Source organism: Haliotis asinina, unplaced genomic scaffold (genome assembly GCF_037392515.1).
Source record: "Haliotis asinina isolate JCU_RB_2024 unplaced genomic scaffold, JCU_Hal_asi_v2 scaffold_26, whole genome shotgun sequence".
Taxonomy (NCBI): Eukaryota; Metazoa; Mollusca; class Gastropoda; order Lepetellida; family Haliotidae; genus Haliotis; species Haliotis asinina.
In genome coordinates, this window is record NW_027133898.1 from 135,974 (window position 1) to 424,331 (window position 288,358).

At 41.5% G+C, this 288,358-nt stretch overlaps 6 protein-coding genes across 7 annotated transcripts; 1 reads left to right on the forward strand and 5 right to left on the reverse strand.

Annotated features, from left to right (window-relative positions):
- Positions 1-32,018: 32,018 nt before the first annotated feature.
- On the reverse strand, positions 32,019-80,262 carry LOC137270006 (lachesin-like). The gene is made up of 5 exons (XM_067803820.1): positions 80,199-80,262; positions 79,204-79,527; positions 37,399-37,674; positions 36,369-36,650; positions 32,019-32,311 (listed from the first exon to the last, which is right to left on the reverse strand). The coding sequence occupies exons 1-5, from the start codon at positions 80,260-80,262 to the stop codon at positions 32,019-32,021; spliced, it is 1,239 nt and encodes a 412-aa protein (XP_067659921.1).
- Positions 80,263-80,290: 28 nt separating this feature from the next.
- Positions 80,291-160,307, reverse strand: LOC137270007 (B-cell receptor CD22-like). The gene is made up of 9 exons (XM_067803821.1): positions 160,157-160,307; positions 159,162-159,485; positions 117,215-117,490; positions 116,177-116,458; positions 111,840-112,115; positions 90,678-90,755; positions 83,836-83,947; positions 83,218-83,456; positions 80,291-80,349 (listed from the first exon to the last, which is right to left on the reverse strand). The coding sequence occupies exons 1-9, from the start codon at positions 160,218-160,220 to the stop codon at positions 80,291-80,293; spliced, it is 1,710 nt and encodes a 569-aa protein (XP_067659922.1). The 5' UTR covers positions 160,221-160,307.
- A 9,305-nt stretch (positions 160,308-169,612) lies between these two features.
- On the reverse strand, positions 169,613-171,743 carry LOC137270013 (uncharacterized). Its single transcript, XM_067803827.1, has 4 exons — positions 171,635-171,743; positions 171,296-171,364; positions 170,768-170,845; positions 169,613-169,813 (listed from the first exon to the last, which is right to left on the reverse strand). Exons 1-4 carry the CDS (start codon positions 171,738-171,740, stop codon positions 169,749-169,751), a joined length of 318 nt encoding a protein of 105 aa, XP_067659928.1. The 5' UTR covers positions 171,741-171,743; the 3' UTR covers positions 169,613-169,748.
- A 2,334-nt stretch (positions 171,744-174,077) lies between these two features.
- On the reverse strand, positions 174,078-194,599 carry LOC137270009 (neural cell adhesion molecule 1-like). Its single transcript, XM_067803822.1, has 10 exons — positions 194,478-194,599; positions 186,767-187,090; positions 180,209-180,475; positions 178,423-178,704; positions 177,709-177,981; positions 176,836-177,126; positions 175,420-175,710; positions 174,903-175,013; positions 174,505-174,523; positions 174,078-174,111 (listed from the first exon to the last, which is right to left on the reverse strand). The coding sequence occupies exons 1-10, from the start codon at positions 194,539-194,541 to the stop codon at positions 174,078-174,080; spliced, it is 1,956 nt and encodes a 651-aa protein (XP_067659923.1). The 5' UTR covers positions 194,542-194,599.
- Positions 194,600-195,342: 743 nt separating this feature from the next.
- Positions 195,343-204,290, reverse strand: LOC137270011 (uncharacterized). The gene is made up of 7 exons (XM_067803825.1): positions 204,200-204,290; positions 201,278-201,619; positions 199,991-200,059; positions 199,271-199,324; positions 198,847-198,942; positions 198,236-198,316; positions 195,343-197,739 (listed from the first exon to the last, which is right to left on the reverse strand). The coding sequence occupies exons 1-7, from the start codon at positions 204,270-204,272 to the stop codon at positions 197,570-197,572; spliced, it is 885 nt and encodes a 294-aa protein (XP_067659926.1). The 5' UTR covers positions 204,273-204,290; the 3' UTR covers positions 195,343-197,569.
- A 24,164-nt stretch (positions 204,291-228,454) lies between these two features.
- Positions 228,455-239,664, forward strand: LOC137270010 (protein C-ets-2-like). 2 transcript variants are annotated; one of them, XM_067803824.1, is made up of 5 exons: positions 228,455-228,534; positions 235,643-236,313; positions 236,548-236,679; positions 236,910-236,981; positions 237,353-239,664. In XM_067803824.1, exons 2-5 carry the CDS (start codon positions 235,668-235,670, stop codon positions 238,030-238,032), a joined length of 1,530 nt encoding a protein of 509 aa, XP_067659925.1. In that variant the 5' UTR covers positions 228,455-228,534; positions 235,643-235,667; the 3' UTR covers positions 238,033-239,664. The 2 variants fall into 2 exon arrangements, with proteins under 2 accessions (XP_067659925.1, XP_067659924.1); XM_067803823.1 differs by lacking the exon at positions 228,455-228,534 and adding an exon at positions 233,778-233,851.
- The last annotated feature ends 48,694 nt before the right edge of the window (positions 239,665-288,358 follow it).

Here is a 288,358-nt window from a genome sequence, read left to right on the forward strand (position 1 = left end):
CTGTATGTCAAGTGTTATTTGTTTGGTAGCTGTTAGCCTCGAAGTTTCAGTTATCTGTTTCAGGCAAGCCGTAAGGTACAATAACTCGTTTATTGCCTCAGATGGAAGCTGAAGTAGGTGAATATGCGATCAATATATAAACAATAGGCCAAAATATCGCCGAATATGAGTGACATTGGGTCTTTAACACCACGCGCAACAGTATTACAGTTACATGGCAGTAACGTGTAGGTAATCGTGTCGAGGAAGTGATCAGTAGCATGAGCTACACAAATGGGACGAGTCAACTGAGTGAGCGAGGGTCAATTTTCTCACTTCATTACTTTAATGTAAGATGACTGTAAGGTGAAGTCTTGATCTGTTGGTGCATTTACCTTTCTTCCCAGTCACAAGAACGTTCAGATTCCTCTTTTCCTTCGTCTGGGGTTTGGCGTACAGGTCATCTGCAGTATCTGTTTGCGGTATCGGTAGTTTGAAAAGAGAAAGAATGTTTACAGAATGTCATTATCACAAGCTATACATGAACTGAAAGATAAAAACTCAGCTAGAATCACCATCATAACACCCTCTATGTCTTAAAGCATGCAGATAAAACCGTTAGAATCACCATCATAACACCCTCTGTGTCTTAAAGGATGCAGATATAACCGTTAGAATCACCATCATAACACCCTCTGTGTCTTAAAGCATCCAGATATAACCGTTACAATCACCATCATAACACCCTCTGTGTCTTAAAGCATGCAGATATAACCGTTAGAATCACCACCATAACACCCTCTGTGTCTTAAAGCATGCAGATACAACCGTTAGAATCACCATCATAACACCCTCTGTGTCTTAAAGCATGCAGATATAACCGTTAGAATCACCATCATAACACCCTCTATGTCTTAAAGCATGCAGATACAACCGTTAGAATCACCACCATAACACCCTCTGTGTCTTAATTCATGCAGATATAACCGTTAGAATCACCATCATAACACCCTCTGTGTCTAAAAGCATGCAGATATAACCGTTAGAATCACCATCATAACACCCTCTATGTCTTAAAGCATGCAGATACAACCGTTAGAATCACCACCATAACATCCTCTGTGTCTTAAAGCATGCAGATATAACCGTTAGAATCACCATCATAACACCCTCTATGTCTTAAAGCATGCAGATACAACCGTTAGAATCACCACCATAACACCCTCTGTGTCTTAATTCATGCAGATATAACCGTTAGAATCACCATCATAACACCCTCTAAGTCTAAAAGGATGCAGATATAACCGTTAGAATCACCATCATAACACCCTCTATGTCTTAATTCATGCAGACATAACCGTTAGAATCACCATCATAACACCCTCTATGTCTTAAAGCATCCAGATATAACCTTTAGAATCACCATCATAACACCCTCTGTGTCTTAATTCATGCAGATATAACCGTTAGAATCACCATCATAACACCCTCTGTGTCTAAAAGCATGCAGATATAACCGTTAGAATCACCATCATAACACCATCTATGTCTTAAAGCATGCAGATATAACCGTTAGAATCACCACCACAACACCCTCTGTGTCTTAAAGCATGCAGATATAACCTTTAGAATCACCATCATAACACCATCTGTGTCTTAAAGCATGCAGATATAACCGTTAGAATCACCATCATAACACCCTCTATGTCTAAAAGCATGCAGATATAACCGTTAGAATCACCACCATAACACCCTCTATGTCTTAAAGCATGCAGATATAACCTTTAGAATCACCATCATAACACCCTCTATGTCTTAAAGCATGCAGATATAACCGTTAGAATCACCACCATAACACCCTCTATGTCTAAAAGCATGCAGATATAACCTTTAGAATCACCATCATAACACCCTCTGTGTCTTAAAGCATCCAGATATAACCGTTACAATCACCATCATAACACCCTCTGTGTCTTAAAGCATGCAGATATAACCGTTAGAATCACCACCATAACACCCTCTGTGTCTTAAAGCATGCAGATATAACCGTTAGAATCACCACCATAACACCCTCTATGTCTAAAAGCATGCAGATATAACCTTTAGAATCACCATCATAACACCCTCTGTGTCTTAAAGCATCCAGATATAACCGTTACAATCACCATCATAACACCCTCTGTGTCTTAAAGCATGCAGATATAACCGTTAGAATCACCACCATAACACCCTCTGTGTCTTAAAGCATGCAGATACAACCGTTAGAATCACCATCATAACACCCTCTGTGTCTTAAAGCATGCAGATATAACCGTTAGAATCACCATCATAACACCCTCTATGTCTTAAAGCATGCAGATACAACCGTTAGAATCACCACCATAACACCCTCTGTGTCTTAATTCATGCAGATATAACCGTTAGAATCACCATCATAACACCCTCTGTGTCTAAAAGCATGCAGATATAACCGTTAGAATCACCATCATAACACCCTCTATGTCTTAAAGCATGCAGATACAACCGGTAGAATCACCACCATAACACCCTCTGTGTCTTAAAGCATGCAGATATAACCGTTAGAATCACCATCATAACACCCTCTATGTCTTAAAGCATGCAGATACAACCGTTAGAATCACCATCATAACACCCTCTGTGTCTTAAAGGATGCAGATATAACCGTTAGAATCACCATCATAACACCCTCTGTGTCTTAAAGCATCCAGATATAACCGTTACAATCACCATCATAACACCCTCTGTGTCTTAAAGCATGCAGATATAACCGTTAGAATCACCACCATGACACCCTCTGTGTCTTAAAGCATGCAGATACAACCGTTAGAATCACCATCATAACACCCTCTGTGTCTTAAAGCATGCAGATATAACCGTTAGAATCACCATCATAACACCCTCTATGTCTTAAAGCATGCAGATACAACCGTTAGAATCACCACCATAACACCCTCTGTGTCTTAATTCATGCAGATATAACCGTTAGAATCACCATCATAACACCCTCTGTGTCTAAAAGCATGCAGATATAACCGTTAGAATCACCATCATAACACCCTCTATGTCTTAAAGCATGCAGATACAACCGTTAGAATCACCACCATAACACCCTCTGTGTCTTAAAGCATGCAGACATAACCGTTAGAATCACCATCATAACACCCTCTATGTCTTAAAGCATGCAGATACAACCGTTAGAATCACCACCATAACACCCTCTGTGTCTTAATTCATGCAGATATAACCGTTAGAATCACAATCATAACACCCTCTATGTCTAAAAGCATGCAGGTATAACCGTTAGAATCACCATCATAACACCCTCTATGTCTTAATTCATGCAGATATAACCGTTAGAATCACCATCATAACACCCTCTATGTCTTAAAGCATCCAGATATAACCTTTAGAATCACCATCATAACACCCTCTGTGTCTTAATTCATGCAGATATAACCGTTAGAATCACCATCATAACACCCTCTGTGTCTAAAAGCATGCAGATATAACCGTTAGAATCACCATCATAACACCATCTATGTCTTAAAGCATGCAGATATAACCGTTAGAATCACCACCATAACACCCTCTGTGTCTTAAAGCATGCAGATATAACCTTTAGAATCACCATCATAACACCATCTGTGTCTTAAAGCATGCAGATATAACCGTTAGAATCACCATCATAACACCCTCTATGTCTAAAAGCATGCAGATACAACCGTTAGAATCATCACCATAACACCCTCTGTGTCTTAAAGCATGCAGATATAACCTTTAGAATCACCATCATAACACCATCTGTGTCTTAAAGCATGCAGATACAACCTTTAGAATCACCATCATAACACCCTCTATGTCTAAAAGCATGCAGATATAACCGTTAGAATCACCATCATAACACCCTCTGTGTCTTAAAGCATGCAGATATAACCGTTAGAATCACCATCATAACACCCTCTGTGTCTTAAAGCATGCAGATATAACCGTTACAATCACCATCATAACACCCTCTGTGTCTTAAAGCATGCAGATACAACCGTTAGAATCACCATCATAACACCCTCTGTGTCTTAAAGCATGCAGATATAACCGTTAGAATCACCATCATAACACCCTCTATGTCTTAAAGCATGCAGATATAACCGTTAGAATCACCATCATAACACCCACTGTGTCTTAAAGCATCCAGATATAACCTTTAGAATCACCATCATAACACCCTCTGTGTCTTAATTCATGCAGATATAACCGTTAGAATCACCATCATAACACCCTCTGTGTCTAAAAGCATGCAGATATAACCGTTAGAATCACCATCATAACACCATCTATGTCTTAAAGCATGCAGATATAACCGTTAGAATCACCACCATAACACCCTCTATGTCTTAAAGCATGCAGATACAACCGTTAGAATCACCACCATAACATCCTCTGTGTCTTAAAGCATGCAGATATAACCGTTAGAATCACCATCATAACACCCTCTATGTCTTAAAGCATGCAGATACAACCGTTAGAATCACCACCATAACACCCTCTGTGTCTTAATTCATGCAGATATAACCGTTAGAATCACCATCATAACACCCTCTAAGTCTAAAAGGATGCAGATATAACCGTTAGAATCACCATCATAACACCCTCTATGTCTTAATTCATGCAGACATAACCGTTAGAATCACCATCATAACACCCTCTATGTCTTAAAGCATCCAGATATAACCTTTAGAATCACCATCATAACACCCTCTGTGTCTTAATTCATGCAGATATAACCGTTAGAATCACCATCATAACACCCTCTGTGTCTAAAAGCATGCAGATATAACCGTTAGAATCACCATCATAACACCATCTATGTCTTAAAGCATGCAGATATAACCGTTAGAATCACCACCACAACACCCTCTGTGTCTTAAAGCATGCAGATATAACCTTTAGAATCACCATCATAACACCCTCTGTGTCTTAAAGCATGCAGATATAACCGTTAGAATCACCATCATAACACCCTCTATGTCTAAAAGCATGCAGATATAACCGTTAGAATCACCACCATAACACCCTCTATGTCTTAAAGCATGCAGATATAACCTTTAGAATCACCATCATAACACCCTCTATGTCTTAAAGCATGCAGATATAACCGTTAGAATCACCACCATAACACCCTCTATGTCTAAAAGCATGCAGATATAACCTTTAGAATCACCATCATAACACCCTCTGTGTCTTAAAGCATCCAGATATAACCGTTACAATCACCATCATAACACCCTCTGTGTCTTAAAGCATGCAGATATAACCGTTAGAATCACCACCATAACACCCTCTGTGTCTTAAAGCATGCAGATATAACCGTTAGAATCACCACCATAACACCCTCTATGTCTAAAAGCATGCAGATATAACCTTTAGAATCACCATCATAACACCCTCTGTGTCTTAAAGCATCCAGATATAACCGTTACAATCACCATCATAACACCCTCTGTGTCTTAAAGCATGCAGATATAACCGTTAGAATCACCACCATAACACCCTCTGTGTCTTAAAGCATGCAGATACAACCGTTAGAATCACCATCATAACACCCTCTGTGTCTTAAAGCATGCAGATATAACCGTTAGAATCACCATCATAACACCCTCTATGTCTTAAAGCATGCAGATACAACCGTTAGAATCACCACCATAACACCCTCTGTGTCTTAATTCATGCAGATATAACCGTTAGAATCACCATCATAACACCCTCTGTGTCTAAAAGCATGCAGATATAACCGTTAGAATCACCATCATAACACCCTCTATGTCTTAAAGCATGCAGATACAACCGGTAGAATCACCACCATAACACCCTCTGTGTCTTAAAGCATGCAGATATAACCGTTAGAATCACCATCATAACACCCTCTATGTCTTAAAGCATGCAGATACAACCGTTAGAATCACCATCATAACACCCTCTGTGTCTTAAAGGATGCAGATATAACCGTTAGAATCACCATCATAACACCCTCTGTGTCTTAAAGCATCCAGATATAACCGTTACAATCACCATCATAACACCCTCTGTGTCTTAAAGCATGCAGATATAACCGTTAGAATCACCACCATAACACCCTCTGTGTCTTAAAGCATGCAGATACAACCGTTAGAATCACCATCATAACACCCTCTGTGTCTTAAAGCATGCAGATATAACCGTTAGAATCACCATCATAACACCCTCTATGTCTTAAAGCATGCAGATACAACCGTTAGAATCACCACCATAACACCCTCTGTGTCTTAATTCATGCAGATATAACCGTTAGAATCACCATCATAACACCCTCTGTGTCTAAAAGCATGCAGATATAACCGTTAGAATCACCATCATAACACCCTCTATGTCTTAAAGCATGCAGATACAACCGTTAGAATCACCACCATAACACCCTCTGTGTCTTAAAGCATGCAGATATAACCGTTAGAATCACCATCATAACACCCTCTATGTCTTAAAGCATGCAGATACAACCGTTAGAATCACCACCATAACACCCTCTGTGTCTTAATTCATGCAGATATAACCGTTAGAATCACAATCATAACACCCTCTATGTCTAAAAGCATGCAGGTATAACCGTTAGAATCACCATCATAACACCCTCTATGTCTTAATTCATGCAGATATAACCGTTAGAATCACCATCATAACACCCTCTATGTCTTAAAGCATCCAGATATAACCTTTAGAATCACCATCATAACACCCTCTGTGTCTTAATTCATGCAGATATAACCGTTAGAATCACCACCACAACACCCTCTGTGTCTTAAAGCATGCAGATATAACCTTTAGAATCACCATCATAACACCATCTGTGTCTTAAAGCATGCAGATATAACCGTTAGAATCACCATCATAACACCCTCTATGTCTAAAAGCATGCAGATATAACCGTTAGAATCACCACCATAACACCCTCTATGTCTTAAAGCATGCAGATATAACCTTTAGAATCACCATCATAACACCCTCTATGTCTTAAAGCATGCAGATATAACCGTTAGAATCACCACCATAACACCCTCTATGTCTAAAAGCATGCAGATATAACCTTTAGAATCACCATCATAACACCCTCTGTGTCTTAAAGCATCCAGATATAACCGTTACAATCACCATCATAACACCCTCTGTGTCTTAAAGCATGCAGATATAACCGTTAGAATCACCACCATAACACCCTCTGTGTCTTAAAGCATGCAGATATAACCGTTAGAATCACCACCATAACACCCTCTATGTCTAAAAGCATGCAGATATAACCTTTAGAATCACCATCATAACACCCTCTGTGTCTTAAAGCATCCAGATATAACCGTTACAATCACCATCATAACACCCTCTGTGTCTTAAAGCATGCAGATATAACCGTTAGAATCACCACCATAACACCCTCTGTGTCTTAAAGCATGCAGATACAACCGTTAGAATCACCATCATAACACCCTCTGTGTCTTAAAGCATGCAGATATAACCGTTAGAATCACCATCATAACACCCTCTATGTCTTAAAGCATGCAGATACAACCGTTAGAATCACCACCATAACACCCTCTGTGTCTTAATTCATGCAGATATAACCGTTAGAATCACCATCATAACACCCTCTGTGTCTAAAAGCATGCAGATATAACCGTTAGAATCACCATCATAACACCCTCTATGTCTTAAAGCATGCAGATACAACCGGTAGAATCACCACCATAACACCCTCTGTGTCTTAAAGCATGCAGATATAACCGTTAGAATCACCATCATAACACCCTCTATGTCTTAAAGCATGCAGATACAACCGTTAGAATCACCATCATAACACCCTCTGTGTCTTAAAGGATGCAGATATAACCGTTAGAATCACCATCATAACACCCTCTGTGTCTTAAAGCATCCAGATATAACCGTTACAATCACCATCATAACACCCTCTGTGTCTTAAAGCATGCAGATATAACCGTTAGAATCACCACCATAACACCCTCTGTGTCTTAAAGCATGCAGATACAACCGTTAGAATCACCATCATAACACCCTCTGTGTCTTAAAGCATGCAGATATAACCGTTAGAATCACCATCATAACACCCTCTATGTCTTAAAGCATGCAGATACAACCGTTAGAATCACCACCATAACACCCTCTGTGTCTTAATTCATGCAGATATAACCGTTAGAATCACCATCATAACACCCTCTGTGTCTAAAAGCATGCAGATATAACCGTTAGAATCACCATCATAACACCCTCTATGTCTTAAAGCATGCAGATACAACCGTTAGAATCACCACCATAACACCCTCTGTGTCTTAAAGCATGCAGATATAACCGTTAGAATCACCATCATAACACCCTCTATGTCTTAAAGCATGCAGATACAACCGTTAGAATCACCACCATAACACCCTCTGTGTCTTAATTCATGCAGATATAACCGTTAGAATCACAATCATAACACCCTCTATGTCTAAAAGCATGCAGGTATAACCGTTAGAATCACCATCATAACACCCTCTATGTCTTAATTCATGCAGATATAACCGTTAGAATCACCATCATAACACCCTCTATGTCTTAAAGCATCCAGATATAACCTTTAGAATCACCATCATAACACCCTCTGTGTCTTAATTCATGCAGATATAACCGTTAGAATCACCATCATAACACCCTCTGTGTCTAAAAGCATGCAGATATAACCGTTAGAATCACCATCATAACACCATCTATGTCTTAAAGCATGCAGATATAACCGTTAGAATCACCACCATAACACCCTCTGTGTCTTAAAGCATGCAGATATAACCTTTAGAATCACCATCATAACACCATCTGTGTCTTAAAGCATGCAGATATAACCGTTAGAATCACCATCATAACACCCTCTATGTCTAAAAGCATGCAGATACAACCGTTAGAATCATCACCATAACACCCTCTGTGTCTTAAAGCATGCAGATATAACCTTTAGAATCACCATCATAACACCATCTGTGTCTTAAAGCATGCAGATACAACCTTTAGAATCACCATCATAACACCCTCTATGTCTAAAAGCATGCAGATATAACCGTTAGAATCACCATCATAACACCCTCTGTGTCTTAAAGCATGCAGATATAACCGTTAGAATCACCATCATAACACCCTCTGTGTCTTAAAGCATGCAGATATAACCGTTACAATCACCATCATAACACCCTCTGTGTCTTAAAGCATGCAGATACAACCGTTAGAATCACCATCATAACACCCTCTGTGTCTTAAAGCATGCAGATATAACCGTTAGAATCACCATCATAACACCCTCTATGTCTTAAAGCATGCAGATATAACCGTTAGAATCACCATCATAACACCCACTGTGTCTTAAAGCATCCAGATATAACCTTTAGAATCACCATCATAACACCCTCTGTGTCTTAATTCATGCAGATATAACCGTTAGAATCACCATCATAACACCCTCTGTGTCTAAAAGCATGCAGATATAACCGTTAGAATCACCATCATAACACCATCTATGTCTTAAAGCATGCAGATATAACCGTTAGAATCACCACCATAACACCCTCTGTGTCTTAAAGCATGCAGATATAACCTTTAGAATCACCATCATAACACCATCTGTGTCTTAAAGCATGCAGATATAACCGTTAGAATCACCATCATAACACCCTCTATGTCTAAAAGCATGCAGATATAACCGTTAGAATCACCATCATAACACCCTTTGTGTCTTAAAGCATCCAGATATAACCTTTAGAATCACCATCATAAAACCCTCTGTGTCTTAATTCATGCAGATATAACCGTTAGAATCACCATCATAACACCCTCTGTGTCTAAAAGCATGCAGATATAACCGTTAGAATCACCATCATAACACCATCTATGTCTTAAAGCACGCAGATATAACCGTTAGAATCACCACCATAACACCCTCTGTGTCTTAAAGCATGCAGATATAACCTTTAGAATCACCATCATAACACCATCTGTGTCTTAAAGCATGCAGATATAACCGTTAGAATCACCATCATAACACCCTCTATGTCTAAAAGCATGCAGATATAACCGTTAGAATCACCACCATAACACCCTCTGTGTCTTAAAGCATGCAGATATAACCTTTAGAATCACCATCATAACACCATCTGTGTCTTAAAGCATGCAGATATAACCTTTAGAATCACCATCATAACACCCTCTGTGTCTTAATTCATGCAGATATAACCGTTAGAATCACCATCATAACACCCTCTGTGTCTAAAAGCATGCAGATATAACCGTTAGAATCACCATCATAACACCATCTATGTCTTAAAGCATGCAGATATAACCGTTAGAATCACCACCACAACACCCTCTGTGTCTTAAAGCATGCAGATATAACCTTTAGAATCACCATCATAACACCATCTGTGTCTTAAAGCATGCAGATATAACCGTTAGAATCACCATCATAACACCCTCTGTGTCTTAAAGCATGCAGATACAACCGTTAGAATCACCATCATAACACCCTCTGTGTCTTAAAGCATGCAGATATAACCGTTAGAATCACCATCATAACACCCTCTATGTCTTAAAGCATGCAGATACAACCGTTAGAATCACCACCATAACACCCTCTGTGTCTTAATTCATGCAGATATAACCGTTAGAATCACCATCATAACACCCTCTGTGTCTAAAAGCATGCAGATATAACCGTTAGAATCACCATCATAACACCCTCTATGTCTTAAAGCATGCAGATACAACCGTTAGAATCACCACCATAACACCCTCTGTGTCTTAAAGCATGCAGATAAAACCGTTAGAATCACCATCATAACACCCTCTATGTCTTAAAGCATGCAGATACAACCGTTAGAATCACCATCATAACACCCTCTGTGTCTTAAAGGATGCAGATATAACCGTTAGAATCACCATCATAACACCCTCTGTGTCTTAAAGCATCCAGATATAACCGTTACAATCACCATCATAACACCCTCTGTGTCTTAAAGCATGCAGATATAACCGTTAGAATCACCACCATAACACCCTCTGTGTCTTAAAGCATGCAGATACAACCGTTAGAATCACCATCATAACACCCTCTGTGTCTTAAAGCATGCAGATATAACCGTTAGAATCACCATCATAACACCCTCTATGTCTTAAAGCATGCAGATACAACCGTTAGAATCACCACCATAACACCCTCTGTGTCTTAATTCATGCAGAAATAACCGCTAGAATCACCATCATAACACCCTCTGTGTCTAAAAGCATGCAGATATAACCGTTAGAATCACCATCATAACACCCTCTATGTCTTAAAGCATGCAGATACAACCGTTAGAATCACCACCATAACACCCTCTGTGTCTTAAAGCATGCAGATATAACCGTTAGAATCACCATCATAACACCCTCTATGTCTTAAAGCATGCAGATACAACCGTTAGAATCACCACCATAACACCCTCTGTGTCTTAATTCATGCAGATATAACCGTTAGAATCACCATCATAACACCCTCTATGTCTAAAAGCATGCAGATATAACCGTTAGAATCACCATCATAACACCCTCTATGTCTTAATTCATGCAGATATAACCGTTAGAATCACCATCATAACACCCTCTATGTCTTAAAGCATCCAGATATAACCTTTAGAATCACCATCATAACACCCTCTGTGTCTTAATTCATGCAGATATAACCGTTAGAATCACCATCATAACACCCTCTGTGTCTAAAAGCATGCAGATATAACCGTTAGAATCACCATCATAACACCATCTATGTCTTAAAGCATGCAGATATAACCGTTAGAATCACCACCATAACACCCTCTGTGTCTTAAAGCATGCAGATATAACCTTTAGAATCACCATCATAACACCATCTGTGTCTTAAAGCATGCAGATATAACCGTTAGAATCACCATCATAACACCATCTATGTCTTAAAGCACGCAGATATAACCGTTAGAATCACCACCATAACACCCTCTGTGTCTTAAAGCATGCAGATATAACCTTTAGAATCACCATCATAACACCATCTGTGTCTTAAAGCATGCAGATATAACCGTTAGAATCACCATCATAACACCCTCTATGTCTAAAAGCATGCAGATATAACCGTTAGAATCACCACCATAACACCCTCTGTGTCTTAAAGCATGCAGATACAACCGTTAGAATCACCATCATAACACCCTCTGTGTCTTAAAGCATGCAGTTATAACCGTTAGAATCACCATCATAACACCCTCTATGTCTTAAAGCATGCAGATATAACCGTTAGAATCACCATCATAACACCCTCTGTGTCTTAAAGCATGCAGATATAACCGTTAGAATCACCATCATAACACCCTCTGTGTCTTAAAGCATGCAGATATAACCGTTACAATCACCATCATAACACCCTCTGTGTCTTAAAGCATGCAGATACAACCGTTAGAATCACCACCATAACACCCTCTGTGTCTTAAAGCATGCAGATACAACCGTTAGAATCACCATCATAACACCCTCTGTGTCTTAAAGCATGCAGATATAACCGTTAGAATCACCATCATAACACCCTCTATGTCTTAAAGCATGCAGATACAACCGTTAGAATCACCACCATAACACCCTCTGTGTCTTAATTCATGCAGAAATAACCGCTAGAATCACCATCATAACACCCTCTGTGTCTAAAAGCATGCAGATATAACCGTTAGAATCACCATCATAACACCCTCTATGTCTTAAAGCATGCAGATACAACCGTTAGAATCACCACCATAACACCCTCTGTGTCTTAAAGCATGCAGATATAACCGTTAGAATCACCATCATAACACCCTCTATGTCTTAAAGCATGCAGATACAACCGTTAGAATCACCACCATAACACCCTCTGTGTCTTAATTCATGCAGATATAACCGTTAGAATCACCATCATAACACCCTCTATGTCTAAAAGCATGCAGATATAACCGTTAGAATCACCATCATAACACCCTCTATGTCTTAATTCATGCAGATATAACCGTTAGAATCACCATCATAACACCCTCTATGTCTTAAAGCATCCAGATATAACCTTTAGAATCACCATCATAACACCCTCTGTGTCTTAATTCATGCAGATATAACCGTTAGAATCACCATCATAACACCCTCTGTGTCTAAAAGCATGCAGATATAACCGTTAGAATCACCATCATAACACCATCTATGTCTTAAAGCATGCAGATATAACCGTTAGAATCACCACCATAACACCCTCTGTGTCTTAAAGCATGCAGATATAACCTTTAGAATCACCATCATAACACCATCTGTGTCTTAAAGCATGCAGATATAACCGTTAGAATCACCATCATAACACCATCTATGTCTTAAAGCACGCAGATATAACCGTTAGAATCACCACCATAACACCCTCTGTGTCTTAAAGCATGCAGATATAACCTTTAGAATCACCATCATAACACCATCTGTGTCTTAAAGCATGCAGATATAACCGTTAGAATCACCATCATAACACCCTCTATGTCTAAAAGCATGCAGATATAACCGTTAGAATCACCACCATAACACCCTCTGTGTCTTAAAGCATGCAGATATAACCTTTAGAATCACCATCATAACACCCACTGTGTCTTAAAGCATGCAGATATAACCGTTAGAATCACCATCATAACACCCTCTATGTCTAAAAGCATGCAGATATAACCGTTAGAATCACCATCATAACACCCTCTGTGTCTTAAAGCATGCAGATATAACCGTTAGAATCACCATCATAACACCCTCTGTGTCTTAAAGCATGCAGATATAACCGTTACAATCACCATCATAACACCCTCTGTGTCTTAAAGCATGCAGATACAACCGTTAGAATCACCATCATAACACCCTCTGTGTCTTAAAGCATGCAGATATAACCGTTAGAATCACCATCATAACACCCTCTATGTCTTAAAGCATGCAGATATAACCGTTAGAATCACCATCATAACACCCTCTGTGTCTAAAAGCATGCAGATACAACCGTTAGAATCACCATCATAACACCCTCTGTGTCTTAAAGCATGCAGATATAACCGTTAGAATCACCATCATAACACCCTCTATGTCTTAAAGCATGCAGATACAACCGTTAGAATCACCATCATAACACCCTCTGTGTCTTAAAGCATGCAGATATAACCGTTAGAATCACCATCATAACACCCTCTATGTCTTAAAGCATCCAGATATAACCGGTAGAATCACCATCATAACACCCTCTGTGTCTTAAAGCATGCAAATATAACCGTTAGAATCACCATCATAACACCCTCTATGTCTAAAAGCATGCAGATACAACCGTTAGAATCACCATCATAACACCCTCTATGTCTTAAAGCATGCAGATATAACCGTTAGAATCACGACCATAACACCCTCTGTGTCTTAAAGCATGCAGATATAACCGTTACAATCACCATCATAACACCCTCTATGTCTTAAAGCTTGCTAGATATAACCGTTACAACCACCACCATAACACCCTCTGTGTCTTAATTCATGCAGATATAACCGTTAGAATCACCATCATAACACCCTCTGTGTCTTAAAGCATGCAGATACAACCGTTAGAATCACCATCATAACACCCTCTGTGTCTTAAAGCATGCAGATATAACCGTTAGAATCACCATCATAACACCCTCTATGTCTTAAAGCATGCAGATACAACCGTTACAATCACCATCATAACACCCTCTGTGTCTTAAAGCATGCAGATATAACCGTTAGAATCACCATCATAACACCCTCTGTGTCTAAAAGCATGCAGATATAACCGCTAGAATCACCATCATAACACCCTCTATGTCTAAAAGCATGCAGATATAACCGTTAGAATCACCATCATAACACCCTCTGTGTCTTAAAGCATGCAGATACAACCGTTAGAATCACCATCATAACACCCTCTGTGTCTTAATTCATGCAGATATAACCGTTAGAATCACCATCATAACACCCTCTGTGTCTAAAAGCATGCAGATATAACCTTTAGAATCACCATCATAACACCCTCTATGTCTAAAAGCATGCAGATATAACCGTTAGAATCACCATCATAACACCCTCTATGTCTTAAAGCATGCAGATACAACCGTTAGAATCACCATCATAACACCCTCTGTGTCTTAAAGCATGCAAATATAACCGTTAGAATCACCATCATAACACCCTCTGTGTCTTAAAGCATGCAGATATAACCGTTACAATCACCATCATAACACCCTCTGTGTCTTAAAGCATGCAGACACAACCGTTAGAATCACCATCATAACACCCTCTGTGTCTTAAAGCATGCAGATATAACCGTTAGAATCACCATCATAACACCCTCCATGTCTTAAAGCATGCAGATACAACCGTTAGAATCACCACCATAACACCCTCTGTGTCTTAAAGCATGCAGATATAACCGTTAGAATCACCATCATAACACCCTCTGTGTCTTAAAGCATGCAGATATAACCGTTACAATCACCATCATAACACCCTCTGTGTCTTAAAGCATGCAGATACAACCGTTAGAATCACCATCATAACACCCTCTGTGTCTTAAAGCATGCAGATGTAACCGTTAGAATCACCATCATAACACCCTCTATGTCTTAAAGCATGCAGATACAACCGTTAGAATCACCACCATAACACCCTCTGTGTCTTAATTCATGCAGATATAACTGTTAGAATCACCATCATAACACCCTCTGTGTCTAAAAGCATGCAGATATAACCTTTAGAATCACCACCATAACACCCTCTGTGTCTTAAAGCATGCAGATATAACCGTTAGAATCACCATCATAACACCCTCTGTGTCTTAAAGCATGCAGATATAACCGTTAGAATCACCATCATAACACCCTCTATGTCTTAAAGCATGCAGATACAACCGTTGGAATCACCACCATAACACCCTCTGTGTCTTAATTCATGCAGATATAACCGTTAGAATCACCATCATAACACCCTCTGTGTCTAAAAGCATGCAGATATAACCGTTAGAATCACCATCATAACACCCTCTATGTCTAAAAGCATGCAGATATAACCGTTAGAATCACCATCATAACACCCTCTGTGTCTTAATTCATGCAGATATAACCGTTAGAATCACCATCATAACACCCTCTGTGTCTAAAAGCATGCAGATATAACCTATAGAATCACCACCATAACACCCTCTGTGTCTTAAAGCATGCAGATGTAACCGTTAGAATCACCATCATAACACCCTCTGTGTCTTAAAGCATGCAGATATAAAAGTTAGAATCACCATCATAACACCCTCTGTGTCTTAAAGCATGCAGATATAACCGTTAGAATCACCATCATAACACCCTCTGTGTCTAAAAGCATGCAGATATAACCGTTAGAATCACCATCATAACACCCTCTATGTCTAAAAGCATCCAGATATAAATGTTAGAATCACCATCATAACAAACTCTGTGTCTTAAAGCATGCAGATATAACCGTTAGAATCACCATCATAACACCCTCTGTGTCTTAAAGCATGCAGATATAACCGTTACAACCACCACCAAAACACCCTCTGTGTCTTAAAGCATCCAGATATAACCGTTAGAATCACCATCATAACACCCTCTGTGTCTTAAAGCATGCAGATATAACCGTTAGAATCACGATCATAACACCCTCTGTGTTTTAAAGCATCCAGATATAACCGTTAGAATCACCATCATAACACCCTCTGTGTTTTAAAGCATGCAGATATAACCGCTAGAATCACCATCATAACACCCTCTGTGTCTTAAAGCATGCAGATATAACCGTTAGAATCACGATCATAACACCCTCTGTGTCTTAAAGCATCCAGATATAACCGTTAGAATCACCATCATAACACCCTCTGTGTTTCAAAGCATGCAGATATAACCGTTAGAATCACCATCATAACACCCTCTATGTCTAAAAGCATGCAGATATAACCGTTAGAATCACCATCATAACACCCTCTGTGTCTAAAAGCATGCAGATATAACCGCTAGAATCACCATTATAACACCCTCTATGTCTAAAAGCATGCAGATATAACCGCTGGAATCACCACCACAACACCCTCTGTGTCTTAAAGCATGGAGATATAACCGATAGAATCACCATCATAACACCCTCTATCTCTTAAAGCATGCAGATATAACCGTTAGAATCACCATCATAGCACCATCTGTGTCTTAAAACATGCAGATATAACCGTTAGAATCACCATCATAACACCCTCTGTGTCTTAAAGCATGCAGATATAACCGTTACAATCACCATCATAACACCCTCTGTGTCTTAAAGCATGCAGATATAACCGTTTGAATCACCACCATAACACCCTCTGTGTCTTAAAGCATGCAGATATAACCGTTAGAATCACCATCATAACACCCTCTATGTCTTAAAGCATGGAGATATAACCGTTAGAATCACCATCATAACACCCTCTGTGTCTTAAAACATGCAGATATAACCGTTACAATCACCATCATAACACCCTCTGTGTCTTAAAGCATGCAGATATAACCGTTACAATCACCATTATAACACCCTCTGTGTCTTAAAGCATGCAGAATATTATAATGATATAACCGTTAGAATCACCACAATAACACCCTCTGTGTTTTAAAGCATGCAGATATAACCGTTAGAATCACCATCATAACACCCTCTATGTCTTAAAGCATGCAGATATAACCGTTAGAATCACCATCATAACACCCTCTGTGTCTTAAAGCATGCAGATATAACCGTTAGAATCACCACCATAACACCCTCTGTGTCTTAAAGAATGCAGATATAACCGTTTGAATCACCACCATAACACCCTCTGTGTCTTAAAGCATCCAGATATAACCGTTAGAATCACCATCATAACACCCTCTATGTCTTAAAGCATGGAGATATAACCGTTAGAATCACCATCATAACACCCTCTGTGTCTTAAAACATGCAGATATAACCGTTAGAATCACCATCATAACACCCTCTGTGTCTTAAAGCATGCAGATATAACCGCTACAATCACCATTATAACACCCTCTGTGTCTTAAAGCATGCAGAATATTATAATGATATAACCGTTAGAATCACCACAATAACACCCTCTGTGTTTTAAAGCATGCAGATATAACCGTTAGAATCACCATCATAACACCCTCTATGTCTTAAAGCATGCAGATATAACCGTTAGAATCACCATCATAACACCCTCTGTGTCTTAAAGCATGCAGATATAACCGTTAGAATCACCACCATAACACCCTCTGTGTCTTAAAGCATGCAGATATAACCGTTAGAATCACCACCATAACACCCTCTGTGTGTTAAAGCATGCAGATACAACCGTTAGAATCACCATCATAACACCCTCTATGTCTTAAATCATGCAGATATAAGCCTTAGAATCACCATCACAACACACTCTATGTCTTAAAGCATGCAGATAAAACCGTTAGAATCACCACGAAAACACCCTCTGTGTCTTAAAGCATGCAGATATAACCGTTAGAATCACCATCATAACACCCTCTATGTCTTAAATCATGCAGATATAACCGTTAGAATCACCATCACAACACACTCTATGTCTTAAAGCATGCAGATAAAACCGTTAGAATCACCACCAAAACACCCTCTGTGTCTTAAAGCATGCAGATATAACCGTTAGAATCACCATCATAACACCCTCTGTGTCTTAAAGCATGCAGATATAACCGTTAGAACTACCACCAAAACACCCTCTGTGTCTGAAAGCATGCAGATATAACCGTTAGAATCACCATCATAACACCCTCTATGTCTTAAAGCATGCAGATATAACCGTTAGAATCTCCACCATTACACCCTCTGTGTCTTAAAGCATGCAGATATAACCGTTAGAATCACCACCACAACACCCTCTGTGTCTTAAAGCATGCAGATATAACCGTTAGAATCACCATCATAACACCCTCTGTGTCTTAAAGCATCCAGATATAACCGTTAGAATCACCATCATAACACCCTCTATGTCTAAAAGCATGCAGATATAACCGTTAGAATCACCATCATAACACCCTCTGTGTCTTAAAGCATGCAGATATAACCGTTAGAATCACCATCATAACACCCTCTGTGTCTTAAAGCATGCAGATATAACCGTTAGAATCACCATCATAACACCCTCTGTGTCTTAAAGCATGCAGATATAACCGTTAGAATCACCACCATTACACCCTCTGTGTCTTAAAGCATGCAGATATAACCGTTAGAATCACCACCATAACACCCTCTGTGTCTTAAAGCATGCAGATATAACCGTTAGAATCACCACCATAACACCCTCTGTGTCTTAAAGCATGCAGATATAACCGTTAGAATCACCATCATAACACCCTCTGTGTCTTAAAGCATCCAGATTTAACCGTTAGAATCACCATCATAACACCCTCTGTGTCTTAAAGCATCCAGATATAACCGTTAGAATCACCATCATAACACCCTCTGTGTCTTAAAGCATCCAGATATAACCATTAGAATCACCACCATAACACCATCTGTGTCTTAAAGCATGCAGATACAACCGTTAGAATCACCACCATAACACCCTCTATGTCTAAAAGCATGCAGATATAACCGTTACAATCACCATCATAACACCCTCTGTGTCTTAAAACATGCAGATATAACCGTTACAATCACCATCATAACACCCTCCATGTCTTAAAGCTTGCTAGATATAACCGTCACAACCACCACCATAACACCCTCTGTGTCTTAAAGCATCCAGATATAACCGTTACAATCACCATCATAACACCCTCTATGTCTTAAAGCATGCAGATATAACCGTTAGAATCACCATCATAACACCCTCTGTGTCTTAAAGCATGCAGATATAACCGTTAGAATCACCACCATCACACCCTCTGTGTCTTAAAGCATGCAGATATAACCGTTGGAATCACCATCATAACACCCTCTGTGTCTTAAAGCATGCAGATATAACCGTTACAATCACCACCATAACACCCTCTGTGTCTTAAAGCATGCAGATATAACCGTTAGAATCACTATCATAACACCCTCTATGTCTTAAAGCATGCAGATATAACCGTTAGAATCACCATCATAACACCCTCTGTGTCTTAAAGTATGCAGATATAACCGTTAGAATCACCATCATAACACCCTCTATGTCTTAAAGCATGCAGATATAACCGTTAGAATCACCACCATAACACCCTCTGTGTCTAAAAGCATGCAGATACAACCGTTAGAATCACCACCATAACACCCTCTGTGTCTTAAAGTATGCAGATAGAACCGTTAGAATCACCATCATAACACCCTCTATGTCTTAAAGCTTGCTAGATATAACCGTTACAACCACCACCATAACACCCTCTGTGTCTTAAAGCATCCAGATACAACCGCTATAATCACCATCATAACACCCTCTATGTCTTAAAGCATGCAGATATAACCGTTACAATCACCACCATAACACCCTCTGTGTCTTTAATCATGCAGATATAACCGTTAGAATCACCATCATAACACCCTCTGTGTCTTAAAGCATCCAGATATAACCGTTACAATCACCATCATAACACCCTCTGTGTCTTAAAGCATGCAGATAAAACCGTTAGAATCACCACCATCACACCCTCTGTGTCTTAAAGCATGCAGATATAACCGTTAGAATCACCATCATAACACCCTCTGTGTCTTAAAGCATGCAGATATAACCGTTAGAATCACCACCATAACACCCTCTGTGTCTTAAAGCATGCAGATATAACCGTTAGAATCACCATCATAACACCCTCTATGTCTTAAAGTATGCAGATATAACCGTTAGAATCACCACCATAACACCCTCTGTGTCTTAAAGCATGCAGATACAACCGTTAGAATCACCACCATAACACCCTCTGTGTCTTAAAGTATGCAGATATAACCGTTAGAATCACCATCATAACACCCTCTATGTCTTAAAGCTTGCTAGATATAACCGTTACAACCACCATCATAACACCCTCTGTGTCTTAAAGTATGCAGATATAACCGTTAGAATCACCACCATAACACCCTCTATGTCTTAAAGCTTGCTAGATATAAGCGTTACAACCACCACCATAACACCCTCTGTGTCTTAAAGCATCCAGATACAACCGCTATAATCACCATCATAACACCCTCTATGTCTTAAAGCATGCAGATATAACCGTTACAATCACCACCATAACACCCTCTGTGTCTTAAAGCATGCAGATATAACCGTTAGAATCACCATCATAACACCCTCTGTGTCTTAAAGCATCCAGATATAACCGTTAGAATCACCATCATAACACCCTCTGTATCTTAAAGCATGCAGAAATAACCGTTAGAATCACTACCATAACAACCTCTGTGTCTTAAAGCATGCAGATATAACCGTTAGAATCACCATCATAACACCCTCTATGTCTTAAAGCATGCAGATATAACCGTTAGAATCACCACCATAACACCCTCTGTGTCTTAATTCATGCAGATATAACCGTTAGAATCACCATCATAACACCCTCTGTGTCTTTAATCATGCAGATATAACCGTTAGAATCACCATCATAACACCCTCTATGTCTAAAAGCATGCAGATATAACCGTTAGAATCACCATCACAACACTCTCTATGTCTTAAAGCATCCAGATATAACCGTTAGAATCACCATCATAACACCCTCTATGTCTTAAAGCATGCAGATATAACCGTTAGAATCACCATCATAACACCCTCTGTGTCTTAAAGCATGCAGATATAACCGTTAGAATCACCATCATAACACCATCTGTGTCTTAAAGCATCCAGATATAACCGTTAGAATCACCATCATAACACCCTCTATGTCTTAAAGCATGCAGATATAACCCTTAGAATCACCATCATAACACCCTCTGTGTCTTAAAGCATGCAGATATAACCGTTACAACAACCACCATAACACCCTCTGTGTCTTAAAGCATCCAGATACAACCGTTACAATCACCATCATAACACCCTCTATGTCTTAAAGCATGCAGATATAACCGTTAGAATCACCATCATAACACCCTCTGTGTCTTAAAGCATGCAGATATAACCGTTACAACCACCACCATAACACCCTCTGTGTCTTAAAGCATCCAGATACAACCGCTATAATCACCATCATAACACCCTCTATGTCTTAAAGCATGCAGATATAACCGTTACAATCACCACCATAACACCCTCTGTGTCTTAAAGCATGCAGATATAACCGTTACAATCACCATCATAACACCCTCTGTGTCTTAAAGCATCCAGATATAACCGTTACAATCACCATCATAACACCCTCTGTGTCTTAAAGCATGCAGAAATAACCGTTAGAATCACCACCATAACAACCTCTGTGTCTTAAAGCATGCAGATATAACCGTTAGAATCACCATCATAACACCCTCTATGTCTTAAAGTATGCAGATATAACCGTTAGAATCACCACCATAACACCCTCTGTGTCTTTAATCATGCAGATATAACCGTTAGAATCACCATCATAACACCCTCTGTGTCTTTAATCATGCAGATATAACCGTTAGAATCACCATCATAACACCCTCTATGTCTAAAAGCATGCAGATATAAATGTTAGAATCACCATCATAACAAACTCTGTGTCTTAAAGCATGCAGATATAACCGTTAGAATCACCATCACAACACCCTCTATGTCTTAAAGCATCCAGATATAACCGTTAGAATCACCACCATAACACCCTCTATGTCTTAAAGCATGCAGATATAACCGTTAGAATCACCATCATAACACCCTCTGTGTCTTAAAGCATGCAGATATAACCGTTAGAATCACCATCATAACACCATCTGTGTCTTAAAGCATCCAGATATAACCGTTAGAATCACCATCATAACACCCTCTATGTCTTAAAGCATGCAGATATAACCGTTAGAATCACCATCATAACACCCTCTGTGTCTTAAAGCATGCAGATATAACCGCTAGAATCACCATCATAACACCATCTGTGTCTTAAAGCATCCAGATATAACCGTTAGAATCACCATCATAACACCCTCTATGTCTTAAAGCATGCAGATATAACCGTTAGAATCACCATCATAACACCCTCTGTGTCTTAAAGCATGCAGATATAACCGTTACAACAACCACCATAACACCCTCTGTGTCTTAAAGCATCCAGATATAACCGTTACAATCACCATCATAACACCCTCTATGTCTTAAAGCATGCAGATATAACCGTTAGAATCACCATCATAACACCCTCTGTGTCTTAAAGCATGCAGATATAACCGTTAGAATCACCACCATAACACCCTCTGTGTCTTAAAGCATGCAGATATAACCGTTAGAATCACCATCATAACACCCTCTATGTCTTAAAGCATGCAGATATAACCGTTAGAATCACCATCATAACACCCTCTGTGTCTTAAAGTATGCAGATATAACCGTTAGAATCACCATCATAACACCCTTTATGTCTTAGAGCCTTCTAGATATAACCGTTACAACCACCACCATAACACCCTCTGTGTCTTAAAGCATGCAGATATAACCGTTAGAATCACCATCATAACACCCTCTGTGTCTTAAAGCATCCAGATATAACCGTTAGAATCACCATCATAACACCCTCTATGTCTTAAAGCATGCAGATATAACCTTTAGAATCACCATCATAACACCCTCTATGTCTTAAAGCATGCAGATATAACCGTTAGAATCACCATCATTACACCCTCTGTGTCCTAAAGCATGCAGATATAACCGTTAGAATCACCATCATAACACCCTCTGTGTCTTAAAGCATGCAGATACAACCGTTGGAATCACCACCATAACACCCTCTGTGTCTTAGTGCATGCAGATATAACCGTTAGAATCACCACCATAACACCCTCTGTGTCTTAAAGCATGCACATATAACCGTTAGAATCACCACCATAACACCCTCTGTGTTTAAGGATGCTAGATATAACCGTTAGAACCACCACCATAACACCCCCTATGCCTTAAAGCATGCAGATATATAAATTATTACCAATTAATTAAAAGGATTACAACGTACAATGAATTTTATGGACTTCACTAAAATATTTCATGTATAGTTTGTTACAGACGAATATTGAAAGGAGTTTATATCTAAGCTAACTTTTAGGAATGTATCAAACAAAAATGGCAGCTGACATACTTTGGACATTTTAGAAAGACGCGATTGGCGTCTTCCAGAAGAGCAACACAAGGGCAACCTTTACTTCCAAATACATTGACACCCAAAAGACCAGCATTTAGGGATCTACACGAATGTCTTAACTTAGTTTGTGAAATATTCATCTTCGTTTCACCAAACAGGAATTCTTTAGGAATTTCGTCATTTTAAAAGATGATTTCTATTTGAATAATGGAAATCAAATTGGTACATTGGTATTTTTTTGTGTGAATCACTATTCCATAAAATTCCCAATTATATGTAAAAGCAGGGCTGTGGGTCTTTGGAATAGCCAAATTAGACTTGTTGCGCAAATTGTATGGAGAAATGAGTCGATGGTGGAAATAAGTCCATAAGATAAAAAGAAGTTTGCATGTTAACAACTTTGTCAATTGTCAAATGTTAATAAAGGTTACCAATCAGTTTTATTGCACAAACTAGCTCTTGAAGCGAATATTTGCAGACCAGTTACAATGATTGCTGCTTTAAAACTGGGCAATTTACAGTTTATCACAAATATCTGCGGGACAATAATTTATTAACCCAGACCTCAGAAGTATATTCTGTGATAGGTCTAGCATTTCATGCATGCTTGACAGAATATTTCTGGGTAGGACGTTTTAATAATGTTCCATTAACAGACACATTGTCGTCTATCAGAGGCAGTTACTTCACTCACTGAGTGCGTTTCCACGAATTCCATAGTGTTCTAAATTGTGCAATAAACTGTTGTGTTAAGCCCTACAAAAAATATCACAAAATAACATACAGCACAGGTGGTGATTATCCAGGAACTGAGCATATATTGTGAAAGATTTCTTTCCTGAGATGTAGTAGAATGACTAGCAGTAAAACCCCACTGGAATATATCTAAAAGGTATGTTCATGGGAATGGTCGTGCGAATGCTTCACCGTTATTCTTTCAAGGATTTTCCCAAGGATGGATAATAAACTAACAGGTCTGTAACTAGCTGGAAGGAAATTAATTGTATCTCGTTCTTTCAAAATAGGAGTAACATTTACCCGCTTTCCATATTGTAGGAAATACAGCCACACAGTGATATATTATACAACAAACCACCCGTGAAGGTCCCGTGGTAGAATAGGCCTTCCGCAACCCATGCCTGCCATAAAAGGCGACTGAGATTGTCGTAAGAGGCGACTAACGGGATCGAGTGGTCAGGTTCTCTGACTTGGTTGACACATGTCATCGGTTCCCAATTGCGCAGATCGATGCTCATGCTGTTGATCACTGGCCTGTCTGGTCCAGACTCGATTATTTACAGACCGCCGCCATATAGCTGGAATATTGCTGAGCGCGGCATAAAACTAAACTCACTCACTCACTATACAACAAACCAGGAGGTTCAGCTATATACGTACAAAGTCGTTGTAACACGCTCATGTTGATACTATGAGGTCTACAAGATTTGTCTGCTGGTGGGGGGCTTAATCACATCAGATACTTCTTTTACGGTTAAAATAACATTTGGTTATCACAACATTTTCTGGCTAACAGATGGCAAAGACTTGCCATTATTAACATTTGAAGCAGATACAAAATATTCATTTAATGCGTGTGCTTTATCCAAACCTGTAACACTGAAGGCATCCCAGAATCATAAATGACAAGAAGGGGATGTGTCCTGATTAAATAGTAACCCACTGAATAGGCTCAGTTGATAAATAGTGATCACAATTAGATTAAGAGTTTTCCTTGGCTATTGTTTTCAGATTATTTACTTAGTCTATAGCTCTTTGCCTTTTGGGTTTAAGTAGCACAGAAGTATTCATAGATCGAAATGCATTTATACTTAGGCGTTCTCATGTCTTATAAATATGCTACAAGGGGTGTTGAAATAATAATAATAATAATTTTTAATGAGTTGCTGGTCGGCTCAACTTGAGATGTACTCGAAAGGGCAGGTGCAGACTTCGGAATTTATTCCAATCAGAAGGGGAATATTTCAGGGTAACTCCTTCAGTCCTTTGCTTTTTTGTCTGTCTCTAACCCTTTGAGTTTTCTGCTCTGTAGGGAGGAGGGTCACCAGCCCGGACCTCCTTAGCACAGATCCCCAACACCTCTTACTCATCTCCTCTACATGGATGACATCGAGCTCCTTGCCAAAGGGGATACCAATTTGAAAGAACAGGTTCTTTTCTAATGATATTGGAATGACAAATGTAATACTCTTCATTTGAAACGTGGCAAGGTTACTAATGATGGATCGGTCAAGTTACAAGGGGCAGGAATTATTGAGCATCTTGTGGAAAATCAGGCCTACACCCATCTTGGAATGCAAATTCGAGACAAGCTCCAGAATGCCCAGATTCAAGATAAACTTCCTTTATAAATCTCGTTTGAAGAAAATCTGGAGCTCCGAGCTAAGTGCTCGAAACAAGGTCAAAGCCACCAATACTTTTGCTGTGCCAGTCCTCTCCTATTCCTTTGGAGTAGCTGATTGGACGAAAGAAGACATACAGGGTCTTGACCGCCTGACCAGAAGGATCATGTCTGATAACAGAGCACATCACCCTCCTCCTCTTAATCGTTGATACATGCAAATCAATTCGGGAGGACGGGGTTTGATTAATGTGGAAGCTCTTCATGACAGAATTTTATTGTGTACTTTTGCACATATTTATTTATCGGATGATCCTCTGGTGATGCATGTCAAGACTCACGATGAAAGCAAGGGATTCCACAGCTATTTTAAGCGTGCCAAGGTTGTTGGACAAAGTCTGAAATCTGAAGTTGATTGTGTTAATGGTGATGTACTGCTGGACGGTACAGTGATGGGAGTAAACGAGGTGAAGTCCTTCACCAAGTCTGCCCAGAGTCAGTCCTTTGTGGAGAAGCTGCCTGAAAAGCCATGGAATCGTGTGTACATGCAGTGTGTGGAACAGAACAGCAATCAAACCGACTCCTTCGCCTGGATGAAGTCGGCTGGTCTCAGATGTGAAACTGAGGGCTTCCTTTTTGCTGCTCAGGACCAGTCACTTCCCACTCGCAGTCGCCAGAATGTTATTTTTAAAGAAAATATCAATATGAAATGTCGTCTTTGCAATCAATTTACAGAGACTATCCAACACCTTGTCAGTGGATGCCCTTCCTTGGCACAAACAGCATATCTTAAAAGACATGATGGTATTGCTCCCTGCTTTTACTATCGTCTCCGCCATGTCTGTGGCTTTGACCCCGAGGTCCATCCATGATACGACCCTGAACATGTCCAGGGCGTCCTAGAAAATGATGCTTTTAAGCTTCTCTGGAATAGGCCAATATACAGCCTGAGATGAATTCCAGCCAACAAACCTGATCTTGTTCTTTTTGATAAAACTAATGAAATTATTTATATCATAGAATTTTCTGTCCCTTTTGACAGCAATGTGATTGGCAAGATTCAGGAAAAGCATGATAAGTATGCGGACCTCGCCTTTGAAATGTCTCGCCTGTATCCCAAGGACACTGTCGTCTGGCTCCCCATTGTTTGGTACCTCGGTGCCCTTGGTTTGGTACCTTCTGATCTCTTGGCGCAGATGAGGAGAGTGCCCGGGTTCTCCAACGGGAGCACAGCCCTTCTGACAATTTGGATAATGCAGAAGGCTGCAGTGTTGGGGAGCCTCCATATTCTCCGGAAAGTTCTTGGTGGGTTCGACTAGGCAGTGTTTCCTGGGAGAAGTCCCATTTGCTGTCTGGGCTGCGTGTAGAGGAGGTGAGGGCACTGAGCTGATGATGAGCTTTATCAGCCTGACTGTGCCAGGATCACCCAAACCCTCTCTGGTGCATTTCAATTCTAATTTGTAAAACATAATAAATGCATATTTATAATGCGCCTGTTCCACACATTAAGGCATGCTCAAGGCGCTACAGAATATTTACAATGGAGTATTTTCAGCTGAAATATTTAGTAGTTTGTTGCGAAAAAGTGAGTTTTTAAGTCTGGACTCAAAAATGTCAATTGTGTTCGAGCTTTAAACGGCACAAGGGAGAGAGTTCCAAAGCACAGGTGCAGAGTACGAGAATGACCGGTAGCCGAAGGATTTCAGTTTTTAGGATGGGATGACCAGTAGATCTTGAGTGTTTGAGCGCAACGGATGTAGGGGTTTAGACAGGTAGGACGGAGTCAATCCATGGAGGCACTTGTATGTCAAACAGAGGATCTTGAAGTCAATTCTGGTCTTAACTGGTAGCCACTGCAAATCTTTCAACACAGGTGTTATACGGGAACATTTAGAAGTCTAGCAGTCAGACTTACTATACTCTCTATGTCCAATATTTGGACCAGCTTCCACTGTATTTTGACGGATTCATTAGCAAAGTGACATCCAAAATTTTCTGTGGGTAATGTGGTTAACGAGGTTTGTGGTCATCACAACATAAGGGTACAGCGTTTCTTGTAAATTTGCAGAAAATGGAAAACGATCTGCCATCTGGTACCTAAGTTATAATAATAGATTACGTATCTGGCGCCAATGTCCAGGTACATTGCCTGCTGACGGCGCTACGGACATTATTAATTCCGACCATAGGACACTATATATCGTACTTTCCGATAGTGTTTCAACTCCCTGGGGAACACACATTCATACTGCCTGTTGGGGGCAATGAACTAAACACTCACAATGCCAGCGTTTCCTCGCGGGTTTGATTTTACAGCTTGGTGAACTGACACAATGTCGATCTAAGTAGCTTGTCCAAGGATACTACTTAAATATGCCCATGTCGGGACTCGAACCTAGGTGCCTCCTCGGACCCAGGCCTCCATCGTGGTAGGCAGACTCATTACCGCTGCACTATATCGGTACCTCCTGGATAATGGTCCTCAGATAATACCATATAAAATATGTTCAACATAGTACAGGATGACTTCCAACATTCAAAGTTTCGATTAATTTTATATATATTTAAACGGGTCTCTTTTTAAGGACACTTTCATTCTAGTTTTTCCAAGAGATTGGGTTCAGATATACAATTTATTGACACGTGGGCTACCATTCAGGAATTAGGTTGAACCTTCTGAAAGGGGGTGGATACTGTCCCCAAAACAAGTTCTTTCAGCAAACATGAAGGGGGGTCACTTGAACAAGAATTAACTCTTGTAGTTTCAAATTGCTTTTTTGTGCAGTTTAATGTCTAAGTTTGATCCTAGGGGACTTCTATCGATCTCAAACATACAAACTGTTGCTTGCATTCTTTGTTTCCTGGCGTTTGTGATTGCAGAGACGCATTTTACTGCAGAGTTTACGTTTTGTGTGACTGACAAGCCAAGATACAAAACAGGGGTCGTGAAGCTGGAACATAGCAAAACCAATTTGACTGATGCTGACAGATAACATGTGGTAAAACAAAACATAAAAATCAGCTGCATGTTGAATGTTCCTCGTAGATATACTAGTACCTTTGAGAACACCCATCCAGCCCTCCGACTCCACATTAATGTGTGTTAACTATAACTAACAATCTCATCCCACCCCTACTTTATACATATGGATATGAAACCCTGAAAATATATTTGCGAAAAGACATGATAAACAGGATAGTTACAGATTTTATATCGATTATATATCAGGAGGAATATATGTAGGAGTATTTAAATTGTACATATTAGCCAGTATATTTTAACTTGTATTTTAATCATTAAGTCTAGCCCCAGTTTAACCACTCAATCTAACCTGCTTCACGTTCACAATAGCACAGTGAGCCCAGCGCTTACGTTGTCCATTTCACCTATTGTCTTGTCTCAGCCCCAGGCCCCATATATTCCCAAGCAGAGTGTTTATGGGTCAGATTGCATTTCCACTTCAGTCTCCCAGTCACTGGTGAGCACATACAGCTTTCTCACAGGTTAGCTTATATTTGCAAGGTGTATTTTATGTCTTCACATATCATGTTATGTGTGGTAAATATAACTTATATTAACAATCTGGTGTGTGCCACATAACTAGGTCCTAGCAATACTTTTTGGTATGTGAGTGTATTGCAGGTATTCTTAAAGAACATTTCCACGGAGATGTTATATAACTTATTGTGTAGGTAAATATAATGTGTACATACCTAGCTTTGTATGTCTGTCTGTCTGTCTGTCTGTCTGTCTGTCTGTCTGTCTGTAGAAGATGAGTCGTTCGAATGGATACTGTATGTACTGTAGTGTGATACAGGTGCAGAGCATTGATTTTGTATATATTTATGTTCAGGTGTGGCAAACATACTTGCTAACGTTTCTGACGTCGAAAGGGGTGCAGTGCCATACACTCAGTGAGGGTCATTCACATTTTATGGTATATAACTATGTAGTAAGCTTATTTGATGTTTAATGGTCATCTTGAATATATAATAAATATGGATATATATATATATATACACTCACCCTATGACCTGGCCAATCAATAATTATTGTATTGATTATATATGTTTGATAGTAGCATGTATGGCTTATTCTCATCTGTGTCGGCCCTTCTAGTACTGTTGTATATGTTTGCTACAGTGTGTTAATACAATGTATTTAATTTCACAGGGCCTTTCTGTTACGAGTTTGCCAATAAACCCTGACATCTACTGGAACCTATTTGCCTTTGTGGTATGTCCAAAACCACTCCGGTTACATATATATAATTTTCATTATTTAGCTGAGATTTGTCAAATCTTCCTTGGGTTATGGCGCCAACAATCTCTATATTGGCGAAACCCTCAGAGTTTTGCTGTGACCTTGCAAATTATCTCGAGGTCATTCAGTTTATCTAATGACGGTGAATCTTGCCAATATACGTTGGTACCACATTTGAACAAGATCCGCTATTTCTTTCTTGAGTAAGAGCCCTAACAAGGTTATTTGGTTATGATCTGCAAAGAAAATGTATTTACGAGTGGCTACAACTGTTATTACAATTTACGTCAATATTTGACTGCAACTAAAATTATTACATTTTCCATCAGTTTTTATTATAATTTACCTCACGTTTATTACAATATGCTGCAAGTATTTGCGTTTTTATTAAAGTTTACATCGTAACAGGCTCATTGAGCGTCCATGGTTTACACCAGGTTTGAATATCGTAACAAAGGTCTGGCCAATGTGATAGCAGAATACAGGAGGTTGATAAACCGTGACTGCACATGAGCACCGGCGGTGTTAGTCTTCAGTATTTAGGGTTTCTCAGAGAGCCTGTTTGACTGGATTTGCCCCTTCAGTCAAAATGACAACCTAGCAAGAAAGTTATCATGTTACACATATTTTCAAAGGGACAAAGGCGAAAACAAAGATTAGGTTAATTTAGTTCAGTTTCCAACATCATCACTAGATAAATGAACTTACATAACCCGCATTACAGCAGTCTCCGTCTTTGTTCAGCTGTGTCCAGTGAGTGAATGAGGCAGTCAGTCAGTAAATTTTTAACATCACATTGGCAATGCTACAGCTATGTCGTAACGAGAATAAGTTTAACGTTGCTAATTTAAGATAGCCAAGAAGAATCTTTTGAAGTCTGTTCAATTGTGAGTATGAAGTGGCCGAAGATGGAACCATTGATTCTGGCTCAAATCCGTGAAGGAAATGTTTATAACTAAGCACGTTTTCTCCTGTTAGTAGTATGTAACCCTGTTTGATTGGCACACAGTGCCAGCTGATGAATCTACACCCAGTACTTACAGTGGACGTCGACTTGTACGCCATGCTCTCCTGGTGGATGAATGCCATTATCTGCCGTACATCTGTACCAGCCCCCACTGGATCTAGTCACACGACTAATGGTGTAGATAGGACTGGGCCCGTCCTGCAGGCTGACATCTTTATGGTACCAAGAGAAGGAGGTTGGTGCAGGGTTAGCTCCCTTGACTGAACAGTTGAGAGCCACATTTGACTCGTTGATCCTGAACGTAAACCCGGAACATGGCGTCACGGCGTGTATTTCAACTGTAGGAGAATCTGCAATAACATTATACTTCTATATTAATGAGAAACAAATTGTCATATGCAAGTATGCGATTGCGCTGGGAAAGTACATCCAGGGCAAGGTGTGTATAGCATTTTAATGCAGTGTTACTAAGTAACAAATAGATGCACGTACGTTTATATGTACGTGAGGAAAGCAGGGAAGGATGTGAAGACGACAAACCAAGGGGAGACTATTCATATTCAAACAGAATACAAACGTGCAAAGCGCGATTTCCGTCGTTTACATCGACAGGCAAAGCGAAAACAACGAAAAGAACTATCTCGTGAACTCGAAATTACATCAGAAACTGAGATTAATACCTTCTTTAAATCTGTGCGTAAACATAGACGCCTGCGGTCAACGGTTGACCAATTAGTGTTTAACAATACCCAAGCGGACACACCAGAGGCCATTTGTAACCTGTGGGGTGCTTACTATGCTAACCTTGCCTTACCGCACCACGCCGAAATGTTTGAAGATGAAGTTAAAGCATCTGTTGATAAGAAACTAGCAGATATAATTTCACATGCTAATGATTCTAGTCATGCTGACGCTGTACTATATGCCGATATCCAGAGTTAAAACAACATCTGGTCAATCTAAATCGTAATAAATACCCCGGACCAGATCATGTAAACAATGAACACCTTATCTATGGAGGTGACGCGCTGGTCGAAAAGCTTTGCGTCTTATATAACGCAATTATGAAAGCTGTCTACTTTCCCAGTATCCTTAGATTGGGCATGATTGTTCCATTTACAAAGGAAAAGGTTCAAAATGCGACCCCAAAAACTACAGGGGTATCACCGGTACCTCCTGTATAGGAAAACTATTTGAAAAACTATTACTCTCACGTCTGCAATGTTATATAAGTCATATTAATCCTTATTTTCCAGACCCTCTCCAATTTGGATTTAGAAAAGAACATGGTGCCATTATGTTAACGTTCATGCTCAATGATTGCGTAACATATTATGTTGAGCGTGGCTCACAAGTCTTTTCAGCGTTTCTCGATAATGAGAAAACCTTTGATCGCGTTTGGCATAACGGTCTATTCCTAAAACTCTACAATTTGGGTATAACGGGAAGCATGTGGAATCTGCTATATCATAGCTACACCTGCAGCTCTTCTTTTGTAATGTACAACGGAAATAGCTCAGATACATTTGAAGTAAAACAAGGTGTAGGACAAGGTAGAGTCCTGTCTGCATGGTTCTTCCTTGTCTTTATTAATGATTTATTAACTGAACTAAGACGCAGTAACAATGGTATATGTGTATATGGTATAGACGTGCCATCAATCCTGTTAGCCGATGATACGACACTGTTACGCACCACCCCGTGTGGGCTGCAGAATTCACTTCACATTGTCTCGAATTATGCTTCCCGATGGCGCCTAACATACAATGCATCTAAAAGCACTGTTGTAGTTTTTCGGAAAGGAAAACAATCTTGTCCTGAGCTTTCATTCTCGTTTTGTGACGTCGCAATTAATACAAGTTCAGCAGTAGAATATGGTGGTGTTCTACTTTCATCAGATCTGTCTTGTAAAGACAGAGTTCTCGCTAACTGTCAAAAGGCCAGGCAAACTATATATTCCTTACGCTCACTGGGTCTTAACAACACTGATTTACATCCTGTTACATGTGTTAATATATGGAAAAGAATGATTTTACCTACAAGTTTCTATGGCTGTGAAACCATGCCTCCGCTATAAGGCAAAAACATTGATTTGCAGGAAAATACCCAACGATATTTTGCTAAATGTATTCAAGGGTTCAACAGACGTATGTCAACAGATTCTGTGTGTGCCAACCTATGTCTCTGGACAATGGTTGGGTACATTGATAAGTGTAGATTGCTATTTATAGGAAGATTATGTAACAACGCTTGTCATTCATCAACGAAAACGATGTTCTGTACATTCTTATCACTAACTGTTCACTTAGATATTAACTCACGCAGTATTTGCAAAACTTTGTTATGTACTGTACGGAAGTATAATCTATTGAAATATGTAGTAACTTTTGTCGAAACTGGTATTTTTCCGTCAAAGACAGCTTGGAGAAGAATAGTTGTAAGTTCTATCTTGTCTTATGAAGAAGCCCAATGGAAATTGAGACTCTCCATAAGAGAACATATGTCCAGATATGCTGTAATACACCAAACACTGAGTCTACATAGACTTTACACTCTAATGTATTTGTACCCAGACTATAATGCACGTATACAACTTACTGTACTAGTCGGCTCTAAAGCCAAATTCTCAAAGGAATGTACGCTTTGTAATAAGTACTGCCATGACCATGATGCCCACCGTATTTTACATTGTGAATCTGTAATGGGCCAACGAAATCATTTTTATATGACACTACTTGACATACTGGATATAGATATATATGTATTCATTGAAATACTGGATGATGAAGATGCCCTTGTACTCTTTTGTGGTGCCACACTTCAGATCCCTGATCTTGACGAAACAGCATGGCAAACCATCACATTACACTTTTCAAACTATATCTATGCCTTAAAAGACTCTTTGATGTATACTTTCTAAACTACCACTCATGAAAATATCCATCTTCTATAAATATGTGTGCTTTGCTAATATCATATGTATATGTGTAGTTGACTGATATCATAAATGCTTAATCTTCGAATGTATTTTGGAGGAAATAAAGACATTCATTCATTCATTCATTCATATAAAACATGATGAGATTACCAAGTAATGATTCGATTCCTTGTTTTTGCCTTTATGTATCTAAATGGTATTAATCATGCATACAATGCATGATGAACTTGTTTGTATCTAGCACATGGATATACCCTGGTTTCGTTCTGTTAGCAGGACTGATGAGAAGGAAGTACTAGTCAGGTTCTGTATCTTACACAAATTATGTGTTACAGATTATTTTAGAGGTGGTGGTATGTGGTCCTGTGTGACGATGAGAGCTCTTAGATGGGTGACAGTGTTTGGCGGACAGACTCCTGGGAGTTTCTAGGATTTCAACCCTGCCTCACGACGAAGCAAACGTGACACATGTGGTCTCACCTTAGGCACCATGTTCATCAACTGCCTTTATTCACCCATTTGTGAATGGGTACCCGGTGGATAAGTCACATGACTGTTAACCTTCCGGCGCCTCAAGGCGGTTTGGGCTATCCCAGGTAATAATGTTAATAATGCGCTTTGCGATTCAACCGGTGCTTTATAAATAGCCATTATTACATTACTATCATTAATTCTAAGATGCTTCGGTGAAAGATCAAAGGTGCCGACAATACTTTATCAGACGATAATGTCGCATCCCGTTTCTTGGTTTGCAGTTGCATTACACATCTAACATCACCGTGGAAACATTACGTTTATGTTTTCCGACGGATACAATGTCTCATAGTTCGACTCTTACAGAGACACGGTAATGTTGGCAATGTTTACATTCCCACAATGCAATCGTGGAATGTCGCTTGACTTGTCAGCTTCCTCTGAATGTACTGATCTAAACTTTCGTTGGTAGTAGAAATGAGGCAGTCATATTGCCTTGTATGGTTTAAGAGAATCACGAATGTAATTAAAATGATCTAGAGAAGATATTTAACCCGAACATAAACCATCACCAAACTCTTCATCATTTGTTTTTCTAGTAACCCTTGTCTTAACGTAGGGGGCTGACACGTCAAAAGAACAGCGCGTTAGTTAGCCCTGTGCGAGGATTCTTAATTTAGGTCACAGACGCCGCCGTCTGTATTCTGCCATAGATTAATCGAAATTAGGTTTAGAAATTATTGAATACAGCATCTTAGAAAAGAAATACATTTCGTTTTACCACCATGTATAGTGTAATAAAGCACACTTTCACCCTGAACTATTACAACGTTAAAGCACTCGGACGCTTGTGTCAGGGGGAAAGTTTACTTTATTACACTATACATGGTGGTAGAGCGAACTGTATTTCTTAAATATTGTCACTTAACATACCACCACCTTTAATTAAGTATAACATAACACGCACATAACTTCACAAACACATTTTTACTCACATTGCACCTCCAGGGTTACAGACGCATGTGAGTGTTTCGTCTGTGGTCCTTCCGAGCAGGATGTGACCTTGTTGGTGGCTTTACAGACATATATTCCAGCGTCATCCTTATGTATGTCTCTCAGACGAAGAGTCCCATTCTCAGAGATCCTTCGACCTACAACTTTCTTTGTCCAGACTACTGACGTCACTTCCGGTATTGCGTCTGCTGTACATTGGAGTGTCAAGTCTTCGGATTCAGTGACGACTCTCTTAGTATCGCCAACATGCACAGTTGGTGGATCTGAAAAATGGATATGATGTGCAGAATATTTGTCACATTGCTCGCATGTGTGCCATATGTGCTGTATGTGTTGGTGAGTCTGGCTTATGGCGGGAATTGTGTTCGTATTGCACACTGGACAGAACATGTCGTGAAAAGGAGTTAAAATCAGGAGCCAGTAGAACACCATTAAATACGAAAATGCTTCACGTTTCCATGTCATGATCTGGAAATCATGGAGATCTGGAGTTAAACATGTGTTTTACAACATGGATGTCCAGTGGAGTCATTTTGAATGATACTCACAGCAGCTGTGCGACTACTTTTATGTAACTACTACTACTTCCACTACTAACAAACTACTACATATTGTGTGTGTGTGTGTGTGTGGGGGGGGTGGGGGGGGGGGGGGGGGTGGGGGGGGGGGGGGGTGGGGGTTACTTGCTGTTGCTATATCTATATAACCACTGAAAACAATTTGTCAGATTAATTGTTGTATATGTCTGTATGCCTGTTTGTGTGTTTATCTGTCTGTACGCTTCTGTATGTCTGTTTATCGATGTGCCTGTGTGTTTGTTTGTGTGTATACCCGTGTGTGTGCTTGTCGGTATGCCCGTAAGTGTGTTTAACATGACAATGTTCGGGTAATAGTACAGACCCACTGACATGTCTTGCCTCAGTGGATACACATTTTGCAGTACATAGTGTGGAACAAGAGGGACACAGTTGTCTTGTTAAGTCAGTTACTGAATCTACACCCAGTACTTACAGTGGACGTAGACTGTCACATCATCCTCTCCTGGCGGAGATATGCCATTATCTGCCGTACATCTGTACTGACCCCCAGTGGATCTATTCACACTATTGATGGTGTAGATCGGACTGGGCCCGTTCTGAAGGGTGGCATCTTCATGGTACCAAGTGAAGGAGGCTGGTGCAGGGTTAGCTCCCTTGACTGAACAGTTGAGAGCCACATTGGACTCGCTGACCAGGAACGTAAACCCGGAACATGGCGTCACTGTGTGTATTTCAACTGTTGGGGGATCTGGAATAACATTTCAATCAATATGAATCAGAAAACAAAATGTGATATGTCTCAGCACACTTGGAAAGTAGTACAGGACCTGGGGTGTACAATAAACGTTGGAGGATCTGCACGTATGTGTCACATTAGATAAAATATTTATATATTCCTGTATGCTGTTTGAAAGTGTATTTTTATAAATGTATAGATAATTTCAAAATTTGCCCTTTTTACACCCTCCGTGCAAAGTCCTCGTTATGCCAGGACTCAGACATCGAAAGTATCGAGGAATTTGACTTCAAGTGGCAGTATCTTTTTCAGTCACACAGCTGTTCGATCAAGGGTGACAAAATATGTATGCCAGTAGCATATCTACATTTACCTGATAAATCTAAATCTAAACTATGAGGCATTGATGTAAATAGGTGTGGATTAGCTGTATTGGAAGCATGCATGTTGTGGGGACTACTCATTGTGAATGGTCGAGGAGGACATCACATGACACGCCTGGTTCAGTCACATGTCAGTCACGTGAATCATAAGCAATGAATCTGGTTTAGTTGACTATATACTAGTAACAGCTAATTGTTTGCATTCTATAATAGATATCTCTCACTCAAAACCTGACTCTGGTGATCTTCCAGTTTCCTTTCATTTTACATGTTAATTAAATATAGTAGTATATACAATGGGGGTTTTAAAACACTTTCAAGAAAAGTCTCTACAAAGCCTTATTTACTAAATAAGGCTTTGGTTGGGTCCTTAGCTCTTGCTACTATTACCCCTACTACTTAACGTGTGTTGGAGGTAACACTGTGCCGTACGGTACGATCAATAATTCTTCTCTTACAAACCCCCTACCCGGCCCATCCCTCAAGTAGTACAAGTTAGGTTCGTCGGCTTTTATATCCACTTTATCTATGTTGTAAGTTTTGACTGACCATATAGGATCGGTGGCCCGCTTACGGCTATCACCCTCGTGTTCCCCCGGCTGGTATAGATACCTCACTAGGGCCCTATCTGGTATCTGTTTCTCCTTCCCACGCAATGGAGCGGCCAACTCTGCAACTATTGATTTTAGTTTGATAGCGTCTGCCGGTTTCTTACCGGTGAGACGGGTGACTTCATGGTTGATTGCCGACACCACCTTGGGTAACCTCGTGACCCATTCAGTCGATCGTTTTCCAGGGGTGGCCATCTCCCTAGCATACTGATGGCCGAACAAGTGCTCAGCCAAAGTCCTATTAAATCTCTCAACTATGGCTTGGCTGCGATGGGCTCCGGCCGTGCCACGCCTGACCTTTGTATCGTGTTTGGCTAGCAGTTGTGACACGGCACCCATGAACTCCCGTCTGGGGTCAACTTGCAGCTCTGTTGGCCACGTCAGCGGGCTGCGTTTGTATATGCGTTCCAATCCTCTGGCTACCTGGGCCGAATCTTTCATGGTCAAGGGTTCGGCTTCCTTGTAATGACTGGCTACGTCCACTACGGTTAAGGCATACTTGTACCTCTTGTCGTGGGGTAGGAACAGTAGGCCTGCCTGGTGAACGCTATTAGGTATGTTAATACCGAACCTCCTTCTAGGCACGTAGCGTGGTGCCGGCAAATAGATCTGCCACAGGGCTTGTTTTTCAAGCCACGCTTTGGCTTCCTCCGGGGGTACTCGCGGTATTTTAGTTAGCTTATCTACTGCGCTAGCTCCTTTCCAGTACCCACGCGGGCTGTAGTAAATAGCCTCAAATTTTTTCATGTCCATACGCGTATGTGTTTATCCCATCAATAGCTATCCAACGTTTCATGTCCATAGGCGACAGGGACGTCTTGTTTATAGTCAGTCCGTATATCTTATGTCCATCACTTCTAAGTGTGTTCATTTTATGCCTAAAGGTACGGGTCTTGAACAGGGCTTCCTTGAATCTGGCGTGTTTGATGTGTTGTTTCACCACATACTTCTTAACCCCCTTAGCCTTCCGGATCTCACTATTGTCGGCTTTCAGTATGGAGTACATCTTAGGTCTCAAACCTATGTACTCGGCTATGGGCGTGCCAGCACACTCGTCCTTCATCTTACCTAGGACCTTTTTATTTACCGTACTGTGTATGGCATGGGTCTTAGGGTAGTCGCTGGTGTCGTATAAATCGAGGTGTTTTTTCATGTCCTCGTACACGTCCTCGGTTCGAATTTCTAACAGCAGGGAATCCGTGTCAGTGTACAGCACTTCACACCTGTCACCGTACTGTTTCTTGAGCTCGTTGTAGTAAAAGTCGTACATCAGGTGTTTGGATAAATCGAGGATGCTCATCCCCACGTAAACAGGCCGGTTGAATTTTATGTGGCTTTTCTTCATGTGTAGGGCAACCAGGTTGTCTGTGAATATCTTACTACGGTTGAATGCTGGACTGGCTATCAATCTCCTGAGCTTGTCTTCCTCACTCGACCGAACCAGCTTCACGGTCACGCGTTTCCTCAGGTTCTCCATAGTCTTACCAAACACCCAGTTGTTCATGAGCTTGTAGAGATTTTTCTCAAAATCACTGGTGGCTTTTTTTCGTAGGTCTGTGTTCATTCTGATGTAGGGCTCCATCCATGGGCTCTGGTCGAACATGAGCACCCTGTGTATTTTGGTCAGCCTCATACCCAACGATAGGTACAGCTGTAGGTTGCGATAGTGAACGATGTACTTGGTCTTATTCATTAAGTTAGGAACGAGTTTTTCAACGTCTGTCACACGCCCACCTAACAAGTTATGTTGGTACTCAGACATCCAGTCTGGGTTAACCCTCATACGTTCGGGGGCCAGGGGGTAGCTGTTGTGCGATGTGTGTAATTCCTTGGTATACTCTAAGTCAACCTCGAGGATATAACCTTTGTTCGAATCTGGTGCAACCCCCATAACATCAACGTGGGGTACCCATTCGAATCCCCCTGTAGGTAGATACTGGCTCATGGCCCAGCCGTACAGGTTGTTTGCGTCGAGGTAGAGAATGTGATTGGTTGGCTTGTTAGGATCGTAACCTTTCACGTATTGATTATTTGCTTTCGCGTATCGTTTGGATGCCATGGAAATCCCACCTCGCAAGCCTTTCTCAATGAATAGGTGCATGTCGTAATCTGTGAGCAATTCCAAATTAACTCCGGTCTTTTTAAGCAAGGCGTCCCACGACAGACCTGGGCTGGTGTAATACCATGCGAGGTCGAGTTTATACTGCTTGAAACACGTCCGCCTAAACGTCTCAAACACGTCGGCTAACAGCAGTACATCTGTCCTCAAGTACAGGTCGTGATAATCACCCAGGTTCTTACAACCCAGTTTATTCCATAGGTTAGTCGCGTGCGAGTAATCATCTCGTGAGACGGACGCCTCATTCAGCTTGCTATAAAAGCAGTCAATAGGGGGTAGTCTGGTCTCGGTGAACTTGACCCAACTATCCATGTACTCATAGGGGTACACACCCTTCCTCATAAGCAGGGGTCTAGTCTCGGCGTCTGTGTAAGTAGTATAGGGAATGGGGGTTTTAAAACACTTGCATTCATTACACACATTAACACTGAAATGTTCTGACTGAAGAAATTCATTCCGAATCGTACTGCATACTGACAGTTCAACTTCCTGATTTACATTGCGTCCCATTTGTAGTTCGACGCACCATCTAACGTCACACCGCTATCAATGCTTACAGCATTGGTCTTGATTATATTAGTAGTATAGGGAATGGGGGTTTTAAAACACTTTCAAGAAAAGTCTCTACAAAGCCTTATTTACTAAATAAGGCTTTGGTTGGGCCCTTAGCTCTTGCTACTATTACCCCTACTACTTAACGTGTGTTGGAGGTAACACTGTGCCTATGTCACGTTTATATCGATGAAACAGTTTAACGTGAACCGCCTACGATCACTTTGGTGTTCGTAATAAAGGCTTGCTGGGCTTTTTGTATCCCCTGTTCTATGTACTTTTTTTTCTCGTCCTCGCTGATAGCAGACTTACGAGACTTGGATCGAATATCTTGTTTCATTCCGTTATATTTTGTGAGTTCAGAGATGATTGAACGAAACTCCTCTTCTGAGATCTTACTGTCAGAGAGTGCCGTGGAAATACGCTCACTCACTGTGTTGAGCTTTGCTTCGGCCAGAACCCTGATCTCGTCGTGTTTCAATGCCTTACGATGCAGTCTGCGTGATACTAACTTAAGCGCCAACCCTGCCAACCCTGCCACCCCAGCTGTTATTTCAATACCTAGCACTATAGGTGCAGCCACGATGGTAGCTAACAACCCAACACCTGCCGCCCCTAGTCCCATGCTGGTTGCCATAAGGGTAGTGTCAGCCCCGTCCACGATATTGAAAGCTCTATGGTACTTTTTACATAGTGCTTTCCGCGTGTCACGGTCTTGTTCTAGTTGGCGTTTCACATCACATAACTGCCTCAAGCGGAACCCATCTACGGTTTCCAGCGTCTTTGCTACTTCCTCTACGACTGGGTACAGGCCCATCCTATAATATATATTTTGAAAGATATTAATTGGGTTTCAGTTAAAAGGCTATCAATGAATTTGAAGCCTACAAGGGATAGATCATTACCAATGATAATAGGTGAGAGGCTAATAGACTTTTCTGTTGTAATAAAAACCCCACTGAGGCTTATTAAACGTTTTATAGAACTCGTGGGGGTATTCCGTTGTATAACAATACGACAATATTGGTCTAAGTGTTCGGTATACCAGTGTATTACCAACCCGGGTAAAATTTGGCGTCCTTTCGAGGAGTTTACCTGGTCAAAATACGTAAAGACGACTTCTATGATGAGTGTGTAGGGGGAGGATATTCTATCAAGAGATCCCGGGATTAAATAATTACTGCTAAATGTTAATTTATTATCTAATCCAGAACTTAACCCATTTGTTTCGGTATACAAAAGTATCGGAGATCCTAAGTGATTCTCCGGAATGAAATCCCCGGGCCAGATACCGTTGTTCCTAATCTTAGAGATCTGCCACGTATCTGCGTCTATTGTGATATAAGGTGAGGTGAGTGTTAAGTTGATCAGCCATTTGGGCTCTTTTAAATCTGATAACGACACCCGTCTGTACACGTTGTCTTTGAAGTGCAGGATATATAAGGTGTCTTCCTCACCAGGCTGATCGAATCCCTCCGTATCTCCTAGGTCGTTAAGCGTAGTGTTGGGACGATGACTGGTCATTATTATACTATTACGATATAATTTCCAACTGGTTTTCTGATAATAATTCATGGGTGAACTTCATACCCATGAAGTGTATGTTGTCAGGCAGGAAGATCTTGGTTAGTGATATCTTGTTTTCCACGATCACGTTGACCCCCTGCAGACTGGTAAACGTTGCAAACTTGATACTGGTGTCGTTTCCCCCACCCGAGTTTGATCCCCTTCACGATCTCGACATCATTCCCCGATGGTTCCCCTAGGTAGACTTTGATGATCAGTGTTGAGTTTGCTGGTAGACTCTCTAGTATACTGACCACGCCTTCGAATTCAGACACCAACTGCAATGTCACGTTTTGTATGGCCGGTTTACTCGATAGTATGTGGGCTGCCATAGTTTCAAGTGGGCTGACGACTACGCTACGTCTCTGAGTTGGGACGTAAGCCACGAGCAGGGTTCCATTGTTCACGACTTTGTTTAGGTGGTTGTCTTTGTTATCCGTGAATACGTAGGGGGAGCCGAGCCTAATATTGAGAAACCAGTCGTTATCGGGTAACAACACCCACTTGTCATCTTCGGTGAAGACGAGCATATATGGCTTGTTTCGGGCGACGGTAGTGCTCTCAACATCGTCTAAGTCGAACAGTTTACCCCCGAACGATGGGTATATTATCCAGTTATTACCGGTGTTGACAAGGGCGTACTTAGTGTTGATTTTTGCTCTTGTGGTATCTACTATATCACTTAGGGTTCCACCGGAGGGGACTTCAACGCGTTTGTAAATGTTGTTTTTCAGTTGCAAGGCGTACGATTTACCATCTACTCCGGGAGCGTCGAAACCGCGCGTGTCTCCGAGGTCGGAGATCCCGATATTGACGCATTTTTTCACTCCGGGCCATTGTGCGCTGGTCATTTTACATGAAGCGTTAAGCTGAGGTATCCTATATTTACAGGATTATGATTCATATCTAACACCGATATTATCAGCTCAGGTATGTTGCCCTGGGTTAATCTCTTATACTGCCGTGGTGAAAACGACTCGGTTCTACCGTCGTTGTATTTCTCAGTTTTCACCGGCACTGCTCTCAGTGTAGTGGAAGGGTGACCTCCTTGAATGTTGTACGTTGTGCTCACCTGACCGAGATGAATGTACAGCTCTCGGTACGGTACTAGATCGGGTAACTTCATGCCTGTGACGGTTGTTGTTGGTTTTATCTCGTCAGGAGACATACCGAGTATCCTCGCTAATGGTCGGCCGAGCCTCAAGGAGGTTCTTCCGTTGTTGATTAACACCACTGTACCGTTTGAGTCGTTCATCTTGAGTTCGGCTCCCAGGGGTTTGAAGACCTCGTCGTTTAGAGAGCACACGCTGTAGTAGCCGTCAGTTATCTGGCTGCGAGTTCCACTGACGAACAGCTTATTGTTGCTGGCGTTGATGTTAGTCCATTGCGGTAGATAGGTGATATCGCAGAGTGCGACTTCGAGTTGGCCTGACGTGTTATCGATCGCGTGCGTCAGCTGAACGGCCTCACCGCTCGTTATTCCTGGAAGTGTTATGTACATATTATAATATATAAATTATATATTATAATATGGACTTAGCACACTTGAAAATCGTGGTGGTAGGTAGTATGGGGTTTAAAACAACCTTTATTAATATCTTTGAAAACTATATCGTGACCGTTAATAACGCGCAGGCGGTGGTAAACTGGAATCAAAACCCAATGCAGTTTTGGCAGAACCAACTCAACTTTGCTGTGAGGTGTGCGACGACAGGGTCGGGTGTGACACTAGACTACGGTATAGACGAACTGAGTAAGGCAGTCATTTTGTTTCATATTTATTATCAAACGAGACGAATATTGAAGGAAATAAGTGCTCCTCTTCCCCAAGATAAAGCGTGGAGTATGACGAATAACCCCTATGATAAACGCGCTTATGAACGTGTTTGTGGGGAGTTTGAGATTCCAACAAATAAAGACTTTCGCCTTCCTGGTGTGAACCATGGTCTCGGTATAGTTCTCGTGTACTTCTACAGGTCCGGAACATATATGGCCGGTTCTGCAGATGGTACATACAACCCAAACCGTCATACATTTACAGGCCCCACAACGAATGAAAAGATCCATGTCAGCTGTATAAAGCAAACCAATCCTGATGCAGCCACAGCCTGGACTAAAATGATCTCAAAAACATCGAAAGAATTCACTCGTGCTGGTACAATACGCTTGAACGACTCGATTCGAACGTACGTGTGGGCGCTGTTGGGTGCGCAGTCGATGACGCGTTCCAACATCCTCGGTAAGGGAACTGCTTACGACGCTCAGAAACAGTTCGTTGCCAACGTTGAGGATGCTATCAATTCTCCAGTTGATCTCCCCCGGGCCATCGACCGTTACGAAAACGTGTTAGAATACGCCAGATCGAAAGTCAACTATGTGTTCGGCGTGGGGCTGTACATGGCTCCGAGTGATATGCAACTGAGAGTAAAGTGGTGGGTTATAACAACAAAATAGTCATAGCCACGGCGGATCAAAAGTTGGGTATCAACCCCGATATTAACACCCCCTATATCCCACACATCCCACCACGTGAAACGGGTATAGTGGCGCCACCCCCGGAGTCTAAAGTTCATGTGGGGGTACCCCACACACACCCCCATATTCAGGCCACCAATCAGCAGCATATTGATAATAAAACGGCCCTGGTGGTTGGTGGGGTAGCTTTGGGGCTTATTTGGTTAAAAATTTCTTAGCCGCTACGTACACCAGACCCGCCACGGCGACAATGGCTGCCCACAGGTTTTGACTGAGCCACGTGGCAGTTTTAGCCAGAGCGCCCAACAACCACGAGACGATGCTACCCAGGATGCCTGGGAGGGCTTCGGCGGCTTTACCAGCCAGTTTAGCTAGGCCTTCCCCGAGTTTTTTTATCCAGTCTTTAACCCCACCGCCGCCGGCAGGTGTGGGGGGTGTGGGGGGAACTCCCACAGTACCCCCTGTCAGTGACACCACCAGGGTTGATATGATGAAACCCAATGCAGTCAGAATGCTGGCGATGGTGATCCCTTGCTCCCGGAACAATATCCGAATCCTGTCTGCTAACGTGGTGTCTCAGTGGAGGACTTGATTGATGGTTTCCCGCACACGGTTGGTCTGGGATCTAAGCTTTTCTTTGTAGCCGGAGTCTCCAACCAGGTCTGCCTTTCATCTTCCAAATTACGTATTCGTTCCTCGATGGTGGCTTTCATAGACTCGTCCTCAGTTTCACCGAGTTTTTCCTTTTCATAGGCGATGTGGTCGTCTATCTCACTCATTTTGGCCGTGCTTTTCCAGAGCTGACCACGAATGGTTTGCATCAACAGGTCCAACCCCTTCAGTTCCCGAAAGGTAATTTCGAGACCCGGGAAGGGCTTGTTCTTGTAGTCGGCCAACACCTTTTCAATATCATAAGTCATGTTTTGATCCGATGTGGCGCCCCTGATGCCTTCCAGACTTTGAACTAACTTCGGAGGATACTGCTTAGGTCGCGCGCCACCGTAATCTATGAAGCCTAGTTCATCGCGGACAAAGTTACTCCCATGTCGACTGCTCAGTGTTGATAAAGCAAGCGGTTCTCTCGTGCGTTTATGCACGAGATTGATCTCCGGGTGAGCCTTCAAACGCAGCGTGCCATTGCTATCGAGGGTAAACCTGGAATAGTTCCTTCCCAACGGCTTGAGTTTGGATTTATTTTCAACTGCGTTGTAATAATCGTCGACGGCGCCCTCCATGAGTGAGCCACCTTGCGAGAATGAGGTCTCCTGGTCATCATTGAATGCCTGGGCACTATCGTCCCACATATCATCCATAGGTATGTCTTCATCCATTATTTAGTATTAAAAATATATTTCATTTATATATAACAATGTACGGCAGAAAATTAGATCCTTTCAGAAGATTGAGAGAGCCATTAGGAGCCAGAGCCGTGCGCCAGTCGGTGACCATCACCAACAATCCCAGCAAGATAGACCAGAGTCAAACTCTGCTGGTTAGATTTCCAGACCTTGGTGAGAATGACCTCATTGTACCAGGCACTGTTCGACTGGCGTTCAATATCACGTTGACCTCCGACAACAACAAACGCGAGCTAGTGCGGAACGTGGGTCGAGCTATCATCAAGAAAACGACCGTCAAGATCAGCGGTAACGAGGTGCTGAGTATCGACGACAGCGACGTGTTTCACTGCTACGGGGATCTCTGGAAAAGCGAGGGAGAACGAGTCAATGATGTGTACCAGGGCATCAGCAAATCAACCCGGTCGCGCATAGGGTATGCCTTCACGCCAGACCAGCTAGACAAGCTATCGGACGGTGAAAAGGCCATCGCTCGAGCATACGGGAATCGATTCTGCGTGCCGCTCGACTTCGAGTTGCTCACGGGACACGCGCCGTTTTACCAGGCCGCGCTGGGTGATAGGCTCGAATACGAGCTCACGTTTAACGACTATAGCAAAGTAGTGCGTACGCCGAACGGTGATGAGGCCAGTTATGCCATAGACAACATCTCTCTGGAGTTCGACATGGTCACTAGCCCGGAGCTGGCCAGGCAGGTTCGAAGCCAGTACTCTGGGAAGATGGCTATCCTGTACGATCGCGTACTGAGGCATAGATCAGTCGTGCGAGATAAGAGCGACACTGTGTGGAATATCAACCTGAACGTGCCGGCGCGATCGATGAAAGGTATCCTGGTCGTCCCCGTGGAGGATTACGAGCCATTCCGGAGGGACAGCGAGAAGTTTTTCAACCCCGAGATTGAAAAGGTGGAAGTGACCATCGAGGGCGTGCCCAACCAGCTGTTCAGTCATGGTATGAGACCACACCAGCAGTGGGATGAGATAAAAAAGCTACCAATGGGGGATTACATAACAAAGGACCTGGACCTCGGCTCCGTGCAGATCGGTGAATACCTGACCACCAAGTACGCCCTATGGTTGGACATGCGATCCACGGATGATGATAAACTGCACGGTAGCGGGCGCCGTATAGATAACGGCAGCGAAGGGATAACCATCCAGATTACTAAGAAGGCTCAACCCGCTGGTAAGTTGAAATTATATCTGTACGTTATTATGGACGCGCAACTTAATATAGACAATGGGAGATTCGTGCAAGCCATCTATTGACCTCCCCACTGACCCACACTGCGCCATAGTGTGCGGGCAGACTGGTTGTGGGAAGACCGTTTTCGTGTTGGATATGTTGGAGGGTTACTACAAGGATGTGTTCGATAACATCGTTATCATGTGCCCTACTCTGAGCATGAATAAAACGTACGCGCAACCTTGGGTGATGACGGACCCCGACGTACACAAAATCGACCCTGGAACACGCCTGCAGGACTGGTTGAAAGCTCTTCACGAGAAATTTAAAGGGGAACCGACGCTGTTCATACTGGACGACTGCAGCGCTAATCGCGAGATAACAAAAAAGAGAGACATGCTATCGTACCTGGCCTTCTCCGGCCGGCATGCAAATCACAGCGTCTGGGTGCTAACGCAGAAGTTCAACTCGGTGTTGAAAGACCTCAGGGAGCAGACGTGATGGGTGGCCTTATTTCACTGCAAGGACAGGGATTCGTTCGAGGAGTGTTTGAGAGAGAACGATGTGATGAGCAAATTAGAATGTAAACGGGTGAAGAAACAGCTCGCTGAAACTAAACACACTAAGATCGTGCTCAAGACCGACCAACCAGTAGTATATAGGGTGTGCTAAAGCTAAGCAAAGCTAAGCAAAGCTAAGCTAAAGCTAAGATAAAGCTAAACTAAAGCTAAGCTAAAGCTAAGCAAAGCTAAGCTAAAGCTAAGCAAATGCTAAGTATAGCTATGATATTTGAAGTGTTTGTCGTGTGCAACTTAACCTTCATTTCTCTGTGTTTTGTCTGCATCGGGTATTATATAGTTAAAACTAAATCTTACTTGTTATATTATAAGATGGAGTGTGAGGAATTGCTCGAACAATTGTCTGGGGATGATGACAAGCGAGAGAAACTGGTGGCGTTGGCTGTTGGCGGCAAAGCCAAACATTACTTTGGAGACTACACTCCGGATAAAATTCACAAAATGTCAGCCGAAGAAATCGATAAGCTGTACGCTAGATACGAGTCCCGGCTCGGAGCAGAAATGACAAAGACAATAGGATCGGCTATGACTCAGATATACACCGGTATTGTGTCATACTTCCTTCCCATTCCACCAGAGCGCCGACTTTACCTGTGGGAAGACCTCGAGAAAGACCCTTTTATCGAACACGCCGTGAGCTCTATCAGCTGCGCGCTGTACCACAAATATGGCATGTTGTTGGCTCCAGTGACGGCGGCGATTATCACGGCAAAGCATTGTCAATTTGAGAGAAAAAATAATAATAATAGTATAGATGGATACTGCTCCCGAGGTGAGGGAAGTGACCAGGGAACCAGTGGGGGAAACCCCTCCCGAGGTGACGGTGGGGGAAGTGACACAGGAACCAATGAGGGAACCCCCAACAGTAACCAGGCAGAAGAATCCTAAGAGAGTAGCTGCCGGTAAAAAACGGTGGTGTAACCAACATAAAATTATCAACCCCCGACTGTTGTTGGCTGTAGGTGCTGCCGTGGTTATAACATGGTTATACGTGGGAGTACCCTCCCACAGTGAGGTGGTACCCCCCAACAGTGAGGTGGTATCCCCCACTGTCGACCCGCATATCATGTTATAATTTAAATGTTTTTATATATACATAATGTCTGAGGGGAAAACGTTCGTCAACGACGCATACCACGCCACAGTGGTCGCCAGTCTAGCCGTAGGGTACGCTCGGTTGACTAAAATGGTGCTTAAACAACCAACTATCAAGCTAGATTTCAACCTGCAGGATATGGGTATGCTCATAATGAACCTTGGTATGGCGATGGCCACAAAAGACATCCTAGTAAAACAAGGGATAATACCTGATAATATAATGAAATAAATATAGGATGGCCACGATAGCTATGATGGTCGGTGGGGCGTTAGTGAATGCCCTGGCATTTTCCGGGAGTAATTTCCTCTTCTCGAAACTACGAGATGACCACGCGGCTGAAATACAGGAAGAAAGGAAGCGGCACGATCTCGCTACTGAGAACTTAAAACAGGCACAGGCCGAGTACGCTAAAAAACGCCTCCAGAGGATCGATTTTATTAACGAACAACTCCAGCGTGAAAACCATGCCGTTCAAACATTCAACGATGTCGATGAAGCAATGAAAGAATACTACCTACTAACTGGTAAATGATTGGAACCGCTCAATAAACCCACACTCGCTCAGTACTACACACCATCCAAGGGACAAATGAATCGTGAACTGGGCTTCATAGTGTTGGGTATAGCAGCTACTGCCTTGGTTGCGAAGCAATTAAATTAAATACCTATATAAGTAAACATGAGACCAGCTCCATACCGATGCGAATACATACTTATGGGGAAGACCGAGGCCTGTGGTAGGAAATGCAGGAATCAGGGGTTCTGTTGTTTCCATATGGGAAGTCCTAACTACACGTGTTCTGTGTGTGGTATCGGGGTTAAAGGGCACTACTGTCTATGTAAAGCTCACGGAGCGAACGTAGTCAGACATCAACTCATCTACGAGAATAAAAAGGGCTACATAAAAGAACGTAGGCGACTGCTCAAGATAGACTCCAAACTCAATACCAAATAAATGTTTTACTCATATACAGGAATACATGCACAAGGAACACTATATCCAACAGTGCGTGAAACAGCCACATATTTTTTATCAAGGGTTACCTCCCTTTACTGTGAACCAATTAGACATTGGTTATGTTAGGTGTAAACACTATGACTACTGTACGCGAGCTTAAGCGGGTCGCAAAACAGAGAGGTGTGATCGGGTATTCTCGAATGCGGAAGTCATTGCTGAGATTACTAGGTTTAGAAGCCCCTACGGTAAAACAATTAAAAGCTCAAGCAAAACAGCTTGGATACACGGGTTATTCAAACCTGGGGAGAGCCGGGTTAACCGCATTGTTATCACATGCCCCCGTAGCAAAACCTCCCACTGTAAAACAACTGAAAGCCGAGGCACACGATTTGGGTTTAGGCGGGTATTCCCGTATGAGAAAACCACAGCTTGTAGAATTATTACGACAGAATAGAGCTATTGACCTACAGTTCGTGCGCACTGAGCGCGCTGTAGGCAACTATTTGAGAGGTTGGCGCATGCACGTTGATATTACAGATATCAAGCCTCTGATAGCTGATAAGGTCAACCAGGAACTAAATAACCTAGGAAGTATCAAGTTTCAGATCACAGTGAAAATGTCGCTCGATAAGCAGGATGAATATGTTCAGCCTTACTTCCGAGGTAAACAAGAGGTCGTCACACATACAGAGACCATTGACGCATCAATCGATACCAGTTTTCAGCAGATACGAGAATACCTAGAACGCTACACACACTTGGGCTCCGGGTGGGCTGTAGATAAAATCGATAATGTCTATCTAGACATAGCTAACTACGTGCCATTCAGAGGCGGGTCATACCTAGCCTTGCCCCCCTACTATAGGAACAAACATGCCATAGTAAACGTTAAGAATAGAGGAAACGATTGCCTGAGGTTAGCTATCAGGTCAGCCTTATTTCCAGCTGACACTAATCCGAACAGGTCTTCTAATTATCCTCAGGAAGATGGGCTCAACTGGGATGGTATAGATGAACCCACCCCCATATCCCAGATCACTAAAGTAGAAAAACAGAATAATCTGGCTATAAATGTCTTTGGGCACGAAGGTAACACAACAATAGTACACAGGGTCAGCGAAGTGAAGGATCGCCAAGTTATCAATATATTCATGATCCAGCGAGGTGACAAGTATCACTACACATGGATAAAACACTTTAGCAGGCTGTTGTATGACCAATCGGCACACAGAGAAAAGACCCACTTCTGTGAACGATGCCTACATGGCTTCACACGAGCTGATTTATTAGAATCCCACCGGGATGATTGTCAAGGTGTGGGGCAGACGGCCATACGAGTCGACATGCCTAAGGAAGGTGATAATATCCTAAAATTCAGTAACCACAAGAACCAAATGTCTGTGCCTTATATCATATACGCCGACTTCGAAGCCTTGGTCACCCACAAAACACAAGAGCATAAAGCCTGTGGGTTTGGATACATTGTCGTCCGTTGTGACGGGGAAACGAAAGCCCCGGTAGTGTATAGGGGCCCTGACGCGGCTGAAAGGTTTCTAAAGTGTTTGCAGGAGGAAGAAAAAATTATTAGGAATGCATTGTATAGAATCGCTCCCATGCGTATGACCCGAGTCGACAGGCTAGCTCACGCTAGTAGCACTAACTGTCACGTGTGTGACTCACCACTTAACGGTGATTCGGTGAGAGATCACTGCCACATAACTGGTAAGTATAGAGGCGCCGCTCACAGCGCGTGCAACCTCAAGCTTAAAATCAACCCTAAGACAATAAACATCTTTCACAACTTGATAGGGTACGACTCACACTTGATCATGCAGGCCATCGCGAAAATCGATGGTAATATAACGTGCATCCCCAACAACATGGAGAGATACATCTCCTTCAGCTTAAACGGACTTAGGTTCATTGACTCGTTTCAGTTCCTCCTGTCGTCACTCACAGTCTGGTCAAGGCCAACAATACCTTCCCTATCACCGATCGATACACAGTAGTATATACAATGGGGGTTTTAAAACACTTTCAAGAAAAGTCTCTACAAAGCCTTATTTACTAAATAAGGCTTTGGTTGGGTCCTTAGCTCTTGCTACTATTACCCCTACTACTTAACGTGTGTTGGAGGTAACACTGTGCCGTACGGTACGATCAATAATTCTTCTCTTACAAACCCCCTACCCGGCCCATCCCTCAAGTAGTACAAGTTAGGTTCGTCGGCTTTTATATCCACTTTATCTATGTTGTAAGTTTTGACTGACCATATAGGATCGGTGGCCCGCTTACGGCTATCACCCTCGTGTTCCCCCGGCTGGTATAGATACCTCACTAGGGCCCTATCTGGTATCTGTTTCTCCTTCCCACGCAATGGAGCGGCCGACGCTGCAACTATTGATTTTAGTTTGATAGCGTCTGCCGGTTTCTTACCGGTGAGACGGGTGACTTCATGGTTGATTGCCGACACCACCTTGGGTAACCTCGTGACCCATTCAGTCGATCGTTTTCCAGGGGTGACCATCTCCCTAGCATACTGATGGCCAAACAAGCGCTCAGCCAAAGTCCTATTAAATCTCTCAACTATGGCTTGGCTGCGATGGGCTCCGGCCGTGCCACGCCTGACCTTTGTATCGTGTTTGGCTAGCAGTTGTGACACGGCACCCATGAACTCCCGTCCGGGGTCAACTTGCAGCTCTGTTGGCCACGTCAGCGGACTGCGTTTGTATATGCGTTCCAATCCTCTGGCTACCTGGGCCGAATCTTTCGTGGTCAAGGGTTCGGCTTCCTTGTAACGACTGGCTACGTCCACTACGGTTAAGGCATACTTGTACCTCTTGTCGTGGGGTAGGAACAGTAGGTCTGCCTGGTGAACGCTATTAGGTATGTTAATACCGAACCTCCTTCTAGGCACGTAGCGTGGTGCCGGCAAATAGATCTGCCACAGGGCTTGTTTTTCAAGCCACGCTTTGGCTTCCTCCGGGGGTACTCGCGCTATTTTAGCTAGCTTATCTACTGCGCTAGCTCCTTTCCAGTACCCACGCGGGCTGTAGTAAATAGCCTCAAATTTTTTCATGTCCATACGCGTATGTGTTTATCCCATCAATAGCTATCCAACGTTTCGTGTCCATAGGCGACAGGGACGTCTTGTTTATAGTCAGTCCGTATATCTTATGTCCATCACTTCTAAGTGTGTTCATTTTATGCCTAAAGGTACGGGTCTTGAACAGGGCTTCCTTGAATCTGGCGTGTTTGATGTGTTGTTTCACCACATACTTCTTAACCCCCTTAGCCTTCCGGATCTCACTATTGTCGGCTTTCAGTATGGAGTACATCTTAGGTCTCAAACCTATGTACTCGGCTATGGGCGTGCCAGCACACTCGTCCTTCATCTTACCTAGGACCTTTTTATTTACCGTACTGTGTATGGCATGGGTCTTAGGGTAGTCGCTGGTGTCGTATAAATCGAGGTGTTTTTTCATGTCCTCGTACACGTCCTCGGTTCGAATCTCCATCAGCAGGGAATCCGTGTCAGTGTACAGCACTTCACACCTGTCACCGTACTGTTTCTTGAGCTCGTTGTAGTAAAAGTCGTACATCAGGTGTTTGGATAAATCGAGGATGCTCATCCCCACGTAAACAGGCCGGTTGAATTTTATGTGGCTTTTCTTCATGTGTAGGGCAACCAGGTTGTCTGTGAATATCTTACTACGGTTGAATGCCGGACTGGCTATCAATCTCCTGAGCTTGTCTTCCTCACTCGACCGAACCAGCTTCACGGTCACGCGTTTCCTCAGGTTCTCCATAGTCTTACCAAACACCCAGTTGTTCATGAGCTTGTAGAGATTTTTCTCAAAATCACTGGTGGCTTTTTTTCGTAGGTCTGTGTTCATTCTGATGTAGGGCTCCATCCATGGGCTCTGGTCGAACATGAGCACCCTGTGTATTTTGGTCAGCCTCATACCCAACGACAGGTACAGCTGTAGGTTGCGATAGTGAACGATGTACTTGGTCTTATTCATTAAGTTAGGCACGAGTTTTTCAACGTCTGTCACACGCCCACCTAACAAGTTATGTTGGTACTCAGACATCCAGTCTGGGTTAACCCTCATACGTTCGGGGGCCAGGGGGTAGCTGTTGTGCGATGTGTGTAATTCCTTGGTATACTCTAAGTCAACCTCGAGGATATAACCTTTGTTTGAATCTGGTGCAACCCCCATAACATCAACGTGGGGTACCCATTCGAATCCCCCTGTAGGTAGATACTGGCTCATGGCCCAGCCGTACAGGTTGTTTGCGTCGAGGTAGAGAATGTGATTGGTTGGCTTGTTAGGATCGTAACCTTTCACGTATTGATTATTTGCTTTCGCGTATCGTTTGGATGCCATGGAAATCCCACCTCGCAAGCCTTTCTCAATGAATAGGTGCATGTCGTAATCTGTGAGCAATTCCAAATTAACTCCGGTCTTTTTAAGCAAGGCGTCCCACGACAGACCTGGGCTGGTGTAATACCATGCGAGGTCGAGTTTATACTGCTTGAAACACGTCCGCCTAAACGTCTCAAACACGTCGGCTAACAGCAGTACATCTGTCCTCAAGTACAGGTCGTGATAATCACCCAGGTTCTTACAACCCAGTTTATTCCATACGTTAGTCGCGTGCGAGTAATCATCTCGTGAGACGGACGCCTCATTCAGCTTGCTATAAAAGCAGTCAATAGGGGGTAGTCTGGTCTCGGTGAACTTGACCCAACTATCCATGTACTCATAGGGGTACACACCCTTCCTCATAAGCAGGGGTCTAGTCTCGGCGTCTGTGTATCGATCGGTGATAGGGAAGGTATTGTTGGCCTTGACCAGACTGTCGAGTGACGACAGGAGGAACTGAAACGAGTCAATGAACCTAAGTCCGTTTAAGCTGAAGGAGATGTATCTCTCCATGTTGTTGGGGATGTTTATTGTCTTAGGGTTGATTTTAAGCTTGAGGTTGCACGCGCTGTGAGCGGCGCCTCTATACTTACCAGTTATGTGGCAGTGATCTCTCACCGAATCACCGTTAAGTGGTGAGTCACACACGTGACAGTTAGTGCTACTAGCGTGAGCTAGCCTGTCGACTTGGGTCATACGCATGGGAGCGATTCTATACAATGTATTCCTAATAATTTTTTCTTCCTCCTGCAAACACTTTAGAAACCTTTCAGCCGCGTCAGGGCCCCTATACACTACCGGAGCTTTCGTTTCCCCGTCACAACGGACGACAATGTATCCAAACCCACAGGCTTTATGCTCTTGTGTTTTGTGGGTAAAGCTACCACTGGGGGCCTCGCCGGCAACACAACTGGGGGAATCCCGCACAACTAAGGCTTCGAAATCCCGTATATGATATAAGGCACAGACATTTGGTTCTTGTGGTTACTGAATTTTAGGATATTATCACCTTCCTTAGGCATGTCGACTCGTATGGCCGTCTGCCCCACACCTTGACAATCATCCCGGTGGGATTCTAATAAATCAGCTCGTGTGAAGCCATGTAGGCATCGTTCACAGAAGTGGGTCTTTTCTCTGTGTGCCGATTGGTCATACAACAGCCTGCTAAAGTGTTTTATCCATGTGTAGTGATACTTGTCACCTCGCTGGATCATGAATATATTGATAACTTGGCGATCCTTCACCGGGCTGACCCTGTGTACTATTGTTGTGTTACCTTCGTGCCCAAAGACATTTATAGCCAGATTATTCTGTTTTTCTACTTTAGTGATCTGGGATATGGGGGTGGGTTCATCTATACCATCCCAGTTGAGCCCATCATCCTGAGGATAATTAGAAGACCTGTTCGGATTAGTGTCAGCTGGAAATAAGGCTGACCTGATAGCTAACCTCAGGCAATCGTTTCCTCTATTCTTAACGTTTACTATGGCATGTTTGTTCCTATAGTAGGGGGGCAAGGCTAGGTATGACCCGCCTCTGAATGGCACGTAGTTAGCTATGTCTAGATAGACATTATCGATTTTATCTACAGCCCACCCGGAGCCCAAGTGTGTGTAGCGTTCTAGGTATTCTCGTATCTGCTGAAAACTGGTATCGATTGATGCGTCAATGGTCTCTGTATGTGTGACGACCTCTTGTTTACCTCGGAAGTAAGGCTGAACATACTCAGTGGTCCCTGTGGGCCCCCAACCTGCTTATCGAGCGACATTTTCACTGTGATCTGAAACTTGATACTTCCTAGGTTATTTAGTTCCTGGTTGACCTTATCAGCTATCAGAGGCTTGATATCTGTAATGTCTATGTTTCTATCAACGTGCATGCGCCAACCTCTCAAATAGTTGCCTACAGCGCGCTCAGTGCGCACGAACTGTAGGTCAATAGCTCTATTCTGTCGTAATAATTCTACAAGTTGTGGTTTTCTCATACGGGAATACCCGCCTAAACCCAAATCATGTGCCTCGGCTTTCAGTTGTTTTACAGTGGGAGGTTTTGCTACGGGGGCATGTGATAACAATTCGACTAACCCGGCTCTCCCCAGGTTTGAATAACCCGTGTATCCAAGCTGTTTTGCTTGAGCTTTTAATTGTTTTACCGTAGGAGGGGCTTCTAAACCTAGTAATCTCAACAATGCTGACTTCCGCATTCAAGAATTCCCAATCACACCTCTCTGTTTTGCGACCCGCTTAAGCTCGCGTACAGTAGTCATAGTGTTTACACCTAACATAACCAATGTCTAATTGGTTCACAGTAAAGGGAGGTAACCCTTGATAAAAAATATGTGGCTGTTGGATATAGTGTTCCTTGTGTATGTATATGAGTAAACATTTATTTGGAGTCTATCTTGAGCAGTCGCCTACGTTCTTTTATGAAGTCCTTTTTATTCTCGTAGATGAGTTGATGTCTGACTACGTTCGCTCCGTGAGCTTTACATAGACAGTAGTGTCCTTTAACCCCGATACCACACACAGAACACGTGTAGTTAGGACTTCCCATATGGAAACAACAGAACCCCTGATTCCTGCATTTCCTACCACAGGCTTCGGTCTTCCCCATAAGTATGTATTCGCATCGGTATGGAGCTGGTCTCATGTTTACTTATATAGGTATTTAATTTAATTGCTTCGCAACCAAGGCAGTAGCTGCTATACCCAACACTATGAAGCCCAGTTCACGATTCATTTGTCCCTTGGATGGTGTGTAGTACTGAGCGAGTGTGGGTTTATTGAGCGGTTCCAATCGTTTACCAGTTAGTAGGTAGTATTCTTTCATTGCTTCATCGACATCGTTGAATGTTTGAACGGCATGGTTTTCACGCTGGAGTTGTTCGTTAATAAAATCGATCCTCTGGAGGCGTTTTTTAGCGTACTCGGCCTGTGCCTTTTGTAAGTTCTCAGTAGCGAGATCGTGCCGCTTCCTTTCTTCCTGTATTTCAGCCGCGTGGTCATCTCGTAGTTTCAAGAAGAGGAAATTACTCCCGGAAAATGCCAGGGCATTCACTAACGCCCCACCGACCATCATAGCTATCGTGGCCATCCTATATTTATTTCATTATATTATCAGGTATTATCCCTTGTTTTACTAGGATGTCTTTTGTGGCCATCGCCATACCAAGGTTCATTATGAGCATACCCATATCCTGCAGGTTGAAATCTAGCTTGATAGTTGGTTGTTTAAGCAACATTTTAGTCAACCGAGCGTACCCTACGGCTAGACTGGCGACCACTGTGGCGTGGTATGCGTCGTTGACGAACGTTTTCCCCTCAGACATTATGTATATATAAAAATATTTTAAATTATAACATGATATGCGGGTCGACAGTGGGGGTTACCTCACTGTTGGGGGGTACCACCTCACTGTGGGAGGGTACTCCCACGTATAACCATGTTATAACCACGGCAGCACCTACAGCCAACAACAGTCGGGGGTTGATAGTTTTATGTTGGTTACACCACCGTTTTTTACCGGCAGCTACTCTCTTAGGATTCTTCTGCCTGGTTACTGTTGGGGGTTCCTGTATCACCTCGGGAGGGGTTTCCCTCACCTCGGGAGGGGTTTCCCTCACTGTGGGGGGTATCACCTCGGGAGCAGCATCCATCTATACTATTATTATTATTTTTTCTCTCAAATTGACAATGCTTTGCCGTGATAATCGCCGCCGTCACTGGAGCCAACAACATACCATATTTGTGGTACAGCTCGCAGCTGATAGAGCTCACGGCGTGTTCGATAAAAGGGTCTTTCTCGAGGTCTTCCCACAGGTAAAGTCGGCGCTCTGGTGGAATGGGAAGGAAGTATGACACAATACCGGTGTATATCTGGGTCATAGCCGATCCTATTGTCTTTGTCATTTCTGCTCCGAGCCGGGACTCGTATCTAGCGTACAGCTTATCGATTTCTTCGGCTGACATTTTGTGAATTTTATCCGGAGTGTAGTCTCCAAAGTAATGTTTGGCTTTGCCGCCAACAGCCAACGCCACCAGTTTCTCTCGCTTGTCATCATCCACTACCCCAGGTACCAACAATTGTTCGAGCAATTCCTCACACTCCATCTTATAATATAACAAGTAAGATTTAGTTTTAACTATATAATACCCGATGCAGACAAAACACAGAGAAATGAAGGTTAAGTTGCACACGACAAACACTTCAAATATCATAGCTATACTTAGCATTTGCTTAGCTTTAGCTTAGCTTTGCTTAGATTTGCTTAGCTTTGCTTAGCTTTGCTTAGCTTTGCTTAGCTTTAGCACACTCTATATGCTACTGGTTGGTCGGTCTTGAGCACGAGCTTAGCGTGTTTAGTTTCAGCGAGCTGTTTCTTCACCCGTTCCCATTCTAATTTGCTCATCACATCGTTCTCTCTCAAACACTCCTCGAACGAATCCCTGTCCTTGCAGTGAAATAAGGCCACCCATCCCGTCTGCTCCCTGAGGTCTTTCAACACCGAGTTGAACTTCGGCGTTAGCACCCAGACGCTGTGATTTGCATGCCGGCCGGAGAAGGCCAGGTACGATAGCATGTCTCTCTTTTTTGTTATCTCGCGATTAGCGCTGCAGTCGTCCAGTATGAACAGCGTCGGTTCCCCTTTAAATTTCTCGTGAAGAGCTTTCAACCAGTCCTGCAGGCGTGTTCCAGGGTCGATTTTGTGTACGTCGGGGTCCGTCATCACCCAAGGTCGCTCGTACGTTTTATTCATGCTCAGAGTAGGGCACATGATAACGATGTTATCGAACACATCCTTGTAGTAACCCTCCAACATATCCAACACGAAAACTGTCTTCCCACAGCCAGTCTGCCCGCACACTATGGCGCAGTGTGGGTCAGTGGGTAGGTCAATAGATGGCTTGCACGAATCTCCCATTGTCTATATTAAGTTGCGCGTCCATAATAACGTACAGATATAATTTCAACTTACCAGCGGGTTGAGCCTTCTTAGTAATCTGGATGGTTATCCCTTCGCTGCCGTTATCTATACGGCGCCCGCTACCGTGCAGTTTATCATCATCCGTGGATCGCATGTCCAACCATAGGGCGTACTTGGTGGTCAGGTATTCACCGATCTGCACGGAGCCGAGGTCCAGGTCCTTTGTTATGTAATCCCCCACTGGTAGCTTTTTTATCTCATCCCACTGCTGGTGTGGTCTCATACCATGACTGAACAGCTGGTTGGGCACGCCCTCGATGGTCACTTCCACCTTTTCAATCTCGGGGTTGAAAAACTTCTCGCTGTCCCTCCGGAATGGCTCGTAATCCTCCACGGGGACGACCAGGATACCTTTCATCGATCGCGCCGGCACGTTCAGGTTGATATTCCACACAGTGTTGCTCTTATCTCGCACGACTGATCTATGCCTCAGTACGCGATCGTACAGGATAGCCATCTTCCCAGAGTACTGGCTTCGAACCTGCCTGGCCAGCTCCGGGCTAGTGACCATGTCGAACTCCAGAGAGATGTTGTCTATGGCATAACTGGCCTCATCACCGTTCGGCGTACGCACTACTTTGCTATAGTCGTTAAACGTGAGCTTGTATTCGAGCCTATCACCCAGCGCGGCCTGGTAAAACGGCGCGTGTCCCGTGAGCAACTCGAAGTCGAGCGGCACGCAGAATCGATTCCCGTATGCTCGAGCGATGGCCTTTTCACCGTCCGATAGCTTGTCTAGCTGGTCTGGCGTGAAGGCATACCCTATGCGCGACCGGGTTGATTTGCTGATGCCCTGGTACACATCATTGACTCGTTCTCCCTCGCTTTTCCAGAGATCCCCGTAGCAGTGAAACACGTCGCTGTCGTCGATACTCAGCACCTCGTTACCGCTGATCTTGACGGTCGTTTTCTTGATGATAGCTCGACCCACGTTCCGCACTAGCTCGCGTTTGTCGTTGTCGGAGGTCAACGTGATATTGAACGCCAGTCGAACAGTGCCTGGTACAATGAGGTCATTCTCACCAAGGTTTGGAAATCTAACCAGCAGAGTTTGATTCTGGTCTATCTTGCTGGGATTGTTGGTGATGGTCACCGACTGGCGCACGGCTCTGGCTCCTAATGGCTCTCTCAATCTTCTGAAAGGATCTAATTTTCTGCCGTACATTGTTATATATAAATGAAATATATTTTTAATACTAAATAATGGATGAAGACATACCTATGGATGATATGTGGGACGATAGTGCCCAGGCATTCAATGATGACCAGGAGACCTCATTCTCAGGTGACGCACTCATGGAGGGCGCCGTCGACGATTATTACAACGCAGTTGAAAATAAATCTAAACTCAAGCCGTTGGGAAGGAACTATTCCAGGTTTACCCTCGAAAACAATGGCACGCTGCATTTGAAGGCTCACCCGGAGATCGATCTCGTGCATAAATGCACGAGAGAACCGCATGCTTTATCAACACTGAGCAGTCGACATGGGAGTAACTTTGTCCGCGATGAACTAGGCTTCATAGATTACGGTGGCGCGCGACCTAAGCACTATCCTCCGAAGTTAGTTCAAAGTCTGGAAGGCATCAGGGACGCCACATCGGATCAAAACATGACTTATAATATTGAAAAGGTGTTGGCCGACTACAAGAACAAGCCCTTCCCGGGTCTCGAAATTACCTTTCGGGAACTGAAGGGGTTGGACCTGTTGATGCAAACCATTCGTGGTCAGCTCTGGAAAAGCACGGCCAAAATGAGTGAGATAGACGACCACATCGCCTATGAAAAGGAAAAACTCGGTGAAACTGAGGACGAGTCTATGAAAGCCACCATCGAGGAACGAATACGTAATTTGGAAGATGAAAGGCAGACCTGGTTGGAGACAGCGTCCGACTACAAAGAAAAGCTTAGATCCCAGACCAACCGTGTGCGGGAAACCATCAATCAAGTCCTCCACCGAGACACCAAGTTAGCAGACAGGATTCGGATATTGTTCCGGGAGCAAGGGATCACCATCGCCAGCATTCTGACTGCATTGGGTTTCATCATATCAACCCTGGTGGTGTCACTGACAGGGGGTACTGTGGGGCCTGCCGGCGGCGGAGTTCCCCCCACACCTGCCGGCGGCGGTGGGGTTAAAGACTGGATAAAAAAACTCGGGGAAGGCCTAGCTAAACTGGCTGGTAAAGCCGCCGAAGCCCTTCCCGGCATCCTGGGTAGCATCGTCTCGTGGTTGTTGGGCGCTCTGGCTAAAACTGCCATGTGGTTCAGTCAAAACCTGTGGGCAGCCATCGTCGCCGTGGCGGGTCTGGTGTACGTAGCGGCTAAGAAATTTTTAACCAAATAAGTCCCAAAGCTACCCCACCAACCACCAGGGCCGTTTTATTATCGATGTGATTGGAGGCCTGAATATGGGGGTGTGTGTGGGGTACCTCCACATGAACTTTAGACTCCGGGGGTGGCGCCACTATACCCGTTTCACGTGGTGGGATGTGTGGGATATAGGGGGTGTTAATATCGGGGTTGATACCCAGCTTTTGATCCGCCGTGGCTATGACTATTTTATTGTTATAACCCACCACTCAGTTGCATATCACTCGGAGCCATGTACAGCCCCACGCCGAACACGTAATTGACTTTCGATCTGGCGTATTCTAACACGTTTTGGTAACGGTCGATGGCCCGGGGGAGATCAACTGGAGAATTGATAGCATCCTCAACGTTGGCAACGAACTGTTTCTGAGCGTCGTAAGCAGTTCCCTTACCGAGGATGTTGGAACGCATCATCGACTGCGCACCCAACAGCGCCCACACGTATGTTCGAATAGAGTCGTTCAAGCGTATTGTACCAGCACGAGTGAATTCTTTCGATGTTTTTGAGATCATTTTAGTCCAGGCTGTGGCTGCATCAGGATTGGTTTGCTTTATACAGCTGACATGGATCTTTTCATTCGTTGTGGGGCCTGTAAATGTATGACGGTTTGGGTTGTATGTACCATCTGCAGAACCGGCCATATATGTTCCGGACCTGTAGAAGTACACGAGAACTATACCGAGACCATGGTTCACACCAGGAAGGCGAAAGTCTTTATTTGTTGGAATCTCAAACTCCCCACAAACACGTTCATAAGCGCGTTTATCATAGGGGTTATTCGTCATACTCCACGCTTTATCTTGGGGAAGAGGAGCACTTATTTCCTTCAATATTCGTCTCGTTTGATAATAAATATGAAACAAAATGACTGCCTTACTCAGTTCGTCTATACCGTAGTCTAGTGTCACACCCGACCCTGTCGTCGCACACCACACAGCAAAGTTGAGTTGGTTCTGCCAAAACTGCATTGGGTTTTGATTCCAGTTTACCACCGCCTGCGCGTTATTAACGGTCACGATATAGTTTTCAAAGATATTAATAAAGGTTGCTTTAAACCCCGTACTACCTACCACCACGATTTTCAAGTGTGCTAAGTCCATATTATAATATATAAATTATATATTATAATATGTACATAACACTTCCAGGAATAACGAGCGGTGAGGCCGTTCAGCTGACGCACGCGATCGATAACACGTCAGGCCAACTCGAAGTCGCACTCTGCGATATCACCTACCTACCGCAATGGACTAACATCAACGCCAGCAACAATAAGCTGTTCGTCAGTGGAACTCGCAGTCAGATAACTGACGGCTACTACAGCGTGTGGTCTCTAAACGACGAGGTCTTCAAACCCCTGGGAGCCGAACTCAAGATGAACGACTCAAACGGCACAGTGGTGTTAATCAACAACAGAAGAAACCCCTTGAGGCTCGGCCGACCATTAGCGAGGATACTCGGTATGTCTCCTGACGAGATAAAACCAACAACAACCGTCACAGGCACGAAGTTACCCGATCTAGTACCGTACCGAGAGCTGTACATTCATCTCGGTCAGGTGAGCACAACGTACAACATTCAAGGAGGTCACCCTTCCACTATACTGAGAGCAGTGCCGGTGAAAACTGAGAAATACAACGACGGTAGAACCGAGTCGTTTTCACCACGGCAGTATAAGAGATTAACCCAGGGCAACATACCTGAGCTGATAATATCGGTGTTAGATATAAATCATAATCCTGTAAATATAGGATACCTCAGCTTAACGCTTCATGTAAAATGACCAGCGCACAAGGGCCCGGAGTGAAAAAATGCGTCAATATCGGGATCTCCGACCTCGGAGACACGCGCGGTTTCGACGCTCCCGGAGTAGATGGTAAATCGTACGCCTTGCAACTGAAAAACAACATTTACAAACGCGTTGAAGTCCCCTCCGGTGGAACCCTAAGTGATATAGTAGATACCACAAGAGCAACAATCAACACTAAGTACGCCCTTGTTAACACCGGTAATAACTGGATAATATACCCATCGTTCGGGGGTAAACTGTTCGACTTAGACGATGTTGAGAGCACTACCGTCGCCCGAAACAAGCCATATATGCTCGTCTTCACCGAAGATGATAAGTGGGTGTTGTTACCCGATAACGACTGGTTTCTCAATATTAGGCTCGGCTCCCCCTACGTGTTCACGGATAACAAAGACAACCACCTAAACAAAGTCGTGAACAATGGAACCCTGCTCGTGGCTTACGTCCCAACTCAGAGACGTAGCGTAGTCGTCAGCCCACTCGACACTATGGCAGCCCACATGCTATCGAGTAAACCGGCCATACAAAACGTGACATTGCAGTTGGTGTCTGAATTCGAAGGCGTGGTCAGTATACTAGAGAGTCTACCGGCAAACTCAACACTGATCATCAAAGTCTACCTAGGGGAACCATCGGGGAATGATGTAGAGATCGTGAAGGGGATCAAACTCGGGTGGGGGAAACGACACCAGTATCAAGTTTGCAACGTTTACGTGCGGGTGGGTGTCGGCTCCAACACCAGTCTGCAGGGGGTCAACGTGATCGTGGAAAACAAGATATCACTAACCAAGATCTTCCTGCCTGACAACATACACTTCATGGGTATGAAGTTCACCCCTGAATTATTATCAGAAAACCAGTTGGAAATTATATCGTAATAGTATAATAATGACCAGTCATCGTCCCAACACTACGCTTAACGACCTAGGAGATACGGAGGGATTCGATCAGCCTGGTGAGGAAGACACCTTATATATCCTGCACTTCAAAGACAACGTGTACAGACGGGTGTCGTTATCAGATTTAAAAGAGCCCAAATGGTTGATCAACTTAACACTCGCCTCACCTTATATCACATTAGACGAAAATACGTGGATCACTAAGATTAGGAACAACGGCATCTGGGCCGGGGATTTCATTCCGGAGAGTGAATTACCCATAGAATCTATTGGCCCCCCAAAAAAGGGGTTAAGTGCTTGGCCACACAATAAATTAACATTTAGCAATAGTCCTTTTAGCATGAGTCTTGTTGATAGAATATCCTCCCCTTTCACACTCATCATAGAAGTCTTCTTTACGTCTTTATTCAATGGAAACCCCCCAATAGTACACCAAATTTTACCCGGGGTGTCAATACACTGGTTTGACGAACACATAGACCAATATTGTCGTATTGTTATACAACGGGATACCCCCACGGGTCCTATAAACCGCTTAATAAGCCTCAGTGGGGTTTTTTTACAACAGGAAAGTCTATTAGCCTCTCACCTATTACACTGACTAGTAGTCTAGAACTTGTAGACTTCAAATTCATTGATAGACTTTTAACTGAAACCCAATTAAAATATCTTTCAAAATATATATTATAGGATGGGTCTGTACCCAGTCGTAGAGGAAGTAGCGAAGACGCTGGAAACCGTAGATGGGTTCCGCTTGAGGCAGTTATGTGATGTGAAACGCCAACTAGAACAAGACCGTGACACGCGGAAAGCACTATGTAAAAAGTACCATAGAGCTTTCAATATCGTGGACGGGGCTGACACTACCCTTATGGCAACCAGCATGGGACTAGGGGCGGCAGGTGTTGGGTTGTTGGCTACCATCGTGGCTGCACCTATAGTGCTAGGTATTGAAATAACAGCTGGGGTGGCAGGGGTGTTAGGGTTGGCGCTTAAGTTAGTATCACGCAGACTGCATCGTAAGGCATTGAAACACGACGAGATCAGGGTTCTGGCCGAAGCAAAGCTCAACACAGAGGAGTTTCGTTCAATCATCTCTGAACTCACAAAATATAACGGAATGAAACAAGATATTCGGTCCAAATCTCGTAAGTCTGCTATCAGTGAGGACGAGAAAAAAAAGTACATAGAACAGGGGATACAAAAAGCCCAACAAGCCTTTATTATGAACACCAAAGAGATCATAGGCGGTTCACGTTAAACTGTTTCATCGATATAAACGTGACATAGGCACAGTGTTACCTCCAACACACGTTAAGTAGTAGGGGTAATAGTAGCAAGAGCTAAGGACCCAACCAAAGCCTTATTTAGTAAATAAGGCTTTGTAGAGACTTTTCTTGAAAGTGTTTTAAAACCCCCATTCCCTATACTACTAATATAATCAAGACCAATGCTGTAAGCATTGATAGCGGTGTGACGTTAGATGGTGCGTTGAACTACAAATGGGACGCAATGTAAATCAGGAAGTTGAACTGTCTGTATGCAGTACGATTCGGAATGAATTTCTTCAGTCAGAACATTTCAGTGTTAATGTGTGTAATGAATGCAAGTGGGACTCCGGCAACACATGAGGAATTTATCTTAGCAGTACCAGAAGACAGGGTTTTAAGCATGAACACCTTACATGGTTTGATGACGACGGTGAGACAGCCTGGGGAAGGAATTCTTTTTGTTTTGATGCATTACTTAGATATGGCAAAAGATCAGATAACCATATTACCCCCGTCCTTTGTGTAAAGAGAAATGTGCAAATGCCAGCTGTTCAACAATGCTATTGCAGATAACATGCATTTGTTGTAAAAGGTATCTGTAAGGATGGGATTAAAATATAAGCCCTACTGCCGAACCTTTGTGCGAAAAAGCATATCTCACCAAGACAATGGTGTATCTTTGTTTAAAGATTCACCAAACTGAACCTGTAATTGTGGTCAAGCGCTTGATAATAGTGTCAGATAGTTTACCAGAGTCGGAATCCGATCAAGTTGTTTTAACTGGGAAACTGCTTGACTAGTGATGGTTTACCGCCTGGTATTTAAACATGCTGTCTGTCTCTATAAATGCCTATTCAACACGATTGATAATTTACAGGTATTTGTCTTTTAATGTAAGCATATTTGATAAAACGAAGCACACAGATTGTTTACACCTTTCATAGACATGAAACCTTGTCAATAATATGGTATTTTGTGGACAGTTATGAATCACGTACGTGAGGAAATGTTTAGCAAGGGTGGCAAGGTGTTAGCTTGTGTTGTGTTAAAACAAAAAAGGTTTGAAAACTAAAATATTCATATTATTTGGAGTATATAAAGCTGTTTGCAACAATGTTCCCGTACTTGTACATCTTTTCAGATCAATATACCTTTATATCTTTTCACGTTCATACATTTTTGCATCTCTACCCCTCTATTTTCACATCTGTGCATTTGTATATCTTTTCACATCTATATGTTTTTGTGCGTCTATACATGCATTCAGAGACAGTTGTCCCCAAGGACAAGGATGCAAAATCGCATCTCCCAAACACACCATGACCGGTGGTGTCACGCTGCACTAGAAAATGGTAAAACACGCGCAAAGGCTGCAGAGGGAGATGCACGCGCCGAAATGGCGTATGAATAAGGTGAAACCATGGGTTGACAACACAGTTGACAAAAGCACACAATCGATGTGCCTAGACTGACAAGAGAGGAGCGAGAGAAGGCGATTGGTATGCACCAGATGGGAGCAACACATGTCCAGATTGCACGAAGGTACGGGTGCAAGCCTTTAACGGTATCCAGGCTGCTGCAACGTTACCGACAGACAGGAAGGACTGCAAACAGAACCAGAACGGGAAGACCAAGTGTCACAACACCCCAGGAGGATCGCCGAATTCGAACAATTCATTTACACAACAGGTACGGCGACGACGACGAAGGCGACGGGTGCAACAGCGCTGGGACATCGCATCAGCCAACGAACAGTACTCCGACGACTTTGTGCTGCAGGAATCAAACCCTCCGTCCCTTCAAAGGAATGTTCCTGACAGCACAACATCGACGTCGAAGGTTACAGTGGGCGTGGCAAGTTCGAAACTGGCAAGTGCGCCGAGTACTGTTTTCTGCATGAACCCCATAGGGCATATGTGGGACCACCTGAGCAGACGGTTAAGGAATCGTCACTAACCTCGGGTGACGAGAGATCAGATAGAACGTACCCTGAGATAAGAGTGGCAGAGAATCCCGCCACCCGTCATCAGACGCCTGACGTCATTAATGAGACGACCCGTCATGACATGTATTAATGCACGTGGGGGTCATACACGATACTGAGACATGGTCTGTTTGTTGTGTAAACTTGAACAATGATTGACAATCATGTGTAGCTCTTTTTCGCTAAAACATGAGTTGTTGGACCCCAGCATTGTTCAACTAACGCTCACATGTTATGTGTTGCCTGTATTCCAATCACTTTGTGGCCAAATAATGACCATTGACCCTTCTTTTACGATATACACATGCTTCGCCAATTTTATGTGTTTAGTTTTCCACTCATCAAACTCCACCTATACTTTCTTTTGCCGTCTACTTTATTTTTCAGATCTATATATCTCTACATGTGATTACATGTTGTAATCCTGTTTGAAATAGTCATTTGTGCTTCAGTAACTGAATGTGTTAGGTATTTGCCATAAACTTACTCAAATAAAACGAAAAGCCAGATAACCTTGTCCTCTCAGTAATCTCTGTTCAACCATCAGGGACAAATAATCGTTTCTAGGGTTTTATAACTGACTATTCAACAAGATTATTAATTTACACATGTTTGTATATTAATGTAAATGTATTTGATAAAACCAAACTCAAAAAATAGTCAGCAGTTTTAAGCCTTGTCATTAATAAGCTAATTTAGGGCCCTGTTATGAAACATGTACACGAGGAAATGTTTTGCAAAGGTGACAAAGTGTCAACTTGTGTTAAAATATTAAGATTGAAAACTGAAATATTCACATGATTTGGAGTATGATATGCTGAATACTGTTTATATATCTAACAGTCCCCAGCCAACAGGACATAAAAAGAAATGTGCTATGAGAGGACGGTTTTGTCAGAGATGTTATAAAGACCATCATCTTGCTCGTACATCTCAGATGACGTTGCATTTACTTGATGGCTGTGATTTACCTATAGGCCAGGAGCATTAGACAGAAACAGTAGGTAACATTGGGAAAAAATAGTAGAAAACTGACTTTTTTCAGGAAAGAATCATTGCCATGTGCAAAGTACAAAGTTCTGCAAATTCTATCTTGTGGCATTTTCAAGATGGCCGCCAATTTCAAAATGGCCGCTAAAATCAAAATCAAAAATAATTACACACACAGATATTTTGTCAATAATTATGCCATGTGATCAAATGAAAGCTCATCTCACAAGGAATCAGGATAGTTATCACTGTCATACAATGTGGATCTGTGGATCGTATATCATCACAAATAAGAGCAGCTGCAATGTCTGTGATTGAATCCTTGGACAAACTACTAATCAAATAATGACTTCTTTTGATGCAATTTCTGTCATTCAAGAAAGTGTAAATTCTGGACTTTCCATGCTCACACGAGCTGACAATATCCTTTTTAAATCAGATTTTTCCTTTGCTATTTCCTTAGTACAGTTGAGACAATGTGTTTTGACGTTGACAACAGGAGTATTTGAGCGCAATTTAGAAGCTGGGCTTTCAGTGTCGGGAGACAGGAGTCTTTTGAAAGAATTGATGCTGCTCTTTCTGATGTAGGGTCTTCTGCATTTGCCATGGACAACAAATGGTAACTTATATTTCTCCAAAATGTGACTGCTAATCATCCCCTCTCAATATACTTGCTCGGACAAGACCATGAGGACCTTTTTCACCACCTTCAAAACGACCTGTTGAATGTCTTTTCCACAGGTTGGCATTCAGCATCTTTGTATGTTGCTCTGTCAGTTTTCAACTCCTACTTCAATAAAGTTCACCCAAATATCACATCTTATCTATTATATATGTCCCATGAAATCACACTGAATTTTTTCAAAATTATTTTGTTTCAAAAATTTACTTAAATGTTTAGGAAAATCATGATGAAATCCATAATTCCAAGTGACGTTGTTTTTCTCAGAGAAATGCACTTCCTGTACTGCTTACCAGACAATATATCATATATGCTTATCACCTTTACATGGATTCAATGATGTTTTTTTCAAGAAAAAAGATAAAAGCATCTATCTTGAGAGGATAGTAATTCTGTTCATCAATAACAGCTGAAATGTATTAAGTCAACCATAGTAGATGCTTTAATAAATTTGACCAAAAGCACAAACATCAAATGCATTGTTATCATGTCATTTTTTATGGTCTTATTTATGTTTGGTGTTAAAAGTAATACATTTAGATTCCTTGTGGGATGAGCTTTCATTTGATGTGTCACATGGCATACTTATTGACAAAAGATGTGTGTGTATAATCATTGTAATGGTTTTGGTGGCCATCTTGAAATTGGCGGCCATTTTGAAAATGCTAAAATGCTTGATATCAATATAGTTAAGATTCCCTGTGAGATGAGCTCTCATTTGATATATCACATGGCATAATTATTGACAAAATATCTCTTTGTGTATAATCATTGTAATTATTTTCCCTTCCGTCAGCCCAACAGCACCTGCAGTTCGTAAGCGTTACTTAGCCAAAGCATATTGAGGCCTCTACCCCTTTCACCTTCGTTTTTTAAAAAGATAAATACTTTGCAAATAATTGACTTAGAATCGTGTGATAATGTCATTGTTTCAGGTACTGCAATCACGAATGTCTGGTTTGCCGAGCAAATCACACATGTCAGTTTCACACGTGCACCTTTCACACCAGGCTGTTCTACCAGCAAGAGGTTCCCCTCGTACAAAATAGCGAAAGGTGACAAGAAAATGATGATTGCTTGTGAAACAACTTTTTTATTCGGGTCTCCCAAATTATGAGACACACCATCAGAGTTGGTCTGTCGATTTCATGTGGCTGTGCAAAATTTGGTTTTGTTGCAATTATTAGATTTTGTGTTAGTGAGCAATTCATCGGTCTTAAATGGAATCAAACGGACTGTAGGTGGGGGTCATCGTTGATTATAATGTCGGAATACACATCAATACCGGTTCGTCCTTTAAAGTCTTCTTGCAGAATAATTTGACAGTGAGAATTTGTAATATCTCCTTCCAGGATAGTAAATATTGGTTCATTAGCATAACCACTAGAGTTCACAGGTGAAAAATATACAACACCGTACTATAAGACAGGCAATAAACGATGACTGTGTATCTTTAACCACATTGTGTCTGTTGAACAACTTTTTAATAGGGTTACACACAGTCAAATATCTGAGCTAGCAAATGTTAAAATTCCACCTGGTTAAGCATTATCAGACTTTTGCTTAACCTGACTATATTGAACATAGTCAGGCAGAGTGAATCTACCCTCCTCACTAGCCCATGTTTGGACCAGTGACACGATGTGAACGGTCATCAAACAGTTAGTAAATGGACGTTGGTCCGTTCGTTTTAGCAATTCAATATTCCAATATAACACACTGACACAAGCTTTTGAATCATGTGGGCCTTGGCCACGTCCGTATTTCTTGCTGGATTGACGTGTTCTATATTCTTCATGTTTCCATTTTTTCAAAGTTTTCACAAGTTGAATATCATCACATGAGCTGTTGAGTGTGTACATCTCATCATTGATCTGTAGCTTGTCGAACTTCAATATTGCGAATTTATCCTCCGATCGTACCTTGCCCATAAATGTTTTCAGCTTATTACGGGTTAGCAGAACTTTCTCACTTTAGTCTTGTGATACGCGAACAGGGTAATCTTTTAGACACTTTGTACTTGCAGAATAGTCATTTTCTGTCTGAAGTCCCTCGGCATTAGGAAAATAGGCCGGGATCCAGGGTATTTAGACGGAAGACATTTCACACGTTCAATATCGACTGAGTCAGTAATATGCCTAGTAATAGTCAGTAATAATTTTCTAGAACATCGGTTACCTTTCTTGTTGTTTCACTATGGGTCTCCTTGGCTGATTCATCAATGTTATAAAATGTAAGGTTGTTCTGTCGTGAGGTATTTTCCAACATATCCACCTTTATGAGTAGATTATCGACTGTATTAATTAGTTCAGCATTCTCTATAGTAAGTTCGTTCATAAAATGTTGAATGTCGTTGATTCGGTTCGTAAGTTTGGTGAAGTTTTCGTTTATTTCGGTCCGCATCTCTCGTAATTCTTTTATTACCTCTGAAACTCAGATATCACCCTCTAATGTGGTATTTTTTTGGTGGGCCAGGATTCTGTTCAGCGTCATTAGAAAGCAGTAAGAACAACGAGAGGAACAAACAACTTTTCAAGAAAACACTCGCACATCTCGGCACGTGCAGCACGCGCACCCGCATGGCTGACCTGCGTAGTGCTTTCTTCCTCATTAGTGTGATAAAAACTGGATGAAAACAACCATTTTGGCATCGAAAAGTCACAAATCGCAACCCATGTTGTTGAGACACAATACTTTGTGTTATTCGTGCCTTCCAAGTATTTAAAGTTGGTGTCTACTTTGTAACTTTCAACATTCCGTTGGAGCTCTACGGTAGGTGGCACTCTATCCATAGGTTGTACGGCATCGATCCACCCCAAACACAGTTTGATCAATTTCCAATAACACTGTGAAGCTTGAGTTAATGAGTTAAATGTAAAACAAAACCAAAACGAATAATGAACTGTGAATGGATGAAAGTATGTTCATAAGTATCAAAAATTAAACACTCTCGCCCATGGGCCTCCGCATTGGCCACTGTTCGCCCATGGGCGTGCCCATGGGCGTGCCCATGGGCGAGCGAGTTTAAATTTTGAGTTTTCGAAAAGTTTTTTGGATAAAAACAGCACAACATCTGTCTTTGTCATCTCCTAGTCATGTGGCATTGGATACAGAAAACACTTCTTGAGTGGCTTTTTTCACTCCTATATAAGTTTAATTCCCATCTATGCATCTTTCCATATCCTTATATTTCTTTTTACAAAATATGTGTATAGGTCGTTCCACGTCTATATATCATTTCACATCTATAGGTTTTTCACATCTGTCAGCATTTTCTTTTCACATTTGTATATCTTTGCACATCTATATGACTTTCCATACCTATACTTCTTTTCACATCTGTATGATCTATTTTGTTCCACATCTGTATATCTTTTTACATCTACATACCCTTACATCATTACATCTCTCTTTGCACATTTGTGCATTTGTATATTTTCACACACACACACGCACGCAGACACGCACGCACGCACCAGCACTGTTTTTTGTTTTGTGTTTTTTTTTGTTATTCAGTTTGCAATTCTGTGATACACTTGATTGATTTAACATCTATTCCCTTCGCTCTCCTACCCATAAGGGTGGAATTAACCATAAATATCCATGGTAACTCTATCTGAGCATCGATCCCCACAGACTTATATCATATCGACTTACTAATTGTTGCTACGCAATTAGGAGGTGAACATCGTGTGTTGGCCAATATCCGACTGTTATAGAGTATTTGAAGCACGGGAATGCATTTCGAACCGACAGCGTTACACGGAAGTTTCACATTAAATATTCCCGTACTTCAAATACTCAGTAACACCAGGAAATTAACGGATTGATTTGTCAATGGCTGTTAATGAATCAGACTTTGGCATCTCGTCGGTGTTATTTGGAGTTATATCCCAAATATACCCCACAAGCATTAGATTTGTAAAGATATGAAAGGGTGATATGGCTGAGAGTGTTGTGGAAAATGCACGACAGGGAAATATGAAAACGATATTATTCCGTGTGTCTTGTATGTGTTGTTAAATACTTATCCACAGTATGTTAACTGCTTATTTTGTTGATAATTATTTTTTCTGTTGGTAAAAGGCGCCTTTCACGCAAATTGCATATGCCTCAGCAAGTGTAGTTTCCTGTTTGAAAAATACTTGTATTATATTTAAAATGCAGAGATTAAAACTCTTGTCTCTTGTCAGATTTAATTTTAGATTTTATAATTCGAAGGAAACATAATTTTGCACATTATGCAACGGTAGATTATTGTAATGATAAACCATGACAAAGTAATTGACACGACTATGATCGAAAAGAAATATGTGTTGAGATCTTCGCTGTCACACCATAACAAACATTGTATTTGGGCATGGCAGATTTTACGGCAACGGCATAATATGCAAAGGGAAACCACTCCAATCTTGCGTAAAAACTAAGATTAGCTGCCCTGGAGTTATTGAAAAGGTCATTGCCACTTGAAAAGGTCATGGTCATGGAGAAACCTTTCGTTACTCTCCTTTCCTTGATTATCAAAAAGGTATGGTGTTCATAGTTTTTTCCACCACTGAATCGGTGGAGAAATGTACTTTCTGATATCGAGTGATTTTGCTCCTTACAAATGGTTCCGACCAATGATCTTAGCTTACAATCGCTTTGTGCAAGTGGATGGCGATTGTAGCCGATGCCTAAGATCGTGATCGTAAGGATTTACAATAATTGTAGCGGTAAGATCGTTTTGTGCAAGTGGGCCCTGCTCATTTGTGACGCCATTCTGACTTTACGTCACAATATGCTTCGAATGACGTCACCGCTGCTGATGACACAACAATGTCTATGCGTATCATTACGCAGCGAAATGTCTTGCAGTTTTCAGTTACCAGTTGCTCATCTTTTTCAGCCAATCAGATTTCAGAACACAGTGACCTTTGGTTTACAATGCCATGTACGTGTCTGAAGTGCTTTCCTTACAAACAATAACATACAGAGATTGTAATCGCACAAAACTGCCTGTCTGAAATGCCTTCCTTGCAGACAATAGCGTACATAGACTGCAATCACACAAAAGTGCCCTCCTTAGAGACCATACCATACAAAGATTGTACTCACAAAAAGGTGCCAGTCTGAAGTGCCACCCTCACAGGCGATGGTGTACAGAGATTGTACTACCACAGATGTGCCTGTCTGAAGTGCCTCCCTTACACACAATAGCGTACAGAGATTGTACTACCACAAATGTGCCTGTCTGAAGTGTCTTCCTTACAGGCAACAGCGTGAGACTGTAATCACACAAAAGTGCCCTCCTAAGAGACCATAACATACAGGCAATGTAATCACAGAAAATGCCTGTCTAAACTGCTCTCCTATCACACCATAATATACACGGACTAAAGTCAGTTCGAGAATGAATTAGATTACGGTTTCTTTTCATCAGGTTAGAAAACTTCCCACACGTATTTAAATCTGTATGATCTCAATCATGACCAAAAATATTTTGCATGACACATCTTTAACAAAACGGTTTTATAACCTTTATGCCAAGCGATTTTGACAGAATCGTGTATGAAAACAAGTTGTAAGTGGGAAGCTAGGCAGATCAGATGGCAAGATTAAATGACAGTTGAGTGTGAAAACATCGAGATTTCGTTTCGCACAACAATTGTCACTATTTCGGGTTTAGACAGACCCGTAAAGAAAATAATAGATACATAGGCATACCTCACATTACATTACCGAAACTTTATCCTCTGATTGGATGAAATTTCGTTCGCAGGAGAAAATTGTGCACTGTTTTCAAAAAGGTCGATACTTTATGTCGAAATGAGTAGTTGGCAAGGGTTTATTTAATAACGATGCTAATAACCGATTTTTGTGTTTGAACCTCCAAGAGAACACGTAATCTTTAGGCAGTCTTTGCTCTAACCCGACAGGTCAATGCTGAGTTGCACCATGAAACAAAAAACTACTCATATACATACATTGGTGGATACATAAGTAAGGCTTATACCTCGACGATCCTTGGTTGCAATAGTTAGACCCAGAAGCTTTAGCGGTGAAGGTCCTGTGTAATGTTTGCATGATTACCCAAGGATCCGAAGAGTGTAACTTACTTCAACCATAACAGAGAAAGGTAATTTCGAACCGGATCTCAGTTTGGAAATTATTTTTTTGCATTTTGTGATGCACTTTTTGAAATCAGGTTATAACGCCTCCCAAATGAGAACCTTCTCCTGGATTGCCCGTGCTGATTAGGAGCGAGCTCATCATTTGATAACTATGCCTGTTCCCATGGACCTGTTCCATTCTGTAAGCCCAGTTAGGGTATTTCATCAGATGATTGGATTGAGTGAGTGAGTGAGTTTAGTTTTTCGCCGCACTCAGCAACATTCCATCTATATGGCGGCGGTCTGTAAATAACTAAGTATGGACCAGACAATCCAGTGATCAACAGCATGAGCATCGATCTGCGCAATTAGCATGGGAAACGATGACATGCGTGAACCAAGTCCGCGAGCCGGAGACATTTTAAAAAGGCCTTAATTCCTTAACTTGTTACATTCTATGTGTCACCCTATAGCTGTTCATATGATTTCATTTTATCTATATCCAATTTTACTTTTCAAGAGAAATAAATCAGAAGTTAGAGACAATTGTAAACCGTCCAACATATTTCCTACAATAAAATCCCAGGACTTACACACAGGTAAAGACCAACCCCGGGTAGAACATATAGGCCCATTTTCGTTTGTTGAAGGAATTCTTTTAAAAAAACGAGCAGCTTCGATACGTTGTTTTGCTAATTCAAAAAAAAAACAAAAAAAAAAAAAACATTTCCCCCTGCCAAATTTTATTACCCACTCCTAAGGAATATCTACAGGCTCTATTTTGGATGGCACGGATGCAGCTCTACTCTTCTGTTCATTGCTGTCCCATACGATAAAATTGGCTAGACTACATTATCACACATTGTGACTTCACCATGCTTCATAACGCAGCACGTTAACTGTTCGTGCGCACGGTCTCTGACGCAGGTCACGTGTCCCTAAGACGAGCAAACAGGTCTGCCTGCAAACGGTATAAGAAGCTATACCGAAATGTCGCATCAAAGAAATAGTTGTCCATAAAGGATTATTCTTTTCTAGTTGTGTGGAAAATAGTCGGACGTGAAATGGTGACCTTCTGGTAGTTACCTCTTGAGCTAACTCACTGAGCTACCTCCACACTTACAGGAAAGAGAGTCATGGAAATAATCTTTAAAGAGATTTAAGAAAAAGGTCAGAAACTCAGAAAGGTCAATATTGATCATGTATATATTTAACAAGTCATAACATGTCATCATCAATAGCATACCACAGTTGGAGCGAACGTCACCACTTCCACCAGATTTTACTTTTCGCTGATGAATGCCTCGTATACAAATATCCATCATAACTAACTTCCAGGCTTCCCTTGCTTGTGATCAGTAACTCCATTTTGAATGACTGATCTCCCAGTTCACCTCATGTCTTAAATTAGGTGTCAGAAGGAAACCATTTGAGTAAAGTAATTAACTGATAAGCCCATGAATTCATTAACCTGTTTGAAATCGTCAAGCTCAAAGCAAGTTAAACAAACAATATGACTTGTGACTTTTAATCCCACAATCTTTTAAAGAATCACTACTGCTAATATGCCCATTTCTCCTGTTTTGAAAAAGATCCAGTTGCTTACAGCACAACACTGAAAGGAATAATTAATTTGAAAGTATAAACAAAGTAAAGGGAGAACAGGACGTTTTATAACAGCTGTTGAATTAGTTTTGGGCAAATAACTGAAGAACAACATGCTTTTATTACTGACGATGGAAGTAAAATTTATAAAAATGTAGTGTAATCAAAGTAAATAACTGGAGAACAGGGTGTTTCTTATTAATTATTTTTCCAATGACATTTTTCATGACTTCTTTTCCTATGATTTTCTTTCCGAGTACCGCAAATCTATCTAGCCATTCCTGAAACCGTATGGAAATGAACGGAAAGAGGCGAATAGGTCATGGTCGATTACAAAGGTTATGGTAGGCGTGGTGTCTAGCGATTTTTATCGTTTTTCGATTCACTCTCAATTACCCAAACATAAAAATCAATTTTTATTCGGAAAAAAATATTTGAAACCATATTTCTACAAAAGTTGTAATAATAAAATAGACCATGTCATGTCTTCCATCAGACAAGCTTTACATTATTGTTCAGATAGTTCCATATCAAAACGTGTGTCTTTTCGCGCTCCTTTCGTTGTAACTATACTTATGAAGTGAAAGTCCTATAGTCTCACAAAGAAACCAAGTCCTATCCTAATACATTTGCACATATATTCGTGCATGTTGAAACATTCTTTTTCACTTACGTTAATTTGGTGCCAGACAGGTAGTGTTTTGTCCACATTACGATGCGCAGTCAAACTATTGATTGATTATTTATTCGTTAGGAGAGATAACTCACAACAGTTACCACAGACATGCTTGAGTCTCTTACACTGACCAGTGACCCTTTCAACCTTAGTTAGGTTGGGGCGAAATATCCCACCAGAGTTAAGGTTTACCAAGGGTAGTTCTGTGCAACGGGTTTTAAAGTTATTAGTTAACCTCAGCCATTATGTTCAACCTTATTTAGGTTGGGGCGAAATATCCCACCAGAGTTAAGGTTTACCAAGGGTAGTTCTGTGCAGCGGGCTTTAAGGTTATCGTAAGGTTAACCTCAGTCGTTATGTTCAACCACAGTAAAGGTTGTTTCTTACAACGGGACCTTGATATGTGTAGTGTTTTTAAACAGACTTGATATGTGTAGTGTTTTCAAACAGACTTGATATGTGTAGTGTTTTCAAACAGACTTGATATGTGTAGTGTTTTCAAACAGACTTGATATGTGTAATGTTTTCAAACAGACTTGATATGTGTAGTGTTTGCAAACAGACATGATATATGTAGTGTTTACAGACAGACTTGATATATGTGTAGTGTTTTCAAACAGACTTGATATGTGTAGTGTTTTCAAACAGACTTGATATATGTAGTGTTTTCAAACAGACTTGATATATGTGTAGTGTTTTCAAACAGACTTGATATATGTAGTGTTTTCAGACAGACTTGATATATGTGTAGTGTTTTCAAACAGACTTGATATGTGTAGTGTTTGCAAACAGACTGGATTATGTGTTGTGACGAAAGATGAACTTATTCAGATTGGCAGTAGTTGTTGCGTTATACTTACATTGCACATCCAAGGTAACACGGTTGCTTGTCATTCCCCCTGCCTGACAGGTCCAAACAGTGGAATCATTCCGAGAAACATTCCTGATGGTCAGCGAGTATGTACTTGTTTGTCCTGCTACAGCTGAACATATGAATTCCTCTGTCCCCGATATTTGACCCCCGGAGCTCGCCTCTACTCTGCAGACAGTTTGAAATGACTGGCTATCATTCCGGCTGATTAGTATTAACCCCCCGACACTGGCATTGACAACCGTGCAGGTAAAACTGACCTCAGTCCCCAAGACGGCATACTGTCCAGGGCTGGTCAATGTGACAAATCCACCTGCAAATGTAAAGCAAATAATGTGAGTTATATATTAGTTATACATTAAAACGTGCGGATGCTTTAGGTTCACTTAATACCATGTTGTCAGATGATGAGTCTACCTGAGTCAAGTGGCAGACATAGAAAAACATTCGCTCGTCATGGGTTCGAATCCCTACATGGGTACACCGAGTAGTGACCTCCATCGTGATATTGCTGGGATATTGCTAAAAGCGCGCGCACAACTGATCCCGACCACAACACTGTAAGTTGGAATCGATGGCCGGTAATCCCCACTTTCCGGATAGCCACAGGTACAATGTGAGACTCGCCAAGAGTGAATGTACTCACCAAGAATGTCAGACACGCTTTTATGCTAGCCAAGATTGTCAGACACGTGATTATACTCACCAGGAATGCCAGACACGTAATTATACTCACCAAGAAGAAAAGCCCCGTGGCAATAGAATAATTACCCCCAAAAATATCAGATACGCCAATGTGGTCACCAAGAATGTCAGATACATAAATAAATTCACCAAGAATGTCAGATACATAGATAAACTCACCAAGAATGTCAGATACATTGATAAACTCACCAAGAATGTCAAATACATTAAGAAACTTACCAAGAATGTCAGATACATTGATAAACTCACCAAGAATGTCAGATACATTGATAAACTCACCTGTAATTACTTGAGCAGAAAACAGGAGAAGCATTAGATGTTTCAAAAGCTCCATATCTGTCATTGCGATACCCGAAGCAAGCAAGTGACTGTCACTGATACCTTGTGACTGCCATCCCTCTCAGAGAATGTAATGCATGTAGCTTGAGAGCTACAACAATACAGTTACTCTTAACCAACACGGATACAAAACTTCCTTTTCAATATACTTCCTAGAACGTATTCCAGCTTGCTGGCTGCTCCGGATATATCCCACTTAAAGCGACCAGTTGCCGCACCGATGTTGAGTAAATGGAGCCAAGTAAATGTCGGATAGACCCGCCTTTATTGTTAATTTCTGATTGCAATATGTTCGTATTACTCGGGTGACACAAGGGTTTCTTGATCAGGTAGCAAGTTGCCATAAGGCTGACATTCGTTCGTTGACAACACACCTTAGGAAGCGAGGTACAGCACCATATTATGCATGTACATTACTGTGTGCAACCTAGTCTGCATCAGTTCACCATGTTATTGACGGATATGGAGATAAAATCAACATCCGACACGTGAACGGTTCTGATGAGTTATTTATAAGCTGATTTCTTTGTGATCATAATGAGTTACCGGTAAGCTGATTAACGTGTTATCATAATGTGTCCTTTGTAAGTTGATTAATGTGTTATCATAATGTGTCCTTTGTAAGTTGATTAATGTGTTATCATAATGTGTCCTTTGTAAGCTGATTAATGTGTTATCATAATGTGTCCTTTGTAAGTTGATTAATGTGTTATCATAATGTGTCCTTTGTAAGTTGATTAATGTGTTATCATAATGTGTCCTTTGTAAGTTGATTAATGTGTTATCATAATGTGTCCTTTGTAAGCTGATTAATGTGTTATCATAATGTGTCCTTTGTAAGTTGATTAACGTGTTATCATAATGTGTCCTTTGTAAGTTGATTAACGTGTTATCATAATGTGTCCTTTGTAAGTTGATTAATGTGTTATCATAATATGTCCTTTGTAAGTTGATTAACGTGTTATCATAATGTGTCCTTTGTAAGTTGATTAACGTGTTATCATAATGTGTCCTTTTGTAAGTTGATTAATGTGTTATCATAATGTGTCCTTTGTAAGTTGACTAACGTGTTATCATAATGTGTCCTTTGTAAGTTGATTAATGTGTTATCATAATATGTCCTTTGTAAGTTGATTAATGTGTTATCATAATATGTCCTTTGTAAGTTGATTACGTTGTTATCATAAGGATTTATTCACTTATAACCTGATTAATGTTTTGTAATAATGAGTTATGTATAAACAGAAGTCAGTAAGGGACACAAGGAGAACAAACACAAAAAGCTGTTGAAAGTGAATTAAATGTCCAAGAAACAGGAAGGAACCACGAAAGTAAGTTTCGACACGTTTTCCGCGTACTACACCCTGCATGTAATACAGTTACCTTTTATACAGATGTTCAATTGATAGCATATATTGCAATAGCGAATGCTGTGAGTAGCTCTTTTGCTACAAGTAGGTCTCCCATGCTGTCCGCCCCTCAATAACTGGTTTAGGATTGATCTCCAGTAATAGTACCCAGACACATGTCATCGTTTCCAAATTGCACTGATCGATGCTCATGCTGTTGATTATTGGGTTGTCTGGTGTACATTCGATTATTTACACACCGCCGCCATGTAGATGGAATATTGCTGAGTGCGGACTAAAACTAAACTCACTCACTCACTCACTCACTCACTCATGTGGTGTTCAACCACGTCATCAGTGGGGATTCCCTGTTGGATAACGCCGTACGTTACCATAGTAATGCCGAAGCTCGGTGACCTAGATGAACGCGTGTCACCGCACCCCGACCAGACAGGTCGCTGCCTACAATATCTCTCACTGTTTCACGCGTCCAGATCCGACTACAGTCAAGTCCCGTTAATCCGACCCCATATCCGACAATCGGCCTTATCCGACACTTTTGTTGGTAACAAATTTGAGACGCCCTCGTTAATCCGACTGTGTAGCGATGTGATGCATGTGTCGGATTAACGAGAGTTGGCTGGATGTATTTGGATGGCGGGGTCATTGCTAGCCCTGGCGCGGAACACCAAATAACACTGTGAGCACGTTTCTGTGTCGCTTGACTTTGATAAGAATGCATATATACCTCCTGCACTAAACAACACAAACATTCCTCCTAAATGTATATCGTTAATCACTGACAGTGTATATTTCTAACTACAAAAAAATAGTAGACATAACCGCAATAATCTAAAACTTGTTTTGCTCGTATGTGTTCGAAAGTGTTTCTTTGTGTATATGTGAAGTATGTTGATATCATTTGACATGAGACATATCCTGATTGTGGTGGTCGCTTGATGAGGATGGTGGTGGTATCCTGTTGCCAGGGACGACCGACAAGGAGGAGGGAAGCATGTGTAACCTGTAACTAGACTCGTCAGTTATCACTGCGTTTCCGAACCTAAACCTTAGAGATGTCATTCACTTGCACTTGTAATAGTAATCACCGAGTTATATTACATACATCATGTACTTATAGTATCTGGGAGAGTGAGTGAGTTTAGTTTTACGCCGCACTCAGCAATAGTCCAGCTGTAACTGTGTGAACATACAACAAATTTGTATAACAGACCGAGGACGTGTTGGAATTGTTACAACAGACAAGGTAATTGTGGGCCTACGTAGGGCCATTACACCACTGCTCAATGTATTGACCCATACAACACTGGAGGCCGGTAAACCGACTGAGTGGGGTGTGTCACTCTAGAAAAACACATATATATAAAGTATACCCTATTACTACACTGAACCGCAAAAAAGTCACTCCCTTTTTTTGTTAATGGTAATCAGTTTAATTCAAACTGATGTAAATAACATCAAAATTGTCGCAAAACATTTCATAATTAACACGTTTTATCATCAGTACTTAAAGAAGAATTTCAGACAACTGCAAGTCAAAATGACGACAGGTTGTGCGTCAGTGCGATCCGAAAGCCAATAACGTGTACGGCCTCCGTGGGGGCCATATAACAACGTTGCAGCACCGTTGCACCTTCTGTGCATGGAGTGGATGAGACGGTTCATGTATGCAAGACTCGGGTGATACGCCTGAGAAAGTTCAGCTGCACATTGCTGAGCTTCCTCTAAATCTTCTCCCGGAAGTGTTCTATCGGGTTCAAGCCTGGAATGAGGGCAGGCCACGGAGAAAGTGTCCAGCGGTTCTGGCGGTATGGACACTCGCGCTGTCCTGTTGAAAGACGTGGTTTCCATGACGACCAAAATATGGCAAGACAAAGTGTCTCAGCGCTTGATCAGTGTGACGGGCAGATGTTACCCCATTTCCTCTACTAAGGCCAATATTCTGGTACACCATAGGGCAGAGTTTGTGACTGAGAGCAACTGCACCCCACATGATTACGCTCGGACCTCCCTACGACTCTCTTTCCAGGACACAATCATCTCAAAACGCTCCCCACGTCTTCGCCACACTCTCAGTCTGCCATCAGCCGATTTTCGTCGTAGAAGACTACTATTCGATAATCCCGGTGACGTCAATTCCGATGATGAAAGGCCCACTGGAGACGAGTACGACGATATCGAACTGTGAGGACCTCGGCAAGGCCTACCGCATCTGACGTTTCTCTGCCTCAAACGCCTCCGCACTGTGTCGCCACAGGTGACTCAACGGTTGTTCGTTCAATTTTTTGCGAAACAATTTTTCAGGTGCTAACGGACAACCTGAAGATGTTGCTTCAGCATTGTCACACGTGGTCTTTCACTGCGAGAGTGATCGGCATGTGCTCTGAGTGGCTTGGTCTCGTTGTTGTTGTTTTTTTATTATTTATTTATGTATTTATTTATTCTATTAAGTATCAAATATAGAATCTGAAACCGAATAATCTTGAACACTTGTCTACGAAGCAAGTTCAGCTAATATATGAAAAAGTGAAGAAAATAAAATTAAGGTGAAATATATCTGGCAAAAAAGTTGGTAGGTTGACGCTTTTTTTGCCGTTCAGTGTATATAAAAGGAAACGGATGTAAAGACGAAACCACCCCATCGTCAATCAAAGTTAATTTTCACCATCTAAATTATTTTAAGGTCCTGCCGAGGCCTACGGATCGAAAGCTAGATGGTGTCCCTACAAAATGAGCTGTAAATTGTCACAACTGGATCGTTATTGCAAAGGTTATATCCTACTTCTCATCGAGAACAGCTACCTCCACTATTCAATGCCAAAATCACGAATCAGCCAAGATAGCGCATACTCACCTTTTAAATTCTTCAAATCATACTCACTTATCAGTCAAAGATGACCCTGACATTCCTAACATCCACAACTATAGGTTCTATAATTTACGCACACGTGGTGATCTTTTTACTTACCATGAGAATAGCTTGATTGTATTCAAATGGCAAGTTTTCTTTAACGAGGGTATCCATTGGTGCAGTATGATTAGTTGACTCAGGTCATGAATTTGACCAATCACGATCATTTGAGAAGACGGTTAACCAATATTTATTCAATAAAATCGCTTCTTGCAACTGAGAAAATACTCTTCCTGGCAAATGATATTAATGATGTTCAGAGATTTCGAACAACATTCGTCATTTGAAGAATCACCTCACGTGTTATTAATTACGAACTTCCAAAACGAAAGTATTTCCCGCTCTCGTGTCATGTTACACAGAGGAACACAGAGGAACACAGAGGAACACAACTGTTATCGGGGAGTAGCCGACCACTGATACTAACTAAGAAATTTCCTTATAGTAATTGTTCAGTTACCTATCAGAAAAATGTAAAGGGATATTGTGGCATGCTACAGATGATAAATTGTCGCAGTGGCTGCATCCTTTATGGTTTATCTGCACATCATACATGTCACAGCTTACATTGTAATTAAAATAACTTATTTAAGTTGAGGCTGTATTATTGGAATAATTTGTTAGTGGCTGCTTCCTTTATGGTTTATCTGCACATCATACATGTCACAGTTTGCATTGTAATTAAAATAACTTATTCAAGTTGAGGCTGTATTATTGGAATGATATGTTACGAAATTAACCTTTATGTCTATAAACAGTAGGATTGGGCCTTTCAAATGATGTATGACATGGTAGTGGCAGGTATGTTTTACCAGCTGATATTTTCCTTCATAAACATAGGCTTCATCTATGACCTCTGTGTCTGGGAGCTGAGTCAGTAAAAGCCTCCTGTTGACTGGTATTGAAAGAGTTATTGGGAACTGTCCAACTACTGCAATATTTATGTTAAGCTGTCGTTGTGTGTGCATTGCGTTGAGGCTAGAATGAAGTATCGGTGGGTACGTCAGGATTGTGATTAGTCATGGCTTAGTGTTTAATGTCCCATTGAACGCGCGTATTAAGTGATAAAATCGTTCACGTTCACTCTTTTGAATAAACTGTTTCTCTGTCAGGATTTGGAAATCAATCAGGGAAAACGGTATACGAAGCTGAATTTGATTGTCAGTATTAAAAACGAGACGATACAGAAAATTCACGATACGATGTGATACGTATCGCGATATCTTGGAACGATACGATGTGATACGATACGTATCGCGATATCTTGGAACGATACGATGTGATACGATACGTATCGCGATATCTTGGAACGATACGATGTGATACGAATCGATGCACATCAAGATATGCTATATTTATTTATTTTCTGTAGAAACGTATATTTTGATATCAAGAAACAGTGTCAATTTTGATATAACAGTCAATTTCTAGTGACAGTTAATATTTATCATCCGCTGAAGTATCGCGATGATCGATACTACGTACTGACTCCGGCCCGAGCCGTCCTTGTCAAACCCTTGAATGGAAACGTGACGGTATCAACAACAACCAAAGCGCTATCCACGGATCCTGAATGAAGATAAAACATACACGATCGAGGAGGAAGTAACCATTATCTTAGACTATCCAGTCAGACACATCATCTACTTGATACTGGATCCTTGAGGAAGGTAAAAATGCACGATCGGGGAGGAAGCAACCACGATACAAGCTGTTACAGATGATAAGAGTGCCATATTGCGAATCGACTCACGTCATCTTTCTGCATGAAACAAATAAAGTATAATATTGTAACAAGATTTATTTCACAAGCATGACCCTAAGTTATAAATATCAAATTACACCATACGACAAACGTATGCGATACGACAAATCGTATTATGGAAATATGAGTTGTTTTTACCTATGATTTGATCATTATTTCAGTTATGTGACAAAGTGTCAGTTACATGCTGAACAAGTTAGTTGGATGGGTTCAACACCCAACAGTACCTCATATCAGATTAATGTGGGATCCAAACAGATCCATCTAAAATTCTCAAATTTGGCGAAGCGGCCATAAAGTATGGAGATGGTGTTGTGAACCAGGAAAGAAATTCAGCTCGATGACAGAATCGTGTTATCTTTTTACACGCGGCATCCAGTTCTACCGCCGATCGCCTGATACTCATAGAGAGTGAATGAGTTTAGTTTTACGCTACACTCCACAATACTCCAGCTATATGGTGGCGGTCTGCAAATAATCGAGTCTGCACCAGGCAGCCCAGTGATCAACATCATCGATCTACACAACTGGGGTACGATGACATGCGTCAACCGATTGCAAATCAGCGACCCTGACCACCTGATCCCCTAGTCGCCTCATACGACAAGTATGGGTGATAAAGACCAATTCTAACCGGGACCTTCACTGGTTTTGATACTGATGCACATCGCACCGAATGTATCCTGGGCAGCTCAACGGCATCTGGTAGCATTGTTCATATACATAATATAATACACACATGTTTTGTTCAATTTATGACAACATCAATGTAACCAGCAAAAGGGCAATGTGACGTCACAGTGTCAATAACGAGAACAATCAGACAGGATATACGTACGGGAGACAGCCAAACGAGAGCACACTGAGAAGTGTTCAAATCCGGAGTTTACCAACAAAGTTTTCTACATCATACAAAATCTTGATGTTAAGCAAATATAATCCGGTAAATCAGGATGAACCTAATTTGCTTGTTTGCACTCTGAAATATTACGTCTAAATGTCTAAAGCACTGCGGGATGTAAATGATCGACCCTGGACAAGAAAGTTCTACTTGTACTCATATAGGAATGAGCCAAATAACTGATTCTCTGTGGAACGTATTAACAGGACTTCGACAAGACTGAGCATGTGTATGTATGTATGTGTGTGTGTGTGTGTGTGTGTGTGTGTGTGTGTGTGTGTGTGTATCCCATGCTGTGTACATAAACGACCTGCTCAATGCAAATCTAAAAACATATACGCAGAAGAAAGATCAGAACTCTCCTCGTAAAATGTTCAAACATATTCTGACACAAACACCATGACATATAAATATACAGATATAACAGATACAACACAATACAGCACTAGACACAAGTTTGAATATGTGGTAGGGTGGCTTTAACGCCACAAAAGTACCCCGGGACATCACGTATCAGATGAATGTGGATCCAGACAGATCCTTTCAAAATTACCAATTTTGGGTAGACAAGAAAGCACGGGATTGGTTCTGTAAACCAAGGCCAAAGAGAGAGGGTGAGAAGGAGAGAACGAGAGAAACGATATAGGAGTGGAAGACAGAGAGGGAGATATCAAGCAGACACATACACGTATATATCTATACTCATCACACGGAAGATTTCGCTAACCTTTGGTCACCATGATCTATGTGCATTGATTGAAATCTCTAACCCCCCTCCCCTTTCTCTCTCTCTCTCTCTCTCTCTCTCTCTCTCTCTCTCTCTCTCTCACACACACACACACACACCTCCACAACACCGCAAGCCTGTGACCATTTAATTCAACATCTATGAATGTGTGAGATTCTCTAGGTACGATGTTTCGGACGAGGGAGAAACCGTTCAATTACTTAGCAAGCTATCGGCAGTCTAGACAGGAAATAGATGACGGGTTTAACAGTGGACGCGACAAGGTCAAGGTCAAGGTCAAGGTCAAGCAGAGATCATATGCTAGCCTTTTTCTCCACTGAAGCTTCCACAGATGAAATTTAAAATTCATACGTTTGGTGTACTAACAAAGAAATAGAAGGTTGGTTAAACAAGCGTAATGACCTCATTCTGTACAGAAAAACGTACCTCCCCAGCAGGCACCATATCATTGAACTCATGGTCCGAGTTTCAGTGATTCTCACTAATCCTAGCTGACTGTCAGTGCGGCAGCTGTAAACATGACAATCTATTTCTCACAGTCCGTCAGTTTCTCTGTACATGAACAGTATGTTGTTACTTTTCTACCCACGTCCCTGTTTGTTATCATGCAAACAAACAAGTGACAAGTGACCGTTGTAAATTAACTTAAGACCGCCGCAGGTAAAGAAGGAGATCATCAAGTCAAGTGACCAGAGCTGTAGCCTCGAAAAGTAACATATGCAGTTAACCACGATATAAGTACTTGATGCAGTTAACCACGATAAGTAACTGATACAGTTAACCACAATATAAGTACTTGATGCAGTTAACCACGATAAAAAAACTGATGCAGTTATATCCACGATAAGTAACATATGCAGTTAACCTCGATATAAGTACTTGATGCAGTTAACCACGATAAGTAATAGATGCAGTTAACCAGTGAGGCGGGTGTCCACAAGAGGCAAGTGGGCTAGTTAACCATGGAAGGTATTATGAAGCATAAATATTGTATTAGGAACCGACTTTCTACGAGTTAACTCAGTGTTTGGAATGAAGGCACGAACGACGAAAAATACTGTTACATATTGTTGGTCTCATACACGTTACAAATGTTATATTTTGGATTACAGATTCATGGTACTTCTTCTGTAATCTAGTAGTACACATTTTAGTTGAATGGAGTCCCATCCGGGATTCGAGCCCACATCCTCGGAAGCAGGCACCTAACCACCAGCACACAAAGTCAGCCGCCTAACCCGCGCAGCCACCGTGACTTCCACAAAATGAAAGCTGACAACTGGTAGTCAAGACAGCTGACTTTTGTGTACTATCTTTTCTGTACCATCTTGTGAACACCTAGTGCATATCAAGGATCCATTTAAATGATTTTCGTTGCATGTTAATGCTGGTGACGTATAAACCTCTATATCACATATAGGCACTCTTACATTACATGGACACTTTACCCATTTCCTAGTTCTCATTGCCTTGTTTCGTCAAATGTACAAGTAATTTTGATTAACAACAAAAACATGTGTCTTTGACATGGTTGAGAGCCAGGAGTTGGATTCGAGATCTTCTTTAGTCTACAGCTGCACCCTGGCCGCCAGTCGTCCTTTACATGATCCTGTCTGTGGTTCCTTTCAAAGCTGTGCCGCAGAAGGTGCCACCCACAGAAGCAGCGCTGGTGGGGTAAGGGAAGGGAGACAACTCATCCCTTCTTATTGCTCACAGGCTCCGGTGTTTGCATAAACATCGTCAGAATCGTGGTTACGGGGCGTGGCGTCTGTTGGGAAATTTAGAATGTATACCCTAAACGCTATATAAAGGGTTCTAAAATTTGAAATATTCCACGAAACGATACACAAAGTACACTGAAATATGACGTAAGCATTCTGGGCATATTTCGATCAGGGGTTAGACAGGTCAACTACTCTGAGTTTTACCGGCCACATACTGACATGCAAATCTTCGTAAACAAGATGCATACATGTCAAACATCACTGTTCTGACTGAGAACAGTGACATTGCTGTTGATTAGGTTACAAGAATATTATATTACAAAGTTTTTAATAAATTAACGCAGCGTTGTATTAAATCGACTCTCGTGTCATCGAGCTACCGATACTCATTTCAAGCGAACCCCATAGAGTTATGTCCCTTATTATGCTCTTTACGGATATCCCATAACACAACTTGTGACTGAAGTCAGTTTGACCAAAAGCAAAAACGCCCCACCATCCACCTCTCCAAAAAATGATATAAAACAAACAACAAAAAGTAAACAAACTAACAAACATATAAAACAAAAACAAAAACAATCCCGCGCGCGACAGTGTTCAGTGCACTGAACAATCGTTTATATTTCCTGTATGTCAAGTGTTATTTGTTTGGTAGCTGTTAGCCTCGAAGTTTCAGTTATCTGTTTCAGGCAAGCCGTAAGGTACAATAACTCGTTTATTGCCTCAGATGGAAGCTGAAGTAGGTGAATATGCGATCAATATATAAACAATAGGCCAAAATATCGCCGAATATGAGTGACATTGGGTCTTTAACACCACGCGCAACAGTATTACAGTTACATGGCAGTAACGTGTAGGTAATCGTGTCGAGGAAGTGATCAGTAGCATGAGCTACACAAATGGGACGAGTCAACTGAGTGAGCGAGGGTCAATTTTCTCACTTCATTACTTTAATGTAAGATGACTGTAAGGTGAAGTCTTGATCTGTTGGTGCATTTACCTTTCTTCCCAGTCACAAGAACGTTCAGATTCCTCTTTTCCTTCGTCTGGGGTTTGGCGTACAGGTCATCTGCAGTATCTGTTTGCGGTATCGGTAGTTTGAAAAGAGAAAGAATGTTTACAGAATGTCATTATCACAAGCTATACATGAACTGAAAGATAAAAACTCAGCTAGAATCACCATCATAACACCCTCTATGTCTTAAAGCATGCAGATAAAACCGTTAGAATCACCATCATAACACCCTCTGTGTCTTAAAGGATGCAGATATAACCGTTAGAATCACCATCATAACACCCTCTGTGTCTTAAAGCATCCAGATATAACCGTTACAATCACCATCATAACACCCTCTGTGTCTTAAAGCATGCAGATATAACCGTTAGAATCACCACCATAACACCCTCTGTGTCTTAAAGCATGCAGATACAACCGTTAGAATCACCATCATAACACCCTCTGTGTCTTAAAGCATGCAGATATAACCGTTAGAATCACCATCATAACACCCTCTATGTCTTAAAGCATGCAGATACAACCGTTAGAATCACCACCATAACACCCTCTGTGTCTTAATTCATGCAGATATAACCGTTAGAATCACCATCATAACACCCTCTGTGTCTAAAAGCATGCAGATATAACCGTTAGAATCACCATCATAACACCCTCTATGTCTTAAAGCATGCAGATACAACCGTTAGAATCACCACCATAACATCCTCTGTGTCTTAAAGCATGCAGATATAACCGTTAGAATCACCATCATAACACCCTCTATGTCTTAAAGCATGCAGATACAACCGTTAGAATCACCACCATAACACCCTCTGTGTCTTAATTCATGCAGATATAACCGTTAGAATCACCATCATAACACCCTCTAAGTCTAAAAGGATGCAGATATAACCGTTAGAATCACCATCATAACACCCTCTATGTCTTAATTCATGCAGACATAACCGTTAGAATCACCATCATAACACCCTCTATGTCTTAAAGCATCCAGATATAACCTTTAGAATCACCATCACAACACCCTCTGTGTCTTAATTCATGCAGATATAACCGTTAGAATCACCATCATAACACCCTCTGTGTCTAAAAGCATGCAGATATAACCGTTAGAATCACCATCATAACACCATCTATGTCTTAAAGCATGCAGATATAACCGTTAGAATCACCACCACAACACCCTCTGTGTCTTAAAGCATGCAGATATAACCTTTAGAATCACCATCATAACACCATCTGTGTCTTAAAGCATGCAGATATCCGTTAGAATCACCATCATAACACCCTCTATGTCTAAAAGCATGCAGATATAACCGTTAGAATCACCACCATAACACCCTCTATGTCTTAAAGCATGCAGATATAACCTTTAGAATCACCATCATAACACCCTCTATGTCTTAAAGAATGCAGATATAACCGTTAGAATCACCACCATAACACCCTCTATGTCTAAAAGCATGCAGATATAACCTTTAGAATCACCATCATAACACCCTCTGTGTCTTAAAGCATCCAGATATAACCGTTACAATCACCATCATAACACCCTCTGTGTCTTAAAGCATGCAGATATAACCGTTAGAATCACCACCATAACACCCTCTGTGTCTTAAAGCATGCAGATATAACCGTTAGAATCACCACCATAACACCCTCTATGTCTAAAAGCATGCAGATATAACCTTTAGAATCACCATCATAACACCCTCTGTGTCTTAAAGCATCCAGATATAACCGTTACAATCACCATCATAACACCCTCTGTGTCTTAAAGCATGCAGATATAACCGTTAGAATCACCACCATAACACCCTCTGTGTCTTAAAGCATGCAGATACAACCGTTAGAATCACCATCATAACACCCTCTGTGTCTTAAAGCATGCAGATATAACCGTTAGAATCACCATCATAACACCCTCTATGTCTTAAAGCATGCAGATACAACCGTTAGAATCACCACCATAACACCCTCTGTGTCTTAATTCATGCAGATATAACCGTTAGAATCACCATCATAACACCCTCTGTGTCTAAAAGCATGCAGATATAACCGTTAGAATCACCATCATAACACCCTCTATGTCTTAAAGCATGCAGATACAACCGGTAGAATCACCACCATAACACCCTCTGTGTCTTAAAGCATGCAGATATAACCGTTAGAATCACCATCATAACACCCTCTATGTCTTAAAGCATGCAGATACAACCGTTAGAATCACCATCATAACACCCTCTGTGTCTTAAAGGATGCAGATATAACCGTTAGAATCACCATCATAACACCCTCTGTGTCTTAAAGCATCCAGATATAACCGTTACAATCACCATCATAACACCCTCTGTGTCTTAAAGCATGCAGATATAACCGTTAGAATCACCACCATAACACCCTCTGTGTCTTAAAGCATGCAGATACAACCGTTAGAATCACCATCATAACACCCTCTGTGTCTTAAAGCATGCAGATATAACCGTTAGAATCACCATCATAACACCCTCTATGTCTTAAAGCATGCAGATACAACCGTTAGAATCACCACCATAACACCCTCTGTGTCTTAATTCATGCAGATATAACCGTTAGAATCACCATCATAACACCCTCTGTGTCTAAAAGCATGCAGATATAACCGTTAGAATCACCATCATAACACCCTCTATGTCTTAAAGCATGCAGATACAACCGTTAGAATCACCACCATAACACCCTCTGTGTCTTAAAGCATGCAGATATAACCGTTAGAATCACCATCATAACACCCTCTATGTCTTAAAGCATGCAGATACAACCGTTAGAATCACCACCATAACACCCTCTGTGTCTTAATTCATGCAGATATAACCGTTAGAATCACAATCATAACACCCTCTATGTCTAAAAGCATGCAGATATAACCGTTAGAATCACCATCATAACACCCTCTATGTCTTAATTCATGCAGATATAACCGTTAGAATCACCATCATAACACCCTCTATGTCTTAAAGCATCCAGATATAACCTTTAGAATCACCATCATAACACCCTCTGTGTCTTAATTCATGCAGATATAACCGTTAGAATCACCATCATAACACCCTCTGTGTCTAAAAGCATGCAGATATAACCGTTAGAATGACCATCATAACACCATCTATGTCTTAAAGCATGCAGATATAACCGTTAGAATCACCACCATAACACCCTCTGTGTCTTAAAGCATGCAGATATAACCTTTAGAATCACCATCATAACACCATCTGTGTCTTAAAGCATGCAGATATAACCGTTAGAATCACCATCATAACACCCTCTATGTCTAAAAGCATGCAGATACAACCGTTAGAATCATCACCATAACACCCTCTGTGTCTTAAAGCATGCAGATATAACCTTTAGAATCACCATCATAACACCATCTGTGTCTTAAAGCATGCAGATACAACCTTTAGAATCACCATCATAACACCCTCTATGTCTAAAAGCATGCAGATATAACCGTTAGAATCACCATCATAACACCCTCTGTGTCTTAAAGCATGCAGATATAACCGTTAGAATCACCATCATAACACCCTCTGTGTCTTAAAGCATGCAGATATAACCGTTACAATCACCATCATAACACCCTCTGTGTCTTAAAGCATGCAGATACAACCGTTAGAATCACCATCATAACACCCTCTGTGTCTTAAAGCATGCAGATATAACCGTTAGAATCACCATCATAACACCCTCTATGTCTTAAAGCATGCAGATATAACCGTTAGAATCACCATCATAACACCCACTGTGTCTTAAAGCATCCAGATATAACCTTTAGAATCACCATCATAACACCCTCTGTGTCTTAATTCATGCAGATATAACCGTTAGAATCACCATCATAACACCCTCTGTGTCTAAAAGCATGCAGATATAACCATTAGAATCACCATCATAACACCATCTATGTCTTAAAGCATGCAGATATAACCGTTAGAATCACCACCATAACACCCTCTGTGTCTTAAAGCATGCAGATATAACCTTTAGAATCACCATCATAACACCATCTGTGTCTTAAAGCATGCAGATATAACCGTTAGAATCACCATCATAACACCCTCTATGTCTAAAAGCATGCAGATATAACCGTTAGAATCACCACAATAACACCCTCTGTGTCTTCAAGCATGCAGATATAACCTTTAGAATCACCATCATAACACCCTCTATGTCTTAAAGCATGCAGATATAACCGTTAGAATCACCATCATAACACCCTTTGTGTCTTAAAGCATCCAGATATAACCTTTAGAATCACCATCATAAAACCCTCTGTGTCTTAATTCATGCAGATATAACCGTTAGAATCACCATCATAACACCCTCTGTGTCTAAAAGCATGCAGATATAACCGTTAGAATCACCATCATAACACCATCTATGTCTTAAAGCACGCAGATATAACCGTTAGAATCACCACCATAACACCCTCTGTGTCTTAAAGCATGCAGATATAACCTTTAGAATCACCATCATAACACCATCTGTGTCTTAAAGCATGCAGATATAACCGTTAGAATCACCATCATAACACCCTCTATGTCTAAAAGCATGCAGATATAACCGTTAGAATCACCACCATAACACCCTCTGTGTCTTAAAGCATGCAGATATAACCTTTAGAATCACCATCATAACACCATCTGTGTCTTAAAGCATGCAGATATAACCTTTAGAATCACCATCATAACACCCTCTGTGTCTTAATTCATGCAGATATAACCGTTAGAATCACCATCATAACACCCTCTGTGTCTAAAAGCATGCAGATATAACCGTTAGAATCACCATCATAACACCATCTATGTCTTAAAGCATGCAGATATAACCGTTAGAATCACCACCACAACACCCTCTGTGTCTTAAAGCATGCAGATATAACCTTTAGAATCACCATCATAACACCATCTGTGTCTTAAAGCATGCAGATATAACCGTTAGAATCACCATCATAACACCCTCTATGTCTAAAAGCATGCAGATATAACCGTTAGAATCACCACCATAACACCCTCTATGTCTAAAAGCATGCAGATATAACCTTTAGAATCACCATCATAACACCCTCTGTGTCTTAAAGCATCCAGATATAACCGTTACAATCACCATCATAACACCCTCTGTGTCTTAAAGCATGCAGATATAACCGTTAGAATCACCACCATAACACCCTCTGTGTCTTAAAGCATGCAGATACAACCGTTAGAATCACCATCATAACACCCTCTGTGTCTTAAAGCATGCAGATATAACCGTTAGAATCACCATCATAACACCCTCTATGTCTTAAAGCATGCAGATACAACCGTTAGAATCACCACCATAACACCCTCTGTGTCTTAATTCATGCAGATATAACCGTTAGAATCACCATCATAACACCCTCTGTGTCTAAAAGGATGCAGATATAACCGTTAGAATCACCATCATAACACCCTCTATGTCTTAAAGCATGCAGATACAACCGTTAGAATCACCACCATAACACCCTCTGTGTCTTAAAGCATGCAGATATAACCGTTAGAATCACCATCATAACACCCTCTATGTCTTAAAGCATGCAGATACAACCGTTAGAATCACCATCATAACACCCTCTGTGTCTTAAAGGATGCAGATATAACCGTTAGAATCACCATCATAACACCCTCTGTGTCTTAAAGCATCCAGATATAACCGTTACAATCACCATCATAACACCCTCTGTGTCTTAAAGCATGCAGATATAACCGTTAGAATCACCACCATAACACCCTCTGTGTCTTAAAGCATGCAGATACAACCGTTAGAATCACCATCATAACACCCTCTGTGTCTTAAAGCATGCAGATATAACCGTTAGAATCACCATCATAACACCCTCTATGTCTTAAAGCATGCAGATACAACCGTTAGAATCACCACCATAACACCCTCTGTGTCTTAATTCATGCAGATATAACCGTTAGAATCACCATCATAACACCCTCTGTGTCTAAAAGCATGCAGATATAACCGTTAGAATCACCATCATAACACCCTCTATGTCTTAAAGCATGCAGATACAACCGTTAGAATCACCACCATAACACCCTCTGTGTCTTAAAGCATGCAGATATAACCGTTAGAATCACCATCATAACACCCTCTATGTCTTAAAGCATGCAGATACAACCGTTAGAATCACCACCATAACACCCTCTGTGTCTTAATTCATGCAGATATAACCGTTAGAATCACCATCATAACACCCTCTATGTCTAAAAGCATGCAGATATAACCGTTAGAATCACCATCATAACACCCTCTATGTCTTAATTCATGCAGATATAACCGTTAGAATCACCATCATAACACCCTCTATGTCTTAAAGCATCCAGATATAACCTTTAGAATCACCATCATAACACCCTCTGTGTCTTAATTCATGCAGATATAACCGTTAGAATCACCATCATAACACCCTCTGTGTCTAAAAGCATGCAGATATAACCGTTAGAATCACCATCATAACACCATCTATGTCTTAAAGCATGCAGATATAACCGTTAGAATCACCACCATAACACCCTCTGTGTCTTAAAGCATGCAGATATAACCTTTAGAATCACCATCATAACACCATCTGTGTCTTAAAGCATGCAGATATAACCGTTAGAATCACCATCATAACACCATCTATGTCTTAAAGCACGCAGATATAACCGTTAGAATCACCACCATAACACCCTCTGTGTCTTAAAGCATGCAGATATAACCTTTAGAATCACCATCATAACACCATCTGTGTCTTAAAGCATGCAGATATAACCGTTAGAATCACCATCATAACACCCTCTATGTCTAAAAGCATGCAGATATAACCGTTAGAATCACCACCATAACACCCTCTGTGTCTTAAAGCATGCAGATATAACCTTTAGAATCACCATCATAACACCATCTGTGTCTTAAAGCATGCAGATATAACCTTTAGAATCACCATCATAACACCCTCTATGTCTAAAAGCATGCAGATATAACCGTTAGAATCACCATCATAACACCCTCTGTGTCTTAAAGCATGCAGATATAACCGTTAGAATCACCATCATAACACCCTCTGTGTCTTAAAGCATGCAGATATAACCGTTACAATCACCATCATAACACCCTCTGTGTCTTAAAGCATGCAGATACAACCGTTAGAATCACCATCATAACACCCTCTGTGTCTTAAAGCATGCAGATATAACCGTTAGAATCACCATCATAACACCCTCTATGTCTTAAAGCATGCAGATATAACCGTTAGAATCACCATCATAACACCCTCTGTGTCTAAAAGCATGCAGATACAACCGTTAGAATCACCATCATAACACCCTCTGTGTCTTAAAGCATGCAGATATAACCGTTAGAATCACCATCATAACACCCTCTATGTCTTAAAGCATGCAGATACAACCGTTAGAATCACCATCATAACACCCTCTGTGTCTTAAAGCATGCAGATATAACCGTTAGAATCACCATCAAAACACCCTCTATGTCTTAAAGCATCCAGATATAACCGGTAGAATCACCATCATAACACCCTCTGTGTCTTAAAGCATGCAGATATAACCGTTAGAATCACCATCATAACACCCTCTATGTCTAAAAGCATGCAGATACAACCGTTAGAATCACCATCATAACACCCTCTATGTCTTAAAGCATGCAGATATAACCGTTAGAATCACGACCATAACACCCTCTGTGTCTTAAAGCATGCAGATATAACCGTTACAATCACTATCATAACACCCTCTATGTCTTAAAGCTTGCTAGATATAACCGTTACAACCACCACCATAACACCCTCTGTGTCTTAATTCATGCAGATATAACCGTTAGAATCACCATCATAACACCCTCTGTGTCTTAAAGCATGCAGATACAACCGTTAGAATCACCATCATAACACCCTCTGTGTCTTAAAGCATGCAGATATAACCGTTAGAATCACCATCATAACACCCTCTATGTCTTAAAGCATGCAGATACAACCGTTACAATCACCATCATAACACCCTCTGTGTCTTAAAGCATGCAGATATAACCGTTAGAATCACCATCATAACACCCTCTGTGTCTAAAAGCATGCAGATATAACCGCTAGAATCACCATCATAACACCCTCTATGTCTAAAAGCATGCAGATATAACCGTTAGAATCACCATCATAACACCCTCTGTGTCTTAAAGCATGCAGATACAACCGTTAGAATCACCATCATAACACCCTCTGTGTCTTAATTCATGCAGATATAACCGTTAGAATCACCATCATAACACCCTCTGTGTCTAAAAGCATGCAGATATAACCTTTAGAATCACCATCATAACACCCTCTATGTCTAAAAGCATGCAGATATAACCGTTAGAATCACCATCATAACACCCTCTATGTCTTAAAGCATGCAGATACAACCGTTAGAATCACCATCATAACACCCTCTGTGTCTTAAAGCATGCAAATATAACCGTTAGAATCACCATCATAACACCCTCTGTGTCTTAAAGCATGCAGATATAACCGTTACAATCACCATCATAACACCCTCTGTGTCTTAAAGCATGCAGACACAACCGTTAGAATCACCATCATAACACCCTCTGTGTCTTAAAGCATGCAGATATAACCGTTAGAATCACCATCATAACACCCTCCATGTCTTAAAGCATGCAGATACAACCGTTAGAATCACCACCATAACACCCTCTGTGTCTTAAAGCATGCAGATATAACCGTTAGAATCACCATCATAACACCCTCTGTGTCTTAAAGCATGCAGATATAACCGTTACAATCACCATCATAACACCCTCTGTGTCTTAAAGCATGCAGATACAACCGTTAGAATCACCATCATAACACCCTCTGTGTCTTAAAGCATGCAGATGTAACCGTTAGAATCACCATCATAACACCCTCTATGTCTTAAAGCATGCAGATACAACCGTTAGAATCACCACCATAACACCCTCTGTGTCTTAATTCATGCAGATATAACTGTTAGAATCACCATCATAACACCCTCTGTGTCTAAAAGCATGCAGATATAACCTTTAGAATCACCACCATAACACCCTCTGTGTCTTAAAGCATGCAGATATAACCGTTAGAATCACCATCATAACACCCTCTGTGTCTTAAAGCATGCAGATATAACCGTTAGAATCACCATCATAACACCCTCTATGTCTTAAAGCATGCAGATACAACCGTTAGAATCACCACCATAACACCCTCTGTGTCTTAATTCATGCAGATATAACCGTTAGAATCACCATCATAACACCCTCTGTGTCTAAAAGCATGCAGATATAACCGTTAGAATCACCATCATAACACCCTCTATGTCTAAAAGCATGCAGATATAACCGTTAGAATCACCATCATAACACCCTCTGTGTCTTAATTCATGCAGATATAACCGTTAGAATCACCATCATAACACCCTCTGTGTCTAAAAGCATGCAGATATAACCTCTAGAATCACCACCATAACACCCTCTGTGTCTTAAAGCATGCAGATGTAACCGTTAGAATCACCATCATAACACCCTCTGTGTCTTAAAGCATGCAGATATAAAAGTTAGAATCACCATCATAACACCCTCTGTGTCTTAAAGCATGCAGATATAACCGTTAGAATCACCATCATAACACCCTCTGTGTCTTAAAGCATGCAGATATAACCGATAGAATCACCATCATAACACCCTCTATGTCTAAAAGCATCCAGATATAACCGTTACAACCACCACCATAACACCCTCTGTGTCTTAAAGCATCCAGATATAACCGTTAGAATCACCATCATAACACCCTCTGTGTCTTAAAGCATGCAGATATAACCGTTAGAATCACGATCATAACACCCTCTGTGTTTTAAAGCATCCAGATATAACCGTTAGAATCACCATCATAACACCCTCTGTGTTTTAAAGCATGCAGATATAACCGCTAGAATCACCATCATAACACCCTCTGTGTCTTAAAGCATGCAGATATAACCGTTAGAATCACGATCATAACACCCTCTGTGTCTTAAAGCATCCAGATATAACCGTTAGAATCACCATCATAACACCCTCTGTGTTTCAAAGCATGCAGATATAACCGTTAGAATCACCATCATAACACCCTCTATGTCTAAAAGCATGCAGATATAACCGTTAGAATCACCATCATAACACCCTCTGTGTCTAAAAGCATGCAGATATAACCGCTAGAATCACCATTATAACACCCTCTATGTCTAAAAGCATGCAGATATAACCGTTAGAATCACCACCACAACACCCTCTGTGTCTTAAAGCATGGAGATATAACCGATAGAATCACCATCATAACACCCTCTATATCTTAAAGCATGCAGATATAACCGTTAGAATCACCATCATAGCACCATCTGTGTCTTAAAACATGCAGATATAACCGTTAGAATCACCATCATAACACCCTCTGTGTCTTAAAGCATGCAGATATAACCGTTACAATCACCATCATAACACCCTCTGTGTCTTAAAGCATGCAGATATAACCGTTTGAATCACCACCATAACACCCTCTGTGTCTTAAAGCATGCAGATATAACCGTTAGAATCACCATCATAACACCCTCTATGTCTTAAAGCATGGAGATATAACCGTTAGAATCACCATCATAACACCCTCTGTGTCTTAAAACATGCAGATATAACCGTTACAATCACCATCATAACACCCTTTGTGTCTTAAAGCATGCAGATATAACCGTTACAATCACCATTATAACACCCTTTGTGTCTTAAAGCATGCAGAATATTATAATGATATAACCGTTAGAATCACCACAATAACACCCTCTGTGTTTTAAAGCATGCAGATATAACCGTTAGAATCACCATCATAACACCCTCTATGTCTTAAAGCATGCAGATATAACCGTTAGAATCACCATCATAACACCCTCTGTGTCTTAAAGCATGCAGATATAACCGTTAGAATCACCACCATAACACCCTCTGTGTCTTAAAGAATGCAGATATAACCGTTTGAATCACCACCATAACACCCTCTGTGTCTTAAAGCATGCAGATATAACCGCTACAATCACCATTATAACACCCTCTGTGTCTTAAAGCATGCAGAATATTATAATGATATAACCGTTAGAATCACCACAATAACACCCTCTGTGTTTTAAAGCATGCAGATATAACCGTTAGAATCACCATCATAACACCCTCTATGTCTTAAAGCATGCAGATATAACCGTTAGAATCACCATCATAACACCCTCTGTGTCTTAAAGCATGCAGATATAACCGTTAGAATCACCACCATAACACCCTCTGTGTCTTAAAGCATGCAGATATAACCGTTAGAATCACCACCATAACACCCTCTGTGTGTTAAAGCATGCAGATACAACCGTTAGAATCACCATCATAACACCCTCTATGTCTTAAATCATGCAGATATAAGCCTTAGAATCACCATCACAACACACTCTATGTCTTAAAGCATGCAGATAAAACCGTTAGAATCACCACGAAAACACCCTCTGTGTCTTAAAGCATGCAGATATAACCGTTAGAATCACCATCATAACACCCTCTATGTCTTAAATCATGCAGATATAACCGTTAGAATCACCATCACAACACACTCTATGTCTTAAAGCATGCAGATAAAACCGTTAGAATCACCACCAAAACACCCTCTGTGTCTTAAAGCATGCAGATATAACCGTTAGAATCACCATCATAACACCCTCTGTGTCTTAAAGCATGCAGATATAACCGTTAGAACTACCACCAAAACACCCTCTGTGTCTGAAAGCATGCAGATATAACCGTTAGAATCACCATCATAACACCCTCTATGTCTTAAAGCATGCAGATATAACCGTTAGAATCTCCACCATTACACCCTCTGTGTCTTAAAGCATGCAGATATAACCGTTAGAATCACCACCACAACACCCTCTGTGTCTTAAAGCATGCAGATATAACCGTTAGAATCACCATCATAACACCCTCTGTGTCTTAAAGCATCCAGATATAACCGTTAGAATCACCATCATAACACCCTCTATGTCTAAAAGCATGCAGATATAACCGTTAGAATCACCATCATAACACCCTCTGTGTCTTAAAGCATGCAGATATAACCGTTAGAATCACCATCATAACACCCTCTGTGTCTTAAAGCATGCAGATATAACCGTTAGAATCACCATCATAACACCCTCTGTGTCTTAAAGCATGCAGATATAACCGTTAGAATCACCACCATTACACCCTCTGTGTCTTAAAGCATGCAGATATAACCGTTAGAATCACCACCATAACACCCTCTGTGTCTTAAAGCATGCAGATATAACCGTTAGAATCACCACCATAACACCCTCTGTGTCTTAAAGCATGCAGATATAACCGTTAGAATCACCATCATAACACCCTCTGTGTCTTAAAGCATCCAGATATAACCGTTAGAATCACCATCATAACACCCTCTGTGTCTTAAAGCATCCAGATATAACCGTTAGAATCACCATCATAACACCCTCTGTGTCTTAAAGCATCCAGATATAACCATTAGAATCACCACCATAACACCATCTGTGTCTTAAAGCATGCAGATACAACCGTTAGAATCACCACCATAACACCCTCTGTGTCTTAAAGTATGCAGATATAACCGTTAGAATCACCATCATAACACCCTTTATGTCTTAGAGCCTTCTAGATATAACCGTTACAACCACCACCATAACACCCTCTGTGTCTTAAAGCATGCAGATATAACCGTTAGAATCACCATCATAACACCCTCTGTGTCTTAAAGCATCCAGATATAACCGTTAGAATCACCATCATAACACCCTCTATGTCTTAAAGCATGCAGATATAACCTTTAGAATCACCATCATAACACCCTCTATGTCTTAAAGCATGCAGATATAACCGTTAGAATCACCATCATTACACCCTCTGTGTCCTAAAGCATGCAGATATAACCGTTAGAATCACCATCATAACACCCTCTGTGTCTTAAAGCATCCAGATATAACCGTTAGAATCACCATCATAACACCCTCTATGTCTAAAAGCATGCAGATATAACCGTTAGAATCACCATCATAACACCCTCTGTGTCTTAAAGCATGCAGATATAACCGTTAGAATCACCATCATAACACCCTCTGTGTCTTAAAGCATGCAGATATAACCGTTAGAATCACCATCATAACACCCTCTGTGTCTTAAAGCATGCAGATATATAAATTATTACCAATTAATTAAAAGGATTACAACGTACAATGAATTTTATGGACTTCACTAAAATATTTCATGTATAGTTTGTTACAGACGAATATTGAAAGGAGTTTATATCTAAGCTAACTTTTAGGAATGTATCAAACAAAAATGGCAGCTGACATACTTTGGACATTTTAGAAAGACGCGATTGGCGTCTTCCAGAAGAGCAACACAAGGGCAACCTTTACTTCCAAATACATTGACACCCAAAAGACCAGCATTTAGGGATCTACACGAATGTCTTAACTTAGTTTGTGAAATATTCATCTTCGTTTCACCAAACAGGAATTCTTTAGGAATTTCGTCATTTTAAAAGATGATTTCTATTTGAATAATGGAAATCAAATTGGTACATTGGTATTTTTTTGTGTGAATCACTATTCCATAAAATTCCCAATTATATGTAAAAGCAGGGCTGTGGGTCTTTGGAATAGCCAAATTAGACTTGTTGCGCAAATTGTATGGAGAAATGAGTCGATGGTGGAAATAAGTCCATAAGATAAAAAGAAGTTTGCATGTTAACAACTTTGTCAATTGTCAAATGTTAATAAAGGTTACCAATCAGTTTTATTGCACAAACTAGCTCTTGAAGCGAATATTTGCAGACCAGTTACAATGATTGCTGCTTTAAAACTGGGCAATTTACAGTTTATCACAAATATCTGCGGGACAATAATTTATTAACCCAGACCTCAGAAGTATATTCTGTGATAGGTCTAGCATTTCATGCATGCTTGACAGAATATTTCTGGGTAGGACGTTTTAATAATGTTCCATTAACAGACACATTGTCGTCTATCAGAGGCAGTTACTTCACTCACTGAGTGCGTTTCCACGAATTCCATAGTGTTCTAAATTGTGCAATAAACTGTTGTGTTAAGCCCTACAAAAAATATCACAAAATAACATACAGCACAGGTGGTGATTATCCAGGAACTGAGCATATATTGTGAAAGATTTCTTTCCTGAGATGTAGTAGAATGACTAGCAGTAAAACCCCACTGGAATATATCTAAAAGGTATGTTCATGGGAATGGTCGTGCGAATGCTTCACCGTTATTCTTTCAAGGATTTTCCCAAGGATGGATAATAAACTAACAGGTCTGTAACTAGCTGGAAGGAAATTAATTGTATCTCGTTCTTTCAAAATAGGAGTAACATTTACCCGCTTTCCATATTGTAGGAAATACAGCCACACAGTGATATATTATACAACAAACCACCCGTGAAGGTCCCGTGGTAGAATAGGCCTTCCGCAACCCATGCCTGCCATAAAAGGCGACTGAGATTGTCGTAAGAGGCGACTAACGGGATCGAGTGGTCAGGTTCTCTGACTTGGTTGACACATGTCATCGGTTCCCAATTGCGCAGATCGATGCTCATGCTGTTGATCACTGGCCTGTCTGGTCCAGACTCGATTATTTACAGACCGCCGCCATATAGCTGGAATATTGCTGAGCGCGGCATAAAACTAAACTCACTCACTCACTATACAACAAACCAGGAGGTTCAGCTATATACGTACAAAGTCGTTGTAACACGCTCATGTTGATACTATGAGGTCTACAAGATTTGTCTGCTGGTGGGGGGCTTAATCACATCAGATACTTCTTTTACGGTTAAAATAACATTTGGTTATCACAACATTTTCTGGCTAACAGATGGCAAAGACTTGCCATTATTAACATTTGAAGCAGATACAAAATATTCATTTAATGCGTGTGCTTTATCCAAACCTGTAACACTGAAGGCATCCCAGAATCATAAATGACAAGAAGGGGATGTGTCCTGATTAAATAGTAACCCACTGAATAGGCTCAGTTGATAAATAGTGATCACAATTAGATTAAGAGTTTTCCTTGGCTATTGTTTTCAGATTATTTACTTAGTCTATAGCTCTTTGCCTTTTGGGTTTAAGTAGCACAGAAGTATTCATAGATCGAAATGCATTTATACTTAGGCGTTCTCATGTCTTATAAATATGCTACAAGGGGTGTTGAAATAATAATAATAATAATTTTTAATGAGTTGCTGGTCGGCTCAACTTGAGATGTACTCGAAAGGGCAGGTGCAGACTTCGGAATTTATTCCAATCAGAAGGGGAATATTTCAGGGTAACTCCTTCAGTCCTTTGCTTTTTTGTCTGTCTCTAACCCTTTGAGTTTTCTGCTCTGTAGGGAGGAGGGTCACCAGCCCGGACCTCCTTAGCACAGATCCCCAACACCTCTTACTCATCTCCTCTACATGGATGACATCGAGCTCCTTGCCAAAGGGGATACCAATTTGAAAGAACAGGTTCTTTTCTAATGATATTGGAATGACAAATGTAATACTCTTCATTTGAAACGTGGCAAGGTTACTAATGATGGATCGGTCAAGTTACAAGGGGCAGGAATTATTGAGCATCTTGTGGAAAATCAGGCCTACACCCATCTTGGAATGCAAATTCGAGACAAGCTCCAGAATGCCCAGATTCAAGATAAACTTCCTTTATAAATCTCGTTTGAAGAAAATCTGGAGCTCCGAGCTAAGTGCTCGAAACAAGGTCAAAGCCACCAATACTTTTGCTGTGCCAGTCCTCTCCTATTCCTTTGGAGTAGCTGATTGGACGAAAGAAGACATACAGGGTCTTGACCGCCTGACCAGAAGGATCATGTCTGATAACAGAGCACATCACCCTCCTCCTCTTAATCGTTGATACATGCAAATCAATTCGGGAGGACGGGGTTTGATTAATGTGGAAGCTCTTCATGACAGAATTTTATTGTGTACTTTTGCACATATTTATTTATCGGATGATCCTCTGGTGATGCATGTCAAGACTCACGATGAAAGCAAGGGATTCCACAGCTATTTTAAGCGTGCCAAGGTTGTTGGACAAAGTCTGAAATCTGAAGTTGATTGTGTTAATGGTGATGTACTGCTGGACGGTACAGTGATGGGAGTAAACGAGGTGAAGTCCTTCACCAAGTCTGCCCAGAGTCAGTCCTTTGTGGAGAAGCTGCCTGAAAAGCCATGGAATCGTGTGTACATGCAGTGTGTGGAACAGAACAGCAATCAAACCGACTCCTTCGCCTGGATGAAGTCGGCTGGTCTCAGATGTGAAACTGAGGGCTTCCTTTTTGCTGCTCAGGACCAGTCACTTCCCACTCGCAGTCGCCAGAATGTTATTTTTAAAGAAAATATCAATATGAAATGTCGTCTTTGCAATCAATTTACAGAGACTATCCAACACCTTGTCAGTGGATGCCCTTCCTTGGCACAAACAGCATATCTTAAAAGACATGATGGTATTGCTCGCTGCTTTTACTATCGTCTCCGCCATGTCTGTGGCTTTGACCCCGAGGTCCATCCATGATACGACCCTGAACATGTCCAGGGCGTCCTAGAAAATGATGCTTTTAAGCTTCTCTGGAATAGGCCAATATACAGCCTGAGATGAATTCCAGCCAACAAACCTGATCTTGTTCTTTTTGATAAAACTAATGAAATTATTTATATCATAGAATTTTCTGTCCCTTTTGACAGCAATGTGATTGGCAAGATTCAGGAAAAGCATGATAAGTATGCGGACCTCGCCTTTGAAATGTCTCGCCTGTATCCCAAGGACACTGTCGTCTGGCTCCCCATTGTTTGGTACCTCGGTGCCCTTGGTTTGGTACCTTCTGATCTCTTGGCGCAGATGAGGAGAGTGCCCGGGTTCTCCAACGGGAGCACAGCCCTTCTGACAATTTGGATAATGCAGAAGGCTGCAGTGTTGGGGAGCCTCCATATTCTCCGGAAAGTTCTTGGTGGGTTCGACTAGGCAGTGTTTCCTGGGAGAAGTCCCATTTGCTGTCTGGGCTGCGTGTAGAGGAGGTGAGGGCACTGAGCTGATGATGAGCTTTATCAGCCTGACTGTGCCAGGATCACCCAAACCCTCTCTGGTGCATTTCAATTCTAATTTGTAAAACATAATAAATGCATATTTATAATGCGCCTGTTCCACACATTAAGGCATGCTCAAGGCGCTACAGAATATTTACAATGGAGTATTTTCAGCTGAAATATTTAGTAGTTTGTTGCGAAAAAGTGAGTTTTTAAGTCTGGACTCAAAAATGTCAATTGTGTTCGAGCTTTAAACGGCACAAGGGAGAGAGTTCCAAAGCACAGGTGCAGAGTACGAGAATGACCGGTAGCCGAAGGATTTCAGTTTTTAGGATGGGATGACCAGTAGATCTTGAGTGTTTGAGCGCAACGGATGTAGGGGTTTAGACAGGTAGGACGGAGTCAATCCATGGAGGCACTTGTATGTCAAACAGAGGATCTTGAAGTCAATTCTGGTCTTAACTGGTAGCCACTGCAAATCTTTCAACACAGGTGTTATACGGGAACATTTAGAAGTCTAGCAGTCAGACTTACTATACTCTCTATGTCCATTATTTGGACCAGCTTCCACTGTATTTTGACGGATTCATTAGCAAAGTGACATCCAAAATTTTCTGTGGGTAATGTGGTTAACGAGGTTTGTGGTCATCACAACATAAGGGTACAGCGTTTCTTGTAAATTTGCAGAAAATGGAAAACGATCTGCCATCTGGTACCTAAGTTATAATAATAGATTACGTATCTGGCGCCAATGTCCAGGTACATTGCCTGCTGACGGCGCTACGGACATTATTAATTCCGACCATAGGACACTATATATCGTACTTTCCGATAGTGTTTCAACTCCCTGGGGAACACACATTCATACTGCCTGTTGGGGGCAATGAACTAAACACTCACAATGCCAGCGTTTCCTCGCGGGTTTGATTTTACAGCTTGGTGAACTGACACAATGTCGATCTAAGTAGCTTGTCCAAGGATACTACTTAAATATGCCCATGTCGGGACTCGAACCTAGGTGCCTCCTCGGACCCAGGCCTCCATCGTGGTAGGCAGACTCATTACCGCTGCACTATATCGGTACCTCCTGGATAATGGTCCTCAGATAATACCATATAAAATATGTTCAACATAGTACAGGATGACTTCCAACATTCAAAGTTTCGATTAATTTTATATATATTTAAACGGGTCTCTTTTTAAGGACACTTTCATTCTAGTTTTTCCAAGAGATTGGGTTCAGATATACAATTTATTGACACGTGGGCTACCATTCAGGAATTAGGTTGAACCTTCTGAAAGGGGGTGGATACTGTCCCCAAAACAAGTTCTTTCAGCAAACATGAAGGGGGGTCACTTGAACAAGAATTAACTCTTGTAGTTTCAAATTGCTTTTTTGTGCAGTTTAATGTCTAAGTTTGATCCTAGGGGACTTCTATCGATCTCAAACATACAAACTGTTGCTTGCATTCTTTGTTTCCTGGCGTTTGTGATTGCAGAGACGCATTTTACTGCAGAGTTTACGTTTTGTGTGACTGACAAGCCAAGATACAAAACAGGGGTCGTGAAGCTGGAACATAGCAAAACCAATTTGACTGATGCTGACAGATAACATGTGGTAAAACAAAACATAAAAATCAGCTGCATGTTGAATGTTCCTCGTAGATATACTAGTACCTTTGAGAACACCCATCCAGCCCTCCGACTCCACATTAATGTGTGTTAACTATAACTAACAATCTCATCCCACCCCTACTTTATACATATGGATATGAAACCCTGAAAATATATTTGCGAAAAGACATGATAAACAGGATAGTTACAGATTTTATATCGATTATATATCAGGAGGAATATATGTAGGAGTATTTAAATTGTACATATTAGCCAGTATATTTTAACTTGTATTTTAATCATTAAGTCTAGCCCCAGTTTAACCACTCAATCTAACCTGCTTCACGTTCACAATAGCACAGTGAGCCCAGCGCTTACGTTGTCCATTTCACCTATTGTCTTGTCTCAGCCCCAGGCCCCATATATTCCCAAGCAGAGTGTTTATGGGTCAGATTGCATTTCCACTTCAGTCTCCCAGTCACTGGTGAGCACATACAGCTTTCTCACAGGTTAGCTTATATTTGCAAGGTGTATTTTATGTCTTCACATATCATGTTATGTGTGGTAAATATAACTTATATTAACAATCTGGTGTGTGCCACATAACTAGGTCCTAGCAATACTTTTTGGTATGTGAGTGTATTGCAGGTATTCTTAAAGAACATTTCCACGGAGATGTTATATAACTTATTGTGTAGGTAAATATAATGTGTACATACCTAGCTTTGTATGTCTGTCTGTCTGTCTGTCTGTCTGTCTGTCTGTCTGTCTGTAGAAGATGAGTCGTTCGAATGGATACTGTATGTACTGTAGTGTGATACAGGTGCAGAGCATTGATTTTGTATATATTTATGTTCAGGTGTGGCAAACATACTTGCTAACGTTTCTGACGTCGAAAGGGGTGCAGTGCCATACACTCAGTGAGGGTCATTCACATTTTATGGTATATAACTATGTAGTAAGCTTATTTGATGTTTAATGGTCATCTTGAATATATAATAAATATGGATATATATATATATATACACTCACCCTATGACCTGGCCAATCAATAATTATTGTATTGATTATATATGTTTGATAGTAGCATGTATGGCTTATTCTCATCTGTGTCGGCCCTTCTAGTACTGTTGTATATGTTTGCTACAGTGTGTTAATACAATGTATTTAATTTCACAGGGCCTTTCTGTTACGAGTTTGCCAATAAACCCTGACATCTACTGGAACCTATTTGCCTTTGTGGTATGTCCAAAACCACTCCGGTTACATATATATAATTTTCATTATTTAGCTGAGATTTGTCAAATCTTCCTTGGGTTATGGCGCCAACAATCTCTATATTGGCGAAACCCTCAGAGTTTTGCTGTGACCTTGCAAATTATCTCGAGGTCATTCAGTTTATCTAATGACGGTGAATCTTGCCAATATACGTTGGTACCACATTTGAACAAGATCCGCTATTTCTTTCTTGAGTAAGAGCCCTAACAAGGTTATTTGGTTATGATCTGCAAAGAAAATGTATTTACGAGTGGCTACAACTGTTATTACAATTTACGTCAATATTTGACTGCAACTAAAATTATTACATTTTCCATCAGTTTTTATTATAATTTACCTCACGTTTATTACAATATGCTGCAAGTATTTGCGTTTTTATTAAAGTTTACATCGTAACAGGCTCATTGAGCGTCCATGGTTTACACCAGGTTTGAATATCGTAACAAAGGTCTGGCCAATGTGATAGCAGAATACAGGAGGTTGATAAACCGTGACTGCACATGAGCACCGGCGGTGTTAGTCTTCAGTATTTAGGGTTTCTCAGAGAGCCTGTTTGACTGGATTTGCCCCTTCAGTCAAAATGACAACCTAGCAAGAAAGTTATCATGTTACACATATTTTCAAAGGGACAAAGGCGAAAACAAAGATTAGGTTAATTTAGTTCAGTTTCCAACATCATCACTAGATAAATGAACTTACATAACCCGCATTACAGCAGTCTCCGTCTTTGTTCAGCTGTGTCCAGTGAGTGAATGAGGCAGTCAGTCAGTAAATTTTTAACATCACATTGGCAATGCTACAGCTATGTCGTAACGAGAATAAGTTTAACGTTGCTAATTTAAGATAGCCAAGAAGAATCTTTTGAAGTCTGTTCAATTGTGAGTATGAAGTGGCCGAAGATGGAACCATTGATTCTGGCTCAAATCCGTGAAGGAAATGTTTATAACTAAGCACGTTTTCTCCTGTTAGTAGTATGTAACCCTGTTTGATTGGCACACAGTGCCAGCTGATGAATCTACACCCAGTACTTACAGTGGACGTCGACTTGTACGCCATGCTCTCCTGGTGGATGAATGCCATTATCTGCCGTACATCTGTACCAGCCCCCACTGGATCTAGTCACACGACTAATGGTGTAGATAGGACTGGGCCCGTCCTGCAGGCTGACATCTTTATGGTACCAAGAGAAGGAGGTTGGTGCAGGGTTAGCTCCCTTGACTGAACAGTTGAGAGCCACATTTGACTCGTTGATCCTGAACGTAAACCCGGAACATGGCGTCACGGCGTGTATTTCAACTGTAGGAGAATCTGCAATAACATTATACTTCTATATTAATGAGAAACAAATTGTCATATGCAAGTATGCGATTGCGCTGGGAAAGTACATCCAGGGCAAGGTGTGTATAGCATTTTAATGCAGTGTTACTAAGTAACAAATAGATGCACGTACGTTTATATGTACGTGAGGAAAGCAGGGAAGGATGTGAAGACGACAAACCAAGGGGAGACTATTCATATTCAAACAGAATACAAACGTGCAAAGCGCGATTTCCGTCGTTTACATCGACAGGCAAAGCGAAAACAACGAAAAGAACTATCTCGTGAACTCGAAATTACATCAGAAACTGAGATTAATACCTTCTTTAAATCTGTGCGTAAACATAGACGCCTGCGGTCAACGGTTGACCAATTAGTGTTTAACAATACCCAAGCGGACACACCAGAGGCCATTTGTAACCTGTGGGGTGCTTACTATGCTAACCTTGCCTTACCGCACCACGCCGAAATGTTTGAAGATGAAGTTAAAGCATCTGTTGATAAGAAACTAGCAGATATAATTTCACATGCTAATGATTCTAGTCATGCTGACGCTGTACTATATGCCGATATCCAGAGTTAAAACAACATCTGGTCAATCTAAATCGTAATAAATACCCCGGACCAGATCATGTAAACAATGAACACCTTATCTATGGAGGTGACGCGCTGGTCGAAAAGCTTTGCGTCTTATATAACGCAATTATGAAAGCTGTCTACTTTCCCAGTATCCTTAGATTGGGCATGATTGTTCCATTTACAAAGGAAAAGGTTCAAAATGCGACCCCAAAAACTACAGGGGTATCACCGGTACCTCCTGTATAGGAAAACTATTTGAAAAACTATTACTCTCACGTCTGCAATGTTATATAAGTCATATTAATCCTTATTTTCCAGACCCTCTCCAATTTGGATTTAGAAAAGAACATGGTGCCATTATGTTAACGTTCATGCTCAATGATTGCGTAACATATTATGTTGAGCGTGGCTCACAAGTCTTTTCAGCGTTTCTCGATAATGAGAAAACCTTTGATCGCGTTTGGCATAACGGTCTATTCCTAAAACTCTACAATTTGGGTATAACGGGAAGCATGTGGAATCTGCTATATCATAGCTACACCTGCAGCTCTTCTTTTGTAATGTACAACGGAAATAGCTCAGATACATTTGAAGTAAAACAAGGTGTAGGACAAGGTAGAGTCCTGTCTGCATGGTTCTTCCTTGTCTTTATTAATGATTTATTAACTGAACTAAGACGCAGTAACAATGGTATATGTGTATATGGTATAGACGTGCCATCAATCCTGTTAGCCGATGATACGACACTGTTACGCACCACCCCGTGTGGGCTGCAGAATTCACTTCACATTGTCTCGAATTATGCTTCCCGATGGCGCCTAACATACAATGCATCTAAAAGCACTGTTGTAGTTTTTCGGAAAGGAAAACAATCTTGTCCTGAGCTTTCATTCTCGTTTTGTGACGTCGCAATTAATACAAGTTCAGCAGTAGAATATGGTGGTGTTCTACTTTCATCAGATCTGTCTTGTAAAGACAGAGTTCTCGCTAACTGTCAAAAGGCCAGGCAAACTATATATTCCTTACGCTCACTGGGTCTTAACAACACTGATTTACATCCTGTTACATGTGTTAATATATGGAAAAGAATGATTTTACCTACAAGTTTCTATGGCTGTGAAACCATGCCTCCGCTATAAGGCAAAAACATTGATTTGCAGGAAAATACCCAACGATATTTTGCTAAATGTATTCAAGGGTTCAACAGACGTATGTCAACAGATTCTGTGTGTGCCAACCTATGTCTCTGGACAATGGTTGGGTACATTGATAAGTGTAGATTGCTATTTATAGGAAGATTATGTAACAACGCTTGTCATTCATCAACGAAAACGATGTTCTGTACATTCTTATCACTAACTGTTCACTTAGATATTAACTCACGCAGTATTTGCAAAACTTTGTTATGTACTGTACGGAAGTATAATCTATTGAAATATGTAGTAACTTTTGTCGAAACTGGTATTTTTCCGTCAAAGACAGCTTGGAGAAGAATAGTTGTAAGTTCTATCTTGTCTTATGAAGAAGCCCAATGGAAATTGAGACTCTCCATAAGAGAACATATGTCCAGATATGCTGTAATACACCAAACACTGAGTCTACATAGACTTTACACTCTAATGTATTTGTACCCAGACTATAATGCACGTATACAACTTACTGTACTAGTCGGCTCTAAAGCCAAATTCTCAAAGGAATGTACGCTTTGTAATAAGTACTGCCATGACCATGATGCCCACCGTATTTTACATTGTGAATCTGTAATGGGCCAACGAAATCATTTTTATATGACACTACTTGACATACTGGATATAGATATATATGTATTCATTGAAATACTGGATGATGAAGATGCCCTTGTACTCTTTTGTGGTGCCACACTTCAGATCCCTGATCTTGACGAAACAGCATGGCAAACCATCACATTACACTTTTCAAACTATATCTATGCCTTAAAAGACTCTTTGATGTATACTTTCTAAACTACCACTCATGAAAATATCCATCTTCTATAAATATGTGTGCTTTGCTAATATCATATGTATATGTGTAGTTGACTGATATCATAAATGCTTAATCTTCGAATGTATTTTGGAGGAAATAAAGACATTCATTCATTCATTCATTCATTCATATAAAACATGATGAGATTACCAAGTAATGATTCGATTCCTTGTTTTTGCCTTTATGTATCTAAATGGTATTAATCATGCATACAATGCATGATGAACTTGTTTGTATCTAGCACATGGATATACCCTGGTTTCGTTCTGTTAGCAGGACTGATGAGAAGGAAGTACTAGTCAGGTTCTGTATCTTACACAAATTATGTGTTACAGATTATTTTAGAGGTGGTGGTATGTGGTCCTGTGTGACGATGAGAGCTCTTAGATGGGTGACAGTGTTTGGCGGACAGACTCCTGGGAGTTTCTAGGATTTCAACCCTGCCTCACGACGAAGCAAACGTGACACATGTGGTCTCACCTTAGGCACCATGTTCATCAACTGCCTTTATTCACCCATTTGTGAATGGGTACCCGGTGGATAAGTCACATGACTGTTAACCTTCCGGCGCCTCAAGGCGGTTTGGGCTATCCCAGGTAATAATGTTAATAATGCGCTTTGCGATTCAACCGGTGCTTTATAAATAGCCATTATTACATTACTATCATTAATTCTAAGATGCTTCGGTGAAAGATCAAAGGTGCCGACAATACTTTATCAGACGATAATGTCGCATCCCGTTTCTTGGTTTGCAGTTGCATTACACATCTAACATCACCGTGGAAACATTACGTTTATGTTTTCCGACGGATACAATGTCTCATAGTTCGACTCTTACAGAGACACGGTAATGTTGGCAATGTTTACATTCCCACAATGCAATCGTGGAATGTCGCTTGACTTGTCAGCTTCCTCTGAATGTACTGATCTAAACTTTCGTTGGTAGTAGAAATGAGGCAGTCATATTGCCTTGTATGGTTTAAGAGAATCACGAATGTAATTAAAATGATCTAGAGAAGATATTTAACCCGAACATAAACCATCACCAAACTCTTCATCATTTGTTTTTCTAGTAACCCTTGTCTTAACGTAGGGGGCTGACACGTCAAAAGAACAGCGCGTTAGTTAGCCCTGTGCGAGGATTCTTAATTTAGGTCACAGACGCCGCCGTCTGTATTCTGCCATAGATTAATCGAAATTAGGTTTAGAAATTATTGAATACAGCATCTTAGAAAAGAAATACATTTCGTTTTACCACCATGTATAGTGTAATAAAGCACACTTTCACCCTGAACTATTACAACGTTAAAGCACTCGGACGCTTGTGTCAGGGGGAAAGTTTACTTTATTACACTATACATGGTGGTAGAGCGAACTGTATTTCTTAAATATTGTCACTTAACATACCACCACCTTTAATTAAGTATAACATAACACGCACATAACTTCACAAACACATTTTTACTCACATTGCACCTCCAGGGTTACAGACGCATGTGAGTGTTTCGTCTGTGGTCCTTCCGAGCAGGATGTGACCTTGTTGGTGGCTTTACAGACATATATTCCAGCGTCATCCTTATGTATGTCTCTCAGACGAAGAGTCCCATTCTCAGAGATCCTTCGACCTACAACTTTCTTTGTCCAGACTACTGACGTCACTTCCGGTATTGCGTCTGCTGTACATTGGAGTGTCAAGTCTTCGGATTCAGTGACGACTCTCTTAGTATCGCCAACATGCACAGTTGGTGGATCTGAAAAATGGATATGATGTGCAGAATATTTGTCACATTGCTCGCATGTGTGCCATATGTGCTGTATGTGTTGGTGAGTCTGGCTTATGGCGGGAATTGTGTTCGTATTGCACACTGGACAGAACATGTCGTGAAAAGGAGTTAAAATCAGGAGCCAGTAGAACACCATTAAATACGAAAATGCTTCACGTTTCCATGTCATGATCTGGAAATCATGGAGATCTGGAGTTAAACATGTGTTTTACAACATGGATGTCCAGTGGAGTCATTTTGAATGATACTCACAGCAGCTGTGCGACTACTTTTATGTAACTACTACTACTTCCACTACTAACAAACTACTACATATTGTGTGTGTGTGTGTGTGTGGGGGGTGGGGGGTGGGGGGGGGGTGGGGTGGGGGGTGGGGGGGGGGGGGTGGGGGTTACTTGCTGTTGCTATATCTATATAACCACTGAAAACAATTTGTCAGATTAATTGTTGTATATGTCTGTATGCCTGTTTGTGTGTTTATCTGTCTGTACGCTTCTGTATGTCTGTTTATCGATGTGCCTGTGTGTTTGTTTGTGTGTATACCCGTGTGTGTGCTTGTCGGTATGCCCGTAAGTGTGTTTAACATGACAATGTTCGGGTAATAGTACAGACCCACTGACATGTCTTGCCTCAGTGGATACACATTTTGCAGTACATAGTGTGGAACAAGAGGGACACAGTTGTCTTGTTAAGTCAGTTACTGAATCTACACCCAGTACTTACAGTGGACGTAGACTGTCACATCATCCTCTCCTGGCGGAGATATGCCATTATCTGCCGTACATCTGTACTGACCCCCAGTGGATCTATTCACACTATTGATGGTGTAGATCGGACTGGGCCCGTTCTGAAGGGTGGCATCTTCATGGTACCAAGTGAAGGAGGCTGGTGCAGGGTTAGCTCCCTTGACTGAACAGTTGAGAGCCACATTGGACTCGCTGACCAGGAACGTAAACCCGGAACATGGCGTCACTGTGTGTATTTCAACTGTTGGGGGATCTGGAATAACATTTCAATCAATATGAATCAGAAAACAAAATGTGATATGTCTCAGCACACTTGGAAAGTAGTACAGGACCTGGGGTGTACAATAAACGTTGGAGGATCTGCACGTATGTGTCACATTAGATAAAATATTTATATATTCCTGTATGCTGTTTGAAAGTGTATTTTTATAAATGTATAGATAATTTCAAAATTTGCCCTTTTTACACCCTCCGTGCAAAGTCCTCGTTATGCCAGGACTCAGACATCGAAAGTATCGAGGAATTTGACTTCAAGTGGCAGTATCTTTTTCAGTCACACAGCTGTTCGATCAAGGGTGACAAAATATGTATGCCAGTAGCATATCTACATTTACCTGATAAATCTAAATCTAAACTATGAGGCATTGATGTAAATAGGTGTGGATTAGCTGTATTGGAAGCATGCATGTTGTGGGGACTACTCATTGTGAATGGTCGAGGAGGACATCACATGACACGCCTGGTTCAGTCACATGTCAGTCACGTGAATCATAAGCAATGAATCTGGTTTAGTTGACTATATACTAGTAACAGCTAATTGTTTGCATTCTATAATAGATATCTCTCACTCAAAACCTGACTCTGGTGATCTTCCAGTTTCCTTTCATTTTACATGTTAATTAAATATAGTAGTATATACAATGGGGGTTTTAAAACACTTTCAAGAAAAGTCTCTACAAAGCCTTATTTACTAAATAAGGCTTTGGTTGGGTCCTTAGCTCTTGCTACTATTACCCCTACTACTTAACGTGTGTTGGAGGTAACACTGTGCCGTACGGTACGATCAATAATTCTTCTCTTACAAACCCCCTACCCGGCCCATCCCTCAAGTAGTACAAGTTAGGTTCGTCGGCTTTTATATCCACTTTATCTATGTTGTAAGTTTTGACTGACCATATAGGATCGGTGGCCCGCTTACGGCTATCACCCTCGTGTTCCCCCGGCTGGTATAGATACCTCACTAGGGCCCTATCTGGTATCTGTTTCTCCTTCCCACGCAATGGAGCGGCCAACTCTGCAACTATTGATTTTAGTTTGATAGCGTCTGCCGGTTTCTTACCGGTGAGACGGGTGACTTCATGGTTGATTGCCGACACCACCTTGGGTAACCTCGTGACCCATTCAGTCGATCGTTTTCCAGGGGTGGCCATCTCCCTAGCATACTGATGGCCGAACAAGTGCTCAGCCAAAGTCCTATTAAATCTCTCAACTATGGCTTGGCTGCGATGGGCTCCGGCCGTGCCACGCCTGACCTTTGTATCGTGTTTGGCTAGCAGTTGTGACACGGCACCCATGAACTCCCGTCTGGGGTCAACTTGCAGCTCTGTTGGCCACGTCAGCGGGCTGCGTTTGTATATGCGTTCCAATCCTCTGGCTACCTGGGCCGAATCTTTCATGGTCAAGGGTTCGGCTTCCTTGTAATGACTGGCTACGTCCACTACGGTTAAGGCATACTTGTACCTCTTGTCGTGGGGTAGGAACAGTAGGCCTGCCTGGTGAACGCTATTAGGTATGTTAATACCGAACCTCCTTCTAGGCACGTAGCGTGGTGCCGGCAAATAGATCTGCCACAGGGCTTGTTTTTCAAGCCACGCTTTGGCTTCCTCCGGGGGTACTCGCGGTATTTTAGTTAGCTTATCTACTGCGCTAGCTCCTTTCCAGTACCCACGCGGGCTGTAGTAAATAGCCTCAAATTTTTTCATGTCCATACGCGTATGTGTTTATCCCATCAATAGCTATCCAACGTTTCATGTCCATAGGCGACAGGGACGTCTTGTTTATAGTCAGTCCGTATATCTTATGTCCATCACTTCTAAGTGTGTTCATTTTATGCCTAAAGGTACGGGTCTTGAACAGGGCTTCCTTGAATCTGGCGTGTTTGATGTGTTGTTTCACCACATACTTCTTAACCCCCTTAGCCTTCCGGATCTCACTATTGTCGGCTTTCAGTATGGAGTACATCTTAGGTCTCAAACCTATGTACTCGGCTATGGGCGTGCCAGCACACTCGTCCTTCATCTTACCTAGGACCTTTTTATTTACCGTACTGTGTATGGCATGGGTCTTAGGGTAGTCGCTGGTGTCGTATAAATCGAGGTGTTTTTTCATGTCCTCGTACACGTCCTCGGTTCGAATTTCTAACAGCAGGGAATCCGTGTCAGTGTACAGCACTTCACACCTGTCACCGTACTGTTTCTTGAGCTCGTTGTAGTAAAAGTCGTACATCAGGTGTTTGGATAAATCGAGGATGCTCATCCCCACGTAAACAGGCCGGTTGAATTTTATGTGGCTTTTCTTCATGTGTAGGGCAACCAGGTTGTCTGTGAATATCTTACTACGGTTGAATGCTGGACTGGCTATCAATCTCCTGAGCTTGTCTTCCTCACTCGACCGAACCAGCTTCACGGTCACGCGTTTCCTCAGGTTCTCCATAGTCTTACCAAACACCCAGTTGTTCATGAGCTTGTAGAGATTTTTCTCAAAATCACTGGTGGCTTTTTTTCGTAGGTCTGTGTTCATTCTGATGTAGGGCTCCATCCATGGGCTCTGGTCGAACATGAGCACCCTGTGTATTTTGGTCAGCCTCATACCCAACGATAGGTACAGCTGTAGGTTGCGATAGTGAACGATGTACTTGGTCTTATTCATTAAGTTAGGAACGAGTTTTTCAACGTCTGTCACACGCCCACCTAACAAGTTATGTTGGTACTCAGACATCCAGTCTGGGTTAACCCTCATACGTTCGGGGGCCAGGGGGTAGCTGTTGTGCGATGTGTGTAATTCCTTGGTATACTCTAAGTCAACCTCGAGGATATAACCTTTGTTCGAATCTGGTGCAACCCCCATAACATCAACGTGGGGTACCCATTCGAATCCCCCTGTAGGTAGATACTGGCTCATGGCCCAGCCGTACAGGTTGTTTGCGTCGAGGTAGAGAATGTGATTGGTTGGCTTGTTAGGATCGTAACCTTTCACGTATTGATTATTTGCTTTCGCGTATCGTTTGGATGCCATGGAAATCCCACCTCGCAAGCCTTTCTCAATGAATAGGTGCATGTCGTAATCTGTGAGCAATTCCAAATTAACTCCGGTCTTTTTAAGCAAGGCGTCCCACGACAGACCTGGGCTGGTGTAATACCATGCGAGGTCGAGTTTATACTGCTTGAAACACGTCCGCCTAAACGTCTCAAACACGTCGGCTAACAGCAGTACATCTGTCCTCAAGTACAGGTCGTGATAATCACCCAGGTTCTTACAACCCAGTTTATTCCATAGGTTAGTCGCGTGCGAGTAATCATCTCGTGAGACGGACGCCTCATTCAGCTTGCTATAAAAGCAGTCAATAGGGGGTAGTCTGGTCTCGGTGAACTTGACCCAACTATCCATGTACTCATAGGGGTACACACCCTTCCTCATAAGCAGGGGTCTAGTCTCGGCGTCTGTGTAAGTAGTATAGGGAATGGGGGTTTTAAAACACTTGCATTCATTACACACATTAACACTGAAATGTTCTGACTGAAGAAATTCATTCCGAATCGTACTGCATACTGACAGTTCAACTTCCTGATTTACATTGCGTCCCATTTGTAGTTCGACGCACCATCTAACGTCACACCGCTATCAATGCTTACAGCATTGGTCTTGATTATATTAGTAGTATAGGGAATGGGGGTTTTAAAACACTTTCAAGAAAAGTCTCTACAAAGCCTTATTTACTAAATAAGGCTTTGGTTGGGCCCTTAGCTCTTGCTACTATTACCCCTACTACTTAACGTGTGTTGGAGGTAACACTGTGCCTATGTCACGTTTATATCGATGAAACAGTTTAACGTGAACCGCCTACGATCACTTTGGTGTTCGTAATAAAGGCTTGCTGGGCTTTTTGTATCCCCTGTTCTATGTACTTTTTTTTCTCGTCCTCGCTGATAGCAGACTTACGAGACTTGGATCGAATATCTTGTTTCATTCCGTTATATTTTGTGAGTTCAGAGATGATTGAACGAAACTCCTCTTCTGAGATCTTACTGTCAGAGAGTGCCGTGGAAATACGCTCACTCACTGTGTTGAGCTTTGCTTCGGCCAGAACCCTGATCTCGTCGTGTTTCAATGCCTTACGATGCAGTCTGCGTGATACTAACTTAAGCGCCAACCCTGCCAACCCTGCCACCCCAGCTGTTATTTCAATACCTAGCACTATAGGTGCAGCCACGATGGTAGCTAACAACCCAACACCTGCCGCCCCTAGTCCCATGCTGGTTGCCATAAGGGTAGTGTCAGCCCCGTCCACGATATTGAAAGCTCTATGGTACTTTTTACATAGTGCTTTCCGCGTGTCACGGTCTTGTTCTAGTTGGCGTTTCACATCACATAACTGCCTCAAGCGGAACCCATCTACGGTTTCCAGCGTCTTTGCTACTTCCTCTACGACTGGGTACAGGCCCATCCTATAATATATATTTTGAAAGATATTAATTGGGTTTCAGTTAAAAGGCTATCAATGAATTTGAAGCCTACAAGGGATAGATCATTACCAATGATAATAGGTGAGAGGCTAATAGACTTTTCTGTTGTAATAAAAACCCCACTGAGGCTTATTAAACGTTTTATAGAACTCGTGGGGGTATTCCGTTGTATAACAATACGACAATATTGGTCTAAGTGTTCGGTATACCAGTGTATTACCAACCCGGGTAAAATTTGGCGTCCTTTCGAGGAGTTTACCTGGTCAAAATACGTAAAGACGACTTCTATGATGAGTGTGTAGGGGGAGGATATTCTATCAAGAGATCCCGGGATTAAATAATTACTGCTAAATGTTAATTTATTATCTAATCCAGAACTTAACCCATTTGTTTCGGTATACAAAAGTATCGGAGATCCTAAGTGATTCTCCGGAATGAAATCCCCGGGCCAGATACCGTTGTTCCTAATCTTAGAGATCTGCCACGTATCTGCGTCTATTGTGATATAAGGTGAGGTGAGTGTTAAGTTGATCAGCCATTTGGGCTCTTTTAAATCTGATAACGACACCCGTCTGTACACGTTGTCTTTGAAGTGCAGGATATATAAGGTGTCTTCCTCACCAGGCTGATCGAATCCCTCCGTATCTCCTAGGTCGTTAAGCGTAGTGTTGGGACGATGACTGGTCATTATTATACTATTACGATATAATTTCCAACTGGTTTTCTGATAATAATTCATGGGTGAACTTCATACCCATGAAGTGTATGTTGTCAGGCAGGAAGATCTTGGTTAGTGATATCTTGTTTTCCACGATCACGTTGACCCCCTGCAGACTGGTAAACGTTGCAAACTTGATACTGGTGTCGTTTCCCCCACCCGAGTTTGATCCCCTTCACGATCTCGACATCATTCCCCGATGGTTCCCCTAGGTAGACTTTGATGATCAGTGTTGAGTTTGCTGGTAGACTCTCTAGTATACTGACCACGCCTTCGAATTCAGACACCAACTGCAATGTCACGTTTTGTATGGCCGGTTTACTCGATAGTATGTGGGCTGCCATAGTTTCAAGTGGGCTGACGACTACGCTACGTCTCTGAGTTGGGACGTAAGCCACGAGCAGGGTTCCATTGTTCACGACTTTGTTTAGGTGGTTGTCTTTGTTATCCGTGAATACGTAGGGGGAGCCGAGCCTAATATTGAGAAACCAGTCGTTATCGGGTAACAACACCCACTTGTCATCTTCGGTGAAGACGAGCATATATGGCTTGTTTCGGGCGACGGTAGTGCTCTCAACATCGTCTAAGTCGAACAGTTTACCCCCGAACGATGGGTATATTATCCAGTTATTACCGGTGTTGACAAGGGCGTACTTAGTGTTGATTTTTGCTCTTGTGGTATCTACTATATCACTTAGGGTTCCACCGGAGGGGACTTCAACGCGTTTGTAAATGTTGTTTTTCAGTTGCAAGGCGTACGATTTACCATCTACTCCGGGAGCGTCGAAACCGCGCGTGTCTCCGAGGTCGGAGATCCCGATATTGACGCATTTTTTCACTCCGGGCCATTGTGCGCTGGTCATTTTACATGAAGCGTTAAGCTGAGGTATCCTATATTTACAGGATTATGATTCATATCTAACACCGATATTATCAGCTCAGGTATGTTGCCCTGGGTTAATCTCTTATACTGCCGTGGTGAAAACGACTCGGTTCTACCGTCGTTGTATTTCTCAGTTTTCACCGGCACTGCTCTCAGTGTAGTGGAAGGGTGACCTCCTTGAATGTTGTACGTTGTGCTCACCTGACCGAGATGAATGTACAGCTCTCGGTACGGTACTAGATCGGGTAACTTCATGCCTGTGACGGTTGTTGTTGGTTTTATCTCGTCAGGAGACATACCGAGTATCCTCGCTAATGGTCGGCCGAGCCTCAAGGAGGTTCTTCCGTTGTTGATTAACACCACTGTACCGTTTGAGTCGTTCATCTTGAGTTCGGCTCCCAGGGGTTTGAAGACCTCGTCGTTTAGAGAGCACACGCTGTAGTAGCCGTCAGTTATCTGGCTGCGAGTTCCACTGACGAACAGCTTATTGTTGCTGGCGTTGATGTTAGTCCATTGCGGTAGATAGGTGATATCGCAGAGTGCGACTTCGAGTTGGCCTGACGTGTTATCGATCGCGTGCGTCAGCTGAACGGCCTCACCGCTCGTTATTCCTGGAAGTGTTATGTACATATTATAATATATAAATTATATATTATAATATGGACTTAGCACACTTGAAAATCGTGGTGGTAGGTAGTATGGGGTTTAAAACAACCTTTATTAATATCTTTGAAAACTATATCGTGACCGTTAATAACGCGCAGGCGGTGGTAAACTGGAATCAAAACCCAATGCAGTTTTGGCAGAACCAACTCAACTTTGCTGTGAGGTGTGCGACGACAGGGTCGGGTGTGACACTAGACTACGGTATAGACGAACTGAGTAAGGCAGTCATTTTGTTTCATATTTATTATCAAACGAGACGAATATTGAAGGAAATAAGTGCTCCTCTTCCCCAAGATAAAGCGTGGAGTATGACGAATAACCCCTATGATAAACGCGCTTATGAACGTGTTTGTGGGGAGTTTGAGATTCCAACGAATAAAGACTTTCGCCTTCCTGGTGTGAACCATGGTCTCGGTATAGTTCTCGTGTACTTCTACAGGTCCGGAACATATATGGCCGGTTCTGCAGATGGTACATACAACCCAAACCGTCATACATTTACAGGCCCCACAACGAATGAAAAGATCCATGTCAGCTGTATAAAGCAAACCAATCCTGATGCAGCCACAGCCTGGACTAAAATGATCTCAAAAACATCGAAAGAATTCACTCGTGCTGGTACAATACGCTTGAACGACTCGATTCGAACGTACGTGTGGGCGCTGTTGGGTGCGCAGTCGATGACGCGTTCCAACATCCTCGGTAAGGGAACTGCTTACGACGCTCAGAAACAGTTCGTTGCCAACGTTGAGGATGCTATCAATTCTCCAGTTGATCTCCCGCGGGCCATCGACCGTTACCAAAACGTGTTAGAATACGCCAGATCGAAAGTCAACTATGTGTTCGGCGTGGGGCTGTACATGGCTCCGAGTGATATGCAACTGAGAGTAAAGTGGTGGGTTATAACAACAAAATAGTCATAGCCACGGCGGATCAAAAGTTGGGTATCAACCCCGATATTAACACCCCCTATATCCCACACATCCCACCACGTGAAACGGGTATAGTGGCGCCACCCCCGGAGTCTAAAGTTCATGTGGGGGTACCCCACACACACCCCCATATTCAGGCCACCAATCAGCAGCATATTGATAATAAAACGGCCCTGGTGGTTGGTGGGGTAGCTTTGGGGCTTATTTGGTTAAAAATTTCTTAGCCGCTACGTACACCAGACCCGCCACGGCGACAATGGCTGCCCACAGGTTTTGACTGAGCCACGTGGCAGTTTTAGCCAGAGCGCCCAACAACCACGAGACGATGCTACCCAGGATGCCTGGGAGGGCTTCGGCGGCTTTACCAGCCAGTTTAGCTAGGCCTTCCCCGAGTTTTTTTATCCAGTCTTTAACCCCACCGCCGCCGGCAGGTGTGGGGGGTGTGGGGGGAACTCCCACAGTACCCCCTGTCAGTGACACCACCAGGGTTGATATGATGAAACCCAATGCAGTCAGAATGCTGGCGATGGTGATCCCTTGCTCCCGGAACAATATCCGAATCCTGTCTGCTAACGTGGTGTCTCAGTGGAGGACTTGATTGATGGTTTCCCGCACACGGTTGGTCTGGGATCTAAGCTTTTCTTTGTAGCCGGAGTCTCCAACCAGGTCTGCCTTTCATCTTCCAAATTACGTATTCGTTCCTCGATGGTGGCTTTCATAGACTCGTCCTCAGTTTCACCGAGTTTTTCCTTTTCATAGGCGATGTGGTCGTCTATCTCACTCATTTTGGCCGTGCTTTTCCAGAGCTGACCACGAATGGTTTGCATCAACAGGTCCAACCCCTTCAGTTCCCGAAAGGTAATTTCGAGACCCGGGAAGGGCTTGTTCTTGTAGTCGGCCAACACCTTTTCAATATCATAAGTCATGTTTTGATCCGATGTGGCGCCCCTGATGCCTTCCAGACTTTGAACTAACTTCGGAGGATACTGCTTAGGTCGCGCGCCACCGTAATCTATGAAGCCTAGTTCATCGCGGACAAAGTTACTCCCATGTCGACTGCTCAGTGTTGATAAAGCAAGCGGTTCTCTCGTGCGTTTATGCACGAGATTGATCTCCGGGTGAGCCTTCAAACGCAGCGTGCCATTGCTATCGAGGGTAAACCTGGAATAGTTCCTTCCCAACGGCTTGAGTTTGGATTTATTTTCAACTGCGTTGTAATAATCGTCGACGGCGCCCTCCATGAGTGAGCCACCTTGCGAGAATGAGGTCTCCTGGTCATCATTGAATGCCTGGGCACTATCGTCCCACATATCATCCATAGGTATGTCTTCATCCATTATTTAGTATTAAAAATATATTTCATTTATATATAACAATGTACGGCAGAAAATTAGATCCTTTCAGAAGATTGAGAGAGCCATTAGGAGCCAGAGCCGTGCGCCAGTCGGTGACCATCACCAACAATCCCAGCAAGATAGACCAGAGTCAAACTCTGCTGGTTAGATTTCCAGACCTTGGTGAGAATGACCTCATTGTACCAGGCACTGTTCGACTGGCGTTCAATATCACGTTGACCTCCGACAACAACAAACGCGAGCTAGTGCGGAACGTGGGTCGAGCTATCATCAAGAAAACGACCGTCAAGATCAGCGGTAACGAGGTGCTGAGTATCGACGACAGCGACGTGTTTCACTGCTACGGGGATCTCTGGAAAAGCGAGGGAGAACGAGTCAATGATGTGTACCAGGGCATCAGCAAATCAACCCGGTCGCGCATAGGGTATGCCTTCACGCCAGACCAGCTAGACAAGCTATCGGACGGTGAAAAGGCCATCGCTCGAGCATACGGGAATCGATTCTGCGTGCCGCTCGACTTCGAGTTGCTCACGGGACACGCGCCGTTTTACCGGGCCGCGCTGGGTGATAGGCTCGAATACGAGCTCACGTTTAACGACTATAGCAAAGTAGTGCGTACGCCGAACGGTGATGAGGCCAGTTATGCCATAGACAACATCTCTCTGGAGTTCGACATGGTCACTAGCCCGGAGCTGGCCAGGCAGGTTCGAAGCCAGTACTCTGGGAAGATGGCTATCCTGTACGATCGCGTACTGAGGCATAGATCAGTCGTGCGAGATAAGAGCGACACTGTGTGGAATATCAACCTGAACGTGCCGGCGCGATCGATGAAAGGTATCCTGGTCGTCCCCGTGGAGGATTACGAGCCATTCCGGAGGGACAGCGAGAAGTTTTTCAACCCCGAGATTGAAAAGGTGGAAGTGACCATCGAGGGCGTGCCCAACCAGCTGTTCAGTCATGGTATGAGACCACACCAGCAGTGGGATGAGATAAAAAAGCTACCAATGGGGGATTACATAACAAAGGACCTGGACCTCGGCTCCGTGCAGATCGGTGAATACCTGACCACCAAGTACGCCCTATGGTTGGACATGCGATCCACGGATGATGATAAACTGCACGGTAGCGGGCGCCGTATAGATAACGGCAGCGAAGGGATAACCATCCAGATTACTAAGAAGGCTCAACCCGCTGGTAAGTTGAAATTATATCTGTACGTTATTATGGACGCGCAACTTAATATAGACAATGGGAGATTCGTGCAAGCCATCTATTGACCTCCCCACTGACCCACACTGCGCCATAGTGTGCGGGCAGACTGGTTGTGGGAAGACCGTTTTCGTGTTGGATATGTTGGAGGGTTACTACAAGGATGTGTTCGATAACATCGTTATCATGTGCCCTACTCTGAGCATGAATAAAACGTACGCGCAACCTTGGGTGATGACGGACCCCGACGTACACAAAATCGACCCTGGAACACGCCTGCAGGACTGGTTGAAAGCTCTTCACGAGAAATTTAAAGGGGAACCGACGCTGTTCATACTGGACGACTGCAGCGCTAATCGCGAGATAACAAAAAAGAGAGACATGCTATCGTACCTGGCCTTCTCCGGCCGGCATGCAAATCACAGCGTCTGGGTGCTAACGCAGAAGTTCAACTCGGTGTTGAAAGACCTCAGGGAGCAGACGTGATGGGTGGCCTTATTTCACTGCAAGGACAGGGATTCGTTCGAGGAGTGTTTGAGAGAGAACGATGTGATGAGCAAATTAGAATGTAAACGGGTGAAGAAACAGCTCGCTGAAACTAAACACACTAAGATCGTGCTCAAGACCGACCAACCAGTAGTATATAGGGTGTGCTAAAGCTAAGCAAAGCTAAGCAAAGCTAAGCTAAAGCTAAGATAAAGCTAAACTAAAGCTAAGCTAAAGCTAAGCAAAGCTAAGCTAAAGCTAAGCAAATGCTAAGTATAGCTATGATATTTGAAGTGTTTGTCGTGTGCAACTTAACCTTCATTTCTCTGTGTTTTGTCTGCATCGGGTATTATATAGTTAAAACTAAATCTTACTTGTTATATTATAAGATGGAGTGTGAGGAATTGCTCGAACAATTGTCTGGGGATGATGACAAGCGAGAGAAACTGGTGGCGTTGGCTGTTGGCGGCAAAGCCAAACATTACTTTGGAGACTACACTCCGGATAAAATTCACAAAATGTCAGCCGAAGAAATCGATAAGCTGTACGCTAGATACGAGTCCCGGCTCGGAGCAGAAATGACAAAGACAATAGGATCGGCTATGACTCAGATATACACCGGTATTGTGTCATACTTCCTTCCCATTCCACCAGAGCGCCGACTTTACCTGTGGGAAGACCTCGAGAAAGACCCTTTTATCGAACACGCCGTGAGCTCTATCAGCTGCGCGCTGTACCACAAATATGGCATGTTGTTGGCTCCAGTGACGGCGGCGATTATCACGGCAAAGCATTGTCAATTTGAGAGAAAAAATAATAATAATAGTATAGATGGATACTGCTCCCGAGGTGAGGGAAGTGACCAGGGAACCAGTGGGGGAAACCCCTCCCGAGGTGACGGTGGGGGAAGTGACACAGGAACCAATGAGGGAACCCCCAACAGTAACCAGGCAGAAGAATCCTAAGAGAGTAGCTGCCGGTAAAAAACGGTGGTGTAACCAACATAAAATTATCAACCCCCGACTGTTGTTGGCTGTAGGTGCTGCCGTGGTTATAACATGGTTATACGTGGGAGTACCCTCCCACAGTGAGGTGGTACCCCCCAACAGTGAGGTGGTATCCCCCACTGTCGACCCGCATATCATGTTATAATTTAAATGTTTTTATATATACATAATGTCTGAGGGGAAAACGTTCGTCAACGACGCATACCACGCCACAGTGGTCGCCAGTCTAGCCGTAGGGTACGCTCGGTTGACTAAAATGGTGCTTAAACAACCAACTATCAAGCTAGATTTCAACCTGCAGGATATGGGTATGCTCATAATGAACCTTGGTATGGCGATGGCCACAAAAGACATCCTAGTAAAACAAGGGATAATACCTGATAATATAATGAAATAAATATAGGATGGCCACGATAGCTATGATGGTCGGTGGGGCGTTAGTGAATGCCCTGGCATTTTCCGGGAGTAATTTCCTCTTCTCGAAACTACGAGATGACCACGCGGCTGAAATACAGGAAGAAAGGAAGCGGCACGATCTCGCTACTGAGAACTTAAAACAGGCACAGGCCGAGTACGCTAAAAAACGCCTCCAGAGGATCGATTTTATTAACGAACAACTCCAGCGTGAAAACCATGCCGTTCAAACATTCAACGATGTCGATGAAGCAATGAAAGAATACTACCTACTAACTGGTAAATGATTGGAACCGCTCAATAAACCCACACTCGCTCAGTACTACACACCATCCAAGGGACAAATGAATCGTGAACTGGGCTTCATAGTGTTGGGTATAGCAGCTACTGCCTTGGTTGCGAAGCAATTAAATTAAATACCTATATAAGTAAACATGAGACCAGCTCCATACCGATGCGAATACATACTTATGGGGAAGACCGAGGCCTGTGGTAGGAAATGCAGGAATCAGGGGTTCTGTTGTTTCCATATGGGAAGTCCTAACTACACGTGTTCTGTGTGTGGTATCGGGGTTAAAGGGCACTACTGTCTATGTAAAGCTCACGGAGCGAACGTAGTCAGACATCAACTCATCTACGAGAATAAAAAGGGCTACATAAAAGAACGTAGGCGACTGCTCAAGATAGACTCCAAACTCAATACCAAATAAATGTTTTACTCATATACAGGAATACATGCACAAGGAACACTATATCCAACAGTGCGTGAAACAGCCACATATTTTTTATCAAGGGTTACCTCCCTTTACTGTGAACCAATTAGACATTGGTTATGTTAGGTGTAAACACTATGACTACTGTACGCGAGCTTAAGCGGGTCGCAAAACAGAGAGGTGTGATCGGGTATTCTCGAATGCGGAAGTCATTGCTGAGATTACTAGGTTTAGAAGCCCCTACGGTAAAACAATTAAAAGCTCAAGCAAAACAGCTTGGATACACGGGTTATTCAAACCTGGGGAGAGCCGGGTTAACCGCATTGTTATCACATGCCCCCGTAGCAAAACCTCCCACTGTAAAACAACTGAAAGCCGAGGCACACGATTTGGGTTTAGGCGGGTATTCCCGTATGAGAAAACCACAGCTTGTAGAATTATTACGACAGAATAGAGCTATTGACCTACAGTTCGTGCGCACTGAGCGCGCTGTAGGCAACTATTTGAGAGGTTGGCGCATGCACGTTGATATTACAGATATCAAGCCTCTGATAGCTGATAAGGTCAACCAGGAACTAAATAACCTAGGAAGTATCAAGTTTCAGATCACAGTGAAAATGTCGCTCGATAAGCAGGATGAATATGTTCAGCCTTACTTCCGAGGTAAACAAGAGGTCGTCACACATACAGAGACCATTGACGCATCAATCGATACCAGTTTTCAGCAGATACGAGAATACCTAGAACGCTACACACACTTGGGCTCCGGGTGGGCTGTAGATAAAATCGATAATGTCTATCTAGACATAGCTAACTACGTGCCATTCAGAGGCGGGTCATACCTAGCCTTGCCCCCCTACTATAGGAACAAACATGCCATAGTAAACGTTAAGAATAGAGGAAACGATTGCCTGAGGTTAGCTATCAGGTCAGCCTTATTTCCAGCTGACACTAATCCGAACAGGTCTTCTAATTATCCTCAGGAAGATGGGCTCAACTGGGATGGTATAGATGAACCCACCCCCATATCCCAGATCACTAAAGTAGAAAAACAGAATAATCTGGCTATAAATGTCTTTGGGCACGAAGGTAACACAACAATAGTACACAGGGTCAGCGAAGTGAAGGATCGCCAAGTTATCAATATATTCATGATCCAGCGAGGTGACAAGTATCACTACACATGGATAAAACACTTTAGCAGGCTGTTGTATGACCAATCGGCACACAGAGAAAAGACCCACTTCTGTGAACGATGCCTACATGGCTTCACACGAGCTGATTTATTAGAATCCCACCGGGATGATTGTCAAGGTGTGGGGCAGACGGCCATACGAGTCGACATGCCTAAGGAAGGTGATAATATCCTAAAATTCAGTAACCACAAGAACCAAATGTCTGTGCCTTATATCATATACGCCGACTTCGAAGCCTTGGTCACCCACAAAACACAAGAGCATAAAGCCTGTGGGTTTGGATACATTGTCGTCCGTTGTGACGGGGAAACGAAAGCCCCGGTAGTGTATAGGGGCCCTGACGCGGCTGAAAGGTTTCTAAAGTGTTTGCAGGAGGAAGAAAAAATTATTAGGAATGCATTGTATAGAATCGCTCCCATGCGTATGACCCGAGTCGACAGGCTAGCTCACGCTAGTAGCACTAACTGTCACGTGTGTGACTCACCACTTAACGGTGATTCGGTGAGAGATCACTGCCACATAACTGGTAAGTATAGAGGCGCCGCTCACAGCGCGTGCAACCTCAAGCTTAAAATCAACCCTAAGACAATAAACATCTTTCACAACTTGATAGGGTACGACTCACACTTGATCATGCAGGCCATCGCGAAAATCGATGGTAATATAACGTGCATCCCCAACAACATGGAGAGATACATCTCCTTCAGCTTAAACGGACTTAGGTTCATTGACTCGTTTCAGTTCCTCCTGTCGTCACTCACAGTCTGGTCAAGGCCAACAATACCTTCCCTATCACCGATCGATACACAGTAGTATATACAATGGGGGTTTTAAAACACTTTCAAGAAAAGTCTCTACAAAGCCTTATTTACTAAATAAGGCTTTGGTTGGGTCCTTAGCTCTTGCTACTATTACCCCTACTACTTAACGTGTGTTGGAGGTAACACTGTGCCGTACGGTACGATCAATAATTCTTCTCTTACAAACCCCCTACCCGGCCCATCCCTCAAGTAGTACAAGTTAGGTTCGTCGGCTTTTATATCCACTTTATCTATGTTGTAAGTTTTGACTGACCATATAGGATCGGTGGCCCGCTTACGGCTATCACCCTCGTGTTCCCCCGGCTGGTATAGATACCTCACTAGGGCCCTATCTGGTATCTGTTTCTCCTTCCCACGCAATGGAGCGGCCGACGCTGCAACTATTGATTTTAGTTTGATAGCGTCTGCCGGTTTCTTACCGGTGAGACGGGTGACTTCATGGTTGATTGCCGACACCACCTTGGGTAACCTCGTGACCCATTCAGTCGATCGTTTTCCAGGGGTGACCATCTCCCTAGCATACTGATGGCCAAACAAGCGCTCAGCCAAAGTCCTATTAAATCTCTCAACTATGGCTTGGCTGCGATGGGCTCCGGCCGTGCCACGCCTGACCTTTGTATCGTGTTTGGCTAGCAGTTGTGACACGGCACCCATGAACTCCCGTCCGGGGTCAACTTGCAGCTCTGTTGGCCACGTCAGCGGACTGCGTTTGTATATGCGTTCCAATCCTCTGGCTACCTGGGCCGAATCTTTCGTGGTCAAGGGTTCGGCTTCCTTGTAACGACTGGCTACGTCCACTACGGTTAAGGCATACTTGTACCTCTTGTCGTGGGGTAGGAACAGTAGGTCTGCCTGGTGAACGCTATTAGGTATGTTAATACCGAACCTCCTTCTAGGCACGTAGCGTGGTGCCGGCAAATAGATCTGCCACAGGGCTTGTTTTTCAAGCCACGCTTTGGCTTCCTCCGGGGGTACTCGCGCTATTTTAGCTAGTTTATCTACTGCGCTAGCTCCTTTCCAGTACCCACGCGGGCTGTAGTAAATAGCCTCAAATTTTTTCATGTCCATACGCGTATGTGTTTATCCCATCAATAGCTATCCAACGTTTCGTGTCCATAGGCGACAGGGACGTCTTGTTTATAGTCAGTCCGTATATCTTATGTCCATCACTTCTAAGTGTGTTCATTTTATGCCTAAAGGTACGGGTCTTGAACAGGGCTTCCTTGAATCTGGCGTGTTTGATGTGTTGTTTCACCACATACTTCTTAACCCCCTTAGCCTTCCGGATCTCACTATTGTCGGCTTTCAGTATGGAGTACATCTTAGGTCTCAAACCTATGTACTCGGCTATGGGCGTGCCAGCACACTCGTCCTTCATCTTACCTAGGACCTTTTTATTTACCGTACTGTGTATGGCATGGGTCTTAGGGTAGTCGCTGGTGTCGTATAAATCGAGGTGTTTTTTCATGTCCTCGTACACGTCCTCGGTTCGAATCTCCATCAGCAGGGAATCCGTGTCAGTGTACAGCACTTCACACCTGTCACCGTACTGTTTCTTGAGCTCGTTGTAGTAAAAGTCGTACATCAGGTGTTTGGATAAATCGAGGATGCTCATCCCCACGTAAACAGGCCGGTTGAATTTTATGTGGCTTTTCTTCATGTGTAGGGCAACCAGGTTGTCTGTGAATATCTTACTACGGTTGAATGCCGGACTGGCTATCAATCTCCTGAGCTTGTCTTCCTCACTCGACCGAACCAGCTTCACGGTCACGCGTTTCCTCAGGTTCTCCATAGTCTTACCAAACACCCAGTTGTTCATGAGCTTGTAGAGATTTTTCTCAAAATCACTGGTGGCTTTTTTTCGTAGGTCTGTGTTCATTCTGATGTAGGGCTCCATCCATGGGCTCTGGTCGAACATGAGCACCCTGTGTATTTTGGTCAGCCTCATACCCAACGACAGGTACAGCTGTAGGTTGCGATAGTGAACGATGTACTTGGTCTTATTCATTAAGTTAGGCACGAGTTTTTCAACGTCTGTCACACGCCCACCTAACAAGTTATGTTGGTACTCAGACATCCAGTCTGGGTTAACCCTCATACGTTCGGGGGCCAGGGGGTAGCTGTTGTGCGATGTGTGTAATTCCTTGGTATACTCTAAGTCAACCTCGAGGATATAACCTTTGTTTGAATCTGGTGCAACCCCCATAACATCAACGTGGGGTACCCATTCGAATCCCCCTGTAGGTAGATACTGGCTCATGGCCCAGCCGTACAGGTTGTTTGCGTCGAGGTAGAGAATGTGATTGGTTGGCTTGTTAGGATCGTAACCTTTCACGTATTGATTATTTGCTTTCGCGTATCGTTTGGATGCCATGGAAATCCCACCTCGCAAGCCTTTCTCAATGAATAGGTGCATGTCGTAATCTGTGAGCAATTCCAAATTAACTCCGGTCTTTTTAAGCAAGGCGTCCCACGACAGACCTGGGCTGGTGTAATACCATGCGAGGTCGAGTTTATACTGCTTGAAACACGTCCGCCTAAACGTCTCAAACACGTCGGCTAACAGCAGTACATCTGTCCTCAAGTACAGGTCGTGATAATCACCCAGGTTCTTACAACCCAGTTTATTCCATACGTTAGTCGCGTGCGAGTAATCATCTCGTGAGACGGACGCCTCATTCAGCTTGCTATAAAAGCAGTCAATAGGGGGTAGTCTGGTCTCGGTGAACTTGACCCAACTATCCATGTACTCATAGGGGTACACACCCTTCCTCATAAGCAGGGGTCTAGTCTCGGCGTCTGTGTATCGATCGGTGATAGGGAAGGTATTGTTGGCCTTGACCAGACTGTCGAGTGACGACAGGAGGAACTGAAACGAGTCAATGAACCTAAGTCCGTTTAAGCTGAAGGAGATGTATCTCTCCATGTTGTTGGGGATGTTTATTGTCTTAGGGTTGATTTTAAGCTTGAGGTTGCACGCGCTGTGAGCGGCGCCTCTATACTTACCAGTTATGTGGCAGTGATCTCTCACCGAATCACCGTTAAGTGGTGAGTCACACACGTGACAGTTAGTGCTACTAGCGTGAGCTAGCCTGTCGACTTGGGTCATACGCATGGGAGCGATTCTATACAATGTATTCCTAATAATTTTTTCTTCCTCCTGCAAACACTTTAGAAACCTTTCAGCCGCGTCAGGGCCCCTATACACTACCGGAGCTTTCGTTTCCCCGTCACAACGGACGACAATGTATCCAAACCCACAGGCTTTATGCTCTTGTGTTTTGTGGGTAAAGCTACCACTGGGGGCCTCGCCGGCAACACAACTGGGGGAATCCCGCACAACTAAGGCTTCGAAATCCCGTATATGATATAAGGCACAGACATTTGGTTCTTGTGGTTACTGAATTTTAGGATATTATCACCTTCCTTAGGCATGTCGACTCGTATGGCCGTCTGCCCCACACCTTGACAATCATCCCGGTGGGATTCTAATAAATCAGCTCGTGTGAAGCCATGTAGGCATCGTTCACAGAAGTGGGTCTTTTCTCTGTGTGCCGATTGGTCATACAACAGCCTGCTAAAGTGTTTTATCCATGTGTAGTGATACTTGTCACCTCGCTGGATCATGAATATATTGATAACTTGGCGATCCTTCACCGGGCTGACCCTGTGTACTATTGTTGTGTTACCTTCGTGCCCAAAGACATTTATAGCCAGATTATTCTGTTTTTCTACTTTAGTGATCTGGGATATGGGGGTGGGTTCATCTATACCATCCCAGTTGAGCCCATCATCCTGAGGATAATTAGAAGACCTGTTCGGATTAGTGTCAGCTGGAAATAAGGCTGACCTGATAGCTAACCTCAGGCAATCGTTTCCTCTATTCTTAACGTTTACTATGGCATGTTTGTTCCTATAGTAGGGGGGCAAGGCTAGGTATGACCCGCCTCTGAATGGCACGTAGTTAGCTATGTCTAGATAGACATTATCGATTTTATCTACAGCCCACCCGGAGCCCAAGTGTGTGTAGCGTTCTAGGTATTCTCGTATCTGCTGAAAACTGGTATCGATTGATGCGTCAATGGTCTCTGTATGTGTGACGACCTCTTGTTTACCTCGGAAGTAAGGCTGAACATACTCAGTGGTCCCTGTGGGCCCCCAACCTGCTTATCGAGCGACATTTTCACTGTGATCTGAAACTTGATACTTCCTAGGTTATTTAGTTCCTGGTTGACCTTATCAGCTATCAGAGGCTTGATATCTGTAATGTCTATGTTTCTATCAACGTGCATGCGCCAACCTCTCAAATAGTTGCCTACAGCGCGCTCAGTGCGCACGAACTGTAGGTCAATAGCTCTATTCTGTCGTAATAATTCTACAAGTTGTGGTTTTCTCATACGGGAATACCCGCCTAAACCCAAATCATGTGCCTCGGCTTTCAGTTGTTTTACAGTGGGAGGTTTTGCTACGGGGGCATGTGATAACAATTCGACTAACCCGGCTCTCCCCAGGTTTGAATAACCCGTGTATCCAAGCTGTTTTGCTTGAGCTTTTAATTGTTTTACCGTAGGAGGGGCTTCTAAACCTAGTAATCTCAACAATGCTGACTTCCGCATTCAAGAATTCCCAATCACACCTCTCTGTTTTGCGACCCGCTTAAGCTCGCGTACAGTAGTCATAGTGTTTACACCTAACATAACCAATGTCTAATTGGTTCACAGTAAAGGGAGGTAACCCTTGATAAAAAATATGTGGCTGTTGGATATAGTGTTCCTTGTGTATGTATATGAGTAAACATTTATTTGGAGTCTATCTTGAGCAGTCGCCTACGTTCTTTTATGAAGTCCTTTTTATTCTCGTAGATGAGTTGATGTCTGACTACGTTCGCTCCGTGAGCTTTACATAGACAGTAGTGTCCTTTAACCCCGATACCACACACAGAACACGTGTAGTTAGGACTTCCCATATGGAAACAACAGAACCCCTGATTCCTGCATTTCCTACCACAGGCTTCGGTCTTCCCCATAAGTATGTATTCGCATCGGTATGGAGCTGGTCTCATGTTTACTTATATAGGTATTTAATTTAATTGCTTCGCAACCAAGGCAGTAGCTGCTATACCCAACACTATGAAGCCCAGTTCACGATTCATTTGTCCCTTGGATGGTGTGTAGTACTGAGCGAGTGTGGGTTTATTGAGCGGTTCCAATCGTTTACCAGTTAGTAGGTAGTATTCTTTCATTGCTTCATCGACATCGTTGAATGTTTGAACGGCATGGTTTTCACGCTGGAGTTGTTCGTTAATAAAATCGATCCTCTGGAGGCGTTTTTTAGCGTACTCGGCCTGTGCCTTTTGTAAGTTCTCAGTAGCGAGATCGTGCCGCTTCCTTTCTTCCTGTATTTCAGCCGCGTGGTCATCTCGTAGTTTCAAGAAGAGGAAATTACTCCCGGAAAATGCCAGGGCATTCACTAACGCCCCACCGACCATCATAGCTATCGTGGCCATCCTATATTTATTTCATTATATTATCAGGTATTATCCCTTGTTTTACTAGGATGTCTTTTGTGGCCATCGCCATACCAAGGTTCATTATGAGCATACCCATATCCTGCAGGTTGAAATCTAGCTTGATAGTTGGTTGTTTAAGCAACATTTTAGTCAACCGAGCGTACCCTACGCCTAGACTGGCGACCACTGTGGCGTGGTATGCGTCGTTGACGAACGTTTTCCCCTCAGACATTATGTATATATAAAAATATTTTAAATTATAACATGATATGCGGGTCGACAGTGGGGGTTACCTCACTGTTGGGGGGTACCACCTCACTGTGGGAGGGTACTCCCACGTATAACCATGTTATAACCACGGCAGCACCTACAGCCAACAACAGTCGGGGGTTGATAGTTTTATGTTGGTTACACCACCGTTTTTTACCGGCAGCTACTCTCTTAGGATTCTTCTGCCTGGTTACTGTTGGGGGTTCCTGTATCACCTCGGGAGGGGTTTCCCTCACCTCGGGAGGGGTTTCCCTCACTGTGGGGGGTATCACCTCGGGAGCAGCATCCATCTATACTATTATTATTATTTTTTCTCTCAAATTGACAATGCTTTGCCGTGATAATCGCCGCCGTCACTGGAGCCAACAACATACCATATTTGTGGTACAGCTCGCAGCTGATAGAGCTCACGGCGTGTTCGATAAAAGGGTCTTTCTCGAGGTCTTCCCACAGGTAAAGTCGGCGCTCTGGTGGAATGGGAAGGAAGTATGACACAATACCGGTGTATATCTGGGTCATAGCCGATCCTATTGTCTTTGTCATTTCTGCTCCGAGCCGGGACTCGTATCTAGCGTACAGCTTATCGATTTCTTCGGCTGACATTTTGTGAATTTTATCCGGAGTGTAGTCTCCAAAGTAATGTTTGGCTTTGCCGCCAACAGCCAACGCCACCAGTTTCTCTCGCTTGTCATCATCCACTACCCCAGGTACCAACAATTGTTCGAGCAATTCCTCACACTCCATCTTATAATATAACAAGTAAGATTTAGTTTTAACTATATAATACCCGATGCAGACAAAACACAGAGAAATGAAGGTTAAGTTGCACACAACAAACACTTCAAATATCATAGCTATACTTAGCATTTGCTTAGCTTTAGCTTAGCTTTGCTTAGATTTGCTTAGCTTTGCTTAGCTTTGCTTAGCTTTGCTTAGCTTTAGCACACTCTATATGCTACTGGTTGGTCGGTCTTGAGCACGAGCTTAGCGTGTTTAGTTTCAGCGAGCTGTTTCTTCACCCGTTCCCATTCTAATTTGCTCATCACATCGTTCTCTCTCAAACACTCCTCGAACGAATCCCTGTCCTTGCAGTGAAATAAGGCCACCCATCCCGTCTGCTCCCTGAGGTCTTTCAACACCGAGTTGAACTTCGGCGTTAGCACCCAGACGCTGTGATTTGCATGCCGGCCGGAGAAGGCCAGGTACGATAGCATGTCTCTCTTTTTTGTTATCTCGCGATTAGCGCTGCAGTCGTCCAGTATGAACAGCGTCGGTTCCCCTTTAAATTTCTCGTGAAGAGCTTTCAACCAGTCCTGCAGGCGTGTTCCAGGGTCGATTTTGTGTACGTCGGGGTCCGTCATCACCCAAGGTCGCTCGTACGTTTTATTCATGCTCAGAGTAGGGCACATGATAACGATGTTATCGAACACATCCTTGTAGTAACCCTCCAACATATCCAACACGAAAACTGTCTTCCCACAGCCAGTCTGCCCGCACACTATGGCGCAGTGTGGGTCAGTGGGTAGGTCAATAGATGGCTTGCACGAATCTCCCATTGTCTATATTAAGTTGCGCGTCCATAATAACGTACAGATATAATTTCAACTTACCAGCGGGTTGAGCCTTCTTAGTAATCTGGATGGTTATCCCTTCGCTGCCGTTATCTATACGGCGCCCGCTACCGTGCAGTTTATCATCATCCGTGGATCGCATGTCCAACCATAGGGCGTACTTGGTGGTCAGGTATTCACCGATCTGCACGGAGCCGAGGTCCAGGTCCTTTGTTATGTAATCCCCCACTGGTAGCTTTTTTATCTCATCCCACTGCTGGTGTGGTCTCATACCATGACTGAACAGCTGGTTGGGCACGCCCTCGATGGTCACTTCCACCTTTTCAATCTCGGGGTTGAAAAACTTCTCGCTGTCCCTCCGGAATGGCTCGTAATCCTCCACGGGGACGACCAGGATACCTTTCATCGATCGCGCCGGCACGTTCAGGTTGATATTCCACACAGTGTTGCTCTTATCTCGCACGACTGATCTATGCCTCAGTACGCGATCGTACAGGATAGCCATCTTCCCAGAGTACTGGCTTCGAACCTGCCTGGCCAGCTCCGGGCTAGTGACCATGTCGAACTCCAGAGAGATGTTGTCTATGGCATAACTGGCCTCATCACCGTTCGGCGTACGCACTACTTTGCTATAGTCGTTAAACGTGAGCTTGTATTCGAGCCTATCACCCAGCGCGGCCTGGTAAAACGGCGCGTGTCCCGTGAGCAACTCGAAGTCGAGCGGCACGCAGAATCGATTCCCGTATGCTCGAGCGATGGCCTTTTCACCGTCCGATAGCTTGTCTAGCTGGTCTGGCGTGAAGGCATACCCTATGCGCGACCGGGTTGATTTGCTGATGCCCTGGTACACATCATTGACTCGTTCTCCCTCGCTTTTCCAGAGATCCCCGTAGCAGTGAAACACGTCGCTGTCGTCGATACTCAGCACCTCGTTACCGCTGATCTTGACGGTCGTTTTCTTGATGATAGCTCGACCCACGTTCCGCACTAGCTCGCGTTTGTCGTTGTCGGAGGTCAACGTGATATTGAACGCCAGTCGAACAGTGCCTGGTACAATGAGGTCATTCTCACCAAGGTTTGGAAATCTAACCAGCAGAGTTTGATTCTGGTCTATCTTGCTGGGATTGTTGGTGATGGTCACCGACTGGCGCACGGCTCTGGCTCCTAATGGCTCTCTCAATCTTCTGAAAGGATCTAATTTTCTGCCGTACATTGTTATATATAAATGAAATATATTTTTAATACTAAATAATGGATGAAGACATACCTATGGATGATATGTGGGACGATAGTGCCCAGGCATTCAATGATGACCAGGAGACCTCATTCTCAGGTGACGCACTCATGGAGGGCGCCGTCGACGATTATTACAACGCAGTTGAAAATAAATCTAAACTCAAGCCGTTGGGAAGGAACTATTCCAGGTTTACCCTCGAAAACAATGGCACGCTGCATTTGAAGGCTCACCCGGAGATCGATCTCGTGCATAAATGCACGAGAGAACCGCATGCTTTATCAACACTGAGCAGTCGACATGGGAGTAACTTTGTCCGCGATGAACTAGGCTTCATAGATTACGGTGGCGCGCGACCTAAGCACTATCCTCCGAAGTTAGTTCAAAGTCTGGAAGGCATCAGGGACGCCACATCGGATCAAAACATGACTTATAATATTGAAAAGGTGTTGGCCGACTACAAGAACAAGCCCTTCCCGGGTCTCGAAATTACCTTTCGGGAACTGAAGGGGTTGGACCTGTTGATGCAAACCATTCGTGGTCAGCTCTGGAAAAGCACGGCCAAAATGAGTGAGATAGACGACCACATCGCCTATGAAAAGGAAAAACTCGGTGAAACTGAGGACGAGTCTATGAAAGCCACCATCGAGGAACGAATACGTAATTTGGAAGATGAAAGGCAGACCTGGTTGGAGACAGCGTCCGACTACAAAGAAAAGCTTAGATCCCAGACCAACCGTGTGCGGGAAACCATCAATCAAGTCCTCCACCGAGACACCAAGTTAGCAGACAGGATTCGGATATTGTTCCGGGAGCAAGGGATCACCATCGCCAGCATTCTGACTGCATTGGGTTTCATCATATCAACCCTGGTGGTGTCACTGACAGGGGGTACTGTGGGGCCTGCCGGCGGCGGAGTTCCCCCCACACCTGCCGGCGGCGGTGGGGTTAAAGACTGGATAAAAAAACTCGGGGAAGGCCTAGCTAAACTGGCTGGTAAAGCCGCCGAAGCCCTTCCCGGCATCCTGGGTAGCATCGTCTCGTGGTTGTTGGGCGCTCTGGCTAAAACTGCCATGTGGTTCAGTCAAAACCTGTGGGCAGCCATCGTCGCCGTGGCGGGTCTGGTGTACGTAGCGGCTAAGAAATTTTTAACCAAATAAGCCCCAAAGCTACCCCACCAACCACCAGGGCCGTTTTATTATCGATGTGATTGGAGGCCTGAATATGGGGGTGTGTGGGGGGTACCTCCACATGAACTTTAGACTCCGGGGGTGGCGCCACTATACCCGTTTCACGTGGTGGGATGTGTGGGATATAGGGGGTGTTAATATCGGGGTTGATACCCAGCTTTTGATCCGCCGTGGCTATGACTATTTTATTGTTATAACCCACCACTCAGTTGCATATCACTCGGAGCCATGTACAGCCCCACGCCGAACACGTAATTGACTTTCGATCTGGCGTATTCTAACACGTTTTGGTAACGGTCGATGGCCCGGGGGAGATCAACTGGAGAATTGATAGCATCCTCAACGTTGGCAACGAACTGTTTCTGAGCGTCGTAAGCAGTTCCCTTACCGAGGATGTTGGAACGCATCATCGACTGCGCACCCAACAGCGCCCACACGTATGTTCGAATAGAGTCGTTCAAGCGTATTGTACCAGCACGAGTGAATTCTTTCGATGTTTTTGAGATCATTTTAGTCCAGGCTGTGGCTGCATCAGGATTGGTTTGCTTTATACAGCTGACATGGATCTTTTCATTCGTTGTGGGGCCTGTAAATGTATGACGGTTTGGGTTGTATGTACCATCTGCAGAACCGGCCATATATGTTCCGGACCTGTAGAAGTACACGAGAACTATACCGAGACCATGGTTCACACCAGGAAGGCGAAAGTCTTTATTTGTTGGAATCTCAAACTCCCCACAAACACGTTCATAAGCGCGTTTATCATAGGGGTTATTCGTCATACTCCACGCTTTATCTTGGGGAAGAGGAGCACTTATTTCCTTCAATATTCGTCTCGTTTGATAATAAATATGAAACAAAATGACTGCCTTACTCAGTTCGTCTATACCGTAGTCTAGTGTCACACCCGACCCTGTCGTCGCACACCACACAGCAAAGTTGAGTTGGTTCTGCCAAAACTGCATTGGGTTTTGATTCCAGTTTACCACCGCCTGCGCGTTATTAACGGTCACGATATAGTTTTCAAAGATATTAATAAAGGTTGCTTTAAACCCCGTACTACCTACCACCACGATTTTCAAGTGTGCTAAGTCCATATTATAATATATAAATTATATATTATAATATGTACATAACACTTCCAGGAATAACGAGCGGTGAGGCCGTTCAGCTGACGCACGCGATCGATAACACGTCAGGCCAACTCGAAGTCGCACTCTGCGATATCACCTACCTACCGCAATGGACTAACATCAACGCCAGCAACAATAAGCTGTTCGTCAGTGGAACTCGCAGTCAGATAACTGACGGCTACTACAGCGTGTGGTCTCTAAACGACGAGGTCTTCAAACCCCTGGGAGCCGAACTCAAGATGAACGACTCAAACGGCACAGTGGTGTTAATCAACAACAGAAGAAACCCCTTGAGGCTCGGCCGACCATTAGCGAGGATACTCGGTATGTCTCCTGACGAGATAAAACCAACAACAACCGTCACAGGCACGAAGTTACCCGATCTAGTACCGTACCGAGAGCTGTACATTCATCTCGGTCAGGTGAGCACAACGTACAACATTCAAGGAGGTCACCCTTCCACTATACTGAGAGCAGTGCCGGTGAAAACTGAGAAATACAACGACGGTAGAACCGAGTCGTTTTCACCACGGCAGTATAAGAGATTAACCCAGGGCAACATACCTGAGCTGATAATATCGGTGTTAGATATAAATCATAATCCTGTAAATATAGGATACCTCAGCTTAACGCTTCATGTAAAATGACCAGCGCACAAGGGCCCGGAGTGAAAAAATGCGTCAATATCGGGATCTCCGACCTCGGAGACACGCGCGGTTTCGACGCTCCCGGAGTAGATGGTAAATCGTACGCCTTGCAACTGAAAAACAACATTTACAAACGCGTTGAAGTCCCCTCCGGTGGAACCCTAAGTGATATAGTAGATACCACAAGAGCAACAATCAACACTAAGTACGCCCTTGTTAACACCGGTAATAACTGGATAATATACCCATCGTTCGGGGGTAAACTGTTCGACTTAGACGATGTTGAGAGCACTACCGTCGCCCGAAACAAGCCATATATGCTCGTCTTCACCGAAGATGATAAGTGGGTGTTGTTACCCGATAACGACTGGTTTCTCAATATTAGGCTCGGCTCCCCCTACGTGTTCACGGATAACAAAGACAACCACCTAAACAAAGTCGTGAACAATGGAACCCTGCTCGTGGCTTACGTCCCAACTCAGAGACGTAGCGTAGTCGTCAGCCCACTCGACACTATGGCAGCCCACATGCTATCGAGTAAACCGGCCATACAAAACGTGACATTGCAGTTGGTGTCTGAATTCGAAGGCGTGGTCAGTATACTAGAGAGTCTACCGGCAAACTCAACACTGATCATCAAAGTCTACCTAGGGGAACCATCGGGGAATGATGTAGAGATCGTGAAGGGGATCAAACTCGGGTGGGGGAAACGACACCAGTATCAAGTTTGCAACGTTTACGTGCGGGTGGGTGTCGGCTCCAACACCAGTCTGCAGGGGGTCAACGTGATCGTGGAAAACAAGATATCACTAACCAAGATCTTCCTGCCTGACAACATACACTTCATGGGTATGAAGTTCACCCCTGAATTATTATCAGAAAACCAGTTGGAAATTATATCGTAATAGTATAATAATGACCAGTCATCGTCCCAACACTACGCTTAACGACCTAGGAGATACGGAGGGATTCGATCAGCCTGGTGAGGAAGACACCTTATATATCCTGCACTTCAAAGACAACGTGTACAGACGGGTGTCGTTATCAGATTTAAAAGAGCCCAAATGGTTGATCAACTTAACACTCGCCTCACCTTATATCACATTAGACGAAAATACGTGGATCACTAAGATTAGGAACAACGGCATCTGGGCCGGGGATTTCATTCCGGAGAGTGAATTACCCATAGAATCTATTGGCCCCCCAAAAAAGGGGTTAAGTGCTTGGCCACACAATAAATTAACATTTAGCAATAGTCCTTTTAGCATGAGTCTTGTTGATAGAATATCCTCCCCTTTCACACTCATCATAGAAGTCTTCTTTACGTCTTTATTCAATGGAAACCCCCCAATAGTACACCAAATTTTACCCGGGGTGTCAATACACTGGTTTGACGAACACATAGACCAATATTGTCGTATTGTTATACAACGGGATACCCCCACGGGTCCTATAAACCGCTTAATAAGCCTCAGTGGGGTTTTTTTACAACAGGAAAGTCTATTAGCCTCTCACCTATTACACTGACTAGTAGTCTAGAACTTGTAGACTTCAAATTCATTGATAGACTTTTAACTGAAACCCAATTAAAATATCTTTCAAAATATATATTATAGGATGGGTCTGTACCCAGTCGTAGAGGAAGTAGCGAAGACGCTGGAAACCGTAGATGGGTTCCGCTTGAGGCAGTTATGTGATGTGAAACGCCAACTAGAACAAGACCGTGACACGCGGAAAGCACTATGTAAAAAGTACCATAGAGCTTTCAATATCGTGGACGGGGCTGACACTACCCTTATGGCAACCAGCATGGGACTAGGGGCGGCAGGTGTTGGGTTGTTGGCTACCATCGTGGCTGCACCTATAGTGCTAGGTATTGAAATAACAGCTGGGGTGGCAGGGGTGTTAGGGTTGGCGCTTAAGTTAGTATCACGCAGACTGCATCGTAAGGCATTGAAACACGACGAGATCAGGGTTCTGGCCGAAGCAAAGCTCAACACAGAGGAGTTTCGTTCAATCATCTCTGAACTCACAAAATATAACGGAATGAAACAAGATATTCGGTCCAAATCTCGTAAGTCTGCTATCAGTGAGGACGAGAAAAAAAAGTACATAGAACAGGGGATACAAAAAGCCCAACAAGCCTTTATTATGAACACCAAAGAGATCATAGGCGGTTCACGTTAAACTGTTTCATCGATATAAACGTGACATAGGCACAGTGTTACCTCCAACACACGTTAAGTAGTAGGGGTAATAGTAGCAAGAGCTAAGGACCCAACCAAAGCCTTATTTAGTAAATAAGGCTTTGTAGAGACTTTTCTTGAAAGTGTTTTAAAACCCCCATTCCCTATACTACTAATATAATCAAGACCAATGCTGTAAGCATTGATAGCGGTGTGACGTTAGATGGTGCGTTGAACTACAAATGGGACGCAATGTAAATCAGGAAGTTGAACTGTCTGTATGCAGTACGATTCGGAATGAATTTCTTCAGTCAGAACATTTCAGTGTTAATGTGTGTAATGAATGCAAGTGGGACTCCGGCAACACATGAGGAATTTATCTTAGCAGTACCAGAAGACAGGGTTTTAAGCATGAACACCTTACATGGTTTGATGACGACGGTGAGACAGCCTGGGGAAGGAATTCTTTTTGTTTTGATGCATTACTTAGATATGGCAAAAGATCAGATAACCATATTACCCCCGTCCTTTGTGTAAAGAGAAATGTGCAAATGCCAGCTGTTCAACAATGCTATTGCAGATAACATGCATTTGTTGTAAAAGGTATCTGTAAGGATGGGATTAAAATATAAGCCCTACTGCCGAACCTTTGTGCGAAAAAGCATATCTCACCAAGACAATGGTGTATCTTTGTTTAAAGATTCACCAAACTGAACCTGTAATTGTGGTCAAGCGCTTGATAATAGTGTCAGATAGTTTACCAGAGTCGGAATCCGATCAAGTTGTTTTAACTGGGAAACTGCTTGACTAGTGATGGTTTACCGCCTGGTATTTAAACATGCTGTCTGTCTCTATAAATGCCTATTCAACACGATTGATAATTTACAGGTATTTGTCTTTTAATGTAAGCATATTTGATAAAACGAAGCACACAGATTGTTTACACCTTTCATAGACATGAAACCTTGTCAATAATATGGTATTTTGTGGACAGTTATGAATCACGTACGTGAGGAAATGTTTAGCAAGGGTGGCAAGGTGTTAGCTTGTGTTGTGTTAAAACAAAAAAGGTTTGAAAACTAAAATATTCATATTATTTGGAGTATATAAAGCTGTTTGCAACAATGTTCCCGTACTTGTACATCTTTTCAGATCAATATACCTTTATATCTTTTCACGTTCATACATTTTTGCATCTCTACCCCTCTATTTTCACATCTGTGCATTTGTATATCTTTTCACATCTATATGTTTTTGTGCGTCTATACATGCATTCAGAGACAGTTGTCCCCAAGGACAAGGATGCAAAATCGCATCTCCCAAACACACCATGACCGGTGGTGTCACGCTGCACTAGAAAATGGTAAAACACGCGCAAAGGCTGCAGAGGGAGATGCACGCGCCGAAATGGCGTATGAATAAGGTGAAACCATGGGTTGACAACACAGTTGACAAAAGCACACAATCGATGTGCCTAGACTGACAAGAGAGGAGCGAGAGAAGGCGATTGGTATGCACCAGATGGGAGCAACACATGTCCAGATTGCACGAAGGTACGGGTGCAAGCCTTTAACGGTATCCAGGCTGCTGCAACGTTACCGACAGACAGGAAGGACTGCAAACAGAACCAGAACGGGAAGACCAAGTGTCACAACACCCCAGGAGGATCGCCGAATTCGAACAATTCATTTACACAACAGGTACGGCGACGACGACGAAGGCGACGGGTGCAACAGCGCTGGGACATCGCATCAGCCAACGAACAGTACTCCGACGACTTTGTGCTGCAGGAATCAAACCCTCCGTCCCTTCAAAGGAATGTTCCTGACAGCACAACATCGACGTCGAAGGTTACAGTGGGCGTGGCAAGTTCGAAACTGGCAAGTGCGCCGAGTACTGTTTTCTGCATGAACCCCATAGGGCATATGTGGGACCACCTGAGCAGACGGTTAAGGAATCGTCACTAACCTCGGGTGACGAGAGATCAGATAGAACGTACCCTGAGATAAGAGTGGCAGAGAATCCCGCCACCCGTCATCAGACGCCTGACGTCATTAATGAGACGACCCGTCATGACATGTATTAATGCACGTGGGGGTCATACACGATACTGAGACATGGTCTGTTTGTTGTGTAAACTTGAACAATGATTGACAATCATGTGTAGCTCTTTTTCGCTAAAACATGAGTTGTTGGACCCCAGCATTGTTCAACTAACGCTCACATGTTATGTGTTGCCTGTATTCCAATCACTTTGTGGCCAAATAATGACCATTGACCCTTCTTTTACGATATACACATGCTTCGCCAATTTTATGTGTTTAGTTTTCCACTCATCAAACTCCACCTATACTTTCTTTTGCCGTCTACTTTATTTTTCAGATCTATATATCTCTACATGTGATTACATGTTGTAATCCTGTTTGAAATAGTCATTTGTGCTTCAGTAACTGAATGTGTTAGGTATTTGCCATAAACTTACTCAAATAAAACGAAAAGCCAGATAACCTTGTCCTCTCAGTAATCTCTGTTCAACCATCAGGGACAAATAATCGTTTCTAGGGTTTTATAACTGACTATTCAACAAGATTATTAATTTACACATGTTTGTATATTAATGTAAATGTATTTGATAAAACCAAACTCAAAAAATAGTCAGCAGTTTTAAGCCTTGTCATTAATAAGCTAATTTAGGGCCCTGTTATGAAACATGTACACGAGGAAATGTTTTGCAAAGGTGACAAAGTGTCAACTTGTGTTAAAATATTAAGATTGAAAACTGAAATATTCACATGATTTGGAGTATGATATGCTGAATACTGTTTATATATCTAACAGTCCCCAGCCAACAGGACATAAAAAGAAATGTGCTATGAGAGGACGGTTTTGTCAGAGATGTTATAAAGACCATCATCTTGCTCGTACATCTCAGATGACGTTGCATTTACTTGATGGCTGTGATTTACCTATAGGCCAGGAGCATTAGACAGAAACAGTAGGTAACATTGGGAAAAAATAGTAGAAAACTGACTTTTTTCAGGAAAGAATCATTGCCATGTGCAAAGTACAAAGTTCTGCAAATTCTATCTTGTGGCATTTTCAAGATGGCCGCCAATTTCAAAATGGCCGCTAAAATCAAAATCAAAAATAATTACACACACAGATATTTTGTCAATAATTATGCCATGTGATCAAATGAAAGCTCATCTCACAAGGAATCAGGATAGTTATCACTGTCATACAATGTGGATCTGTGGATCGTATATCATCACAAATAAGAGCAGCTGCAATGTCTGTGATTGAATCCTTGGACAAACTACTAATCAAATAATGACTTCTTTTGATGCAATTTCTGTCATTCAAGAAAGTGTAAATTCTGGACTTTCCATGCTCACACGAGCTGACAATATCCTTTTTAAATCAGATTTTTCCTTTGCTATTTCCTTAGTACAGTTGAGACAATGTGTTTTGACGTTGACAACAGGAGTATTTGAGCGCAATTTAGAAGCTGGGCTTTCAGTGTCGGGAGACAGGAGTCTTTTGAAAGAATTGATGCTGCTCTTTCTGATGTAGGGTCTTCTGCATTTGCCATGGACAACAAATGGTAACTTATATTTCTCCAAAATGTGACTGCTAATCATCCCCTCTCAATATACTTGCTCGGACAAGACCATGAGGACCTTTTTCACCACCTTCAAAACGACCTGTTGAATGTCTTTTCCACAGGTTGGCATTCAGCATCTTTGTATGTTGCTCTGTCAGTTTTCAACTCCTACTTCAATAAAGTTCACCCAAATATCACATCTTATCTATTATATATGTCCCATGAAATCACACTGAATTTTTTCAAAATTATTTTGTTTCAAAAATTTACTTAAATGTTTAGGAAAATCATGATGAAATCCATAATTCCAAGTGACGTTGTTTTTCTCAGAGAAATGCACTTCCTGTACTGCTTACCAGACAATATATCATATATGCTTATCACCTTTACATGGATTCAATGATGTTTTTTTCAAGAAAAAAGATAAAAGCATCTATCTTGAGAGGATAGTAATTCTGTTCATCAATAACAGCTGAAATGTATTAAGTCAACCATAGTAGATGCTTTAATAAATTTGACCAAAAGCACAAACATCAAATGCATTGTTATCATGTCATTTTTTATGGTCTTATTTATGTTTGGTGTTAAAAGTAATACATTTAGATTCCTTGTGGGATGAGCTTTCATTTGATGTGTCACATGGCATACTTATTGACAAAAGATGTGTGTGTATAATCATTGTAATGGTTTTGGTGGCCATCTTGAAATTGGCGGCCATTTTGAAAATGCTAAAATGCTTGATATCAATATAGTTAAGATTCCCTGTGAGATGAGCTCTCACTTGATATATCACATGGCATAATTATTGACAAAATATCTCTTTGTGTATAATCATTGTAATTATTTTCCCTTCCGTCAGCCCAACAGCACCTGCAGTTCGTAAGCGTTACTTAGCCAAAGCATATTGAGGCCTCTACCCCTTTCACCTTCGTTTTTTAAAAAGATAAATACTTTGCAAATAATTGACTTAGAATCGTGTGATAATGTCATTGTTTCAGGTACTGCAATCACGAATGTCTGGTTTGCCGAGCAAATCACACATGTCAGTTTCACACGTGCACCTTTCACACCAGGCTGTTCTACCAGCAAGAGGTTCCCCTCGTACAAAATAGCGAAAGGTGACAAGAAAATGATGATTGCTTGTGAAACAACTTTTTTATTCGGGTCTCCCAAATTATGAGACACACCATCAGAGTTGGTCTGTCGATTTCATGTGGCTGTGCAAAATTTGGTTTTGTTGCAATTATTAGATTTTGTGTTAGTGAGCAATTCATCGGTCTTAAATGGAATCAAACGGACTGTAGGTGGGGGTCATCGTTGATTATAATGTCGGAATACACATCAATACCGGTTCGTCCTTTAAAGTCTTCTTGCAGAATAATTTGACAGTGAGAATTTGTAATATCTCCTTCCAGGATAGTAAATATTGGTTCATTAGCATAACCACTAGAGTTCACAGGTGAAAAATATACAACACCGTACTATAAGACAGGCAATAAACGATGACTGTGTATCTTTAACCACATTGTGTCTGTTGAACAACTTTTTAATAGGGTTACACACAGTCAAATATCTGAGCTAGCAAATGTTAAAATTCCACCTGGTTAAGCATTATCAGACTTTTGCTTAACCTGACTATATTGAACATAGTCAGGCAGAGTGAATCTACCCTCCTCACTAGCCCATGTTTGGACCAGTGACACGATGTGAACGGTCATCAAACAGTTAGTAAATGGACGTTGGTCCGTTCGTTTTAGCAATTCAATATTCCAATATAACACACTGACACAAGCTTTTGAATCATGTGGGCCTTGGCCACGTCCGTATTTCTTGCTGGATTGACGTGTTCTATATTCTTCATGTTTCCATTTTTTCAAAGTTTTCACAAGTTGAATATCATCACATGAGCTGTTGAGTGTGTACATCTCATCATTGATCTGTAGCTTGTCGAACTTCAATATTGCGAATTTATCCTCCGATCGTACCTTGCCCATAAATGTTTTCAGCTTATTACGGGTTAGCAGAACTTTCTCACTTTAGTCTTGTGATACGCGAACAGGGTAATCTTTTAGACACTTTGTACTTGCAGAATAGTCATTTTCTGTCTGAAGTCCCTCGGCATTAGGAAAATAGGCCGGGATCCAGGGTATTTAGACGGAAGACATTTCACACGTTCAATATCGACTGAGTCAGTAATATGCCTAGTAATAGTCAGTAATAATTTTCTAGAACATCGGTTACCTTTCTTGTTGTTTCACTATGGGTCTCCTTGGCTGATTCATCAATGTTATAAAATGTAAGGTTGTTCTGTCGTGAGGTATTTTCCAACATATCCACCTTTATGAGTAGATTATCGACTGTATTAATTAGTTCAGCATTCTCTATAGTAAGTTCGTTCATAAAATGTTGAATGTCGTTGATTCGGTTCGTAAGTTTGGTGAAGTTTTCGTTTATTTCGGTCCGCATCTCTCGTAATTCTTTTATTACCTCTGAAACTCAGATATCACCCTCTAATGTGGTATTTTTTTGGTGGGCCAGGATTCTGTTCAGCGTCATTAGAAAGCAGTAAGAACAACGAGAGGAACAAACAACTTTTCAAGAAAACACTCGCACATCTCGGCACGTGCAGCACGCGCACCCGCATGGCTGACCTGCGTAGTGCTTTCTTCCTCATTAGTGTGATAAAAACTGGATGAAAACAACCATTTTGGCATCGAAAAGTCACAAATCGCAACCCATGTTGTTGAGACACAATACTTTGTGTTATTCGTGCCTTCCAAGTATTTAAAGTTGGTGTCTACTTTGTAACTTTCAACATTCCGTTGGAGCTCTACGGTAGGTGGCACTCTATCCATAGGTTGTACGGCATCGATCCACCCCAAACACAGTTTGATCAATTTCCAATAACACTGTGAAGCTTGAGTTAATGAGTTAAATGTAAAACAAAACCAAAACGAATAATGAACTGTGAATGGATGAAAGTATGTTCATAAGTATCAAAAATTAAACACTCTCGCCCATGGGCCTCCGCATTGGCCACTGTTCGCCCATGGGCGTGCCCATGGGCGTGCCCATGGGCGAGCGAGTTTAAATTTTGAGTTTTCGAAAAGTTTTTTGGATAAAAACAGCACAACATCTGTCTTTGTCATCTCCTAGTCATGTGGCATTGGATACAGAAAACACTTCTTGAGTGGCTTTTTTCACTCCTTTATAAGTTTAATTCCCATCTATGCATCTTTCCATATCCTTATATTTCTTTTTACAAAATATGTGTATAGGTCGTTCCACGTCTATATATCATTTCACATCTATAGGTTTTTCACATCTGTCAGCATTTTCTTTTCACATTTGTATATCTTTGCACATCTATATGACTTTCCATACCTATACTTCTTTTCACATCTGTATGATCTATTTTGTTCCACATCTGTATATCTTTTTACATCTACATACCCTTACATCATTACATCTCTCTTTGCACATTTGTGCATTTGTATATTTTCACACACACACACGCACGCAGACACGCACGCACGCACCAGCACTGTTTTTTGTTTTGTGTTTTTTTTTGTTATTCAGTTTGCAATTCTGTGATACACTTGATTGATTTAACATCTATTCCCTTCGCTCTCCTACCCATAAGGGTGGAATTAACCATAAATATCCATGGTAACTCTATCTGAGCATCGATCCCCACAGACTTATATCATATCGACTTACTAATTGTTGCTACGCAATTAGGAGGTGAACATCGTGTGTTGGCCAATATCCGACTGTTATAGAGTATTTGAAGCACGGGAATGCATTTCGAACCGACAGCGTTACACGGAAGTTTCACATTAAATATTCCCGTACTTCAAATACTCAGTAACACCAGGAAATTAACGGATTGATTTGTCAATGGCTGTTAATGAATCAGACTTTGGCATCTCGTCGGTGTTATTTGGAGTTATATCCCAAATATACCCCACAAGCATTAGATTTGTAAAGATATGAAAGGGTGATATGGCTGAGAGTGTTGTGGAAAATGCACGACAGGGAAATATGAAAACGATATTATTCCGTGTGTCTTGTATGTGTTGTTAAATACTTATCCACAGTATGTTAACTGCTTATTTTGTTGATAATTATTTTTTCTGTTGGTAAAAGGCGCCTTTCACGCAAATTGCATATGCCTCAGCAAGTGTAGTTTCCTGTTTGAAAAATACTTGTATTATATTTAAAATGCAGAGATTAAAACTCTTGTCTCTTGTCAGATTTAATTTTAGATTTTATAATTCGAAGGAAACATAATTTTGCACATTATGCAACGGTAGATTATTGTAATGATAAACCATGACAAAGTAATTGACACGACTATGATCGAAAAGAAATATGTGTTGAGATCTTCGCTGTCACACCATAACAAACATTGTATTTGGGCATGGCAGATTTTACGGCAACGGCATAATATGCAAAGGGAAACCACTCCAATCTTGCGTAAAAACTAAGATTAGCTGCCCTGGAGTTATTGAAAAGGTCATTGCCACTTGAAAAGGTCATGGTCATGGAGAAACCTTTCGTTACTCTCCTTTCCTTGATTATCAAAAAGGTATGGTGTTCATAGTTTTTTCCACCACTGAATCGGTGGAGAAATGTACTTTCTGATATCGAGTGATTTTGCTCCTTACAAATGGTTCCGACCAATGATCTTAGCTTACAATCGCTTTGTGCAAGTGGATGGCGATTGTAGCCGATGCCTAAGATCGTGATCGTAAGGATTTACAATAATTGTAGCGGTAAGATCGTTTTGTGCAAGTGGGCCCTGCTCATTTGTGACGCCATTCTGACTTTACGTCACAATATGCTTCGAATGACGTCACCGCTGCTGATGACACAACAATGTCTATGCGTATCATTACGCAGCGAAATGTCTTGCAGTTTTCAGTTACCAGTTGCTCATCTTTTTCAACCAATCAGATTTCAGAACACAGTGACCTTTGGTTTACAATGCCATGTACGTGTCTGAAGTGCTTTCCTTACAAACAATAACATACAGAGATTGTAATCGCACAAAACTGCCTGTCTGAAATGCCTTCCTTGCAGACAATAGCGTACATAGACTGCAATCACACAAAAGTGCCCTCCTTAGAGACCATACCATACAAAGATTGTACTCACAAAAAGGTGCCAGTCTGAAGTGCCACCCTCACAGGCGATGGTGTACAGAGATTGTACTACCACAGATGTGCCTGTCTGAAGTGCCTCCCTTACACACAATAGCGTACAGAGATTGTACTACCACAAATGTGCCTGTCTGAAGTGTCTTCCTTACAGGCAACAGCGTGAGACTGTAATCACACAAAAGTGCCCTCCTAAGAGACCATAACATACAGGCAATGTAATCACAGAAAATGCCTGTCTAAACTGCTCTCCTATCACACCATAATATACACGGACTAAAGTCAGTTCGAGAATGAATTAGATTACGGTTTCTTTTCATCAGGTTAGAAAACTTCCCACACGTATTTAAATCTGTATGATCTCAATCATGACCAAAAATATTTTGCATGACACATCTTTAACAAAACGGTTTTATAACCTTTATGCCAAGCGATTTTGACAGAATCGTGTATGAAAACAAGTTGTAAGTGGGAAGCTAGGCAGATCAGATGGCAAGATTAAATGACAGTTGAGTGTGAAAACATCGAGATTTCGTTTCGCACAACAATTGTCACTATTTCGGGTTTAGACAGACCCGTAAAGAAAATAATAGATACATAGGCATACCTCACATTACATTACCGAAACTTTATCCTCTGATTGGATGAAATTTCGTTCGCAGGAGAAAATTGTGCACTGTTTTCAAAAAGGTCGATACTTTATGTCGAAATGAGTAGTTGGCAAGGGTTTATTTAATAACGATGCTAATAACCGATTTTTGTGTTTGAACCTCCAAGAGAACACGTAATCTTTAGGCAGTCTTTGCTCTAACCCGACAGGTCAATGCTGAGTTGCACCATGAAACAAAAAACTACTCATATACATACATTGGTGGATACATAAGTAAGGCTTATACCTCGACGATCCTTGGTTGCAATAGTTAGACCCAGAAGCTTTAGCGGTGAAGGTCCTGTGTAATGTTTGCATGATTACCCAAGGATCCGAAGAGTGTAACTTACTTCAACCATAACAGAGAAAGGTAATTTCGAACCGGATCTCAGTTTGGAAATTATTTTTTTGCATTTTGTGATGCACTTTTTGAAATCAGGTTATAACGCCTCCCAAATGAGAACCTTCTCCTGGATTGCCCGTGCTGATTAGGAGCGAGCTCATCATTTGATAACTATGCCTGTTCCCATGGACCTGTTCCATTCTGTAAGCCCAGTTAGGGTATTTCATCAGATGATTGGATTGAGTGAGTGAGTGAGTTTAGTTTTTCGCCGCACTCAGCAACATTCCATCTATATGGCGGCGGTCTGTAAATAACTAAGTATGGACCAGACAATCCAGTGATCAACAGCATGAGCATCGATCTGCGCAATTAGCATGGGAAACGATGACATGCGTGAACCAAGTCCGCGAGCCGGAGACATTTTAAAAAGGCCTTAATTCCTTAACTTGTTACATTCTATGTGTCACCCTATAGCTGTTCATATGATTTCATTTTATCTATATCCAATTTTACTTTTCAAGAGAAATAAATCAGAAGTTAGAGACAATTGTAAACCGTCCAACATATTTCCTACAATAAAATCCCAGGACTTACACACAGGTAAAGACCAACCCCGGGTAGAACATATAGGCCCATTTTCGTTTGTTGAAGGAATTCTTTTAAAAAAACGAGCAGCTTCGATACGTTGTTTTGCTAATTCAAAAAAAAAACAAAAAAAAAAAAAACATTTCCCCCTGCCAAATTTTATTACCCACTCCTAAGGAATATCTACAGGCTCTATTTTGGATGGCACGGATGCAGCTCTACTCTTCTGTTCATTGCTGTCCCATACGATAAAATTGGCTAGACTACATTATCACACATTGTGACTTCACCATGCTTCATAACGCAGCACGTTAACTGTTCGTGCGCACGGTCTCTGACGCAGGTCACGTGTCCCTAAGACGAGCAAACAGGTCTGCCTGCAAACGGTATAAGAAGCTATACCGAAATGTCGCATCAAAGAAATAGTTGTCCATAAAGGATTATTCTTTTCTAGTTGTGTGGAAAATAGTCGGACGTGAAATGGTGACCTTCTGGTAGTTACCTCTTGAGCTAACTCACTGAGCTACCTCCACACTTACAGGAAAGAGAGTCATGGAAATAATCTTTAAAGAGATTTAAGAAAAAGGTCAGAAACTCAGAAAGGTCAATATTGATCATGTATATATTTAACAAGTCATAACATGTCATCATCAATAGCATACCACAGTTGGAGCGAACGTCACCACTTCCACCAGATTTTACTTTTCGCTGATGAATGCCTCGTATACAAATATCCATCATAACTAACTTCCAGGCTTCCCTTGCTTGTGATCAGTAACTCCATTTTGAATGACTGATCTCCCAGTTCACCTCATGTCTTAAATTAGGTGTCAGAAGGAAACCATTTGAGTAAAGTAATTAACTGATAAGCCCATGAATTCATTAACCTGTTTGAAATCGTCAAGCTCAAAGCAAGTTAAACAAACAATATGACTTGTGACTTTTAATCCCACAATCTTTTAAAGAATCACTACTGCTAATATGCCCATTTCTCCTGTTTTGAAAAAGATCCAGTTGCTTACAGCACAACACTGAAAGGAATAATTAATTTGAAAGTATAAACAAAGTAAAGGGAGAACAGGACGTTTTATAACAGCTGTTGAATTAGTTTTGGGCAAATAACTGAAGAACAACATGCTTTTATTACTGACGATGGAAGTAAAATTTATAAAAATGTAGTGTAATCAAAGTAAATAACTGGAGAACAGGGTGTTTCTTATTAATTATTTTTCCAATGACATTTTTCATGACTTCTTTTCCTATGATTTTCTTTCCGAGTACCGCAAATCTATCTAGCCATTCCTGAAACCGTATGGAAATGAACGGAAAGAGGCGAATAGGTCATGGTCGATTACAAAGGTTATGGTAGGCGTGGTGTCTAGCGATTTTTATCGTTTTTCGATTCACTCTCAATTACCCAAACATAAAAATCAATTTTTATTCGGAAAAAAATATTTGAAACCATATTTCTACAAAAGTTGTAATAATAAAATAGACCATGTCATGTCTTCCATCAGACAAGCTTTACATTATTGTTCAGATAGTTCCATATCAAAACGTGTGTCTTTTCGCGCTCCTTTCGTTGTAACTATACTTATGAAGTGAAAGTCCTATAGTCTCACAAAGAAACCAAGTCCTATCCTAATACATTTGCACATATATTCGTGCATGTTGAAACATTCTTTTTCACTTACGTTAATTTGGTGCCAGACAGGTAGTGTTTTGTCCACATTACGATGCGCAGTCAAACTATTGATTGATTATTTATTCGTTAGGAGAGATAACTCACAACAGTTACCACAGACATGCTTGAGTCTCTTACACTGACCAGTGACCCTTTCAACCTTAGTTAGGTTGGGGCGAAATATCCCACCAGAGTTAAGGTTTACCAAGGGTAGTTCTGTGCAACGGGTTTTAAAGTTATTAGTTAACCTCAGCCATTATGTTCAACCTTATTTAGGTTGGGGCGAAATATCCCACCAGAGTTAAGGTTTACCAAGGGTAGTTCTGTGCAGCGGGCTTTAAGGTTATCGTAAGGTTAACCTCAGTCGTTATGTTCAACCACAGTAAAGGTTGTTTCTTACAACGGGACCTTGATATGTGTAGTGTTTTTAAACAGACTTGATATGTGTAGTGTTTTCAAACAGACTTGATATGTGTAGTGTTTTCAAACAGACTTGATATGTGTAGTGTTTTCAAACAGACTTGATATGTGTAATGTTTTCAAACAGACTTGATATGTGTAGTGTTTGCAAACAGACATGATATATGTAGTGTTTACAGACAGACTTGATATATGTGTAGTGTTTTCAAACAGACTTGATATGTGTAGTGTTTTCAAACAGACTTGATATATGTAGTGTTTTCAAACAGACTTGATATATGTAGTGTTTTCAGACAGACTTGATATATGTAGTGTTTACAGACAGACTTGATATATGTGTAGTGTTTTCAAACAGACTTGATATATGTAGTGTTTTCAAACAGACTTGATATATGTAGTGTTTTCAGACAGACTTGATATATGTGTAGTGTTTTCAAACAGACTTGATATATGTAGTGTTTTCAGACAGACTTGATATATGTGTAGTGTTTTCAAACAGACTTGATATGTGTAGTGTTTGCAAACAGACTGGATTATGTGTTGTGACGAAAGATGAACTTATTCAGATTGGCAGTAGTTGTTGCGTTATACTTACATTGCACATCCAAGGTAACACGGTTGCTTGTCATTCCCCCTGCCTGACAGGTCCAAACAGTGGAATCATTCCGAGAAACATTCCTGATGGTCAGCGAGTATGTACTTGTTTGTCCTGCTACAGCTGAACATATGAATTCCTCTGTCCCCGATATTTGACCCCCGGAGCTCGCCTCTACTCTGCAGACAGTTTGAAATGACTGGCTATCATTCCGGCTGATTAGTATTAACCCCCCGACACTGGCATTGACAACCGTGCAGGTAAAACTGACCTCAGTCCCCAAGACGGCATACTGTCCAGGGCTGGTCAATGTGACAAATCCACCTGCAAATGTAAAGCAAATAATGTGAGTTATATATTAGTTATACATTAAAACGTGCGGATGCTTTAGGTTCACTTAATACCATGTTGTCAGATGATGAGTCTACCTGAGTCAAGTGGCAGACATAGAAAAACATTCGCTCGTCATGGGTTCGAATCCCTACATGGGTACACCGAGTAGTGACCTCCATCGTGATATTGCTGGGATATTGCTAAAAGCGCGCGCACAACTGATCCCGACCACAACACTGTAAGTTGGAATCGATGGCCGGTAATCCCCACTTTCCGGATAGCCACAGGTACAATGTGAGACTCGCCAAGAGTGAATGTACTCACCAAGAATGTCAGACACGCTTTTATGCTAGCCAAGATTGTCAGACACGTGATTATACTCACCAGGAATGCCAGACACGTAATTATACTCACCAAGAAGAAAAGCCCCGTGGCAATAGAATAATTACCCCCAAAAATATCAGATACGCCAATGTGGTCACCAAGAATGTCAGATACATAAATAAATTCACCAAGAATGTCAGATACATAGATAAACTCACCAAGAATGTCAGATACATTGATAAACTCACCAAGAATGTCAAATACATTAAGAAACTTACCAAGAATGTCAGATACATTGATAAACTCACCAAGAATGTCAGATACATTGATAAACTCACCTGTAATTACTTGAGCAGAAAACAGGAGAAGCATTAGATGTTTCAAAAGCTCCATATCTGTCATTGCGATACCCGAAGCAAGCAAGTGACTGTCACTGATACCTTGTGACTGCCATCCCTCTCAGAGAATGTAATGCATGTAGCTTGAGAGCTACAACAATACAGTTACTCTTAACCAACACGGATACAAAACTTCCTTTTCAATATACTTCCTAGAACGTATTCCAGCTTGCTGGCTGCTCCGGATATATCCCACTTAAAGCGACCAGTTGCCGCACCGATGTTGAGTAAATGGAGCCAAGTAAATGTCGGATAGACCCGCCTTTATTGTTAATTTCTGATTGCAATATGTTCGTATTACTCGGGTGACACAAGGGTTTCTTGATCAGGTAGCAAGTTGCCATAAGGCTGACATTCGTTCGTTGACAACACACCTTAGGAAGCGAGGTACAGCACCATATTATGCATGTACATTACTGTGTGCAACCTAGTCTGCATCAGTTCACCATGTTATTGACGGATATGGAGATAAAATCAACATCCGACACGTGAACGGTTCTGATGAGTTATTTATAAGCTGATTTCTTTGTGATCATAATGAGTTACCGGTAAGCTGATTAACGTGTTATCATAATGTGTCCTTTGTAAGTTGATTAATGTGTTATCATAATGTGTCCTTTGTAAGTTGATTAATGTGTTATCATAATGTGTCCTTTGTAAGCTGATTAATGTGTTATCATAATGTGTCCTTTGTAAGTTGATTAATGTGTTATCATAATGTGTCCTTTGTAAGTTGATTAATGTGTTATCATAATGTGTCCTTTGTAAGTTGATTAATGTGTTATCATAATGTGTCCTTTGTAAGCTGATTAATGTGTTATCATAATGTGTCCTTTGTAAGTTGATTAACGTGTTATCATAATGTGTCCTTTGTAAGTTGATTAACGTGTTATCATAATGTGTCCTTTGTAAGTTGATTAATGTGTTATCATAATATGTCCTTTGTAAGTTGATTAACGTGTTATCATAATGTGTCCTTTGTAAGTTGATTAACGTGTTATCATAATGTGTCCTTTTGTAAGTTGATTAATGTGTTATCATAATGTGTCCTTTGTAAGTTGACTAACGTGTTATCATAATGTGTCCTTTGTAAGTTGATTAATGTGTTATCATAATATGTCCTTTGTAAGTTGATTAATGTGTTATCATAATATGTCCTTTGTAAGTTGATTACGTTGTTATCATAAGGATTTATTCACTTATAACCTGATTAATGTTTTGTAATAATGAGTTATGTATAAACAGAAGTCAGTAAGGGACACAAGGAGAACAAACACAAAAAGCTGTTGAAAGTGAATTAAATGTCCAAGAAACAGGAAGGAACCACGAAAGTAAGTTTCGACACGTTTTCCGCGTACTACACCCTGCATGTAATACAGTTACCTTTTATACAGATGTTCAATTGATAGCATATATTGCAATAGCGAATGCTGTGAGTAGCTCTTTTGCTACAAGTAGGTCTCCCATGCTGTCCGCCCCTCAATAACTGGTTTAGGATTGATCTCCAGTAATAGTACCCAGACACATGTCATCGTTTCCAAATTGCACTGATCGATGCTCATGCTGTTGATTATTGGGTTGTCTGGTGTACATTCGATTATTTACACACCGCCGCCATGTAGATGGAATATTGCTGAGTGCGGACTAAAACTAAACTCACTCACTCACTCACTCACTCACTCATGTGGTGTTCAACCACGTCATCAGTGGGGATTCCCTGTTGGATAACGCCGTACGTTACCATAGTAATGCCGAAGCTCGGTGACCTAGATGAACGCGTGTCACCGCACCCCGACCAGACAGGTCGCTGCCTACAATATCTCTCACTGTTTCACGCGTCCAGATCCGACTACAGTCAAGTCCCGTTAATCCGACCCCATATCCGACAATCGGCCTTATCCGACACTTTTGTTGGTAACAAATTTGAGACGCCCTCGTTAATCCGACTGTGTAGCGATGTGATGCATGTGTCGGATTAACGAGAGTTGGCTGGATGTATTTGGATGGCGGGGTCATTGCTAGCCCTGGCGCGGAACACCAAATAACACTGTGAGCACGTTTCTGTGTCGCTTGACTTTGATAAGAATGCATATATACCTCCTGCACTAAACAACACAAACATTCCTCCTAAATGTATATCGTTAATCACTGACAGTGTATATTTCTAACTACAAAAAAATAGTAGACATAACCGCAATAATCTAAAACTTGTTTTGCTCGTATGTGTTCGAAAGTGTTTCTTTGTGTATATGTGAAGTATGTTGATATCATTTGACATGAGACATATCCTGATTGTGGTGGTCGCTTGATGAGGATGGTGGTGGTATCCTGTTGCCAGGGACGACCGACAAGGAGGAGGGAAGCATGTGTAACGTGTAACTAGACTCGTCAGTTATCACTGCGTTTCCGAACCTAAACCTTAGAGATGTCATTCACTTGCACTTGTAATAGTAATCACCGAGTTATATTACATACATCATGTACTTATAGTATCTGGGAGAGTGAGTGAGTTTAGTTTTACGCCGCACTCAGCAATAGTCCAGCTGTAACTGTGTGAACATACAACAAATTTGTATAACAGACCGAGGACGTGTTGGAATTGTTACAACAGACAAGGTAATTGTGGGCCTACGTAGGGCCATTACACCACTGCTCAATGTATTGACCCATACAACACTGGAGGCCGGTAAACCGACTGAGTGGGGTGTGTCACTCTAGAAAAACACATATATATAAAGTATACCCTATTACTACACTGAACCGCAAAAAAGTCACTCCCTTTTTTTGTTAATGGTAATCAGTTTAATTCAAACTGATGTAAATAACATCAAAATTGTCGCAAAACATTTCATAATTAACACGTTTTATCATCAGTACTTAAAGAAGAATTTCAGACAACTGCAAGTCAAAATGACGACAGGTTGTGCGTCAGTGCGATCCGAAAGCCAATAACGTGTACGGCCTCCGTGGGGGCCATATAACAACGTTGCAGCACCGTTGCACCTTCTGTGCATGGAGTGGATGAGACGGTTCATGTATGCAAGACTCGGGTGATACGCCTGAGAAAGTTCAGCTGCACATTGCTGAGCTTCCTCTAAATCTTCTCCCGGAAGTGTTCTATCGGGTTCAAGCCTGGAATGAGGGCAGGCCACGGAGAAAGTGTCCAGCGGTTCTGGCGGTATGGACACTCGCGCTGTCCTGTTGAAAGACGTGGTTTCCATGACGACCAAAATATGGCAAGACAAAGTGTCTCAGCGCTTGATCAGTGTGACGGGCAGATGTTACCCCATTTCCTCTACTAAGGCCAATATTCTGGTACACCATAGGGCAGAGTTTGTGACTGAGAGCAACTGCACCCCACATGATTACGCTCGGACCTCCCTACGACTCTCTTTCCAGGACACAATCATCTCAAAACGCTCCCCACGTCTTCGCCACACTCTCAGTCTGCCATCAGCCGATTTTCGTCGTAGAAGACTACTATTCGATAATCCCGGTGACGTCAATTCCGATGATGAAAGGCCCACTGGAGACGAGTACGACGATATCGAACTGTGAGGACCTCGGCAAGGCCTACCGCATCTGACGTTTCTCTGCCTCAAACGCCTCCGCACTGTGTCGCCACAGGTGACTCAACGGTTGTTCGTTCAATTTTTTGCGAAACAATTTTTCAGGTGCTAACGGACAACCTGAAGATGTTGCTTCAGCATTGTCACACGTGGTCTTTCACTGCGAGAGTGATCGGCATGTGCTCTGAGTGGCTTGGTCTCGTTGTTGTTGTTTTTTTATTATTTATTTATGTATTTATTTATTCTATTAAGTATCAAATATAGAATCTGAAACCGAATAATCTTGAACACTTGTCTACGAAGCAAGTTCAGCTAATATATGAAAAAGTGAAGAAAATAAAATTAAGGTGAAATATATCTGGCAAAAAAGTTGGTAGGTTGACGCTTTTTTTGCCGTTCAGTGTATATAAAAGGAAACGGATGTAAAGACGAAACCACCCCATCGTCAATCAAAGTTAATTTTCACCATCTAAATTATTTTAAGGTCCTGCCGAGGCCTACGGATCGAAAGCTAGATGGTGTCCCTACAAAATGAGCTGTAAATTGTCACAACTGGATCGTTATTGCAAAGGTTATATCCTACTTCTCATCGAGAACAGCTACCTCCACTATTCAATGCCAAAATCACGAATCAGCCAAGATAGCGCATACTCACCTTTTAAATTCTTCAAATCATACTCATTTATCAGTCAAAGATGACCCTGACATTCCTAACATCCACAACTATAGGTTCTATAATTTACGCACACGTGGTGATCTTTTTACTTACCATGAGAATAGCTTGATTGTATTCAAATGGCAAGTTTTCTTTAACGAGGGTATCCATTGGTGCAGTATGATTAGTTGACTCAGGTCATGAATTTGACCAATCACGATCATTTGAGAAGACGGTTAACCAATATTTATTCAATAAAATCGCTTCTTGCAACTGAGAAAATACTCTTCCTGGCAAATGATATTAATGATGTTCAGAGATTTCGAACAACATTCGTCATTTGAAGAATCACCTCACGTGTTATTAATTACGAACTTCCAAAACGAAAGTATTTCCCGCTCTCGTGTCATGTTACACAGAGGAACACAGAGGAACACAGAGGAACACAACTGTTATCGGGGAGTAGCCGACCACTGATACTAACTAAGAAATTTCCTTATAGTAATTGTTCAGTTACCTATCAGAAAAATGTAAAGGGATATTGTGGCATGCTACAGATGATAAATTGTCGCAGTGGCTGCATCCTTTATGGTTTATCTGCACATCATACATGTCACAGCTTACATTGTAATTAAAATAACTTATTTAAGTTGAGGCTGTATTATTGGAATAATTTGTTAGTGGCTGCTTCCTTTATGGTTTATCTGCACATCATACATGTCACAGTTTGCATTGTAATTAAAATAACTTATTTAAGTTGAGGCTGTATTATTGGAATAATTTGTTAGTGGCTGCTTCCTTTATGGTTTATCTGCACATCATACATGTCACAGTTTGCATTGTAATTAAAATAACTTATTCAAGTTGAGGCTGTATTATTGGAATAATTTGTTAGTGGCTGCTTCCTTTATGGTTTATCTGCACATCATACATGTCACAGTTTGCATTGTAATTAAAATAACTTATTCAAGTTGAGGCTGTATTATTGGAATGATATGTTACGAAATTAACCTTTATGTCTATAAACAGTAGGATTGGGCCTTTCAAATGATGTATGACATGGTAGTGGCAGGTATGTTTTACCAGCTGATATTTTCCTTCATAAACATAGGCTTCATCTATGACCTCTGTGTCTGGGAGCTGAGTCAGTAAAAGCCTCCTGTTGACTGGTATTGAAAGAGTTATTGGGAACTGTCCAACTACTGCAATATTTATGTTAAGCTGTCGTTGTGTGTGCATTGCGTTGAGGCTAGAATGAAGTATCGGTGGGTACGTCAGGATTGTGATTAGTCATGGCTTAGTGTTTAATGTCCCATTGAACGCGCGTATTAAGTGATAAAATCGTTCACGTTCACTCTTTTGAATAAACTGTTTCTCTGTCAGGATTTGGAAATCAATCAGGGAAAACGGTATACGAAGCTGAATTTGATTGTCAGTATTAAAAACGAGACGATACAGAAAATTCACGATACGATGTGATACGTATCGCGATATCTTGGAACGATACGATGTGATACGATACGTATCGCGATATCTTGGAACGATACGATGTGATACGATACGTATCGCGATATCTTGGAACGATACGATGTGATACGAATCGATGCACATCAAGATATGCTATATTTATTTATTTTCTGTAGAAACGTATATTTTGATATCAAGAAACAGTGTCAATTTTGATATAACAGTCAATTTCTAGTGACAGTTAATATTTATCATCCGCTGAAGTATCGCGATGATCGATACTACGTACTGACTCCGGCCCGAGCCGTCCTTGTCAAACCCTTGAATGGAAACGTGACGGTATCAACAACAACCAAAGCGCTATCCACGGATCCTGAATGAAGATAAAACATACACGATCGAGGAGGAAGTAACCATTATCTTAGACTATCCAGTCTGACACATCATCTACTTGATACTGGATCCTTGAGGAAGGTAAAAATGCACGATCGGGGAGGAAGCAACCACGATACAAGCTGTTACAGATGATAAGAGTGCCATATTGCGAATCGACTCACGCCATCTTTCTGCATGAAACAAATAAAGTATAATATTGTAACAAGATTTATTTCACAAGCATGACCCTAAGTTATAAATATCAAATTACACCATACGACAAACGTATGCGATACGACAAATCGTATTATGGAAATATGAGTTGTTTTTACCTATGATTTGATCATTATTTCAGTTATGTGACAAAGTGTCAGTTACATGCTGAACAAGTTAGTTGGATGGGTTCAACACCCAACAGTACCTCATATCAGATTAATGTGGGATCCAAACAGATCCATCTAAAATTCTCAAATTTGGCGAAGCGGCCATGAAGTATGGGGATGGTGTTGTGAACCAGGAAAGAAACTCAGCTCGATGACAGAATCGTGTTATCTTTTTACACGTGGCATCCAGCTCTACCGCCGATCGCCTGATACTCAGACAGTGAATGAGTTTAGTTTTACGCTACACTCCACAATACGCCAGCTATATGGTGGCGGTCTGCAAATAATCGAGTCTGCACCAGGCAGCCCAGTGATCAACATCATCTATCTACACAACTGGGGTACGATGACATGCGTCAACCGATTGCAAATCAGCGACCCTGACCACCTGATCCCTTAGTCGCCTAATACGACAAGCATGGGTGATAAAGACCAATTCTAACCGGGACCTTCACGGGTTTTGATACTGATGCACATCGCACCGAATGTATCCTGGGCAGCTCAACGGCATCTGGTAGCATTGTTCATATACATAATATAATACACACATGTTTTGTTCAATTTATGACAACATCAACATAACCAGCAAAAGGGCAATGTGACGTCACAATGTCAATAACGAGAACAATCAGACAGGATATACGAACGGGAGACAGCCAAACGAGAGCACACTGAGAAGTGTTCAAATCCGGAGTTTACCAACAAAGTTTTTTAGATCATACAAAATCTTGATGTTAAGCAAATATAATCCGGTAAATCAGGATGAACCTAATTTGCTTGTTTGCACTCTGAAATATTATGTCTAAATGTCTAAAGCACTGCGGCACGTAAATGATCGACCCTAGACAAGACAGTTCTACTTGTACTCACATAGGAATGAGCCAAATAACTGATTCTCTGTGGAACGTATTTACAGGATTTCGACAAGATTGAGCATGTATATATGTATATATATCCCATGCTGTGTACATAAACGACCTGCTCAATGCAAATCTGAAAACATATACGCTGAACAAAGATCAGAACTCTCCTCGTGAAATATTCAAACACGTATTCTGACACAAACACCATGACATATAAATATACAGATATAACAGATACAACACAATACAGCACAAGACACAAGTTTGAAGATGTGGGTAGGGTGGCTTTAACGCCACAAAAGTACCCCGGGACATCGCGTATCAGATGAATGTGGATCCAGACAGATCCTTTCAAAATTATCAATTTTGGGGAGGCCAGAAGGCACGGGATTGGTTCTGAAAACCAAGGTCAAAGAGAGAGGGTGAGAAGGAGAGAACGAGAGAAACGGTATTGGAGAGAAAGAGCGAGTGGAAGAGAGAAAGGGAGATATCAAGCAGACACATACACGTATATATCTATACTCATCACATGGAAGATTCCCCTGACCTTTGGTCACCATGATCTATGTGCATTGATTGAAATCTCTACCCCCTCCCCCACCCCTCTTTCTTTCTCTCTCTCTCTCTCTCACACACACACACCTCCGCAACACCGCAAGCCTGTGACCATTTAATTCGACATCTATGAATGTGTTAGATTGTCTAGGTATGATGTTTCGGACGAGGGAGAAACCGTTCAATTACTTAGCAAGACACCGGCAGTCTATACAGGAAATAGATGACGGGTTTAACAGTGGACGCAACAAGGTCAAGGTCAAGGGCAAGGTCAAGCAGAGATCATATGCTAGCATTTTTCTCCACTGAAGCTTCCACAGACAAAATTTAAAATTCATACGTTTGGTGTACTAACAAAGAAATAGAAAGTTGGTTAAACAAGCGTAATGACCTCATTCTGTACAGAAAAAAACGTACCTCCCCAGCAGGCACCATATCAACTCATGGTCCGAGTTTCAGTGATTCTCACTAATCCTAGCTGACTGTCAGTGCGGCAGCTGTAAACATGACAATCTATTTCTCACAGTCCGTCAGTTTCTCTGTACATGAACAGCACGTTGTTACTTTTCTACCCACGTCCCTGTTTGTTATCATGCAAACAAACAAGTGACAAGTGACCGTTGTAAATTAACTTAAGACCGCCGCAGGTAAATAGGGAGATCATCAAGTCAAGTGACCAGAGCTGTAGCCTCGAAAAGTAACATATGCAGTTAACCACGATATAAGTACTTGATGCAGTTAACCACGATAAGTAATATAGATGCAGTCATAACCACGATAAGTAACTGATACAGTTATATCCACGATAAGTAACATATGCAGTTAACCTCGATATAAGTACTTGATGCAGTTAACCACGATAAGTAATAGATGCAGTTAACCAGTGAGGCAGGTGTCCACAAGAGGCAAGTGAGCTAGTTAACCATGGAAGGTATTATAAATCATAAATATTGTATTAGGAACCGACTTTCTACGAGTTAACTCAGTGTTTGGAATGAAGACACGAACGGCGAAAATTACTGTTACATATTGTTGGTCTCATACACGTTACAAATGTTATATTTTGGATTACAGATTCATGGTACTTCTTCTGTAATCTAGTAGTACACATTTTAGTTGAATGGAGTCCCATCCGGGATTCGAGCCCACATCCTCGGAAGCAGGCACCTAACCACGAGCACACAAAGTCAGCCGCCTAACCCGCTCAGCCACCGTGACTTCCACAAAATGAAAGCTGACAACTGGTAGTCAAGACAGCTGACTTTTGTGTACTATCTTTTCTGTACCATCTTGTGAACACCTAGTGCATATCAAGGATCCATTTAAATGATTTTCGTTGCATGTTAATGCTGGTGACGTATAAACCTCTATATCACATATAGGCACTCTTACATTATATGGACACTTTACCCATTTCCTAGTTCTCATCGCCTTGTTTCGTCAAATGTACAAGTAATTTTGATTAACAACAAAAACATATGTCTTTGACATGGTTGAGAGCCAGGAGTTGGATTCGAGATCTTCTTTAGTCTACAGCTGCACCCTGGCCGCCAGTCGTCCTTTACATGATCCTGTCTGTGGTTCCTTTCAAAGCTGTGCCGCAGAAGGTGCCACCCACAGAAGCAGCGCTGGTGGGGTAAGGGAAGGGAGACAACTCATCCCTTCTTATTGCTCACAGGCTCCGGTGTTTGCATAAACATCGTCAGAATCGTGGTTACGGGGCGTGGCGTCTGTTGGGAAATTTAGAATGTATACCCTAAACGCTATATAAAGGGTTCTAAAATTTGAAATATTCCACGAAACGATACACAAAGTACACTGAAATATGACGTAAGCATTCTGGGCATATTTCGATCAGGGGTTAGACAGGTCAACTACTCTGAGTTTTACCGGCCACATACTGACACGCAAATCTTCGTAAACAAGATGCATACATGTCAAACATCACTGTTCTGACTGAGAACAGTGACATTGCTGTTGATTAGGTTACAAGAATATTATATTACAAAGTTTTTAATAAATTAACGCAGCGTTGTATTAAATCGACTCTCGTGTCATCGAGCTACCGATACTCATTTCAAGCGAACCCCATAGAGTTATATCCCTTATTATGCTCTTTACGGATATCCCATAACACAACTTGTGACTGAAGTCAGTTTGACCAAAAACAAAAACGCCCCACTATCCACCTCTCCAAAAAATGATATAAAACAAACAACAAAAAGTAAACAAACTAACAAACATATAAAACAAAAACAAAAACAATCCCGCGTGCGAGAGTTCAGTGCACTGAACAATCGTTTATATTTCCTGTATCTCAAGTGTTGTTTTTTTGGTAGCTGTTAGCCTCGAAGTTTCAGTTATCTGTTTCAGGCAAGTCGCAAGGTACAATAACTCGTTTATTGCCTCAGTTGGAAGCTGAAGTAGGTGAATATGCGATCAATATATAAACAATAGGCCAAAATATTGCCGAATATGAGTGACATTGGGTCTTTAACACCACGCGCAACAGTATTACAGTTACATGGCAGTAACGTGTAGGTAATCGTGTCGAGGAAGTGATCAGTAGCATGAGCTACACAAATGGGACGAGTCAACTGAGTGAGCGAGGGTCAATTGTCTCACTTCATTACTTTAATGTAAGATGACTGTAAGGTGAAGTCTTGATCTGTTGGTGCATTTACCTTTCTTCCCAGTCACAAGAACGTTCAGATTCCTCTTTTCCTTCTTCTGGGGTTTGGCGTACAGGTCATCTGCAGTATCTGTTTGCGGTATCGGTAGTTTGAAAAGAGAAAGAATGTTTACAGAATGTCATTATCACAAGCTATACATGAACTGAAAGATAAAAACTCAGCTTCTCAGGTAGTTTAAGTTGCATATCCTAATACATCCACTTATATATCCTGCCACTGACATATCCTAGCATATCATCTGACATCTCCTAACCTACCCTGACAAACATAGCCTAGCACATTTACTGAAATATCCTAGCATATCCACTCACAATTTCCCAGCATATCCACTCAAATATCTTGACAAATCCGCTGTTGCAAATGAGTACATGTTTGCATAAGTCTCACGAAAAGTCTTTAGTATTTTACCCAATGGGATTGTTATAATTCCTGCATGTTTCTCCTAAAAGTCGCCCGAATCCAGTCAAACTGGCCATTCCACCAAAGACAGTAACAATGGAAATCAGAGAGGAAACTCACCATTCTGGACTTTGATCCTTTCAGGACTGCTCTCTTTCTGGGGTTTGGCATATACATCCTCTACTGGATCTGTGTATTAGAACAATCAAAACATTGTCTTGCTCCCTGCATTAGCTGAAAACCGATCTCATGAATGTTTGTGTTATTAGTTAGGATTATGTGGGAAATCTTTGTGTTCGCGTGCGGTGGTACATTGTGCATGGAAACTGGAGAGAAAACATTAGTGTTTTGGAGCGGACACGGAATAGCTGAATACACAATGACAGCCGATGAATGTGACTTTCAATGATGTTTCTATTTCGCAATAACAAGGAGATTTGGAACATCAGGTGTACTTACTGTTCGTTCTACTGCTTGTGTTGATTTCGGTGTACAGATCACTGTGGTCCACCACCAGAGGACGCTGCATGTCTCCAGACGATTCATACAGCAGATTGTCCTCCATAACTACAAAAAACCGGAAATCATTTTATTCTGCATGTCACTGTTGTTAAGATGCTCAACTGAGAGATGTATCAGACTTCAGCAGTCTTATACTTCAAGATGCGATACTTTGATCATATTTACATCTCGCCGTCTGAACCTGCGTCAGCAGAATTGTCAAAGAAAACCACAGACAGCAACCAAAGTTGGAAATATGGGAGCTCTTCAAGCAGCTTTAGTACATTCATCTGCATGAGTTACGTGACTAATACGCTTATCAGATGCTTGAGGATAAGGACTATATATTGTTACACAACGTCTTTATTCTGTATAGGCGACGTTTCGACATAATGTCGTTGTCATGGAACTGATCACAAAATACATAAGAATCTATGTGGAAACGTCGCCCATAGGGAATAAAGTTGTGTATCCATAAAACAGTCCTCTTCCTTCATCAATCCAACTTCAAGAAGGACAGTTAGAGAAGACAATGCTCATTCATTCATCTTTAAGAAAGAGATATTTTAATACTCGTTAATATACCGTTATCGGATATTCCATTTTACGAGAACACCATCTCTCTCTCTCTCTCTCTCTCTCTCTCTCTCTCTGTATATATATATATATATATATATATATATATATATATATATGTGTGTGTGTGTGTGTGTGCGTATCTCTCTCTCTATATATATATAGTCTGGTTCATAATTATTGAGAATTTTTCTTCTTACTTTGAGCTATCCTAACACCTCAACTGATTCACTGATACTTAAAACTAAGTAATGGTATAAGGGAGGTAACTCATCTTGGCCTACTGAGTATAGTACAATTAGAGTTACCTCCCCTGAATTTGTAGCAGACGTCATTTTCCTCAGCACTGTCAACAATGTCTGCTGAAGATAAAAGAGGGTTGATTTTTGAGTTGTGTAATCAAGGAATTGATGATGTAAATACATTGGCAGAGAGAACAGGAACTCCTCTTTCTACTGTGTATAGGATTAGGAAGAATTTTAAAGAGGGAAAGGATTTGGGACACCAGAAAGGAGCAGGGAGACCCAGAAAATTGGACTTCTCAGATCGCGTCCGGCTGGGAATTTTAGCGTCTAAAAAGTAAAGGGCAAGCATCTCCAACATCAGGTATGAAATGATAGAAAGGTGATCAACAGTTGTATCAAAATCTACAGTTAGAATAAATTTGATTGATCTTGGATGGGATAAAAAGACTGGAAATCCTTCTCCTCTCATGAAACAAGAACATAAAGACAGGCGTGTTGAGTGGTGTTTGGCACATGAAAGCTTTGACTGGGAAAATGTGATTTTTACTGATGAAAGCTCAATATGGGTATATCCCAATAATGTGAAAATATGGACAAAGTCTGCATCAGCACCGTTGTATCAACGACCTAAATACAGCCCAAAGTTTCATGTATGGGGAGGGATATCCTTATTAGGAACGACCCCGCTGTGTGTGTTTGAGGGAAATCTGACAAGTCCACGCTACACTAACATATTAGATAATTTTCTCCTTCCAAGTGCACATGTGTTTTATGGAAATGACTGGATTTTGCAGCAAGATAATGATCCTAAACACATCGCAAAACATGCCAAGCAGTGGTTTCAGGAGAAAAATGTGACTGCATTACCATTTCCTGCATATAGTCCTGACTTAATCCCATTGAGAACATTTGGGGGATGATGAAGGAATGTGTGAATCAAAAGGGGTTGACAGAAATTGAAGACATGAAGAGAGAAGTGGTCCGATACTGTGACAGCATAACTCACGAAACACTAACCTCTCTGATAGGAAGTATGCCTACCCGTCTTAGACTGTGCCGTGAAGCTCAAGGAGACTTGATAAAATATTAAATTGTTACCTACACAACATGAAAAGGTCAGTTCACTTTCACAATACATGCAATTTTATCTGATTTGTTCTCGTTTAATAATATGAAATGCTTTAGCTATTCTCAATAATTTTGAACCATACTGTATATGTGTGTGTGTATGTATATATATGTGTGTGAGAGAGAGAGAGAGAGAGAGAGAGAAAGAGAGAGAAAGAGAGAGAAAGAGTATTAAAAAGGCATCAGTCGGCTGAGCAAGTAAACAAATACATCGATTTCATCTGTTAGAATGTTGATGACATAATGCAGTGGATAGATTGATTTCACGTAACACCAGGTTTAAATCATGTTCCACTTTTGAATGTCTAAGAGACTGTGTGTAAGTGGGGTTTTACCCCGCCTTTAGCAATATTCAAACAATATCGGGCTGCACACGAAGATGATTTCACACTTTTCACCGATGTGTATAATCGAACACCTGTTCCCGATGAGCGAAAGCTTTCACGACCATGCTAAAACATCTTACCTATTTCCTCGACTTCCTCTCTGGAAATGAAACAACATGGTATTTGGTAATATTTGGGAATAAAAATTAGATTAACTTATATGATAAAAAACGAAGTTGAAATCTGTCAGGTGAACTTTGCCTGGATTGTTTATGAGTGAGAGGTTTTCGTAATGCCCAAATGCAAATTTATTTCGACAGATTAGGAGGGCGTTTCAGAAACGATTATTGAATATGATTGTGGCAAAATATGAACATTTTACGTACATATACTTAATAAATGTCATGTGTATATGTAGCGTATACTGATGACATAATACACTAATCATTCCATCGTTCCACGCTCCTTCCGTTTAAAGAATGTTTCGTAACTATCTACAAAAGTACTGTAAATTGAGGATAAATATCGTCATCAGTATTTGTTATATACGAACCGTATACTGCCAGGATCATCTGAAATTTGGAACAAGCGTATTAATATTGTAACAGTGCATACGTATGTATATTTTTACAGTCTAAAATAAATGGTTATGGATGTCGCGGTTCGTTGGCTACTGCCTCTGACATTATCTCAGTCTAAATGAATGAGAAATGACATTTTTGTTGGAACTAACTCATCGAACGTATCTGCAAAGAGGCTCATCGTAAATAATCTGCTTCCACATAAACGGAGCATGGCTTTATGTCCCCTGCATGAAATGCTTTTCAGAGATACCCTCAAAGTTGGCCACGAAAGTTTCCACCACACAGGTGACAGTGCCATAGAATGCAGTCTTGTTTCAGTAAGCTCATACGAGAGGACAAGGTAATACTCAAAACGTGCTATATTTACCTGCCTTGACTCTCTCCCGATTCCTCTTAACCAGGACGACTGTAATGATGATGCCGACAAGTACAACCACTATCACTGCCGTCACTGTAGCCGCTATCAGACCGGGGTTGACTGGTACATAAACATAAGTGTCAATGTAAACTAACAAAGGAGCTGATACAAATAATACAAATCTGTATTGAGTCACAGGACGCATAAGATACTACTACAGCCATCGCCACCCCCAACACTACTACTACTGCTACTTGGCCGCTGTTACTACTGCTCCTGTTGCCACTGCTTCCGCTGGTGGTGCTGCTGGTGGTGCTGCTGCTTCCACTACTACTCCTGTAACTGCTGCTACCACTGTTGCTGTCAGTACCACTACTACGACGGCGACTGATAATACTACGAATGATGGCAATAATATCATCTGGCCAGCTCCCAAGTGAAGACAAATTGTAAACATTGGTAAGTCTGCCCCACGGTAGGCTGTTACCTGGCATTGTTGTACCACTCTGCATTGTGGTGTTCTCACCTGACTCTGTCTCCACGGCGATGGTATTTGTGTAGTTACTAGTGCCGTGTTCATTCTGTGAATTAATCCGAATTTCGTAGACTGTTCCGGGGTCGAGGCCGTCAATGTCTAGTTGGAGTGTCTCGTCCTCGGTTGGACTTGTTGGGTGCGTAGTCCACTGTCCGCCAGGTTGCCTGTATTGTATGTTGAACCTTTGTGTGGCGCCACCGTTGAAACCCTTCTCCCATCTCAGGGTGACTGATTGAGTGCTGACGGACAATGCTTGCAGATCCGTCGGCGTGTCTGGCATAGCTGCAGATGATCGAACACAAATAGGGACTTCTCATATGAGTTTGTCAACATCTACTAACTCAGCTAAACGTCAGACCAAATATTACAGTGAGTGATAGAATACGGTCACGCACATTCAGCCCTGTCGTTGTAACTTTCTTTGTGAGATCCTGATCCTGATCGTGATCGTGAGGAATATCGTTGAATGTCATCCTATTTCAATACAACCCACAATCGAAATTTAGGGTAGTCTGGAAGTTTGCACTGGGTTTTTAGTGTACATATGCAGTCTGTTTTTTCAAAACATGACGTTGCAGTAGTGAAGGAATGTTTTCTCAAATCATGTGCGATGCCTTGCATTCGCAGGTGGCAGAGGCATCTATATAGGGAGCATATATATTGTTGTTTGTCCTGCATTTGAATAGAGATCACCAAAAGTCTCTACTGTTCTCTTTAATAATTACAAAAAAGCATTAGACAATGTTCACAGGTTGGTTTGGTCCCCTTTGGGTTCCGGTTGTTTCTTTCGTGGTGGTTTCATGTTAAGTTTCGTGTGGTTTCATGCCGGTTTCGTGTGATTTCGTGTTGGTTTTGTATAGTTTTTTGTAGCTTGAATGTGATTTCCTGTGGTTTCGTGTTAGTTTCCTGTTGATTTCGTGAGCTTTCCTTTTTTGCTTTTTGTTTTTGTTTTTATTGTTTTGGGGTTTTTGTGGTTTCGTGAAGGTTTCATGCAGTTTTGTGTTGGTTTCGTGTTGCGTTCGCTAGAGCTGACTGGAGATGTGTAGGACGCTAAAGCTGACTGGGGATGTGTATAGTACGCTAGAGCTGACTGGGGATCTGTATAGTACGCTAGAGCTGACAAGGGATCTGCATGGGTCGCTAATACTGAGGGGGATGTGTATAGGTGCTAGATCTGAAGTGCAGCGTGTATGGGTGTAGAGCAAGAGCTGAATGTGTGTGTGTAAAGGGGGCTAAGGTTAAAGGTGTGTGTGTATGTGCGTGTGAAGGGGGTTGAGTATAAGGTGCTAAAGTTCAAATGACGTGCTTTATCAAATGGGGTGTGCTACAGGTGATGGGGTTGATTGTATAGGGTTCTGTGGCTAACGAGGGACATTTCGTACACACAAAAGGACAAAACAAACTCACATGCAGAAATCAGCACAATGTTCTCCGAAAGTGTTCCTTCTGAGTTGGACACTTCCACCGTGTAATTTTGAAAGTCCTCTTTCTTGACATCAGTGATGGATACACTTCCTGTCACTCGAGCACCATCTGTGTTGACCTTACTGTTGTTGAGTGGCCTTGCATTCCGAGTTCTTCTCCACGTGAAGGTTGGCTCAGGGAAACCAATAACAATCAGCTGCAGTGTAACGTTTCCACCTAGCACAGATCTGAACACATATCTGTCCGTTGTGGATCCATATGGCCTTGGAGCACCTGAATTGTGACAGAAATGTATAACACCGAATCCTTGTCTTCAGTCAGATAACTATTTTCAGGAATGTGGTGGGTAATCTAACACTGGACGCTTGGATTTAGTTCCACTCCTGGTTCATGTGACGCTAAGAACATTTGATTTTAGTATTAGTTGTCCTAAATGTGAACACTAGTATGGATGTTGCAAGACGTGGATGTTTTTGAAGTCAATTGAATTCGTTGTGGTGAATATAAGGTGGAAAGCACATGCTTATATCACACTGTATCAAACCAGTGGGTGTGTGACCATAAGGTTTTAATATCACTAACATTAGTGATATTGCCACCACCTTTGAATTTATATTGCAAGTTTTACTATGCTACCACAGAGTATCGTAATGCAGCTCTGTTCTGTACTACCTGTGTAATTACATCGTTGTCATTTGTTTGCATTAATTAACCAAGCATATTTATAATGCAATTAATAATTGCATCACATTTGCTCGTTGTTTGCTGGATTCATACGAATTGTATTTGCCTACAGCCTTTTAGGATGACCTCATACCTGATGTTTCAGAAATCAGACTAAAGTTTTATACTTGCATTTCACTTGCAATGATATGTTTTGTTTCGCAGATTGTCCCAGCATATTCCTTGCAGAACATGTGTATGGTCCTGTTTGAAGACATCCAACATCATCAATGCTCGCTTCCAGTAACTCGCCACTTGTCCCACGTCGTAGGATGGAGGTGATGTTCCTGATCTCTATGACTGAAGCAGGATTACTGCTGATGTGACACTGTAATGTCACGTTGTCGTGTTCCGTCACCCTTCTTCCTCCAGGCGTGACATCAAAAGACATGATCTCTGGTGCATCTAAAACATTACAGCATGTGGATTCAGGGGGTTATGTTTACAACATGTGGATTCTGTGGATTTTCTTCATTCTGCGGACTAGTAATACCTTTCATCTTTAAACAATCTGCCATGTAACTCGTTACGTGACAGAATCATTATTTCATATTGCCCCAGAAGAGTATGGGTATGTTTTTGAAAAGTGCATAACAGTAACATGTTCTATACAAGTTTCTATATTTTGAGTAGGTCGCAGACACTACATATTACACTAACTAGCAGAAAGCAAACAGCGTTCTCAGTGGGTTGAAGTTGGTGTATAATGCTCACAACAAAATAATCCCATGTTACACAATGTCTTGTGTGTTTCAGAACGCATCAGTCACCAGTTGTATCTCAGCACTCAATACAGGTTGGGCGTGAGTATTGTGTCAGTATCAATAGATTGAAAACCTCACTTACGCCGAACCTCTAGTGTTAAATGTTCAGATGACATTTTGCTCAGTTGTACTCCCGAGCAGGATGTGACCTTGTTGGTGGCTGTACAGACATATATTCCAGCGTCATCCTTCTGTATGTCTCTCAGACGAAGAGTCCCATTCTCAGAGATCCTTCCACCTACATCTATCTTTGTCCAAACCACTGACGTCACTTCTGGATAGGCGTCTGCCTTGCAGTGAATAGTCAAATCTCCCGATACATTTACGATGCTCTGAGTCTCGGCAATGTGAACTACGGGCGGGCCTAAGAACAAAATGACATTCGTAATGAGACATCGCGTAATGACCTGAACGTGTCGTAACCACACTAAACGGGTTATGCAGTGGACGTGCAACCTGTCCCAAAACATCTAGGTCTGCCATGATGATTTTTATGGAGGCCGCAAAAATTGAACGATTGATGGTTTTGGCCACTTTTACCAATATTCCAGCAATACCAAGACACGGGAATTGGGAAGGAAATCGAACCTGAGCCTTTCGGCGTAACAAGCAAATGCACTAGCCAAGAGGTTACCCCACCCAAACGTCTGAAACAGCGGCATACACACCTTTATTAGCCACGTGATCGGCGTATGTGTACGTGCACACTAATCTGGTACGTCACACGTCTGTCCTATCGTAACGACTTGAACTGAGATTCTAACGATTTGATTGGGTAGCCGATGACCTCTCAGCTGCGTAATGTAAACATTGCGAACGTTGCCGTGTCGCTGTTTGATGATTAGGTATTATATCCATCGAAAAACATAAAAGCAATCTTTCCACCAGGGATGTTAGCTGAATGATGCAACAGCAAACCAAAGAACAGGGTATTGCGGACTAGTTTACTGTGGAAGGCTGTTCGAGGCGACGACAACGGACATGCATCGTGACGTCGTTTACCGGGGGTGGGGGGGATGGGGGGGGGGCAGACGTAGTGACGTCATTACAATGTGACGTCATGCTAAAGTGTTCTACAGAATATAATTCTTCCGCAATTTCTTTATGAAACCGGTTTCGATTTAAAACCATAAAAATAACAAAAATACGTTATTTTGTCAATTTAATGCGTGTTAGACGAGGGTGATGAATAAAAATACCACACTCGGTCACATTACATACGAAGTATACAAAACTCGTGAAGTGTCCCACACTCGTTTCGTATACTTCGTATGTAATGAGACGTTGTGTAGTATTCTTTATCTATTGCTCACTGCAACTTGAATGAAACATAGCAGTGACTTTTTATTAACGCCGCACGTACAAAGTATACAACGCAGCTCCTATATTCTAACACTATACCTAACCCGCACTGAGCATTCGTTCTTATCAACACATAGGCTGCCTACAACACTGGTATGTACAATCATCAGTGCCCTGGCATTTACGTTGCCGCTGAATCTCAGCTTCAGAAGTCACATGAAAACTCATCTCTTCTGTGAAGCTTTTGTTAACTCAACTGACATTATGTGCGCCTTGGGCTGGATATTTAGCTTGGAAAGGTGCTATATAGATGCTCTACGATCATTATTGTTATCGACAATGCACGCAGAACTCATACATTGCTGATGCTAAGTCTTAGTACTAACATTGCACCTTGAATGTATACATCATTGGTTACCTAGTATTTGCATTGTATCTTGAATGCATACACTATTGGTAATAATTCTGTTTACATTTAACCGTGAAAGTTTGAAACATCCATTGAAAAGGGTGTTATGGTGAGACAGAAAGTTCCACAAGAATAAAACAAGATACTTTGTACTTACTATGAATGTCGACTGTTACATTATCCTCTCCAGGTGGCAATATCCCATTGTGTGCGACACATCTGTACAACCCGGAACTTGACTTGTATACCTTGTGCATAGTGTAGATCTGATCTCTGCCAACAACCTTCCTTCCATGGTACCAGGTAAAGTTATACGGGAACGGGTTTGCTGCTGTGACTGAACAGTTCAAAGATGCATTCTGATTCAGGAAGAAAGTGTATCCAGTGCATGGATGCACAGAGCGTATGTCCAGGGAAGGTGGATCTGAAAGGATACTGAGAGCTATCAGCATACGTATGCAACACATCTCTGTGTCATTCTCACAAATTGTCCTTAAAACGTACCTGGAATATGGAACATGCATGGCTTATTGTCCTTGCCCCTTACTCAACGTACCCAAGTTACCTTCTCTACATCACCTTCGCAGCCTTGCCATTCATGGAACGATTGGCGTCGACTGGGCAGAATTGATAGGCTTGATGGACAAATACACAAGGTTGACACACTCGCTCTTCACTGTGACTGTGGCTCCGAATCCTTCTTGTGACAAGCCTCATTTGCACGTCACGTTACCGTAGTTTCGAATATTGTTCGTTTCCTATATTTTATTTGGTCATTTCCGTTCTCGTGTGCACTTTTAAAAAACTGTTGCAATTACTTGGGCACAGATTTGTTAGATATTACCGTCCATTTCAGACATGTGCCTGCTTGCACGGAGCAATCTTAGTTACAATCAATCTGGTCTCATACTTACTTTACTATGACGTGTGTGACACCATCAGTAGAATGTAATTGTTTTGAGAAGCTTTAGTGGTAGCCTTGATGAACGAATGTTGAGCATTCGTATTGTCAAACAATGCATGCCCTAGGTACACTTGACAACCTTCAGTATTTGACCTGTGATGTACACTCCTCAAACACTGCCATAACGTCCTTTCCATGGCTAAAGGAGCAATGCATGCCCTAGGTACACTTGACAACCTTTAGTATTTGACCTGTGATGTACACTCCTCAAACACTGCCATAACGTCCTCTCCATGGCTAAAGGAGAAATGCATGCCCTAGGTACACTTGACAACCTTTAGTTTTTGACCTGTGATGTACACTCCTCAAACACTGCCATAACGTCCTCTCCGTGGCTAAAGGAGCAATGCATGCCCTAGGTACACTTGACAACCTTCAGTATTTGACCTGTGATGTACACTCCTCAAACACTGCCATAACGCCCTCTCCATGGCTAAAGGAGCAATGCATGCCCTAGGTACACTTGACAACCTTCAGTATTTGACCTGTGATATACACTCCTCAAACACTGCCATAACGCCCTCTCCGTGGCTAAAGGAGCAATGCATGCCCTAGGTACACTTGACAACCTTTAGTATTTGACCTGTGATGTACACTCCTCGAAAACTGCCATAACGTCCTCTCCATGGCTAAAGGAGCAACGCGTCTCACGATGCGTCCTTCAACAGTACCATCACTTGTTGTAGATGTAGCATCACAATAGCAAACTGAATGCTCGTAGTGCGATGTAGACGCTACAGCGACGTGTAACGGTAGTTGTTAGGGGGTCTCTAATAGACAAGCATATAGGTGCACGGTTTTTCTGCAACTTCCAAATTTGTGTGGAATTATGGACAACAATTTAATTTTTTTGGCATGAGAAATGATACTATTTTTGTTTCTGTGTAATACCAAATCAAACCTTTATTCCGTACTGAAGAGACCACAGGCCTATAGTACACAAAACATCCCGAGTGATAATGTTTACATTATCAGATATTATTCTGTTTCCTTCTTTGCAATGATGCATGGTACATAAACATTGATAAGTTCTGAAATATTATACTGTTTGTACATGACAGTAATGAAATAAATGTAATAGCGTTTGGATATCTGTAAAAATGATTTGGTAAATATTTCCTTCTGAGATCGGAGTACAGCGGACAAACAAGAAGGAAGTGGTGACTTCCGTGACTTCATAAACTTTGGGTAGCAGTTAACGTTTTGATCATACTATTAACATGGTGCAAATGCACAATATTTTATAAAGATTCTATGACAGAATATTTTATTGAAATATTGAAATGCTACACGTTCCACATCTTCAGTCTGCCAAGGGTCACAATGATAACGAAGGTCCAAGACCAGTATCTTGTAAGTGTTAACAGATAGAGATAGGCTAATCCAATTTATCGTGTACTTCACTCGTGGTCACACTGATATCGAATGTCCAAGACCAATATCTTGTATGTGTCAGCAGATGCATCATGTCTTTCGCTTGTCAACGCCGTTGTGGTCAAATACGTTATGAAAATCTTTATGTAATTCTGACAGATAGAGTAACTTAACTTCGCAGTAGGTACGTTATCGGTAGTCGAATTAGGCAATAGGATTTAGATACAACAACTTATCAGCAATATTATCAGTAAACCCGATTAGCTATGACAACTGGGAAAGGGTATAAAACAGGGACGACCACAGTCACAAATCATCCTGTGACTGTGGCGTAATAAACTCCTTGTTTATTTACTCAGGTAAGACCCTTTACTTTCTTCTACCTTGGCAAATCGTTACCATTACTGTTCAATGTTTTCTGTAAAACATTTTTTGCTATCGTGACCACATGTTAAGATCCTTGGCAAGGTCGTTATGTTTAGGTGGAACGTGGTCGTTAATATATTTTAGACTGTTTTACTCTCTATTGCTCTGTTCAGGAGCGGCTAGGTACCCTAGTGGTTAATGCGTTTGTTCGTCAAGCTGAAAGCCCAGGTTCGATTCCTCACGTGGGCACAATGTGTTAAGCCCATTGCTGGTGTCCTAAACTATTGCTGAAATATTGTTAAAAGCGCTGTAAAACCCAAATCGCTCCCTGTATTGCTGTTCATGTTTTGTCTGTTTGATAATAGTGGTTTCGTGGCTGTCGTAGAGCTTGTCGTGTATTGTTTAAATTATTGTATTATGAGTAAATACTTTCCCGTGTTGAATGATCCTGGTATAATGTATAGAGTGTGTTCGACACTGTGTATTTCATTATGTACTGCGTAATGTTGTTTTGGATATGCTAGTATTATAAGATGTATGAACGAAAATGTGTTGATGTTATGTGTTAGAAATGTATCTTGATTTATGTAGTATGTGTCGTGTACATCGACGTATGATGATTATGTACTTTGTATATCGGCCTATAATGATAATGTATTTTGACACCTGATTACCGTGTCAATATGTTCTAATAATTATTTGTACCTAATCATGTAAAAATCATCCTGTGACTGTGGAGCAAAAAACTCCTTGTTTATTCACTCAGGTTCTCGTGTTGTGTGTGGGTTGGTATAGTTACACCTCCTAGCTGCCAAGCGAGCTGATTCCCCAAACTCGCGAGTTAACAATACCATGCGTTACCAAACCCCGTTTTAAACATCAATGTTTTAATATTCGTTACCAATTAGTATTTCCATTATTGTCTTAAAATATCATCATTTTGTGACACTGTTTGGGAAATCTATGTGCAGGCATGTTTAGCAATCGTAACCAGTATTTGACAGCCTTAACTTGAGAAAATATGTGCATTGGGAATCTACCACATTCACCGTAAACCATAACACCAGATGTACTTGTCTTAACGCCACGAATTTGTTTACAGACATACAAATTAACTTTTTCTATTACATCGAAATATTGTAAGGCCCAGACTTCAGATCGAAGCAGTAATATTGGGCTTATTTTAACATCAAATATTTTAAAAAGCGACTCGAATACAAGATTTCCTAGAACATTTAACTGCTTGTAGATCGAAACAAAAACCTTCTGGGCTTGTGTGACTGCCTGTTTAGTGTCTATTCCATGACTGGGTTTTGGTGAAGTAAACACCTAAATATTTATAGAACGGTGTTAACGGTCTCCTTAAAAAAAACATGTTTCTTTACCCGATATTTTTCCACTATTTTTAAAAACTACCACTTTCGTCTTATCCATGTTTACACTTAGTTTCCAATCATCGCCATAATTCTCTAATTCATCATTTTCTCTCTGTAGGCCATTAATTGTACTGGAAAATAATATAATATCATCTTCAAATAGAAGCAAAAACAGCTGCGTAATATCGGGGTGTAGTTGGATGCCATTATTGCAGTGTTCGTGAATTTGAGTAGCTAATTCATTTATAAAGAAACTAAACAGAAAAGGACTTAGGATACAGACCTGCCTTACTCCCAAATGGCTTGTAAGCGTTTTCGGGATCTCGTTATTATGTCTTACACATACCTTTATATTTTCATAGATACTGCATAAGAGTTTATTCATTTTCCTGCTCACTCCGTGAATTCGTAAGAGATTCCATAGCTTATTTATATTTACCGAGTCAAATACTGTCGAGAAATCTACAAAAAAGCATGGAATTTGCCACCTTATTTTCTAAAATATTTTTGTACAATTGTTTGGAGAATAAATATATTGTCAACTACCGAGTATCCTTCTTTGAATCCCACTTGCTCTTCATTTATTTTATCCAGAGTAACTGTCCAGAGAACGAGTCTTTTATTAACGATGCAAGTAAATATTTTGCTAAATATACTAAGGAGGGTAATCCCTCTATAATTATTCATACTATTTATATCACCTTGTATGTGAATGGGGACTATTACACCAACTGACCAAGATTGAGGGAAAATACTGCTCTCGAGCATAACATTAAATATTAGTTTCAAGTATGGTATTAATATATCCGCTGAGTTCTCAAAAAATTCAGAAATAGTATATCTATACTAGGGGATATATTGCATTTCAGGTGTTGAATGCTTTCAAATATCTCATCCCTAGTTATGGGTGCATCTAAAATCTGATTTACAAATGGCATAGAATTACTTTCTGGTGCTCTGTGGTAATCGTAGGAGTCGGAGTCCTTATCTGGGGAGGCAAACCGATTTTCAAAATACATATACGATTCCTCAATATGTATACAGTTTCCAGTCTTTTTCGGATTAAAACTTTTTAACTCCAACAAGAACTCACTGATGCTGTCTTCCAAACGTTTTTGCTTAGATTCAAAATATTTTTGTGTGCACGTTGATGAATATTTATACCTAGTTTTGTGGTATTCGTCTGGAGATCTCCTATCCTTATTTTTTCGAAAGTTATTTAATGATTTTTGTGTCAATAACTCCAAAGTACTCAGCAAAATACCAAAATAGTGATCTGGACGTTATAAATGTGATTTCAAAGTATTTTAATGCATTCTTTGTGAATATGCGGATCATGAAATCATTCACCTCGGATACTTTTAATACCAGGATGACCGATTATTTAGACTACATACCAAATGATTCTCCGGACCATATCACGGAGGATTCGGATAATAATGTTGTTTTCAATCTGCAAAGATCTACTAGAGATAACAAAACCTATTATAAATATGAAAAATAGCTGATTTATGCTGCATCCGTGATATTCACACACTTAATGGGAGCTTGTATAAAGCTAATGAGGGATATTTCACACATCTTACTCACAATGGAGGCATCTAAATGTTCAAACACTTGGTGATGTTGAAAGATATTGATATAGCTCAATTAAGACCACGCCTTTTCGCGTAGGTTTTTGTACAGTGTGGACCCAACAAAACATTGATGATGTAGAATTATTTCTTCGAGAATTTTAGATAAGACTATCGTACAACCTCTATCAAGACTGGCACGCCTCCCTGGAATCTTCGTCCAAATGTGAATTGTATCATCAGTATTGTTATGTCTCTACTCAATGTTGAATCAGATGTAACAAATGACATTCCACTGCATTAAATACTAACATATAATGTACGACAAAATAAGAGATCACATAAAAGCACACGTTCCCTTATTTCTTCCGTGGTCTCTTCACACATTATGCCAAACAAAGCTTGAGAAGACATCTGGGAAAAAAGGAACGCCTGGTCTTCCATGTGATCCTTATTATTTTCAAAATTCAGATGTAACAGTTTTAGACTAAAAGCTGAAACTAGAAGACACATCAATGTAACTCATGAAGACAGAATCTGTAGTTACTGTTCAGAGAAAAATAAGACGACTGTGGAAAATGAATACCATGTATTTATGAAGTGTGGAAAATTCTCTCATCTGAGAAAAAATAGTATCTGTCAGCTTGCTTTACAGACTAAGGGGCAACTACTAAATTCATACACTTGATGGGATCTGCAGATGAAGAGGCATTATGCAAACTTGGACTGTGTCTATCTGAAGTAGTCACCATTAAATCATCCTCACAAACTGAAACTTAATGCATGTAGGATGATATGATTGTACTTTAGCATGCATTATGGGTGTAAATCTTCGTACAGAATATATTTATCTGTCTACCTGTATGTCCGTCTACATTCAATTAGTGTTGCTGTTATGACGTCATAAGCTTTTCTAGACGTTCTGCTTACAATGTACGTCCAGATAAAATGTTGCTTTCATGACAGTTGTATCTGAATGTTCTACTTACACTTTGCATTTACTTACACTTACTTACACTGTTGTTTTCACGCTTTGAGGTTTGTCTGAATGTCCTACTTACACAGTACGTCCAGATCGATGGTATTGCTTTGCATCTCTCCCGACTGACACATCCATCTAGATCGGTCTCTCGTCGATACCTTTCTGATGATCAAAGAGTACGTGTGAGAGTGAAACTCATCACGTGAGCACAAAAAGCTGTTGTTGTTGGTGAGCTGAACCCCGGTATCCACATCAACACGGCAGACAGTAGCATAAGTGTCATTTTTCTTGATTTGAAACAAAATCAATCCTGTCTTCCCGCCACCAGTGACATTACAGGAAAACGTAAATGGATGACCGAGAATTGCAGGTGTAGAAGACTCTTCCAAAGTGATGTCACCACCTTCAATAAAATGAATGAGTTAGCCTTATTGCGGATATTGGTGTATCGTATTAGGTGGTCTATGTGATTTCCATGTCACAGAGGTTTGTGAAAGAATCAAAGTCAGCTTACAATGAACACATTGTCATCTATCGCCATCATGATTAGTATCTCATTGTTGTATACATGTTTTATACATGTGCTATACATGTTGTATACATGTTGTATACATGTGCTATACATGTATACATGTTAAATACATGTTGTATACATGTATTAAATCGCGAGTTTGGGGAATTGGCTCGCTTGGCAAGAGGTATGACTATACCAACTCCCACACAACACAACACAACACAACACAACACCTGAGTGAAGCAAAAGTTAGTTTAATACCCGCAGTCACGGGATCATCTGTTACATAGTCATCCGATAATTGTATAGGTACAATTATTATGGAGATCAATCAGCTTTCAAAGAACATAAACATCATACGTAGATTCGTTATACAGACTACAGTAATTACGACACACATTCAAAAGTATACAACGCTATGTCATTGTTTAAAGCTCTACGCATCAAGCATCAGAGGGCGTTTATACAATCTATGTTGTACACAGTTACAAAACTTCAAGTATTCACAACGTAATGCAATAGATAAGATATATACAAGACAGCCACCCCCGCTTTGTGACTGTCATCCGTATTATATACCTATTCCAGGTATCATAGATAATCACGTTTCAGATAAACTCACGATAATGTTGTTATTGTGAACTTCATATCATGTCATATAGATGGACCAAGGCATCGATGGCTAGTCGTGAGTATGCCACGAGGGTATACGTGGCACGCACGTGATTTGACCAGCGTGGAATACAAACAGTCGTAGATACAGATACATGCATTGCGCCTTGGCTCTGTTAGCTTTAGAGATGCTGGACACGGACTAAGTCCGATGCTCGTTATCACCGTGACCCCTTGACAGGTTGAATATTAAGGAACGTCTTCAGTTGATCTGTAAATTTCCAATTTTCAATAACACATATCGTTATAAAACATTGGTAAAATTTTGTCCAATTTTCCCATGTTAATATATGTGCTATACATGTTGCATACATGTCGCATACATGTTGTATACATGCTATATACATGTGTTATACATGTAGTTGGGATTAACCTTATCTTTAACAGGTCATCAACACCACAGATTCAGACCATCCGCCTGTGAGAGCTGTGACAATTTACACTTATCAGAGCGTTGCACAACGTCCGTGGTTAAAAGACTACCGGTGGAAATATCTTGTGGAGGCAGCGGTGACTGTCGTTTATGTGGTTGACACTTTGTACTGGCCATTAGATTCCTGATATTTAGGATTTTCCCCGACTTTGTACTTCACTTCGAAAGTGTAATCAAATCAAAGTAAAAGGAATATCCTTAACGGCTGCTCCTATTATCAGTTCAGATTAGGGTTCCGTGCATGTCTTCGCTCTAATTTGTAAAGAGAATAGCGAGTGTAACTGGGGGTGTACTCGAGGGAATAGTGTGTGGTGTATCCAAAAGAATAGCTACTGTAGCTGGGGTTATATCGGGTGTAGCTGGAGAACAGCGGGTGTAGCTGGGGGTATATCGGGTGTAGTGAGTGGAGCCGGGAGAATAGTGAGTGTACCCGAGAGAATAGTGAGTGGAGCCGAGAGAATAGTGAGTGTACCCGAGAGAATAGTGAGTGGAGCCGGGAGAATAGTGAGTGTACCCGAGAGAATAGTGAGTGGAGCCGAGAGAATAGTGAGTGTACCCGAGAGAATAGTGAGTGGAGCCGGGAGAATAGTGAGTGGAGCCGGGAGAATAGAGAGTGTACCCGAGAGAATAGTGAGTGGAGCCGGGAGAATAGTGAGTGGAGCCGGGAGAATACAGAGTGTAGCCGAGAGAATAGTGAGTGTACCCGAGAAAATAGTGAGTGGAGCCGGGAGAATAGAGAGTGTACCCGAGAGAATAGTGAGTGGAGCCGGGAGAATAGTGAGTGGAGCCGGGAGAATAGTGAGTGTACCCGAGAGAATAGTGAGTGGAGCCGGGAGAATAGTGAGTGTACCCGAGAAAATAGTGAGTGGAGCCGAGAGAATAGTGAGTGGAGCCGAGAGAATAGTGAGTGGAGCCGGGAGAATAGTGAGTGGAGCCGAGAGAATAGAGAGTGTAGCCGAGAGAATAGTGAGTGGAGCCGGGAGAATAGTGAGTGGAGCCGGGAGAATACAGAGTGTAGCCGAGAGAATAGTGAGTGTACCCGAGAGAATAGTGAGTGGAGCCGGGAGAATAGAGAGTGTACCCGAGAGAATAGTGAGTGGAGCCGGGAGAATAGTGAGTGGAGCCGGGAGAATAGTGAGTGTACCCGAGAGAATAGTGAGTGGAGCCGGGAGAATAGTGAGTGGAGCCGGGAGAATAAAGAGTGTAGTCGAGAGAATAGTGAGTGTACCCGAGAGAATAGTGAGTGGAGCCGGGAGAATAGTGAGTGGAGCCGGGAGAATAGTGAGTGGAGCCGGGAGAATAGTGAGTGGAGCTGGGCATTATCAACACATCTGAAAACATAAAATATGTGTGTAATTTTGCATACTAATCAAACCATAGACTATCTCAGCATTGTGTCTGGTTGTTGTTACTACTTAAGCCCACTCGCCATTGGCTTCATCATTAGTGCTCTGTACTGGCCTCTTCCAATTATGTACCACTTGTTCACTCTATCACATTTGTTGTTAATGCTATCACTGTTGTTAATGTTAATCAGCTGTTTGTCACAACAAACCATGTATATAAGCTTCTTTCTGTTTGGTTGTATTCACATTTTGCTTGAAAACGTTGTAAGAATCTGCATCGAAACGTCGCTCAACGTAATATACACGAAGTTGTAATCCATAAAGCTGTAGGTTTCATTTTTGACTCACCAACTTCTAGAATGCCCATTAAACAAGCAACATGGAGATAGTCGATATCTAAACGCTTGTAAATTACAATTTACACGTCATGTCACATGAAATTGATGACCTCATTCCATCCAACGTAAACTTTTCACAGAGGCACATACAATCTAAGGATCACCTCTAGGTATCAACAGCCCCTGCATACCACCAGATTTTCTCTGCCCTCTCAAGAGAGAGAGCGCCAGATCTTTCACAATGTTTCCATAACTCATTTACTCAGACTAAACATATTTCACAATGTTCTAGCTGTGTATCCGCGTCCTTTTAATGCAATTCGTATACTTTGTGATAGACTAAGTGCAATTTTAATGATTTGCTTGATTATCTCCCCTGGTAAAAACAAAGTGCTACATGACCTTGCGATTCGGTGACCACATGGCCTTTAAGTGACTGGTCGTCGAAGATCTGACCATACAAAACAGGAATATTCCAGGTAACAGAATTTCAGGAACTGGGCTCTTGGTTTTGTCGCTTGATTGTTAGTAATGTTCTTTGACCGTTGGCTTTACTCATAGCTGTTACCAATGTAACATTCGTTTCATCGTTCTATGGATTTCGATATTACGATTCGATTATTTATTGTAAGTGATGTCATGAATCTACTAAACTGTAGTGGTTCTTGCACATCGATGTAGTCACTGGATTGAAAGAAATTATCACAATTATTTCATTCTCTACTTACCGCTAACAGTACAGTATTTTCTACCTACATGATTTACACCCTCAGTGTAAACAGTAGCCATGAGTGAGGGAATTAATACTTAAGGCCACACCTGAACTCTCTGTCATCAGGCGGTGTAGAGGGGAGAATAACGGATATAGCCAGGACAAACCACGCGATAAGGTGAAACACCTATATGCTTGATTATTCTCACGAACGGCATGTGCGTGTTTCCTATGGAAGCCTCTTACAGACCATTCTTATTGAGGCCTCATGAATATTTATATCTCTACCAAAACGAGGCTAAATTGCCCACTAGTCCAGGAAAATCGCGGAGAAATGGGAAAAGGCTACAGATACTTTTCTGAAGCATATCCAGGGATTGAAGGGCGAGTAATTACTGCCCTTCACAACACATCGCGATGAGTCATATGGCCTAGATTAATGTTTACGATGTTGCGCAGCAAATATGAGGGGAAACTGCTCTAAAGTCACATTACTACCAAGGGAACTCATTCTGTGAACAAAGCAAACGACTCAACGTACTTCGTGACCTAGATTCGAATAATCCACTTCCACATGGGAGTGGTGTTGCTATTTCTTGAGCTGGGTAATCGAGACCAAACAAAGTTGTATTATTCATGCGATAAAATTATTTGTTTGGTCTTTTTTCTGTTTAAGATGTTTTGTCCTATCGAATCTGTTTTATCGATACGGGGTATTTATTCATACATGTATTTTCAATTGTACCCACAGGTGATGACGATGTGGGCATATCATAACACGTATAACGGCATGCATGTTACACTAGAAGGGGACAAACCGATCGCCACATCATCCCAATATCTATACAGTGCGGTGACTACATTCTAGGGGCGGACGCAGGCTTTTGGAAAAGGCATGGGTAGGTAGGGGGTTGCACACTAATATAGCAGTCAACGACATTATCAAAAAATGCATGCTAACGCTAAACTCACAAGCAGTGTCTCACTCAGTCATGTCCCTGTTATATACAATGACTCTCAGCCTTCTCACGTGGAACATACATGGTGCTATAAATAATGCAACTCCTAATTCCGAGGACATATCTGACGTTCAGGAACATCGGCTTACGTAAGATTGTGAGTATGAATTTAATTATAAATTTAATAAATACCTTGTCAGAGTTTTCTGCTGTTACCTATTAGCGTATTTCACAATCACTTTCTACAAAATGTTGTGGTGGTACTGCAATTCCATGTAATGTTAACTCCACGTCGAGTACAAAGGCGCGATACACCAACTGACAATTCTCTGCAGGTGCTGCTAGACAGGGTTATCACCAACGTTTTACACTCAGCGTATATGCCACTATAGGTGATACTATCATATCAGGCCACTTACATTCTTACATCCATCGATTTAAGATGATGAATTACTCCAAACTGTAATGTGTCATAGACACAGGATTTATGTAATACAAGTTCTGAAGCAAAGATAACGTTAATACCTCTCTCATTGACTATACTCTCGTACGACCGCCCACTGTAGCTTACACGACCAATGCCACTACAATATAGGCCTTGTGTACCCAGTGTATGCATCAGACACCACCCAATATACATACACGACAAGCGGCAAAGTGTCACTCAGCAGTCGAAGTACCCTTGGTAATGTATACGTAAGAGACCGAGACACCTGCCTCATCCATCTCTCACACCTCATTGAGCCCAACCTGTTAAAAAGACTTTAACGCACAGGTAAGTGAAGGTCATATGAATGCTAGCTCCCGATGCATCCCTCTAAGTGTATATAGATTACACGTGAAGCCCTATTGGAAAAACGATGAATCACCTGGATCCCACCATAACAAGTGGCAAGCTGACAACAGGCTCAGGAACATAACTCGAAACTATTCAAATCCTGTAAAAATGCTACACCCAAAATCAAAAGGAAAACAGTGTGAAGAATTATGTCCAGAAGAAGAACAAATATACGACGCCAATAGTAGCTGAGGCATAAAGGTCCAGTCACTGAAAAACAGTTCACATTGTATGAACAGGGTGAGAGTGATATTCACGTGCTTTAACTTTGCTTTAAATAGTGCTTCCTTTTGTTTAATGTTAGTGATACGTTGTAAATAAAGTATTTGTCTTTATATGATCTTTGGATGCAACTCTGGCGTACATTCATTCATTCATTCATTCATTTATTCATTCATTCATTCATTCATTCATTCGGGGCGTTGTGGTAGCCCAGTGGTTAAAGCGTTCGCTCGTCACACCGAAGACCCGGGTTTGATTCCCCACATGGGTACAGTATGTGACGCCCATGTTCTGGTGTCTCCCGCCGTGATATTGCTGGAATATTGCTAAAAGCGACATATACTCATTCATTCACTCACTCACTCACTCATCCATTCATGCATTCATTCATTCTTCGGTGGAAAGGTTGGCCAGTTTGGAGAAAGCAGTATTTATACAAACCCCTCCTTAATCCCACCATGAGGTCTGCAGTACCGTGTTACGGTAGTGTTGTTTTACATATAAATAAAGAATGTAGGTCATGTGTTACGTTAGGGGTTCATGTTGTCTATCACTCGATGACTAAATTTAGTAAGGAGATACCATACTACTGAGTTAATGTTTGTTCTTAAAGTTACTGCGCTGCATGTTAAAGTTAAAGCGTAATGTGTTACTCTCTACAGCTATGATCTGTCTTGTACCTGTGGGACCATGTGGTCTGGGTGTCGCACAAGCACTGGCTGTGCTGCAAGGTGTGGCTACTGCAGTCCTGGTTTATATCTACCTCGTTTCTACATCAAGACAGACATATTGATAGACTTGTCATCTGTCATGGAAGGAAAGAATCAAGAAGAATAGTTATTTCCATTTGTGTGTGTATGCTCTATTTGTCGGTTACATGGGCGCGCGTGTTGCTATTGGTTCCCAGATAAAGCTGTAACAATTGTAGTAGCATATCTACAACTGCCTACATCTATATGAGAGCAACTGACGGCAACACAACAATTCGGCATGTCTTTGGTGACGTCGAGAAATCAGCAAAATGACGAGCTTCCTACACATTTTCCGTACACCAAACTGAAAATCGTTCCTTCTATGACGTCAGTGCAGGGCGCTGGCGACAGGGTTACGTAACCTGTCTGTGGTTTCGTTTGCGGGCGAGAGAGAAGCAGACGGCTTTTTAGCAACTTTTAAGCTCTTGGTATTAATTAACCACAAGTTCTTTTTAAAAAGGAATGGTGTTCCGTTTATGACTAACCAGAAATCGTTCATATGTAGTGGTAAAAAGAGCACCTAAAATTGAGTTCAGTTGGAATATGGCATGTGTGTCACTGTGATTATTTAATGAGGGAATCTGAACGGAAGATAGAATGTCGGTGGTTAACACAAGACGTCAAAAGATGAAACACGCTGTGCCCCTCAAAGTCATTTACATATATTACGGTTGAAGGGTGAACGGTTTTGTTAGATGGTCACAAATAAACGCTTCCGATCCAGTCACGAGCAAGTTGTGCAGAAACTGACATGTCTCAAGATGAGACGCAGTCGAGAAATCTTTGCGTCATCTGATTTGTCCTTTAACAGTACACACAAATGTAAAAATGTAAAATGTAAATGTAAAACCCCACGTCAAACCAAACATCAAACAATACCACATAAATAATAAACAGCACATGAAGAAGAATGACGACCGAATCAATCATAATCAGTTAACTGATATTGTAACAAAGTTGTACACACTTAACTTGTGGCTGCTGGTTACTTCAAATATACTCACATAGAACAAGATGGCCCCTAAACGTCATCAACACAAGCACCTGCAACATTTCCCTCGTCGGCATGATCCGATAGCAGTGGAACAGAATGAACCAGAATGGAAATTCATACTCGTATGCGTCAACTGTATTCAAATCCCAGTGAAACAACTGTAACAGGAGAGCACATTGCATTCCAAGCTGGGATCGTCAGGCACTCACGATGGCCTGACATCATATGCTTGTTTCCGTACTTGCAGCCAAGTCACACAACATCCGTGTATGATCCATATCTGTTCCACTGCAATAAGCAGATTCACAAGCAGTGCGTTGTGGCAAGTCAGTGAATGTAATTAAGTGTTTATCGTCCAGTATGGGGTCAGTTAATTTGGCATGTAAATTACTTAGAGATAGGAAAATCTACTTCTTGACAATTTGACAAGTCATGTTATGTGGTCCTGATGTGGATTATATAAATGTATCTAGAGTCAGCTGGGTTAAACACAACATACCAGGAAACTGTAATAATGAGTTCGAGTGACGATTCGCTCGATTATGTTGCTTGATGTGTCAACACAACACACGATTTTCACGTGGCAGATGACTCGAATGCCAAAGTTTAACACTGGTACCCAACTGGGCTTACCAACGTTATATCCCAGGCGGGGTCACAACACGTAACCAACTACTACAGTATTTCAAAATGACGCGAGTATGACTCGAACCGTCATCCGGGCATGACGTGTAGTCAATGAATTAGTTCAACGCCCTATAGCATACGTAGACTGATATAATACCAAAACAACCGTAGAAACAATTGTAGTCAAACACCGCAGATTATAATATAGAACGCCATTACAACGCCAAAGGCAAGAAATGAGACAGCGATTTCAGTATTTTGTTTTATTCGTTGAAACAGAGACGTGTGCACACAAGGGGAAGATTGTTCCGCGTAGATCGACGCTGACGGTCACTGGCGGATTTGAAGGCGCCGTTGATCTTGATTCGTGAAAACTGACTGCCATTGGCGAGAATTCGCTTGAGCCATTCGGGTTTCGTGTCAGCCGATGGTGACAGACATTTCCGGAGTTACGTGTCAGTCGACGTTGATGGCCTCTGACGGGGACTAGTATTACCCGACGTTGACGCCCGTCGACATTGGCTACTAATGATTTGTACCCGTGCTTCAAACAATTCAAAACTAACATTCCTTCAAGTGTGTGTGCATGTACATTTCATAAAATTTATACATCATTTTCATTGGTATATATAAGTTTTTTTTATGAGTGTGTTACTCATAAGGTTGAATTAAATCGTTGTTTATTAACATGTTCATATGAAAGATTCCACTAGTAATCCCAGTATTGAATATGGTACATCACAGGAACTAAAGCACATGTTGCAGTAATGGCTACATGTGATCTTCTAACACATATGTAAAGGCTAAACGTAGACACTTAAAATAGTTCAATGAAATAATATCTGAATGGTACGCAAAATATTCATCATAGTAGTGAACGTGTACTCGGAAAGATAGGGCGATGGTGTTTAATCTTTTCCGACCGACTTTCACCGCAAAGAAAATACCTAATATGTACAACAATGTCTGGCAGGACTACCGATGACTGATTTCTTGTACAAAATGGTCGCCGACAATGTTACACAGGATTTTGAGAGGACTCTTCCCTTAATTGATTCAGGGATCGTGTGTATATAAATATGCCATGTAAGTAATGATAATGATTCTGACTATCTGTGTATTCTATTGCATTGTTGTGTATTGTGGTTTTTGATCGTTTTCATTGTAAATAAGAGAAGAAGTCAGACATGCTGATAACTTTTCATTTTGCGTCAGTCCTGGCGTCACGCTGCACGGAAACGTCTAATTATCAAATCATGGCATGGTATTAGTTTACTATTTGTGGGCTACCCGTCAGTCCTGGCGTCACGCTGCACGGAAACGTCTAATTATCAAATCATGGCATGGTATTAGTTTACTATTTGTGGGCTACCCGTCAGTCCTGGCGTCACGCTGCACGGAAACGTCTAATTATCAAATCATGGCATGGTATTAGTTTACTATTTGTGGGCTACCCGTCAGTCCTGGCGTCACGCTGCACGGAAACTTCTAATTATCAAATCATGGCATGGTATTAGTTTACTATTTGTGGGCTACCCGTCAGTCCTGGCGTCACGCTGCACGGAAACGTCTAATTATCAAATCATGGCATGGTATTAGTTTACTATTTGTGGGCTACCATACTCTTCCCCTGCATATTGTAAACGTATTGAACCATAGTAAGCAATTACTAGATGGCTGGATGTCGGAAAAGTTCCGAAAATGTTAGGTAGTGTTAAATTGGATTTTTTCTTTGTTATTACTTTAAATTTCAAACAAGGCAATCTTTCGAGCACAGCGTTCGTTTGCACACCCAATACCTTTCGTTTCGTTTTATCAAGATAGTTGGTATTGTTGCCAAAGATCATTTGTAATCTGATTCCAAAATGTATGGGGAATTCAGGGATGCATTTGTGACAGCTGACTGTGAAAATTGCGTGATGTAACTGGCGTCTCAATACCGGCCTTCGCGAAACGTGACTTTTTGAGCACTACCCAATTAAATTATGGCGGAAATCGCAATTGAGCGTTCGTGTGAGTGTATTTTCGAAAACATCCTAACTGATTATGAGTTCATCGGCGACGTTTCAGAACGGTAGAGTGATATTAGTGATGGCTATTTCACGTAGCACCCCACCCCTAGGCCCTCGTCACCAGTGACCAATGTCGTCCTTTCACCGCCAACATGTTTAGCTCATTATCTTTACAATGCTTCGTATACATAACATTATCTCTCGACATTTCTTTGTACATTGGCATGCATCAGTTCGTGTGCTACTTTAAGATCACTAGCACTGTTTGAGATGAGACCGTCCTTCATGACATAGGATGAACGGCTTTGATTTCCTGGAGATTTAAACGGTCCTCCACGAGTAAGCCACTGGTAGCCTACATAGCACAACTCAACCAATGACGTCACGACCAGCTGATGACCAAACACTGTCCTCTTCGTACGTAACAATATTACCCGGGATGTCAAACACCTGTATGGGTGTATTAAACAGTACTATCTTCCACGACTGAATAATAACTGTTAGCATTTGACGAAGGTGACGCTGGTGATGTTACCGATGTTGATGATGTTGTTTGGTTGTTGATATTGATGTTCAAGTATGCGGTCTGGACAGGGGTCAGAGAGCAGTATGCATTCTCCTCCACGGTTACTTCTGAAATTGAAGAAGTCATTTAATCTTGAGGCTATTTAATATCCAGTCAGCGATATTAAACTTACGTTGTACTTCTCTGAAGTGCACTATGCAATATTCAGGCATTATGGCCGCAGTCTGTAAATGTCTGAACCAGACAGTCAAGTGATCAACAGCATGAGCATCGATCTATTCAACTGGGATACGATAACATGTGTCACCTGCTGCCACCCAGCGAGCCATTAGACGCCTCTAACGACAAGCATGGGTAATTGAAGTCCAGTTCTAACCCAGATCTTCACGGCAAACGACGGTAGAGGTTACTAGCGTCCTCTGCCAACTCGTTGTCTGTCTCAAACTGTTTGACGAACGTAGTAATATTCTCTAAATGTGAACTTAGATATTCTAAGTTTTTTTGGGGTGTGTGATCTTTCATATGCAAAATGATATATTTCGTATACATCAAACTGGGTTCCACGCATCCCTTGTTGTCCCAACATAGTGGAGCACTCGTTACCTCTGGTGGTAGTTTCGTAGTGGCCCTCAGGTTCATTTTCGGTCAAGGTCAAGGTCTGGGTCTGACTTTTACACTTTGTCCCTGAAATGTACAAACGTGCTTTAGCCCAGGTCCACGTTTCATAAAGCTGTCGTAGTGTTACGCAGGATCTATGTTAGCTTATAGGAGTTACGATGATCTTAGCTTTACGTATAGGAGTTACGATGATCTTAGCTTTACGTATAGGAGTTACGATGATCTTAGCTTTACGTATAGGAGTTACGATGATCTTAGCTTTACGATCGTTTAGTGGATCAGAACTCGACTTGCTCAGTCGTGCCTGTCTTGCTTACTTTATTGGGGATTGTAGCCACTACTACTACTACTACTACTACTACTACTACTACTACTACTACTACTACTACTACTATAACTACTACTACTGCTGCTACTGCTACAACTACTACTAACTCTTTCTACTAGATACTACTACTACTACTACTACTACTACTACTACAAGTTACTACTACTGCTGCTATTACTACCAGTCCGACTAGTACTGTTATTACGGCTACGTATAATCCTGCTACTGACACCACTTCAGCTACTACTGTTTGTCGTGAAACACTTACATGCAACCACCACTGCCGTGTACAATGTCGCTGTCAGAAGTGCTGACGTCACACACGCAATGACCACAACATAGACATGCACGCCTGAAGGATTCTCTGTGAACATAGTCAGTATGAGAGTTGTCAACACACTGCCACGACACAGGCTATATATTCATATTTGGGAAAGCAGTGGTTAAGCCATCTACTATATCACATGTTCTATTTGTTGATGAAACAGGTAGAGGCCAGGTGTTACAACCAATGCAGATGACTTTCTTTTATCCAGTGCTGAATGGGTACCCGGTAGGATTTGATCGTTATGTGACTGTTAACCCACAGTGCAACAGGTGTCCATTAAACAGGATGTGTTGCAATTTTAACATGTAGATTTGACACGTGATAGCAATGTTAATACAGTAAAGGAGAGGATATTGCTACTTGCGTGCAGCTGGCAAGTCATCTGGTGGCGGGCGAGACGTAGACACAGCAGATGAACCTGGAACACACATATCCACACATAACATCAAGTAAATGACTAGGTTCACGTTTTAATCATTTCTAATATTGTAATCTGAGAAATAATTCATATACGTGGCAAAGCAATCCCTGTCTTATTGTCTGTCTCACTGAAAGTCGTCATGTCCCCCACCCACGCCTTCACAAATGTCTCTCCGCTTCTCCGTCTGTCAGCCGTCATGTCTCTCAGCATCTAGTTCACAATGTCTCTCAGTCTCGCTGTTAGTCGTCCTGTCTCCTACTAAAATTCTACTTCACCGTGTCTGCCCGTCTCAATGCCAAATGTCATGTTTCCCAGTCTCTTCTTCACAGTGCTTTTCGGCCTCTTTGCCTCGCTGGCAGTCGTCTTCTTTCCCAAACTCCAATTCACAATGTCTCTCTGCCTCTCTGTCTCTCTGTCGGACGTCATACCCCTTCCTCTCCTTCGGTGTCTCTTCGTCTCACAGCCACCCACCATGTCTGTCCGCCAGTCGACATGTCCGTTTTTCTCCTTCACAGTGTCTCTCACTGCCAGCCGCTATGTAATGTGCCTGTCGTCATGAACACCTTCAAAAGTGACTGTTCACACCGGGTTCACACAAAGCACCTGTTCACACCGGATTAACACAAAGTACCTGTTCACCCCGGGTCAACACATCGTACTTACCGGAACTCTGTACATCCTTGTCGTCATCTTCGTCTGGAAGGATGTCAACAGTTTTAGATCCACAATCCTCTGCAATATTCCAGCACCAATCACATCATTTCCTCTCAAACAGGCACCGTGTCCAAGTAAAGACAATTAGCAGATTTATCATGAAAGTAATTCATCTAACAGTATTCCTGCTGTTCAGTTACGAGTAACAACATAAACGTCTTTGTGCCAATCATGTGCTTTACTGCAAAGTGCAATGGCTGTTTGTTGTTGTTTTTTTTTTAAAAAAATCAGCTGTAGTTTCCTTTACTGTTTTGTGTTCTTCGTTTTACTTTCTTTTGGATCTTGACATTATAATTTCACGTATATACCAAGCCGTGGTGTAAAAGGTCAAGGCTGAAGTAGGTGTGAAATGTTTATCAGTGTTCAGTCTATCATGACCTTGAAGTATCCTATCCTGAACGGCAAAAGAAACACAACTCTGTTTTTCGTCAAGTTTTTAAATAGAAAAACTATGTATCACTATTGCTTATACACACTTGTCAGCGACATTTCTGGATACTTGTCAGCGATATGTCTCGATACTTGTCAGTGATGTGTCACCCACACCGCTAATCTAAACATGGCCACCTGGGCAGATCATGCCAGTGGAGACTGTTGGCTTACCATGCCAGTGAAAACTGCTGACCTGTCAGAAATGTAGCAGGCTAGGCAAATTATTGTTATTCATGTGCATATGAAAGCAAGGAAGTGAGTCGAGTAGAGGCAGAGACGGCAGACAGCCGTGTACAGACCAGCAGCAGAAGGAAACGAGGGACTTACAGGGTCTGACTGACCAGCCATTACAGCCATCTGGTGCCCAAGTGTCAACCTTACCTCGTCTCCTTCCCTTGTAGCCTATGCCGGACTCTACAAACTGTATAGTAAGTGCTCGCCCTATCTCACAACTGTACCTAAGAAATAAACCTGTCATTCTTTGTACGACGCTTCGCCTCGTGTTGTCGCAAGTCCCGTTAATTTTTTTCGAAACTTGCGTTTCTTTTGCTGTTCAGTATATGTTACTGCCAAGAGAAACAAAGAAACTGGCAGTATCACGTCAGACGATGGTTGGACCAGACATAGTACAGATGAATGACTTTGTGTGCTGGCGATTAGGTGCCTGCCTCCGAGATCATGACTTCGAATCCTGGATGGGAGTCAATCCAACAGTTCTTGAAAAATGGCTTATGGTAAGTAAGATTCAATGACAGTGAGACATATACTGTCGTGTGGCAGGGACATGGGGTAACTCATACTCACCCATTTTCACCTGGATCTGCTTCCCTTGACAATATGAATGACTCGTGTTGATATTGCACACATACGTTGTGAAGTCATCACAAGTCGGACTCGGAATGATCACTTCCATTTTGATGGGGTACACTCCAAAAACGAACACCTTGCTGTTTACAGACACAGACTTGCGGCGTCTCACGGTCGCTATGTTAATCGGTCCAGATGGCGTCCTCTTCTGAATGTACATGACGCCACTGTCGTACCGGTGCCGCAGCGACCAAGTTGTTAGTCCTTGACATTGTAAGACGAGCTGGCGATATTGTCCAGGAACGCCCACAGTGTGGAAGGATATTCCTTTGATGCAATCTGCAGGTATATGGACGGATGGTTGATGGATGGTGGATAGATGGACAGATGGGAAGAGGACGGGTGGCTGGCAGGATGGAAAGACTGATGGATGGAGAGAGTGTTTGGGGTGTTTTGATGGAGAGTGATTGATTGAGAGATAGGATTTGTAACAGTGCGTGCAGAAATATAATGATAGATATGTAGGTTCTTGAGAGGCATTTAGAAGTCGGTATTCTAATATACGACAAAATGTTAATATGAATTTCAACTTCTTCTTTATTGTTTTCACGACGTTTCTGTGCTATTCCTTGCCCCTTCGTCAGCTGGATGCTAACTAACAGTTAAACAGGATATGATGCTGTAACAGTGGATTAGGGGGTGATTGGTGAAGTCTTGCATCTAACTGATTTCCCAGCAACCACTCTGCTGGTACAGAAAGTTGGATGACAACTGTGCATCGAGTTCACAATGGAAATAGAAAATCAGAAACTACCGTTCCTAGATGTGTCCTCGCACTCCCCCAACAACTTTACCTTCTCCGTCTACAGAAAACCCACCCACACCGACTAGTATATTCATTACCTCGCCAACCATCACCCCCAAACGTGCATTTGTCTCCACCCTAACCAGACGAGCCGAATCCATCTGCGATTCTGATCATCTCCAAACTGTCATAGACCATCTGAGAATTACATTCATCAACCTCAACGGCTATCCGAAACAACTTGTAGACAGGACCATATCATCAACCCTGCAACAGCAAGAAGAACGCCAACCAAAAGTTGAACTAGTCTCCAGTTAGAATGACAATTCCCAACTAAGGTCAGATTAGTCACCACATCAGTCGACTGCTCAAGAAAACTGCCGGTATAGATGTGACCTTCAAGTCTGACAAAACACTGAAGGCCATTCTGAAGGCCAGTGGCAGATGTACACCAACCAAGACCACTCACAAGTCCAGGGGCTGCATCTACAAGCTTATGTGTGACTGTGGCCTTAGCTATGTAGGAGAGATATCTCGCCCCATTGATATTAGGCTGAAAGAGCACAGCACCTCAGTAGAGAAATTAGATCTATAGTCAGCCCATTCTGAACATATTGTGAACACTCCATCACATTCCATTGACTGGCAAGCAACAACCATCATAGCAACGAGCATCCATGATTGGCGACGACGCAAAATTTCAGAAGCTGTCAACATCAAGAGATTAGCCCCACAGATGAACAGAGACCAAGGGGTTTACCTACCCAATCCCTGGGAAATTAATTAGACGCTTGGGAAATCAAATAGTTGCAAGGCTTCACCAATCACCCCCTAATCCACTGTTACCCACCCTTAGAAGAAGAAGCTGACATCCGTAACATTTTGTCGTATATGATAGATATGTAGTCCAGATCTGAAATTTTCATTACATGCCTGAATCAATTCAACTTTTCCATGTCAAATCTGATCTATTATTGCGGGGTTTTCTTATTTTGGGGTGTGTGAAAAACGCAGGTTTCTGGGTTAACGCAATCACTGGAATAACGGATGTATTACGTCTATAAGTCGTCACAATAATTTCGACAAAGACAGAAATCATGCGCTTGAAATGCAAGATGTTCTTGGAAAGAAATGACAGTGAAGAGAACAAGATGGCTCAACCACTGCTTTCCCAAATATGAATATATAGCCTGTGTCGTGGCAGTGTGTTGACAACTCTCATTCTGACTCGAATCGACAATCATAGCGTTACTGGAATACATGGATGCCACTGTACACAGACCTGGATGGGTGCAATGGTTCCAGGCACGTGTACACCAACAATTCGTATGCGTGGGAATCCAGTCTACAACTGTGAAGAGAAAGACGTTACCAAACCAAAATGCTGCGCTATTTGTTTCATCTCAAGTGGCCTGGATTAAATTGACGCTGCCCTCAGTTGTGACCCACACTGCACAATACACAAGTGGAATCACCCCACATGTGTCATGTCCAGAGTAATTCACCATTAACCATACCAAACGAACTACTATTTTCATAAAAGCTGGACGTGACGTCCATTAAAACTATCCTTGTGCTTAGAGGATTGTCAGCGAAATGCCCATTCAGATTTTGTTTGATTATTACAGGCATGTGAGAGGCATTCACTCGAACATAATCAATGAAACCCCCTCAAACGGTACCTGCTCACAAACATTCCCAAACATGCGGACAAACATAACAAACAAACATAATTGTGCTGCTAGAAATGTATATGTGTCAGGTATATCATTATACTTCATTAACACCACGACTAAATATATGCTTAAGCACCGCTAATCAGCGAATCCAGATAAAACTAACAGACGCAACTCTGAACGCATCTTAGACCAATGAACGCCCTGTGTAAGTCGGTCTTCCAGGTGACCTGTCCCGAGGAAATATGAACATGTCCACAACCTTCATGCCTGTCGTATGCCTGGATAGTGACCTGGTTCAATGCTTATCAGAGCACCTGACGTCTTTCATCTTTGTTCATTATATCAATCACTGGTTTGTCTGGTCGGTCAGGTTATTTTGGTTCAGGAGTATTGTTGTATATGGCAGTAATTACCAAAACAAAGAAACGTACTTACTCCTGAAGTATCCGGACACAGGCCAAACCAAAATTGAACTTGAGAGAAAGAGCAGCACACCGTTGTCCCTCATCGTGTCGACTGTAGGCTTGACTATCAGTGCACTACACTGACTAATGTCCATCTGATCTGCTGATACATTCACCTCACATCCGATCATCTTTCAAGGGGATTTCCGCTGATGTCTCAGCCGTGTCGTGCAGTCTAACAATGACAGTCGCAGCGTGCTCCCCCAGATAACATTGTCATCAAAGGTCAATAGAGTGAACGTTGTTTGATGCCGCTGGTACAAATATTCAGTTTAAGTCAACTTTGGGTCAGTTAAACTCAGGGTATGAAAACTTATGTTAAACTCAGGGTATGAGTGTGTGGGTGTGGGTGCGTGTATGTGTGTGAGTGTGTGTGTTTAGTGGGGAATTGGTTGATGCACGTCTTCGTATCATTCGTCATGTCAGTCAACGGATTGTCTGGTCCGACATATAGCTGGAATATCAGACTAACCAAACTTTACAACTGAAAAGTGTAATGGTGGTTCCAATTTGCGTATTTCGCGTTTACTGAGTACCTTAACATAAAGAAACATAATATGAGAACGTACATGATGAAACACTTGTGAATACACTGAATTCAATTTCGTCCAGAAGGTACATTAATTTGCTTGGTTGTCGAAATTTGAACAATTCACTGTACAACCTTGTGTTCTTGAAAGGCGTGTCAGAATCGGGGATCATGGGTTTGAATCCCAGCATAATGATCTTTCTTGGTTTGTCTGAACCAAACCAGTCCTAGTGTGTTTCACGTGAATGTGTAAAATCACGTAGGGTCTCTTTACCACATCAAGTTGACTCGTGGTTATACACCTGGAGTTCAGATAAATGAGGCGTTTTATCCCTGATAACATCGCCATGCAATATCAGATGAAATAGGGACATGTGGGATAGCCTGGTGGTTAGGCATTGGCTCGTCACACTGTAGATCCTGTGTCGATTCCCCACATGGACAGAACGTATAAAACCAATCTCTGGTGCCCCACGCAATGATATTGCTGGCATATTGGAAAAACTAAACTCACTCATTCACATGAAATATCTATAAAGGGCTCGTAAGTAGGTCACAGTATAGTTGGCAGAAAATGTTTCAGGACTGTGTTTGGTAACTTTACTTTAAAAGTGCTATACGTTTCCAGTTTGGTATGAGGCATTATAATTCTTCGACCATTGAGGATCTTAATTGTCATAATTTATCACTCGATAATAAGAAAGTTGCCTATGAGAGCAATGCCCACATCCAATTTGTCGGCTGACGCAAAAGATATTATTAGAAAAATCTATAATTATTTCAAACGAGACAGTGAAAGGGGCGGGTTCATTTGTAGCTCCTGAAAAGTATTTCAAACGAACCCAACATGCCTTGGATCTCTCAAAGGCCATGTTGAGAGGAATTATCTATGCCTCGTGTACGGACATTCCCGGGACCATCTCAAGAGTTGGTAGGAAATTAAGAAAAGGGATAGTTTTGATCAAAGGCTTGTCAGGGACAGAATTAGAAAACAAACACGTGAAAATGAGCATGTGTCGGTACGGCGATGGAAACAAATCCTTGCTCAAGACCACCAGCTGGATGTCTTTCGTTATACTACATGTATTTGCAAATTGTTGCTGAAATTTGGTTACAAACATAAAAGTCTTTGAATGTCATTTAGAAGTGAAAATATTCGATGGGAGGACACTAGGATACTATCTACCAACAACAACAACTGGCGCCAAAGGAAACTGCAAGAGGCCATCGAGATCCGGAGACAGAAACCAGCCATCAACCGCGACCAAGGAGTGTACCTACCAAGTGCCTGGGACTTATTGATAAATTAATCTCATCTACCTGTGTACATTCTATCTATGTAATTCATGTATAGCCTATCTACCCGAGTACATACTTGTGTTTGTACATCACCAACCCTCATGTAAACATGCTCACCCCCTATCGTGTGTTATGTACATCATCCTATCATGCGTAATGTATCACCATTGGCTTCCATCCTTATCCCCAATCATGTTATGTAAACATATCCAATCAACTGTAATGCATTACCATTGGCTTCCATCATTGTTATCTTAACTATCGGCTTCCTATCAGTGCTTGTTTATACTAGCTTTCGTTAACTCATTCCACTTGTTACTTTGTTATTGTTTTACCTGTACATATAAATACACCTCTGTATCCCTTTCTCAATCACCTGATGAAGGAGTAAGCATTAACTCAGAAACGTTGTGTTCTCTCATAAAGAAGTTGATATTCATAAAATCTTCATTCAAACATAAAAGTGTTCAGGAGATATAAACGCCACGTGTGAAAGGCATGACATCGTAAAAACAAGAATAAATTACTTGAGAACAATTCGAAAACAAACGCGCTGATGGTTACGAAGCGGTGTATCTGGACGAGACATGGGTAAATGCCTCCCATACAGCATCTTACCAATGGCAGCATCCTGACAGACAGGAGTGGAAGCGGAAGCTACCAGCTGGTAGAAGACAGAGACTTATAATTCTGCATGCTGGCTCACACAAAGGATTTCTGCTTGGGTGTAATTTGGTATTTAAATCTAAATCCACCGGCGGGAGAGACTACCATATGGAAATGAACGGGGCCGTGTACACAGTATGTAGAACAACATCTGATCACAGCCCTTCCAGAAAAAGGGGCATATCTAGGGGAAGGTATCACGCTACAACACGACATTCCAGTTATATGACGTTGAAACAACTGTTCAAACGGCAATAGGGAAGATTTATATCAGTCGGTGGGAAGCCTGTGGGAACCAGTTGAAAATTAGTACTGGAAGCTAGATGGTATTAGAGAACAAACCATCCCACTAATCGTAACATCTTGGAGAAGAGTCAGATACTGTCCTGTCCGAAGAAGAGACGCTTTGTGATTGAAAAATCTTGAAGAATTCGAGGAAAACAAGTAAGTGATCAACCCCCAAATTACAAATCAAAGACCCACTTCAGTAATGTGTACATGCATAGTATCACAGAAATATGATTAGTGGACTATGAATAATGCCTAGAAAATTAAACTGTCCCCAAACTACTTCCAAGCTCAAAATATTTTCATGGAAACTAAACCATCACAATTCTCCAATATCCACATGTGCATGAAAAGACATCGCAATAGCATTCTAAACATCATAAAATTATGTGCCATATTTGATTTTGAGATGACCCCTTCTGCCCTACACCGGTATTGGCACCGTTAACTAATGCAAAATGCACGTGCTTGAAATCACGTGACATGATCTGACGAGCAAAATGTAAGTATGTGACAGCCTATTTGCATGACCGGGTCGCTGTTCCGGTAAATAGCTCAACACCCTTTTCATGTTGAGATGTTGGTTGTTGTGACTTGAAATAATGACAGCTCTTATAGACAACTTTCTTATTGTCGCGTGATAAATTATGACAATTAAGATCTTCAATGGTAGAAGAATTATAACGTCTCATACCAAATTGGAAACGGAGAGCACTTGTAGGTTTAAAGTAAAGTTACCAAACACAGTCCTAAAACATTTTCTGCCAGACTATACTTTGTGAGAACCTCACACTTGGCCCGAGGCAACAAACAAACCACAATTGGTCCGGGTAACAAACAACGCACATTTGGTCCTGGCAATAAACAACGCACACTATGTCTTGGTCGGGGCAACAAACAAACCACACTTGGTCCGGGCAAGAAACGACGTACACTTGGTGAGGTCTAGTAAAGTCATATTTGACGGTCGCGCAATCTGAAACCAGAACTAGATCCCGAATATACGCACGCTTGATACCGGAAATCTGGTACCGGAAGTAAAGAGGGCCTTCTCGCGAACGTCGCAGTCTACTACCAGAAGTAGAGCCTTGCGAGACTTCCAGGGGCTATTCAACCAATGAGAGAGTGAGCTTTAGAAGTTATATAGTAACAAGACTTCAACTACATCATGGGGACTTTTTCTAAAATTGAATGAAACCTTCGTAAAATCTACTAAAAATGCCACCCATCAAAAGATTTGCTGCACGTTGACTATTCAGGATGCAGTCAGTTGGTTATAACCTGCTCCCAGAAGCAACATGAACTTAGAAACGGATTCGGGATTCGAATCTGAATATTTGTTTTCAGATTCGGAATTCGAATCCATGTATGTATGTATGTATGTATGTATGTATGTATGTATGTATGTATGTATGTATGTATGTATGTATGTATGTATGTATGTATGTATGTATGTATGGTTGTATGGTTGTATGGTTGTATGTATGGTTGTATGTATGGTTGTATGGTTGTATGGTTGTATGTATGGTTGCATGTATGGTTGTATGGTTTTATGGTTGTATGTATGGTTGTATGTATGGTTGTATGTATGTATGGTTGTATGTATCTCTGTATGCATGTCTGTATATCTGTATGTATCTACGCATGTATCTGTGTATCTATGCATCTATGCATGTATCTATGTATGTATTAGTGTATCTATATATTGATGGGTATATTTTTTTAAGAAGAATGCAATGCTGAATCTAGGATAGAAAAATCTGGAATGTGAACAGAAATTCAAATTCAGGATTTGAGTCCAGAATGTGAAGAAATAATTCAGATTCGGGATTCGAATCCCTAATCTGAAAAAAAATATTCAGATGCGGGATTCGGGATTCGAATCCGGAATCCCGCATCCGTTTCTAACTTCATGTTGCTGCTTTCAGACGTATCCCAACGGGAATTGGTTGTCCTCAGCAACATAATGACCGTACATGCAACCATCTGATTCAGCTAAATAGGTATGAATAGTGAAAATCTTTAGGATATGTTGTAGTGAACAGACATTGTTTTACGCCATTGTTTCACAGAGGTAAGGATGTATGCTAGCTGTTGTTTGGCCAGATGTTGGATTGAATATTGTGTTATAATTCAGTGGTCTGACAGTGACCGTTAAGTGGTGGACAAACCCGCTCGAGTCCGAGCCCCTACTGAATGTAATGTATGAAGCCGATTTCCAATGCCCTCTGTCCTAGCATTACTAGCGCGTTGATCACAGCGACGGAAGACACGTTCACTCATGGTGTGAGATGCATTTTATGTACTAAATCTGTTTCTTGTTGACAACTGTTTTTAACGATAAATATTCTCATTATCATTGACCAGGTATTAGCAGCAGTATGTATTGTGTGTATCAGCGTCTGTCCGACCATTTTATCAACGTAAGTCCATCTTGCCACCGTATGACCATTTTATCAACGTAAGTCCATCTTGTCACCGTATAACCATTTCATCAACGTAAGTCCATCTTGTCACCGTATGACCATTTCATCAACGTAAGTCCATCTTGTCACCGTATGACCATTTTATGAACGTATGTAATCTTTTCACCGTGTGTTAATTTTGTCAACGTATGCTCATCTGGTCACAGTATGTCCATCTTGCCAACGCATGTGCATCTTGTCAACACATGTCTATCTTGTCAACGCATGTCCGTCTTGTCAACGTATCTTTTCACCGTATGACCATTTATCATTGAATGTACATCTTGTCAACATGTGTTAATCTTGTCAACATATGTCCATTTTGTCAACGTATGTGCATCTTGTCAACAGATGTCCATCTTTTAATGTATGTCCATCTTGTCCACGTATGTCTGTCTTGGCATAGATCGACTTGCAACAAGCACTGAACAAAAACAAGAATATACCACATCCTCGAGACATATTCAACAGTGATCAGGCCTGTGTGGATTGTCGGCTAAATGGCACCCACAATGTACAACGATTTGTCAAAGACGATTGAATTCATAAACAAAACACAGAGTCTGTGTGTATCCGTTATTTCCTGAATGAGTCTATTCACTCTTTGTCGGTATGCTGTCTGTCTGCTGTCTGTCTACTTTCCGCAAATTTCTATAAGGGTCAGAGTGTCTGTCTGCACGTGCGATAAAAACAACCTGTCTTCGTTTGTTCGTCAGTACAAATACTCCATCACTTCAGATGTCACACTGTCAATGTTTTCTTGACAAAAATCTTTCGTTCAAATCCAAACACGTGTTGATTGACACTTAACCAGTGTAACATACCCGAGGGGATTTAGCAAATAAAATAACAGTAATATCATTTAGAATGCAGATGAACCAAGGAAAAAATACCCCAAGAAAAAAATGAGAATGCACCCATGACTCTTCCAAGCTTTATCGCTTGCTCCTATGTGCACGTGTGAATATATGAATATGTTAACTGACTTTGTCGTTAGATCATATATTACATGGGACATGCAAAAACGCTATTACGGTCTATGGGCCTTTGTGCGAAAGACTGTACACGCACCTGTCGGCTGCTACTTGGCTGGGGTAAAAGCGAAAGATTAATGGTTCATCGACTGAGATAATATGTCATATGTTGACTCAGTGGCCAGTGTTAATAAGTGTATATGACACCTGTGGGAGTAAGTACACTGAAACAAATAACAAGTGAGAGTCATTTTGAGCCGCAGCGAGACTTTTTCAAGGCACGTAAACGCGGAACTTCAGGGCTAGAATGTCACAGTATGTCACGCTGTGTCAGTGCATCCTATAACTCGTGTCTAAAGCAAACCGCAGATTTATAGTAATGAGACCACCAGGATGCTCACACTCAGTCATCCAGAGTGAATGAGTGAGTGGGTGAGTGAGTGAGTGAGTTTAGTTTAGTTTACACCGTACTCAGCAATATTCCAGCTATATGGCGGCGGTCTGTAAGTAATCGAGTGTGGACCAGACAATCCAGTGAGTTGCTTTTAATTGCTTGGTCAAATCTGTCGTTATATACATGAAACATTCCTGAAGTGAGGCGTTCCACAACAAAAGGGGGCGGTGAGGTAGCCAGTTGGATCAAGCGTCTGGTCGCCTATGATCAGTTCTAGTCCTTTTTTTCACGAAAGCAGCAGTGTGCAGAATTAAAACCTATTAGTATACAGATGGTTTATGTAACATCGATGAGTACAGGATTTCAGCTACACAACAATTGGCAGATACATGTGAGCAAATCTGTAAGATACATGTAAATATATAGTTGATATAATTGGTATGTGTGTCAAGTTGAGAAACAAATCATTGTGGAACATGTTTAATTTTGACACACGAAGGAAGTGTGTGACACGCCCCGCAAGCGTTACACACACATACGATATCACTCACGTCGTGTGCTGTTTCCGACTACAATCTGCAAGTGAATGAAAGGAGAGGCGATCATCAACCACTAATATTTTCAGGAACCTTTTGCAAAAGGATACACTGGGTAAACTCGTCCAGATTCAGAAGGTGCCCACGTTCCGCTCGGGCGACAAACGCGTCACTCACACGTGTGTATGTGATTCACACTTGGCTAGCCTGTGGCTTTATGCGTGAGTTCCTCGTCTGCTTTCGTAGCGTCGAAGTGTGATTATGTGAATGTTTTTTGATAATAATATCTCTCTTTTATGCTTGTGACTAAATTGGATGAAATAGACAAGCTTAAGGACTTGGGCCGCTGCTTATCGTACTGACCATTGGTTTGGCAAGCTCATATAAGCGATCGAGTTACCCATGACATTGTTGAAAGGATATACGATTGGAGATACAAAACGTACATCAGACACAGATATTCAAAGTCATATGTGAGGTCATGTATTGGATTACAACAGACACATATCGATCTCGGCGTGGTCTGATCAGCACTGATGGAATCAAATTAGAAATGGCCACAAAAATTATGGCACTAGAACACAGACGCTCATGTAACGAACAAACGAACAGAAGTGTGACACAATTCGGAGTCGACAGAGAATCAAACACAAACAAATTAGAAAGACACATAATGAAAAAACGCAGAAAGATATCAGAACAGACACACTTTAATCAGCCAAAGAGCTCAGTCACAAACAGACCCAGCAAACCATGTCCGCTTCAAGACGTCGCTGAAATTGACATTTATTCATAATATAGACAAGCGTACATTCCGGTAAATCAAAGGTGTCAAAACGTAAATATCGGCCATTAAAAACGTCAAATGATCTTCTGTGATGATTAATGGTTCAAAAACGATGTCAGTCCATGAGGTAATTCTGCACTCAACGAACAGCCATGAGAACCTGTTTGTGTAGGCAAAAGCAAGAGCAGTACACATCCAGCTCCGCTCATTGTTCCGGGTGCGAGGCGTATTATATATTACAGTTCGACCGTCGTGAAGTCTGCTTGGTTAGGGCTTAACTGAGGAAACACTACGCCCTGGTCGAGTCATGTTAGAAGGTTTTTGACAGTTGATGGGAGTACATTGCCAGTTGGAAAGTCGGGTAGATCGTATCTGGAAAGCAATGACCTGCAAGAGGTTACTGAGGACGCAGGGAAAGGATTCACGGAAAGGCAATTAGTGGAGTCGCCTTTCAATGAAAGCGTTATTTGAAACAAAAAACAAAGCATGGGTAAGGTAGTACGGACATCACGAATCCGACGTCCGGGTGAAATTAAAGACGTTTACATATGACTATATAACCGATTAGTAGCATTTGGAACTAACACCCGTGTAGGAGATATTTTGCCGTTTGCAACTTCTATAATATAAATCACATGTCGTAACAGTGTATATAGTCTTCCTCAGTCATCACGAGTCTCTGGAAGTCTCACCCTGGAAGAGGGTGGTGGTGGTGTTGGCCCACTTTGAAGCTGCTCAATAACTGATCGTCTTCGCTTCCTGTAATCCTGTTCTCGACTACAGTCCTTAAACACAACAGCAGAACGCGGTATGGACAAGTCCAAGACGCTAGGATCTTAATCAAAGCGATTTAGAAATCCAAACTCAAGATCACCTATACCTGAGACAAAGGTGGCTAAAGATTGCAGTCTATAGACATGATATGTTTGGATGGAAGACTAACGTTTGTAAATAATACCTGGTGGCAATTGTTTTGTTTGTACGATATTTATTTTTCGTATAATGTGAACTTCAGTTTTTGTTAATTATTATCTATGACTTATCTTGTCGATCAGCCTCCTGCAACCCAACCCTAACAATGGGTTAAGTCAATATGGCCCCTCCTCGGGACTGAACATTATCCCCATTTGACATCTTCTTAACCCGCACCCATTAAATGTGCTGTTGTGATATTAATGGCTACGTGGCTATCTTCATGTCGACGTGGATATCTTCATGTTGTGTGGCATTCCGAGTGCTTCTATACGAGCATGACGTATCTTTCGTAGGATTAAAGGTGAAATAAAGGGTTTTTTTTACATTCAATCCAGGATTATAGTCTCAGGTGTTTAGACTGGCGCTCTTCGAATTCAAATCTCGTGTATGCCTGAACTGGAAACTCTCCACACCATGTGTATGTCTTAATTGTAAACTCTTCACACCATGTGTATGTCTTAATTGTAAACTCTTCACACCATGTGTATGTCTAAACCAGAGACTCTTAACTCTTCGTGTATGTCTGAACTGGAAACTCTTTACACCTCGTGTATGTCTGAACTGGAAACTCTTCACATCTCGTGTATGTCTGAACGGGAAACTCTTGACACCTCGTGTATGTCTGAACTGGAAACTCTTGACACCTCGTGTATGTCTGAACTGGAAACTCTTTACACCTCGTGTATGTCTGAACCGGAAACTCTTAACTCTTCGTGTATGTCTGAACGGGAAACTCTTAACTCTTCGTGTATGTCTGAACTGGAAACTCTTCACACCTCGTGTATGTCTGAACGGGAAACTCTTCACACCTCGTGTATGTCTGAACTGGAAACTCTTAACTCTTCGTATATGTCTGAACTGGAAACTCACGAAAGTACGATACCATTAGACAGTGGAAAGACACTATTGGTCAGTGGTGCCGTACTTTTGAACAGGTGAACGAAACTACTGGATTGTTTATGTGTTGGAGACACTGCTCGCTCAGCAATATTCCAGTAAATAAGTAGTCTATTGACATCGTGGACCTCGTGTGATGGACCGGGAATACGATGACAACGCGATCTTGAAAGGAAACAACAGTATAGCACTGTGAAACGACCTTACAGGATAACGAAACAACAATTTAGGACAACAGAAAGACAATATTGGACAACGAGTAGCAAGCAACGAAGAAACGACAGTACTGGACAACGACTGACAACGAGAAACGATTGTTTAGGACTACGACATGACATCATAGGACGACAAATGCTGAACATTGAAAAGACAGAACAGGACAACGAAACGACAGCATAGGACAACGAATGGCAAAGAACCGACAGCATGGGACTAGGAAACGACAGCATAGAACAACGAAAAGACTGGACACGACAGCAAAGTGACAATATAGGACAACGAATACAGGACAGTGTATACGACTGTATAAGACAGAGAAACGATAGTATGAGACAACGAATACAGGACAATGTATACGACAGTATAGGACAGAGAAACAATAGTATAAGACAACGTATACAGGTCAACAAAACGATAGGGCGAAACAATGCTACGTACAGGACCAGGAAACAACAGTGTAGGACAATGAAAGTGTATACGTCAAGAATACGTTAGGCCGGTTGGATCTTCCAGCGTTTTCACGGAAGTTTTATATTAATTCATTTATTCAGCCTTTACAATAAAACAGTCGAAACTTCAATAACTCAACCACCATTTTCGTCTTCTTGCTATAAAGACAACAGACCTAATCTTTCGAATGACCATGCATTCGCATCTCTACTTTCGACGGGGATATATACACAGGTAACACCTGTGCACGTGAATTTCGTGACCCGAAGATCACGGCCAGATAGATGAACAGGTGTTCAAGTGCAAACTCCACAGTCTCGGTTGACCTTGGTTCCAAGTACACACACAGACACCAGACGGTTGATACACACAGACAGAAGCAGATCGTTTAATAAGCAAATTTGGCTTAATTAAATAGCCGTTGGGATAAAGGCGGTTAACGGAATAACACCAAGTAACAGATTTTAGTGCAAACAGGAACAGAATCATTCCGCTCCCCATACATGATAAGACACATTATTCAGAGAAACGTTATCTGAAGTCTGCAAACAACCTTAGTCACAATTTCAGACGTTTCTGGAGAATGAGAACTCAAGTTTTGAAATCTACTGCAGTTTTTAATTCATGCAACAACAGCAACTCACTTGAACATAGGATTTTCGCCTAAATGTAACCTAAAATGACGAAAATGATTATTTTGTATGCGCGGTAGAAAGCAAAATTACCCAGGCTTATTTTGATCTATAATACGGCAATAATGCCACCTGTTTAGTCAAAAGCACGACTTAAAGCATACCAAGTGATTACACCATTCATTGCCAATAACAGGTTTTAGTACTTTTACCACCTCAGAGTTCATGAATTGTTTAACTACTGTGCGTGCATCGTTATGCTCAGCACATGCATTTGTTAGCTTGGACTGCAACCCTCCACCTCACAGTGAGGCGATTTCAATTCTACAAACGTCTGTGATAGGAAACCGTACAGAAAACCGGCCTGTAGAAACTCTATTCTTCAGTCAGTTACGCTTGTCTAGCAAGCAGAAAGCATGTCCGTGTTTCAAACGACAATATTTGTTGACGAGCAAAATATTTGCTAACCAAACAAAGGCGAGTAGCTGGTTACAGCGGCGGACTTGCCAAATGTCTAGGTAGCGGACCACAGGTGTCTTTTGCGAGTGACACACGTGTTTACATGTCGATATACACCTGACCTACTTATTCGCTTGAGGCGTGATTGAGTGCGTCTCATCAGGTGACATGTCAGTAAATGCATAAGTTGCTCGCGACTGGATCGGAAGCGTTCAGCATCAGAATATCGTTTGTCAAGGTGACCATCGAAACCGTTAACCGTTCTACCGAAAATATAAACGTAGCCACCCTGCCCCCCCCCTCTCTCTCTCTCTTTCTCTCTGTCTTTCTCTCTGTCTTTCTCTCTCTCTCTCTCTCTCTCTCTCTCTCTCTCTCTCTCTCTCTCGTATCCTAGCTTAGATCGAAGCTCATGACTCGAATAGTTAAAGGCTGGTCAGACTCGCTGACTTGGTTGACGCTTGTCATCGTATCCCAGTTACGTGGATCGGTGCTCAAGATGCCAATCACTTGATAGTCTAGTCCTGACTTGATGATTATTTACAGACTGTATTTCACCTAGCTGTAATATTGCTGGGTAAGACTCTAAACAAAGCACACGAGCTCCTGGTACCAATGTTGGGATGGGTTCCAGTAATAGTAGTATGGTGGTCAGGTTCGACAACAATCGTTGTTTCCTGATAACGTGAACTGTTGTTCATGATATCAATCACTGGCCCAGGCTAAAGTATTTACATCTGGAACATTGCTGACCGTCGCGTTTTGATCATGGGTGTCATCGGTTATACAGGAAGAAATCAGTGTCCGCTCATGGAGCGGAAAGTCGAGGGTTTGTTCCCCGGCCGAGGTGATACCAAAAGACGCTGAAATGTGGTACTTGTTGGTCCCTGCCTGGCGCTCGCCATTAATGATTACAACAAAGCCTGGGCGGATCGGAGTCAGTTTAATGAGTCAGAGAGGGTTATTCGTGGTTAAATGTGGCATGGTATCTCAGCGAGCAGGCAAGCACTAAATAAAACCAGCTTAAATTTGGACTAGCACAAGCAACACGCAAGCACGCCGTCATAATTATGAGCACAATATATTTACGTACGACAAGAAACCCCATTTCATATCACCTCTCATGACAAGAAAGCGTTGTTTTGCCTCGTGGTCAAATTTAATTGTAAGTTTCCGTTGTTGCGGAAACTCAATGTAAACGAACGGAAACTCACTGGATTCTAAGTGGAAACTTAAGTTTCAGTCCAGTTTCCATCAGGTTTCCGCGTTGCGGAAACCAAGTTAATTTTGCTGTGTTTCCAGTTAAGAAAACATGATTTCAGTAAATGCGTTAATACATCGGTTAAATCACCACCTGAAGTTTCAATTTTAAAATGATATTTCTGTTTATAGGTTATCTGAGAGGGTGACTCCTATTTCAAACACAGAAAGATTTCGTTCACCCGCCAGTGCCGCACCTTAACTGTGGACACGTGATTAGCCGTCGTCCAATCAAATCGGACCTGGAATAAAAAATCCCACCAATTATGTTTAGATATGCAACTGAAGAGGCGCGCTGCACGTGCCCGGCGTGCTATGTCGTAGAACAACATTCACACCTGCCAGTAGGAATAATAAATCATATATATCGGACAATAAATGAAATGGACATGGCGTGAGTTCGCTTTGTATCTCTTAGGAAGGAATTCCGTTTATTTGAAGTGGCGCGATATAATAATGTTATAAAAGATCACTGAATGATTGTGAATGAGGAATACACTTATGGAAATTCATATCCACTGTGTACTGCACGATCGTATTCAGAATCTTGAATTTGTAATATGTCTTTTGACAGAATTCAACAATAGAAGCAAGTAGGACATTTGATTTCTGACACAGACACCATCAGAATGTGAAATATGCCTGTAAATAAAGGATCATGTTTGGCTAGCTCAAAGATCGAATAGAAATACCAGGGTTAATCGCTTCAGATTTCAGTTGTAATCTCTTTAGGAAGCATATAGGAACACGAATGGAATCTCATATTGATCGGGACTTCAACTGGTTTCTTAAAAGGCATTATTGATAACATGAAGTCTATCGTATTAAAATGTTTATGGTATGCTAGCCACAAAACCCATTCAGTACATATTATATGAGTCTGGTCACCTTTGTGTGGATACAAATACTTGGACACAAGGCTATAAAGGGAACGGAAATACTCGGATCCTCTCCATAAATTGGCGCATTCATTGTTGAGTCTTTTTTTTCAGCAGCATAATGGCCAATTTGGAACGTCGCTGTACACAGGAATACAAATTAGTTTGTGTAACAACAAACATAGATTCACCAAAAGACACATTGTCTGATATCGGAAGAACTGAATATTTCGAATCGTTCACATGATCAATGTGACTGGACCATGTATTGCACAATGCAAATGTAAATCAGATATAGAGAACAGTTAACAATAAAATGCCTTGTTCATTCAAACTTATTGCCAGTACTGTTTACAGAACGACGTGACATTGGTTGTTTGTGCTGTTTTTGTGGAGTGGTTTAGGGTTTGCAGTCTGGGCTTGCTCGGATTTCGAACGACCAGCTTTGGCATCATTTGAAAACTGTTTCTGCGGGGTTGATAAATACGATACTTGTCGCGACCATACTTGCGGTAAGGGTTGACCAAGCTTGTCGTAAAGGGTTGTCCAGACTCGTCGCGAGGGTTGACCAGGCTTGTGGCAAAGGGTGAGCAGGTTTGTCGTGAAGGGTGACGAGGCTTGTTGTAAAGGATGACCTGGCTTGTAAGGGTTGACCAGGCTTGTCATTAGGGCTGACCAGGCTTGAGATTAGAGGTGACCTGGCTTATCATCATGGTTGAACAGGGTTGTCGTTCCGGCTGACCAGGCTTGTCACTAGGTTTGACCAAGCTTGTCGTAAAGGATGAACACGCTTGTCGCTCGGGCTGACCAGGCTTGTCTTATCGTAAAGATTGATCAGGCTTGTCGTAAAGGGCTACCAAATTTCACACAAAGGGTGACCAGGCTTGTCAGAAGAGTTAACCTGGCTTGTCATAAGGAGTGACCGGACATCTTGTTAGTGTGACCACACTTGTCATAAATGGGTGATCAGACTTGCCGCAAGGGTTGACCAGGCTTGTTGTAATGGCTGACCAGGCGTGTCGTTAAGGGTGATCTGGCTTGTCGTAATGAGTGACCAGGCTTCTTCTGGTATAACTGATCTACGAGAACATAAGGTGATGAAACGTACGTATGAGACGACTGAATGGGTAGTGTGTTCATGCTTAGTGACATGCTTGTAACAAACATCACAATGCATATACAGCCGACGCATTGACTTGTCTATTCGTCGCACACATTCGTTGACTCACTCTCACTCTCTCTCTCAATCTCCCTCCCCGCCCACCCCCTCTCACTCTCTCTCTCACACACACACATGTACACACATTCGTTGTCTAACCCTCTGTCACACACATGCGTGGTTATTAACGTGCAATAAACAACTATTGTTAACGCTCATTTCATTATTTTAAGAAGACGATACAGAGGTGTCTCGCTTTCTACAGCTGATGGCGGGGTGGGTGTGCGTAGACTATATCACATTATTTACCTACATTGTCACACCGAACTACCTACTACTGAGGAGGTGTGTATCTATGTCTGTTTACGACATCCGCTATACATGACTCAAACATCCACGGAAACTATCTAGTATCTGGTATCGGTTACGAACGTGCTGGTTGCTGTGTACTGCTATTTACATAAGTGAATCTCCCCCGCAAAAATGCCATCAAAACATGGACGGGAGTGAAAAATACGACCTGGCTCTCTTCGTCGACTTCAGAGGCCCGATATAGTGAGCGTAAACACTTGCCTTATATGGCAGAAAACGTGACGTCATTTATGAATGAAACATGCGCGGGAACAGGTGATCAGATTACAAAATCCCTATAGCAGTTGTCTCCCTTGTATTGTTTGGAAAACTGCCTCGTTTTTGTGACTACATGTCATGTTAACAGGTTGGTGTTTATGACACGGGTTTATGAAATATGATACGACTTTCAGTCTAGCGCGATCTGTTTTCCACCCAGCTGTAAATACCATTAGAGCGACGTTGTGCCTGTTGAATGTTGTCATATTGTTTATGGGTATATACAGGGTGATGTCATGAGACGCTGGTGTCACTTATGGAAATCTACAGGTGAAATAGCTTCACAAGTTATGCGGTACACGGCCAGATAACGTTGGTTGAGAAACTGGACACATGTTTGTGAAAGTTAATCTTCATACCAGTGATATTTTACATGCCTGCTCATTGGAATTGTTGAGTCAGTTCCATGAAAGTAGCTAGTATGCATACATAGCGACAGTACTATGTACCGTAAGTGCTATTTTCACGTGAATAACATGTTTCGTCAGCAGTCTCGAGAAAACTTAAATTACAGCCGAACCGGCCGGGTGGTGCACTGAACACTGTGTTCGTCTCGAGGGAACAAAATCAGTGTTTATAGATCTGGCGTGAAGGTCCCGGGGTAGAATAGGCCTTCAGCAACCCATGCTTGCCATAACAGGTGACTATGCTTGTCGTAAGAGGCGACTAACGGGATCGGGTGGTCGGGCTCGCTGACTTGGTTGACACATGTCATCGGTTCCCAATTGCGCAGGTCGATGCTCATGTTGTTGATCACTGGATTGTCTGGTCCAGACTCGATTATTTACAGACCGTCGCCATATAGCTGGAATATTGCTAAGTGCGACGTAAAACTAAACTCACTCACTCACTTATAGATCTGGTGTCTGCGTCACACCAAATGACGGTAAGATGGGGCGAACTGGCTCTAGAACACACGCGCGCGCACACGCACAGACACACGCGCACGCACTCAGTATTAAAGTGCAATCCAAAAGTAGGCAAATCTCCATCTGTAACTAAAACCCCCACCAGTGGAGAAGTTGAATGAGGACAAAATATCAGGTTTCAGCTTTATTAACTATGAAAATTGACGGTGGTATATCTTACATAAACGTTCGCTCGTCATGCCGAAAACCCGGGTTCATTTCCCCGTAAATGTGTGAAGCGCATTTCTGACATGCTTCGCTGTGATATGGCTCGCATATTGCTAAAAGCAGTGTAAAACTAAACTCACTCACTCTCTTTCTCTCTCTCGCACACAGGCACATCCCATCTTCTCTCCACGCAATCCTCCTTGTCTACCAGTCTATCAAAGCTTACACGACGGAACAATGCCGCCTTGATTGTAGTTGAGTTTCCCAAGCACACGTGCATCTGTGACTCACCCCAGAGACGAGGGACCCGAGACTTGTCTCTATTACTGTTACTGTCGCTGTTGTGTCGCATTATGATATACACCGCACAGCTCGTCACCCTCACAATAAGGCCTTTATTGGGGGTCAAGCCCCCGAGGCCCCCTGGAGCGAGGTCACAGGTCTCATTACAAAGGGCTCTGTGTTTCTTTCATCTGGAGGTATGACATCATTCGATAGATTTTTATGCGTAGTGTCAAGATGTTACCTGTAAAAAGATGTAGAACACATTCGACAGATAATAATTTACTGGGCCGCAATGGCAGGTGCTTTATCAAGACAGACGGCATCAAGGCCACAGGTAAAGTGATGTCATGTGTATAAATAGATTTGACGCATCGAAGAGGTTACTGACCTTGGGCTCTGTGTCACCATGCACGGTGGTGTTAAAACGCGGCTGCTTAAAGCCAATGGTCGCCTTGAAAGTAGCAAGTCTTAGATATGTGAACATAGAAGATACGTGCAGCAGGAACGATATCGTGTGAATGAGTGGTTAGTTTAGTTGTAGGCCGCTTTAGCAATGTTTCAGGAAAACATTAATGGGTTTCACACTGTGTACCCATGTGGGGAATCAAACTCGGGCTCCGGCGTGATGAGCGAATGCTCTAATCACGACGCTAACCCACCGGCCCCAGAGCACTGGCAAATGTAGACGAATATAAATACATGAATGAATTAGTACTTGACAAGAGTGTGAAGGTTTGAGGGGAATGAGGATGGTATAAGATGATGCTTGGAAGAGTAAACATATATCATAATAATTGGCCACATCGACCACGACGATGACGATGATGACGACGATGCCGGGAACATGCAACCTTTATAACAGTCTGATCAATACAGAAGACTGCAATGATGAAGCGTCTTTATAGTGTCCTTGGTTGGTTGGAGAAGAATTCTTGACAAGCCTGACTGTACCAGAATCAACTGAACCGCATTTGAACCGCCTCACTTGGAGTTACCGGTCTGAACACAGGCGGTCCTGAATGTCATTGGTTTGGTGATGTTTTCTGGCCAATCGGTTGATGGTCAATAGATGACAACCAACATATCTGCAATCGCCTTGAATATGATGCAAGCAATGCAAGCATTCTCATACCAATAATTTTCCAGATGTTAGTCGTATGTTCTTATCAATAACGAAACATAAATACAGAGGATTGTGATAACTAAAGTTATATACCGCCATACATTGAATAGTCTAGACACATTCCACAGAACGTCCTTTCCCAGGTACCTACTGGTAACCCTCAAGAGAAAGTACCTGAATTAGATGTATGCATTGTTGTTGTAAGGATGTGTGACTGAGCGTATGCTAAATGACTTGAGTACAACAGTCTATTCTATTTGCTGTGATAGCTATAAAAGAATTCGTTTCAGTTGACATTCTACCTTAAATTCCTGTTGTCGGTGATTCATTGCAGAGACGCGTACGGCTCTCTACTACCGGATTTCTAAGATAAGATCGAGCGACGTGTTACCCAAAATATGCTACTCAAAAGGAGTAGCCCATCTATTTTTCTTATTATTTCATGATACAACATACGGCATACAACATAAAACTGCAGGTGGCCCTTAAGTTGAAAACCCTTTCATGACATATGGCAGTTGAATTAGTTATACACCCTGACAGCATATTTCTGCAGTGACATATATCTCCACCAGAAACTCCATCAGCCATCTTGTTGCGTTGACCTGTTACCTTGATGTCATCACATCTCTTCACCAGGAACACCATCAGTCATCCTTGTTGTGGTGACGGGTTACCGTGATGTCATCACACCTCTCCACTAGAAACTCCATCAGTCATCCTTGTTGTGGTGACGGGTTACCGTGATGTCATCACACCTCTCCACCAGAAACTCCATCAGTCATCCTTGTTGTGGTGACGGGTTACCGTGATGTCATCACATTTCTCCACCAGAAACTCCATCAGCCATCCTTGTTCTGTTGACTGATGTCATCACATCTCTCCACCAGAAACTCCATCAGTCATCTTGTTGCGTTGACCTGTTACCTTGATGTCATCACATCTCTTCACCAGGAACTCCATCAGTCATCCTTGTTGTGTTGACTGATGTCATCACATCTCTCCACCAGAAACTCCATCAGTCATCCTTGCTGTGTTGATTGATGTCATCACATCTCACCACCTGAAACTCCATCAGTCATCCTTGCTGTGTTGACTGACGTCATCACATCTCTTCACCAGAAACTCCATCAGTCATCCTTGTTGTGGTGACGGGTTACCGAGATGTCATCACATCTCACCACCAGAAACTCCATCAGTCATCCTTGTTGTGGTGACGGGTTACCGAGATGTCATCACATCTCTCCACCAGAAACTTCATCAGTCATCCTTGCTGTGTTGACTGATGTCATCACATCTCTTCACCAGAAACTCCATCAGCCATCCGTGTTGTGTTGACCTGTTACCGAGATGTCATCACATCTCTTCACCAGAAACTCCATCAGTCATCCTTGCTGTGTTGACTGATGTCATCACATCTCATCACCAGAAACTCCATCAGTCATCCTTGTTCTGTTGACCTGTTACCGAGATGTCATCACATCTCTTCACCAGAAACTCCATCAGTCATCCTTGCTGTGTTGACTGATGTCATCACATCTCTCCACCAGAAACTCCATCAGTCATCCTTGTTGTATTGACTGATGTCATCACATCTCTCCATCAGAAACTAAATTAGCCATCCTTGTTCTGTTGACTGATGTCATCACATCTCTTCACCAGAAACTACATCAGTCATCCTTGTTGTGGTGACGGGTTACCGTGATGTCATCACACCCCACCACCAGAAACTCCATCAGCCATCCGTGTTGTGTTGACCTGTTACCGTGATGTCATCACATCTCTCCAGCAGAAACTCCATCAGTCACCCTTGTTATGTTAACTGCTCTCTGCCTAGACTAACAGCTATTTTAAAATGAACATGTTACAGAATTTCATTGCACAAATTATATGTACGTGTAATATGAAAGGAGCCCTCAGACTTTCTTCACTTTCAGAAGCTGTGGAAACCATGACTTGCTACAATATTCTACATTTCCGCTGGCTCTCTTGGACGTATTTGCTGTAGGGTCTGCTTGACAGTATAAGGAATAAAAGCTTCCGATCGGATGATCTTGTGGTCGAATCCTTGAGTGATCGTTGTTTTAGGCTTATGGACATACGTGTCGTGCGTTCTATAAGGTTAATCTCATTCACTGACTGACTCACTTACTCGTAAGATCACCAGACCCATACCACAGGATAAAATAATTCACAGCAATCCTCCTATCGGCAAGAGAAGTGCTTTAATTACAGTTTCGATGAAATTTTTTTGTCCAATACTGTGGACTACGTCGCTCGGTATTGACAGTGTTTAGTTTTTTTCAAGCGGTATAATCAAACAAATTCAAGAAATATTGAAACCATCTCGTATCACAAATTTATCCAAGATTGTGTCACCACTCAAATTAATCATCTCATTCTCATTTCCAGGTACCGCATTGGGCCTAACATGTAATGTTTTTTTTTAATTTATTTAGGGTTTTTTTGCACACTTCCTCGCTTTGTGGACATATTCCGCTTGTTGTACATTAGAAACTACCTTTCCGGTAGTCAACAAAATAGCAACCACAGTATGCTGACGTGGACCTGAGGCTTAGTGATAGGCGAGTACTCACTCACCTGTCGTCAAGGTCAGAGTAATTCCCCGCGGCAAGCCGAGTAGATTACAGGTGTATAAGGTGCTCGACACAGCTTAATGTGTTGTCATCGGGACTGGTGGAGTCTTTTACGTGTGAGGTGAAATGTCAACACGTTTCGTCCAAATGTCACCCGAGTTCAAGTCCATTGTTCGACATTTGGAGTCTCCCGCAACTTAACTCCTTGTTTTACTGTCTGCTAGAGTTCGTCATCTCGAAATGATACTTCATATTCGTTACATCCATCACTCGACTGTTGCATTTGTGTCGATATTCTAGTCAGTGTGCCATTGGTTGGTTTTGACGTTGTTTTATACATGTGATAACCTGTAGTTCGATATTCGACGTTTTCGATATCCGATATATACAAGTCTTCGAAATCTTTTCTGTCGATACACACGCTTTCTTATATCATTTGTGTCCCTTCTGTCCATGTACAATTTTTATAATAATATTATAAATATCCTTCTTTGTATATAGGATTTCAGATATTTCAGATAGGATTTCCCTTGTATCAATTTACAAGGTTTCAGATATCCTTTGTGTCGATATGAAAGGTTTTCCATATGCTTTCTATTTGTATACAAAGCTTTCGACGTTTCTTTTGTCCAGTATACAACTTTCCAGAATTCCTCCTGTCGATATACAACTTTCCAGTATTCCTTCTGTCGATGTACAACTTTCCAGTATTCCTCCTGTCGATATACAACTTTCCAGTATTCCTCCTGTCGATGTACAACTTTCCAGTATTCCTCCTGTCGATGTACAACTTTCCAGTATTCCTCCTGTCGATATACAACTTTCCAGTATTCCTCCTGTCGATGTACAACTTTCCAGTATTCCTCCTGTCGATGTACAACTTTCCAGTATTCCTCCTGTCGATATACAACTTTCCAGTATTCCTCCTGTCGATGTACAACTTTCCAGTATTCCTCCTGTCGATGTACAACTTTCCAGTAATCCTCCTGTCGATATACAAGATTTTGGTGGTATTTTATTTCCATTCTTACTTCAGCATCCAGTCTTATTGAGGTCAGATATTCTTAATGTCCGAAATTCGACAGATCTGATATGCATATCATTCAATCATTCTGAAACATGCAGCCCAACAGTACCCTTAAATATGTACGTCATATCCATAGTCAGAAGGCCTTTCAGGATTTTCCTTTCAGGATTTAGGTTCAACCGGAGTTTATGATATAGTGTATTTTTTGCCAACAGGTCATTCTGCTCATTCTTTGAACGTGTCGTAGACTAAATCATTTCAACAAGTTTCCTTAAAACTTCATGTATTCAAGCGATATATTTGTTTCAATTTAAGTCCAAAGTGCACCGAAATTCTATCCCCTTTGTCTATGTAATGTATTCAGCAAACATTCGGTGTATCCCCTCTTTCTTACGTGTGTACATGTGCATGGGCCAGTGACCTTGCACAATGTGGCGTAATGGCCCTGTGTATAAAAACCTGACTGATATGGTCAGTGGGGACCATCCAGCGAGACCATCCAGTGAGACCAACCAGCAAGATCAACCATGGAGACGAGATCATCGACAGAAGTGGACGAATTGTGCGTCTAGTCGCGGTGTCGGCGAAGGCCGTCGCCCCACCTACGACTTCGTCGACAATGAAGAATCGCCGTCGGACTTCTGAATGTGTGTAAGTGACAGAGCGGGTCTCCACATCGGGATCATTGGCCACTCAGTCCCGATGTGCGTACTGTCACATGTTTACCACTGTGTATACCATTTCGACCGTCATTCAACCAAACAATAATAAAACATGGCTGCTGCTGTCTTCATCTCTACACCTGACTCTTGTCCTCCCTGTCCCTTGCCCACCATCCTAAACTACCACCCGAGAGCGACGACCACGACGACGTAACGGCTCAGAGAGTCTCAACATGCTTACTTTACTGTCGATGACATCGTCAGTAGTGTTTGAGCTACAAACCTTCTTCTCCCTGGTACGAGTTTCACGATACCCTTGAAGGTAGGGTCTGGGAAGTCACACCTCTGCGGGTATGTCCCCCCAAAATAACAGCATTATACATCGTCATGTGTACACCCAATCATGGCAGATGAAGCAGCGTTACATATAATCACATCATGTATATACGTGTATGCAATATGATAGATGGAGTAGCGGTTTTTATTGTCTCATATAGATTAGGTGCAGCATTATACATCATCGTGCTCTAATGCATCTACATGCCACGATTACGAGACTGGCAACATATCTTTTACGGTCTCGACTGACACAAAAACCATAATATGTGATATTAGATACCCGTAATAAGGACAGAAGCAGCACGGTATCTCTCACTGGGCTCCCTGTTGGAGTGAGCGGCAACAAATCAAGGTCACTATGAAACGTACAGGGAATTTTCCCGTTTTCATACTGGCTCGTAAACCTGAAAGTCTTTTCCAGAGACACGTCTTCAAAATCAAGTTATCGAGGCCCAGTTTCCGGGTGGTACCTATGCCGGGACCTTTATAAACTGCATGGCGACAGAAAATATATCACCCCTTTGTGGATGGCGAATAAAATCACCAGACGATGATCGGTGTATATATTCCATGACGATATATTCGGTCTCGCAGCAGATTAGAGGTTGTTCAAATTATATGACTTGGGTGGGGGTACAAGCCGGAGAGGGATGGGGTGTGGTGATCAATGATGATTTATGGAGAGGCATGCGCAATGTAGATGCCAACCCCCTCTCCTAGCCCGAAAATATGATACGGTACGATCAGTTTCGGTGTAACTCACCCTGGTTTTATTTGTTGGAATATTCTTCTGCGTGGTGAAAACATCCGGGTGTTTGGGGTGGGGCATATAGTTGGGGATAGGGGTGGGGTTGGTGGATTGGGATTAGATCACAGCGTGGCGAAGTGAGCACACTCCGTAATAGAGTGGAATCAAGTTACCTATAGTGACGATATGTCAACAAACCTGCTTCACATAGGTTTCTGGAAAAGGGAATAAATTAAGGTGAGCTTCCCTGATTGCAACCCAAACCAGTTCGCCATTTCCCCAACTCCGTGAAAAAAGTGTACTAGCTAGGAAAACGCAATAAACACGAAATTACGAAAAAAGGTTATAAAAACACAATAAAAAGTGTTCGAATAACCACAGCCACACGGTTATAAGGAACATTGACGTCAGTTGATATTGTTGCAATTCAATTTGGGTTTCCCTGAGAAACGTTCAGATTTCTCACTGATAATACCAAATTTTACATTGTTCAAACGCTCATACCCACGTCACTCAAAGGAAAGAGGAAAATACATCTCAGTGATCAGTGTCAATTTATTCAACCACAAGTGAGAGTGCTTCTTAGAGACGTTACAGCTCACTTGAACGCTAAGCTGTCGCCGAGACGGTATTCACTCCGACAATTTGGGTCAAATGTTGCTGTAACACCTTCCACGTATCACTTGATGTTCGTCCATTCCCGGTTACCTCCCTTTGTCCATGAAACTCGCTCCCTAGCTGTGAGTATACACCTGTGCATTCTCGGGCTGGGTTTTCCCAAACCTTCATTACGTCATTGCCTCGTTCTGAGCACTCACACTGACAGATGATAATCCCACCCATTGCCCTTAAACGATGCAAATATGAAATGATGGCTCGTACAAATGTGGCCGCCAATCTGCACGTGTTTTCATTGCGCTTAAGTGTATCGCCAATAGACGTCGTTGAATTTGTGGTGAGTTGACATTACTTAGGAGTGTATATTTATTAGCACAGCACATGGAGGGCCAAGCCCTTGCTTGATATGGGTTAACATGAGCTTACATAATGTTGTTTATAATAGGTTATAGAGCTGTGTTATGAATATCGGTAAATATTTAGAAATTTTGTAAATATTTCGTCAGTTTTGTTGTGATTTAGACTTTTAATTTACTGCAATGTCACTGAAGGCAAAGAAGGGTGTTGACAAACTGTTGATTTTACTTTGACGATGTTTTGGGAGATATTTGTTGGTCAGTGCGCGGGATGTTTTTTCTTTGTTTGGGGGTTAGTTTTTGTGTTGTTTTGTTTTCGTTTTCTTTAAAAAAAAGTAGTTGCACGAATTACCTTGTTGGATGATGATGCTCTCGTCTAGTGCGTTGAAAATATTACTTCACTGATACAGTGAAAGGGTTCACTTGCTTATACGAGTTGGAACAGTTACTCATTGTAACATTTGGAAAGATTCATTTTTAACTTTGGTTGCTTTTGTTTGTTTGTTGTTTAACAACAACAAGCTGTACGAGGGTATCTGTAAACAAACTGATGAGTTCACAAACCAGTGTTTGATGTCAAGAGCAACGACTGTGCCACCGAACGACGACAGTGGTTCACCGAGTCGAACCGCATCCTCGCGGTCTATTTAGTCCTCACTTATATAATCATCACACATATCTAGAGGACCTTTTCACGACGCGTTGATTTCTTGTAGAATACAATTCATTCTGTTTATGGAACAATAGTTGTTTGTATATGAAATGGACAAATACACGTTTTAGCCCTTAGCAAAATTACCATGTCGCGCTGCTATGAGTGCAGATTCCGGTTGTTGTAGTACATGTTGTGTATGCTGCAGCTGTTGGTGAAGTAGGCGATAGAGGTGTGGTCGCGGTAGAGACAGATGTATTGTATAGCCACACTGCAGTCATAGTGCGACCTCTAACAGGATGCAGAACCAATTAAACTAGTGGTCGAAAATGAGAGCATCAGTTCGATCTCTCATGTTACTTTGATCCGATGTGACAATATACAGTGTTGCCGATATATAGAGGTGACTGCACTTAGAACACATGAACGTATGTTCAGATGCAAGTCTATGCGGTTCTGTGAGCTAATGCGGGCTAAGGTTTTATAGTGCTGTCATATCAAGCTACCACGCCTCAATTTAACATGGACAGCCCACTCAACAACAGAAATACTGACCTCGTTTCTTTTCCCTACCCAATGATGCCAAGTACTAGGCAGGCTAACATTAAAATAAAGCATTTACGTTTTCTGGTACAAATTGGCTTGGGTTCAAACCTCAAAATATTCGCTCTCCGGGCAGACTCTATGCCCACTGGACCACATAGCATAGCATAGCATAGCATAGCATCGATTGCTGTTGACAAGTCATTCCAGTTGCGCAGATCGACGCTTAACCTGTTGATAATTGGATTATCTGGTCCAGACGCTATTATTTACATACCGCCGTCATGTAATTGGAATATTGTTGAGAACGCCATCAAACAGCAAACCAACCAACCACAGCACATCATTAAATAACGGCATAGCATAGTATAGCAAAGTACAGCACAACACATTATAGTAGACTAAGCATAGCATAGCATAGCATAGCATAGCATAGCATAGCATAGCATAGCATAGCATAGCATAGCACAGCATAGCGATATATCCGGTCAATCATTATGAAACAAGGTTTGAGTCAGTACTCTGTGATTCGCTAATCTGAGGTACTGGGCAATTTCTGAACAAACGAGGTTCTCCTCTGATGAACGTGATACCAATTCAACGTCTATTAACCCAGTAATGAGTACAGATTACTCGATTCCGCAAAAGTATACAATATGTGAAACTCATTATCTGTATTTCACGGTATACACGCTTATACATGGTATAAGCAGGCAAAACCAGCTGATATCACGTTAACAGGTAAATTATTAATAGTATAATAAACTCTCACATAATATTGTGCTGTAAATCAATGTTCTTTCTTGACAACAAAAAAGAAACCACATTTTATACAGTGTTCATCGCTGGATTTAATGACTGACAGGATAATAAAAAGATAGTTTTACTCGACAATAAACCTGAATTTTTAAATATATTTTAACCTAGAAAATATACAGGATGGAGCTGCAGCTGTGTGCACGAACACTTTCGCCGTGCCCTCAAGATGATGAAAACTGCACCGATTGGCCTTATATGAAACCATGCATGAACTCAACGAGTTACCTCCCTTTCACGACAACCCTTGGGTAAATGGAATCACTCAGGCGAGGTTGATTAGTAATAATTATTAGAATAAACCTTCAGCAAAGACAAATTTTGTTTGTAGTTCCGATTTCGGGCATAACACTCAACCTTCTTGAAAATATCCCGTGGGTGGCTACATAGGTGGAGAAATGGGTTAATGGGTCATCGAGTCAACGCGAAGTTGATTGTACATGGTAGGGGCTGGGACGTTTCAAGACTGGACTCTGGAAACTGTGAATAATATTGTCACACCTGCGCACCTTCACCGTAAACTGTAACAGTGTTATATCATAAACTGTGTCATGTTTAGTGTAGAACGTTGTTGTGAGACAAGTCACACAATAGGATCGTTCAAGTGCGGTTAACGGTGAGGTTGTTGACAAAGTCGGTAACGGATTAACAAAAATGTTTTGAAGAAAATGTATGTTATTGCTTATGCTTGTGTTAAAGTGTGTTGAAGGTGTATGTTTGCCTTGGAACCTCCCTTTCTTATGGACCTCTTTAATCGGGACTCTTACCGATCGTACTAACAAGGTAATGAAGGGTGATCCCTCCACTGTCATAAGCTGCCGACAGAGCTGTGTTGCTTAGAAACGTTATCCCATAATGATAAATCAACGATAGTTTCTTCTCAAAATAGGGTTAGAGTGTTATCAGATGTGGGATCATAATCAATAATCTAGGCTGGAACTCCGACCACTTAGAGCGGATCCTGTCACGGCCACATACGTGACGTAAATCAGCAACGCGTATTTTGTCAACACACAAACCAAAAGCAACTGCGAAATTTGACGTTGTCGAAGAGCGTGTGACCGTCACTGCTGACCCCGGTAGTGATATAGGTCCGGCTTATGTCTTCCCTATCACCGTGATCAGAATCAACCCTTGTTCAGTCCAGCTGTATTTTGTGTCACGTACTCCTCAATGTCGCAGTCTTGGAACCCGTTAACACTAAACGGGTCCGAATAAATTCAAAGTCACGAAGGTTTCAACTAACTCTTTTTTCATCCTGAAAAGTCTTCTTCCTTTTATCTTTTCCAAGAAATGGAGACTGTCTCGTAATATTATATATATTTGTTGTACTCCAGTATTTTCACGACGAGACCGCTAAAAACCATTTGGCTTGTTATAATTAAACAGCAAAGCATTTTAAAGGTTAGGATCGTGATAAGAAAGGGTAGTACCCCACATATTCATTACGTTCGTGTCCCGCTTGGACAAGAATAGCTTGTATAATCTATTCACAGCACAACTGTAATGAATATATGAACCCATGAACACATTACATCGGATTATAAGGTCAGAGAATGGCGCTGACTCGATTATTCAATAACATGTAACATTTTTTTAAGGAAGATGAAGTTTTTCTAGTAAAACCCATTTCTGTTTAACACTGCACTGACTGGGGTATCGTGTGTGTTTCAAAACGCCATGGGATTTAGTTTAACGCCGCAGTCAGCAATATTCCAGCTATATGGCAGTCATATGAGTTAAGACGCTGTACATTATCACTTAATGTACATCACGCTTTTGAAAACTATGTGTTTGAATATCAAAGAGCAAATGTGAATGTTTAAGTACACGGATTTCAAATATTGGATAAACCATCCCAGGACTGGATATAATTGACAAAAAGTATCCGTAGACGTGCTGGCATTATAGGACAATAATAAACAGATATTTGGTTCAAGTGGTCGAACCGCTAAATGTGTTTCACTAGGCAACCTGTCTTCAATATACGCGTCACGGAGAAAATCGGCGTAGTGAAACATATGTCAGTGGCCTACAGCAGCGTGTCAGTTGTGACAGATGTGTCATAACATTGTATTTTTCACTTCCACGCGATCCGGGTCACTAAACAGATGAAGTGAGTATATTCACAACTTAACGACATATTTTTGTGCTTAGGTAATACATTTCATGGGGGACCTTTGACAATCCGGTTACCCGTGTAAATTATTCAAAATCATTTGGGTTTTCAGACTGGAGGCGAAATGTTAGTCATTTTGAGGATGAAGACTTTTATGGATAGACGAAATGTTGGTCATTTTGTGTGAAATTTCATTCCGTCGAGACCTGTGAGGTTTCTTTGTCCGGTAGAGATGTTCAACGCGGAAATAAAGGCGTCGGTGACATGGCTATACGTAATTTTCATTGATCATTATTTGATAAGTATTTCCCAGATGAACTAATCTGTGACGTAATCCAGAAAATACCTGGTACTGTACCTCCAGCAAATATCAGGGATATGGGATATCATTGGTAACATAAATTTCAAATTGCTCATGTGAATTTGATTTCTTGAGAATCACGATAAATTCCATCCCAACGTCATCCCCATTTTAAAATGGAGAAAATTTAATCATTTTTTATAGTACATGTATTATTAATGTGCTTGAGATTTAGTCATATCACCATCCCGTGTACGACACAGGCTTGTTTCAGTGGGTGACATTCAATCACTACTACGTACATACTCGGTATATTAAACTTCATAAAGAATTGAAAAGAGGCCCTCTAGTGAGTTAATTTACCGCGTTTCATGACAAACTCGCCTCCAACCACCAAGAAACAGACCCCAACATTTATGAATGAGCTCCTATCGTAGCAAGCCCATATTTGTCAGCGGTAGGCGTGGTTCAGCCGGTGCAATTTCGCGCAGAGTAGGCGGGGCTTAATCTAAGGAAAGGTAACTCTAACTGAAGGGCCTGAACACCTGTTATCTCAACTTCAAATTACTTTGCAGTAATTCCGAAGTCTGATAATTTTGATGGAAATGAGTAGCTGGTGTAATCGTATGATCACATCCCGGACAAGCTTATTGGTTTGCGAGTGCAGGTTGTGTTTGGAGAGAACGCCCCCGCGAGCCCGTGTTTATCAACAGCCTGACATGACTAATTGAGCCTCGTTCTGGTTTGACAGCCTCGTTTCGTCAAATAAAACTTGACACAAAGCCCCGCGACTTGTCAATTCAAAGTCAGATACGATGGGATGAGAACGCTTTCTCACTAACACACGGACTTACCATTACTTACAAGGTAGGTGCCATCAGCCTATCTAGATAATTCAATAATATATTCTGTTACGTCAGCTACAGTCGGGTCTCACGTGCTTGTTGCTGGATCCTGTAGGCTGGTACAAGGTGATTTCGGATAACTTTACTAACTTAAAAATATTTATACCACCATTTAATATTATCTATACTCTAGTTTCATTTTGGGATGTATTGTCGGTTGTTATGATTCCTTGTATATGATAAATTCAACAGCTCCATACATCGATAAACAAACTGAAAGTAGACAGGCAAATTGTGATGCATATGCGAGGAGTTTTCTGCTATGTAGAACATGTTGCTCTCTTAACGGTAAATGTGTATAAATATATACATGAATCTAACAATACAGACAGTGTTTAAGAGTGCACGTGTACATATACCTTGCTTTACTATAATACTGACTGAATACTGACTGCATTAAACGTGTCTAACCTGTTGGATTTACATATATTACCCGTGCTTACTTTCATGGAGTTTATCTGTATATTGATCTGGCTAATATGTACACTGCTTATACCGATTTGTGTATACATAAACATCCCGTCTTCCGTTACCTGTGTATTTATTCACGTTATGCGCCAACACATTATAACATTTACACACAACTAAGCTTTTGCTAATTTGGCAATTATTTTCCGTCAATATTCTCGCGTTTTGTTTCATATACCAACATGTAAATGTTTACAGTGAGTGAGGATTAGTTTTCACCTCTTTTCGGAATATTACAGAAATAGCGTAATTTCGGAATAGAGATAACATACAAAGATAAGTTTATAACGAATGTTATAATGAATTGTTGTAAATAATCTTCATGTCTATCCTGTGTACATGTGCGTTTGTGTCGACACAAACTATCCGCATTTGTGTGCCTGCAATCAGTCGGAGCTTCCCAAATTCTCTATCGCGTTAATACAAAGACATTCCCACCCTTGCTCCTTGACGTCTGTGAATAAACGGACTGTCAAAGGACAGCGTTGATAACATGTGCACACATACGCTACAGTGAATATATGACAAGAATACAGTTGTGTCCTACGCTGAATAAACCTAACATACAACAGGCACCCACATGCACGATATCTCTACCAACAAAAGCATAACACTCGCCTTTCTAAACGTTTTCGAGTGAATGTCAGAGTTGAAACTAACGATCGTAGCTATTTAAGATCTGGGAGCAACACCTGTTTTCCACTTTCTCTAATATTCCCAACATTAGCCCGTGAGACCGGGGATATATAAACAATAGATCTTTGTCGCTGTAATCGGTCACAGACTCCAGTACACCACCCACACAATCCAACTGGGGACATTCCGCAGTTACCTCCCTTTGTGCTACTGATTGAAGTTGAACATGAGTGTGGGCCAAATTTCCCAGGTTGTATTTTTAGAATACCGTGTCATGTGTCGCCAAGACAGTCGTACCACTTACCTCAGACTTGGAGCTGGGCCCATATATCTATGTTCGTTGTACTGGCAACATGTGCGAACCCACACACAGCGCTTACAAAGACAGTCTACTAAGTATGTCTTATACACAATGTATGTCTATATACACAATGCCTAACGATAGACCGGACAACAAATATGACTATATTTAAACAAATTAAGTGTTTAAAATTGAAACGTTTCAATTCAACACACATTCACTGACAAGATGCTTTGATCGGAAGGCCAAATGTTAATAATGGGTTTCGCATAACCGTGTATGGTTTCTTAAGAAATTTAAATTTAAATTAAAGTCCAGCATTTTTATAAGGAAATCTTTACTTTCTAGTTCCTGGATCTCATAATTCACGAGGATGTATACAGAATCGGAAGAACTTCATTTCCGTGATCCATTCATTGAGGACCAGACGGTCCCGAGCTACCAGCAAACCCTTGAAGTTGCCGGCATCCCTTACCTGGTCGCATTTGATGACATGCCTTCAAGATTCAAATCAGGACCCACCAGCACATCAGAAGAAGTGTTATCCTGGCTCAGCCAAGAATCACTGGAGATGTATTCAGACACACCGGAAAAACATCATTTTCCGCTGGGAAAGCTGCATGCCTGCTCCATGGATCAAGACCTCTTTTCTGAGGGTTCTTCCTTCAATAGCCTCTCACAGGCTTCATCTCAAGGTGACTCGTCCGATATGTATTCTGCCTCACAGTCCGTTCTGAATGGGTCTCCCGTCTACACCGATCTTAGTGCCATGTCACTATCGTCAAGTTTGCCCTATGATCAACGATCTCCGTCTGACCACCTCGATGCCTTCGGTTCCTCTCCGATGGTCGGTTCCTATCCCTATCAGGACCACACCCCTACTCCTTCGTCCCTTCCTGTCTCACCTCCCAGCTACAAGGAGACCATTGCAAACCGTCGCCTGACCTCACGTGGACCAGGGTACTCCACAACGTTGGATGACGTCTTCAAGGCCATTGCCCATTTGGAGGATGAAGAAGGTTCGTGACTGCCTTACTGGGGAGGAATCATGATGTAAATTTTATCAATATGTTTTCATTTCAGTATCATCATTCACTTTCTATCACGTCAAGCAGTCATGTCTTAAGTTATATATAGTCTTTATCTTTGCTATTGTTAAATATAAAATGTAATGAAAAAAAAGTTGATAACAAATGTAGCTACTTTAGTTAGATCACGTTTGCATTATACTGTACTGTTTCTTTTTTTCACAGCTAAGGGTCGGGGATCGCCACTATCTTATGACTGTGTCCCCCAGACGGGCCACCCCAGCCACGCCCATACGAGCAGCAGCCCCGCCCCTAGTCCCACCCAGAGTCGCTGCACCCCCAGTCCACAGTTGCCAGGTGAGTTTCTTCAACACGTTATCCAATCTATTACACCTTATACATAAACATACATTATTCGGCATTTTTCGGTTGACTATAAAAGCATCACCATTGCCACTAAATGCCATTATCTGGCCTTTCTTTTAAAGAGCACATCACTGTTATAAACAATGTGACTATGTTGAACTGTATGATGGTTAAACAATTCTGGCTTTCTGTCTATAACATGACCTGTCTTTATTTTCTAGCGCCCCCAAAAGCAAAACCTTCAGTATTTGACCCAGAAGATCTGCGGAAGAAGGCGAAGGGCGTTCTAGAGCGTAAGTAGTCGTTTAATATTGAATCTCATTATTCCATGTCTGGACATTTTCTGGATATTCCACCAACGCAATAATATATGTAGTTAACGTGAATCTATCACGATTTTGTTCCCAGATGGCTCTGTTCCAAGGTCTGAGAACTCCGAAACATGCCATTTCGCCATTTGCCTGTTTGTCTGCAGTTCGAGTCAATAACGTACCCTTTGAACCAATTATTTAGGACGCTAGTCGTTTACTCTGAACTCGGATTGAAGATTTTATTTTCGTCAGTGGTATATCGCTGTTTGGAATTTCAGAGGTTTCCCGATTCTGAGTCTTGTTAAGGCCGTTACTTTGACCTGTGTATTTACCTATACGTGTCGTGTTTACAGTGACGGGGCAGGTTCAGCTTTGGCAGTTCTTGCTGGAGTTGCTGACAGACAGCAACAACGACTCGTTCATCCGGTGGGAAGGAGAAGATGGGGAGTTCAGGATGGTCGACCATGATGAAGTTGCCAGACGTTGGGGAAAGCGGAAAAATAAGAACACTATGACTTATGATAAACTCAGCCGGGCAATGCGTTTCTATTACGACAAGAAAATTCTCACCAAAGTTCACGGGAGACGATACACTTATAAGTTTCACTTCGACATCATCATGAAAACTCAGAGAGGGTGCATCAACTCTGTCCCAACCAAGGATACTCAAAAACTGTTAGCAATGGCCAACTTCTTTGTACCTTCTCCGTGTGATTCTGAGAGGAGCTATTCTGCCCCATCGCCTGTTGATCCGGAAGTGCTGCCATCTTCATTCGGATCTCAACCCCCAACGCCTCCTGAGTACAGAAACGAGGGTTACAGTCATGACGGCATGTTCCAAAGGCATGACGTCACCCGAGAATTAAATGACGTCACTGCACAATTACATGACGTCACATCATGGACCGACAGCCCACAATCGCTTCCTCAGTATTCGTGTCAGCGTGACCCAACTCAAAGCCAATATTGCTCAAACGTATCTTCATATCAGAACGGAAATTGGTACGATACTACAAACTTTAACGGGTATTGAAGTCGTAGCGGTGCTATGCTGACGTTCTATTCACGAAAACAATTCTCTTTGTGTTCAAGCGGAGATTCAGCAGGATGCGATCCATGGGACATTTACGGTAACATCCCAGTAAGCCCTATTCGTACATTGAACTGTATTCACATGGGCTGCTTGTGGTGATCAAATTGGCCAATCATTGTGAGAACATTTAAAACGTGAATTAAGAATATTTTTTATATTTTGTCATGAAGATATTTATTTACATCTCTCGAGAGCCAATATTTCATGCATTTCTTTAAAAAAATTAGCCTTTTCAAGCTATGCAGTTCGTATTATATAACTAGCGATAAACCAGATATCCTATTTTTAAAATATAGTGCTAAATCGTGCTATTTTACAGAAAAGTTCCATGTATTGATGAATACTGTTATTATTATGCAGCATATTGATATATTAAGTCTTTGTTACCTGTTTGTATATACTGTTTGCATTTGTAAGATATTTCCACGGGCGGGCCTGTGGAAAGTTGTGATATTTTGTTATATTTTTATATATCTTTTGCTTGTGACAAAATCATCTGAATGAGTGTTCAGGAATCGTTCATAACCATATTCTCCCTATCACATTCCGCTAAATTCTTTATGGGTTGAAATTAAGCATAATAAAAAAAAATGTCTTTAGATTGAATTTGTTAAATGGAGCTTTAAATTTGTAGAATGTTTTTCACTGAAAGTACAAAGTAAAATCACGTGGTAAAACGAAAACGGTAAATATTCATTGAAATATTTATGATAATTATTTTCTTTGCTTGGACTTTACCATTAAATATTTCAACAAAGTAATAACGTATGATATCATTTTTGACTTACTGATTAAATTAACAACATGAAATGTATTTACAAGTAAATTAGGTTTCCTTGAGAAAAGGTTTAGAAAACCAAGGGTAATATTTATTGCAATTATTGACTCACTTGACATTCTTTTATGTGCTTCAAGATGGCGCTGGTTTTCGCCATCAAATCAGTTTCACGATTGATCTCATCCCTAATTTTCTTTTCAGTGGAAAACTAGTTTATGAAGTACATGTATATGTAGTTAAAGACCGTTCCCAGTTTATTCAACGCTTGTTGAACCCCCACTCCCGTAATGCGTGCAGGCAAATGGAAATAACACGTGAATAGCACTCCCAGCAAATAATTATAAAACGTTTTATTTATATGTGTAACCAAATTGAACAAAGATATAGAAATGTGAAATGAAAAATTCATAAGTGGAATTGTTTTGATCAGATTCTAACTTTTAATTTGATTGTGACAGCGCACGTTCATCTTCCGTAAACACCATGCATTCTTTTCTAAATTTATGCTATATTTTTAATTGAATAAATAGAACAGGTATTAGGTAAAAGAAATACATCTTGAAGTCATGCGTTTACCTTTGTAATTTGGTAATTACTTGATATTATTTCCCACTTCCTGTGAAAACGTTCCCTTGTTCTTTAATCTGTTCACCCACGGTTAACCATCGTCATTGTGTGAGTGAGACTGCGTTTGATATGTTTTGTCCTGCGAGAATGAACAATCGTTACAACCATTGTATATATGTATACTTGAATCTGAAATATATTTTATAAATAAACATATTTTAAATTTGTGTATGTTTTATGTTTTGAGTTTTCGTTCCAGTTAATAATTACAGCCAGTCGTTCAGTTTGCTACATTTTTTCGTTTTCGACGTAATTTACAATTTTATTGGGTTTTAATTTAAGTGAAGGTGACAGTTGGTGGTCGGTGTCAGTTGCATCATTTTCAGTTTAATAATACTTCATATGTGGTAATAAGGAAATATCATGTTTGATATTCATTACGACAGAAATTGACATGACAGAAAATATAAAGCTTTCAACAATTTACCCAAAGACATGGAACAAGGAAATGCTTACAATTAAATAGCACAACACAACATAAGCGAGAGAAAACAAGTCATGGATCGTCCATGTGATATTATCAACTTCACATGGGACGATATCGATATGCAGCAGAAACAAATACACGATCTGTGAAAACAATACAGGTCCGAGATCAAATTCCTGGTATAATTGTTTTGTATTAATTTAAATATAATGCAGAATATGATATTAATATCATCTCGATACAATTATTTTTATTGCAATAATTTGAAACTGCAATACAACAACATAATGAAAAATCTTGTTTGAGTGGCATTTTAGAAGTTGAGGTGTACAAATAGGACAAATTGTTATGGATAACAACTTCTTTATTGCGTGATTGCGACGTATCGATACAGATTCTTGTACCGGTGTCAAGCAGGAATGTTGTCATTCCTGTTGTCATTCCTGCCTGACAATTGTACAAGAATCTGTATTGAAATCACGCAGTAAAGAAGTTGTTATCCATAACAATTTTCCTATTATGAAAAATCACTTATAATCACATTGATGTAATGATGCAGAGATTCATTTTTCTTTTCACTTATTGCTCTGTTGCCTTGGAGTCCCAAGTCAAAATGTTCTTTCAAATATTCGCTACGAATTTAACGATCTTACTTTGAAAAATGATGTTCCTGGTGCAAAGTGGTATTTCAGTTTTCGTGCCATATTTGTGTAATTTCAATTGATTAAAGTATTTAATTACAACAAATCCCGCAATACGTAAAATTAAATTTAACCATTTCGACAATATACGTTGTTCAACCTGTGAAACAACACACGCTACTGAACAGAGTGACTCCAGGGATGAACACATCGGGTGTATTGTTTTGTTTGCAAATTTTATGAGTACAAGTATTTTGTAATGCTATGTAATTACAATAGTAAGTGTTGACAATTTCTTCTTGGTTTTCTTCTCTCTCTCTCTCTCTCTCTCTCTCTCTCTGTGTGTGTGTGTGTACGTGTGTGTGCGTGTGCGTGTGTGTGTAATTCTTGGTCTAAGGATCGTTTTTTGAGAACGGGGGAAACAGAAAACAAACATATCTTTAATGCTATTATTTTCGCTCTTATATAGCTGAACATGTTATTGTGTGTGCACCAGTGGTGAAAGCACACCTCGACATTTCAACAGTTACTGGGTATGATATCATTTAGTTTATAATCTGTCGCATGTTCGTCCAAGTCTCAAATATATTATTTGCATTCAGACAAAGCATGAGCCATTTAGATTTTTTCCAGTTCAGTTCGTTTGTCGGTTTCCGTAAACCAAATTAAAAATGGTCTCTCGTGTACAAGAGAAACACACCTCGTCTTTAATTGATGACGCACACTGAACACATGTATATAAAATAACTGAACCGCACGCTAACATCCAGCTCTGTTGATGAAGCTACTATCCCTTTGAATGTGGATACACTGATAGGAATATTAACCTTGTCTCCTGCGGCATATGACTAACCGGCGAAGCATTTCCTATGCGTGTCATTCAAATGATCAGGACCCCTCGTGTGATTCTTTATGTAACATAGGTATATATAGTCTCCAAACTACAGGAAATTGTATACAGGGATAGATCCTTCTGTTCATCTGGAAAATGTTTTTTTTTTTTTTGTTTTTTGTTTTTTTTTGAAAATGTCCATTTATGATCTTTGAATTTCTTTGAAATCAGATCAAGGGCAATATCAGATAAACATCTGTTCACTGTCATATAACTATGAGCAAATAGAAAACGTTATTCGGAACAGTAAAACGCGTTGGGTGATGCGCTCTGCCACTTATTGAATTATACGCAATATAAACGTCGGGGAAAGTTCTGTGGATATACATCTTTATTATTATGAATGCCTTTATTCTGTGTACCTGCTAACACCGAGACTAATGATGTACAGTAGTGCAGAAAACACTTACACATATATGTAGACGAGTGCAGTACATTAAATTCATGGACGTTTATGCGATTGGTAAGGCTGGTGTATACGGATGAATAAAGATAAATATACAGAAATCATTTATGTGTTATATATTGTGGGATATGTATGTCACTTGGATTGCAATGGTGTTAGCTACGCGTTTTTGAATGACCCTCTGGAATTTTAGTGTAAATAACAAAGTATAAGATGCTACATCTGATGATAATGCAAATTTCTCTGATAAATAAAGGGACCGTAGTTGTAATCTACACAGAATGAAGAAAAGAACTTTACTGGGAGACTAAAGTCAGATATTCATAATTCCTAATCGTCATATGATTTGCAGGTGTCGAAGCATCCAAAACTCAATACACTTATTACATGTACATCAGTGTATATCAATACAGCCGAGGCAGTGGTGTAATGTGTCTGCTATTATTTTAACCGTTTTGTTCGTGGTATTAAATGTGTTAGAGTCACATAAAACATTTTAGTAAAACAAAACATAATGTTAAAGGGATATTTCATGAGGAAAATACGTTTTTAAATGTACAATGTAAACTGTCAGGCCATGGGAAGTAAGGAAACTAAATAAAACAAACCAATACAAACAGTGAAGGAATATTGTTTTATTGTGCGTTGATCCTACATACATGCAGTGGTGTTATGACTGGGAGAATTGCTGGAAATTTAACCTTTATCTCCCGCGGAAATAATTTAATGAAAAATGTAACTGTTATACCTCGTGAGGATCACGATAAACACAAGTATATATCTTGTATCTTGGATTTCCAATAGCATCATATCGGAAGGTGGTTCCATTATTAGGTGTAAATCTTAAGTACAGACCACTTAATCAGAGGCCTTTGTGATGCCTCAATAGAATGCATGACCTGAGAAACGTTCAGAATTATGTTACTGAACGTTATGTAAACCATAAGATTTGTGTTACAAGGCGTTATGCATCATGTTAATAACTGTTTTGCCCGTCCGTATTCATGATGCTATGGCGTATTTTACAAGACCTCATGTATCACGTTATGAATTATTCAGGACCTCATGCATGATGTTAAGCATTGTTTTACAGGACCGAAGGCATGATGTTAAGCATTGTTTTACAGGACCTAAGGCATGATGTTAAGCATTGTTTTACAGGACCTAAGGCATGATGTTAAGCATTGTTTTACAGGACCTAAGGCATGATGTTAAGCATTGTTTTACAGGACCTAAGGCATGATGTTAAGCATTGTTTTACAGGACCTAAGGCATGATGTTAAGAATTGTTTTACAGCACCTAAGGCATGATGTTAAGCATTGTTTTACAGGACCTAAGGCATGATGTTAAGCATTGTTTTACAGGACCTAAGGCATGATGTTAAGCATTGTTTTACAGGACCTAAGGCATGATGTTAAGCATAGTTTTACAGGACCTAAGGCATGATGTTAAGAATTGTTTTACAGGACCTAAGGCATGATTTTGAGCATTGTTTTACAGGACCTAAGGCACGATGCTAAGAATTGTTTTACAGGACCTAAGGCATGATGTTAAGCATTGTTTTACAGGACCTAAGGCATGATGTTAAGCATTGTTTTACAGGACCTAAGGCATGATGTTAAGCATTGTTTTACAGGACCTAAGGCATGATGTTAAGCATTGTTTTACAGGACCTAAGGCACGATGCTAAGAATTGTTTTACAGGACCTAAGGCATGATGTTAAGCATTGTTTTACAGGACCTAAGGCATGATGTTAAGCATTGTTTTACAGGACCTAAGGCATGATGTTAAGAATTGTTTTACAGGACCTAAGGCATGATTTTAAGCATTGTTTTACAGGACCTAAGGCATGATGTTAAGAATTGTTTTACAGGACCTAAGGCATGATGTTAAGCATTGTTTTACAGGACCTAAGGCATGATGTTAAGAATTGTTTTACAGGACCTAAGGCATGATGTTAAGAATTGTTTTACAGGACCTAAGGCATGATGTTAAGCATTGTTTTACAGGGCGTTAGACATGATGTTAAGAATTGTTTTACAGGACCTAAGGCATGATGTTAAGCATTGTTTTACAGGACCTAAGGTATGATGTTAAGAATTGTTTTACAGGACCTAAGGCATGATGTTAAGAATTGTTTTACAGGACCTAAGGCATGATGTTAAGCATTGTTTTACAGGACCTACGGCATGATGTTAAGCATTGTTTTACAGGGCGTTACACATGATGTTAAGAATTGTTTTACAGGACCTAAGGCATGATGTCAAGATTTGTTTTACAGGACCTAAGGCATGATGTTAAGCATTGTTTTACAGGGCCTTAGACATGATGTTAAGAATTGTTTTACAGGACCTAAGGCATGATGTTAAGCATTGTTTTACAGGACCTAAGGCATGATGTTAAGCATTGTTTTACAGGGCGTTAGACATGATGTTAAGAATTGTTTTACATGACCTAAGACATGATATTAAGAATTGTTTTACAGGACCTAAGGCATGATGTTAAGCATTGTTTTACAGTGCCTTAGACATGATGTTAAGAATTGTTTTACAGGACCTAAGGCATGATGTTAAGCATTGTTTTACAGGACCTAAGGCATGATGTTAAGCATTGTTTTACAGGACCTAAGGCATGATGTTAAGCATTGTTTTACAGGACCTAAGGCATGATGTTAAGAATTGTTTTACAGGACCTAAGACATGATGTTAAGAATAGTTTTACAGGACCTAAGGCATGATGTTAAGCATTGTTTTACAGGACCTTAGACATGATGTTAAGAATTGTTTTACAGGACCTAAGGCATGATGTTAAGCATTGTTTTACAGGACCTAAGGCATGATGTTAAGAATTGTTTTACAGGACCTAAGGCATGATGTTAAGCATTGTTTTACAGGGCCTTAGACATGATTTTAGAATTGCTTTACAAAGCCTTTTGCACAGAGTTAAGCAATATTTTACAGGGTCTAAGACATGATTTTAGAATTGCTTTACAAAGCCTTATGCACTGCGCTAAGCATTGTTTTACAGGGCTTTGGACATAATTTAAGAATTGCTTAACAATGCCTAATGCACTGCGCTAAACATTGTTTTACAAGGTCTAAGACATGATTTTAGAATTGCTTTACAAAGCCTTATGCACTGCGCTAAGCATTGTTTTACAGGACTTTGGACATAATTTTGGAATTGCTTTACAAAGCCTTATGCACTGCGCTAAGCATTGTTTTACAGGGCCTGTGACGTAATTTTCGAATTGCTGTACAAAGCCTTATGCACTGTGCTAAGCATTGTTTTACAGGGACCTATGGATTCCTTTAAGTATTGTTTAATAGGACCTTATGCATGGCATTAAGAATAATTTACAAAGCATGAATTAGGTTAGTGTTTTGCAGTACCTATGAATATTGTCAAAACTTCTACATTAAATTATTCTACATAAATTATTATTCTACAGCACATTCCGAGGGCCATCATGCATGTTGTTCATAATCATCTTAATATTTAGCTCTATTTCTTGACAATAATGCTAATTATCTACATAATTGGTACTACTTTTGTTAAAGATGGCTTATACTGGGTCCACTCTAACTCCCCAACACCAACACAAGGAAACATATCGTAATCTTTTCCCAAATACAGTTTGTATCTTATGCAGCTTTAAAATAATGAAAACATGATTATTTCTGAAATCAAATGCGTGTACATTACATGTTGTCTACCATTTCAGCACTAGTATAATGTTACTGGACGAAAGTGTAGCTAGACACAACACGGGGGAATCCCAGAATTCTGACCCCGGGTCATCATTGCCACTCCTTAATGTTCCCTGGCTGATCCGAGCTGGCGACACGAATCCTGCTGTGCTGCTAATAGAGCTGACAGTGAGGACTGTCAGATTGTGCGGGGACAACAAGTGTAGTTGTGTTGCTGTATGCCGTACACAGCAATGTTACAGTGTGCGAAGGCAATCTGTAATGTCTTCAGCTGTCATTAATTATATCATTTGCCTGATGTCTGACGTGAATATCATTGTCTCATGTACCGGGTCAGTAAATCGATTGCAACAGTAGCTGTTCCCCGAACTTGAGACTGCAACTGGTACTTGACCTTGTAAACTTCACACGGAAAATCAGAACAAACTGATGAGAGTTTGTTAAGTAACTATTCTGTTTTGCCAACAAACGCTATGATATTTTTTTTCCAAGGGTTGGACTGAATTTTTCATAGACGTGGCCCCTAAGTTAATGATAAATAGGTTAAGTGATAATTTCTGTCAAATGTAAATAGTCCTCTAACGAACTAGGGTTCTTAGAATGTTATTGTCCGCTTTTCTAGACTTGCGTCCTTAAAGGATAGAATTACTATACGCCATTACATCAATGTGAAATGTTATTTGTTGTTTCCCTGCCTGGCTGTCGACAGTAAGGGTTAAAAGGAGATAGTCAGTTTGGAGTTCGTATACTGTCTGATTCGTCAAATTGCAGCGTGGCGTTTTCACGTCTCAAGCCGGCGTTGTTCCTGAGTGTCTGAATAGTAACATTTAAGCAGGCACACGCTTACGCGCAAACGCACGCGTTGCAATAAAACAATTATGCAAAATCTCAAACTAGAAGTTAAAACCTACTGCATCTCAACACGTCGTTGTGCTCCTGAAGTATGACGCTTAGTCTCTGAACATGTATAATTCTGATAGTACAAATACTCCTATTGCAACTGAAAAGGACAAAGTTGAGATGAAGACTTTCCGTACGGGAATTTTACTGCAGAAAGGTTCGGAAACCAAGTAATATAATGCGGCTCTGCGACTGTGGGACAGACCATTGTGTTCCCAGTGCCCCAGTCTTGCCGAGTGAGGCCTCTATTCTGTTAAGTCATATCAAGTTGCAGAATAGCATCTACGTTCATCTTGTGATAAACGATGGCGTCCCTGGAAACGCGGACGCTGACTCATAATTCTTTGGCATCCAAACTAGCCGACCTGTCTTTGTTGTTTGACTCAGCATTGTTCCAGGTCTGTCTTTGTTGTTTGGTGTCGTACTCTGCAATGTTATAGCTACATGACTGCGACATGCCTTGCTTTTGGGGTGACACACAGCGAATATTATAGCTATTTGACTTTAGCCAGCCTTTCTTGTTTGGCGTCGTACTCTGCAGTAATATAACTATATGACTTTGTTGTTTGACGTAACACTCAGCAATATTACAACTATATGACTACATCCTCTTCTTGTTGTTTGACGACACACTCAATTATAACATAGCTACATGACTCTAACCAGTGTTTGCTGTTTGACGTGACAATCAGCAATATTACAACTATATGACTACATCCTCTTCTTGTTGTTTGACGACACACCCAGCTATAACATAGCTACATGACTCTAACCAGTGTTTGCTGTTTGACGTGACAATCAGCAATATTACAACTATATGACTACATCCTCTTCTTGTTGTTTGACGACACACTCAATTATAACATAGCTACATGACTCTAACCAGTGTTTGATATAGCTGTTATAGCTATAAGACTGCAGTCTGCGTTTGTTGTGTGACGTCTGGCTCAGCAATAATATGAGTACATGACTGCAGCCTGTTATTGGTGTTTGGAGTGACATTCGGCAACAGTATAGCTAAATCAGAGGAGTCTTTGTTGTTTGGTGTCGTACTCAGAAATTACCTAACTATATGACTGCAACCTGTCTTTGTTGTTTGACGTTACACAACAAACAAACAAATATAAAATGAAACGCATAGGTATTTTGTATTTTTTAAAAAGCTGTTAATTATCTCATGCTTTCAAATAGGCGTCGAACTATGGAACAAAACTGTTAATAACCTGATTTTACACACTTGCACAAGTATAGAATTCGATGATGTTGATTCTCTGATTGAAAATGTTGATTCTGGTGAGATTTCGTACGAGAATTAAAAAGGCATCACCACAATGCAACAGAAAGCACCTTACATCTGAAATAATGCAGTAAGGAGCAGACACTGTCTGGCTATAAAAATCCAGATTACGTTCGGAAATCGGCATTTAGGAGTTCAAAGTCAAATCACAACGCCACGTCTTGACGCTGCGACATCGAACATCGCCATTGAAAGAATGCATCCGGATACTACATTTGCCTGATCGTACTGCCATAGGTGAGAACACAGCAGCCAGGATGCCCACTAATGATATCCGGTCAAACTGTAACAGCTTAAGAGAGACTGGCTTGAGAGCCAAGAGCTCCATCCTACATCGGGGCCGTGCTACGTCGTCACCATGGCATTCATCGTACCCGTTATCTAAACTTATCCACTTGGTTGTAAAGGCGTGCCATTTTTCTACACTAATGCAAACAAATATGAACTGAAGTCTGCTTGTGGACGGATTTTGCCTGTTTGAAAATGCAACTTTTTCGCAACAGACTTTCGGTTTATGCGGTTTTTTGGTTTTGAATAGTATGTGTTCATGTCATAGACTATTTGATATAGTCTGCAGTTAAAATGTGTATTCCAACTTTAAATCGCCACCATCTTCGTGATGTGATCTGGTACTGAAGGATACCTGACAGGCCGTCTGTGAGTTCCTTCAGCATATTTACAATATACGTTCAGATGCAATATCATGTGAAGTGAGCATGATGCAGTGTTCAGCTATAGCTGCTCGCTGACTGTACGTTAAACTATGTTGGGGAATCCCCCTTAAGTTCCCCAATAACGCACACTCTGGTTACACACACTCGCCTGTAGTACCTCCTTTAGCCTCGGTCACGATCTGACGCTATGTACACCATTATTTTATCTATAGTATGTGAACTTATTAGTAATGCAAAGACAATGCATGCATGTGCGCGCGTTTGACAGTTTTCACGGTGTCCTGTGGTGTTATAGTGATATCCCATTGTAATGCCACAGTGTTAGCATAAAATGCTTACCTATTATTATACTATAGTGCGTGGCCATTGTAACACCACATAATGCTAGTCCATTGTAATCCCAGGGTGCTAGCCCGTTGCAATGCAAATGTGCCCGCTCATTATAAGACTACATAGTGCTAAACCAATGCAATATCATAGTGCTGGTTCATTGTAACACCATAGTGCTTGCCTGTTGTAACAAAGCAGTGCTTGTCCATTGTAACACCATAATGCTTGTCCATTGTAATACCATAGTGTTTGTCCATTGTAATACCATATAGTGTCGTCATAATTATAGTTGGAATATTGCTGAGTGCGGCGTAAGACTAAACTCACTCACTCACTCGCTCGCTCACCACATAGTACTAACCCATTGTAATACTGTCGCGTTAGCCCATTATAATACAACATAGTGCTAGCCCATTATAATAAAGCATAGTGCTAGCCCATTATAATACAACATAGTGCTAGCCCATTATAATACAACATAGTGCTAGCCCATTATAATACAACATAGTGCTAGCCCATTATAATATCATAGTGCTATAGCGAAAGCATTAGGACGCTTGTTCTTTAACCATAATAGTTCAGGGCGAACGTGTGCTTTATTGCACTATACATGGTGGTAGAACGAACTGTATTTCTTTTCTAAAATGCCGTATTAAATCATTTTAAGCCTAATTTCGAGTAATCTATGGCAGAAACCAAACGACGGTGTCTGTGACCGATCTTAAATTAAGAATCATCGCACAGGGCTACCTGACGCGCTGTTCTTTTGACGTGTCAGCCCCCAACGATAAGACAAACGTTACTAGAAAAACAAATGATGAACAATTTGGTGCCGGTTTATGTTTGGGTTAAATATCTTCTCTAGATCATGTTAATTACATCCGTCTTCTCTTAAACCATACAAGGCAATATGACCGTCTCATTTCTACTACCAACGAATGTTTAGATCAGTACATTCAGCTGAAGCGGACTAGTCATGCGACATTCCACGATTGCATTGTGGGAATGTAAACATTGCAAACATTACTGTGTCTCTGCAAAATTTTGAGTCGAACTATGAGACATTTTATCCTTCGGAAAACATAAACGTAATGTTTACACCAGAGATGTTAGCTGTGTGATGCAACTGCAAACCAAGAAACGGGATGCGACTAAGCAGTTTACTGTGGGAGGCTGTACGAGGCAATAGCAACTGACATCCAGCGCGACGTCGGTTACATTGTAACGTAATGCAAAAAACGTTCGATTACGAGGGGGAAGACTGAAATGGCGCAGTGACGTAAACACATTGTGACGTAATGCAAAAAGTGCACATTATCGTCTGATAAAGTATATGTATTGTCGGCGCCTGAGAATACCATATATTACCTGCCCGTTCTAATACCATATACTACGTGCCCATTGTAATTCCATACAATGCTTAACTATTGTAACACCCTACCGACTGCCCATTCTAATACCATATAACGTTTGCCCATTCTAATATCATATAGTGTTTGCACATTCCAATACCATATAATGCTTGTCTATTGTTAAACTATAGTGCGTGCTCATTCTAGTACCATAGTGCCAAACCGTTGTGATACCACATAGTGCTGAACCATCGCAATGCCATATAATGTTTGCCTATCGAAATACCATATAGCGCTGCCATGGCCCGTTGTAGTACCATAGTGCCTTCCCCTTTGTAATTCCATAGTGTTATCCTATTGTAATACCGTAGTGCTAGTAACACCACATAGTGCTTGTCCATTGCATGTCATATAGTGCTTGCACATTGTAATACCATCGTGCTAACCTATCTTAATACCATAGTGCTTGCGCATTATAATTCCATACAGTACTAATCCATTGTAATGCCACAATACTAGCCCACGGTACTACCATAGCGCGTGCCCACTGTAATACCACATAGTGTGCCCGTCATAATGCCATATCATGCTAGAATATTGTAATACTATAGTGCGTGCCCATTGCAATACGACGTAGTGCTAGACCATTGTAATGTCATGTAATGCTTGCTTATTACAATACCAGCTAGCGCTAGTGCATCGTAATACCATAGATCTAACACATGGTACTGCCATGTAACACTGATAACTCACTCTGACATATACACTGACTCCGTCCCGTCCTGTTCTTGTTTTATATGCATAGTCTCTGTCTACCAGACAGGGTAAAGGCACAACTTGTAGCTGTCATGTGGTCGAGATTCGAACCGAACTTCCCCTCTAATGTCCATTTAACTGTGTGGATTAAGTGAGGGCTCTCACCTACTCACATAGGATTCGTAATTTATACTTTTTCAAGAGAAGTGTCCTGAGTATTCTTTCATGACCAATATTTAAACTCCAAATTGTAATTTGTGATGATGCACTGAATTGCTTGTTCAGGGCCTAAGGAATACATTGCATCTTTCTCATGTATGATCACTGGAATGTGTTTGTTTTCCTAATCTGTATTTCCTGATAATTGATAAGTAAGTAATTGATATTTAAAAATACAAATTGCCTATGCGTTTCTTTTTTGGATAGCATATATTGTTTTGGTATAAACATAAAAGTCGTCTTCTAAACTTGTAAACAGTAGATGCTGAAACCAACGGGTCTGACGACATCTGCAGATTTATTATCATGAGAAAAATCGTCATTCATGGGCTGATATCTATGATACGTAAGGCCCAGTTTCGAATTTTCGGTATCTAACGGGGTTTCTATTATTAGATACGGTGAGGTAGCCTTGTGGTTAAAGCGTTCGCTCGTGAACGCCGACGATCGATTTGGTTCGATTCCCCACAGGATACAACCTGTGAAGTCCATTTCTGGTGTCCGTGTCCGTGATAATACTGGAATATTACAACAACATACTCACTCTCTCTCGTAGTTACGGACAACATCACTTGGTACAAACTGCTGTGCTTTTATCATCATTTAAACAGTTATATATCTGTTATCACAAACAGAATCGGTGACTTGAATATCAGTCGCCCGAATCTTGATGGCCTCCCACTGAACAGGATTGTGCGTGAAGGCACACAAAGGACACGCTTGCTGCGATTCAAAAGCTCATTTCACAGTTCAGGATATACTCCAGTTATTTTGTTAGCGTGACATTTAAATACCAGTTTAAAAATGACTCCATCAGTCGTTTAAATGCTGAAGGCCGATATTGCTTTGTTTGTTTACAGCGTTTATGCGTTTCCTTTGTACATACACCCACGTGCACGCGTTGCACGATTGGTTACTGAAGCAAACAGACAACGCGTTACAAGGAGAACGTACTACGTAGATATATACATGCTAACACAAAAAGATCGACTATCCTTTGGTTCATGCCGGAACGTGTTGTATGCTGTAGTGAATCCATTTGAAGTTTGATCACGTGTATGGTGAATGAGTTATACTTACTGCAATTTTCCCCTATACTGCGCTCTTTTTTGTTTTGTGTATTTAGTGTATTTTAGTTTTAATGGATTTTGACTCAAATGTGTTGTGCTGTGGTTCAAAGTGTTTATTTCAAGTTACGCCATCCATGTGCCCGTTTCTTCTCACAAGAGTGAGTGAGTGAGTTTTACGCCGCTTTAAGCAATATTTCAGCAATATCACGACGGTGAACATCAGAAATGGGCTTCACACATGTGGGGATTCAAACTCTGATCTTCTGCATGGCGAGCGGAGGCTTTAAGGCTTTAAGGTTTAAAGACATTTGCCACCCTACGGCCTCCGGCGTTCACAGAGGAGACACGAGCAGTCCGGCCGAGATGTATAGCACATAATACATCAAAATCAACAGTACCTGGAGAATGTTTGACTTACATTCCTTTTCTATTTAGTAATTTTTGTTTTTAAAAGGTGGCGAACAACAAAAGTAGTTTAAGTGGCCTAACCATAGCAAACGTTTCCGATTGTCGACGTGAAAGAGGTTTTAAAAAGGGGGTCACTTCTCGCCCCCGAGATGCAAGATGTGCGGGGGTGACAGCTATTAGTCATCCCCTCAGTCTGCTGTTGAGCCCGGGGTCAGCCTTGATTCACCGAGTCTGTTCGTGCCATGGCAGATCCTTGGGTTTTCCAAACCGCAACTGCGCAGCTGGTCTTGTCCATATCGACAACCTGTTTAATCAAGGCATCACACCACTGAATGTGGTTGGTTAGCATTGATAGTGTTTTCCGGCACGGTGACCGATGATAAATAGTTGGTCAAACACTTTCAAGATGAACAACTTCAGTTATCCGACTTCGTTTAATATCAGTCTAATTTACTATTCATTTCTTTACACGTTATGAATGGATGGATGGATGGATGGATGAATGGTTTATGGATGGATGTTTCACGACATGATCAACAATACCCTGGCAACTCTGTGACCAATGACGCCGGCAAATACTCAGAGGGTTGTCAAGGCAGGTGTTGGTATGGTTCGAGTTCGTGGATGTCAAATCAATATAATGGGGAAAACTTGACAACTCCTGTAGTTGATACAACAATACAGAATACCATGACACACATGCATGATCGCGGCATGCACATGCATGTTCTACTTACAAAGATATTAGCCTTTGGAAATAAATGTTTATTTGGATGTTGTCGTATTCAGTCCCTGTGATCATACCAGAGGCATATTGGAGAGAGAACACATGAGCCTCTGTCCACAGTTAACTTTCCTTTTGCTGACCACTCAACCCGTAAGTGACTTTAGGTTTAGCAATATTCCCCAACATCACGATGGTCCACATCAGAAAATTGCGTGACGAGAGAACGTTTGAACCTCACTACGCGTAAACGCGTAAGGATGTTACTTGTTGTTACCCTGCCTAATTCTTAAGCGGGACAGACCATCATTTTCAACTGTGTATGGTATACCTGTTCACGCACACTATACGTATTGACTAATAAATACATCCAAACACATATACACACCCACACCCGCACACAGACACACAACACACGTGCATTCTCCCGGCTTCGTGAACAAACTGTCTTCAAGGGTAAGTTAAATCCCGTATCCCTGACTGATATCGTGCTGTTGCAGCCGCCTCTTGGACATTCTGGCTGTGACCGGAATTTTTTTCCGTTACATATTCCTCCATATACTGCTTTAACACTATACTTCTGAAACGTCAGGAAATAGTCTCACACATAATTTAACTGATTAATTGTCTTTAATGTACTTGAAGTTAATACCCAGACTTCATACCAAATCACGCTAGCGGGAGAAAGAGAAAGAATGAACAAGTCGATGAACGCTTGGATAGCCATTTTAAGACGTTCGTATGTGTGCACGTTAGAAAACCGAAAATACTTCCGCCCTCATTAAAAGGAAAAACATTAGACTACATAGACCCTCGAAGAGGACTGATGAACCACAATGACGCCTCTTGAATGTACAAAACATGTTCACCTCTACTGTCTAAATCTACAGTGAACAGTGCTCCAATTTTGTCGCGGTTTTGGAGAAACTGTCATGTGAAATTAAGTAGACGAGGAAGAAGGAAATAACAGGGCGAAACATGTTATGCAATCTCAGGATCGTCGTTGCAAATCTCAGTTCTCTAGTCTCACAATAAGTCTGCAGGTATTACGCTATGGACAGTCTTTAATATACATGGGGTCATAACATGATAAGCGCATCTATGGTCAAGTCTTGGTTCCTGATTCGTAAGGTGTAGGGGCGGTGGTTTAAGCGCTCGTCACACTGAAGAGACGGGTTCGATTCCCAAAATGGGTACAATGTGTAATCCCTATTTCTGGCGTCCCCCGAGGTAATATTGCTGGAATATATCGTGAAAATATACTTACTCCCTCACTCACACATAATGTGGGCATGTGACCTAAACTGTTGTTTGCATTAGGAAATACATTGCCTACCTTTGTCCGCTGAGACTTATGATTCTGACGTGACACTGAAGAAAGCAGTGCGGAGGTATTCCCTTCCTGCACCAATATGATTTTGTTCAACAACGACATCAGTCGTTAACACGTACAATCATGTAAGGGTAGCTTCAGTGTAATGCGCGAGCAACGTGAGGATGAGTGAGTGGCATTTTACGCCGCTTGTAGTAATATTGCAGTAACATCACGACACACAAACAGATACTGTAAAACCGCTACCAATTCAGAGACCCTACAACCTAATAGGAGATAACAATTAACTTAGCTCTAAAAATGCCGACTTTTAGGTTGTATTTTGTGTCGTGATGCTTAAAAACATACGTTCAGTCATTTACAACCTCCAAGTCATGACGGGCGTTGGAGTAGCCTAGTGGTTAAAGCGTTCGTTCGTCACGCCGAGGACCTGGGTTCGATTACCCTCATGGGTACAATGTTCAAAGCCCATTTCCGGTGTTTCCCTCTGTGATGTTGCAGAAATGTTGCTCAAAAGCGGCATAAAGCCATATTCATCAACAGTTGTGTGCACCGCAAGGAGATGGAGATAGTCGCTGAGTTCGCTTCATTCAGTCGGACATTGATGCAAAATGTTGTTTAAAATCCGTACACAATAAATTAAATCCAAAACAAAAATAAAAACAAAACAAAAAAAACAACAACAAACAAACAAAAAACAACAACCAACCAACCAAACAAACAAACACAAACAAACAACAACCAAAAACAAAAAAAACCCAAAAACAAAAACGAAACGAAAACAAAACACAAGCAACAACTAAAACCAAACCAAAACTACCGTACTTTACTATAATTATAATTCATGCTATAATATGAATTCACCATTAGCGGATTTCATCGATAACCTTGATCATGATTTCATCATCGCGTGAGTAACATCGTTAAATGTTTACAGTATTCCACTACTTAGTACCCGTGAAGGTTAGAATTGATCTTCAGTAACGCATACTAGTCGAAAGACGGGATCGGGTGGTCGTGCTCGCTGACTTGGTTGACGCATGCTATATCTCATCCAAATTGCGTAGATTGATGCCCATGCCACTGATCACTGGGTTGTCTGGTTCAGACTCGATTATTTTCAAACTGCCTCCATATAGCTGTACTATCACTAAACTCACTCACTCATAATTACCCATCAAGCCATGAGGATAACCAACGGTTATTGTTACCGTGATCATTATGATGAGACCCGTGAAGATCCCGGTGTAGAATAGGCCTTCAGCAACCCATGCTTGCCACAAAAGGCGACTATGCTTGTCGTAAGAGGCGACTAACGGGATCGTGTGCTCAGGCTCGCTGACTTGGTTGACATATGTCATCGGTTCCCAATTGCGCAGATCGATGCTCATGTTGTTGATCACTGGATTATCTGGTCCAGACTCGATTATTAACAGACCGCCGCCATATAGCTGGAATATTGCTCACTCACTCACTCATTATGATGATACAGATCCTGACCACCTCTCATCGTCACATACTTTAGTGTCGCATCCTACAGGAACACAGTCACTAGCCATGTTTCCTCCAGCCTGACTTTGTTTAAACATACTAGATGAGTCATAGAAACCTAGTGATGCGATAATGTGTGTACATTTCAAATCCCGGAGAATCCCAGATTAGAGTCGAACGCAGTCGTTCTTTTTTACCATTCGTGAAAAAGGTTTTATGTCAATATATTTTGGCCATGTTTATTTATTATTTTAATTCCGTTTTCTTAATTAAATCTTTGGAGGGGATGGATGTGGGAGGTGATGGGAATTTGGGTTATGGTTGCATGCAGACAGGAGGTGGCGTGGAGTTAAGTAATGTTGCACCTATAGCAACGTACGGTGTTTTGTGTATGACGGTGGTCGTGGACGTGGACGTGGACGTGGACGTGGACGTGGACGTGGACGTGGACGTGGACGTGGATGTGGTCGTGTTGGTATGTGTGTCAGTCCCAGCGCAAACACAAAATGTAAACCAGTTGAAAATAAATAAATCATCATGCTTAAAAGGACGCACTAAATGCGAATCTGTTTAGTTATATGTAATGGACGGATGAACATTTACAAAGCACAAAAAACCTTACACAGCATTTTCTGGCGTTCAGATGATGCAATCTGCACCGAAGGCTGTGGACAGTACTAACTGTTTCACTGCAGAGTCCGATTTGGTATATAGTTAACCTATACGGCGATATGAGCGATTATGACTGGATTGTCACGTGACACAACATGTCATCCTGTCTCGGGACGTTGCTATTGACTGTTGTTATCAACCAGTACATCATTTGACGTCAACGCAGATAATTTACGAAGTAATCCTATTGGTAGGGTGTTGGCCGTCTTACAGTACATGCGCGGCAGGATGTACTGTTTTACTACGTGCCATGTTGTGCCGACAACGATGTTTGGAGGTTCACGACCCGTGACGTCATTGACTGATTTGATCGTAGACCCGGAGAAGGTCAAAGCCTTAGTCGACGTGATGTCAAGCTTAGCGTAGAAAAAATGCCGTCAAATGCGCGTGAAGGACAGCACAGCAAACAAAACGGTATTCACGTGACATTTATGTACATATTTTGCTGACGTAGGTATTTACTTCAGAAACACCAAGATGTTATCGCGCCTTTTGAAATTCCACATGCACTTACACATGGGAAGAATATTAACAAGACGACAAAGTCATCTATATCTCCCGCAGCGGCAAAATATTCTTAATGAATATGTCTACTGATTATAATTACAGTATGTCAATGTCTTGACGTTCGTATGGTAGAGTGGAAGGAGAGTATTGTACGGTTCTGTTCCGGGAAAGAACAATACCACCAAATTCTGTAAAGGTCCAACTTGTTGCCATGGAAACGCAAAAGAAAAAACATATTTAGAAATCCAAGCCTACCAAAAGGCACCACTATACCACCAGACCTATACATATGTGCCAAGTCTGGTGAGGAAAAAAGTGAACTGTTTTTAAATTCTGCTCCGGAAAATTTCAGTCAAAGTCAAACGTTTTGGAAACCACCAAAACTTATACTCACCCACTAGTGTCATCCCTCAAAGGCACATCTACGTATTATGATGAACATGGCGAACATTTGTTCATCCTTACAAAATGACATCCTCAATGCCTCCGCCTACGTCACTATTCCATGGAAACAACACAAACTAAAATCCATATCTATGTCTAATCCTGTACTGTTAGATGTAGCTAACGTGTATTGTCTGGAAGATCTGCACAGGACAAGATGACATGCTCATCATCAGTCACAGCCATGTCTAATCCTGTACTGTTAGATGTAGCTAACGTGTATTGTCTGGAAGATCTGCACAGGACTAGATGACATGCTCATCATCAGTCACAGCCATGTCTAATCCTGTAACGTTAGATGTAGCTAACGTGTATTGTCTGGAAGATCTGCACCGGACAAGATGACATGCTCATCATCAGTCACAGTCTCAGTCCTGTTTCCGTGCAAATCGGAAATAATACAAATATAATTAAATCACATCTGGGTCTAACTACGGATCATGCTTCATATGTGTACCAAGTTTGATTAAGCTAGCACGTATAGTTTAGTAGATCTGCTCCGGACACGATAACATCTTCAATGCCACAGCCTAAGTCAAGTTTCCATGGAACGCAAAAAATAAAATTCATATCTGGGTCAAACCCCCAAAAGGCACATCTAGGTACTATGCTGGACATGTGTATCAAGTTTGATTAAGTTATCGTGAATAGTTTATTAGATCTACTTCGAACAAAGTATGTCGGACGCGCGAACTGAAGGACTCGTTTCTGTCTTCCCCGCAACTTCGTTAAATAAAATAAACGTTTGCAAAGATCTGTTACAAGGAGTGATGTTATTGTTAAGTAATACAACCTCTTGAATCGTGTCTGAAATTTGCTGCACTCTTCGTAAATATGCTTGGACTCGAACCCAAGCTATCAGCGTGGAGAGCAAACCCTTACCAACAACCCAACCACTCGTATTAATAACTGCTCTCTTATACTGTTATGACGTTAGCGTTCATTTCAAAGCAATGTGATGTTTGGTTTCTGTGATTGCTTGTGAAAGCGACATAATGAGATTTTCATGAGTCTCATGGCATAACAGTCCATGCATATGCTATTATCAACGAACAAGGAAGGCATCGATAATACATTAGACGTCTTTTGAATTATCGTTTACGGGTTTCAAACATGCATGTTTTTTGGTGATAAAGTACAGCATTAGATCGAACATTTCCCAAGTTGATGACATCATTCCATCAACACACTGTTTAAAGCTACAAGAAGATATGTAATATTTTCAACGATTTGATCCGTCCAGGCTGTCCCTAGCTGCCAGGGAATAACCAGTGTGTGAGTTACGATTTTAAGTCACCACGAGGGATACAGAGCACAACCATGGAGATCTACATCCGCTGGGGTCATTTGGTGTGAAAATGACTGCTTCGAAATAAAACAATGCATACTTCCCGACAACTGTAATTTTGTAGTTTCAAACTGTTGAAGCAACCATTGTGTGATCAGCGTGGTTCGAATATTGATGGCAATGTTCGTTTGTTTTTGGAGATTTTTTGTTTGTTTGGTTATTTTTTGTTGGTTTTGGTGAAGTCTGTTTTACGTTTTGGTGAAGCTTTTCTTCGGTTTGGTGGTGCTTGTTTGGTTTGCTTAGGTGATGCTTTATTTTCGATTCTGTGGTGGTTTTGGTGATTGTTGTGGTGATTGCCGACTTTCACGACCAGCCTGAGTTACTGAGTACCACTTCTACCCTGCCTTTGGGGCGATGGAGTAACCTTGTGGTTAAAGCATTTGCTCGTCACACCGAAGACCCAGGGTTCAATTCCAAACATGGGAATAATGGTTGATCCCCTTTCTGGTGATTCCGCCATGATATTTCTGGTCTATGTCTACAAACGGCGTAAAACTAAACTCACTCACTCCAGCGCGTTTACTTCGGCCGCCGCGTGACAGCTCTGTTCAATAAATGACGCTTCATGGAGGACTACAGATTATTCAGTGTGTGTGACATATGACACGTCGCAGTGACTGGCTGACATCATTCTATCAACGAAGGCGTTACCTGACTGATTTGTAGAGTGGTTATAAACTGGAAGAGAACATTCTGTGTCACGAACAAAGTTCTGTAAAGGTACTTAGAAGTTGGAGGAACATTAATGCGTAAGACGTTTTTTTTGTATGGATAACAACTTGTTTTTGTATTCTTTATACGACGTTTCAACAATGTTGTTACAGGCTGAAACAACGATATAGCAGCACCGCTGTTAGCCTCTTGAAACAACATGCGTGTGAAGTGTCATTAACATGATGAAACAACGAATATAGCAGTACTGCCGTTAACCTATTGAAACAGCATGCTTGTGAAGTGTCATTAACAGGTTGAAACAACGATATGGCAGTACTTCAAGCAGTGTCATTAAACAAAAGTGTCATTAACAGAGTAGAACTCTTGTAACAACATCGTTAACCCGCTGACAAATGCAATATGGTCGAAAACTATTTCACGTATCAATTTGATTTTCATCTTGCTTGTTTATGTTATTCGTGACCATGGATGGACCGCTCCAAATAGCACCATTTACATGTGTGGGTTGTGTATCTATATGCAGATCCGAATAATTTTATGTAACACTTTCCACGATGGCAGATATACAGGTCCAGACACAATATCTTCCTGACAGTGACCCTCAACCCGTATAATGCACATATATTTACACAAGCCTAAGTAGAGGTTATCATACATGACGTCATAATAAATTGAACCAATCGGCGTTCACCTGATGATAACAAAACGTAGGTCATGTTGATCACGATATTTGAATGGAATTCCTTGTCTGGGGCGTTGATAACATTAACGTAGGTATGTAAATATTTGTCATGATGAAATCAGAGAGACTTGTTTTTGTTTGTCATTGACATAAGAACTCAAATCAGTTTGAATGCCATCTTAAGTTTAGCAACAACATGAGCCTTTTTATACTGTTCTCACACATTATTTTTATATTCAAATTGAAATGATGAAGAATGACGACAATAATTATTTTATTTGATCTAGAATGGCGACGTTTCGACAGAGATTCTGGTGTCGTTGTCAAGGAAGTGATCTAATGAAACATTTTCGAAAAGTCGCCTTGCAGAGATTATAAATTGTACATAAAATTATCATCAATCTTACAATTATTGGCCATTTCAATTTATTACCGGAACGTTTCAGAAATTCACGTTTTAACAATAACTAGTCTTTGCAAATTACTGTCTATACGCGCACTGGTGTTGACGTTACAATATTTCAATGATTTGGGGTTAAAAAGAAGTCGGGACTCATCTAGAACATCACAGACAACATTCTGGAATATGTGTAAGACATCACTCTTCTCATATTTTATATCACTTCAATACAAGCGGATGGGTGAAGATCTTTTTTATCACCCTGGACATCCAGCCTGAGCCGAATGTAGAAGCTTGAACACTCCTGTTGCTCTGTGAATGATATCAACAATGGTATCAATGCTGCTGTCACTAACTGGATAATGATGCCATTTTAATTGTATAGACTTCCATTGACTTTTGTAGTCTATTGCTTAGTATAATCACAATACAGACACTTGTAAAACGCTATATCTTAATACACATTTCATGAGACAGATTTAGTATTTTTCAATCATTATTTTTATAACACATTTCGATATTTGTTGTTTCATATCGGGATCTTTTGTGTGTAGCTGTGTACGTTAACCTATTTCTTGTGACGGAGTGAGTGAAAACTCACTATGGGGTTAAAACGTTCGCTCATCACGCTGGAGGCTAAATGGGTATACAAGTATTCTGTTAATACAATTTCTGATCTAGACGTGTAGGACTTGTAGGTTTCATGTAGGGCTACTGCATGGCTTGCAAGATAGGCCAACACATCCTGAAGTTCAAACGCATCCTTCATGAAGGAAGTTTACATTGTCCACAAGTCAAGCAATCTCGTTCTGAGTCTCCCATTTATCATTGTCTTCTTTAAAATTTAAATCATGCATTTTGAAGAGGGGCTGAGGATGATTGTCTATTTCAGCACCTCTGCAACAAATGGAGTTATTTGTTTCAGGTAGATATTTTCAGCGATTACGCCTTAGACTCAACTGTACCTTAATCATTAAACTGGGTAAACGACTATACAATCTTGTGCACACAAGGTCCAAATCAGGTTAAATTTTGTTAGTAACATCGTATTTCGTATAATCCTGTGAAATATCCTTGTATCGCGCATGACGCCAAAACGTTAATCTTCAAATCTCACCTATCGCACTTAATCTTCCAATCGAACATACCGCTTAATAATCATGTACTCGTCGACATTTCCGTAGGGCGATCTGTTCACAAGGTTGTGAGCGATAACACCCCTGATTACCATAGGTATGTAGTAGTTGGATCGTGACACACAGACAACTACTTAAGATAATAGAGATAATATTACCGACCGTCAGACGGAGGCGCACTCAGTGAATCTTTGTCTGGGTGTCGGGTACCGGGCTGTAGACATTCAGGGCGAGCCACGCTTACTGTAGTAGCTCAGATTATACGTCAACAGCTATTTGACATGTATAGTTATAATCTGACTTCTCGGGAGCGAATGACAATTTTCTATACTGTTTAATTCAATTGTAAACGAGTAGAAGGGAAAACAATTGCAATAGACATGATTCTCAGGAATACTCTGGAGGTTTATGTGAATGAGTGAGTGAGTGTATGCGTGAGTGAGTGAGTGAGTGTTACAAAACGCTGCATCCGCAAATTTACTCTAGAGCTTTATATTCACTTCTAATGACTCGATTGTTTATGTGACATTGTTTTGTTTGTGTTGTTTGTTGTTTAATGCCGCACTTTGCAATATTCCAGCCACATGGCTAATTGACCAGACAATCCTGTGATCGATACCATGAGCATCGATCTAGGCAACTGGCATATATATATATTGTAAGTCAGCGAGTCTAACCATCCGTTCCCGTTATGCCTGTTATGACAAGCATGGGTTACTGAAGATCAGTTCTATCCCGGACCTTCATGGGTTGATGAGACAATTTGATACATTAGCGTGCCTTATGTAAAATGGGATGATATCAGTTTACAAAGGTGAATGCAAATCACTGATATATTATACCTCTAGGGCTACAGGATAGTGGCTTGACAAATACGTATGGCGTCCGCTTATTGTAATATGTAAAAACAGGGGGAAATAGCTGCAAGCAGTGATGACACCAGGTCTTCACGAGCAAGCAATCCTGACAAACTTGTTAATACCGAAGCTACGACTAAACAACGTCATCTGAAACCACAGATTTTTATAGTAGCTGCCAATAAACAACGTGTCTCCATAAAAAGGTTCCTACTGTAAGTACAGGATGCATGCCGAACCCGACCGAGGGAATACGAATGACCCGACTGGTCACACGAGTTGGATTACGACACAGTTAAAGACGCTTGTTCTCATCTAATTACGCGAATGTCGTAAACGAATCCCCGTTATATCAGAATGTACTAACCCGATATAAAACTTGCAGGCGATGAAACGTTTAGTTGCGGGAGAATCGGTATCGTATTATAAATGGATATGGACACTTCTATTGTATAGACGTACGCTCGGTGTACCACTGCCGCCAACTGCGCGAGGTGACAGGCACTGCTTTGACTACATTACGTGTCTACATGCATAGCTCTCTTCATAATATATGGCCTTCATTTACATTAACGCTCGCAATATATATCTTTATTATAGAATACTACAGTAAACATTAATTTACATATTACTGATAAAATATCAATCAACTATACATTACAAAATTGTTGTTGGGTTTTAAGTTTTTCAGTTTCTGTGCTCTTCCTACCCTACAATGTATTCTAGAAAAAAAAGGAAAAAAAAGAAAAAAAACAAGAAACGCGTAGACGAGAAATAGGTTGCCAAAATTTAGTATTTTCAAACATTTATAACCCATCCGCAAATAGACTTTAGTGCATGAAATTTTACACCAGTTTAGATGGAGGTAATGTCTATACATCTAAGTGGATACTTTTAGATAACGGAGACGCTGAGGGCGATGGTGACGACGTAGGTCAACCCCGACGTCGGGCCTCCTGGCTCTCAGACTGGTCTCTTTCAACCTGCTCCATACAGTGTGACCGGATATCCTCTGAAGTCGAGGCACCCTGGCTACTGTGTTCTCACCCGTGGCAGTACGATCACGCAACTGTAGCACCCGGATGTATCGATCATGGTACCGATGTACCCGGACGTACCGACTTTTCTTACTGGTGCAGTTGTGTAAAATCAAAACGTTATCAACACTTTTGTTACATATTTTGAGGATTGTTTGAATATAATGGGTATTTAATAGATTTTTTAAAAACTGCAAATCACCTTTGTGCTTCCTGTTTGGGATAATATATATTGTCAGTAGATGTTTGTTTTGGGGTTTGTTTTCATTTTTATGGGGAATAATCGTTTAACAGAGTTTTCCATTGTTTCATATTCGGAGTTCCATGACCTATATATCTGCATTCTATACTGTTCATGCGAGAATAATACTATTTTCAATTTCCCTAACGCGAACTTCAGACACCGACATTGGTTTAAAATAACACACGATCTTTGCTTTCATCCGAATCTGATGTTCGCAGGTTCGAATACGGATGTTTCTGGTCGTCAGTGTTTAATGACCATGGGTCTGATTACAGTGATAGATACAACAACAAACAGACCCTTCGTTCCACACTACAACTTTAGGCAGTTGTGGACACATGGACCTACCGAAAGATGGTGGACGTAAAGCCCCACGTCACAAGTAACAACTAATCTACGAAAAGGACTTTTTTACAGAAAACGATTCCTAGTGAAACAATACACTATGATTGCAAAGAACCCCTGACACTTTCTTCATTTCCAGAGGCTATTGAAATTATGATTTGGCATATTTTCTACACTTGCATGGGTTTTCTTCTATATATTTGCTTCAGGGTCTGTACGACAGACTACCAGCCACTCTAAAACCTGACAGAACCTGTTCCAGTAATTAATAATAATAAATTTGATTTAACCTGTCCCAGTAATTAATAACAATAAATAATTATTTGGATAAACGCTTAACGGTCACATGTGCCACAGAAACCAGTTTCCAGTATACCATGAAATGACTCCTGGACACGCAGCTCATCTATTGTTTCAAAATAAAAAAACAACAACACTTGTTTGCTAAAATTAATGTTCACGATAGACAAGTCACCCATCCAGTCAGTCATTTTCTAAAGAATTGAAACGTCAGCAACATATAAAAGTCATTGATTCATGTTATAAATATAGACACAACGTGACTGTCCCAACCAGTCACTCAAAGCATGCCCCATCATATCAACCGCTGCTGAATCAGACATTGTAGACAAACGAGAAATAGAAACTACAGCATAGTAACTAGTTTTAGCTTGATTTCCCTAATCCAGTCATGGTGGTATTAATAGCTCATGACTGTACTCATTGTCTAATAGAGTTTCCTCGTCTAGTTGGACTGGGTTTCCCACACCTACGCCACTAATGCACATGCATCCAAGTAATACAAGGAAGTTAACTGTAACCGGCCTTTTAGTCCAACATGCTGTTGTGTTTGTTATTACCACATGCATGTCTTACTTGTGCTTCATTGCCAATAATAACATGTCAAACTGAATGAATCGTGATCGTGTTGTATTTATTAAATTTACACCTGGAGGAAACACGAATTATATAATGTTATTTGTTTTGTAACACCGTATCACGTAACGAAAATGCTGCGGTATATAAATTAGGATTGCGTCGTATTACCGGTATACCGGTCTATCGCAGGACGCTTGTCAAGCGGCACGTATCGTAATATTTTTCTGAGAACCGTTACACTGGGTAAAGAACATATATGATGTTTTTTTAAAAATTACCTTTATGGTGTGGTTAAACATCTACACAAACTTTCATTCACCGAAGATATTATCCGTTGTTATTCAATGAGAAAACGGCGTATACTGTAAGGCTGTAATTATATAAAAAGGAAAATAGACTACATGTTTGTGCAATCTAATTTTGAGATCGCTATTATGAGAATAATAACATTCAGGGACTTAAAATGTAGAAAATACACTCACATGCGAAGGAAACGTCAACAAAGTAATAATTATTAACATGGTCGTCTAAGTGGCCACATAGGTGCATTATGGTTGTGAACATGTCTCCCAAACAAACAGTAACATTACATGTGACGGTAAACTTCCCCCCACGTGCCGAAAAGTACCCGTATGCAATCTGTATATACAAAAAGAGCTGAACTGTTCTCTGTCATCACTTACACCCGTATGACCAACCAAACATGCCTCGATTCATATCTGAGCAAAGAGAAGGAGCAGTTGGTATGCTGGAGGTGGTGGCCACCTACTCTCATGCTGCAAAAACGAACAGTTGGAAGATTGGTCACGCGCTTGAGACGAACTGGCAGGACAGCAGACAGTTGGAAGGCTGCTCACACGCTTGAGACAAACTGGCAGGACGGCAGACAGTTGGAAGATTGGTCGCACGCTTGAGACAAACTGGTAGGACAGCAGATATTTGGAAGACTGGTCACACACTTGAGACAAACTGGCAGGATAGCAGACAATTGGAAGATTGGTCACACGCTTGAGACAAACTGGCAGGACAGCAGACAAGCTAAGGAGCAGAAGAGTAAGGGTCACCTCCATCCAGGAAGACCTCCACTTACGGATACTTCATCATAGGAACAGATTTGTAACCGTTACGTCATCAGTGGCCGAAAGACCTGGCATCGAGTCAGCAGATGGACAGTAAGCGCACGTCTTCGTGTTCATGGTATCCGTGCCTACCGAACGTTCAAGAGGATGACGGTGACACGTGAACAACGGCGTCGCAGACTGGAATGTTCGTCAGGGGAAGCAACGGAACTGGTTCGAATTTATTTCACAAATGAAAGCAGATTCTTAGTCAACAGACCGGGTGGACGGGTATGTGACTGAGGACATGGTGGGCCAACACTAACGTCGCACACGAATGGTTTGATTCAGGTTCTGTAGGCTCAATGGCTACAGGTACCACATCACGTGATCAGATGACTTGTTAACTCTGTGCGACGTCGTGTCAAGGCATGCCTTAACGCCGGAGATGGTCACACACCTTACTAGAGATTTTCCTGTCTTTTGGAACTTTTTTATATCTTGCGATGTGTATGTTGGGATGTGTCCGAAAACTGACCGTCGTTTGTAAACGTAGTCTGTAAACATGTTGAATAAAGTCTGATCTCTATGATAGCCCACCGATTTGTAAAATATAGCTTGGTTATTGATATAAAACCTTGAACATGCGGTGTTTGTCACTCTTGTTTGAGAGAGGATAATATATATGGCGACATTTCTTATGCACGTGAGTGTAGGATGGCATACACAGTAAGTGTCACTAACTGTAAAACATTATTTTGAAATTACGTTTTTCAATTCGGGTATTGAATTGAATAGCAACAAACTGCAGTTTAGAAGACCATAATGATTTCACTATTAATCCAAATGTTTTAAAGCAGAAATATGTGGTACAATAGCAGAGCGTTCGTGTTATATTCGTGTTATTATTAAACGTGTCTCTGCATTTAAACGTGTGTCTGTGTGAATGATTGTGATTGTGAGCATCTTTGGCAAGAATTTCTTTGTCGTGCGTTGTTCTATGTAATCATATTCAACTGTGTCATTTTTCTTCTGTTGTCACTATTGTCATGCTTATCAGAGTGTAAGTATAGTTATGTTCGTTTAATTATCATAGAAGTATGCTTTTTATGATTACAATACTTCAATGTTATTTTTCAGGGAAATGATTAAATATCAACGTTGTGACGTACCAAGGCTCGCCCATAACGACAGAGGTCACATAAAGGTCAGATAGGAGTCATAACCGGCTCGGAACAATTGTTTAAGCGAAGTGAAATATTGCTGCACCCTTGTCTTCGTTGGACCTTTCAAAGAGCGCATGCGCGCGACCTTGACCTCTGGTAAGGACGTCAATAAATGTGACGTCAATACTGACCTACTGATATTTATTAATCTCTGTGGTTAGTATATGTCAATAAAATAGTCTAGCTGACTGTGACATGGTTTTCGAGGGCTCTAGAGAAGGGCGGGCGGGTATGCGTTACCGTGCTGTTGGCGACTTGATAAGACTTTCCTTGCGATAGCAGGTACAAAACGACCGCTTTTCAGTCTTGTTATTTTGAGTAGGACAATTAATATTACTGGATTGTGACACTCAATAACGAAATCAACGTAGACTCTAATGATAATAAATATAATCCTTATCACCATTTTTAACTATTCAACATGCATGAGCTTTTGAATGACTTGAAATGTGAATCAACATGTGAATCACCACGTCATGTGAATGCAGCATCACTGCTATATCCCAACAATGTAAAACGATATACACACTGTTGCTCCCAATCTAATCCGAGTTTTAGAGATTCTGTCGTATGACCAAAAAGTAACAGAACATCCGAAAGAACATGTCGTAATGTCCGTAGTACCTATTTGTGTTAGTTAACTGACCAGTCTCTCGGACGACTTCTATTTTCTTGGTGAATCACAACGTGACTATAAACGAGTAGAGTGACAATCGTTTCAGTGACAACAAACCAGCATAACATTCACATTTCAGTTACTACTACACTCACGTCTCAGTGCAAACGTATTATATTCTGGTGACAAATACTAGTATGCCAATTGTTAAGCTATCAACAGTGTTTGGTATAAGAAAAAGCTGTAGATCAGCTTCATCTACATCACCCAATGAAGAAGCAAACATACACTCCGAATCGTCGGGTAATATATGCATACTAAAAATACCCTTCAAAGAATTGTTTAATATGTTTGAGATAATATCTTTTTAATGTTTCTTGATATTTATTCAAATGGATGTTCAGATATCAGTGAAATATATTTCCTTCATTCTCTTCCTTAAAAAGACGTAGGCTGGTTTCCGTGTAACAGCTCTGTTGTGACAAACCCATGAACCCTGGTTCAAATCCTAGGATGGACTTGACTAACAGACGAAAGCACCAATGCAGTAGTAGCTGCAAGTGTCAAAGATGTTGCCAGTCTCAAGGGTGACCTTGATTGGCAGACAAAAAGTCCAATACCGTGCACTGGGTATGTGTTTGGTTTTGCAGTCAACAGTGTTCCAGTATCATGTCCAAGAGACGCAAAAGGCCGCGATTTGAAAGTGACGGGTATGTAGCGTGTCCAAGGGACGTAACTGCGCATAACGAATAGTGGTCACTCGGAAGTTTCTGCCACCCGTGATACCGCCATGCTTTCAATATTCGTCATCCATATGATATTAAGGACGATGTTTGAGGTTCACTGGTGCGTGCAGTTCGCTTATATTTAATATCAGTCAAATCTCCATGTCAACGTCATCAATGACGTAGATTGTAAAATGGGAATAATAGCCTTTTAGTCCAAAGCGCAAAAAATGCAACGTTTTCAATGGCATCATACCATCGATATAAAGTCAACAACTGTTTAATTTTACGGCTCACCATTTTATGATGTGTCGCTTTCTCCTACACAGTGCGCATGTGCACGCACTGACACTGACAAAGAAAAGAAGCCAGGTGATGTTACAAGAATGCCTTTTGATAACAGCCACCAGCGTTGAGCAGATCGGAAGATATCAAACATGTCGGAATGTCGCTGACGTCAATGCTATTGATTCAAAAGACTCTTAAACGAGGATATGAAAATTATTCAAGGAATTTCTAAGAACCGGATTTGAGGTCCAGCCATGAGCTAAGATCAGAGCCAATATTTTGTAGAAATAGCCAAGAAACATGTTCTTTGTCTGCATTAATGTTGCGATAATTAATTCTTTAAGGAATGTTGTCAGGTAGTTAACACACGTATGGTTATGAAAGTAAGAAACTGCAATAAAAATAAATAGGAATAGCTGTATGGTGTTTTATTAAGAAACATCTTATTCTGCAGATTGACTCCAGTGGCGAGTCAGCATGCACAGTACTTTGTAGAAGAGTAGGTAGAAATATGACCTAGACAGTCGTATCTACCAAAAGCACTAAACAATTATATATAGGGAATTTGTCTGTGAGATATTCTCAAATAGTCTTGACCCTATAATAGGTATAATGAATAGGACATCATTAGGACAAAATAGTAGTGAGGTTGCTTACTTGAAAAACAAGTTCACAAAAAAAAATAATCATAACGAGTGAGTGACAGAGTTTAGCTTTTAGCAATATTCCAGCAATATCATAAGATGTGCTTCACACATTGTACCCATACTGGCAATCTACGGCGGGACGAGCGAACGCTTTAAAATCATGTTACCCAACGGTAAACATTGAAGATGACGACGATCATGACGACGATAATAATGGTGACGACGATGAAAATACTAATAATGATAATCATTAAGTGCACTTAAGACATTCATACTGGCGCAGACGACGACGACAACGACGACGACTTGACCCTTGTTTACCAAATCGTGTCAACCCTGACCCCGAGATATCACACAAACTACTCGATATCTACTGGCAACGTCATGCCCAGGTTCAATACCTCTCTCTTGTTAGTGATAAGAGTAGCAGTGTTAGGGCGTTAATATTTACTGATCATTGACGTAGTAAAAGGCCGAAATAGACCGCGTTATCATAAGGTAAGATAACATATGATAACCCGCAATGCCAGGCCTTGTTACTTATGTAATCAATGTCTTAAATTAGCTCCTTTTTGAGACATGCCTGGTTAGATGACAATATGCATGTACGTAAAGGCATGCAATCCGGATTCCGTCTGAAAACTGCCCGTGAAGGATAATCATCCGTGTTTGACCTGGCTATAAACATATTTCATGGAGATGCAACTTCTAAATTCTAGTTTGGCGACGTTTCGAAATAGATTCATAAAAAGTCATTAATTCTGCTTTTTAATGGTACGTTCTGTAGGAAGCATCAAAATCGCGGAAAATGACATTACTCACACACTTTGCAATGAATACGGACTAAACAATACTGTATTGGTAAACATGTACTCTTCACAACACTACTTTAGCAGAGTAATGACGGGGCTTCCTGTCGAACGACCTTCCATTGGAGATGCTGCTTTAGTTATCAATCACACACTCAAAGTAAAACTATTGTGACAAACAACAAGCAAAATAACTATTATACTTTTACCGACATAGAAAAACATACACGTTTCAAATCATCAGTCCGTAACAATAGCTCACCTGATATATGCAAATGAGTAGCAAAGGACAAGATCTCACGGTTAGTAGGGAGTGTCCATCTTTTTCACTGATGCAGGCATGGAACGTTCGTCACAGAGTCCACTATACGACAATGGGTGTCTTGAAGATCACTCCACTTTTAAGACAAGAAAGGAGTGCGTGGGGCATAAATTGCTTGCGTGAAAAGGTATAAACTTAAACACAAACTACAAATGTTCTTAAGATGTCACTGGGATGCTGACAGACTGCAGATATTGTGGCAGAACTATGGCAATGTGCATGGGAGTGTGATTCGGATCACGTTGTATGCGTCGTTCCATTTCACGCCAGATGTGTTCACTGAGTAACTAACCAAGGGATCATATTTACACAGATTATCTTTATTCTGTTCAAAATACCGATGTACAGCTAGAGCAACGTGTGATCTAGCATTCCTGAACCGAGACTCAAGGGACGATCATTTGAAAGCAACGGTAAAGTGGCAATTTGTAAAATCCCGTCCCTCAGAGCGTTCAAGTTCTACTTTTTCACAATCATTGGAGTCCTTGATGCAGCTTTTTTCCCATCCCGGGAAATGCAGAGCAGTCAGCCTTCAAAACAATTCCCTTCTAGAACACATGCCGTGATGTAACGTTCAGTTGTGCGCCTGTAGACAAATGTACTGCCTTCAGCCCAGTAGAAGACACGAGGATGGTCTGCAACGTGACTGACTTGTTGAAATGATATATTTCCTTGACCACTGAATCGGTGAGGGACAACACTCTGCGTTACCAGACTGAAACATGCCAGTAGCTGTTCAACTGTCGTTTTACACAAGGAATGGCGTACCTGATTTAGAAAAAATCATAAAGATGTTTTGACTTTTCCACTTCCTACAAGGCGACCAGCAACAACGTTTTCGCTTTCCTAGAACCATTTAGCACACCGTGATCATGAATACCGGACGTGTTTATGGATAACATAATTCTCTTTCCTTTTTACACGACGTCTCAGAGCTAAAACTCTTGCTCATTCACCATTCTCATCAAACGTCGTTTAACGAAAAAGAATGAAGTTGCTATCCATAAAATGTGTCATGTATTTATGCTCGTCCAACTTCTAAATGCCTTCCGAAAACTACAACCTGATTAGAAAACAACAACAGCAACAACAACAACCACATATCTTCGACAACATTACCTTTAAAGAAATTCCATTTCACAATACCTGTTGTTTCTGTTGTATATCGCTTTACACACACCCCAAACAGTGCATATGACTTCTCAAAGGAGGCACTGTGTAGTGGAATCATCGAAGAACTTTGAGACGAATATGAAGACTCGCCAACACTGCAGGTTTCTTTACCACCCACAGTGCCAGAAAACCTGTGTTCCTGTCACCAAACCTGGGTACTGCCCTGACGTCGATCAAATATCATCGATCAAGAGATTGGAGGGTGCCAACGCTAGGACACCAAGAACAATGGTAAGTCACATAATTTGGTATTTGGGATGAAATTTAGAAACTTCAAAAGTGAGGTCAGCTTATCTGCCATGTTTCTATTGAAACTTGTCAGTCACACTTGTGACAGCAAATTCAATTTCATTTGTCAAAACATATTTCATTCATTTATCAAATAAGGACAATGTCTGGATTGACGGCACGGATACGTTTGACGCAATATATGGGACTATTCCAAAGAATTTTGTAATTGTTATTTTCCATGACGTCCTCTACGTAATCTGGGTCTTTCCTTGACGAACCCCTGGGTCGAGCATTGTTGCTTGAAGTATTCGTGGGCATCCACCGACTATGTGCCAGACAGTCTCGTTAAATTCATTACATGTGAAACACCAATCGCATCAACATTTCAAGTTTACATTTGACGCAGAATCACACATTGACGGTTACTGATATGAAGTGACGGGTTCTCAGCAAGAAACAGGAAGTCTTCTGTTTATATTTTTCAGGCTGACCGGATATCACAAACATTATGATGTCGTCGCTTACAAAGCTTTCCCTGAGCAATTTGATATGACAAGTCGTTTAATTAATTTCTGTACCACTTAGCTCCATATAATCATCAACTTTGACATTGAGATTGTGCCAGACAGATTTTCGATAACGTTACTGTTTAATGCCTTGTTTCATCGAGAGCATTGACAAGTTTCCCAAGAGAATCTTCAAACAAACAAATGTGTGCACAATGCATCTGCTATGAGTTGAGTAACATTAACTATTGAGAGAATCACGAGGGTGGCAGGGTCTGTTGTCTGAGATGAAACCATCAAGCGGGGTGAATTCCATGTTACGTTATATCAGCACACACCAGAGGATCAGGAGAGCACGGGCACAGCACAGTTATTTCAGGCTTTCACTATAATGTGACAGGTGAGGTTGTCTCTCACCTGGGCCTCGTTTCAGAAGGTTTTCACAGCGGTACGACATTCGTAAATCTATGTTACAATATGGGAGACACAACAGTTGTAGCGCTTCGATTCGATAACTATGTAAAACACAGCCCTACATCATAAGTACATAAGAGCCTAACTTTTCACGGGAGGGTCAGTAACTCCCCGAAGTCAGACAATGTCGATAACAGTCCAAGTAATCAGAAGCGTTTAGAGCATGGAAACCCAAACTATCCGTCTAAAAGATGAGCATTTTGGTTTCCTATCATTACTCATGATACAAGTGACAAATGTTGAGCCGCAGTTCATTGCATGTAGTTTTCTAACTTGGGTGCAGCAGGAACCTATGAGCGATGGCTGACTTGCCCGTTGTCTGTCAGCACGATATCCAGGGGTTTCACCAAACACCTAGCCTCATTTCAGCCTCCCCTCCTACATTCAGATATCAAATCGTGGTATAACGTACGTCTGTTCAGTTCACTTGCGGCCAGAGAAATATACCAGTGAAAATATAGAAGAAACCTGTTGTTTTGTTGACCATGAGAACAATGTAAGACATGTCTCGAAAACCGTGAATGTCCACTGTCTGGCTAACATCTACAAGAAGACATTTTAGTACATTTAAACGTGTCCTGTTACTGACAAGTATGTAATGAAAAATAGATGACTGGATAACGTAGGGCATTCTTACTGAAAAAAAACCACACAATTGTTTCCGTTGTCGAGATTTTTGCAAGTGCTTCCATCTCAATCACACAGTCACTCTGCCTCCAACCCAACGATATTAAATTTATCACAACCTGGAGACATGACTAGCAAATTGTCTATCTACTGGTCTACTGATGCCCGCTCATCTTAAACGGATCCTTGAATTCCCGCTACTTCATCACGTCTCTGGGAGTGACCGATCGTACTGGGCTGTGACCATCACTGCCTTGGGATTGACTATCCGTGCAACGTTGAACTGCAATGAATGCACTTCTGTCTTCACCACGCCTTTTGGGATTATTCCCCGCTTGTCTGAATCATACAGATGCTAATGAAGTGTCTGCGAGAAGCTAAAGTACTCTACGTACCGGTCTGTAAAGTCCATGACGTCACTGACGTAGGAAACTAGCCATATGATGAATGAAAACCCCAGACACACGCTCCTTCGCAATATCTTCAAATATGATTTTAAGTGATACGATGTCGAATGCTTGCTTGTAATGATTTTGGGAGATTTCACTCTTGTGACTGGAATTAAGTTTGCCCTTTAAGCGACAACCTGACTATAGAGAGACCATGTGCTCCCGAAACGGTTCTCAAAGCCGTACGGCAGTGGGCAAGATCACAGCTTATTGTCACTGTCACTGTCACTGTTTTCCTAAGTTTTCGTAATTACAATACAATGACTATTTACTATTTAATCAGACGCTGCCGATTCCAAAGAAGTCATGTTCGGATTATTGTGTTTTATGTGTTTGTCTTCTTTCATTTTCAATGTCACACTAACAGTTTTATACGGGCTATATAACGGTGGACCAGACGATCCAATGATTGATGACAAAGGTAACGTTAGACGGTGACAGCATGTATTACCCAGTCTTCGATCTTTATTTTCGGGATTCAGTAAGTCTTGCCTCCGACCGACATGAGTAGTTTGGTTCGTGGAGAACCACGAATACATTATGTGCATTCCCATGTCCTCTGACGTAGTCCAACAGCGGCCTTTTACGTCACGAAACTGTTGCCAGTCTAACCTGGAAGTGAAGAAAACTGTACATGCACACTTGTATCCTTTCAGAAAACGTCCTTTTGCATCTACAGAGCGTCTGTCTGATTTTCAAACCAAATAGGAGGCGGTGGGGCACCCAAATGGTTAAAGCGTTCACCCGTCACACCGAAGGCCCGGGTTTGATTCCCCACATTGGCACACTGTGTGAAGCCCATCTTTGACGTCCCCGCTGGAATACTACTAAAGGCGACGTACATCTAAACTCGCTGACTCACTAAATCAATTAGTTTCATGCTTGGTCTGTGTTTTTCTTCATTTTGTCTCACTGGTTAGTTCGGGAGGCTGACTGGTCATGGAGGTGTATCACACCTGTTCGATTCCCAAATTAGCAATGACATGTGAATTGCAATGGTGCCTGAGATTGGTGCAGTAATACCGATAAAAGTGGCGTACCTCTACCCCTTCACTTTATGAATGAGTTTAAAACAGACTGTTAGTTTCATTGTGGTATACCTGTGAGTTTCAAGTCACCGAATCTACGCATTATGATTTCAATACTACGGCTTTATCTCAAAATCCATCTTGATTTATTACCACCACCTTTATGAATGGAATTAAAAGGAAAATTAACGAAAAAGTTACGGCGGGGAGGGGGTGTGTGTGTGTTGGATACAGAAGTTGGTTCACACAGTAAGTAGAGCTTTGCTGATGGTAGACATGAGGGGGTGCAAAGACTGGCTCACACGGTCAGTAGCGCCCTGGTATGGGCTGACACCATGCCTGAAGGATGACATATCCGGCGAAGAAGAGGCCGGTATTCTTGCAACGTTGTCGCAGGATTTTGAAGATGCAATTATTGCCATTTCAAGGCAAACAAGGCGACTGAATACATTTATATTTACTTATTTTGGACGAAACAGGGAACATCATATCCGCATTAATCATGAAACTGGGTGAACGAGTGCTCTGTTGTGACGAGGGTTGTCATGGGTCGGTAACTACTACAGGGGCGGTCCATGACGTTGTGGGGTTGTTGATGTGGCCCTCCGTACCATGGTGGTCGTATGGAAACTGAATTGACCTGCGACCTCACACGGTTAGGTACAGTATTTTCACCTCCCTACAATCCTCCAACTGTCATTATACTAAGGCTTGCCATAAGGTCAGAAAGAGGAACACTGGCGTCAGAATTCTGTTTTCCCTGTTTCAAAGGCATGTTTCTAATATTGCGGAGTCTGTTGATAACTAATGACACATCCCGCAGTTTTGTTTATTCAAAAAGATTATATTTGTTTTAACGGACCCGTGAAGATCCAGGTTAGAACTGATCTTCAATAACCCATACTTGTCGTAATGCTACTATGGGGATTGAGTGGTCAGCCTGGCTGACGTGGTTCACATGACGTCGTATCCCAACGATCGATGGTAATGCTGTTGATCACTGGATTGTCTGATTCAAACAAACTGGAGTGTTTACAGAACGCTACCTTATAGCGGGGATATCGCTGAGGGCTATGAAACAGAAATAAAATGTCACTGTTTGAGTATTTTCTCGATTTTCATCCATTTATTCAGAGCATATTCGCTGGCATCTCTGTACTCAACAAGACGGGCCTATAACGGAGTTGGAGCTTACAAGATTTAATTTCAAAGTGAAAGTGACTTGTGCAAGGTAGATGCTTGCATGCGTCTTGGCACTGGTGAAAAAACGCTATAACCACGTGTGCATAAAAGCCGCATTTCCAAGACGCAATTCCGCTTCTGTCCGAGTATTTGTTGTCAGGAGTAGACCATGCCTCAGCGAACACCGGCCATGGAGTGTAACAACTGCTTGATATACGATATCGATAATTGCTATGCTCGTGTGATCTCGCGAGAGTACGACAGAGTTCAGTTAGTGCAGACCAACAGGTGCCGCCCTTCTTCATAAGCGGAGCTGGTGGAAAAATAACCTCTTCTATCTCTACGTCATCTGTATATAAATCAGGGCATATTTCATCACGTGATGCACAACAGATGTGCTGTGAGACCCAGAGTTGCACGGCATGCTGGGAGCCTCCATGATATGCCCTCACTGTATGTATGGGCGGGTGGGGGGTATCTGATAAACGCTTTCAGGTTGTTCGCGGAATTGCAGCTGAATGTGTCTTCGATATTAATAATAACATCCGTTCCCCTTCCCAAAATGGACGTGAGTATACGTGAAAGCATGTTTCGTGAATTTATTTTGATTGCTGTCACTTACGTAGGCGAATGACCTGAGTTGTTAGCGGACAGATTCGTGGGAGTGATTCCTTCTACCATTCTGGAATAATTGTGGATGTTGGTTCTCGAGTTGGTATATGGGCACACAAGGTCCTAGATGCATTGGTACTAGTAATCACCAACCAGAGTTCACACATAAATTTCCCAACTGACCAATCCTCCACGCAATGCTGAAGAAAGCAAGTCTAGATTTCCCTTGAGCTTCGCAGCTCCCTTTTGTTGCTATCAAAATCATACGTATAAAGCCTAATGCGTTAGTCTTTAATTGTGGCGACACGTTTTACAGGTTTTATAGGTTCTTCCTCAAAATATTCATATAATAATGATATAATATAATAAGCTAAGCGATATTTGCTTCACTGGAACCATAAAAAGAAGCTGCAACATCTATCACAGTAACACACAACGCAGCAACACGTAACACCACGAACACTACGACAAGATGCACATGTTCTGAGACAGAAGCTACCCCGATGTGCCTCGTCAGAGGTTTCCATGGAGCTCCCCGTAAAGCATATCCGACGCCATGCATGTTGACTTTGAGGTGACCCTGTGGAGATCAGAGCTATATAACTGTCCAGATATTATTACGAAGGTCTCAAGTTAAGCCAGCTATCGGTGTCTTCTTATCATGTCATTAATTGTACAGTGAAAGAAAAGTGACAGATAGATCTAGATGCATACCTGACGCTGAACAGTCACGACTGGGGCGGAGAGTTGTCTTCTTAAAAGACAAAACACATGACCGCTGTACACACAGGACAAGGTAGGATGACAGTTAAATAACGAGATGGGTACTCTCAAATCGTCAGCTAGTCAATCGTTCCACGAAAAAAAACCAACACGATGTTATAAACATATGGCACAAATTAGAAAAGTACTGCGTGGGAAATAGTTCTTGCCACTGATGCGTTCAGTTCGAAAATATCTTCCACATGTGTAATATATAGAACATTTCGGTAAATTTGAATGAGCTTGTGAAACTTTGGGAACTGAAAGGCTCATATGGAGTTCGAGACATATGTATTGAATGAGCTTGTGAAACGTTAGGAACTGAAAGGCTCATATGGAGTTCGAGACATATGTATTGAATGAGCTTGTGAAACGTTAGGAACTGAAAGGCTCATATGGAGTTCGAGACATATGTATTGAATGAGCTTGTGAAACGTTAGGAACTGAAAGGCTCATATGGAGTTCGAGACATATGTATTGAATGAGCTTGTGAAACGTTAGGAACTGAAAGGCTCATATGGAGTTCGAGACATATGTATTGAATGAGCTTGTGAAACGTTAGGAACTGAAAGGCTCATATGGAGTTCGAGACATATGTATTGAATGAGCTTGTGAAACGTTAGGAACTGAAAGGCTCATATGGAGTTCGAGACATCTGTATTGAATGTTCATGAAGAGGTGTAACTTAGGGATTTAAAGGTCAGTCAGAGGTTAACTGGTAGCATTCGGATTGAATGATTATACTGAGGTTGAATAGCAACATAGGAGTTGTAAGGTCACATGTGGTTGACCATAGGGAATGAATGGACATGTTTGAAGAACAGAATATGAGTTAAAAGGTCATTTACAGACTTCGCTGTAACCTTTACAGACGCTGAATGGTCGAATTAGGGTTGTAAGGTAACATGTGCAGGCACTGATAGATCATACTGAGGTTGAGGGGTAACATGTGCAGGCATGCAGTGGTCTAACTGAAGGTGAAAGGAAACGTACGGCCACTGAATGACCATACTGAGTTTTAGATGTAGTATTAGCAGGCACGGAATGGCCACACAGAGGCTGAAAGGTAACATGTGAAGGCACTAAATTGTCGAATTCAGGTTGCAAGGAAACGTGCACTCGCTGAATGACCATATCCATATTGAGTTCGAAACGTAACATGTGCAGGGACAGAATGGCGATTTTGAGGTTGAAGGGACCATCTGCAAGCACTAAATGACCATACTGAGGTCGAAAGACAACATGTGCAGGCACTGAATGACCATAGCGGGCGTGAAATGGTTACAATGTGCAGGCACAGATAAGTAACGATCGATACCATGTATACTTCCTAGTCAGAAGGAGTGATGACCTCAGCAGACTACAGTCAATAGGGGCAATCCTCACACCATCGTTCCAGCATCACCATAAGAATTCATCATTGAGATTTTGTGCTATATATTTTACGTCGCCTTCTGAGTATTCCACCTACAGAACACATGCAGTAGTCCAGGAATTTGAAGCAGACATCCTGCCCACTTACTGCATGGTCACGTCCGCTCCAGAACAGATGCATTTCAACTTTGAAGTTATTGGATCATTTGACGACCGACTCATACATCTCCAGGCACGCCGCGGACTGTAACATATTTGACAGGACGTGTCATCCGAGGTCTTCGTCTCACGATTCTATTACACCTCTTACCTCCGTATTGGATGGTACAAAAATGGAAATGAATGTATATGGGCATGACACATGGTTGTGTGTCTGTGTGTGGGTGTACATATTTATGCTTTTCTGTCACGTATGTGTCATGTGGATTTAATTTCCCCGTAGGTGTGAAACTTGACGAATATCCAGCTGGACATCCAAATATATACAGGATGTGAATTTTGCATTTTCTTGTCTAATAACATGTTCTCGTCATCCCGCATATCTGTATTAGACATGATGTTTTTTTTAAAATTCTACTGTATATCTGTTCCATTTTGGAAGGACAGTCACCAGTGATGTAAGTCTTAAATGCTCACTTTACCTAAACACTATTGTACAAATCCAAGTAGATCTAAATTCACATTCCTCATGGTAGCGTCATAGCGGAAACTTATCAATAATCTAGCTAGCTCAGTTATGATACAATGTATCTAAAATGTTGAAATTATCAATTTGCTCTGTACACACCATGTTTTGCCATGTACAATGTAACCTATGTAGTGTAGTTTTGGGCTGCAATTCGGTTAGTAAACAACTGAAAATGCTAACTTCATTGGTGAAACTGTCAGATCTGGTATGATGATACCAAACGTAGAAACTATTGTGACAGTGTGGGCATGCTATATAACATGTGCGCACTAAATGAAAGTTGCGTACAATGTGACGTGTGAATACTGTGTAGCGTGTCGTACAACGCGTGGGCATGCTATACATTGTGAGTGTTATGTATGAAATGCACGTGCTACATGACGTGTGTGCTCTGTATGACGTGAGCGTGCTACATTACGTGTCCGTGCTACATGACGTGTGTCTTATGTATGATGTCTGCATGCAATATAACGTGTCCGTGCTACATGACTTGTGCATGCTATTATATAGCATGTGCTTGTTGTATGATGTGAGCATGCAATGTAAGGTGTGTGCTCTGCATGACGTGTGCGTACCACATTACGTGAGCGTTCTGTATGACGGTGTGTGCTTGCTACATAACATGTGCGTGCTCTGTAACGTGTACGTGCAATATAGCAGCTGCTGATAAGTCTTTGAATCTCCAGTCTCCAGTCACTGTGACCGCCCATTGTTTCTTACGAACAGCATAGACTCCTGGGGACCTGTTCTGAGCAGGAATCCCAGTATGAATAACGGTAACATATGAAGTGAGCAGATAATGTGTGAAGTAGACTCGGGTACACTTAGATTAGTCACTAATTCTCTATATATAGGCACATGAGCAATGTGTCACGTGCATGCTTCCTCGAGACCATATCTGATTGAAGACGTAGGAGCCACCAGTATCGTAAGCTGCTTCATCACTTTAAGGCTGGACTGCTGCAATTCAGTACTTTTCTTTGGTCTCCTTCTTGACGATATCGCTCGTCTCAAGCGAATACAGCACAGTGCACCTCGCCTGGGGATGATGAGACGGAAGTAAGGTCATGTGGGACACCACGGACTCCCACGTTCCGATGCCCTTTTGATAGCTTGCTACCGCTACTGTCCAGACAACATCTCCACTTACAAGGCTTCACGAACTCTCCGCGATATTCCAGTGAGAAACTGTTAAAGATCCCAAAGTACAACTTAAAGTCAGCAGGACAGCGCTCTTTCAAAAACAGTGCGCCCTCAGTTTGGAATGCTCTTCCAAATGAACTCTGCAATTCCCCTTCTCTTAGTTCACTCAAGACATTCTTATTTAAACAAGATTTCCTTTAATGTGTACATCTCCAACAAATTTTTGTGAGAGAAATCCACAAAGAGTCCTTTCGGATATTAGCGCTATATAAATGCTATTCATTATTACTTGTCCATACTTGTCTAGCACTGAACATGCCCTGAGCTGAGATGAATTCATGCAGTCTATGGGTTTGAAGAAACTATCCATGTACACGCTCATGCATGCTATAATTGTTCCATAATCGCTCATACACTAACTGTCACTGCTTATACTCTAAGTACAATGGAAGTGTATGTATTATTATACATCTAGTGAACGCGCATAAAGCAGGTACATATACACAGGTACATATGGACCGAGTTAGAGAGAGCTGTACACATTCAATAACGCGTAGGAAACATGCTAAATGCACTAGGTATTCATAAAGGTGTCACAACTATAGTTGTGTTATATTTTCAATGAGATGGATAGATACACATAACTGGGACATTGTTGGACGTCAGCTGACCATAGATTTCGTTAGATGACTGGCAAGAAAATGTTACATAAAGTACCCTTAAGTCTATATGCCAAGGTATGAGTAGTCTGCCATAACGTATCAGCTAGTCTATGTTACATAAAGTAACATACGTCTATATATCGTATACTACTCGTGAGTCTATGGACTTTAAGGCAACAGCCAATCTGTGTGTTGAGTACCTTCTTTACTATACGTATCCATAAATTCATAAAATACAGTTTCTCCTATTTATTTAAGATAAACAACCTTCATTGGGACCTTGCGTAAATCTGAAACACTTCATAATCGTCTCCATGATGAAGTACTGGATCTAAAATATCAGGAAAACTGATACATAATTGCCGCGTCTGCACCCTGTCGTGTCAGACACACCCCAGAGACACACGATGCTGATGTTTATACCGTGACAATACGTCCTAACCACTTAAAGTCAACCGAACAATAGAACGGTGTCCACATAATAAGTTTCAGAACCTAACATGAAAGCAATAGCAGATAGAGCGTCACCCTGTTCCCCGCCATGTCTAAATTGGCTCCCTCGCCTCTATGGTGTCACCGTTTAAATAGAACATAAAGAATTCAAAGGAAGTGATACTGTGTAACCCCGTATCTTTATTTCTCAATTCACCTGGTGGATTTGGCGACTATATTATTACTTGCACATTAACGAAACACAAGAAAGCATAGAAAACAACCCCGTATACCTCCTTGTCAGAATTGCTTTAGTGGCGTCTATATTGCAAGTTGTATTAATACAAAATAAGGCGATTTAATGCGCCCACATGTACCCGGATGTCTAAATTGCTTACATGGCGCCTTTACCGTAACTTCTGTTAAGAAAACATAGGGACCTATAACAGAACTCTTTATAACATGTCTGAATAGCTTAAGTGGAGTCTTTGTTGCAACTTCTGCTGACAAAACACAAAGACCTATGACACACCATCTTTTTAAACAAAAATGAAATGACATCAACCTGTTTACCCCGAGTCTTATTTCCCTATAACCAAGTGTCTGAATTGTTCTTTTAGAGTCTCTGACACTGTCCCTTATAATAGGAGCGAGCTCGGGAACCTCTAGTGTCTAAAGTACCATATCAGATGAGCATACATACAATTATAAACACCACGGGTGGTTGAGACGCCGCGCCGAGGGAGGTGACGGAATGTCCAACTGGCTGGGGGGACATCTACTTTCTCAACGGTTTTCACAAAGATTAAGCATCCTTATGTGGATATGATACGGCGTGGGGGGTCCTGTCGTGCGTTGTTGGGGTGAAAGCAAACTATCTTAGATTAACCATGAGTCTGCTGTTAGTGGGAGGCCCCACGCAGGTAGAATAGTGTGTATTGTAGGAGGTCAGTACAGTTTAAGAGTAATGTTCAAAAGATGACGATTTCCACTGTAGCATCACTTATGAGCAATCCCACATCCCAGTGCAGTGATAATGTACCTTTCAAACGAGTGCATAATCCTCGATGAAATTTCACATCCATTTCCCACATACGAAAGGTAGATTTGCTCGGAAATTCTTGATGATATATCATGCTCACAAGGTATGGTATATCGTACTCACACGCTCTGATAATTGCTCATGAGCTCTGGGATACAGAGCTCACAGACTATATATTCTTCGCAAAAAGAAACGCGTACGCGGTATTCACATATGAAATTTCAAATTTATATTTCAAAATTAGTGTTTGTTATATTTTCGCTGTTATAATGTTGATTTGTGTGCATGGAACGAATCCACAAAACGCCTCTTTCGAAACGTAAATGCACGTGTACTTTCTACAGTATCACTTTGCGCAAAAATGACATGGAGAAAAATCGGTTCGCAAAATGCAAGTGCAGTTCTGAGGAATCATGTGCACGTGTTGTATTTTCGTACAGATATATATGCAATACCCCACAGGTTGAAATAAATATACTCTCTACAGAAAGAAAGGCATAGGTGTATATGCCTGTTTAAGACTGTCGTTTACGATTAGAAGGAATATCAGTAATACCTGAATGAACAGGAATATCGTTAGCAGATTAAATTCGTGAAAATACACCTGTCCGTTACCTTTTGGAGAGAGTAATGCTAATTCAAACTGTGGCAGATATACATATTATATCTGTAAGATAAAACAGGACGTGATAGATATAAATACAATACATACGTACCATGTAATGATGCGTACTTAAATTGGGCAATTGACTGAATAAATACGTACGATTCCGTGAAAATTGTATCATCTAAAATGTCTTGAAGTGTTTTAACACGTAAAGATTTGAAAATAAAACGTTTCTGGTTTATTTTGTCAGAGACGATTGGGACACATTTGTTTGATTTTCGTGAAACGCTGAACTCAGCAACATTCCAGCTTTATAACAGCTGGTCATATACATTAATGTCTATAATCAGATATCATATCGAATCTGGACCAGACAATCCTCTGACATTGTGAACATTCATCTACATCTTTCGGTAGTTAATACGTAAAGGCATTGGTCCATGAACAGGGACTAATTCTCCATGCAAACAGTGTCGTTATTTGTATAATATCGGTTGAATATTGCTGAAAGCGAGTTAAAACACAGCACGTGGTGGTTAACATCTCTTACGTCACGGCCTGAAGTCAGATAAAAAAATGCAAATTACATGAAATAAGAAACTAAAAAATGATTTTTGCACTGAGTACGTGCAGGTGATGATATACCCTCAAGGGGTCTTTTAAGAGCCATTTGAATAAGTGAAACGTTGATATTATATTCGATTGCAACCACAAACATTTTAGGAATTATGCAGAGAATGCTTGACACTTAAAATCGTCGACCGTTGTCGCCTTCCGCACAAAACAAGTACATAAAACATCCAGTCTTCCCAAAACTCGGTCAGGGAAAGACGTGCAGCATTATGTAACTGTTGTTAGCATGCTTCCTTAAGTCGGTCAGGCGTGACATGGTTTGAAGTGGCGCGTCTTCGCCTGCACCGCCGCAGTGTTATTAAGGACGGGACACCACCGGCACAACTGACTCAATTATGACCGTCTTTGTCGCGTTGTAATCCCGAGGTTACGCGAGATCACGAGAGGTCACTGCGCTACAGGGGTCAACTGAAAACTAAATACGGCTCCCCCGCACCCCTAGACTGGCGTTGATTTATGAGTGTTGTAGATTTGAAGGGCTTAGTCACTATGTTTGATGAACGCGAGCTGTAGTGCTTTACAATGTTATCCAATCTCACTTTAAAGTGACACGATATTGCTGACTGCGAACAGACCAGCTTTAACAGGAATGTGGGAATGCAGGAAATTGGCAATTTTTGCAATTTTTAAGAGTGAAGATATATTGACTTGCAAATTAGTGGACAATAGTTTTTGTTTCGTACGCACATGTCATGCTGCTCGGGCAAGTACTGAGAATTAAATTACATTTTGAAATAAATCAAGCTAACTACATGTATTCATTGGTGTAATATCCAGTGAGGACTTTCAGTTGGAACAAAAATACCTACTATATTCACCTGTTGAATTCGAGCACCACCAAGACACTCGAGCACCACCAAGACACTCGAGCACCACCAAGACACGGAGAGAAGTACGCTATGCTAGTGGGAATCGTTTGTTCCAGCTGTATCGTGGCCCTCTTATACTCGTGTCTGGACCAAACAATTCACTGACTGATATTATGAACCATATAATATGCCTGAGTGATGCAGTGTCACAAAGTCACCTGACCCGTTAGAGCTAACTGGTGTCAAGCAAACAGTTATGCATTATTTTGTTGTTCCAAGAAGGGACATATGGTGTTGCTATACGTGATGTGAACTTGGCATCTCACGGTATGATTGAACGAGGTAGGATTCGACTAATTTTCTGTTAGTTCGAATCCAATGCCTGTATAAACAAGAAAGGTTCTCTATCTGCACCATTCCTCTTTGTATAGACAAACACTTAGTCCCTGGGCATATGTTCGTATAATTTTGATAGTAACAAATAAATCCGTTTAAACAAAAAAAAAAAAAAAAAACAGAGCCTAAGTGAGATGGGAGTTTCAGGACCCGAAATAATCTAGACTTTCTTCGTTTACAGCTTTGTTATTGCTGGGAGAGCCAGGCAGAAGGGACATGATGTGGTCCACGGACTGTGAGACAAACTATCTTTAGTCTTGCCGTCAACACTGGACGTTTCTAGCTTCGAGATACAACTTGATCCGAAGTTTCTTATTCCTAGGAACAGTCAGCTGATGATCACATGCTGGGGATCAGGACATCGCAATAGACAATCCGGAGTCGGCTCTTTGACAAAACCGACACTGCACTTCTTGAGTCACTCCAATTACTCAATAGAAGTAAAAACCCCATCTAATCCCACAGTTTTATTTACTCTGCATGGCCGCGACTGATGCTTGATTGTTACCGCATTGTAGAGAATTATGATGTTATTTCATGAAGTCGAAAAAACATCTTATGCACAAACCATCTTCCATCAACGGCCGTGCCACCGTGTGTTTCAGCTACCTATACCCATGGCTACATATATGCATAATAATTCGGGCAGGTGCACTGTTGCCGGTGTAGTCCGTCACCTCATAAAGTTCACAGTTACTGATTGCCCCTATCAGACCGTCTGTAATCATGGGCGGGACGGAGTATTCAATAAAATAAATCATGCATGCTCTGGTATTCACAACAACGCAGGTTGATGGTTTATCAGCATCTTCATGACGTCGGCTATAAATGTTATCTCAACAAGAGTATGACCTGGGTGCACTCCGCATGCCCTTCACCTTATATCAACTCTAACAACGCGGATGACTTGACAAATCTCCGGGTACTCAGGGTATCTGATTTTCATTAATAGAAGTAGAACAAAAACAAACGAAATTATACACCAGTGTATGAAGGTGGCTGAAACTGAAGAAAACGAGATGTATATATCCGATGGTCATGTTTATGATGTAGTTATCATAGCTGTAAATTGGTTCTCACATTTTCAGTATTTCTTTCACGTGTTCATACAGTCTCTAATTTATGGTTCAAAGCGTATAGCCTTTCCCCGGACGTTATCATGACGTAAACATTTTCTTTTGGAACTGGAATACTGCACTGTCATGGTAGCTGCAGGATACGACTGTGGAGACGGACCCAGTCCCTATATGTGTTCGCTCTAACACAGACGAATAGTGTGTTGGTCTGATCATATAACAGGGCCTGAGACGTTGTTCCGTGTGTATGGCGCAACGTTACAAGAGACATTGCACGTGTCAACTTCCTGATTTACGTGACTCCGAAACTTCACCTCATCAGATATTCAATGATTAGAAATTGCAGTGATATCAGCTTTTGGTACTCTTTGCCGACGTGAGTGGTTCACTCTAAAATGTCATGATGTCGCGATCCAATACCTGATGTCACGAGTCTGTTACAGGCACGCCAGTCAGTTATTGATGGCCCTGTTCGCGGATATTTGATGCGTTTTGATAACGTTTTAATGGAATTAAAAATAATGAGTTAACACATTTCTTGAATATCATTCAATAGAGGACGATACATACAATGGAACGTACTGGCAACTGCAGGGTTCGACTCCTGCACATCACTGTGCGCACACACATGCACACACACACACACACGCTTACACACACACACACACACACACACACACACACACACGCTTACACACACAGTGTCAAAACAATGGCACATAACTTCCAACAGAATTACTCCTCATCAAGGCACAGTATTGTAGCCTGTGAGCGGTCACGTTCCATTAGTCATACTCCCATTAGTCCTACTTCCACTAACAATACAGCAAATGATGGATTGATTAAAACAACAACAGGCATATACCCTTTGGGCAAAATGGAGGGTTAGTCCCACCCGCCCCATTTGTTTGACGTGCCAACAGATAATTCCGAACGGGGGATTACTGACTATAGCGAGTGTTGAAAATATGACTTAACTGAGCTCTGTGAAACTGAGTATAACGGGTCAGCAACACAAACGCAACACTTCATCCGGATGAATCGGATTACCTGACTGGACCAATGGAACGACCCTGTTTTTTTGTTTCTTCGACCATTCCACTTTGTTTTTACAAGAGTATTAGAATTGTAGTTGTTGGCGCTGTCATCCATACCATATGGTGTTTCAACCCATGACTAGTGGGATGTATGACTACTGGGAGGACAGCCTGTGGGTGCTCCCGTTTGCTTGGAATCTCTGTTGTCTAGAACACCAAACATCATCAAACATATTCCTCATAAAAGACAGTTCCTTAACAATATATACCCTTCCCTGTTACCAAATGAACTGATGTCATAATATGTACATAAATATTGTAAAAACTTTGACGTTTGCATTTACTTTCTTCCCACTTCGAGGAAATAAA

What these genes read in the sequence shown, in the direction of transcription:
- LOC137270006 (XM_067803820.1), bottom strand. Translation starts at nt 80,262, where the DNA reads ATGACAGATATGGAGCTTTTGAAACATCTAATGCTTCTCCTGTTTTCT. An exon ending in TTCTGCTCAAGTAATTACAG is followed by an intron (nt 79,528 to 80,198) that starts GTGAGTTTATCA and finishes TTACATTTGCAG; the next exon opens with GTGGATTTGTCACATTGACC. An exon ending in TGTTACCTTGGATGTGCAAT is followed by an intron (nt 37,675 to 79,203) that starts GTAAGTATAACG and finishes ATGTTATTCCAG; the next exon opens with ATCCCCCAACAGTTGAAATA.
- LOC137270007 (XM_067803821.1), bottom strand. Translation starts at nt 160,220, where the DNA reads ATGACAGATATGGAGCTTTTGAAACATCTAATGCTTCTCCTGTTTTCT. An exon ending in TGTTACCTTGGATGTGCAAT is followed by an intron (nt 117,491 to 159,161) that starts GTAAGTATAACG and finishes ATGTTATTCCAG; the next exon opens with ATCCCCCAACAGTTGAAATA. An exon ending in TGTGACAGTCTACGTCCACT is followed by an intron (nt 116,459 to 117,214) that starts GTAAGTACTGGG and finishes TCCATTTTTCAG; the next exon opens with ATCCACCAACTGTGCATGTT.
- LOC137270013 (XM_067803827.1), bottom strand. Translation starts at nt 171,740, where the DNA reads ATGGAGGACAATCTGCTGTATGAATCGTCTGGAGACATGCAGCGTCCT. An exon ending in CACAAGCAGTAGAACGAACA is followed by an intron (nt 171,365 to 171,634) that starts GTAAGTACACCT and finishes TCTAATACACAG; the next exon opens with ATCCAGTAGAGGATGTATAT. An exon ending in TCTTGTGACTGGGAAGAAAG is followed by an intron (nt 169,814 to 170,767) that starts GTAAATGCACCA and finishes ATTTCCCAACAG; the next exon opens with ACGCCACGCCCCGTAACCAC.
- LOC137270009 (XM_067803822.1), bottom strand. Translation starts at nt 194,541, where the DNA reads ATGCCGACGAGGGAAATGTTGCAGGTGCTTGTGTTGATGACGTTTAGG. An exon ending in TTTAACACTAGAGGTTCGGC is followed by an intron (nt 177,982 to 178,422) that starts GTAAGTGAGGTT and finishes GTAATGTTTTAG; the next exon opens with ATGCACCAGAGATCATGTCT. An exon ending in CGCCGTGGAGACAGAGTCAG is followed by an intron (nt 175,014 to 175,419) that starts GTGAGAACACCA and finishes TTTATGTACCAG; the next exon opens with TCAACCCCGGTCTGATAGCG.
- LOC137270011 (XM_067803825.1), bottom strand. Translation starts at nt 204,272, where the DNA reads ATGAGGGACAACGGTGTGCTGCTCTTTCTCTCAAGTTCAATTTTGGTT. An exon ending in AGATGACTTGCCAGCTGCAC is followed by an intron (nt 198,943 to 199,270) that starts GCAAGTAGCAAT and finishes CTATGTTCACAG; the next exon opens with AGAATCCTTCAGGCGTGCAT. An exon ending in CTACGAAACTACCACCAGAG is followed by an intron (nt 197,740 to 198,235) that starts GTAACGAGTGCT and finishes CTTCAATTTCAG; the next exon opens with AAGTAACCGTGGAGGAGAAT.
- LOC137270010 (XM_067803824.1), top strand. Translation starts at nt 235,668, where the DNA reads ATGTATACAGAATCGGAAGAACTTCATTTCCGTGATCCATTCATTGAG. An exon ending in CCATTTGGAGGATGAAGAAG is followed by an intron (nt 236,314 to 236,547) that starts GTTCGTGACTGC and finishes TTTTTTTCACAG; the next exon opens with CTAAGGGTCGGGGATCGCCA. An exon ending in CCCCAGTCCACAGTTGCCAG is followed by an intron (nt 236,680 to 236,909) that starts GTGAGTTTCTTC and finishes TTTATTTTCTAG; the next exon opens with CGCCCCCAAAAGCAAAACCT.